General features: G+C 46.3%; 3 protein-coding genes across 3 annotated transcripts; 2 read left to right on the top strand and 1 right to left on the bottom strand.

The window, feature by feature from the left end:
• Positions 1-74,498: 74,498 nt before the first annotated feature.
• Positions 74,499-197,199, bottom strand: LOC119450128 (serine/threonine-protein kinase BRSK2-like). Its single transcript, XM_037713494.2, has 18 exons — positions 196,900-197,199; positions 121,762-121,856; positions 121,553-121,638; positions 118,117-118,257; positions 116,648-116,798; positions 114,053-114,121; positions 111,358-111,504; positions 103,741-103,775; positions 103,108-103,159; positions 100,378-100,490; positions 97,795-97,916; positions 94,713-94,770; positions 94,084-94,143; positions 91,588-91,826; positions 86,276-86,324; positions 84,383-84,506; positions 82,595-82,793; positions 74,499-79,907 (listed from the first exon to the last, which is right to left on the bottom strand). The coding sequence occupies exons 1-18, from the start codon at positions 197,030-197,032 to the stop codon at positions 79,522-79,524; spliced, it is 2,259 nt and encodes a 752-aa protein (XP_037569422.1). The 5' UTR covers positions 197,033-197,199; the 3' UTR covers positions 74,499-79,521.
• Positions 197,200-225,460: 28,261 nt separating this feature from the next.
• On the top strand, positions 225,461-227,569 carry LOC119450129 (elongation of very long chain fatty acids protein AAEL008004). The gene has a single exon (XM_037713496.2). The coding sequence runs from the start codon at positions 225,677-225,679 to the stop codon at positions 226,469-226,471; it is 795 nt and encodes a 264-aa protein (XP_037569424.1). The 5' UTR covers positions 225,461-225,676; the 3' UTR covers positions 226,472-227,569.
• A 21,956-nt stretch (positions 227,570-249,525) lies between these two features.
• On the top strand, positions 249,526-251,310 carry LOC119450130 (elongation of very long chain fatty acids protein AAEL008004). Its single transcript, XM_037713497.2, has one exon. It carries the CDS (start codon positions 249,608-249,610, stop codon positions 250,400-250,402), a length of 795 nt encoding a protein of 264 aa, XP_037569425.1. The 5' UTR covers positions 249,526-249,607; the 3' UTR covers positions 250,403-251,310.
• Positions 251,311-288,358: the final 37,048 nt, after the last annotated feature.

Genomic DNA, 288,358 nt, shown 5'->3' on the forward strand with positions numbered 1-288,358 from the left:
GCGGCATGGTATAGGAGCAATCAAGCAACAACCGAATTTTACAGCGAAGCTATGCATATTAACGCGACTAGAATCGCTAAAAAACGTTATATGCCTGTTTGTACGCTTTTCTAAAAAACTAGATCCCTCACGAAGGTTATATTTTGGGGAAATGGGCGGAATGCTAGGAGCAATATGCAGGTAAATTTTGAAGCGTGTTTCTTAATAAGGAGGTTAAATGAAAATTGTTACGCGCTTGTTTTTGAGCCTTTAAGAGGCGTTATATATGAAACCCTTACGAAGTTTCCCTGCTTCCCTGGGAGAAACAAAAATGACAGAGATTTCATATTTAGAGAAAATTGGGGTTACTCCATGTATGACATGTACCAAAATTGGAAGTGTGTAGGTTAATACTGAGCTTAGATAGCAATTAATATTCGTTAATAAAGATAATATTCATAATTAATTTATAATTTATAATAATTATTAATAGTTAATAATATTCTACTTGGTGTTCGACATTACGTTTCTGTACGGTACCTGTAAATGTTTCGTCACTATTTCTTATGCTATATAAACGGTATTTGCTGTTGCTGTAGTAGTATATTACTTTGTTTTACTCTATACCTCATTCGAGCTTTTGTTCTGAACGATTGATCATTTTTAGACTGTATTTGGTTAGCTCTACATTTCACATTGCTACTTTTATGCACTTAAATTTTCTGTATTGTGTTACTTCCAATGTATCGCCCACTACGGCCAAAGTCTGGTATTCAGACTGACAGTACTTTCTCAAATAAATAAATAAATAAATAAATAAATAAATAAATAAATAAATAAATAATAATAAATAAATAAATAAATAAATAAATAATAAATAAATAAATAAATAAATAAATAAATAAATAAATAAATAAATAAATAAATAAATAAATAAATACTACTAGTCTACTCTCAATTTTTATGCCTTATACGAGTCGTGAAGTTTGTTTGCCGGTATCTTTGGTGAAGTATTCGAGGCACGTTGCTTATTTTCGATGAACTAGGAAGGAAGTTGCGAGTGACGGACGATAAATGTTAAATCTGTGTAGGTCAATTGCAGCCTTGGTAGAAAATTACTTATCCAGGCGTCCCTGAGTGTCTTACTGCCGTTATACGCAATGTTTTCCAGAGCCCTAAAAAAACTGCCCAAGCCACGAAGTTCAAGTTCAGTGGAAAGGGGGGGGGGGGGGGGCGAAGCTGTCACGTTTCTGGCTCAATGAGAAGCACCGCATATAATTAGTGAACCTCTGCATTTGCCCCTATTTTCATGCGCTATACGAGGTTCGTAGTTGGTTTCCCTGGTGTCCTTGGTGAACTAAACAAGGCATCCTGTTTATTAGCAAAAATAAGGCTCACGTTATGAGTAATATGTAGGCAAAGTTCAAAGGGTGTGGTTTATAATTGCGACCTTTGCAATAAACTACGTCATCAAGGGCTCCGGGGTGTGATGAGTGTGTTATACGAGTGGCGCATACTTTAGCCCGCTATACCCTCGCAAAACTACAAATGCTACCGAGTTAAAATTTTGCAAAAAACAAGGGGGGGGGGGGGGGGGGGACCACTGTGGCAAACCTTTTGAGGTTTTAATTGTGTGTATATAAAATACAGCTTTTCCAAAAGAATTTCTAAGCAAGTGCTCAAAAGGGTCATGTGGCCGTTATGATTTAGAAGGGTGGAAGTTGGGGCTGGTTGGTATTCCACGGTTTAATAAGTTAAAAGCGCAAACGAAGACTGGACGGGGACGAAGACAAGCGCTTGTCTATGTTTTATGTCGTCCTGTCTTCGTTCGCGCTTTTCACTTATTAGGCCGTTATCAGCTATGTTTCCCAATGTCCCGAGTAAACTCTGCATTCTGCGTAGTTTATACTGTTACGGTGCATTCGGACAGGACCGTGCGCGCAAGAGAGAGACGGAGAAGACGGGGTACACTGTCAACTGGAGCTGTGACCTTTGTACCAGCCTGCGTGTTTACCTCTAACTTATCGCCATGTAAAGAGCTCTATATACGTTTGTGCATCGGGCTTCCTCTTCGTCACATTTGGTGGAGGTTCTGGGTATTGATCCCAGTACCGCTCGTACCAGTACCATATTTAGATTTAGCGGAAATAGGGAATATCTTAATTAAGTGCTATGTGTGGCAAAGCTTTAACGTTTCCCGCCTCATTAGGAACGTTGCAAATAATTACTAACCCTCCCCTCTTTTATTTTCATTTCATTTCATTTAGCTTATTTTCCCTTAAGGTCCCGAAGGTATTACAAAGGCGGGGGGAGGGGGGGGGGGGGGTTCTTCGTTCAGGGGTTAAAATCAACTGTTTTAACAACAACAGAACAAAGACACAAATTTATTTATTTGTTTATTTATTCCATTATATCAGGTTCTTAGTACGTCTCTTCAGTGTCCTCTGGGAACCGAACAAGGCAATTTGTTACTACTTAGGGGCGAACTTCAAAGTGTGGGGCTTAATTGGTGCTTTATTGACGTATGCAAGTATCCGGAGCTTTATAAGAGGGTTTTACGAACAACTCAGAATTTATCCCGCTGTCCTGGCAGAACTAAGAACGCAAGTGATATCAAAAGTGTGCTAAAAAGGGGCTAGGGGACATTATATTATGCTCAATGTTCTGAAGTAGTATGTACGTGTAGGAATTGCTGCCTCTGTAAAGAGTCCTTAAGTGCTCGAAAGCGTTGTAGTATGTGGGGAAAGTTTTAAACGAGCCAGGGATATACGGGTAACCCTTTAAAGTATATGATTTAGTTACAAGCAACCGAAATTCTTATTGCAGCTGTTCGAAAGAAGCAGCTTCACTTGAAATCGGCTTGTAATCCTTCAAGATCGCACAAATAAGTGTTTGCGGTTTTTATGTTGATGTGTGTGTTGATATGTTGATGTGCATTAACATAAGGTCGCCGCCTCCAATGCTATGAATGAATCGTTACGTTAAGTGAAGTCTAAGCTGGGAGAAGAGTTATTCAGCAAATGGTAAATCAAATGGTACGGAAGCTGCTTATTTGGTTATTCAGCCTTTCCGCCCCCGCTCCCGCCACGTGAATGCATCAGAACTGGTACTGCACAGTCAGACATATAATCACCACCGTTTTCTCGCGTTTGCTGACCTTTGAACATAGACTTAGGCGGACGCGCCCGATGTCGCCGGAGCTCTAACGACGCAATTTCGCCATTTATGCACACACCGACACCCGGTAGCCTCGGGGGTGATGTTTACGCTGCGCAGCACAACTGGCTTCGCGTGCTTGATATCGCTGCGATTTTTTCGCCCTTCGAGCGAAACTTGACTAATAAAGAGCTTTGCGTATTTATGGGCTTGTAATTGTGCATGTGCAACAAAGCTGCCACTGCTCGTAGAGTGCACGTTTCCCTTTCGTGTTGTGACCAATTGAAAGAGGGATCTACCAATTTTTTTGGCTCGATTTAGATACGTGAGAATCAACATGGTGGCCCCCTAAGCAAAAGATCACCAATATCATATCCCAGACAGACCACGTTGCCCACGATCGTTGGTGCGGGGCTACAGTGCAAGTAATCCCATTTATTCAAAAGTCTCTTTAAAATAAGGTTTCTTACACTCAGCTAATAAGGTTTCTTACGGTTGACTGGAGGCGCCTTCAAACCAGAACTTAGACGAACCAAGTTACATCTTAACCACATGTTTCCGGAATTATACCCTGAGGCCAAATGTAAATTATGTGCTGATGGAGGAGCCACCCTAGAGCATATACTCTGAGATTGCGAAATAGTTCAGAGGAGAATTGCAATCCCCTCGGATGAACTAAGGGCGCGGTGGAGGGCCGCACTGACTAGCTCTGATCTCCGCAGGACCAACTTTGGGCCATCCAGCAAGCCCGGGAAGCTACCGAGAGATATCGTCTCTCTGCTGCCCCCGGAGCGGCCTAGACCCAGGCCATCAATTTGCAGGATATTCAATAAAGTTGTCTCGCACAAGGTTTCTTGCCCGTTTAACAATAAAACTAAATTAATTGCGTACCATCATCGGCGAGTGTCGGCGTGTAACTGAAGACGCAGCAATGCGACGTATCTTCGAGCCGAATTGAGAATCAAAAGGCTGGTCTGTCATATTTGGTAGAACTTTTGGAGAGGTCGCCGCCCTCGCTTGAGCGTGTGTGTATGAGGAAGAGGAGTGTTACTTGCTGCCGGCAGAGCTAGCCCTGCAAAACTTGCCGGATGTTACTTCACCTGAGCTCCACTTATTAAGTATAGCAACACTAAGCAAAATTTCAGCCTTAAGGGTGTTTTCTCGTGTGTATAGATCACCCCCTTACACCCATACAAAAAGGCGTTTAAGCAAATTCATACACTTACTTTAAAGGGTGATTTTTTGAAATTTCACCCTTTTCCCAATGTATGTTTTGCCAAATTGCGCACACTACGTTTTATTTTTACATCGATATCTTTTATTCAATCACTACACTATAGTCTTTCGGACGTCTCGCGAAGTTACACCCCGAAGTGTTTTAGAAGACGCTTACAAAAAATAAAGCCAGGAAAGAAAAACACCACGCAGTCTGGATTCGAACTATGGACCTACAGATTGCCAGTCAAACGTGTTAACTCTCGAGCACTCCGCCTTTTTTTTTTTTTTTGAATTGCCGGTTTTGACAAGACAATACAGAGTGAATTTGTTAAAACCAGTTGGCCTATCTTGGCCGACAGAACTGGATTAAGACTTCTTCAATACAACAAAGTCATCAAGCATTGTAATCCAATCAGGTGGTTCAGGCAGGGCCCTATATAACTGTCTGTACTGCACAAAACTTTCCATTAAATTTCACGTGCTGAGCGTACAATGACATCAGCATGCCTAACCTGCAAACGCGTTTTCAACAAGCTGTCTCGAGGCCAAGGAGCATAATTTCGTGACTAAGGCATTTTCGTGGTATACATATAGTGCTCACCACACTGCTCGTCTTCCATGGCCGCCACGCGCTGTTGTTCCGCTTGTCGCTTCTTGATCGTGGCGCTCACCACGATCCTCGCCTTTCATGGCCGCCATGCGTCGTTGCCTTGCCTCAGGTCTTCGAGCCAGCATACTTTCGCGGTCTGCACCACATTTCACTGCGTAGTAAAGACGCTCCTGTTCCGCGCGACGTTTCTTTCGGACCTGGGTGTCCTCGACGCTGAGTGCAGGCTTTGGAGCCATTTTGCTGGCGCGCGTTTACGTGCTCCTCCTGCATACGTGGCCAGCACCCTGTTGAGACGCCAGCTCCAAGCGCTCTCTTCAGGCTATGGACGACTGTAATGTTTGCACTATCGCAGCCCAGCAAGCGACCTCCACAGCTCAGTACCTGCATTTTTGTCGGATAGGAAAGCAAGCACAGCACGTGCCATATGCACAAACTAGGGAGCCTACATGCAACGCCGTTTGCATGTAGACTCCCTACATGCAACGCCGTTTGCATGTAGGCTCCCTAGCACAAACTGTGAAACGCTGCCGCTCCGGCGCCGACCGGGATGCGTAAACTCCCTGAATAAAACTAAAGTTAGCGACATTCTTCCTCGCCCGGCCTCTCCTTCCCCTGGTCTCCTCGCCGTTCGCGCTTTCTCTCTAAGCTCGCCCTCGCAGTTTGGCCGTTCGCTCAGGGGCGCGCCGGCTTCGCCCATAGAGTTACGCGAGGTGATACATGAAAAATTAATGAATGTCTTCGCACGAACTTTTACCTTGTTAAAGGCTTTTTTATTGTGCGCTGTGTTAGGAGCGATCATGGAATGCTATGAAACTGGCAGAATTTGTGCTTTTGCGGCAGAGTAACTATGCACTTGTCTTGCCGCTTCGGGTTAGCTGCCTGTTTCCAGTTAGAAGTCTTTTGAGGCTAGTTTCGAGGACTAATTCCTTTTAGTGTGCAGCTCTAGCACAAAAATGAGGGCTCTTTGTCTCACCAGTAATGTATACGTAATGCACACTATGTTAATATACCTGCCAGAGCTTTATTTGAGTGTTATGTCGTCCGCGACCAGTGTCCCTGCAGGCAAGAACACTGTCGCGGCTTGCACAGGTCAAGCCGCTTCGTGAGTTATTTATATTCCATTGATCAGATTCTTTATTTAGCGTTCTAAAGACGCTTTCCCGGTGTGAAAGGACTGCGACTGCTCCACTTCTTGCGCCTGCGAAAAAAAAAGAAAGAAATCGGGGCACTATAGAAACACGAGCGCAGACTATCAACCGGTATTAAAGCGAAGCTTTCTATGCCTCACAGATTCGTCCATGAGCACTGAAAACGCACTGCAGGAAAGCCAACTTACATAATGGAACTATCTGCGCATCTGCACACACATTACAACAATCTGCGCATCTGCGCACACAATAGAATAACGGCGCACGACATGCGTATCGTAGAACACTACAGTTTACATTCGCAGTTGTGCCTCTAAGAACAATGAGAACTGAAACGCCACGCTAACCAGATGAACTGTATATATCTGCGTTGCATTACGCGCGTCACGCAATGCATTCCCGGCCGTCACCATGGGTAGGTAGGCCGCGGGTGCCGCGCACAGCAGAAGTAGAGGCTGCCGTACGCGAACGTAAGCGCGAGCGCGATCGTGCCCGTAAGGCCGATCCCGTGTATCGGCAAGTGCATGCAGTCAGTGAAAGTGTGAGTGTGTGCGTGTAATCAACGGCTGCATGATCTAAAATGAAGGCTATGCAACTTAACGAAATGTCTCTTCATTCAACTTCAACGTTCAAAGAATAAAATCATAAACAAGCAATCAAATAACATATGCATCACATCGGGTCGCTCAGCATTTCTTGGGTTCGTTGCGTGGTCGTTGGCTTTGGACTTTGATTCAGTTTGCATGGGAGAAAGCTTCGCGTTCAAACATCTTTCTTTAAGAAAGGGGCTTTGATTTTTAAACGGAAGACACTTGAATACATATACAAACACAGGGTGCGCGAACGCGAATGCTTGACTTGGCGTCACAAAAAGAAACAACTGTTACAAAGCTGACACGCGCAGCCCACGTTCGAATGATGACTTTTTCATTCATCCGAACATCCGCAATGCAAAATAACCACGTCATGAGTCAGCCAAAACGTAAATGCAATCTGTGCATAATTAGCGCACGGCTAAATATACAGCCTCTCGTACTGCGGTTTTGAAATGTAAAATGCCATACATAGAAGGTATGGTTCATCTATGGTTCTCGCAACCTTAGCCGCGCATCCAGATGTCGCGTCACGCACACTGCCTTCCGTTCATGGGGGCAATAGCGAGGACGAAAACAAGATGACTGTCGTGGACGAAGTTTGTAGCGAATAGAATACTGGCGCAAACGTACAACATATATAGCCCGCGAAGCCACCACGTTCTAATCACGCAGAGTCGTGCATAGAACGGAACAACGCTTGCAAGTTGTTCACCGGTGCAACGTGGTTTCAACGTGCCCAAACTTACGCATTCCCGTCAACGCGTGTACGACAGTGCGCGATGCCCCGTTCAAAATCCCAACGTATACGTTTCCAGCTATAAAGCCTACTCACACTAGTGAAAATTATTTGTACTTGTCAAGAGCAGTCTGTCCTCGCAAAATATATTTGCAGCGCCTAAAAAGGCTTGGACTGACAAAGCTATGCACTCTCAGTAGTGCAATAAAGCGCGCTAAGTTTTTAGCACTATATATGACAGCAGACATCCTACGCACTCCATAGCTTCATACACTTGTTGACGCAGAGGCTCTCGTTGACGGTAACGCAATCAGGAGAAAAATATCTGAACGAGAACCGAGAAAGCAAGCCTCGCACAAGTCTACCCATGGCTAAGCTTAGCCATGCATGCCTGAGTTCCGTAGCCCGTGAACAAAGAAAAAAGCTCTGTTCGTACACTTTTGCACCTTCAGCACACTTAAAAGCAATCCCTAACATAAAAACAAAACAAAAACACAGTTCTTCAATGACGCGGGTAGCCAGGAAACTTACCTAAATACATAATATCCCTTGCGAATGCCTCGCCACAGCAAATCGGCATCCAACTTCGTGGCGGCGACGGCACCGAGACGCGAGAAAAAAAAATAGAGAAAATGGCCCGAGAAATGCCACGTGACGGCGCTCAACCAATTGGGAGACGCAGACCTTCTCTCCTGCCTCCTCTAATGCTCCGCGCCGCAGCTGCGGCGGCAAGAATGTCGCTACCTTTAGTTTCATTCAGATAGCTTAGGGTGATGATGATGACGATGATTCAGTGGCCTCCCCTTTGAAAGGGGGCGCTGACAAATAGTGCCCTAGCCTGCTTGATATATTAATCAGGTATGCTATACATGTTTTTATCTAGCATTTTCGTATGCATTTCATTAATCTTTTTTCCCTCAATATATACCTTGTACCTCTACCTATGACTAAGAGATCAAATCAGATCGTATCAATCTCTTCCCTGCTTTTTTTTCAGCGACACTCTAAACATCTATTGCTTATCTCGACTGCTGACCGGTTGATGCTTCCGTCCACTTTAAACCCAAGCGCCTCTGGAAGGGGTACGTTACCTACTGTTCTCACTGTGTTAATGCCATCACATTCCATTAGGATGTGTTGAGAGATCTCCGGATCTTTGCGGCAGCATACATATGCCCCATTTAGTTCCGAATACTGGGATGCGTGGAGGCGAGTGCCCTCTGGTGGTGTTGCAAGAAACCCAACGGCACGCGCGAGCAAGTACACAGCAGCAGCAGCAGCAGCAGCAGCGCCCGGAAAGTCGGGAGAAGAGGCAAAGGAAGCTTCGCTTTAAAGAAAACAAATAAATCTGTCAGCCCTTCCACTGGGATGGAGATGGAAGACCAGGGAAGCTGTACTATGGTGGGAATTATCTATTTCAAATTATCACTATTAAGATGTGATGGTGTAATGGACTATTTGAACTATTAAAGAATGAGAAATATATATGATCCGGTGGTTTTCATTTATTTAGTGACCACAGGGACCATGGCCTTATGGTCGCTACAGCACACCGCCATAGGGTATACGGCAAAGGTTGGCACGTTCTTCATAAACACGTCACCAACGCCGCGCGCGTTCGGTGCGAACGCGGGTTCAGCAGTTCTGCGCGTTGTTTGTGTGACCGCACACAACCACTGTCAAAACGCTGGCGTGAGCAAGCGCGCCAGCCGCAGCGAGCGAAGGTTCATGCGGTCTATCGCTTCAACGGAAACTGAGCGGCGCAAGCACACGGCATACAACGGTAGGAGCCGTGTTGCAGATCGCTTTCAAGATATGGTGTGCGCGACAGCTCGACGCCGCGCAAAGTAGAAGTTGCTCGCAGAGCAGAAGCCGCAACCTCTCTCCCGCGCTGCCTTCCCGCTGTCCTCCTTTCGCGTGGGAGATTGAGTCGCCAGTTCCCCTTGCGCCAGGTCGCAAGATACGTATTTGGTGCCGCAGCTAAACGTCGCCTCCCTTCCCACCCTCCCGTCCCCCCACGGCCTTTAGCGCGACGAAAGAAGTCGCGTTTGCTCTCCGCCGTGCGTTCGCTCCCCGTGAAAGCGCGCGTCTCTCGCGCGCTTTCACTCACACATAAAGCATACAGCCAATGAGAGTTTTTTTTGTACATCCGGACGCGACCATCGAAGACTGAGCCCTTAAGAGTGTCGCTGTAAAAAGAAAAAAAAGTTGATAGTATATGCTTGTACGGTTTTCTCACGTAAGGAAACACGCTCCGCGTACGGCTTCGCTGCAAATGCGTTTTTACACAGTAATCAAATCTTCGCGTTTCTCTATAGCGCTCTGGTGGTATAGCACGATCTTTTCAGAGCTAAGAACGTCATCATTCATCCTCATTACACAAGCGTTTGTTTACACAGAAAATGAAAAGCAGCGCGACTTCAATGAAGCGCGCCCGGAGTAAACGCAATAGACGCTACGCCGTTCCATATCCCTATATTTAGCTCCGACAGCTCAGAAGGCGCCAAGGGACGTCGACAACGGTGGCCTCGGACGAATCGCCAGCAGCGCGCGCCGGCCACGCCGGCCGAGCTTGCCTCGGCGCCCTGCGTAATTGAAACCCCTCGAGCCTCGTGGCGTTTAATTTCGGGCTGTATATACCGCGCGGCGGCGGCGGCGCCGTTTCATTACAATTGCCTAATACATCGAGCATTCCATTATAATTCCATCTTCTCCGCCGCCCGCTTTCTCTCCGGCCCACTTCTCTTCCGCGCGCGCGCGCTCCTCCGCTCCAAGACGCGCGGGCGCTCGCACGGCGCGCCCCTCTCGCTTCGCGCGCTTCTTCGCGGCTCAAAATGACTTCTTGAGCCTCTCCGAAGTCGCTCTGCCACCGTCGCTGTTTCTGCTTCTGCTGGCCGGGAGCCGCCGCGCAGAAGCAATTGAAGAGAGAGAAGGAGAAAAAAAAGTGGGTAGTGGTGAAGGAGGGGGAGGAAGGCGGCGAGTAATTCAAAGCGGAAACAAAAACGGCCCCCGCGAAGCGAATTACGCTGCGAGGAACATCGCGTCATTTGTGCCGCCGGATCTTTTTTAAACGCCCAGAACAAAAGGGGAGGAAGTTCAGGCGGCGGCGGGGAAAGAATTAAGGCCGAGGAGGAGAGAATAGTGAGAAGCTATTTCTCGCAAAATAAAAAAAGGGGGGTTTCCGACTGTCCAGAGAAGGGAAGAGACAATGAAAGTGGGGTACGTGTGGGAGTTTGGGGGATGAAGAAGCACAAGAGGAGAGAGAGAGAGATAAGGAATAAAAGGGTGCGGGGAAGGGGGCCGGACGGGGAGGTGAGAGGAAGAGAGAGACAGAGATATGAAGACCGTCGGCGGTGGGAATGAACACCCCTGCCAGCGAGCCCAGGGGCATGGGTGTGTACGTATACGTAAGCGGAGGCAAAGCCGTGGGGCGTGCTCTCGCGCCAGTTCGCATAATGGAAACTGGACGAGACCGACGCCTCGTGCGTGTGCGAAGCTCGTGCTAGGCGCTGCTAGTTACTGCTGCTGCTTCTGCTTCTGCTCCTGCGGCAGCAGTGCCGCTATACGGCAATTGCTTTGGCTCGGAGCGCGCGCGTGCGGGCGAGACGGCGGCCGGCGAAAATTACGCCGCCGCGTTATCCGCGGCTGCGGGTGGCATGTGAGAGGAGGGGGGAGCAAGAGTTATATGTTGTACGTATATCAGTGGCAGTTTTATTTCTCTCCTTGCCATTGTTTGTCATTTGATTGTCCAGTCGATCTCCATACACGCACGCATGCCCGCTTCGGGGGTCTGAAGAAGAATAATCAACCGAGTACGCGAGGAGCTGGCTGCCGGTGGTGGAGTGGTGCGACGCGCGGGCCGCCGCCGCCGCAGCAGCAGGAGGAGAGGGGCATATCATCTCTTTTGTTCGGGGTGTCGGAGGCAAGAAGAACGGGATGGCGACGATGACGACGTTGCGCAAAAGGAGCGCTGCTCCCACCACCCCCGCCACCGCTGCCACAGTGCATGGGTGGCTGCTATACCGCGGCGACCGCATCTGAAAATTACTCTGGATCCTCGAGGGACAGTAATTGCATAAAGCCCGCCAAATTTCGCTTTTATTTCCGCCCCTGCGCGCTCGGCTGCTTCGCAGGAGTCGGTCCTATGTAGCGTCTCGCGGCGCAGAGATCGCAATGAGTGCTTCGCCGGGTGTGCGCTTGTGTGCGTGCATGCGCGTTGTTTTTACTATACGCGAATAGGCGGGCCAGTCTCGCAAATTGGTCGCTGCCTTCCCTGAGTCGTCGAGGGTGCACTGGAGTCGACGCTGCGCGGCTGCACCGGCTCGAATTTTTGTGAGAGGTTATCAGGTAACTTGCTTCCGCGCAGAGCGCGGGTAACTGTAGTATAGCTGTCCAATACACTATACTATGTGAACGAACCGCATTGAAGTGTTATCGGTGTAATGTATACGTATAGGACTCTGGCTGGTTATGCTCGTGCGTTGTGATTTACTCGCTGTTTCTCATTACTCCAACCGCTTTGCATGCTTGCTCTAGAGCGCATGGACGTCTACCTTCATACAGCAGTGTTTTTAGACAACTTTAACGTTTCTACCTTTAACGCGCTGCCAAAAAACGTAAAAAGCAAACCGTTCGTGATGGCTTCTTTCTTCTTAATTTTATTTTTATGTACTCGTTCCTTGATACAGCGATCACAATACTTAAAGTTTACCAAACAGTGCAATTATAACTTCTCTGTAAAGATTTATTCGGTGGAAGCAGCATTCAGAAACCTAATGTAAATAAGCAAAGTGTACATTCACACTGGGCTACTTTTTTCTGTCATTAAATGCGTGTAATGTATCTGTTTACGTTGAGATATTTGTACAGCGCAGATCTCTTGTACCACCTGCGCAATTTCCACCTTATATCACGTACCTATGGAACATATTAAATTCACCATTTCGTATACTGACGATGACTCTGAGAGAAGTCCTTCGGAAATAAAGCTTCAGCGGAAATTTTGCTGCAGAAATTTTGTATTCGTCTGCGGTCTTTTAAACGTTCACCTATATATGGCGAAAGCCGGGATCGTGTTTTTCCATTCTTTACCAGCTCCGTGCGGTTCACGAGCGAAATTCGAGTAATCATATTATCATTTAACCGCACAGTTCCCGATCCATCATGCTTCACTAATGGTGACTGCGAAGCGACTGGAGAAATAAAAAGACAGTGTGAACAAAGGACTGCAAGGAATACACAGTCTACAAGAAATCGCGTTGTGCGTATTCTATAGCCAGGTGCTCATGAGGTTATCCACCGCATACCCGCGCCGAGCAATGCAGCCACTACGGCGAGAAAGCTTCCTTAAAATGCTTAATGACGTCATTTCATTTCCCCGAACTCGTCTTCCATTACTTGGGAAGAAAAGACAGAGAGAGAGAGAGACTGAGAAAGAACAGTGACTGGATAACGCGCGAAGGCGTGTACTGGTGGCTCATTCACCTTGCAATGCCGATCAATATATGTGCTGCATTCATTGCGTAACTCTCTATCTGCGAATCCGTGTAACGTTGTCTGTCTGGAATTTTAGATGTCCACTCTGGATGCTTTTACTTCCGTGAGAAGTTAGTCATTCATTCATCATCATCATCATCATCATCAGCCTATATCTATGTCCACTGCAGGGCGAAGGTCTCTCCCTGTGATCTCCAATTACCCCTGTTTTGCGCTAGGTGATTCCAAATTGCGCCTGCAAATTTCCTAACTTCATCGCCCCACCTAGTTTTCTGCCGTCCTCGACTGCGCTTCCCTTCTCTTGGTATCCATTCAGTAACTCTAATGGTCCACCGGTTGTCCATCCTTCGCATTAAATGGCCTGCCCAGCTCCATTTTTTCCTGTTAATGTCAACTAGAATATCGGCTATCCCCGTTTTCTCTCTGATCCACACCACTCTCTTCCTGTCTCTTACCGTTAGGCCTAACATTTTTCGTTCCATCGCTCTTTGTGCGGTCCTTAACTTATTCTCGAGCTTCTTTGTTAACCTCCAAGTTTCTGCCCCATATGTCAGCAATGGTAGAATGCAATGATTGTACACTTTTCTTTTCAACGACAGTGGTAATGCTCCCAGTCAGGATTTGGTAATGCCTGCCGTATGCACTCCCACCCAATTTTATTCTTGTATAAACTTCCTTGTCATGATCAGAATCCCCTGTGAGTAATTGACCTAGATAAACGTACTCCTTTACAGACTCTAGAGGCTGACTGGCGATCCTGAATTCTTGTTTTTTACCTTGAAATTATCTTCTGAATTCTTGAAATTGTTTTTGTCTTTTGCATATTATTCTTCAACCCCACTGTTACAGTTTCTTAATAAAGGTCCTCAATTATTTGGTTTAATTCGTCCCCATTGTTGCTGAATAGGACAATGTAATCTGCAAACCGAAGGTTGCTGAGATTTTCGCCGCTTATCCTCACTCCTAAGCCTTCCCAGTCTAAGAGCTTGAATTCCAATCTCCAATGCTAAGCATGCAGTGAATAGTATTGGAGAGATTGTCTGACCCCTTTCTTGATAGGTAACGTTCTATTATTCTTGTATAGAACCAAGGTAGCTGTGGAATCCTTGTAGATATTTGCCAAGATAATCACGTATGTCTCCTGTCCTCCTTGATTACGCAATGCCACTATGACTGCTGGTATCTCATACTGAATCAAATGCCTTTTCATAATCTATGAAAGCCATATAGAGAGCTTGATTGCACTCCATAGATTTTTCGATTACCTGATTGATGACATCGATATGACCCATCCTAGAATATTCCTTCCTGAAACCAGCCTGTTCTCTTGGTTGACTGAGGTCAGGTGGCCCTGATTCTATTAGAAATTATCTTGGTGAATATTTTATACAATACTGAAATCAATTCTAATGGTTCTATAATTCTTCAATTCTTTAACGTCTCCCTTCTTATTGATTAGTATAATGTTGGCGTTCTTCCAGCTCTCTGGTACGCTTGAAGTCATAAGGCATTGCGATAAAGGGCCGCCAGCTTTTCAAGCATGATATCTCCTCCATCTTTGATTAAATCGACTGTTATTTCATCTTCTCCAGCAGTTTTTCACATTTTCCCCTGTAGTCATTATTCAGTATTCGAATACAATTCCTTTAAGAAAAACTTTGCATGCACGCCTGCTCTTGTTCTTTGACTCGATGTGATGCATCTGAATTCAATATACTGTTTTACATGCAGATGGGTTCGGGCCCACGCTAAAAAGACACCCAACTCATTACAGGACCTCGCGTGCGAAGATTCCATAGTGAGCCATACGTAGTGCCCTTACCCACTTCCCCAAATAGTCCTAGAACCACATTTAAATAAACTTAATCTATTTCCCTCTCTGTCTCTCTCCTATCTGGTTGCCTCTGCTTCTAGTTGCCACCAGGCTTTGTCTTAGCACCTCCGTTGCCTGCTCTATTCAGCTTACTTTCTTCATGCTGGGTCTTTTCTCCTACAACGAATAGATGGTGCATTCTAGTATAGTAGTATTAGTGTGTTGCTCTTCCGTTTTTATATCGAGATGTATAGGCGGTGGTTCTGGAAGCGTGAGTTGACCGAAGAAGGTGGGGACACACAGAAACCTTTGGCAACAGTTACTAGTCATCAATAAAAGTTTAAAAAATATTCAGCACACAACTCGTGGTCATTACTGTTTTTTATTTTCATGAAAGTGCCGTAAAACAGCTGAGAGGAGGAGGCAGTAGAAACAACAGAAAGCAGCTCAGGCTCTGACTTTGTGTTCAATGGCTTTCAATCATGGGCAATGTGTGTTATATAGTAAAGGCAGAGCGCATTCAATTTGATGCATCGACCCACTTTTTTTTAATGTTCTTTCCTTTGTACCATTTCTGTAGCACTTTTGCAACAGCTTCAATCATAGATCAGCGCGTCCAGATCAAACTCACTGTCTCAGAAGAATCGAGTTATGAAAACTCTTTTCCTTACCCTTCAATGTTCAATCCTTCTCTCACGTGCTCTATTTTCTGCGGGCTATTCCGTCAAGTACAGCAGCTGCAAACTGATTGTTTTCTTGCTAAATCTTGCCAGATGTCGATACTGGGGTTGTTACCGAGCCATGAATTGGTCTTGAAGAGGCGACATCTATTTTGCATCGGAAATGACGTTGCCGAGTCAATAATCTATTCCATTCCAATATCTCGCCGGCGCCTAAGATTGGCCGCCACATGCGAGAGGTCCTCCCACTCCTACGCTATGCTTCGTTCGCATTGGTTTCCGGCCTTCTTTTTTTTTTTCTGCACTTACGCCTTGTCTTAGCGCTAATGAGGTTTCGATTTCTCGGATTGCGATCTCTCGAAAGAAAAGGAATGAGACCCTTGTGAAAAGAGAACACGAGAAAGACACGAAATGTAGCCTGTACCCGCAATTCTGTGCAGCGGCGAGGTCAGTGAGAGAGACTAAGCAGCTCAAGCTCATGTATAGGCGCGATGGAATAAGCGCTGTATGTACTGTAACTGTAACTGCAATTGTAACTACTTGCGCTAGATGCAGGTCTGGAAAACTCGGGGAAAAGTCAATGCGCATTGACTGACACTATGTAACTGTCGATCGCCTAATGTAAAGATATGCTAAAGGTATTGCCAGGTAACCGTTAATTTTGGATTGCGTATTTAAGTCTCCTAGATAGACTAAGAGATGGGAAAGATAGAATGTACAAACTCGTAGTTGTTTCCCCTGAGTGTGTCTAGGTTCGCCTCTGCGTCTTCGACACCATCGCTTCTTTAGTTCCCCCAGGGCTACTATTGCAGTTCTGCTTCCTTGCCTGAACTACATGTTCCGAGACACGCTTGAAGATGTGGGACGTTTGACTGGCTGTTCCTTAGTTTAAGGGTGGTAAAGGAAGTGGTGGTGGTGGTGGTAATGATGACGATAATAGTGATGTAAGGTGTGAGCCCGGGCTAATTGGTATTCTATATTGATACGACCAGCGCAAACACAGACACAAAACACAAAAAGAGGTGACGAGGACAAGCGCTGACTTCCAACTGGCATTTCTTAAAACAAAGAAATATGAATATATAACCTCGCGCACGTGATAACAACCTCACATACTTGTGCAAGTAATAAAGACTGCCACACATAGGCAAAAAAAAAAACCAACATAGCCTAAGACGGCTACCTACGTGCAAATAACTCCAAGTAAGCAAATTCAATATCCGTCAACGCTATGGAAGGTTTAGTGATACAGTTGCCTCTTGCAATAGCCGCGGCTTCAATTAAAACTCTTGTATTCTCGTGTGGGTGTCTAGCTAGCATAGCTATCATGTCAAAAAGTGGCGAACATGCTTGTTGAGAGCAATGTATTGCAAGAAAACCCTCTCTCCCTTTTCGCACTTTCTGGTTATGCTCCTGCAATCTCACATTTAAGCATCTGCCTGTCTGCAGGAAAGAGGTATGCTATACACAACGAATTGTCCTCGTCGCCTCTTCTTGTGTTGCGTGTCTGTTTTTGCGCTGGTCGTATCAATATGATAATAGTGATGATGATAATGATGATTCCACAGGGGGATCCTTCCAAATGTGTAGCGTCTGATAGGATGGCTGCGTGTTGGCACGTGACATATCTGCAAGAACATTTCGTGAAGTGCTAGCCCTCTTCGTGCTCCTTGGGTGCCTACCTGCGCTTGCCAGAGTAAATGGCCCTGATGTGTACGGGTCAAATATTCCTTCGTCTCTTGTGGTGATGGCCTTTGTGCGTCATAAACTTGGAGTAACAAAAAATACAAACAAAAGATGGCGTCCTCGGCAGAGCGCAGCATTTTTTTTAAAGTGCGGTAGAAGCTAAGCTGTACATGATCAAAAGTGCGGGCGACGATTCAGATTGTCGCGAAATTTATAAATTACTATTTACTATCTACTTGTCGCGCACAAACAAGTAAAGTGTTCGCAAATCACAATTGACAGCCCAATTGAGTAATGGACTGTCGAAACGGTTTCACTGGGAATATATCTCGATCGTCTAATTCTGAGGCAGGTCTTATGACAGTGACTGCCTTATCAGCTGTGCAAAGACTTGGCCACGCGCAGGCCCTACGTACCCCTTACGTTGGGACTGTCGAGCACTGGTTACAGAAGAACGGGCATGTATCATAGCTCAGAAGAGAGATACTGCGTATTCATATATACAGTAGTGAGAGAGAGAGAAGCTCGTTATCGGAAGGCAGAGATCTTTGATGGCATAGATGTTTGCATATCTCCGCTGACGTACTATATACTCTTCATAGAGAGTAGTGTATGATTAGGTACTAGAGCGAAAAAAATATGAATAAAATAAGTATTCCAATGCACCCGATATTGATATTTACAGGTGAGATGATGGCGAAAAATTCAGGCATTTTATAACACGATGCGATCTTCGGCCCAAGCTTTCCGGGAAGGCCAATTTCTGAAATCTACTTGAACACTGAATAAAAGACCCGCCGCTGTTTTAAAAGGCGGAGTGTAGGACCTAAGATGTCACGTAACGTCAGTGGAGCGTGCCAAGTCATGTCACCCTCATGTCATGACCTTTTGCGCGTTGCCCGCCGCCGGTATGTATATACTTTCTCTCTCTAGTGCATACAGTTTGTGATAGTGCGGTTGGTGCTCTCCTACCCCGGTCGGACGGGACTCCAAGAACTGCACAGAACTAACGGCGACAGAGCACGAGCACGCAGAAAGAATCAGGCGGGGGTGCTCCAAGTGTGGAGGGGAAATTGCGGAGCTCGAGCGCGCGTTCGGATGTCAAGCAGCATCGCGCAAGCCCGCGGCCCTCACTCACTTCAGCGGCAACGAAACGAGCCCGACGAGCGCCGGGTGATTGCGGCGTCGAGACCGCCTAGACTCTCCTCCTCCTCTTCCTCTCCTTAGTCTTTTTCCTTCCTCCCCTCTCGCTTCTGCTTTCTCGTTAATTTCCTCGCGACTTTGAAGCAATTTCCGGGCGAGTAATTAAAACCGCGATCTCTTTTTCTACCCTTTCTTTGAGAGCTGCCTCTTTATGTGTGCTTTTCGGCTATACCTCTATTACGATACCCGTCGTACAAAGTAGTCACCTGCTTCTATACGTTATCTAGCTCTTTTATTGCTTTTGCTGTTTTACACCTATTGTCTTCGTCAATTTATTGGGTTTCTTCGTTGTCCCGCCTCACTACGTCTGCTGTACACGCTAGTGTGTGACTTCATTTCACGCCACCTAAATCACATTCGCCCGCCGGCTTTAAAGCCAGCTCAAGTCGAAAATTGAGAGACAAAATGGCCGGTAACCGAGCTCATTTGAAACGAGCTACTGAGCTCCGGTGTTCGTGTGGGGACAGCTGTATAAGCACGCACGGCCGGGCGATTCTGGCGATATGAAAGGTCCTGCACGAGAAATTGCGAGGATTAAGGGAAGACAAAAGCCAGGAAGGCATTGTTCTTTTGTTCTTGTTGTTCGCATTTTCTTTCTGTGGCTCCTACATTATACAGACGGGAACGTTAATACATTTGTAACTTTTCTACATCCATGCATAGCCAGAGAGCGGCGCTTAGTCGGATACACAAACAAGCTCACATACGAAAAAACAAAAACGTTCCTGTAGTGTTGCGGGTGCACCCTTTACGTCTTGCTGTGTAAGCTGGGCACCAGTGGCAAGACTCACAAGTATCGGATGTAGTAGTATCCGTGTGGTAGCACCTAGCAGCATAGTAATAGTGCATGTCATAGTAATATAATGTATAAAACAGCTAGGGTACAACCTTTCCGGTAATCATCAGCTTTTCCTTCCGATTCACGACCGCCTACATCACTGTTTATACTGCTGCCGTTTCCAAAGAGTCGTCATATTGTATACGTGCCTCCTATCAGTAGGGGAGGTAGCTCCACAGAAAAGGCGTATTGCATGTGCACGATCGATTCATTGTTTGATTCACTACCTGATTGATTAACCCGGTAATGCCGATAATATTTACGTCTATGATAGGCTGTTTTGATACGCTGGAGTAAGTTCTTACTAGTGGATAGCTGAACAGACCTATTACTTATAAATTGATTACTATACTAGTTAGGTTGTAACTGAAGTAACATTTCCTTGTATTTTTTAGTACATATGTACTCACCATGGTCAGAAATAAAGGCGTACACGTTGCTCCAATTTTTCTTGATGTGGAACTGTGTTTGGGCATCGCAGTGTTAATTGATTGACTGATCGATTGACTGATTGACGTTTTAGAAAAAAATTACTCCATCTCCCGCTAAAGAGAACCATGTGTGGATGCGAAGCAGCTGGGAGATGGTTAGCTGGAGCGGGAGATGGTTTCGCGGCAGCGGCCCGAGCACTCATCGCGGCGCTGCACAGGAGAGAGAATGAGGCGCGCGCGCTCCGTCATTTTCATACTGCGGAACTACCGTGGCGCCCCCAGCGGAGTATGCAGCTGTCGCACCACCTGTTGTGCACGCCGCTGCGGATTCCCAAGGAGAGAAAGGGGGGAGCGTAGGAGAGGAGAGAGAGGGAGAGGGGACGCGCATGCGCTGTGGGGGTGTGGGACGGCGCGGGAGGGACGGACAAAGCCGCCGGCAAGAAATGCTTCGCATTTAAAATCACCAGCCCTGCCCCGTTCGAGCAAATGGGGGCAAGCGAAGCTTCTGGCAAGACGACGCTGTCGCATGCGTTCAGCTTCGTTTGCATAAACTCAGGGTCGGTGGCTCTTCGCTGACGTTTGGCCTCAACATCGCGCTCCCGCAACTCGGAGTCCACCACTCTTCACTGGCATTTCGCTTTGGCTTCGGAGACCCTCACGCTAGAGTCGGCACGTTGACGCAGAAACCTTTCCCGAGTGAGTTCGCGACGTCATTGCTCAAACGCAGCCTGCTCCTCGGCGGAGTGAACCCCGCGTGGCCTTCCGATCCGGGCGTCTAAACTGATCTGAGGCCAGGGAAGCCCGGCGAAGCGCGCACCAACCCCTTTTCCTTCCCTTTACCTCCCCGTGACACACCAAACGACCCTGATTGGTCGAGCGTGTCACGTGAACCGGCGCCGGCGCAGCTTTCCCCGCACCTGCTCTACTCTGCAGGAGAGGAGCTGAAATATGCGGCGTCCATATGAGCCACACGTGAATTATTTCTTTCCTTCTCTTTCTTTCTTTCTTTCCTTATTTCTTTCTTCCTTTCTTTGTTTCTTTCTTGTCCCTTGCTCATACCCGTATGTCCAATGCGGGCATGGGCCACACGTGATTTTACTATCATTAATCGGGACATAACCGACGAGCATGTGATGTTATTGATGCCATGACCTTTCAGTCATATTAGTCATACATTCGTACCCTTCCATACCAATTTTGGTATATACCAAGTGAACGAGACTCGAGTTTTCGACAGGTTTTCGATAGGGTTCTAGCGTGAAACCATCCCCACCACCACCACCGCCGACACTTGTGAGGCGATACAAGGTTCGCTAGAAAAATGTAGGGGAAACGATAGACTGTACCACAGTGCAAGGTACCGCAGTTTGACTCTCTGCAGTTCTGTTACGTGCGCCGCAATATCCGTATCCGAGTACTATTGCTTTTGACCTTCCTTCTGGATGCGGTCACCTTCGTCGGTAATGGAACCCACGACCTTATACTACCATAATGACATCCTTGCCACTATGTCAACATGATGGCGAGGCCTAAGAGCACCGGGCAGCTTGCAAAGAGCCCCAGGCAGAAAGAAGGTCGCGTCCTGTGACGCGTATAAAAAGTGAAGCTTTTCCTTGTGAACCTCGACGGGTTTTGTTACCGTGGTTGTGGCCGGGCTGTTCTCTTGCCGAATAGGCCAACCAATCACAGCGGAGTACGTGTGCTGCGCGCGCCCCTGGGGTCATCGCACCACCACCAGATGGCGCTCGCCTCCGCGCATTTACAAGAATGAGAAGAAAGAAATCAGAAGCAAAAGTCTGTACGATAACACGAAGGGAAGTGCCTTGCTATTTAAAGCTCGAGCGGGTTGCCTAAGGACAAAAACTTACCGGAGCAAATATTCGCAACAAGATGAGGCATGAGCATGCTGCAGCAATAAACCGGAGACCATTCAGCACATCCTAATAAAATGCGAAGGGATTCACCCACTGAAGTAACGTACACCTTCCAGAAGCGCTTGGAGTTAAAGTGGACGGAAGCATCAACTGGTGAGCAGTCGAGATAAGCAAAAGAGGTTTAGAGTATTGGTGGAAAAAAATGCAGGAAAGAGATTGATACGACCGGATGCGATTCAGGCGTAGGTAGCGGTACAAGGCAGATAGAAATGTTCTGAGGAAGAAAAAATTAAATTAAGATGTACAGAAAAATGCTAGAATTAAAAGCATGTATAACATACGTGAGTACTCAAGGTGATTATTGGTCCCCGCTCCGTTTCAAAGGGGATTGTCAGTAAATCATCAGCAGCCTCATCACCGCGGCAGCGGCGACGCCGGCCGTGCGAGGGAAGCAAAAAAATAAAAAGAACCAGAAAGCTAGCCTTCGCGCATCCGCGGCTGCACGGTAATGAGAAAGTAAACGCTTCTTGCGGATGGAATGTCTTCGTTTGCGCTACGTACGTATGTGCATGTTATATATCTACAAAAAACACATAGTTCCCCCCTAGGAGTAGCTCCAAATTGAATACTGCAAACAAAAATGGTCTCCGTGCGGACGTAAATGGAACACCATCCGCATACCGATCATCGGCGCCGAAGGCTGTGAAGGCACCTTTGTATTTTTAGTTGACGACTGGCCTTTGCGAACGCGTTTCACTGCGTAGCGTTGTCCGTGTGCGTATACGCGTTCAGCACGCCTTTCCTTCCACTCTTGTTCTTTCTCTTTCTTCTAATTCTTTTTTTCCTTCTCACAGCATAGTGTAGCCAACCAGATGCTTTCCTGGTTGGTATCCCTGCATTCTCCCTTCCTTATATCTCTATGTGTCTATAGAGCAGCCATGTCCCTTATTTGGGCTTGTTTTAGAGAGCTAACCACTTGTTGGCTGGATTTTGCCCATCACTCTGGCGTCCTGACCCGCATTATATGATCAAGAGGGCCCGCTCTCAGCTCCTCCTTCTCCACCGCCCCGCACTCCGCATACGTATTTGCCAGCCCTAAGGTAAAAGAAAAAATAAAGGAAAAAAAAGAGAAGATGCGGGGAAGGGTGCCCGTCGACACCGTCTGAACAAACCGTATTGCTGCCTCACCGGCTTAGAACCCATGGTTCTCTCGTCGACCCCGAGCCCTCATAAGCGAGCGTGTGTATATTGACGCCGCAGCGGCAGCGCCGATAAGGAAGATGAGGGAACGGGCCAGCGAGGGGATATTAATTTAACATCTCGACCCTAAGTGACAGAACAACGCGGGCCCGTTGTTGGGAGGGGGTGCTGCGGCGAGGCTGAGATCGCGTGGAGGGGCGGCCTTTCCTTTTACTCGCAGCAATCACCGGACTGTCAGGCGCAGATGGCGCAACTGTCCATCAGCCCGGGCGGACAACAAAGTGCGATCCTAGCGCTGCCACCTCGGCGGAGTCGGACGAAAACGAGTGCGTGAAATTGCACGAGAGAGTATTTCATGCTAGGAAGTTGGATGGGGATTGGGGGATCAAGGGTTAAACACGAAATGAGGCTTGCTGCTCTATCTTCAAGAAGTCATCATCATCGCCATTTAAATGCCCCTTAACAGGAAGCTTTAGCTCGGGAGCTCCTATCTAAATATCTGGGAACGAATAAATCATTTTCCTCGGCAACAAGGGCCCTGATTTTGATGACGTCTCCAGCATTTAAAAGAAAAAGTCGAAAGCTATAGTGACTGTAGGAAGCAGGGTTCTAATTCAAGGAGGTTTTCGTTTGTAACCGTTCTTTGCCATTAGCTGGCCGGCTTTGTCAATAAGTATGTCCAGCATCAGACTTTGCTGGAATTTGCTCTTACAAACAATTCTAGCTAAGAGTTTTTTTTAAGACGATAGCCTTTCTTGGGCTACCTAAACGCGAAAAACTTTGTCTGTCTGTCTGTCTGTCTGTCTGTCTGTCTGTCTGTCTGTCTGTCTGTCTGTCTGTCTGTCTGTCTGTCTGTCTGTCTGTCTGTCTGTCTGTCTGTCTGTCTGTCTGTCTGTCTGTCTGTCTGTCTGTCTGTCTGTCTGTCTGTCTGTCTGTCTGTCTGTCTGTCTGTCTGTCTGTCTGTCTGTCTGTCTGTCTGTCTGTCTGTCTGTCTGTCTGTCTGTCTGTCTGTCTGTCTGTCTGTCTGTCTGTCTGTCTGTCTGTCTGTCTGTCTGTCTGTCTGTCTGTCTGTCTGTCTGTCTGTCTGTCTGTCTGTCTGTCTGTCTGTCTGTCTGTCTGTCTGTCTGTCTGTCTGTCTGTCTGTCTGTCTGTCTGTCTGTCTGTCTGTCTGTCTGTCTGTCTGTCTGTCTGTCTGTCTGTCTGTCTGTCTGTCTGTCTGTCTGTCTGTCTGTCTGTCTGTCTGTCTGTCTGTCTGTCTGTCTGTCTGTCTGTCTGTCTGTCTGTCTGTCTGTCTGTCTGTCTGTCTGTCTGTCTGTCTGTCTGTCTGTCTGTCTGTCTGTCTGTCTGTCTGTCTGTCTGTCTGTCTGTCTGTCTGTCTGTCTGTCTGTCTGTCTGTCTGTCTGTCTGTCTGTCTGTCTGTCTGTCTGTCTGTCTGTCTGTCTGTCTGTCTGTCTGTCTGTCTGTCTGTCTGTCTGTCTGTCTGTCTGTCTGTCTGTCTGTCTGTCTGTCTGTCTGTCTGTCTGTCTGTCTGTCTGTCTGTCTGTCTGTCTGTCTGTCTGTCTGTCTGTCTGTCTGTCTGTCTGTCTGTCTGTCTGTCTGTCTGTCTGTCTGTCTGTCTGTCTGTCTGTCTGTCTGTCTGTCTGTCTGTCTGTCTGTCTGTCTGTCTGTCTGTCTGTCTGTCTGTCTGTCTGTCTGTCTGTCTGTCTGTCTGTCTGTCTGTCTGTCTGTCTGTCTGTCTGTCTGTCTGTCTGTCTGTCTGTCTGTCTGTCTGTCTGTCTGTCTGTCTGTCTGTCTGTCTGTCTGTCTGTCTGTCTGTCTGTCTGTCTGTCTGTCTGTCTGTCTGTCTGTCTGTCTGTCTGTCTGTCTGTCTGTCTGTCTCGTCTGTCCGTCTGTCTGTCTGTCTGTCTGTCTGTCTGTCTGTCTGTCTGTCTGTCTGTCTGTCTGTCTGTCTGTCTGTCTGTCTGTCTGTCTGTCTGTCTGTCTGTCTGTCTGTCGTCTGTCTGTCTGTCTGTCTGTCTGTCTGTCTGTCTGTCTGTCTGTCTGTCTGTCTGTCTGTCTGTCTGTCTGTCTGTCTGTCTGTCTGTCTGTCTGTCTGTCTGTCTGTCTGTCGTCTGTCTGTCTGTCTGTCTGTCTGTCTGTCTGTCTGTCTGTCCGTCCGTCCGTCTGTCCGTCCGTCGTCTGTCCGTCCGTCCGTCCGTCCGTCCGTCCGTCCGTCCGTCCGTCCGTCCGTCCGTCCGTCCGTCCGTCCGTCCGTCCGTCCGTCCGTCCGTCCGTCCGTCCGTCCTTCCCTCGATTCAAACGCTCGGCCAAAACCTATTCAACCGCCCAGCCAAAACGAAGCGAGCTACGCGCACTGGTGGCATGGGGTCATACACGTCAACATTACACAGCGCAAAGGAAACCTCAGGCCTATTTGCGACAAATATATGTACATAACCGAGATCCGCAGCGTTCATTTACTTAAGAATACAGATTGGACTGGTTTTTACATTAATAAATCAAAAATCAACGCGTTAGAAATGGTGTCGAAGCGACGCTACGCGTTAAAAACAAGCCGACTGAAGCCGCGGCTGTGTAGCAGGCTTTAGGCCAACAGTAATAAAAGGTCCTAACAGATGGTGCGAGAGCAGAGCACCGCGGGAAATTTGAATTGAATTCAGCAAAACCTCCATTGCATCCATCATGGGAGGAGTGAGAGGGGAGAGGATGACTGTGAGGGTTGGGAGGAGAGAGAGGAGAGGGTGTTACGTATAAGGGGCGGCAGAAGACTGACGTCTCTCGACGTCATTTGCAGCGAAGCAAGCAGATATGCGGCCAATTTCTTGTGTTTGTGTGATGGAAAACATCAAATGACCTATTGAACGAAAAAGCTGGCGTCTGTAACAGCGAAACGGCACCTAAATTTCCATTGGCTGCGACGCCACGTCAGCACGCCTCGACGGAGTAGAGCGGGCGAACCGTAACACCTGCTGCCACGCTAGCGCGCCAGGTGTTGCTTGAGGGCAGATGTCATCGTCGCAACGCCACGTCATCAGCGCTCCTCGACGGAGCAGATACGGTAACGTGACACTGCGGGACTAGACCGGTTGTCGTCGGCGAAGCAACTGCGTGACGCGTGCGTGAGGATGCCGCCGTGTTGCTCACGGAAGCCGGAGCCCGGTCCGTATCGCTCTCTCTCACCCGCACCGGGCGCGCCTGCCGGCCTTGGTGGCCGTGCTGCTTTCTCGGTCTCTCGTCGCGCATGACGTCGGTGGCATGCGGCGTTGGCTCCGTAGGGTGCTGCTGCTTGCTGGCTCGGACAGTACGTACCGTTAAGGAGTCTGAAGCATCTACATCGTCGGCGGCCGCAACCTCGGCAGTAGCGATGCACTGGATTTCTCAGCAACATCGTCCAAATGATTCCGGTCTACAGCCAACATGCTAACGTAGAAACTGTAAAAAAAAAAAAGAAAACACCGCACGAATTTAATCGCAAAACTCGATAGCATACCCCGCAGCTATACTCAAAAAACATTACTCGCAGCGCAAAACCCGGAGGACCACTCAGGGGCGTTCAATTGGACATTAACGCATTCACGCATTCACAACTCATAAGAAGTGCTTAAGTGTCCTCGAATTTTTTTTTTTAGCACGGAGCCACATTTTTTCGTTTAGGCCGTCATTTTTTACAAAAATAATTTTCCAAGTTGCAAAATTAAGAAACAAGAAATACAGGTAGCAAGTTTCCAGCTCTGTAACTCAGCAATAAAAAAACCATATGTCAATTTTGTGAACTGCACCTAATAATCCATCTAAAGCAGACGAAATTGTTGTGTTCTATGTTATATACTGCTCTAAAATAAACCACTAATGTAAGAGCTGGACTTCTGCTACTCTCGTAAAGATTGTAACAGTTCCACATAAGCTGCAAAATTCATATATCAAATCAACGTGGATTTGCTCAAATCCCTACATAGGTACCAGGGACGCATTTCTTCGAACTTTTTATGTGTCCTCGAATTATATATATAGAGAGAGAGCGAGAGAAAGAGGTTGGGGGGGGGGGGGTGTCAGAGAGCTTGCTGCTGGCCCCTACCCCCATATGTTGCCCGATACAAAAGTGAAGCGTTTCAGGGCTTTTCGTACTGTGCACATGTCCGGCATGCACAACACAGGCACGTCCCAAAACGTGCGGTCGTTGGGCACCTTTTCGGGAGACACCTGCTCCAACCAGACCGCTTAAAATCGCACTTGCGCACTGTGTACACGTTTATAATGATTAGAAGAATGCGTAATAGCAACTTTGATGAACAGTGGTAAAACAGGAAATACAGTTTGAGTCAACGTTTCGACTAGTACTCTTATCGAAACATTGGCTACAGCGACATTCTTTGTTTTACACGTTCTTCAGCACTTCAGGCGTCCATCTTCCCGTTAACTTCACTCTGGTAATCGCGATTTTGTTTCGCATGAATTCCACGAGCATTCATTGAATCACTCGCTGCGACACATGTCGTGCACTGGCGTTGGGGTACTTCGCTTGCGCATCCTCCGGGATGAGTGAAAACGCGCTGACACATTGGATTTTGGACCCGCCATTCCTCGTTCAAAAAAAAAAAAAAAGAGCGAGAACGAAAGATGAATCTTGCGGCCGTCGTATTCAGATTAAAATTACGGACGCTAGATCTACGAGGTTTTATGTTAGCAAGAGCTTCTAGTCATTGGCCGGTACCTCCGCCTTTATACCTTTCATAGTCGCGATCTGCTTCTTTGCTCCCACGAACACCCTCCTGAATACGCCATTCATTCGGCAGGTAAAGGTTTATTTGTATTCCTCTTGCCAAAAAATTTCCAGGCCTTTCCTGCACAATACTTTCATATTGTGACGGATCGCTCCGTAACAATATGTACGATCTCGAAAGAATTTTTCTTACTTAGGATTGTTTAAGCGTAATGGCAGACGGGGACAAGCAAATGGACACACACAAGCGTGTGCACTTGCTTGACCCCGTCTGTAAATTCCAAGTTTGTTCTACCAAAAAGTCGAAACGTTAACGCTCGTCAAGTATATTTCTTCTGATAACGTCACTGGTAGCTCACCCAACTCGATCGTTCAGCGCTGTTATCCGCTTATTACCAAACGGCCCAACTTGGAGCGCGTTCGTGTGACCTCGAGAAGACTCCCCGACGCGAAAAGAAGTTGTGCCAATTTCGCCATGAAACTCCGCCGCTGCTCCCTTAGAAGCATTTCCTAAATTGAAGTGGCGCTTAACAGACGATGAAAACGCTTTTATTGGCGCTACGGTGCTCTAAAACGGATTACTTGCGCCGGTGTCCCCGGTATAGAGCTTTAGACATTTCAGAACATTCCTTCCGTTTATTGATGGCCTTTCTCTTTTCTTTTTCTTTTTCGTTTCTTTTTATTTCACAACGAACCTTTCTCGCTCATCCCCTAGATCTATTTTAACTTAGACGTGCTTCTCTTATATTTTTTTTTATTTTGCCGTATTAATTCTTCTTTATTCTTTAACAAAGCCTCATGTTCACTTTTACCCTCATCGTCCTTCACTTTCTGCCGCATTTCATACGCCGACCATGTAGAGAGCTATGCACGTTATTGCCATCCGTTTACTTATCTAAAAAATCAGAAGAAAAAAAGTTTTTCCTTGTAAGTGCCGTTTTTCGCTTATCTTCACGGCAGTTTTTCACTCCAAGTGAGCGCCAGGAATCTCTGCTCATCGGAACTGAGACGACAGAGTGGTGAAGCGGAGAACACTGGCTGGAACATTCACGTTTAAGAAACAAAGAAGATGGAAACAATGAATAGGCAAGTCAAACAACCAGAATCGTACGATATCACTACAGAAATCACCCTAAACGGGAAACAAACTATCTTGGACAGATGTTTTTTTTTTTCCTGTATCGGCCGATATATTCCCACGCGTAGTCGCATTCGGCAATCTTGCTGCTATTAGCCCGTTCTCTCCTGTTCGCTCTATCTCATGTCAGTTTCTCGAAGTCATCGAAGACGCAGTTCCGGCCTCTCTTTCACACAAGTCTGCTTATCAATTCTTTGGTCTCGTATTCCTCATTGCTGCATTGCTGTTCCCTCTCTTTCTCTCTCAATCTCATTCTCTCTCCGAAGCCACACCATTGTTTCGCTTTGTGTTCGCAGCAAAAACACCGATCCTTTATTTTGGCACCTCTCTTACGCAATCCTCCTAGTGCTCTTGTTCATCATTGATTTAGCCTCGTATTCCTCGCTCGAACCTCTCTCTCTCTCTCTTCTAAACTTCACCGTTCTCTCGCTCTCGAATTCGTTGCTTTCATTTTTTTTTTTTTTTTTTTTTGTCGTCGCCGCGAACACGCGCGAGCCGTCCATTTTAAAGGATACGTAAAATTCGAGGAACGTTGGAAGTGTCGAAGACGAAATACAGAACCGTTATTCATTCTGTGGGGCGAAAGAAAGAAAAAGGGGGAAAGGGGGAAGGGAGGGTCCCGAGCTCTTCCACGCACGGCAGCAGCGGCAGCGCGATGTGGCGGAATGGGGCGGCGGCGCATTGTCGTCTCCTCGCCGCCGTGGACGTAATCAGAGGGGCCCTGCGAAATTGGAATGCGAGAATCGGGCACCAAAATCGGCATCGATCCACGACATTCATTAAAGACGATTCGAGAAGAGAACAGCTGCGACGATTTAAGCCTCAGCCTCCCGCTCTCAGAGCGCGCGAGCGAGCGCTATATGTGTCCTATAGCTATACTGCGACGAATAGCTCTCTCTGACATTAAAAAAAAAAGGAAATTGATATGCAAAAAAGAGAGATAATAGGAATGGAATGGAAGTGTTGAAGATGAAGTGATTGGTAAAAAGGCAGTTGCGCGAGGACAAGCGAGTGCCGGGAAAGAAATTATGCTCCGGACATTTGCGCTCTCTGTCTTGTTCGCTGCTTCTTCTTGTGTCGATCGTCTCATTGTCTCTCACAGTCGCCTGAGAATAAAGGCGGCTGATTCTTGTCTGCAACGAAGCGGACGGAGATCGAGAAATGGGCTTACGATTCGACTTTCTTGCACATTTTCTTTCCGCAATTTTGCTCCCCCTCCTCTTCGCGTGGCAGTTCCGTTTGCGGGAGTAATGAACCAAGTTCACGCTTTGTTAGACCCTGTACTGCCGTTAACGACCGAGTTTGTTTGGAAGATTACAATCTGTGACGTGATTGTGTAAGATGTCTGTTTTTTTTTTCTTTCATTCTTTTTTTCAGGGGGTCACGGGGAGGCATCTCTCTAATCTCGAGATTGAGATTCGAGCTTCATTCCCGTAGAAGTTTGACGAATTGCGTCATGGTTCCCGGTGGAGCTGTTATTCCCCATTACGCTGCCGTTTAAGCAGATGCAAGGTGAAAAAGGAACCTTATCATTATAGTTATTTTGTGCACTAGGAAGTGTGCGTTCCTATCACAAATCATTATTGTTTTCGACATACGCCGTTAGGAATGGAACGGCGCACTATTACGGAAGCTTGCAAGACACACTGTAATTACGCACATCTAATAGCAAACCAGAAATACGCCTGTGCATGAAAACCAGAAATACGCCTGTGCATGAAGATGGCGCCACAGAAGAGCTGCCTGCCAGCTGTCATGTTGTTTACGGATGGCGAGGCTCTTTCCTAAAGCCCAGCGGTTTAACCATTGCGACCGAATATCAGGAGACCAAAAGAGGAGGCCTGCATGTGTCATCATCCATATCATAAAGTGTTTGCCGCTGCAGCAGTAAGTGTGAGGAAGAGCATCTGCTGACGTCGTCTTCCTAGTATGTTTCGTCATTCCTGCTTAAGAACCTTGCATGACCACAAAGTGCCGCGTGTAGTTTGTCGTATAAGCACGCTCTTCGTCAAAAGTATTCGGGCTACGTTGTCTGCCTTCGCGCGGATGACTACAGGCTGCTTAAATGAGTTGATGTGGTGTGATATAAGTTACAACACCGCGAGGAATGAAAATAGCTCTTGTATACATTATCTAGAAGTTTGGATTGTCAGGAGCGCTAGAGGAACCACACCGCCAAACCGAACAACATATATGGTGGATGCGCGGAGTAGCCCGTACACATTCTACAAAAGCAGTACATTGTTTTCTCAATAGCTATGATTTTGCCCTGCGGAGAACGGGGTGCTGTGAGCTTGTTGAAGACGCGTGCTGCTTTGCGGGCAGCGAATGCACAGTTGTACAAATTGACGAAACTAACAAGAACTGTTATGAAAAGGCTGTTGCCTTTCTGAAATGAAGTTTGAGATGCGACAGAATGTCATGAGCTTTGCTAGAAAATAATGAAGCTGTTACGCTAGGTTTCCAATGCAGTCACGAATCACCGAAAGGTCGAAGCAGCTGCCCCCGCGAACCCCATTGGAAAGTCGTAGGAGATCGTTTCACCCTCTTCTTCGAAATCTATGCGCCCTGTGCGCTGCATGTACACTTAACCCGATATTTCAGTTTATTTTGGAATAGTTCTTCATGACCTAATGTGGTTTTGTTCTTCATTTAATTTCTTCTTTAGGAAGAATAAGTTCCTATTCGTCATCATTAGTGTTTTCTCTTCAGTGTCATAGTTTCTGAAGTAAGGTTCTACTTTGAATGTGATGTCACTGCAACGAACCAACAACGCCTATCCCCTGCTGGATTCACGTCCTCTCCGACGTTTTTCTTTTTTGGTTTCCTTTCTTATCCGCATCACTGCGTTCATTAATCACGACAGATAGTTGACGAAACTTGAGATTCCACCGCTTAGACTTGGCTTGTGCAACGTGTTTCGCGACGTGCGCAGCAAGGCAAAATGCTTCAAAGAAACGCTATGCATGCATGCACGGTGGCCCATGAAGATTGCGCTCGAAGCGGATGAGCGCCGCCTATAAAAACCAGTACACGCTGCCTGGATATTCCGTGGCAACGCTTTAAGCACCCGGAAAACTTGTCGACACACGAATCTCCGGTGCGTTTCTTCGTGATCCTGCTTGAGTGCAACGAGACGTACGCGCAAGAGCTCGTTAATGTATAGCGTTAGCCTTACGTCACGTCTAATTACAAAGACGTCGCGGCACGTGCGGCCTGTAGGTGCAAGAAAATCTGAACATAACCGGTGTTTAGTGGGTATGGCTAATTATCCGGCTTGGTTACCGCGGGTTTGAGCAAACACGCCAGTGTTTAACGCAATGAAGTAACGTCAAGGAAAACTCCTCCAAGCGGTATAAGAAAAGTGCCATCAAGAGCGATGACGTTCACGGTGCGGCGCAGAGCTTCGTATACAATCTCTGAGGTTATTGAAGCCAACAGCTTTCACATTAGGCTCTGGTTATATAAAATATAAGGCTTGGAAAAGCCGCATTCATTTGCCCTCATGCCAACGTTTTGTTCATTCAACAATTTAACGCTTTGGAGAGACTGTCCGCATGTCCACTATAAATAAATAAATAAATAAATAAATAAATAAATAAATAAATAAATAAATAAATAAATAAATAAATAAATAAATAAATAAATCAGTCAATCAATCAGTCAATCAATCAATCAATCAAGTTCTACATGCGATAACCGAAGAACTTTGCAACTTCTGTCATTGCTCTATGTACTTCTCATGTAGTGTAAGCTTTCAAATGGTAACGACGTGCCTGTACCTAGCTAGCAGCTCGATTGTACAATGGAATAACCATGAAAGGCTCGCATGCAGATGGCTACGCGTAGACCATTTAGGTCCACAATACAATGCTCTAAGCACTTGCTTGCGTCAACACTGCAAATTTTCCTGAAGTTTAATAGACAGACACAGTGGCTGTGTTTGCGACCACGCAATAAGCCTAAACACTAGTGCTAACGCCATCATCAACGCGCGGAACAGCGCAATATAAGAGCGAGGTACAATAAACTGGACAAGAACGTGGCACGAAATGGGAGGAAGAGATGGTGATAATAAGAGTCGAGAGGGGGAAAAAAATCCGAGGACACCTAAGCAATTATTATGAGTTGTGAATGCGAAAGCATTATTGTCCAATTAAATGCCGCCTGAGGGGTCCTTCGTGTTAATTTAACTCCTCGAGGGCGAGCGAGTGTGTTGAAACGCTTGGAGCGTTTTCATTTGGCTTTACCAAGGCGCAGTTAGAACTCAGGCGAGAGCTTGCGTGGTCAAGCAACGCGCAGATAACACAGGCTTCCGAGAGCGAGCGCGAGGGTGACGTGGTGATTCCCTCTCCCTCGCGCAATTCAGCGGCAGCACTAGCGCCACGTCACGAGTGCGTGACGTGGCGTCACAGCCAATTATCGCTACGACATTTTCGCTCAATGAGCCAAACGCCGCCGACATTTTAGGGGCGAAGCTCCTTAGGGTGTGGGTCTGTCCCTCCTCTGTAGTAGTAGTAGTAGTCGTCGTAGTAGGTAGCCACGTCTACTTTATGAAAAAAAAAAAAAATTCCGAAAGTTCCGTCCGTAGCGCGGAATCGAACCAGGGACCCCTTGCTTCCGAATGCGCGCCGCTAACCACTACGCCACGAAGCGCACATGGACACACGCACCACGATGACAATAAATACCCAACATTAACGAAAGACTGCGCGTTTCTAACGCGTTTGGGCTAGCGCGTTACGGCCCGTGTAAGAAGCTGGTGTAAGACGCTGTGGCCTCTCCGCCTTACCCCCGTATTCATAAACGCTCCTCGACTTGAACTTGACTTGCCACCGCTTTAGGCAGCGCGTTCGAAACGCGTTGAAGGCGGTGGCAAGTCAAGTCGAGGAGCGTTTATGAATACGGGGTTTATACGCTCTCAGCAGTCATGTGATGGCGTCGGCAAACGCGGTGCACGTTCCGGCATGTGTAAACGGCTGCGCAAGACGCTGTGGCCTCTCCCCCTTACTAGAGAGTACTGCACGTTTCTAACGCGTTTGTGCTAGCGTCCCCTTAAGCGGGAGATGGTGCAATTATAACGAAGGGCGCTGTTATAAAATAGGACAGACGTCACATATGGCGCGTGTCATTGGTGGAAGTCAATCGTTCGATTTAGTGCGGCGAGATTGGGCGAATTACACGGAAGATTCACGGTTTACCGATGATTCCCTCCGGAGCTTCGCCCACTCATCATCATTCACCCTGTGGATATGCGGTGTGTTTTTTTTTTTTTTTTTGCTCAATGAGCCATTTGACGCTTTCATACGAATATATCAGACAAGGGCTGTTTCTTTGTACCACCTCGTCGTAAAAACAGTGACAATGCGACATTTTCATCAGAAGCAAAAAATCTTCTAGCCTACGCTTGAATGTTATTAGATAGACCGCTGTCATTCGGACCTGATACAAATGAAGAGAACAGCTCTTCGGGGCAAAACTCCCGTAGGGCGGTGTTAGGCTAGCGTAAAAAGACATCGTCTGTGATCCTACCAAGCCGTTCACTATCGTCTCAACAACTACTGAAAAAAAAAAAAAAAAAAAAAACCTAAGCGAAGTGTCATTTCGATGCTGAGTTCTGTCAATTTGGAGTATCACAAAGGCTTAGGTGTGGATGTCACCGAATGGCTTCTCTCCTTACTACTATTACCAACCACACCACTAGCACCTATCGAAATGTTTACTGCGTGCATCTTGCCTCGGCGTACAAACTGCGCGTTTGCGCCGACAGCCCCACCGAGCACGCAGTCTTCCTATTTCCTCTCATTGCAATCTCAAGAACCGAAAGCGAGGGAGGAAGAAGTCCCCGAGGCAAGAGGCCATCATCTCTCACGAGGCGTCGTTCGTTTGCCACCGACCGCCATCCCCGCCCACTCCCTTCTTTACACACACACACACACACACACACACACACACGCACACAACGAGCTTTCGAGAGGAGGAGCTCGCCTTATTACGCGCCAAAGCACCCCCGCGTGCTTGACGGCGCTGCAAAAATTTTCGGGCAGCCCGCCGCTGCGTCTCGCTATAGGCCTGCATGCACACATATACACGCGCACATTAATATGACGCCACTCGCGCCGCGGTGCGTGGATTCTCCCCTTGGTTGCACGGGAGGCTTTCGGCTGCCCTCTTCCACTTTTGCATCCCGTTGCACACTTACTACCGCTTTTTATATTTTTTTTTTGCCCGCTGTTTTCTTTCTGCTGCGACGCAAGTTCTTTGGAGACCTCTTCAGAGCCTGCGTATATATGGCGAGGCGGCCTGCGGGCCGAACACCCGCACGCTGGCGCATATATATCCCGAACGAAAAAAGCCGCTGGGCGAAAAGCGTGGCTGCGCTTGTAGGGCCGTTCTTTCTCCCATGGCGTTATCTCACTGGCGCGCGTAATTTTCCGCCGCCGCCGTTGCTTCTGCCAGCAGCACGAGAGGAACGCGCGGGGCGGCGTATAACGCACACGTACGCGCGCAAACGCACACACACACACAGACGCACGGCTCGCTCGCGTGCCCCGGCGCCGCAGTGCCGCTATTAAGGGAATTGCTTTGCGCGTCGCCGCCGACCCATCGGGGTGAGCGGAGAGATCCCTGCAGGTTTTAATGAGGCCGCCTCATTGCGTGCCCGATGCTTCTCTTTCGGCTTTGCTCTGCCACTGTACCGTGGGCTGCTTCGATTCTTTTCGTTGTTAGTGTTATTATTATTGGGGTTTACGTCGGCGACTGAAGGTATTACAGTGGCGCCCGAGAGGCAACCCGGGGAGCTGGCTTCGCTGCGACGCTGGCTTTCCAAGCGACAGCAAATCCAGCAACGCCATGTCGGTGTTGCAAGCTGGCTTCATGGGGTTATGCGAGATGGCTATGAGTTTAGAAAGTGCTTGGCGCCCCGAGATGGACCCGCACTCAGTATGTTGGAACTTTATGTCAAAGCGGCATGCATATTTTTATTCGGCGCGTTAATGGCGCTGCGTGCTCTGAGAGTGGTTTTCGGTCTGTATGCTGAAGAAAGAATAATCAACTTATTATCAAAGGAGCCGTATAGGTGTTACCCGCGTTTTTTTCATATATGACACTTCAAAAATGTCAAACATGTAGACTCTGGAAACCAAATGATAAAAATAGCTTAATGAGCCACGGGCTGTTAAAAGCAACTTGAGGCACAAGCCGTGCGTGATCATGATTTCATCAGGGCAGCGTAAATTTTGCATTCGTTGCCACGCAGCCGCTTTAAGTGTATCAAGACGTCCCATCAAACACCTTTCATTGGGATTTTATCTCGCGCACCACTTTCATGTCACAAGTGTTGCTAACACACTCTTATTTTTACTGCCAGCTTACATAAAGCAGCACAATCTGTATTCGCAGTAAAGTTCTTGCGCTAAAACTGTTCGTAAGAGTAGGTGCCAGCCGTTCGTCATACCGAAGGCGGAGGGCTCATTGCAAATTGCACTTACGATCGGAAAGCTTTGTGATTCAATGGAGATTTAGTGGCGCAGGAGCCTGCCATTATTCCACGATAAATAGTTGGAAGGGAAGTTAATCAATTACACAATAAGCATTCTTGATATGCAAATTTTCACGACGATGCTGTTGAACTTGTGCATGTGCATGTGTATGCATGCATACTGTGTGTGTATGTGAGATCACAGTGTATATATTATGTCCCAGCACCTAGAGCAGAGCAGCATGCCAAGCGACCAGCCCAGCTAGCATCTTCATCATATCATTAAAGCTTGTATCTCTATCCTTTCTCTCTTCCTCTACTGTTGAACATCTGGCGTGGACACCACCACTGCGAAATATGAACTTAGCTTCTAATATCAAAAACCGCGCCAGCCCTGTGATGATATCACCTACATGGTGATATTTTAGCATTTTCGTAAGTCATGTACACGGAAGCGGAAGCGCACTTCCACAGTCTCACTTGACTACTTGCCCGGCCTGTCATACAAATGAGACACCAGATCCTCTCGCACTGGAATAATAGAACACTTGTCGGCATCTATGTGCTTTAACAAAAACATAGAATCACCGCATGGGTGAAACCGGTGCCTACATACATGCGTGCGTGAAGATAGAGCTACTACTTTCTTTGGCGGGACACACGAGACCTGAATGTTTCTGCTCCCCTGCCCGTAATGTTTCCTTGGTGGAGAAAGTTTCTCTTCGGATGCTTCGGACTGCGGAGGCCTTTATGCCTTTTATCGCCTAAGGCTGGTTTCTTTCTCGTTTAATATTTAACTTGGCAGACAGACGGAAACTTAGGCTACATTAGAGCCGGTTATCCCATTTCACAGTTTAAAAATTGAAGCTGCCCCTTTCCCCATGTAAGACGCACGCACATACCACAAAAACACAAACATTATAAATCCACAAAAAAAAAAGAACGTAAACTTAATCAAGACCGAAATTTAAGCTAATCAGAAGAAGCGTCCCATGCGCACCTGCGTTAATTAATAGAAGTTCAAGTCCACTGCAAAATAAGTACACTAATATACATCCAAACATTAACGTCAATGATCAAGTAGTCCAAATAGCAAACACTCAATACCAGCACAGATAGCAAGAATGTAAAATCAAACGAAATAATTAAGCTTTTCCTCGAGGAAATCGTGCAGGGTTAAAGTACATCTCTGTTTAACGGGCATGACTTGAGACCAAGTATTGTAGTTGTACAAAAATTGTAGCTGTTCAAGTGGCTTAACTTGTCGCGCACATCGACTCGCTGCTAATTATATTATGGACGGCCCATAATAAACTGCTCCATACGGAAGCGCTGGGAGTGTCACAAAGGTGGTGGTGGTGGTGGTGAAAAACATTTATCTGCTGTATTTACAAGTGAGACATAGGGACGGCCTTAAGGGCCGACCCTTTACAAACTCTAGGAGGAGTCCCTAGTCCGGGACCCCTGTGGCTTCCGCAGCGGCGCGTGCCCTGGCCACGAGGGCTCTCTGGCCCTCCAAGGTCGAGCAGCCGAGCAGGGCAGCCTCCCAGCTCTCTCGGGTAGGGGGGGAAGGGGAGGGTATTGGCGGGACCGCCGGGTTTGAGGTACATGCCCACACCATGTGGAAAGGATCCGCGAATGGATGATCACAGTGCGGGCATTCCCCGGAGAAGGCCGGATTGAAATGCTTAAGTATCGCCGGGCACAATATTGTGTTGGTGTAAAGACGTAAGAGCCAGCGCTCCTCCGTCTTAGTCAGGCCCGGTGCCGGTGGCGGAAATCGGAGCCTATTCGTTTCGTACATATCCGTGATGTCTCGAAAGGAAGTTACCGGATTAGGTTCTGGAACGTCGGGCGATGGAGGGCGAGGCGGGTCCCGGGAATTAAGCGCTCGGGCTGAGGCATCGGCAGCCTCGTTACCACCTAGCCCGGAGTCCAGATGATAACACGTGGATTTGGGAGGTCTAAATATTCACAGCGCTTGAGGATACGAGCGGCGCGAATAGTGATGCGACCTTTAGTAAGATTTTGACACGCACTCCGCGAATCGGTGATGATAATCCGCCGCTGCGGACCCCGCATCTCGGATTGTCACAGAGGGGCATTTGGAAGTTGTCTTATTTCACAGACAGTGCAGAAAGTGAGGTGTGTAAGCGACGTCAGATCGTAAAGGGTTTAGAAGAGTATGATGTGTGCGGTCAGTTTTCATGTTTACGGAAAACCGCGGTTGGTGTGAAACTGTAGCTCTCCGCTGTGGCTGCTGAAATACCCACAGGAGTGATCGGTGTGCACAGGCCGGGCACTTGATACGAAGACGGGACAGGTTTCTGGGTGGCTATAGGCTCACCATGATTTCTGAGAAATGGCCTCGAAGACCTGCGGTGTGAAAGAATGCTCCACGCCGGAGATCTCAGAGGCCTATGGGTCGCGCCATTAGTGTTAGTTGTTACACCGATGCTGCAAGCCAGACGAGCGAGCAAAAATGTGCTCAAACCTCACGTTACCGATATACAGTCACGATTTTGGTGATGCCTTCTAAATATTAAGGGATCGGCAACAAGATCCTCCTCCTCCTCCTACTTGAGACACGGGGGGGGGGGGGGGGGAGAGAAATACGAAGGGAAGAAATTATTGCACCACTTCAATAACTAGGTCTTTGAATCACCCTTACTTCAACTGTTCGCCGTCTCCTTTTCGATCCTACATCCGGCGTCAACAGCTGACATCAACAAACAAACAAAAGAAATTGTATGCACATACAAACACATCCAGCTCGGAGGGAGCAGCGAGCCACACCACCACGAGAGCCGCGGCTAACGAACGAAATCCAGCCGACGCAGCGTACACACACGCGAACGCATACAGAAGAGGAAGCAAAGAAAGAGCCCTCCTCGACCTTGCTCGGCGCCTCGTTTCACCGTTTCAATATTTCTTCCCGCGTTTTTCTTCCCTTCGTTACCGCTCCTCATCCCTGTCTCTTGCTGGCTTCTCGTTGCACCGTTTGAATCACGGCAGTGACGACGACGAGTACGAAGAACAGGAGAGGACTTGGGGAGGGGGTCGTCGTGCCCGAGCGGCACAACGGTGATGGGGACTTGCCTTGTTTGCTCAAACCCCCTCCACCGTCTTTCATCCCCCCCCCCCCCCCCCCCCCAGCTCCAACCCAATCTCGTCCTCGAACGCGGGCCCACGTGTTATCTTGCTCATTAAGGAGGCCCTGACAGAGCGCCCAATTAAGCGACCGCGCGCTCGCTCTCTAACTGGACCCCCTCCAGCGCCGGGGCTTCAACTGACGGGACGACCGAGCGGTGACGGTGTCGGTGGCGGCAGGAGCTGGGGCATATAGAAGACGGCGAGCGAGGGCCGCAGTGTCAGGCAGGATGAGCAGAGAGGCCCCGTCGGTTTTTCAGCGTGCGAAGTTTGTATCTGTGGAGGAAGGACTGAGACGATTACGCCTTCCTCGAGCAAGTACATTCGGGCATCGGGTATTGTAGCGTGTGCTACAAAATTAAAACACAACAACAACAACAAAGGTTTAGTTGCATCAGTTTAAGTTCGCTTGTGCTGATTTGTGCAATGCGCCTGAATCAAAATGTCCTCATCACGGTTGACGAGTTTCTTCAGTCACTTTTCTCGTTACTGAACAATCGTCCGCTATGAGAGCAGAGAGTTCTGGGCCAGTGCTTCCGAGGTAACTTCAAGTCGAAGGCTATACCTGTGCCGCTCAAGTTACGGAGTTCTACAGACCTACATAACAGACTTCGAGGTTACCTGGTACCGCTAGATTGTGTAGGCGGCTTACTTCGTTTCTGTTTCTCTCGTCGCTTTGTGATTACCTCCCCCTGTGCATGGTAGCTAACCAGAAACACCTTGTTAACCGTTTTGTCTTTATATATATATATCCTTTCTCTCACTCTCTCTTTCTCTTGCGTGAAGCTCCGGTATGGTGCGAAACCACAACCGAAAGTAGCCGTATTCAACGCCCCCTATATCCTAGAATTTGAGCCAAGATGGTCAACAATAGGTGGTACTTCACTGACGAGTGGAGCCGCAAGGCAGCTCCGGTCACTCGAACCTGAAAAATTCCGGCACAAACCATGTCCCGATGAATTTCGACGTTAATGCGATTAGCACTGACGCGAGGTAGCGACACACCGTATTGCCACTGCCGAAATGCGTCGTGAATAAGGCGTGCATTAGAAGGTAGGCAATAGACGCCTCAACTCTGGACATGCCGCGCCCTCTAGCGCGCCCTCCCAAATACATGGTGTGCTGGTGTACGAGGCGTGCGTGTGAAGTGAGTCATAACGCATAAATGTTGTCGCATTAATTTTGCCGCACAGGCTTCTTCTGCACTCTGTCGTTTGCAGAATCATGGCCGCTAGATTAAAAAAAAAGAAACCTTTTTTTTTTTCATGTAGCGGCCGTGGCAGAATGTTCAGAATTGCTCCATTTTTGGAACTTAGTTACGTCAAATAATATTGTGTGACGTCCTCAAAAATTGGCAGTTCACGTTTCCTGATGTTCGACTTCCCCTTTTCCACATTTTATTTTTTAAGTCTCTCCCTTCACCCAATGCGACCACTCAAGTTTGCCTAAACTAACTAGTTTTATTTGTTGTTTGCCGCGTTCGTACTCGCTATTATGCAATTTCACCTTGCTTTAATGTGTATGCCATAACCTTTTGCTTGTGCCTGGGCAGGTCTTGTAACACTTTAAATGTGTAAAGCCTGTACTTATAACTATATATTATACGTATATCCGCCTTACGCAATACTAACGGAGCCAGTGCAGACTTGCGCATAAATAAATTCAGTCAGCTCTCCCTTGTTTCTGCACCTATTGCTAGGTAACGTTACGTACCTTACTTACACAAAACCCGGTTTGTAATGCCTCTTTATTTCATGATGATAATGATTTTTCTTTTGTGGAAGGATGCTTGTCATGGCGATTCGTTCACAGGTCACAGGTCAAAGCCTCTTATTTAAAACAGCTCAGGACAACATATGTCACGTTCTTCCATGAATGGTCGTACGTGCAACAAGGCAAAGCTGAACGACGTATATTCTTCCAACCTTAAACGATGAATCAGAATTCATGTGACCGCCAGCATTAGCACAAATTTCTTGCATTTCTGACATACTGTCACAAATCACCCCTTCCGGAATGCATTGTGTGTTGTAGGATGTATACTTACTTCGTCCCAGGAGGAAAAATGGGCTAATCTTGCGAGGAGGGCCGGAAATGTACCACCGGAGTGAAGGATGTAGGCGTTTCATGTACCAAGTTTCTAGTTCACGCTTAGCGGTCCCGTTAATGTTTTACTTGTAGTCAAACGTGGCCTCACAATAGAATCATGAAACATGACGTAACCTAATATAACGCGACAGCTACGAGTAGCGAATCAGATAGCTAAGTTGTGGGGAGAAGACTGAAAATGAGAGAAACATGAACTACGTTATCTTCAATTCAGTTTGTAGACTGCATAATTTCTCCTTAAATTGAGCGGTATAAGAACGCAAACGAGAGCACAGGACATCTACCAATATTTCTTAGTATATAATGCCAGCAATGCTCGGTGACAACACGACAGAAATCCGAGGACATCCAGAGAGGCTTAGAGTGAACACCGTGCGATGAGGCTCACGCTTCTTTTAATCTCAATCGTGGAGCGTGTGGCCCAGAAGCCAGCGCGAGTGCGATTGGGAGAGTCGGCAGAGCACAATCAACGAAGGCGAGCGATTGAGGTAGTCGGCATGACGAGCTTCAGACCGGAAACGCGGCACGCACAGACACATGCACGGCCTCTCGCCTCTCGAGGCATGTTCGTTCCGCCGGACGATTCCAGGCGCCGACAAAAAAACGCCCCCGCGTATCACACCATACCGCGCGTGAGCTCTGCCGCGGCCCCGGTTCTTAATTACTCGGCAGCGGGGGCCGCTACCGCTGCAGCCCGCGTGCCGTTCGTAACGACGAATTGTGCCAACAATCAGAAAGCAAGCAAGGCCGGGAATGCGAACCAGCCGGGCGGCACAATCAGGGCAAATACGGGCAAATGAAGCCGGTCTCCCTCCGCCACTTCCCCCATGTGCCCCTCTCGCTCGCCGTCCAGTGCCAGCACACGTTCCCGGGAGTACTACCATATACCTACCGCGAACGGACCAAAGCAGGAAGGCGCTTGGGAGGGGGCGAGAGCGGGGCGAGGGTGAGGTCCAACGCCGAGGCTGTCACTCAATCAGGGTGAGACCCCCCCCCCCCCCCCCCCCCCTCGCGAAAACGACCCAAGGACGGCGAGGACCGCGCGCGCGTCGACTCCCTTCGTTAAGCCCGCCGCTTTGCGTGGAACCCGGGTGTGTGACGCAAAGCGGCCGCGCGGCACGTCGCCTCTGGGCCGGGCGCGCCTCACCGGGGTTGCCGCGGGAGAGCGCGGCCGTGGGGCTCGCCTCTAACGAACTCATTGAGCGTGTCAATCCGCGCGTAAGGAATCCGCTTCGCTCCTTCCTCCTGGGCGGCGGCGGTTCCGTTTTTGCCACCGCGCGCGCTTGGGGCGCGCAGCGTTCGCGAAACGCGGCGCGAGAAAAAGAGGGGAGGAGGCTTGATTTTGCACTCTGCCGGAACACGGGGCGGCCAGCGCTGCAGCAGCAACGGCAGCCGATCGCTAACGCTGCTCTTGCTGTTGCTGGCTGCTCCAGCCCTGGACCTACGGCTTTCGTTGCTCTCCGGCTGTGTCACCTCTCGGGAGGTCGAGCGCCCTTTCACTTTTCTGTCTTTCCGCGCAGCTCGCCCACCAGGCCTAGTGTCGCGTGTACATTTCTTTATATACTTATCTCCCTCTTTCTCACTTCCTCCCCCATCTCTCTCAAACTGGCAAGAAGGTGCGGCGGCTCCTCCAGTTCGTTTGCTCATCCCCCAGTACTAACGAACGTGAATGGTCGTTCACAGCATTTCCGGCCAAATGTTGGAGGCTCGTTCAACGTAGCAGGCGGCTCGCAGCCTCTAAGGACTGAATCCGACCCTCCACCCTCTCCCCTCCCATGCCCCCATTTCTCTTCTCGTCTATGTGCCCACTTTGAAGGGGACGGCCATAAAAACGTTGTGCGATGCTGTAATATACTTGACGAGCCGGAGGCCTTGTCAGTCGGCAAGCTAGTACTTCAGTGAGGCGAACGAGTGTAAACGGACCGTGAACCACGCCGCACGAACTTTTTCGGTGTGAAATGGGTCCTTTTTTTCCGAGTAAGACTCACAGCGCTGGAGCTAGGAAGGGAACTGCATTTCCTTTTTCCTTTCTTTTCCATACCCAAGAGGACGCACGTCCTACAGATGGGCTACGCCTGTTGAAAAGCAAACGTGTTAACTGCAATCACAAAGTGTCGTATTTACTAAGCAGGAGGACTGACAACTCTAGTGAGCAAGCAAAGCCACTCATTAAAGGTTGAGTTGTACAGCCTGTTGGACAGCAGGTGATGCTAGATGGGAGCATGAATCAGAAAAAAAGAAAGAAGAAATAGTAAATTTGTGCTTGCCCCTGCATATACAGCATCACGTGCAAATGAGAGCCTCGACATGAGACGATGATCTTGAGCAAATGTATAATGTCGCATTAGTAAAAAAACTGTCTGACCTAAACGTAACAATAGGCACAAATGGTAATAGTGATACGTCTCTTCAGCTAGCGAATTCTATTGGCTTGACGCGTTGTGGTCATAGCTTCTGATCACATGCGCACGCGTATCTGTCAGACATCGGCTTGCGATTAAATCAGTTGAAGTTTTACCCAGTATTCACCGTAATGGGCCTCAACTTGAAGCGCTTCTTCGACACAACCGAGTAGATTGAGTCGAGCCGTCATTCGACTGAAGCAGACACTGCACGTCAATAGCGCTTATCAGTGGCTCCTATATAGCGAGAAGTTGCTTTAAACACACACGTTCACTCCATAGCTTTAGAGTACATAAAATGTGTTCGCTGAGTAATTGCAGTGGAGTGTCACCGAAGCGCAGTAATCACTTTTGACATCCGCATTCCAGAGCCAAGGTGGAGCGTGGAGTGAAATAACGTTCATATAAGGGTCAGTTCCTGACCGGCGGTTCTTTCCTACGTACTGCGTCTTATGCATACTGTTATGCTAGCGATGCATAAAGCAGCTGCCAAAAGTGCAACAAGGTACTTATCAGTGCGCTCAATACCGGATAAATTACCGTAGACCATGGCTGACATCGCGTAGCTCATTAAAGTTGTATAGTTTGAGTTGACAGCAACTCTAGCTCTGATGAAGGAGCTTAAACCCCAGTGCACAAAAAACAGTAGGCGACCCTAATCTTTGACTTAGGTGTCTCTTAGTGGCACTCGCACCTCGGCGTTTGGTGTTCTTTAGGTTAACTTTGTGTGCGTATGTTTTGAAAGAACGACACAGACACAGAGAACCATCGTGTGTAGGTCTTCTTCTTGTGGGTAGGCTGTGCTTGACCCGGCGGCTCCCTCGTCGACTACCTCCATGGCGATCGCAATGCACGAACCGAACTCGGAGGAGCAAGCGAGCAAACGTCTTTCCCCTGGCCCTATATGCGAGCGAGAAGCGAGGGAGGGCGAGGAGGAAGGGCAGCGCGCGCGCCACCCGGCGTGGTGTAAGCCCCCTAGCGAGCGGCGCACGAAGCGCACATTACGCACCCTCTCCGGTGCTGACGTCCGAGCATGTAACGAGCGCGCGCCCGCAGCTGTTGCGAGCAAGCGAGCAGGGGCGCGCGGGGAGAGGAAAGCGAGTGAGGAGGGAGTGACGTCACATCCACTCTGCTAGGCAGATCTTCAGTCTATGCCAGCCAACAGTTTTGCATTTATTAGCCGGTCAAATATCATGCCGCCTTGTGTGTGACGTCATTAGTGACGTCATTACTTCCACTTTCTACTTCCGGTTTCCAGGAATTTCGCCAAAGTAGTGCTCACGTGGCGGGTCTCTAAAGTCTACGATTCTGTGCTTTGGTGTGCGCTAATCAGTGATTTATAATGAACGCTAAATATTCCAGACACTTCACTAATTCAACTTGTAACTAAACTTATGCTCTGATATCATATCTATAATGAAACCAATGAATTCTGTACTGTACTATTTTTTCTGATTTATTTTGATTTTCGTCCACGGTCGTCTCAGAAGGTGAACCGGAAGTTAATTAATTCTAATTATTCCAGACACACCAGTAACTCAACTTGTAACTAAACTTACGCTCTGATATCATATCTATAATGAAACCCATGAATTTTGTACTGTACTATTCTTTTTCTATTTTTTTCTAATTTATTTTGAATTTCGTTGCCGGTCTTCTGAGGAGGTGAATCGGAAGGGCTACGCAAGAAGCAAGAGTGTCATCTCGAAGCTCGCTCGACCAACCAACGCTTACAGATTGGTTGAGTTCTCACCACGCGACAATTGATTGGCACTTCCGAAGACTTCAGTATGCTGAGAAGGAGGAGGAGGAGTAGATTTTAATGAAGAGAAGGGAGGAGAGGTTGGCCTGGAGAACGTGTCTCTAGCCTGCTACTCCTCACTGGGGTAAGGAGAAGTGGGAGATACAGGGAGAGGTAGGTGACAGGTGATTGTGATATCGTACAATGAGGTATTATTTACACACGTTGTCCAATACGCGGTTGTGCCCTTTCACACACTACACGCAGGTGTAGTGTTGTCCACACAAAACGTCATCGCACAAACACATTTCGCACACTGTACACTGCAAAGGTCCTAGAGACGACCGTCAAAGCCCGTCTCACACATAAAGTTCAAAAGCGATCTTATGGTGCGCTGGGCATGATCAATGCTTCTCCACGCGCCTAAAACCTTTGCTTCCGAAAAGGTGCGGGAGTCCAAACAGTCAACACTACGCTTTAGTGTCCTTCGCTCGGCCGCATATTGAGGGCACACGCAAAGTATGTGCTCTATTGTCTCGGGAGTGTGACAGACGCTGCAATCAGGGTCCCGTTCTCGTCCAAACTTGTAAAGGTATTTGCGAGTGTACGCCACACCAAGCCGTAATCGATGGATCAGTGTTTCCTGGCCTCTCCGCATCCGAAGTGGAAGTCGGAATCGCAAACCGGCGTCAAGTCTATGAAGGCGCTCTTGCCGATATTCGGGGTTGTCCCATTGACGCGCCATAGACGTTTTTGTGGAGTTGTGTAGCAAGGCGTTGATGTCATAACGGCAAAACGGAAGTTTTATAATCTCCCCGTCAGTGTGCGCCATTTTTGCCTCCGCGTCAACCTTCTCATTTCCGGCTATTCCACAGTGGTTGGGAATCCACTGCAGCGCAATGGTATGTCCGGATTGAGACGCCACATTAAGCAAGTATGCTGAGAAGTTGTTTTAAGTGGACTGAATACACTCTCGGGAAGCCACACTGGTGCCCAAGTCGGCTATATTTCCCGCAGAACTCGCAGAACGTTTCGAATGTAAGTACTGGCGTGCACCGTTCGGCAAAGAACTTCTTTCCTTTGCTCAAGGCCGGCTTCATATCGGGACTGCCTCGCTGGTGAGTAACGAGCTAGAACATCAGGTTCATCGCAGAAAAAGGAAAGCGAAATGCGCCGACAGGCGGCGACGAAGGGACGCCCTTAATGGGATTCAAATGAAAGCAAAATGCTGTTCGCGAGCCTACTACACAGCCAGCATTAGCGACAGTAGCTGTTTCTCCTTGCCGCCGCTCTTAATGTTCTCCCACGGAGCGGCAGGCGGCACTGTTCTCGGAAGCCGGTGGGTCCCGCGACGGCATCATGCCGTCCCAAATGAGCGACCCACTTTCTTCCGAGTGCCGCTGTCTCTTTCTCGGTGTGATTCGACTCGTCGGACGCGCTTCTCTCTCTTGGCGCGAGCGACTTTTAGTCGCGCCCGCTCCGTTCCGGTCGAGTGCGAATGCATGTTAGCGAGACGCAGGTTGACGCGAAGAGGCGGGCAAGGCACCGAGACGAAGCAAAAGAAGACCGACGAGCGCTCTCCTGCGCTTCTCTCGCCAAATGCAGCATTCATGTTCGCGCATTTCCAGCACTTAAGGGCTGCTTTTAATGTGGCCTGTCCTTTTACTCTCGCTTTTTCTCGCCGCCCACTCGAAGTTTTGCGGAGCTTTTGATATCCAAACGTACGTGCGTGTGTGTGCGTGTGTTTGCGTGTGTGTGTGCGCGTGTGTTTGCGTGTGTGTGCTTGTGTGCGGGTGTGTGTCGTGTGTGTGAAAGACGCACGGACATCTCTGACCCCGATGACGGCTCTTAGTTCAGAACGCATGTGCAGGAGGACTAGGCGTACTTATTAACGTTATATCCGTCTTCACTGACGTGTCGGCATTTCAGGTTGGTTGCGGGCCACGTATTTTTCCAAGCTAGCACAAGATTTGTATTGAAGTCGAACAGCTCATTACTCTACGCATGGGGGCTCTTAAAAATGTAAATGATAGAAAAACCGCTGACTTGAGACACGCAGATTTTTGTTCAGTCATGACATACGTCGCTTCGAGTTCCGTCGTCTTGTTACCTCTAAGAGGAGCTTATTTCCTTGAACTGTTCTCTCGCTTTCTTTTTTTAATTCGGCGAATTAGCCTATTGGCATTCCTATCAAAAGAAGTCAACCTTAAAAGGGAACGTCAAATAAACGTGTGTAGCTTTGTGTGATGCAGGTGCGGTGTTGAGCTTGGAAACTTGTCCGTTATGCAACGTGTATACCAGTCTTTCTGAACATTAAACTTGAATTTGACCCCCTTGAACATCTTCCGACTAATATCTAGGGGTGTGCGAATAGTGACTTTTGAGACCGACTCGAATAGGTCCAGAAGGGAATCGAATCGAATCGAATATCAAATACTTTTCCAATAGTTTTCGAATAATGAATAACTGTTATTACAATCAAAGAGGCCCTGAACTATCCCCGGGCTTGGTGAAATAACATAGTCCGCGAAGTAGCATACGCTGCCGTGAACATCTCAGCCAAGTTTGCTGTCGTACGCGGTGTGTGGCGCTCGCAAACGGAGCGCGAAGTCACCTTTCTCTCAAACGCTCTCTTTTCAACAGCATCCACGCTACTCACTCTTTTCTGGACGGTTTACTTCGTAATAAGCGGATTTCCATACGCGGCTGCTATTAGTAACAGCGGTCGGCTACGTAGCGTAGATACCGCGGCTGCCGCGGGGTGCCGCAACGAGTCCACTGGCTAAGCCCACTGCGGCTTGCTGAAGCCAACCACGTTTGGCTTACGTTTAGCGCGTCGTAGGCACCAAAATCGTAAGTCGTGGCGTCTACGTTAACATCCAAAATGAAATTTTAACTGCGCGCCACGGTTACATTTAGAAGGCGCAGCGTTCTGCCAGTAGCCTACCTAGTGCAGTGTCTTCGCATGTACAGAGCTCTTCAGAGAGCGGGAATGATTACTGTAGAGCGTGTAAACTATGGCTACCGAAGTGATGTAGCCTGCGGGAGAGTCCTTATTTCTATACTATGTCCGCGGGGTGAACATTTACCGTACTTTTCCTGCAATATTATTTTTATTCGGGCACAGTGGACGCTCTGAAATATTCGAAATGTATTGAAAAAATATTCGAATTTACGAATATTGACTATTCAATTCGAAGATCGAATCGAATAGGACACTATTCGCTTTGCTATTCGACAGTTTCGAATACTTGCACACCCCTAATAATATCCCGCGTACCCGAACAGAGAAACAGTAGATGATGAGCCGGGCGTTAAGGAGCCGTTCTAGGGCTCTCACTTGCAGATTTCCAGGCCCAGGTGACAGCAGATATCAAGGCAACCCTAGCTCAAAGATTCCGAAGAAAGCTTCCACCCCCTTCGAAAAGTTGCAGCTATAATGAAGCTAATGAGAGCTGCTCGTAATGGCATTCTTCGCGTAAAATAAATTTCACCTCACTCATATATAGATTTCTTTACAGTTGGCACGCTTCCGTGGATGTAAAAATTGAGTATGCGGCCACTATATTGACAAACTATGCCTTGCGGGAAAGCTAGATAATACTGCGAAAATCACTTCTTGCCTCGTGTAGATCGGCTTTAATCAAGTTATCCTACTCTTAAATCAATGGTTACTGGTATTTATTCGATCTTCGAAGTCTTTTTTTGTGATTTAGCAGCTAAATGCACAGACATGTACCATTCTCGAGCACACATATGTGAACACGCATGTCCGCACTTCGGCATTTACTAAAACGCATTGTGTCTCGCATTCGAACTCATTTCTATCTTCACCCTCTGTACGATCATAGCACAAGGTCGCTGAAGCTTATCAAATGAGGAGAAGCCACTTGGACACCGATGCATCTTTTTCGCGTTCAGCAACGACGACAGGGTACAATGCGCTAGAGAGAAGATGTGACATCTTAATTACACTGCGACACCGCCGAGAGCCTCGCGGCATGCCCTCGTCTCGGCCAATACGTATGCAGCCGTCGACTGCTAATAACCGTATCGACGACATAAAAAAAATATGGAAGACACAGGTGGGAAAGTTGGGTGAAGACCCGCCTTCAAAGCTGTGCCACTGAACCTGTCGTTGGGTAAAGCTGCGAGCAGGGCCAGAACAGGCAGGCTGTATAAAGAAGAGGCATCGTTGCGTCTCGGCTATAAAAAAGCTGCGAGGGAGGGAAAGCGCTGAAACCGTAATATCGGCCTATAACACGGTCGCGACGGGCTCGCTCGCTCGCTCGCGCGACAACCTAGAGAAAGCGAGAAGGCGGGAAAAGCAAGAGAGAGAGAGAGAGAAGGTCTTGCTCGCGCACCGCGTGGCCACCAATTTTACTTTGCCCATGCAAATAAGAGGGCAAGACGCAACAACGCTTTTTGTTCTCGACACGAAAGCGAAACTCTGTCTCTCTCTGTCTTCCTCATCTAATTTGTTGTACCTGCAACGTACCAAATATCAACAGCTGGCTGGAGGTTGCGACGCCTGTTGGACCGCTGCTGAGCCCACAGAGCGGGTTTTTAATATCGTCCGCTCGGAGACGCGGCGACGTCATGAGAGTTGCAGGCGAGATGAAGCCCAAAAAAGTTAGGAAGCCACCGCAGAGCAAAGAGCGGTGAAAATGAGACCGGAATGTTTGGGGGAGAGGGGGTGCGGTGGCGCGAGGCCTTAGGGCTATAGGCCCGCCCATGGCTCTGGTATAGTGCACGCAGCCGCCAAAGCCGGCTAAATTGGGGGCCTCTTCCTTTTGTTAGAGAGGCAGCTCACTCGCCGACATCGGAACGGCAGAGATTGCGGAGGCGCAGAACGAAAAGAGAGATGGAAAAAATAGATCAGGATAAAAAGAAAGGGATCAGAAATGCAAGCGGGGTGGGGGTTCGAGACGACACAAGCGCCCTGCTGCAAGCGCGAAAAGAAAGCGGCAGGGGAGGCTCCGGAGCGTGCGCGCGCACTTGGGCGCGTGGAAGGATGCGGAAGAGCAGTGGCAGAGGCCTGTGACGAGGCTGCGGCCTGCGACGACGCGCTTGGGCTACAAAGGGTGAGCGGGTGACAAGAAGAGGTGGGGGAGAGGGGTGCTCGTTAAAAGCAACTCGAGGAGGTGGCTCCGCAATTCTGCTTGTTAGTGCCAATCTCCTGGTCGGTCGCCCTCGTCGTTCCTCGTCCAATTAGAGGCGGCTGCCGCCGCCGCCGCTCCCAGGGGCCGCCGCGGCGTCCCCCCCTCCCCCCCTTCCTATGCATCGCGCTCTCTCGTTCTCTTATTGCTGCAAACCTGCTGTGGCGGATGAGGGCAGATGGTGAAAGAGGTGAGCGCGGTATACGACGGCTGCGTCTCGTTAGTGCGGTGAAAACTAGGGACATCTGGCGGAGGCCTCTTGCGCAAGACCGTTTCGTAGACCTCTCTGCCTCTTCCCCATACTTACCGCACTGCTATTCTAACCCATTACAGCTGGCTTTTAAAACCACGTGCATGGCTTGCCATGACCGAAGCGACCTCTGCTGCCGTCTTTCTACGCTCGGTTTCGCCTTTCGCGGCTGTGCTGGTCGCTGGAATGCCGAAATTCAGTCTCAACGGCGCTTTTACTCATTTTTGCCTCTCACCGTCTTCGAGTGGCTTGGGGAGTTCGTTAGTGGACTAGTTAGACCACTGCCGTCGGCTGAAGGAATCCCATAGGTGCCCCATGCCAACCACCATTGGCAGGTTGTTGTCGGTATTATTGGGATAACGTTAACTTCCCAGTTGTTATGTCTCGCCATCGCTCAGTTTTGCAATCTACTTGATTAATAATGTTTTAGTCTTTCGTAAGAGTCCGATTTTCGGTTTTGTAAGATAATATGTTGGTATATTTGATGGATTGACTTTCATAAAAAGCCCTTAGTGTGACGTGTCAAGAACAAAAAATGTAATAAATCAAGAATATCACCAATGGAGTCAATACAGAGTAGAGATGCATAAACATAATTGATATCTTTAATATTGTCCTAAAACCATATACTTTGTGTACACGTGACCAACTTCAGCCTCAGTGGACACGAATAATCAGAATGAGTTAATTATTGACTAAAAGACAAGCACTGCCTGAAACACTCCCAGCGGCGTTGTGGATTTAATATTGATGAACTCGAGAACAATTTGGGGCTGAAAACTGTGAAAGCGTTATCTTTTAGCCAAAAAATAAAGATATGAAATGGTTGGTGCCAAGGTCTGCAGACATTAGGACTCAATCTTCTGAGTCTTAATCGCACCCGAAAGCCAACCCTCACTGCCGCAGAAAAGCGTGGGCTCTAATGCCGAGTCAAGGTAAATTCCGCCTATATGTCCATATCTGCAGCTGATAACAACAGCGGGCGACAAGATCGCACAAAAACGGGGCGTTACCGATCGCTTGAATTACCGATAGTTCGTCACTGGGTCGTGCCTTTCCCATGAGCTTGCATCTGCGCCAGGATATTGCGAAAAGAAAGTGTTCGCGGTGAACCTAAGAGAGATGAATGGCTTCGTCGCAAGCAATTTTATGAACGCTATAATGCACCTGCTTGTTGGGCCCTGCCTCCAAAAACATATCGAGATTTCTTTCGAGGTCGCTTGTTCGCTTTTTCCTTGTTACCGCTCTGGGAGACGATCCACGTTCTTCGGCGTTTGCCTTGCCCCTCCTGAGATGCAAACAAGAGGAAAAGAAAGGTAATTTCGCTGTCACCAGCTCCCCGGCGTTATTACAACCCCCGCCCCTACATCGCAACAAGGCCAATGCATCTCCGCCAGGATGAAACTATTTCAACGACGGCGTATTGCACCTGCAGAGGCGGCGATCTATTTCGTCACGGAGGTGACTGTCTCCTTTTCGATTTTCGTCGCTAAGAAACGAACAAACGAGTATTGACGCGTTGCTTACGTCACTGACATCGTGGAAAGCTATATACCGGATGATTTGAGAGCTTCTTTCGCACATTATTTTGCCAGCAGGAGAAAGTTTTGTTGGGTCTCCTAGTATCCGTTCGAGTCAGGTCACAGGGGTTAAATGTTGGTTTATTTGTTTCTGAAGTTCAAAGCAAGTAGTAGTTTTCAGCCAGTTCTCCCTCAATTGCTCCCGAGCTGCGAAGGGAACGTTATTTCGGTTTTGCCAATTCTCTCGCCGTTGTAGTATAGGCTATAAACTAGTAATGGAAGTTACATATCGTGCCACAGAAACTTCTTCGGCTGCATTAAAGCCGTATGGGGAAATTTATCTTCATCGCTAGTTCCATTTCGCGAACCGAGACGAAAACATTAGATGAACTTGGGCGAGTGTATGACTACTAGTGAGCGATAGAGAGCGAGAGAGGGGGGATGAGCAGTAGGGTGGTTAATCATGCAGACGCTCGTCCAGTTTGCTACCCTGCACTGGGAAAGGCGTAACGGAGTGAAAAAGGGAAAGAAGGGAAGAGAGAGTGAGCACCAGGTGAAGGGTGAAAGCAAGATTGGTAGTACGACATACACATTCTATAGAGGAAAGTCAGTTCTGGTCATGCCACCGTCTTGCTTGCACGTGTTCCACGTCTTGTCCTTACGACACGTCCCACGACTTCGTTAGACTTGCAGGCTGCAGTTCTGGAGGCGTATTCAACTTTGTTCGTTCTAGAGCAGAATACTCTAACGTGCACAACGTATTTCATTTGTTGGCGTTCCCTCTGAGAAGAATTTGCCAAGCCAAAAAAAGAGAGAAAAAGAGAAAAAGAAGGGACGAAAGAAAGGTCATTCGATGTGACACAATTAGAATCGCACCTTCGAATTTCGCAGATGTTGATTAGATTAGAACACGCTGCGAAAGAGCACCCCGTACTCGGTTGCTTCGTGCCAGCATCGTTCTGCCGACGTTTTTCTATGCACGTCCTGTGGGTACAGAGTGAGTTAGCATGAGAGGCAAAATACTGCAGACAAAACAATGTACGGAGCAAAGGTGTTACGGAAAAAAAATTGCAGGACGCTTAAGTTTCGCCTTTAATAGCGTTATCGGGCCCCGTTCGCATCGCATTTTTCTTTGAGTACTCTTCACTGCAACTCTGAACGTGGGAAAGCCAGCTTACAAAGACCAAGCTTACACCGATTCCTTAAAGTCAGCTTCACTTTTAAACAGAAATGCATTGCTGGGAAGACGCTTTTTCCAGGGGCAATATGTCGTCTTATTTTAAAATGTGAAGGCCTTAGTACCTTTATTACTTTATTAATTGTTTGCTATTGCCCCGACGCGCGCGCGTGTCCAAAATGCATTAGGCAGGCGAAGTCCCAATTTGACCTGCTGAGGATGCGAGCGCCATCTGGATATGAATTTCGCAACTAACCTATCCGAGCGCGCCGCTGTTGGTATGGTAGAAATGTTGGAAAAGGTGTTTGAGTTTCCTCGTCCCGGAATTATGCTTTCTCGTACATTCGAATTACAATCCGACGCCACCATGCCTCTAGGTTGTGGTTATGCCGTATTTTACCATTTATTTGACGGATTTCACTGTTAACCTTCAATTTTTGTTGACTAACACCTTCCGCCACGTGGAGGACCTGTGCGGTCGGGGTCGTTCGGGATGATTTTCTCCTTCACTAACACTTTGCGCCGTGCGGAAGGCCTGCGCGGTCGGGGGTCGGGCAGGTTGGGGATGATTTTTCTGCCACGGACGCCGACATCCACGCCGACGCCGGTGCCTACGCCGGATTTTCTGCAACACGGGGCCCTTAACGCTATCGCGTTAAAAGTCGCAGTTTCACCTGAAAGGCGTAGCATCGATTGCGATAGCAAATTAGTAAACAACTGTGTGAAGTAAAGATGTCACTTTTATCGGCCGTATCGACTTGTAAACATTCGTTTGCTAACTAAATTAACAAGCATAGTGTTAGCGCGCACATCAAACATGAACACACCACGCTCGATGACCACGGACACTTGCCATTTCTTTCTCTATGCGCTCACTGTCAAAACGCTGGCGTGAGGAAACGCGGCCCAGCAGCGAGCGAAGTGAACTTCTTGCTCTTGTTTATCGCTTCAACGCAAACTGAGTGCTGAGAACACGCAGCACGCACAAAGCTACGAACCGCCGATGAACCTAGACTGTGCCCTCAACGCAGCCGCTACATACGTAGTTGCAGCCGCAGTAAAATTCCGCCCCCACCCTCCCCTCCCACCGATTCCTCGCAACGTTGGGTGCTCGGCACGCGGCGAAAGACGGCGCGCTTCCTGCCCGCTTTCCTTCCTTTCGGGCCGCATTTCGATGGGGGCGAAATGCGTGAACACCCGTGTACTTAGATTTAGGTGCACGTTAAAGAACCCCAGGTGGTCCAAATTTCCGAAGTCCCCCACTACGGCGTGCCTCATAATCAGATCGTGGTTTTGGCACGTAAAACCCCTTAATTTTTTTCCTTCCTTTCGAGCGGGCGAGATTGAGCCGCGAGCGTCGGCTCCCCTAGCACGCTTTCACTGGCACATACAGCGTAGGACGCGCGGCGGCGGCGTTATCGCCCTTGGACTTTATACAGAACCTCACGGCGACGACGACGGCAGAAATTCGCCTAGAGTGTCCATATAATTGCTATCGCAATAATATTACAGATATATCCTTGCTGCCTGGGCACAGCTTTGAATGAAATTGTGATAGGAAAGCCACCCTGTAAAGCTCATGAGGCCCTTTTTAATTTAGGTCTACTGCTCTTAGATTGCAAGCGTGTTTGAATTTTTCCCGAACGTGACGACCCAGCCACGCCCCTCCCCTATGTTGATAAAAAAAGTGATCACTTACTGATCGTTTGAGAGGCGGCCCTGTCCATGCGCCTGGCATTCCGATGTAAGATCTTCAATGTTTACAGTGTACGCGGTGCCAATCCGCGATCTTCCTTAGGTGCTGTTATGTTACATCTGGAGTAATTGAACTATCGCACTTCCATTTTGTACTTCTGAATGTTTACAGAGATAGATGGCAAGGTACTCGAAGTTTAGAGGGGTATTTCATGGGTACGTATCATTATCATTTTATTGCGATAGCAATTATATGGACACTCTAGGCGAATTTCTGCCGTCGTCGTTGTCGCCGTTGCCGTGAGGTTCCGTATGTATAAAGTCCAAGGGCGACAACACCGTCGCTGCGCTCCCTACGCTGTATGTGCGAGTGAAAGCGTGCGAGTGGAGCCGACGTTCACGGCTCAATCTCGCCCGCGCGAAAGGGAGGAAACCGGGCAGTAAGTGCGCCGTCTTTCGCCGCGCGTGAGGCACCCAACGTTGCGAGGCATCGTTGGGAGGGAAGGGAGAGGGGGGGGGGGGGGGCATTTTACTCCGGCTGTAACTGTGTATGAGGCGGCTGCGCGCGGTCGCGCGGCCGTATCTTGAGAACGATCTGCGTTGGAGGCACAGTCTAGGTTCATCGGCGGCTCGTAGCTTTGTGCGTGCTGCGTGTTCTCGACGCTCAGTTTGCGTTGAAACGATAGACAACAGCACGAAGGTCACTTCGCTCGCTGCTGTGCCGCGTTTCCTCACGCCAGCGTTTTGACAGCGAGTGTCCGTGGTCATCGAGTGTGAAGTGTTCATGTTTGCTGTGCGCGCTGACACTATGCTTGCTAATTTAGTTAGCAAACGAATGTTTTCAAGTAGATAAGGCCGATAAAAGTACTATCCTCATTTCGTGCAGCTGTCCACTAAGTTGCTATCGCAATCGATGCTACACCTTTCGGGCAAAACTGTGACTTGTTTTTTTTTTTTGCATGGAAGACGAACTCAACAGAAAAAAAAAACTCTCTTTGTCCCCACTCAGGATTCCATCCGAGTCTGGGGTGCGTCAGCAGTCATGTTGTCGTGGTCATCGTGTAGTCTTGTGGACGTTGTCGTAGGACCAGCGAGGGTTGTTGTTTTGGGTAGCACTGATGACTTGTATGGTTGGCCCCCTATACTTTTTTTCTGTCTGTCTTTCAGGTTTATTTTCAGAGATGAAAATTCACCTACTTCTGGCCCCCTAATACATCTTCTTCTCTTGATTTCTGACTTTTTTAGCGATTTTCTGCCTATAGTCAACCTTTGCCATCTGGAGAGAAATGAACAGTCGCGTGAAACGGCACCGCTGCATTCAGACGGCGTTCAGTAACAAATTATATGAAAGCAGCTGATTGGACGTTTATGAGGTAGCGAATCTTCTTCCCAATTTGACCAATACATGTATCTCGCCATATACGTCAAGTGAAACTTCACAACGTGCTCGCTTTAAAAGCCGCTACAAGACCAGGAGACAGCATAAAAAAGAAATAAACATCAACGGCGATGGCGACGACCGCAAAAAGAAAAAGCAAGGAAACCCAGGACTATGATAGGCAACCTCCATGCCACCCTTGATACTGCTAGTTGTCTATGATCCGGACTGAGTGATCGTCAGTGATAGAGCACAGATCTGTTGCTACGTCGGCGATATCCACAGCGGACTTTCTATTCTTCTTATAATCTCCCTCTCTTCCCTTTTTCCTTCCCCCAGTGTAGGGTAGCCAACTGGGCTCAGTCCTGGTTAACCTCCCTGCCTTTCATTCAATCATTTTTCTCTCTTTCTGTAACTGTTTCTTGCCTGGCTTTTCACTACGATCTGTCGCGATGGCTATCTGGCATGGATTTCTGGCAACCATGTTACTCAATTATTGTTAAGAGCAACTCTTACATTTAAGTGTAGCCACGAGTTCTTCTTAGGTGGGGGCTAATTTCTTTTTTCTGCACATACCCCTGAAGAGACAAGGTCTAAAGCACTTTAAGACTACTTCTGTACTGATGACCAGAGAATGGCAATTTTTTCACCGCATAGGGAAAGGACATATTGAAAGTGAGGAGGACCAGTAAAGGCCATCACTGTAATGAACAAACCCCCCCCCCCCCCCTAAAAATGGTGGTATGTATCACTGTTCTAGTTAAACGATACCTGCAATTGAACAGCTTGTTATTTGCACCATGAGGCCATCCCACATCTTGTTTTTCTGTGGTATTCGCGCTTTCAGCTGTCTTCTCATGTTTTCACACCTCAAAAAAATACTTGGACGGGTAATGCCATGACTTTATTCTGCTAGAATTCTTCCTCCTCCTTCTCCTCTATCTCTGCTCAGTCCCATCATAGCGGAGGTCCCTATACACACTCCCCCTCTTTATTATCATCATTTCCAGGATGATGCGGGACTACACTTCCTATAGTGGTTATTTAAACTGCTACAGAAGATCCTTCATAATGTATAGTCTTCAGAATTCCTTGTTGCACGGTTGTCTTGGCAACCATGAATGGACCCAGCAAGGGTGCCTTCGATCCCTGTCTACATTTCCGAACTAGCACCATATTTCCTGGCTTAACATCAGGAAGACAGCTTGGATATCAGTTGTAAAATCCTCTCTTCGCCGACGTTCGGTACTTCTGTCATTCTTTCACTGAGTTGGCTTTTTTATGTAATCTTATCTTATCTGGGTGACGCAATGGTAGTTCAAATGGAAGCCATATGCGCTTACTCCGAAGACTGCGAAGTGGGGGCTGCAGCCTAGTGCGACTGTGTGCGAGTTGTTATGGTGCGCGGCTGCTTCCACGGCGCACTTCCACCCACCCTTGAAACCATGGTACATCGAGATGAATTGCTTGATGTCTCTGATATTACTCTTGCCGCCAATGCATTCGCCTCCGGATGGTGTGGAGCGGGAAAGTGCAGTTTAGGCTATTTTCGTTGGCCCACTCTAGGAATATCTTACTGTGATACGAGGTGTCATCGTCATCGACCCGAAAGCTTTCGTGTTTACAAACATTCGTGTGTTAAGCAATTCAATGACAGTACTGACGTATTTCCCGACTTTTACCGCCACCATTATCGTGCATTCATCAATAGCAATGAGAAATGACTGTCTCGTTCCGACGTCCTTCATCTTCTTTGTCTATATTTTTTTTTATTGCAGTCCAGCAAAATCTAAGTATACGAATTCAAATGGCACAGTGAAATGTTCCGATACGAACATCTTGCTTCCCGCGGGGTTTATATTTTACCTTCTTTATCTGGCACTTGTGGCACGTTTGAATATACCGTATAATGTCTTCCTTCGCATGCTCCTACGTAAACTTTTTTGGCACTTTCCAATAGATTTTCGAAAATCCATCATGTCCGCCAGAGTCAGGGCTGTCGTGATAAAGTTACAAGACGTTGGGTATGCTTGACTCTTGAACCCGAAGCCGTTCATTGTGTAGCTGCGTAACTTCGGTGACCTCCCGCAATCTCAGGTAGTTAACACACCGAGACGGACTTTCTGTTCGTATATGCAACCTTGATAAGGCATCTGCGTCAGGAAGCTACACCCTCCTGTCTCGTTGGCAATGTCGTCTACACGAGGCATTGGAAAGGGGAACAGTTCGGCTTGTGGATTCACGATACTATAATCCTGTGAAAAGGAGAAACTACCCACCTTCCTTTGCAACTAGTGTGATTGGACATGCGAAAGGTGACGTTAAAAGGGTCCGATGATCTTCGCCTCTAACATTTTCTGCAACTCTTGCTTTAGCCAGACCTATTCTTCACGTGTCACACAATACGGCTTTCTTCTATATACTTGGTGTCGTGTAGCGAAGCGAAAATGGCGCTTCTAGGCGGTTGTAGGTGAAGGATAGGCTTCAACAGAGAGGTGCTCTGGGTATAGCGATCGTACATGTCTGGTGTCATGAAACTTTCTGGGTGTTCCTCCTACAAGTGTTTTCCCTTCGATTGTTATATCATCGTTCCAGGAAATCTTCATATGGGAACGTTTCATATTTGGTCTAGACAGAATAAACATATCTTCAACTTCTTCCATGATAAGCGCTTTCAGCTCCAACCTTTTATTATCAAATTCTATTCCTACATATGCCCACTTTTTGCATACACATTACTATGCCATCGTAAGTGTGGACCTTCCGGGCAGGGTTGGAGCGAATCGCACTATTCTCGACAAAGCACCGATCGAAAAGGCTAATGAAAGCTACGGGGTCTAAAGAACGTTAACATGTTGTCCGTGCCACATGTCCGTGCCACATGTTGTCCGTAACATGTTGTTCACGCCACATGCAGTGTGCCGTGAAGTATGATAGCCTTCGTCAAATATACAGCATCATCTTCAATCATTAGGTGTGGCTGTGCATCCTCACTTACTCGGTTTTCCTGGATCGCAGTTGACTTGTCGGGCATGGCGGCCGCTGCTTCTGCAGATCTGTCTTGATGAAGGGTGGCGTTACGCAGGCAACTGTCGCTGACTAACTATTGTGACTCTTGAAAACGAGGTCGCGGTGATCTGTCGACGAAAACAACTTTCAGTGCATGCAGCACTTCATCGAGCGTCTTTGGAGACATCGCTTAGATTGGCCTTTGCTCGTCCCTTGTCATGCCGTGGAGAATCAAATATACTATCGAAGACTCTTTTATGGCAGGTTGGGAAATTTAGAGAAGTCTCCTCTTCTCACAAATATAATCTTAGAGACTGCCGGAGCGGTATTTGAAGAATATTGCCCTGTCACAACGGTCTACAGCATTACTCTCAAAAGCTGTCGTAAAGCATGCCCGTGAGGAGCTCCATGGAACGCTTGTAAGGTCTCCGACACGCATATCGTACCATTTACGCGCATTTTCAGTCAAATATGTTCTGATATTCTGTACTTTATCTTCACCGTTTTTCCATTGATCGTGTTGGCATGCGTACTGGTAAAATGCATCTATGTCAAGGCGGAATCTGTCACTCCGTCAGAAATGTCTTGTACCATGAGAACTTAACGTCTCCTAGGAATTGCAGTGATTGCTTGACTCAAAAGGCCCATGAGCTGCTGTTGCTGCTGTAACTGCGACGCTTGAAGCCGCAACACTTCTGTCGTAAACGTTGTCGTTGGTGACTTCGGTTAAAGTTTATTTGCAAGAGCTTCTTGCAGTAAATCTAGTCCGTCGAAATCATCCAGCCTAATATCTATTCTCAGACTGTGTGTCTGGAGATTATCTCTGCAGTGGTCAGCTTTGTCTTCGCCGTAACAAAGTGGAAAATTCCGGTGCCTTGGGGTGGCCTTGGGGACTCACCGGGCCATCTCCTTAAAGATGGTAGCTCTCCAGGTGAGCCTGGCCGTTGCTCTGCACAGTCGTTAGCTCGATCCACGTGGTCCTTCTGCGACTGCGTGAAATCTAATGTTCTCATCACATTAAAAGATACTCACACGGATACCGCCGTGATGATGATGTTGTTGTTGACCTGAGTGGTTGCGGCGCATACCCACAGGGAGGGATTGGCCATGAATTGGGTGGCTAAACTAAGCGTATAAAAACAATGGAATTTAAAGTTTGGATGTTGAAATTTAGAAAGTAAAACTCTTGCGAGAGCAAAACACCAATGAGGAAAAAGCCGTGAATTAATATAACAAGAAATAAAATTAATATAACAGTAAATAAATAAATGAATAAATCAATAAATTCTGCTAAGCTTCTCCTTTATCCTCCTCTATCTCTGTTCAGTCTTATCATAGCGGAGCTGTTTACATGTCTGACGATCATGATAAATTTGGACCTAACTCGTTCTAGCGCGAATAAAAAATGAAAATAAAAAAGAACTTTCTTATGGACGTAAAAAAATTGCGAATAAAATTATTATGCCTAAATTTTTTTTAAGAAAATGGAATTGCCAGGACAGCTGCTTTAAATGACCAAATTAGCATCTACGCCTACTGATCACGTGTGGAAAAATCAGGGAATACCACGGCAGGACATATAAGCTGATTTATGTATATCCTCCTCAGAACCCTCGCTCAATATGTTGCACATTGCCTTAAACTTTTTTCAAAATTCACTCAAAAGTGATTACGCAAAATATTCCCTCTAGGTGGGAAGTACGGTGAATGTGCAACTGTATATAAAGAAGGAAATTACTCATATTCTCGCCGTCCGCTTTCGATAAATTTTACACTAAATTGACCTAGACCTCTGTGTCGTCCGAGGCCACCTTGCGCCACCTTGAGGTGTGTTTAGAAATCACTGAGATTGCGTGAAAATACCGGACACGACAGCAACATGGAAATGCATTACACGTAGTTACCTCTTCATCTCTGCGTTTAAGCAATGAGTGAGTGAGTACGAACTTTATTTAGGTCCTGAGAAATACAGTTTTTTACCACAGCAAACATGAGAAGATGATAAAGATACCACGTAAATGGAGACGCAGCTTTTGGCATCTAACGGCGGTATTTAAATGAAAAGAAAAATGCTTTTCAAGTCCATAACAAGACAGTAGAAAATAAAGGACGAACTTGAAGAGCGATTATGTCCAATAGTTGTGTTCGGGTGTCAGGAGGATATAGGGGGTGATAATTTTTAAATTTTATTAATTTTTTTCAAATAGCCTGTGGCAGATAGCGTAATTCTTGCCCATGAGCTGGATTATCCGAAGAGGCGGACATTACTAGCACAAGAAATCAGAACACGTATTCAGCTGATTCCACTAATTAACTAAACCATAAAGTCAAATTAATGACTTTTCGGCACATATTGCAATTCACGAATTGTAGCCGGTGAGCTTGCAAGACGTATCCACTTGAAATGAATTTCCAGGATGACACCAGGAGGAGGAGGAGGAGGAGGAGGAAATAAACTTTATTTGTAGAAATGAGCCGAAGTGTCCGAGGTGGGCGGCGTCCCCAGTTCGGGATGCCGTGGGCCTGAGCCGATAGCTTGGCCCTGCTCGCCAGACGATGCATGTCTTCAGGGCTCGGGCTGGTCAGCTGGGCCTTCCACTACTCGACGGTTGGTCCGGTTGATGTGTGGTTGTCACTGGCTTGTGCCCACACTCCCATACTATGTGGTAGAGATAAAGGCGTACTTCTAAGTGTAGTTCGTCGGATAAATGGCGTGCGGCAGGGTGCCGTGCGGCAATGTACCAATGTCTAGATATTATTTCCCAAAGTGTGGAACGAAATACGCGGGCGTCCCAGTTACTTCTGTGCTTCACTGCATAAAAGAGCGTTTTGTTAAAGAAGGTAAGTGGGACAACAGTGCATGTTTGCAGCAAGTTTGATTGCGCGTATCTCCTAACTGGCATCATTTTAGAAATTCATTCCAAGTGGATAAGCCTTGCAAACTGACTGGCTACAATTCGTAAATTGCAACACGTGCTGCGAAGTAATTAATTCGAAATATAATTAGTAGATTTTTCGTTATTAGTCGAATATGTTTTTCGATTTCTCGTGCTACTAATGTCCACCTCTCTGAATAATCCAGCTAAAGGACTAGAATTGTCTTATCTCCAACAGGCTAGCATAAAAAAATCCATAACACTTAAAAATGATCACGCCTGTATATGAATAATTGTGGATCTGCAGGGGAAGACGAGAATGGGGGACATAAGGTGAGAAAAAACAGCCCCCAAATAACTCACAGGGAAGGATAAGCCAAACGTGTAGTATACGTCCATCACCCACAGGAGAAACCCAGCAGTGAGATAGACTTCGAGGCACGTCTCGTTAGTGGCAACCATAGGTGGCACCAATAGCGCTTGTTAGTGCCAATCTTCCGCAGCCATCCAATTATAGTCCACAAGGCCTGCCGCAAGAGAGAGCCCGGCGGGTTCAGAAGACGTGAAAAAATAGGGGAGATAAAAAAGAAAGGGAAAATGAGGCGAACAGAGCGGGAGAAAAAGTGAGATGTCCGGAGGAAAGAACGGGGTTGAGGACAGAAGGTGCAAGGCAATAAAATAAGCTATGAAATAGAGCAAGAATAAAAAGGAAGAAACAGGTCCGGAGGCCAGAGACGGGAGGCCAGGCAAAATGCACTCAGCCAGGAGTAGCAGCAGTGTACCGATATCGCGTAGTAACGTGCAGTGTTGCACAAGCTACGGGATGCGCTGAGAGGCCGTCACAAAGAGTGCACAGCATCAGCGCTGCAATTATCGTCTATCACAGGACAGTGTTAACACAGTGTGAGCCCCTTCCATCGAAACATTATGGAACTTGGCAGCGGCGAGAGTCGCATCTTGATGACGTCACGCTATACATCTTGTTTCTCGTTCCGAACAGTTGACGGCGCGAAATGCACATGGTTCTGGTCGAAAAGTGAACTTAAGTTAGTAAAGAAGGGATATATTTAATAACCAAAGAGTATGCTGTAACGCATACAGCAGGAAAGCTGGATAAGTTCAGCACATGCCCACACCCCCCCCCCCCCCCCCTCCTCAAAAAAAAAAAAAAAAAAAAAAAAACGTGCACAAATACTTTGGTTTGGAACTTCGGCATTGCTGTATGTAAATAAAAGATGGAGTAGGTAAGTGTGAAATATTGCCCAAGAATCATTATTTGTTCCGTATCGTGTTATAAATTATTCTCAAACATCTGGCAGGTAAGTTGCGGAAGCCTTTTGGAGTGTTCCATTTTTATTTGTGAAAACCCAGGCAAGCAGAGTTTTCTAGCGCTTAAACTGATATTCCTATGCTTGTACGTGACTCAGTGGAGATAATCATCACAGTTGCCTACACTCATAAAAGAGATAAAAGGGGTCTTAATCTAGGAGCTAACGAGACGCTGATGTGGTTACTCCAAAGGTGCTTCAATCAACATAGCAATGTCGGTAACTGCGAGCATCGGCTAGTTTAGGCGGATGGCTTAGTGCGCAATGCGTCTATGTCTATGTTATATTTCCAATGTTATACTTTCCACGTTCCTATATGTTGCTATGCTCGTTATATCTCCTCTACAGAATACATCACTTCGAATAATGTGCACGCTGTAAACCACAGGAAGTTACAATACAATTATTTTTAGTTTCGATTGTCTGTGGCCACCAAAAAAGTTCGTCTTTTTTCCCTCGGTGACGCTCACTATACCTATGGCATCGCCACCTCTTCTTTATGACCCTGTTGCGTTAAAAATGAAATTAGAACACATACAAGTCTCTCCGGAACTTCGAGGTAATATTGCGAAACTACCAAACTACGCTTACATTACGAAGCGAAGTCAGAAGAACAACATAAAGCTCGCTGAGCCCCGAACGCTGAAACTGTTTCACAGAGCGTGATCTAAGAAGTTCCAATCAACAGGCTGCAATTCTCATCCTTACTATTGTGGTTGAACGACTGCAGGACCCCTTCTACATCAGATAAGCTTGTATGAAAGTCCATGTCTGCACTAAATACTACGGCATCTTCGCTGCATACCAGTAGCGTCCCTGTAGCAATTCGGATTCCCGGACACCAGCCCAATAGCTACCATGATACTGCACGCTATTTGGTTAGACGGAGAGTGTAGCAATGGATAGCGAGCGGCGTGGGAGCCAGAGGCGGCTTAAGGCTCCGCCCGGGGAGGAGGGTTGGGGAATGCAACAGTGGCAGGAGGAAGTACCTAGACGCTAACGAACTGAGGAGCTGGTTCCATCTGGCGCCGCGCGTCGGAAACCGAGTCTGCGTTCGCCCTGCAAACGAGGCCCTTATGGAACTTTCTCGAGAGCCATTATAATTGGAACACGAATTCCAGTTGTTCGCTTCGTTTGCCGTAACAGCTCTCCCGTTTCCACATCATTCTTTCTCCCGATTTATTTTAAGCCCTGTTTTTTTTTTTTTTTTTTTACCCGCATTCTTTTAGACTTTTGGGATGTCGTATACGTTCCAATCTGTCTCTACCTTCTGCACCGTTTATTCTTTATTTATGTTTTCTTGCGCCGTCACCATCGGCGCTAGTTCCTTCCCTTCTATTTCCTGCGTGCGGCATTGCGGAGTTGAGTGGGAAACCGGGCTTCACCGCAAGGACATCTATCTTAACTTACGTTCGCACGTATTTCTGGCGTTATCCCCACACCTCGCAATCACTTCTTCAGCCTGAGTAAACAGAACAGCAGCAAACAGAAAAATGAGGAAGAAAATGCAGTGATGTGATGGAGGGTTCACAGTTTTGAAAGGCTTCCCCCAGACGCTTTTGACATTAGTCGCAACAAACGAGTTCGTATTGATCTCAGTCTTGACTAGACTGAACGTTTTGCTGTGTGGCGGAGTCTCCAAGCATGCACACCACTTGCCCAGCGCTGTGGTATAATTCAATAAAATAAATAAAAAAAACATTATTACGTTACTGGCGTTAACACGCAAGAAAATTATTGTTCTGAGGTAAACAGCGTCAGAAATGAACCAGCAAGTGGGCATTTGCAGTCTCAACAAAACCTTGAGCAAGCTCTACCAGTTCTATGCGTTCTGTAATAGAACCGCATAACTCAGCGCAACATTGAGGTAAATTAAAGGCGTTACCAAACGCGCCGGTTATAGTCGATAGTTAAGCTACGAATTAGCGAACGGCGGCGTTTGTTGGCGGTGAAATTTGCTAATAAACGATTTCAGTATACCTCTGCGCGTGCTTATTGTGCGTGTGTGCGTGCGTGCCTGCGTGCGTGTGTGTGTGTGCGTCCATGCGTATGTGTGCATATGTATGTGTTTGTGTGTTCGCGTGTGTCTGTTATATTATAGGCATGGAGGCCCTATAGGAGAATGTCGATGTTAATTGTTGGCTGCCACGCGGGCTACTGAAGTCTTCAGATACTCATTTTCAAAAAAATCTTCGTCAATCTAGCACAATGAATAAATAAGTTTGATGAGAGTTATTGTTGTGTTGGGCTGATTGTAGAACATGTGTAGTCAAACATATGGCGCCGAAACATCGAGGTTAACAAAGCAACTCGAGAAAAAGTTAAGGACCGCGCAAAGAGAGATGGAACGAAAAAAAAATAATAATCTCCCAAGCACTCCGTACAGATGCTTAACCAGCGAAGCTGAAACGTGCGGTCCCGGTGTTTATCACTGGGTTCGTTAAAGTACTTCCCATGGTTCATTAAAGTATTGCTCAATTGTTGGTTACGTCTTTGTGTTTCTTAATGAGGTTACACACACGTTCTGCTGCGACGGAGAGAACGACGTCACTGACAGTATGCCTGCAGTCCACCGTTGTCGCTTGCGTTCGATGTCTCGAGTTTGCTCGGCGGCGTGGTTAACAGCATTCGCCCGCCATTTCCGCTTGCCATTCTTCGAAATTAAATTGCTTCAAAATAAATCTGTCCATTGTGTAAAACAATGAATGGCTCATGCCCCCTAAAGCAATGGCTTATACCCCCGTAAACGTGGCCTCCCCATTAAGTCGACAGATGAGAAGTGTGTGTGTGTGAGAGAGAGAGAAAAAAAACATTTATTGGTAATGGGGTGGCCCGACTTCCTCGTAGGGCGGAGCCCTACGAGGAAGGGCTCCGTTGGCCCCATTGGCTCGCCCCATTGGCCCCAATGGCCCCATTGGCTCGCGCCGCCCCACGTGCCCGCTGGATCAGCCATCGCTGCTCTTGCGGGTCTACGCTGGTCAACGCAGTCTCCCAGGAGGAAGGTGAAGGTGAAGGAATAGGGAAGTAGCCCGGAGGGTGTGCGCATTGCCAGGTGCAATGATAAACTGTGGGCTTTGCTCCACAGTACGGACAGTATAAGGGATATTGTGTGGGTTGGAAGAGGTGAAGGTAAAGATCTAGGGGAATGAATTGGGTTGTTGCTGTCGCCACGCGATGACATCTCTCGGTTAAGAGACTGGTGTGAAGGGGGGAAGTGTCTCCTGCTATCTCTGTAATGTTGGAGAGTTTGAGTGTAGTTCAGTGGTTTTGTCGGCGCGTCATCTGACTTGGACAGCTTTCCTAATGGCGCCCAGTTAGCGAGCTCTCGGGCTACCGCATTAGCGCACTCATTACCATGGAGAGAGGCGTGCCCAGGTGCCCAGGTGTGCAGACGATATGCACCCTGTGTAACGCTGTGGGGTGTAATGACGTAAGGATACGGTGTGTAGGGTGTCACCATCCCTTGTGCCAAAGTACTGCAGGCGGTTTAGGAATCAGTGACCACTGTGATGGGTCTATCCGGCGCCGGTATGCTTGAAGCGTGTATGATGGCTAGGGCGACAGCAGCCTCTTCCGCCGTGCCACTGTCCACAGTGTTGAGCGTGGCCGAAGCTCTAAGAGTGTCTGTGCTATCTAGCACGACTAGACGCACAGCACGTCCTTGTGGGTACCGGGCCACGTCGGTGTAAAGTACTGGTGTGTCCGATGTGTCATCGCCTAAAGATTCCAGCCAGGGCTTGGGCTCTTGCCTGTCTCCGGCCTTTATGACGGTCAGGGTGCATATTTCGGGTAATTGGGGCCACGTGAATTTTGTTTCGAATGCTAAGCGCGAGAAGTGTGCGGTCTTCCTGTTGTGGTTTTCTTGGTATTTGGTATCCTAGACGGGATAGAATGAGAAACCCCTGCCTTGTTCGTTGGAGGCGTTGTAACTGGCTGTTAAGGTGGCCTTCCACTAGTTCTCGGATGGTGTTATTTACCCCAAGTCGTAGTAGGAGCTGCGTGGACGCATGTTTGGGATAGTCCCAGCTCTGCCTTTATTGCCGTACGGAGGAGGGTGTCCATCTGGTTCGCCTCAGTTTGATTTAGGTTATGGTAGGGGAAGTGCTAGGTTACTAAATATGAGGGCTTGCACGATTCGGAGTACATCTTTTTCTATCAGTCCTTAGTTGGCGGTTCGTAATGCGTTTTATCGTTTGCGTTACTTGGGTCATTTGTTGGCGCAGAATGAGTAGAGTACGCTGTGGTCTTCCCGTTGTATTGTATGTGAAGGCCTAGCACACGAAGCCTGTCAACCCTCGGAATAAGGTTGCCAATGAGATACAATGTGATGGTTGGTGTTATGGCGGCCTTATTGCGTTTTTTTGAATACAAGCAGGAGCTCCGACTTCTCAGCTGCGAAGGTGAGTCCTCCGACTGTTGCATACTCTTGCACCATGTTTACTGCTTCCTGTAGTGCATCTTGAATAGCGCCGTCCAACCCTGTGGTCACCCAGCTTGTCACATCATCGGCGTACAGGGCGTGCTGCACGTTCGGAAGTTTGTCGAGAAGCGGGGGCAGCATTGCTATGGCCACGTTGATTAGGGTGGGTGAGAGAACCGAAACCTGTAGAGTGCCTCTTCCGGAAAGATTTATGACCTCTGACTGAATTTCACCTAGGCCGATGGTGGCCGTGCGGTCAGATAAAAAGGCTCAGACGTAATCGTAGATGCGTTTTCCACATCGGCAGGATGCATGATTGTTTAAAATGAGGTCATGTGAGACGTCGAAGTACCCTTCAGGTCCAACGCCAGGCTTGCTCTAATTTGAGCTGTACTGGGAGAAGAGGAGTGAAATTCTACGCTGGAATGGTGAGCGGCAACACAGCCAGCTGTGGAAGCAGACGACGACGACGAACGCGGGAGCAGTGGCACGAGCTCGTGCGAGGAATGCCATCGAGCCAGCTGCGGAAGAAGACGACGACGCTTCAGGCAATGCTGATGATGATAGTTTTACAGCGTAAGCTGTTATGGGCTCATTCCAATAGCCGTTTCGGTGCTGCCGCCGGCGTTTGGCGGCGTAACCACTATCGCCAGGAAATGCAAAAAAAAGTACCCGCTCTCCACCGGGATCGATCCCAGGCCCGCTGCGTGGGAGTCGGATACTTTACTACTGAGCCACGCAAGCGCTTGCTAGACAGAAGAAAAATTCCCTTTATAGGCAGGCGCGCAGGCGAAGACGACCCGAGTCTCCGCCAGTATGGTGGCGCCTTCTCGTTAACGTGCCTGGAACCGTCGCGTGCGACAAGATGCTATTCAGACGCGATGCGATTCAGTCGAGGCGCGCAATCAACGCTATCCCGATGTTAGATGTGCGCCACGTATTCTGGGTACCTCTTCGGTACACGTTATGGCGTCTCCTCGCAAGGTACGAACCGCTGCTGAAGAAGCGAATCGTAGAGCTACGTGCGCGGTTACAACCAGGCTTGATCGGGCTCAGCAGACTGCTGTGCAGAGAGCATTACAAGCCGCAGCTCGCCGTCGACGCCGACGCCGGGCGGACAGTTCAGATCGTTCTCGTAAAAATTGAGGCGAAGACACTTTGCCGCGAACACCTTGTTGTGCGTGGTGCCGAAATTGGAGCTACTCTTGCGCCGCTCAACCAGCTTACGCTGTGACTGTGCTGCGTGTGCCGCGCAGGCCTGTGACTTTTTTCTGTGGACGTTTTTTCGTTTCGCCTAATCATATAAAACTTTGCTTTAAAATGTTAAGGATAACGTTAAGAGACAGGAAGAGAGCGGTGTGGATCAGGGAGCAAAATGGGATATCGGATGTTCTAGTTGACATTAGGAGAAATAATGGAACTAGGCAGGCCATGGAATGCCTAGGGCAGATAACCGGTAACGAGGAGGACAGAACATATATTTGAAACCAAAGGCTCGTGGTTTCTTCAGACGCGAGAGGCGATGGCGCTTAGTCGGCCTGGAGTCCCTGCTCCCTGGCGGCGGCCTCCGCCCACTCCGTGACCCAGGCCTGCTCATCTGGGTTGGAGCTGAGCACTGTGGCCTCCCACTGCTGCATCATGGTAATTTGCAAGCCCTGTGGACTACCGCGGATAGGTATAACCGGTAAGTCATTAGAGTTACAGAATGGGTGTCAAGGGAGGGGAAGCGCAGTCGAGGACGGCAGAGAACTAGGTGGGGTGGTCGAATTAGGAAATTTGCAGGACGCAAGTTGGAATCAGCAAGCGAAACACAGAAGTAATTGGATATCGCAGGGAGAGAGCTTCGTCCTGCAGTGGACTTCAATATAGGATGATGATGATACTGTTGCTGCTGATGTTGACATAGTCAAAGATGAAAGAAAATGATTTCCTTTATATGCCACCCTTGTTGCCCTTCGCCACAGACTCGCACGAAGCCGCGCTCACATCATTGTTTGTACCGGCCCCTCAACGGGGCAGATCATTAGAAATTAGTAAAATTTGTGGTATAAGCTCCTTACAATGTCAGGCCCTCGCGCCGGTTAATCTAGTGATTCTGTTCCAATAGTTTTCCTCTTCACACTTTGTCAGTGGTCATAACGCTGCTCTGCTTGCGTTGTCAGCTGGTTGTGAGCGGTGAATTATAAGAGCAGATGGAAGGGCCTGCGAAAACAAAATCGTTATTGATACCGACCTTGCGCGCTGCCTGTTTTTAGTTAAATTATTTATTCACTAGGCCATTGCTTGAGGCTGTTATCTCCTCGCATCATGCTATTTGCTCTCCACAGTGGTGGTGAGGGCTTGCCAATTTTATGGTGTAGCTATCGTTCTAAACCCAACACTTTTAAATTTAATAACAGAACTAGAACAGTCATAATGAATTAAGTTATAACTCCTTGTATTGTGTTTTAGAATATTATGAAAAAAAATGTCTTCTCTTCGGTGATTTGCAGAGCGCATACAGTGAGTTCGCTGAACCTTATCAATACAAATGCGTCTAATACAGATACTTTTAGGGCCCGAAATACCAGAGAAAAACGAAAAGCTGCTACAACAAATAATCGCGGAGTGTTTCAGTTTATATCTAACACAGCACTGCAGCTGTGTTAGACATAAACTGAAACACTTACATGCCGAAGCGCATGTAAGTGATAAAGCTTTTAAACCCGTGTTCACAAACAAATTTGTGCGTTATAGCAATTTGCGATAACTGGCGCGGCGCCTTCATGATAACGGAAATATTAGCGAAGACAGCCTAATAACGAATGACAAACAATTCTTACAAATAAAATGCTTGGGACCTCATTCACAAAGCTTTTCATTCATAAGAGATGTTTGCAATTGGCTGGCCACTTCCATGAACAGTAATATTGTTACGCACGAATCATTTACATCAAACATACAAGGCAGATCAATCGGGGCGGTTGGCGTTTTTCGGGACTGGTACAGAGGCAGCCAGCCGAATGTCATCTTCCTTAACTACTCTCTGTCTCTATGGTCATGGCGGTCTTTCTCCACTCTGTTGTGAGAGCTCGTGACAATATCTAACATTATCTGTAACCTGCTTTTATAAGCAGCCTTAGCGCAATAACATTTTTGTGAATACGGGCATTTGTGTATAAGGCTTCAGGGAAAGAATTCACGATGCTTTTCTTTGGTGAGAATTGTACGCCATTGTCCAGTTGCCTTCACTGATAATCTACTTGCTTTCACAATTGGGCTTAATATTTATGATATTTAGGATATATTGACTCATTTAGGCGCTGCCGGCTGCTCTTTCTCACATAGAATGAATACATACTCAAAATAAAATACCAAGCTAGCACCGAAAAAAAAATATATGTATAGTAACAAGAACGAGAAAGTCAGTCGTGAAGTCATATGACATAAATGCAGTAAAACAACTCACAACATACATCATATAAAACACATTGGAGCGCAAAATCAGCGCAAGAAAATTGGGGAAAGACAAATCACAAAAGAGGTCACAAAAGACACACTAGAATGTAAACTCTGCTACGAGCTCTTTACTTTAATTACACTAAAAACCGCTCAGAACAGAGGTCATATAAAACACGCTCGAACGCAAAGTCAGCTCACATAGATACACTAAATAAAGAAAACACGAAGTCAGGTGACAAAAATGAACTGAAAGTAAGGTGAAATGAAACAAAGACAGCTTACATTGGAGCATACAAACTGTAATGAACTATTTTCGATTTCAATTGAAATAACTCCATTTTCCAATTACTCCATAATTTGATATTATTCCATTCTAGAAAGCTCTGGAGGGCCACTATATCGCTCATATTTCTAATGTCGCTGTTGACCATGGACCTAGGACCTTTTTGACCCTCGGCTCGTGTTTCATCGCAAGAACTGTTTTGCGAATATAGGCCAGGGCCCGTATTCGCAAAACAACTCTTACGTAAGAGTGTTCTCCTCGTTGACCGCCATAGCAGTTGGCGTTTGAACATGACAATCGTCGCGGCGATGGTCATTTGTCGATGGCACTTACCCCTTCATGCACTCGCCCTTCATTCGTAATAGCTGTTTGCCAGTGCCGGCCTCCTTCCACAATAATATCTCCATCATCATGATTAGCTGGCACTTGCTCTTACGAAAGTTCTCTAGCATAATATATTTTCGTAAATACGGGCTCACTCATTTTTCTTTCACAGAGAGATGTCCGTGTGCTTCGCAGATTGCTTTGATTGATTGAATGAATGAGTAGTTCATTCAGTCATTCATGCATTACTTACTTAAATAATGTATTAATTCATTCAGTGGATTTAACGTCTGAAACGAGCAAAAGGGCTATGAGAGACGCTGTAGTTGGGGATCCCGGATTAAAGCCCCCCCCCCCCCCCCCCCTCCCTAGCATGTTACACGAGCGTTTTTGCATTCCTCCGCCTTATAATATGAACGCAGCAGCAACAAATCAAACAGGTGACCCTGTGCGCAGTAGCCCTGCACTATTGCAGCACGTCTCTGGAACGTTCTGGTTCCCAGCTTGTGGTTTATCATTACTTGGAGTTCTTGTGATGAGGATTCTTATTGGAACTGCAGCAGTCGTCACCAGCGCTTTCATCCAGGGCTCCACATAAATTGCACACAGTGGTCGTAAACGCCACGTGTAATGTATGATCAGAATGATCATGCAAAAAAAAAAGTTCGTAAGAATCGTGCGTTTATCTATCGCTGCATGGGTTCGTGTAGATTGCGCATGCGTTGCCAATACGTCTTTTTCTTACTAACGCCTTCATTGAGCTGACTGTTTCACCAGCACTAAGCGTGCAGAAATTTTATATATGTAAGGTCTCGATTGCTTCTTGGCACTTTATATGGAGTTCGGTGCACTGTTACTTTTTCAGTCTTTTCGTGGTTACACTCGGGCGAAAATGTTTGTCTCCTTCTGGCCTACTCACGATATGATGATGGTGCACTTAGGGACAATCTAATCGTGCCATTTCGTCGTACGCTCACCCTAAAATATACTTTGGGCACATGCCCGACCGAGAAGTTGCAAAAATGAATTTAACCCTGAATATCTTCGCATAAAAGTAGCATAGCCGTGCGGGATGCATATAAAATCACTCTCTTAATGCCTGCTGTTGTACACGTGCCCTACACTAATAATGTTTATGTGCGTTTTATTACGAGATTGCGTGCGTCCATTTTATGATTCTGTGTCTCGGTGTGTATTTTTACTTCAACGCCCCGTGTTTATGTTGCGCAAGTATAGAAGTATACATCTGTCAACTGCACGCTACTCCTATTAGGTGCTTTTTCTCTACAAAACTATGTGCATGTGAGTATGCTTATGAACTTCTTTTCCTGTGCTCTGCTTTTTTACTGTTCATTACGCGACGAGGAGTCACCAAAGCCACGTAAAGAAGCTCGCATTTCCTTCGAATTTTGACATGTATAACAAAAAAGAAAAAGAAAGCTCGCTTGATTGACATTTGCCGGTAACGGCTCGGCATCACTTGCTACATCCTTCTGGGCCGGTATTTTGTAGCGATGCCTTTCCGATGCTACTGCCTTCTCGCACTTTTCGCGCTTGGTGAGTGGTCAGAGCGATGGTCCGCTCACGTTATCAACGGGATCAGCCGGCCGTGAGCGGTGGATGATAAGACTATAGTATAGAATAAAGCATAACGCATCGCTACAAAATACCAGCCCTGCTTTCTCGTTTGCTTAAGCCATCATTCTGAATAGTACAATCGCAAACCAAACAGTATAAACGATGAATTTAATTAACACAACAGACAATGGTAAAGGAATTTACTATATTGTTTTCTAAACAGCGAGGACATAGGATGTTTGCAAATCAATTTCTCCCCCGAAGGAAAGATAAGCCAACTGGTGAAGCCGCCAAGGATGCCCATCATGCTAAGTTCGAAACTCAGGCCGAAATTTTAAACGTTGCTTTCGTAAGAACGTTTTCTGATTGATCGGCGGGCACTCGCCAATAATATGTTCACTGTCACTACTGGACTGGTTTTGTTCTTACGAACTTTACTAGGGGCGTAAGAGCTTTTTGTGAATATGGGCCCTGATTATCGTGGCGCACTGGCAGCTCCAGTCGAACGCTACGCTCTTCTGCGCTTCCTTCTAATGCCGTAAATTTTGACTTTAGGTCACAATACTTAAAGCAGTTATTTCAGATAAATAGCAAACACCTTCGTGCCGGTGGTGCGTTGAAAAGTGAAGCGAAAGACATATGTGACACGCTAAGCTTTATGTACATGTTTAATAAGAAACACTCGTATACCTAGTATACAACCTTCGGTGCAATGTTTCATTTCTTTTTCGTCGAGCAACAACACATATGAGAAGACAGCATTTTCTTTCGATTAAATACGCTCGCAAGAGAAATGAAATCATTTGACAAAGAATGAACGAGCATACGTTATACAGCTGCAGTTGGCGTACTACATCTATACTTCTTTAAGGCTTCTAGAAAAAAAAAGGATAGATTCATTCACAAGGGAACACAGCCGCGAAAAGATCTCTCATTCACAAGCGAGTGACGAGCCTTCGCCACTGAGCTTCCATACCTCCATTGGGCTTGAGTGTCGACCAAGGCCAAATCCAAAGCAAACAAGGTGGCATGTTGCTTTTGCTTTGGAAAAGCACCGCGACAGCATTTCCAGGGAAACCGGTCGAATAACCGAATTGACGCATTGTTGAAACTGTTTATATTGCACATAAAAGATACTTAAACACAAGAACGCCGCTTTTGTAACATTCTCGCGAGCGATTTGATTTGATGATTGCAATACGGAGTTGGTTCCGTCGTACACAAGACAATACTAGTGCGCTGTCCATCAATTTTTCGCTTCGAGAAAGGCTCTTTAGGCCCGTGAATCTAGAAGTTTGTTTCGAAAACCGAACGGTAGTTTTCTTTTGCGTATGTCGCAGTCAATGCCTCTGGCGTTTAAGACTTCACTAAATCCATCAACAGGAAAGATGAATGTCGCAAAGAAACACAGTAACCAAACATTATTTAGCATGCCAATGACATTTTTTTCCGGTTGTGATTTATTTTCAATGTCATCACTAGCTCGATGAAACAAACGAAATAAACATATTTCGCCACTTTGTCATTTAATTTCAGTATTTAGCTTACGTTTGACTTTTTCTTTTTTAAAAACGAATTTAGGCAGATAAGCAAGCCATGAACAACTCTTTTACGCGCATGGCTTCTCTTGTGCGCGGTATCGAGAAACGGAGCACAGAGGCTTCAATGACTGAGAGCAATACGTAATACTGGAGATTCACTCTCTGTGAATCTTATGCCGAATTTCGTACCATTACAAGCGTAGTGAACACAGAGGCGACGTAACCGGCGTGTGACTGTTTTGTCACTTGAATCATGCCATAAAATAAACATAATTATAGGAGACAAAACAAGGCATGTCTGGCAACCGTGTTGCCTTCTAACTTTTTCAAACGTCATTGTATCGAACAAGCACTTCTATACAGGATGAGCTACTTTTGCTTAACATATTGCACACACTGATTCACACTATTGTCAGCAATGTCAAAACATAACACTTTTCACCGAACTGTACTTTCGACAAAGATTCAAAACGCGTTCATGAAACCGACTTTCATGCTCGCAGGATTTCGCCCTCCGTTGATTACGACGAACAGAACAACGACAACAAATGCAAAACTTCTCTGCCTTTCTTCTGAAGGCCCCTTTGCATCACAATAACCAAGCCCATGTCGCAGTTATCTAAGCTTTGTACACATATATGTACACAGGCATGTATACGTATATACAAAAACAATTTAAATTGCTGTTTCCTCAAGTATACGTAAGCAGCAGCGGTTGGTGTTAAGTATGGGCGCTACGTTTGCTTCTCATTCTTGTTTTATCAGTCGCTTTAACTTACCGAAAAAATGGCCACATAACTTTGTCGCCCTCGTAAACTCACTTGCGTGGGAACGAAGATTGAACTGGTAATTTTACTCAACATCACCTCCGACCACGTTATTTCACTCGATCCTTTCTACTCCCGACTTTCCGCACTATTACAACAATACTGAGTTTCAAACGTCAGCCTCGACACAAAGTTTCGAATAAATAAAAGAGCGTACCCACTACGTTCTAAAAAGCAGATGTACAAAGCTCGCGTCGCCACCTTCTTATTTCTGGAGGCGATTCTCTGGGATAAAAATAACAAAAACGGTACGAGTTTTAAGAAACGTTAAGTTGTCCTCATGTACCTTAAGCTTTAAACCCATCTGATTGGCTAAGATATGTTCGTGCGCAGCTTTCAAGATTCTGGGTAAGATTCGCGTAACTTCACTCAGGTAGTTGCAAGCGATGATTTGAAAACTGTCGCTGCTGTCATGATAGGTCGGTACGGACGCGCTGGCTAATCTTGTAGAAGTTTCACATAAAGGAAGTTTGTGAATCTAGGTCCCAGCTCTGGAGAGCTTGCTTTCGGCTTTATCTTAGGTTATAATGCAGATATAGAAGGCGGCGTAAGACACTCGCTTCCTTGACTAAATTATCTTGACTCCTTTACAGAAATTCTAAAGTAATAGAAGTCAAAACCAATACAATATATTTCTACAGCACAAGCACCGCTTTCATGTTCTAGTGTCAGGGAATCTTTGCTTAACTTCATGCAGTCTTGTTTACGATTTCAGTTGCTGAAGCCTTTCACTTGGTGCCCACGGCTACTGACAGGGGATAATAAAAGAAAGCTTCTAGCTTTCTACACCTTTGAACGCGAGAAATCATAAGGTACTGGAGGTTATACTTACAAAAATATGCTTCACTGGTGGTTACCTCAAGGGCCCACTAAGGAGGAGCTGAAAACCAAGGTTGCTAACGAACTACATACACCGCACAACTGCAGCAAAATCAGTGCAGCAATTGCGCTTCTGTTTTGATGACGTCATATATCACCTTTATCATGACGATGCCAACATCGCAATTACAGCGGCGACGCGCTACGAAGCACGAGAAGCATTTGAAGCCACAGTGACAGTTATCATGATACATGGTTCACAAATGTGGATAGCAGTTTTTGAGCTGACGCTGCCATCAGACCAAACGGTAAAGATGTTTCAAATATTTACGACGTTCAAGGGAAGAGGGGTATTCGATTTTGCAATGACAAAGTTTTGACCACACGTCCACAATATACTTTTTTTTGTTGCTTTTTTAAGACATACTCAGAGGGAAACCTTCAACTCCGGTGCTCCTCTAAAATACCGCATCAGAAAACAAGTACGCCACGTTGAGTTGAACGAGCAGAGAAGAGCTAACGAAGTATTTGCGTAGATCCTGCGAAGAAAATATTTGCATGCAGGGCACATACAGGCTCTGCAGCCTGCAAATAAGCGCAACTTTAGCATTATCTTCTGAGGTCGCCCGCGAGCGATTCATATGTCGCCAACTGTTTAAGAACTATGCACAGCCTGTAAGAAGTCATGTACTTTTTTAAGGTATCGCATTTTACGTGCAGAGCTAGAAACCAAGCTTATACTATTAACGAAATGACCTTTGCTTTTCGTTAGCGCTAAGGGGCATTCGTATTGGGTAAACTGGAAAATGGAATAGTAGCCTCATAAGTTTGCCTAGAAGAAAACTCTAGCATAACTTCTACATGGCCATGGACAAATACACTCTGCTTCACACCTCGGTGTCATTCATTCTTCAAAACACGTTCCATTCAGTTAATTACAGTCCGTGCTCCGTTGAAAAAAAGAAGTGTTTGACGCATTTCGGCACGTTATCTTCGATGACCTCGTTCAGTGGAACTCGAATCGTTGCTTACAGCGTCGTCGACTTCAGTTTACTCTGGAAGGAAACAACAAGGTTACAACAAAACTCACATCACTCATCAAAGAAGGCTAGGCCAAAATATATACTTTTTTGTAAGTGAATGTCCTAAACGGGAGACAGAGTTCGCGCGAAGACAAACGTCACTGTTTCTCCGCAGCTGACGTCACTGAAAGCCGCCCGCCCGGAACGCCAAGTCATCTTGCCATCAGCAGTTATGCGAAAGGAATCAAGCAACCCTAAGCTGGGCAGAAAGCATTTTCCTTCTTTCCGTCCTTCGCGATACACACGCGTCACACGCCAACCTTTCCTCACGTACTGAAGTGACAAAAAATAAACACCTGTAAAAGACGGCACCCATTTTTGCTCCAATCAAACAGCGCTCTGTTATTATTCAAGTTACGCTAAAGAGAAACACCAAATTGGTTAAGACTGGTAGATTACTCTTTGAAAAACGTGTTTGCATATTTTTTGAGGAAAAGAATAAATTTTGCTGGATGAACTTATCGACAAAGTTCACTTTTCGAACTTTTTACCAGAAACGTGACCACGGCGACACCAGTATACGACATTGGTTCGTGGTATTCACGCAAAATTGAACTCTTTTTCGCAGGGAAAGGCCAAGAGAAGTAGAAAAGTTGAGTCCTTGCTCACGTTAGAGATAATGGCGTCGTCATCTGTATTTCGTTCTGGCATTGTTTTGTTTTTCGATTGCCAATCCTTCACCTAAGGCAAGGTATTCAAGAATCCATAGGGAAAGTTTATCATAGCTTTCTTAATTGTCTCTTAAAACCGTACAGGAGAACGACGACACCTCGATGACAGTAATCTTTGCTCTGCAGGGACCTTCTTCTTCTTTCGGGGGTTTTACATGCAAAACAAGTTCTGATTATGAGGCACGCCGTTGTGGAGGGCTCCGGATTAGTATTGACCACCTGGGTCAAAACGTGCACTACAACGCAAGCACACGGGAGTTTTTGCATTTCGCCTCCATCGAGATGCGGCCGCCGCGGCCGGGATTCGATCCCGCGACCTCGTGCTCAGCAGCGCAACGCCTTAGCTGACTGAGCCACCGCGGCGGGTAGGAACCTGCTTATTACGTTGCGCTATTAGATTAGGAGCCGTTTACGTGCCGCCCCTTACAAGCTTGCAATTCAGCACAGGAAAGCAACCAGCGAAGGCTAATGATAAAAAGCGAGTCCGCGCGTTGTGGAGACACGTATCTCAAGGGCACCGCGCACGACACTTGCTGGCGGCGTTGCGACGCCGCATCGACGACGTTCCTCCGACGCGGTGAAAGCTCCCACTTGTCTGTTTGCATGCCGCCGACGACGGGCACGCTTGCGTCGTCAGTCAAGTCCGCCCAGTGACTTTGTTTCGTGCGGACGCGGCAACGTGCATACTGCCGGTTCTCTCTCAGCGATCGACCACGGTCGAGCACGCGGAGAAGGGCTGTCAGACTTTGTCCCTGGAACCTTTGAGGTCGTAGCTGAGGCGGCGACCGTTGGCGATGGACGTGCCGTCCATGACCGCGCGGCGATGGCACGCTGCGGCGGCGACCGCGGCGGCCGCCTTGGCCTCCCGCTCGAAAATGTCGCAGGCGGCGTCCTGGTCGGACTTGCAGCGCGCCATTGGCGGCTGGCTGCCAGTGGCGGTGAGCACGTGCGCCAGGTCGTCGGCGACCTGGGTGGGTGACAATGACTCGGAGCCGCACGACGAGCTGTCGCTCAGTTCGGAGGTGGGCGGCCGCCGGCTAAAGCGCGGTGAGTGGCTGCCTGGCCGTCGGCCCAGGATCTGCGCTTGGATATGCTCGCAGATCCGCTTGAACCTCCGGATTGGACCTGAGCAGCGAAGAACAACACGCGCTAATGAGCGGCAAGGGCCGCTACTGTGGCATGGTTGGTAAAATTCTAAGCAAGCGACACCATCGAGTCAGAAATTGTTGCAGCGGGAATTGTGGCAGGGTGCTGTGTTTCGGTCCGCAACGAAGACTGTGATAGGGGGAGAGAAAAACGCGAGAGAAAAAAGGAAGTACGAAAGCTTATAATTTTGAACGCTCCTGATCGCTTTAGTACCTGTCAAACGAATTCCCAGAGTTGGACACAGATGTCCCCGATGACTGAACGGTGGCCATCATGCAAAGCTTCAAGTGCCTACCACGAATGTATCATGCAGGCTAAGATCCCGCAAGCTCAGGAAGACCTCTCTGTATTTCTCTAAATAAATTTCACGATCCGATTTTTACAATTCTTGGTGGACAACCTATATTTTCGGCCATTTCTTTTATGGATGTACGTGCTTTAACTGAAAAAAGGAAGGGAATTATCTGTGTTGTGGTAGACGTGATGGGTAACCGTTATCAATCGGAAGAGAATTTGCGTACTTGTTGCGACGGGCGTCTGTGCGCTGATGGCGCAAGAGGCTGCGAGTGAAAACAGCGCCATAAAACACGACGGAAAAGCAATGAGACCTAGAAACTCATAAGGTGCACCAACAACTAAAAGATTATCTTTTGATCGTGCAGAATAAATGCTGGCTGACAAGCAATAAGCTAAAAAATTAAGAAACTAGCGTTCTGTGCAAATCTGCTTATCGGCTGACCATAGAAATAATGAAGCTCTAGAGATAATAAGGCTGGGAGAATTTTGCGGAATTGTGTCCTCTATTATGCCAGCTCAGAAGGATGTGTGTTTCCTATAAAAATTTGCCATGAACACGCAGTAGCTTCTGATTTTTCGCTTTACCCTTGTGCATTTCTTCGGTGTGTTGCTTGGCCAGCATGTATTCGGCCCGATCAAGAAATAAACTTCCATTTGTTAGTGCACCTTGAGATCGTCTCTTTTTCCTTGTTTTTTGCTCGTGTTCTATGGCGGCGTTTTCAGCGATGGTAAACCAATTAGCCCAAGAACACGTTTTTACCAGGCAGTAAGCGTTGTTACACGCCCCATCACGTGTGTTGGAAAGCATTTCTTTTACTCATTTCTTCATTGATAGTAGGACGTGCGATCAGTGAAAGTTCCTTCCGGGGCTGTGGAAGTGAGAAATACTCTCAATATTGTCTTGGAAGAGAAATACCGGGGCAATTTTTTATATGTATGTGCACGTTGTTTGAGGTTCTAGTACCGGTCAGTACCATAAGTAATCTCCTATGTCAGTGTATTGTTATCATCCTCACACGCCAATTGAATGTCATAGGCAGTTACAAATTGAGAATTGCAGCGTGGAAGACGTTCTAGGGCAAGAAAATCGATCACCTCCCACAGAGGCAAGCACCACATCTGTCGGGAGGAAAACTCAGGCTGAGCCGACAAGCATGTGTACTTAGATAGAAACGTGTTTATGTATTTCCCTACAAAAAAATTATGTTCTTGTATCGTAACCACCTGCAGGTGAGAAAAGCGGAATTTCTTCAGGCACTTCATGGTCTTGGCCGACAATCAGATAGTACGACGTTATTCGTGGTGCCACGACAATAACAAGAGATTTGATAATGAAACTCCGAATTTACCAGCAAAAGTCACCCGAAATATGGATGTCTGAAGATGTAAACACACTCCTGCGTGTGGCGAAATCGCAGTATGTGAAGGTGGCGACCTTGTTTACTGTCAGAGGAGTTGTGTAGCGGAAGGTTCGCTGAACACAAATGACTATCACACTGAAATGCCTAATTGAAGAGTGCCCGAACAGAGTTTGTCAAGCTTCGAGTTTTATCCAATCGCGCACAAGGGATGGCGCATGATTGTTGATGCATGAGGGCATCTTTTGATACCACTTGAAAATTTGCACCAATTATGTCAGTCTACGTGCTGAACGCGGTATATCATATACTTCATTCAAGCGAGGTATGGCTCTTGGACGTCGCGCCGTGTACCTAACTGAACCACCAGATAAGAATAGAAAATGCTTTTCAACAAAGGGTACCTTTTCGTTGTATTTGATTAAGAGTCCACACAGTTTCCTGGGTCAACATAGGTTGTTTCGACGACTGGTTTTATAAGGTGGAGAATGTATATATTGGGGTGACGTACTTTAAGAGACTGAAAATGAACATTTTATTGCAGAACTTTCTTAGTGACCTTCTACGCCAGGTGGAGCACCCTGACGGACTTCAGGATTCATCAGGATCAGTTTGCTGCTACTGCTGCGGTTAACAATTAGCGTTAACCTTACAGTTAAAGTGCGCTGAATAAAATGATCAAAGTGGCTTTGTAATATGATATTGTATTTTCTTATTCCTGAAGCTCACATGTTATATCGCTTGCGTTGTACAACGTTACCGATGAGCTTCTGACTGCTGTGTTAAAATGACTGAGCATTCTCAATTTGCACGAAAAATAAATAAAGATAAGAGACAGTACATCATATGGTAGGTGAATTTGCACGAGATGCACGGTGTTCTCGAGAATAAAGGTTAGTGAGGAAAACATGCTGGGGGGGGGGGGGGGGGGTACTCTTGAAGCGCGGCGTAATCCCTTGATTTCGGTTTAGCAAGCAGCCAAATGCTGCACAAACGGTACGTCAAGCTTACCCGATATGAGAGTGAAGCTGATGCAGTAGACAGAAGGCTTGCTGTCGTGCGAAGCTCCCCCGTTGGGGCTCCCGTCTCCAACGATGCTGATGTCGACGTGGAAGCGGACGTTCCTTTGGAACATGGTGGTGCTCCCTGGCCGCTTGTATTCCACTCGGAACGACATCGGGGACACGACGCTGTGGCTTAGGTCAGCAATCTGCCATTAACATGAAAGAGAACAAATTGCCGGAAGCAGAAAAGAAGGCAACTTCAAGTGCCAGGTATTAGGTGTAAGTTTATACACTTTCATGCAAAGCAATACTAATACTTAAGTGGCCTCTCTGAGCATAAATCTCGATAGATAAATTAATGTATGTAATAATATCGACGCTTAGGGAAACGTTAAGCTAACGTTTCCCTAAGCATCGATATTATTACTTGTACATCAGGCAGTAACATCGCATCCAACAGTTATCAATTTTCTTGAATCCAACCAGTCGATATGGACCAAGTAGCCCCGAAAAATGCCATGCTTGCTTGTTGTAAGATAAAAGTAGGGCTATTCTGACAAAATATATACAAACATTTGTGTTGGAACGTTCTTGCAAACGATGTTAACTGATAAAGTATTTGTTGGATTGCAGAAATACTGACGTGTGGATTTTCTCCGAAAAGATAGTTTAGTATTTGCTTAATTTTCACCATGAGACAAAACAAATGCTTATAGACCGTAAATAAAAATCAGCTCACTAAAAATCAGCACTTGAACATGTGATAAACGCTCTTATGCATTTGGGGAGTGGTTGTAAGGAGAGAAGTAGCCTACTAGCACTGATCTCGCCTGATAAAGTCGTGTACATAAATGAATGCATGCAATCAATACGTCAAAATTTTTTGCATGGTACCTACACGACGTCGTCTAGAATAGGGACCGTGAAGATGCAAGATGCAGAATATCGAAATCACAAACGCGACAGATGTGCATGTCATATCGTGTGCGGACTTCACGTGCTTCACGTGGAACTAATAAATAATAATTCAAATTTACTTTTCCAGATTGAATCGCAAACGATTTCCTTATATATTTTTCTTTAAGCACTACTGTCACTTTCTTAACAACGTTATTATAGCGATAAGGATGAATTTTGTGAACCCTGCGCTTGCTGCCAGTGGCTGGTGAACGTCTGTAAGGCTGCTGTCCGTATTATCTCTATAATTTCCGTTATCACCACGAAGGTGTTGCATGAGCAAAACAGGGAGAACATTACTTGTGAATGTATTCCCTTGGTAGAAAATCTTCCAGGATGTGCCATTTACGTATTGGTTTTTAAGGGATTAGTTTTGTTCCTTCTTTTCTTTTTGTCTGTTTTGCTGTATATATTTAGAACATGTGGCAATGAACGTTAGTTGGAAGTTAGCGCCTGTTTCGTTCGTGTCTCTATGTGCTTTTTTGTAGATTCTGCGCTAAAACACTAATAAGTATGGATTACCAACTAGCCAGAACCAATTCGCAGCTCAGTTTACGAACACCATGGTCCGGATATCTATGATACACAATTTACGATGGCCGGCCCTCAGTATCTCCATCCCACTTTTTCATTTGTTTCATCGATCTATATGCGCTGTTTACAACCGAAGGAGAACCAGAGTTGTCTTCAGATCACGTGCTGTGAGAAATTACAATTTTAGTCGCAGACATTGTCCACCACAAAAATACTGGCAAAAAGTGCTTTGGTCAGGGTTCTTCTGCTTCTGCCTGTGCGGGCCCTTAGTGATGGCAGAAGTGGAACCCGAAGCGTCACCTACCGAAAGGAAGGCGTGGATGAGGTCAGCCTTGACAGAACTCAAAGGACGGTCCTTGACGAGTATCACGTGGCTTTCTTCCCTCTCGTTGGCCATTAATCCTCCGAACCAGGATCGTTTTGAGAGGCTGCGTGAACAGAGGTGTTTTGCATTGAGTCACAGCAGGAAATAACAAAGATAGCTGCAGGCTTCCCATGCAGCAAGCAACCATACAGATCCAAACACAAGGCCAGCACAGGAACTTCCGACCTTACTTATTGCATTTGTTTTCAGGCAGCTAACACAATGCGGTATTTAAGATATTCAAGTCGATAATTATATCGCTTTCAGCAATCTTATGCACATTAACTCGCCTATAATCACACACATCCACACATTTGTGCTTGAATTTGTACATAGATGTATCATCTATACATCTGTACCTTGGTTTATGAATTGTTTTGTTTATCTAGAGATAACGAGAACCGTTTAGGAATCTGGTGAGTTTAAAGATGGTCTTTATAACCGACGTAGTTGGTCTGCTTTCAAGATATCTGCTGATGTCCACGCTAATAAGGTGTACAGTGATGCAAAGAACAGCGTTGGATGAAGTTATTTTTTCAATAATTTGAACGATATTGTGATTCGTCTTATCTCTGAGACAGCCATTCCAAGCTCTCATAATAACAATTGTAGACACTCATAAACTATGTTGTTAGGCAACAGGTAATGCATGGGACAGAACGACGGGACTCCTTTTGGTAACCAGTAAGACAGCTTACTTCGAGCACTTTATTATTTTTTTTTCGTTAGCACCAGAAAGAAAATGTAGTATAGAGGTGGAATGTTGACTGTTCTGCATTGCTGATCTGAGCGTGTCTGAGGAAAACCTTTTTTGTCGACTGTGCAGAGTGCTATTTATTAGTAGATTATTTTTATGGGCAAATTTCACAGGTTATTTCTTCACAGTTTGCCGTTCTCGATCATTCTGATCTGGGGTGCCATGCCTAAACAGATTACCCCCGAGAGTTTGTTTAACATAATAATTTACCTTGTGAACATGTTGCGGCAAATCAGAGTAAACTACTGTCACCCTTCGAAGAGATCTGCACGATGCTCCAAAGAAAGTCCATGCTGGTTTCTGAGAAAGCCTCGTAAATGAAGGAAAATTCATTTCATTCCGGGGGTAGGGGGGTGGGCGCCCGGGACCGACGCCTTGCCGGGGAGGTCACTATACCATCTGTGTTAACAAGGAGGCTAGCAGATAGCATAATGAGGTTCACTTTTCAAGTTTTCGAGATCAAATTTTGAATGAAACGACAATTCGAAGAGCGGAGGCACGCACGAAACTCCCTCCTTTCATGAAACATTGTAGAACTGATTTTCACCATTGTGTGTCGCTACTCATCAAGTGATCTATTAATTCCGCCTTGCTCTACGATCTGCTAGCCGTTTGGTTAGCTCAGATGGCATAGCTACTGCCCCGGAAAGGCGCTGGTCCCGTTTTAGATTCCCGGACCTGAACAAATTTTTCATATACTGCGAAGCTTTCTCAAATGCATGACACTATTTCAGTTTCATGAAACTTTCTCCCCCTTGTGGACTCCCACAGATCTGATGTGCAATGTTACGGTAAATATTTGAAACAGACCAAGACATTTCGATATTCACTTACGGGACCCAAATGCATGAAAATACTTTTGTGGGGTAACACAATAATAAACTGTATAAATATAAAACCTACATATTTCGCGGAAACAGAAATAATTCAAGGACGACTTAGCATGGAGATTTCGAATGCTAAGAATGAACGTCGTGCGTTTTTTTTCTGCTATATTTTCCCTGCTAGTAAGTTTTCCTGCCAGTAAGAGTTATTTTGTGTAACTCCTAATGACTGACAACTCGGACTGTACTTACTCTGGAGAGGAATCAGGGGTCAGGCTAACTTCATCGGATGCGGAAGGGACTGCAAGGAAACAAGAGAAATATCACTCGTACATTCATACTATAAATTCAATAACAGCACTTCAAGTGAATAATTTGCTAATTATGAAGAATGAAATCAAGGAGAAACTCCTGGATATCCAAACTAAGGAATTTGGCCCGGGAGCTTTGGCTTAGGGGAAAAGTGAGTGATGAAATCATTGATAAATATAGTGTTTTGACTTTCGCGAAGTAGTGAACATTTGACTAAAAGCTGCACAAACTACTTTGCAAGATCTTAGAGCCCCTACTAGGTGAAAGTGCAACCACACAAATACAGTATTGCCTAAATAGAGAGAATATTACTCACGAAAACCACTGCGCAACGAACAAAAAGATTCAGACTCAACCTTTGTTGACGTTTACTTCATACAAATCATTTATGATTTATAGGTAATTGTTCTACGGGTAATGTAATTGTAAGTTAGCGAACGGTTATGTAGAGGTTATAGGCTGTAGGCGGTGTTCATATCTATAATAAGTAAGGCAGTGTTTGTAACATTAAGATATAAAATTGAAAGCAAACTAAGACCCAGTGGCACAAACTCAGTTGCCCAGTGGAACATAATTTTAGACTTCGCAATCACCGGGATCATCCAACAAAAACGGTGAGATAGGCTGCACTACCACCGTGACTAGCCCATGAAAATGGTAAGATAGGCTCGCCAGCCATAAACATTGGCTGGACTCGTAGAAGAACGCTTCGCATTAAAATGTACAGTGGAATTACACACTGGCACTGGAGATGGCCCTTCCAGTGTCGCAAGAAATATGGCGACTTTTTAGAAGACTGAAGGCGGTGGGCATCGTTTGGTTATGCACAACTTCTTGTGGCAACAAACCAGAGCTGCACAGCTAAAAACCAGTGAAGCCCGGAACCAATTTCTGTGAGAGCCACATGGGTCACACATTAGTGGAAAACGTTGCCTCTTTGCTAGTGAAAAGACAATCTGTATAGTGAAAAATAATGGAAATTTATTAGGAAAACGCATGTTCGATTGAATAATGATGCTGCGCCAACAGTGCGGTCTTGGCAATGGTAATTTGATTGATACGTTCGGTGTTCATGCACCTTTTTTACCTGCTCCCCGCAACAGATCCCAGGATATGACACTCTTTTCAATTGCCTTAATTTCCCTGACGCTGTTAACGGTTCATGTCGTGCGTTCTGTTTGGCGACACTATCTTCGATTTTCTCATCGTATAGAATTGCTCCGATTGCAGCACCTACACACCGCAGAAGTCAAAACTATGCCACAGGCCACTTAAGATCTTCCCGTGCTCCCCATGCTGCCTGCGGGCTGTATTTTGTGCAGATCTGCAATAGGCAATTGAGTATGCCGAGTCCAATCTTTGAGGGGGAGCAGATAAAATGGCCATATCGCAACACCTTATGGCAGGATTGTGCGAAAAATGCTAAAAGGCTATGACGTTTTCTGATGTTAGTCTTGATGTCTCAGATTCAACAGTTCACAGCAATGACCGTGTTGTGATATGGGAGGGTAGCTGTTGTGATATGGGAGCGGAAAATGAAGGAAAAGCAAGATCGAGGGTGTGCTGAAACTTTTCGGCATAATAAAGTGTCGCAAGTGGACAAAGTTAACTCCACCGCCACGTAGCTTATAATGTGGATGTAGCTACGGGGCATGACATCTTATCAGGGAACCATTGTCAGCAATGGATGATAGTTTACTGACCTGGTAAAGTATGCTGAAGTTTTTTTTTTTAATGTAGCACCGACTGCCTTCTTCGCCACTTAACCCTATGAAACGACTGATCTTATATCGAAATGTAGAACAGAGAGACAAAGCCCACAGACCCCCGTGAAGTTGGAATCTAAATGACGCAAAGATCGTTTGAGTATACAACGGTAGCATCAGTAGCAGATGACACAAGCACAGCCTCTTCACCTCTAGGGGTTATCTGTCTGCGTAACGAGGCCAAAAGCGAAGCATAATGATTGTCGAGGGTAGAACGGTATATCACATACGTAATGCATTTAAACACGTCATGCCCCTTGTATCACAATAGCACACCCATTTTGAGGGATGGGTGAAGAATGGCACATTCAGTGTGGCACATCCAGTGGCATATACACAGTTACACACATATACTCCGGTTCGAGCGCACCCCTAGTGGCACAGACCCAGTGACCCAAGTTGTGTGCTAGGCCAGAGAGCCACCAGCAACAAATTTCCTATTTGTTAACATACTCAGTGGGCCAAGTTGTCTACTCCGCAAGAAATCAGGCAGCAGGCAGCCCAAGTTGCCTATATATATCCGCAAATATACCCCAATAGGAAACGAGCACGAACGCCAAACCTCCGGAAAGAGCCAAAGAAAACTCCTCTTTAATAGATACTGCAAATAATTAAAAGTTGAGAGATGTTTGCCTAACTGACAGCCTGTCATGGTACTTCAAGTTGTTAGTGGTATGATATACTCAATGATAAAAAAACACACGAGGGGAAAAAACCCCAACGGAGACGCACACACAAAGCAAGCATTAAAAAGTCTCATTAAGCCTTTTAGTTTCCCAAAAATACTTATTAGGGCTTTCGTTGCACGCATTGCGCATGCGGTGCTTCTCTACTGGCCAAAGATGTCCCGAAGTTTGAAGTTCGAATCACGGTATAGGTGCAGCACAGCCTTTAGAGATTGTCTCACGATTGTCAGCCTTTATAGTTTGCCTGTGCAAGTCCTAAGAAATATTGCACACAGAACACAAAGGCGAGACCAAAAGGGAGACCATAAAAACCAAACGACAGAGAAGATTGCGAGAGATGAGACTTCAATGCTTCTTTTCGATAACGGTAAGAACTTTACCGTGTCAACTTTAGTGTTGGCTCTCGAGTGCGTGGACTGTACTTGATGTTCGGGACGTTTTGTAAGCTTTCACTCTAAACAAGCATGTTATCTATTCGTGACATTTCATGGTTGTATTTTATGGAAATGATTTAACAGCGTTTCTTTTACTACATTGTGCCATAATGATACAAGCATCATCATCATCATCATCATCATCAGCCTACATTTATGTCCACTGCCGGAGGAAGGCCTCTCTCTGTGCTCTCCAATTACCCGTGTCTTGAGCTAGCTGATACAAGCATACGTTTTCGTAACTTTGTTTCTTAAATTCATAGTGCTTATTTGTTCTAATACGTGACAGGGCAAAGACTGAGCGGGCATTCAAATACGACAACGTGGTCATGTCCTCAAGAACTTGTACGTAGTTTCATTTGGCATAGCTATCACCTTCGCAATACCGTGGCAACATGGGCCTAACAGGTACTCCGACTACCGCTGCCTCGACATAAAATGATCATAAAGAGGCGTTTGAAATCTCAACTTAATTTACCTTCTGTGGTTTTTAAACTATTGTTCTCGAGTTTCGCGTAGGTTCAAATTTTTTCTGTTAGATAAACACGTTTTTTAGCGCTGTGTTCTATTTCTTCCCAACCGACCGGACAAACGCTTCCGCGAAATGTCCTGTACGTCTCTCATCTTATCGTCTTGCTTCATCCTTGTACCTATCCCCACTCGTTTGTTTTATGCTTTCATCGCAGTGTTTTCAATAAAGCCATCGGTAAAATTAAGCTAGTCTAGCAAAGAATGCCTGGTGCTCATCACGACTTGTGACGCAGTTATCCGTTTATTTGCAGTTATGCTTGACACAGTCTGTTTGCACTCACTCTGGAGTTTCAGAGCGAGGCTTTCTTTGGTTCTTACAATGTGTTTGCCGTTCGTCGTTACTTCGTCGGTAATATTTATTGCTATTTATAGGCAACTTGGGCCACTGGCGCTCGTCGTCGTTTCCTATAGCTAGGTATGTGGTCGAAGTTACGTTGGTCAAACAGAACGATGTGTCAACACCAGGCTCAGAGAGCACCTTAATAACAGCAGATAAGCCAACCTGGAAATCTGTTAACAAATGTCCACTGTACGATAAAGTCAGCACATATACGCATGTATATGACAACATAGGCAGAGTGATTGTCGATGTTTTTCATTAGTGATCGACACGCGAAGGTGAATACGCAAGCAAACAATCCGTACTTCTAACCCGCGTTGGAATAGAACTAATGCATGGCACCGAGAAAAAAGCTAAAGCGATGCGCAGGTGTGATGCTTGGGGTTCGGTGTTGTACTGCTATCTACGAGGTACCTGTGCACGTAAATGTAAAAATAACGTGACCGAAATAAACTGTGTTAGTTCGCGCACCTTCCTATGTGCTGTTGCGTGTTTCATGTTCCACGACAGCGTGGTAAACATACTAAGGACATTGGGTACCTGATGGCTGTTGTTTTGCCGAGTAGACAACTTGGGTGACTGGGATGAGCGTGCTATTGTGACACCAGGAGTACGAAGCTTTAAATGGCAACTGCGGTACTGGATATGTGCCAATGAGTGTGTGCCGATTCTTGGTCAATCGTTTATAATAAATGTGCTACTGTGACGCAAGGGGTATGAAGACTTAAATGCGATAAAGTGAAGCTTTCCTCGTCTTTTCCCGCAATTTAAAGTTCGTCGTCTCTTCCTCGCCTAGTCAGTCACGTGATCACTGAGAGCAGCTGCGTCGACGTGTGCATCGATCCTGATCGATGAGAAACAAACGATTTACTCAAGCAACTCGGGCCCTCCTTTCGTAAGCATGTGCACCAACGTAAGCGCGAACATCGATAAACTTATGCAGAAACATTGTACAAAGCTTCACTTCACATGGACTCAAACATGTGCGATGGAAAGAACATACCTCTCAGATCGTTGCAGTTAGAACAGAGCCCTTATTCGTGCGTCATGTTTTGACAGCGTGGTCATACGCTAGGGTAGGCACTCGGGCTTGGTGGTACGGCATGATTAATTGAACAGCGCGTGAACGCGTGACACAGAGGTAAAGCAGACGACAGAAAGGCGGCAGAGAGAAACACAGTGAAAGGTTACAGAAACTCATCCAGATTGGGAATTTATCGAGAGCTCTAATGTTTACCCAGAGATTAGGAATTTATCGAGTGTTTTTCTTTACATGCGAATCAACATATACGTCAGCATAAAAATGTTAGGAAAATGTTGTGCGGTGAGAACCATACCAAAGTTCAGACATTTTCCCTTATCCCGAACATTGCTGCCCGTTACTTGTACGCGTGTCAACGTGACTCGTGAAACGTGAAGTCTGTTCCACCTTCTCCCACGCTGTAACTGCTCGCTCTATTCCTAAGCTCTCGGTGTTGGCTGGTCAGATACTGACCCTGCAGTTTTCTCCTGTGGAAGCGCGGACTCCCGAGGAAGCTGTTCTTGATGGTGTGCAGGCGTGATCGCCAGTAGGGTTGTCCGAGGGAGGGTGATCCAGGTGGCGTGTTGAGCGGGCTCTCGTCGGGGGTGGTGGCGCCTCGCGGTGTGGGTCTCGGCGAGTTGAGCGGCGACACCGCCGGACTCGGAATGCCGCTGCCGGGGTGCAGACAGCCCGACCCGCTGCCCCGCCGCATACTGGGCATTCGGAGAGATACATGGAAGAAAATCGTTACTAAAGTGACTGAGGTACAACTTAAACGAGCATGAGATGGAGATAATCAGCTTTAGAGATAGGCTACTAGTTTAAAAGTTCCATGCGTTACTTCGAGGGCCTGTGACCGAAGAAAATGAAGCTCTAAAATTCCATTCTTGAATTCCCTGCCAAGACAGGTGTTGCCATGGTGCCTTTATGACATCTAAAATATTGCAGGATTTGCGCATGTGGTGTTTATTATTTTTTTAGAAGCAAACGTTCACAATTGTTGCCAGGTCAAATTTTTAGTGTATTTCCAAATGCAATGTGCGTACGTGAGAGAGATATTGATTGACAGAGAGGAGGAGGACCTGCTGACCACACCGTAACTGTACAGCGCGCGACTGATACCTGCAACATCGCTAAGCAGTGTGGCGAAAGAGGGGAAGGAACGGAAAGATTATGCAATTTAATCATGTTATATAAAAAGACAATTATCCTGCTTCTGCCAGACAATGACAAGTTCTATGATGTAACGGGAAGTTTGTCTTCCATTTGTTTTTTTGTTTTTATTTGTTTTTTACTCGTCCTCTCTGGCAAGCCATGTTCTCGGCAAGGCTGATCTTCTCGCAATTGGGACGTGTGGGTTATTAGCCTAAATTAGCACACAGAAGCCAATTCTACGTGCACGCAAATACGTTACATAATCAGCATTTGCGAACAGATAAACTATGCACAACTCTCTTCACCACCATAACTCTATGCACATAACTCTATAACTTTATAACTCTATAGAACACAACTATAACTCTATATAGAACACATAACTCTATGCACCACCATTTCCATGCAGTAGATCGAGTATCGAGTGGCATTAGCGACGTCTGGCGCCTATTGCCCGAAAGACATGACCTTGTTACGGTTTCCGCTGAGCGCAAACGTAATATCGTAATATCATGTGAATAAATCTTGTATCAAGATGAGCTAACGAATGAAAAGAAACGAAATGTAATTCTAGCACGACACTATGGCAAACGACGCCACACACACACACACACTATGTGTACGGAGAACAAAGTTCCATTAGTGAAGACGCCATAACGCCAGGTGCCGAGCGCAAATTGGCTCCTCGCAGCTCGGCGTCCTGCTTGTCAGCCGTTAGAGAGTTTGTCAACACACAGCGAGAACCGGAGACACCTGGTCGCCAATTTCGCGGGGTTCTTCACCCGGAGCGTGCGTGCTCCCGCCAAAGACATTGTCACGAGCAACCGGTTTCCCAATGTCGTTCGCCGCGATTCGGGTCGTTGTCGCTTCGCGTAACGCACTGACAGACTGATGATGTATGGGACTCACTCTGCCGTGCCGTATGCCCGGAGAGAGCGCGTCGCAGTGTCAAAGCCTGACGGGGGGTATGTTCCATCTCAATAAAACCGTGCAACGCTGCGAAAGCTAGACGTAGCACTAACCAATCGGCGGCCGAACACGTCGAGTTGCCCAGTTGATTGGCCAATGCCTTCGCCATCGATCTGCGGTCGCTGCGATTGGCCAGAACATGGGCACTCACGAAGCACAGATTCTACTCACGAACGACTAGCTCCAGGAACGTGGGCCACAGATTAGCCTACGCCAATCTCATAGCGTCGGAAGAAGCTGCACGGTACAGCGCAACAGCGGTGCATCGTTTATTCACCGTAGCTGCCGCAGAAAGTCCTACATTCCATTTTAGGAAATCGAAAGTGCCTTATATTAATACTTTGTGAAAGCACAAGACCTTTGCGTACGTTGTGCGCCAGTGTCAAGGTCGTAAGAACGCGTATCCGCTTAAGACTTGGCGGGAACAAATGGAATGGCTTGATTGACACCACCGTTTGCATCAAGTTCCCCCGAGTAATTGATATAACGTTATTTAGCTCTTTGCATCCAGGCAGCAACGCCCGACATGTACAGTCCTTCACAGATGTGTAAAAACAAAACCAGACCAGGTGCTTTGTCACTCTAAGAAAATTGTCATCAAAGAAGGAACAATGAAATTCATATGTGGCATGTTATAGCTTGCCCCATTGTTTCACTTTGTAAACACCGGAACAGATGCAGTTTAGAAAAGGCGGTTAGCTATCACACATTTAAGTATTCAACACGGTCTGCCATAATCTACTAACTCTTAGGCTCTGAAATACTTCCACTCGAACAGAGTGGTATGTATTTTGCGACAGCCAGGATAATTCGATCAAAGTAGTCTGAAGATATGGGGGTGCTTACCCGTACGGATACCGCCGCGGGGTAATCGGTGATCCATCGCTCAACATATCGAAGGAATATCTGCGAAAAAAATGCACTTGTTAGTTAGAGTCGACGCAGCTCAGATATTGAGCGCTGTATGTTGACCCAGCTTTATAAATTTTGCAAGTGAGTCCGTGTAAACAACAAGACCAGTTTGCTAATAAGTGGAACTGATTAACCGGATGGTAGATTCTCGATGCCTGGAGCACACGAACTTAGCGAGTGAGACATGATTAACGGTTGCATTGGGAACTTGCTTAAAGAACTGCAGATATCGAATCTGACTGCACCATTGGTGCATACAAGTATGCAATTGTAGACGCGAACGCTTGCACACATACATGCGCGCACACATGCTGGACCAGCAACTGATCCATACTGAATAGCGGCTCAACGTCTGCGACTGGCAAGACTTTGAGAAACTACGCGACAAACACACGATATTGGGATACTTAAGTACACTGTCCTTCTTTCCTTTCTTCCTATCGCAATCTGAAATACAGCTATCAAACAGCTGAAGCAACAGCGTTGCAGTTTAGTCTGTGCTCTTGCATTCACTTTTTGTCTGCCATCGTGAAATGTGTAAATTCTACTCAAACTGCACTCACCGTGGTCCCGACCTTCCGTTCACTTGGCACGTATCCACTCTCTTGCGCGGAGGATCAGCTGTCGTGCACGGGAGAGTGTAAGAGCAAGATACCCACGTTCAGTAACCGCTGGTGAACAGCAACACACTTTTTCGGTGCACACATGTTGTTTAGCTTGATGACACAAGGAAAATTCACAGCATGTTTGACCAGACGAGGGAATGGAATTAGTGTTAATTCGTATACATGATAAAATTGGTAGGTACAGCTATTTGGAATGTTTGATTACGCTGAGGATTCAGAGAAGAAGTATATATTTTCCAACTTTTATTTTCAGTCTTGCTCTAAAAGAGAGAAGTACAGACTACGAGTAAGCATGCTATAAATACGTTATCTTTAAAGTTCAACGAATTTTCAACGGGTACGTGTCGATGCGCAAGGGACATGTCAAATTTTATACAATGTCTATATTAATAATATACAATCACAGGAAGCACTGCCCCACAACATGTGAATTGCTGTTGGGCAAATAATACTTGCTTAAGCTGATGATCGTTGAAGCAGTTGCCTATCTGAGCAGCACTAAAAATAAATAAATTGAGATTGTCGTGGTGTGTCAAATGTGCAAAATGGCCCTAAACTTCATTTAAGAAATAACAGGTTTATGCCAAAGAATGCAAGTGGCATATTTTGTACATGTAAAAATTATCAATATGGCCAACAACCCTTTTCAAACTGATTCATCGCAAGAAAACTGCAACTCACAAGAAACTCGCAGCTTCATTTACATCTGCGCACGACATTATTAGAAAGTTAAAATTCTAGTTGTATGACCAATTTTACATGATTTTTTACGCAAATGCGAGGCTTCCTTCAAGCCATCTCTAAATAAATCAGTGCTAGAGCTCATTTTCAATTTCAGTGACGACAGACTCTCTGTTTGCACAGATTATGCCAACACTGTGACAAGTGAAAATAGTGTACGTAAAACTGCCGATATCACTTTTCAGCTGCAGAATACACCACAACAAACCACCAATGTTTTCTCACTGCTCGCATACAACGTCCACCCTGAAAGCATCCATACATAATAATAACTACATGGCGTCCACCTCCCATGGCTCTTTTACGCTCTCATAATTCGTTTCATATTCATTTTCATGTCCGTCGGTCTTGAATAATAAGAATGTAGCATAAATAGCTCGTTTTTGTTCTAATCACCATATCAACCAGCATAAATTGAAGCGGATGCACTCATTTGCTAAACTAAGCCCGAAAGAGTCCTGCTCTGTATGCACAAGAAAGTATTTCTACTGTGTAACGTCCCTACTCATTCAGATGTAGGTACCAAGCCAATGAGAGAGCAATGCATTTGTTCTGTGAATGTGTATCGCATTGGCAGTGGACTCTGAGTGATTGTCTCCTTGTGCATGACTCCTCCTTCATTCAGTTGAAGTTATTGTGCGCGGTAGTGTCAGCTTCCTTGATCAAACAGGTTTCACTCCAAGCGATTGGTAGTTTTTGCCGAAAGCTTTCAGATTGTTAATAAAATTATTTCTAGAGACCATGACCGAAAAGAAGAGTCGCGGTGATGCACGTCACCAAAAAGACGAAGAAAAATAATACAGATACTTATAAATATCAGTAGCTTTCGCTAATGCCTAAATTAGGCAGCTAAAGCACGAAACCCTGACGCCTCAACTCTGTCGATGCTATAAAGGAGTATCTTTCTTAATCGATCAGTTCCCTTCAGAATAGTAAATGCTTTATTGTTTCGCGGAGTTGCCGACACTGTCGCTTCTGCAAAGAAAACTATGTATTGCAGCTTTTATCACGCGTCAGCGCCTGTAATTTGCGTATTCATGCAGTACCTGTCCTCGTGTCTTTAGGTGAGGTCATCCCTAAATTAGAAAGTATTTAGCAAAAGCCAGTATTACTTCTGCAAAGTATTTGTTTCTTTTAAAAGATCTAACCACGTTTCTCAAGCTTGTTTTCTTCATTCAGCATGTCGGGTGAAACGAACTCTAAGTTTTTTTATTTTTTCTGCTCCATCTAATTCGAGTTCAGAAAACACTCTGGCAGGTCACGCGTGTGTTTGTTATCAACGCCGTTGTATTCCTTGTTTTTATGTGCTGTAATTGTAAGAAAATCTCTGTGAGCTTCATAGATTGCGCACTGTTTCGCCGTGCTGTTGTGCCATTTACAGTCTAACGACGGAAAAGTCCTGACAACTCCCCATGTCTCAATGAGTGATTTCCCATTAAAGAAATGTTAGAGTTCTTGTGCATCTCAGTGGAGTGCCGTACATTTTCTAATAAAAAAAGCGTTAACTCTGCATCCACCCAACCAGGGGCCCGTATTCACATAAAGCATTTACGCTAGAACTGTTCGTCAAAGCAAATTCCAGCCAATTCTGATGACGGACATGTTATTAGCAAAGGCGGCCAGCCAATGGCTGGCCGCCTTCACAAAAGCCTTGTGAATTCGGCCTCGGATCAATAGAAACGTACACCCTGGGGCCTATGGCAAATATTGAAAGTGCAGTTAAATATAGAGACGAAACTTTGTTCCCACAAACACGCAAAATATGCTAGCACCCACTAATAGTGTACATCATAGAAGCCCATTCTTATTTCCATTTAAGTGTACAGTAGTCAACTGGCTCTAGCTATTACTGTGTGCTGCAGAAGCGTGAGGGAACGCTAACCCCGCCTCTCGGTCTACAGCCCAGTCACACAGCTTCCCGCGATCGACGACACTACCCGACACCAAATGGGCTTCAGCGCCTGCCAAGCTGCGAAGTAAAAGCATGACTTATCAGTGCGCATGGCCTATTGGCCTCTGCAACGACTCTCTTCTCAGCACAATAAAAATGCGCGAAAAAGAACCAATGACCTCGCGCTCACACGGAAGCAAACTGTCTCTACCCCAGACCTCCAGCAAGTGGCTCAAACACAACTCCCACGGCACCGTTAGTGTGTTCTAGATAATTGCGTCAGCGGCTGTTAACACTCCTAAGAGTTCTCCCTTCCACAATTAATTTTGTTTTAGCCCTACCAGCAGTTCGCGTCATAATATGAAAAGAATGCAGTGAACGACTTACGTCTATTCTCCTTACCCGATTCAGACCGGTTGCGGATGATGATCTCTGTCTCATCTTCGTACGACGGTTTTCTTCGTTTGCGATCAAGGAGCAAGAAGTAAATTACTTTCTCCGTGTTATGCCTGCAATGAAACGAGAGTGAATTTCTTAGCACAACAGTCTGGTAAAAAAAGTGCAAACTGAATATCTTAACATAAATCTGGTAAAAGAAATTCAATAAAAGTTTTTAACAAGCACCACTGGCCAATAAAACGAAACTGCGTATCACATCCTCAATGTGTTCAAACCTTAACACGCACGTTCTAACATCTCAGCTTTCATTAACTAGATTAATGTAATTTTTGTCATTAGTATTTACAAAGCGATTGGAACTAAACTATCTGCTTGCTTTGAACGTATCCTCTCGCAGGCTGAGAAAATTTTCAACTGAAGAAACTACCGCTTTACATGACAGCTACCGAAAAAGCCACTTATAGTACATGCATATTTTGTAATTAAACTACTGAGTCACTCTGAACGACGCTTCAGTCCCTGGATTTTGTTGTCTATGTGTTCACATTCCCGAAGCACGTGGCAGTCTTTCAGTACTAGATAATAGCTATTTGACTGCGACTACAAAAAGGAAAACAGAATTGTAGTTCAGTTAGAATTAAGCAGCACATGTTTCAGTTTAGAGGTACGATAACGTCCACACAAATAGAAAACCTGCATTTGTAGACTGCGGGTATTATCCACGAATGTTGAAACAAGTTTGACAAAGGCTGTGTCTTTTAAGAACTTGATGCTACTCAGATCTTAAGATCACAGTAGCTTCAAAGCAAGTACAACTTAATAAGGCTGGAATTCGAAGACGATAATTTTGTCATACCAAGACCGACAAATAAATAACATGGTCGCTTGCAAAGTCATTTTTAAACACGAACAACGTACGGATGTAGTCGTGATAACCCCAAAAGATTGAGAATACGAATTATGTGTATACTTCCAAAATAGCCCTCAATGCTTTTGGATGGTTTTTAAATTTTGCTGGCCGGCTTTGTGCCATGTTGAAACTTTGAAAGCTTAACTATAGTGGGAATTCAATTGCTCTGGGGGTTACGTTTTGATACGTTATGATACGTTTCGTACCATTAGGTGCTAATATTGACAGATGTTTGTTAATGAATCAGAGTCCAACTTTAGAGGGTGTAACTACTCCAAATATTTCGCCTTTTCTTGCGAACAGCAATTACGAATTAGAATAAAGGCCGAGCTTGTGTTTTCCATTTGTAATAACTTAGTTCATGGACTGAAAGAAAGACGCAGACCTAGGCAGCTTCGGCATCCTAAAGTCATTTACCGCGCAAAGCAGTTAATAGCCCCACAGCGACAACACGATGGTAACGACGATGATGACTGCGCCATGACACCCACGGCATAAGGACGACAACCATGACGATGGCTTGACAACAAATGCGGCCACGGCGGCATTACAACGAGAATGACACGACGAAGACATAATGACTACGCTTTGTCAGGATGTCGTAGTGTTGTTACTGTCGCATTGTCATCGTGGTCGTCATCTTCATGGTCGTTGTCGCCACAACCTTCGTGCAGCCGCCTCAACTCATGCCGTTATCCTTTCAGTCATTAAGCAGCCACCGCCGTCCTCGTCGTGGCCGTCGTTGTGATCATAAAGCCGTATTCGTTGTCGTATCATCTTCATCGTACCGGCGTTGTCGGCATCGTCATTGTCATATCTGCTAATACGTCCGATTGCGAGGCAGCATGGTTCATCGGGGAGCTCTCAAGGTCATGTGGAAGTATCTAAACGTTGCAGGGAGTTTACTGCTCATATCAGTTGTTCGCAGTAATTGAGTTAAAGAATAAAAGAATCGCTGGAGTCCGATATTTTTTTCTAGTATGAGCAATAGCCGAACTAACAACAACAATGGACGCATTTAGGACGCACTACTCTACAGATGAAAAAGAAAAATGTTCGCTTGTTCCTGCTGATGACATTTATTTGAGGAGCCTTGAGGAAAGCAACGGCGTCGACTAGAACATGATTTTTTTTTTTCAGCTTCTGAGCAGAATTATAGCCGCTGCATTTAGTTCTTGTATACGCTTCATCTGGAAGTGATTAATGGTTGCACACTGGGTTATGTGCATGCGTCTGGTCGTACTCGTTGTGTCTAGCGAGGCGGTTTAAGCTCCCTTGTTTCAAATTTCTGTTCAGTAATTCAGATGGCGCTTTAATTTCTTCATTAACTATCAAAATATTCAAGACATATTCAAGTAATATTCGAAACCACATATACAGGCAAGTTATGTCACGAGAATTAAAATGCAGAAATTTTATCCTATCTTCAAGAACTTTTATTTGCAGACACCTAAAGAGTAACTTCATTGTTGACACAAATAGGGTGAGATGAAAGTCGGTTAGTGCTGTGTAAGGGCTCGAATTACTTATAGCGTATGTTTGCAAGACATTCACTGGATGTTTTTGTGTATGTCGAATGCTTGTTCATAGACTTCGTTTGTAGGCCGGGTCACATATCCTAGCATAACCATTTGTGCGAAGAAGAAAGAATTGATACTTACGTTGTGCTGAGAAGCTCTTTGACTAGCTTTTCTTTATCCTTAAAACAACCTAAAGAAGTCATGTTGGACAGGACGTCCGGGTCGATGTCGTCCACGCAAGGAATGATGTGGGTCTGCAGAAAACAGAAAAAAAAAGAAATTATGAGGCCTCAGCTATCTCGTCGCTCAGGCATTTTCGAAGCTTCCTGGAATGGAAATGTATTTATGAGACAAGCACTATAGTGCTACTTTAATTCTAAAAAAATGCTGAAAGTAACCTACGAAGAGGCGACGATCAATTAACAGAAAAGAAAGGGTAAATATAAGAGAACGGGCAAAATAATTCTGCCCTTTTATTAGTGATTTATGTTTAGTAAAGTGACCTTTCGATAGCAAACACTGCTTTCCCCGTTTTATGAATCGAGTAGGTTGGTTCAAAGAACGAGTCTGGCAACATACCTGATCATGGCACCATACCTGAGCAATTGCAAGCGTAGTAACGCTTTCACAGTGAGTTCCTGTTTTGTTACCGACTTATTCAGGAAAAGCACTTCATGCACATCATAACCTATGTCCTTAAATACTTCGTTTTTAACACAAATACCCGACACCAACTTTATTGTCATGCTGTCGAAAAAGGCTCGAGAAGTGTACTTCATCGATTAATGAATGCATGCAAGGATGTCTTGTTCGTGTCATGAGTATGCAGAAAAGCAAGAAAAAAAAACTTGAGGGGAAAACACAGCTGCAAATGAAGACAGATATGTGTATGGTCATTTGTCAAAAAGTAAGGCCACGTGCGAAAACGTTTCAAAAGAACCTGCGAGCACAGCAATGCCTGTCACTCAGCGTTTCAGTGCACACTATGCTACAAATGTGGGCGCCGCTTGACCTTGACGAATTCATGATGACAGTTAATATGACCTGGTTGATCTTATATAACATAATATGAAAAACAGAAGATTATTCCCAGAGTAACGCATAATGCATATAAAGGCCACTACGTCAGCCCAAACTTGGCGGCGCATTGAATAATACGGAGTAAATGTACATAGCATTCAATTGGTGCAGAAAACAAAAGTCATGCAATATTGGTTTGTAATATCAGTCCTCTATTACAGTCAGCATGCGCACATCAACAGAAAAAAAGATAGTTGCCGAAATATTGTGCAAGACTAGGAACCGAAATTCTCTGTGAGCTCCAAGCATAATACGCTGTTAGCACATCATGGCAAACTTGTTCTTACAAATTTTGCACACAGTGACGAGGCTACGGTGACGGTTATTTCTCTTCGAGCAGACAGCTGCTAAGGAAATCGTTTGCAGCTAGAAATATTGGCCCGTTGCAGTGACGGTGAAGAAACGAAGACTTCCAAAAATGTGAGCAAATAATATAACTCTTGATTAGGCAAAGTTATGCCTAGAAATACAAAGCAGCGCTGAAATTACAACGCTAAAATCGAACAGGTTCATCGGTCGTCGACTTTGATCTGGCGAGTCAAGTTCGTCCACTATTTGAGAATGCAAATACTATTCCTATCGCGTGCGCGGTCTGATTAGACAAGTCTCTTTCGCTATAGAATCGGCGACATCACAAAATTTTGGTCTACAGTAGGTCCGTATTGCACCGACCGATAACTAGATAACATTGATAAGCCGGTGCGAAACGGTCACCGGAAAAGAGCAAAAGAATGCACGAGTGACAATATTGTACTGCATAAAACTGCTGTAATAGCGCAGGCGATGACGCGCGAGGTCACCTTCAACTTTTTTTTCGTCCGCTGCATTGTAAATGGGAAAATATAAAAACATTCTGTCGTCGAATGTACCTATTAATAGGCAACGAAGGCTTCTGTGACATTTAGTACTTCGCATTTTGTGGAGAACGTCTTAAGTCTATGTCAGTGAGGCCAAAGTGAAAACAATCTTCGAGGGAGCTCCCGGATGATTTAATGGGCGAAACCGCTGTTGCCTATGCCGAATAATTTAAGCAATAAGTAGTAAGAATTTCAAGTTCTAGTCATTCTACACAGAATGGCTGATGAGAATTCTGTGTGATGAGAACTACCAATACACGTTATCTTATATAAGCGCTTGAGAAGCGTTTGCAACGTGTCACGAATGCGTTGCTGAAGCAATAGTGAAGCAGCATAGGCATACTTAGAAATGGCATATCGTATGGTGCTGCATTTACAGGTCTCGGGCAAGCTTTTATTTTATTTTTGTACACTTCCTTATACGGAAAACTTCCGACTTTCGTACCTTGACTTTTAACATTGTGTAGAAATGGAATTTATGTTTGAGCGGCCACGATCAACTAATACCAACTGTAAAAAATAGGCGGACACGAATCTAACGGGCTCTTAAGTTCAAATCACCAGCACTACTTATGAGAGTGCTATAGCGGCATGCGGGGATATAACTGGTACTAGTAAGACAACTTATTCTGTGGAGCGCAGCGAAAGTTTCTGCTAGGCATCAACATTGCTCAGAGGTTTATTTAATTTCCAATTGTGCACCGTCATGTTAATAGGAATCATTTCTTAAAGCAAGTAAATGAGTAAGCAAATATGCCGACTTCCTGAAAGTATATGGCCAACCGTTTCAACAGTCTTGATGGGATGTATCGCGCATGTATCCGGGGCGCCCATATTTGTTCAGTTACTTGCTAACTTTCCACTTACATACACGTTAGCCTTATATGCTCACCTATTGATTTAGTAGAGCTGCAAAAATTGTAAGTCCACTTACCTGTACAACTTCCTTCATGGGCAGCTCCAACTCCAACTCTGTCTTACTCGCGCTGAAAGGGATAAAATATATGTTACACATTAAAAAGCTGGTATCGCAACATACGGTCAAGTTGTCTCTTAGAAATACCCACACTTGATAGGTCAATCTTAGGTCGCATTCGCCTAAATATGAGAACCATGCGGCGAGATGTTCGCATATTTTCCCTAAACTCGCTTACATCGTCGATGAGGTTTCGTAGGTTTTATATCGCCCCGTATAGAGTGGTAAAACACCATGATCCTCTTTATCAATTACACTCCATTTATTATCCGCCGCACCAACTGACAAATGACCTGGTGAAGGGTGAACAGTACATGTTTCTCGTTAAGGGAATAGATTTGTTGCGGGTATCAGACCTACAAATATTTTCTTTTGTTATTATATATCAGTTAGAACACCTTGTTACTACAAGTGGCAAAAACTGTCTCGCAAAATCAATTGCACGTTGCTTTTTTTTTACATTCTGTAAGTATTTGCTCACAATACGTCTGTGGTATCATTGGCTCTTTTTTCTCAATGTACATTGTAAGATATATTGAACAAACATTTGCACCCTTCTGGGTTTCGTGTTTGTTAAGCATAAATACTTACGCGGTCACCCAAGGATGCTTCGTCACATCCGCTAGCTGCGTCCAGAGGATAGCATTAGAGAAGAAAAAGCATAACCATCAGTTCAATATTGCGTTCGTGTGCCTTAACAAATGCAGATTAAGATGCTTGCGCATGTGATCCAAACATAGTTCACATTTTTAACAAATCCGTATGCGAGTAATCAATTTTCTTTCCAACTTAAGTTCCAGATCTGCTACGAGAGGTGTGCTATATAAGTCACTTTTTCCGTACGAGAAAAATTGGCATATGTACACCGCGCGCTAAAAAAAAATAGATGACATCACGTCATACAAATATAGCTCCTATTTTGCCTCCATCGAACCCTTCGGAATGGTCGCCAGATACTGCCTCTTACATTTCAACGGAGAAACACAAATTTGACAATTGTTCAACCCGGACCACATCGCCGAAGGGTAAACCACGAGGAACGCGGTGCTTTTAAGTTATTTGATCCAATAAAGTCATTAGCAACCAATCAATTCCTTTCGACATCCCGGTCTTGTGCAGCGTCTCTGTCGTGAGGAAGCTTAATAGACTGTCGAGGTTTTCTGTGAATATTTATTTACGTCCATCATTTACTCTCACTTTTACGGCTTGCACGCCGCGGTAGCTCAGTGGCTATGGCATTACGCTGCTGAGCTCGAGGTGGCTCAGCAACCCCAGCAAAAATTTGCTTAATTTGTTTTTAATGGTTTTATATTAAGCGTTTTCTCCTTTTTTCCTTTTTTTTGTGGTTCCGACGGCGGTGCGTGCATTTTAGGGTAGATTATTCGAAATGCACTGATTCCGGACTCTATTTAGTGCGAACTGCAAAGCTGGCACCAAAAACAGAACTCCTTGGTGCAGCACAGAGGGCGAAACTACACTTAACTGAGCGTAAGACACGATGGCAACCCAAGCACAAGAGAGCTTGTCACTGGCGTTAAGAGAAAATTGCTATTGTCACGTCGCCGCTATCGAGCGCGGCTTTGTTTCATTAGTAGACTCCGCCTTTACAGAACTCTAAGGGTCAGAATATTGTGTTCAGTTTATGAGACGTGATACGGGGGTAATAAGCATGAACAACAGAAACATCCAACATCTTCCCCTCCTACTTCTCCTTTGATCCGCATCGAAAGAAACGTAAGAAAGATGACCATAAAGTATAAGAACACACATGAAACATTTAATCAGCATCCTAATCCAGGAGGGATCCAACTGCAATGGAATGTCTGCCGCAGTTATTAAAAGAGATAGGAAATAGTCTTTGTTATTCTTTATGCTTTGTTTAAAGCGGAGAGCTACTAAAGGCGCCATAATATGCGGGAAGTGGATCGCAACAGCGCAGGAGCTCCTAAAGAATACAAAACACCGGTTAAACGAAAGTCGCTTAAACCGAAATGTCCGATAAACGGAGCAATGGGATCAGCTTTTGCTGGCCGCCCATAGGCACATTGTTAATAAACTTGGGTTAAATGGAACCCATATTTTCCTGAACTTCGTTTAAATGAAACTTTGACCGAAAGTGCCACCTACGTCATTGGCGTACGGAACAGGAGAAGTCTTAAATCATATCAAATGGTGATGCTATAAATAATGAAGAAACTTCAATCATTGGGCAATTGTGCGGAAGTGATGCAAATTACAGATGTTGAAGTTGCAGCTGCGTCCCCATTAGGAGGACTTCGCTGGGCAAGTAAATATCCCTGAGGAAGAAGAAAGAAACATGGAGTACACGTGGAGTCTTGCGGTCACGCTGCCATTACTGCTTCGTACACAGTACCTGACCGTGTTTCAGGACACCAGGAATAACAGACCTCAGATGAAGCCCTTGTTACCTTCTCTGAGGAGACAGTGGAAAGTACTATCGGTGAAGTTGGTGGCGAAGAGTACGATTGTAATGACCAAATCATAGATATTGCTGTTACTGTACGTGTTAGTTTTTGGATCAGACGGCAGAAGATGCAGCTGAGAGTCTGCAGCGCTATTCCGAACGCGAGGACTTTGCCGAACCTTTGGGAATCCTTCCGTGCATAAACACAACCTCACGAAAAACAAACTACAATGTTACAATCAGAGCCATGTAATGTCTTCTTTTTTTTTCTTTCCTTCTTTTTTTTCAATCAGCAGTGTAATATCACAACACTCGGACGCTTTTTTGAAGGAAGTGATCAGTGGTGATTTTTGTGTTCTTCGCTTAAATGAAACTTTTCTCCCTCCGTCGCTAACCATATACACTACAATAATTGTTCGTACAGTTTTTTTCTGGCGGATTGACGAACGCAGCGCATCTCTTTAACACCGCACGATGTGTAGACCATTATCATCAGAAGAAAACATACCACCAGCCCTGCATTTTAATCGGCAGTTATGTGGAACATATTTGACCTAGAATACGCGACGTCAAAAGAGCGCGCCGACTCCGCGCGACGCCCACGCCGAAAATGGTTGTGCGGGTGCCAGACAGACACGCGTGTTATCGCTATCCTGAGAGTGCCAACGCTTTTACTAGGACATTTATATTCTATGGTTATAATCGAGTTGGTGTCTCTTTTACGTTGTGCGTTACTCTTTTTTTTTTTCAAGAAACATCGGGTCCACTGTGACGCAAGCGACGTCAAACATTTCACAACCTACGCTATCTAGGAAATGGGCAAACATATAGATGGATTAACGAGGGATCGCACACGCGTATATATAGCGTTAGGGCTTGTGCTCGCAAAGAAACAAGTCAACTTAAAGAAAAGCTTGAAGCATCACTATAATCAGTGAGCAAGCATGAAATTAGGACATCCGGGTAAAGCCAGAAGCCAATGGTTGCGGGAACTGGGCGTATGTCCCTACCAGATGTCTCGCCTCTTGCACCAATAAAGAATCAACGCCGCAAGTCGGCTTCTTAGCGCCGGAAAAAGGCTTCCCTCACCACCGAGAGCACAGACTGCGTCTGAGCCTTTCGTCTGGCCACATTGCGACACGTTCCTTCCGTCTTCCCTTTATTTCCAGCCTTGGCTTCTCTCTATATGACTGCTCAGATCTCCTCTGCCTTGAAATGTCTTCACTCCACATACCATCGACTTTTCGTTTCTCATATTCCGTAATCATTTGCCGCTGTTATTCTGGACTTCTCCCATTGTCTGCCCCCTCTCTTAGTCTCGCCATCACTCAGCCTCTCCCGATTTCTCCTCTCCCAAACGGTGGCCGCTGCCTCTTGGAGGAAGTGTCGAAAGATGGCGCCACCATACCGGCGCCTCGTTGGCGCCGTCGATGGATCGATATCGACGCCGCCGTTTCGCGCGCTCTCGCTGGAGGCTGGCGGCTTACGCGCGGAGCGGAAGTTGGGGTGCTTTCACATCGCGTATCGGGGTAGCAGCGGTCGCCTCCCCCACTCTCGCCCCCATTCCGCAAGGGCGGAACCGCGGCGCTCCCATAAAACGACTCCGGATCGGACCGGCCGAGACAAGTTTCGGAGAATTCTCGGGCCGTTTTCTCTGCTTTTACAGTTCGAGTCCGGCACCTAAAGGTGAAAGGCGATGGTCTGCGAACTAGGAATAATGAGAAAATACTGCTTTGTTGGATGCGGCGTTCCCTGTAATGCCTCTAATACTGCTGCCGCTGCACTGCGGGATATAGGATCTGCCAGGACTGGTGGGCACGATTGCTAACACTATGCGGACAATACAGTTTCTTCACTCTCGCCTATTTAGGCACATTTCGGCCAGGCTCGTCTACTAGCGCTGCCATATTCTCTTGCAGGATTTATACGTCCAAACAGCGTTCAGCATCCGTTGGAATAAACTAAAAATTGTTGTGAGTCTCAGAAAAATCCGCTACGTCAAGAATTTTTGTGGGAAAGAAAGTAAAATATTAGGAAATTAGAATACATCAGTCCTGAAAGTATTGATTATTCTGCAAGCGACACGCTGATTACAAGAAATGCATATCCAGTACCCTTGCTTACATCGAGGGCAAAGCGTTTGTCGAGTACCTTTATAAAAATTGCCCACCTTTTACAAAAAAAAAAAAAATGTCCCGGTATCGTTGTCTGAATTGTAATTGAATCACTACGTATATGTCAACAAATACGGGTATTGAAAATCACTCATCTTGTTCCGCAAAACCAAAAAGTTTTTGTGAACACATACTACAAATTAGCAAAAGCATGTTTAATACTTTAAGCCCGTATTACTGCAAGAGTGCTTCGAAGCTCTAAACTCGCTTTGCTGTCTCCACCCGTCCTGCCCGTTATCCGGTCGTCGTCACGTCACCATGGACGTTATTGTTCCAGACGATCTTCCTTACTTTAAGCTGCACCTTTACCAAGGGGCGAAAGAAATTAAAGCTACGCCCATGACCACCACTACACATCGAGCTCGTGTCACGGCGGCAACGTGCAGTCGTGAGCCGGATGCGCTTTCCCTGAAGTGGCTTCTCCACAATAGAAAGCCTTATGGGGAGAAGCACGCTTACCGGTTGTGATGGCCGGTGTTTGTGTGCGTTTGCGTGCGTATGTATGTACGTGCGAGTGTGGGCGTGCGAGCGAGCGCGCGCGCGCGTGTGTGTTTGTGTGTGTGTGTGTGTGTGTGTGTGTGTGTGTGTGCGTGCGTGCGTGCGTGTGTGTGTGCGTGCGTGTGTGTGTGGGTGCGTGCGTGTGTGCGTGCGTGCGTGCGTGTGTGTGCGTGCGTGTGTGTGTGGGCGTGCGTGCGTGTGTTTGTGTGTGTTAAACGTGCCAAGTAGGACAGCGACAGGCGACACACGTAAGCACTTAAAAAATGTTCATATCCGACATCAACCTCCAATTATTAATAAGTGATAACAAAGGCAAAACCCTTAGTTCAAGAAAGTACGTGTGTCAGCACTTCCTCATTTTGTTGTTGAGAAACGAAACATAGAGCTTAATACAGAGTGTATGTATTTGTATCTGATTTTGAATGAACGACAGTTGTTAGAATCGCGGTTACCGTGTTCCTCTTTTCTACGTCTTTCAGCACTTAAAAATGCACGATACATTTTTTCCCCATTACTATAGGCTTTATCTTATGTTCAGCTTGTTCTCTCCTTGCAGGCTTTCTTTTCTCAATTCTTTTTTCTCTTTTCGTGTCTGTTACGCTGCTCTCAGTGGAAGTCCCACAAGTTCGTACAACTTCTAAAACCTCGGAAATTCATCAGAACCCTCTTTTGTTTAGTTTTTTTTTCTTTCTGCAAACAAAATGAACCTTAACGAGACCGACACAACTTTCATACCGCGCAGCAAAACAATATAAATAAAGGTGAGGAACCTTACAAGCGCCTGTCGTACTGAGCTAGACATTGCAGCCCGACGAAGCCAAAGCTGGGATAAGCTCCCGTCGTCGAGTGCGCAGTGAAGAGCCGTTGCGCAAATAGGGAGCCCTTTCGTTTAGTCTGCTCCCGCTCGAGAAATATTTGTCGATGCCCTCAGAATATGCACAGCGGCCCTGGTGTACCTGGCTGTGGCTCAGTGCACACTCACACATTATGAAAACAGAGGCTTCGTATAGATATTACGGCGAGGAATCAAAACAAACAACTCGTGAGCTCCCATTCAGGAAGCGGTGAGCTGCGTTAGCGGAAGCCGCTTTATTCGTTTGTTTTTCGCAACGGGAACTTGATATGAGCCGTTTTGCGCGTTTTTCCACGACCGATATTATGAAGCCGGAGTAGCAAAATAGCTATTTGCCAGCGCGACAACTCGCTTATAATGACGGGTTGACTGTGTGTTGGTGCGAGAAAGCTTCTTCTTGCTTTGAGGTCTTTTTTTTTTGTTTTACTTGTGTAATATTTCCCAGCTCGGTTTGGTCTCCGTTACACAGCTGGACGTTGTTACATGACACGCTGAGTTTTTCAGCCGATGAAAGCACATTCACTCTAGGGGGGAGAAGTTTTGATTCTGCTTTTGATCATCAGTAATTCGATGCGAAGTGCATCCACGCGGGCCAGGAGCGTCAATTTGTATGGGAGAACACTGCGCCCACTGGAGCTCTCAGTTTCGCACTATAATTTGAAGCTTGCTCTTTGATACCAATATTTTCTGCCTGCAGTTCTGATTTTTTTGTCTGCCTGTTCTTTCTCGTTTTTTATTATTTTTTGTAACCGTTATCTGCTTACGGGACTATTCTCGCTTGCTGCGAGTACTTCGTCGAGCTTCCGTTTTTGTTCTCATAGTTTTTTTTTTTTTTTGCTCCAAGTAGTTCTAATCGGCAACCGGTAGAGATCAACTTTATGATATAGAAAGCGCAGATGCTGCTCATACTGTATTCCCGTAGTATACTTTTTTAAATACAGAAACGGGCACCGTGCGCACGCACACAGTTCCGCGTTCTTAGCTAAAGTGAAAAAATGCCAGGATAACAGTGCCAAATATGTTGTCCTACATTCTGCTTGGACCGGAAAGGCCATTGCTTCAGTGCAATATTGGGCCCGGAAGAAAGAAGCGTAGGTGCATTTATGCTTGGTAATTGTTAGAATTTACATGTACATGTACAAACGCGCTTTACATTTAGTTTATAATTTGGAAGCATTACGTAAAAGCATGGACAGTTCGCTTGCACGTGTTACGCGAGGGAATTGCTGGAGTTAGAACGAAAGCAAACTAACATGTAAGGTTATATTCCTATCAGGGCTTCTGGAATGAGCTTCAAACCTCCTTCCCAAACAATTATTTCATTTTACACGTTTAATAGAGCCATCGCCAGGATCATATCCCCTACTCTTAAGTGAGTTGTAAAACCTAAAAAAAAAATGAGCGCTGCCCACCGTTAGGATACGATAGGATGATAGGATACATGGTAACTTACTATAGAAAACAACTCGATAGGATAAACATATGTACACGTATTTTGAGCCGTTGCAGCAATTACCCGACTAGCACAAAATGGCGCGTAACCAAGCAAAATTTATATTGCTTTATGTCTCATAACTGTCACGGAAAGTGCGGGCTGTTCGACGTCGTCATGTGCTGAAATTTACCAGGCGCAGCGCACCGCAAAAAGTCGGTGATCCTCTCGAGATGGGCGTGAGAATGACACTACGTGTCTGGCATCCGCGGCAAATCAAGACACTAATAAGTAGTACTGGCAATAATGTCGATACTTGAAAATATACGTTACGCTAGAAAAGTCGCAGAAACTAAGCGGGAGGAATGGGATGAGAGGTGGTGGGTGTAGCATGTGACCTTTATGCGATCCACCCTGGTCGAACAAGCAAGCCAACGTTTCTACAAAGGAGCTAGTCTTTGCCCTCTGACGAAGACATGATATAGTGTGGTTCAACATGTCCTCGCCTTTTTTTATTATTATCGTTAATTGTATGCGCAGATATGTTGTTGCCTGTGAGATGGTGACGTTGTTTCTTCGTATCTTCCAATATTTTTATTATTATTGCTGCTGCTATTATGCGAAAAGGAGTTGCTGCCACCATTATGGGGGGACTAAAGCTCAATCTTCAGGTCTCCATCCTGCTGCGAACCTCTCTCTTGCTTATATGATAGTCATGTAGCGTGACTCTTGTCAACAAGCGCAATGCGGATGCTTGAAAGTGTGTTCTTGAGTGAGCGCATGCGTGAAGCATGATCGCTTGCCGTAGCCCGGCCCGCGTACTCACCGTAAGCCTCTTCTCGGGGTTCACCTCGATCATGCCCCGCAGCAGGTCTTGGCACTCGGGCGGAACGAAGTGCGGAATGTGAAACACGCCACGCTTCACCTTCTCCAGCAGCTGGCGCAAATTGTCGTCGTCAAATGGTAAGGCACCCTGCGAAGATCAACGGTGCGTCACATACTCGGAGAGAGACACGCTTTTGTTTCTTCTGAAAACGAAGGCGACACCTGTCCTCGTGATCACGTAACAGCTCCGAGGGGCAAATTTTTTATTCTCAACGTACGACTTTCACTTGGCGCCTTTACTATTTGCAAATTACAACCAGGTCGATTTACGCTGCGGCTCAAAGAAAGGAACCCATGCAAATGCGTAATTTCTTTAAAGTAAGAGCTTCGATTATAAATACACGACGCCAACAACTCACACACATCAATGTTATCGGTGCCGACAAGCTGCAAGGGGCATTTTTTTTATTTGCATATCTCTTTCCGTTCTTCTTCTTTTTTTTCGCACATTTATCCCTGTTTCGTAGTTGATTTTACATTTCCCCAACACTAGCAGTTAACTTCTTCTACGCTTTTCTCAGTTCTCTTCTTTGTTGGTGTGGTAAGAGCCGCTTCCTATTTCGCAGTTTGCGCCCGTTGAAAATTCCCATCATGTGCTTTAGAAACAGCTTTCGTACACTTTGCATCTAAAATCGACGTTTAGAGATAATTTATGGTTTGATTCTTTGGTGTTGCGATCTTTAACACCCTTGCTAACGCCACCGTTTTATAATCTTTTTTTTTTCACTACTGCGTGCGTTAGTATCTTCCTAACTCACTAGTGCGACGTCAAATACATTTGCCTTACAGTTTTGTTGCACGCAAGCTGAACCTAAACACTGTGAGCAAATGGCATGATCACGATACTGAATAAGACCTGCCAAGATAGCGGCGCTTATTTCATTCTGGTTCATCGTCGGTGCAACATTTTATATCCAAAGTTCGTCATGTCTCCAACGTACTATCGACCAAGAAAGTTTACGGATCAAGAGATCGGACGAAAAGCTGAATATCTCCGCAGCCTCAAAACGCAGCCTGGTAGTCCCATTTCCAGCCTCTACTGGTATATGCGAACAACATTGTGATGTACGGTTTTACTGGCTACTTTTAAACGCTGCTCGGATATTTAGCGTTTTCGGAGATCACGTGGTCCGTAAACTTGGTCGTTGTTGTTGATAGTACATAGGCGTGTATATTCTGCATGTGCGACATACATCTAGAATAAAAAAGCACACCGACGACAACGACGCTGCATGTGCTGCATCGGTCTACACGCCGTCGTGTTTTATCAGCTATGATGTTTTTCTGTAGAGCAGCAGATCACGAATTGAACGCTACATAATGCTGGAGAATGCTTTCCATTAGGGTATGAACGCAAAGTTACTTGTCTTCTACCAAAATAATGTCACGAGAAACCGTTTTTACTAGATTGCAGCCATAGCATTCAAAACAGAGTTTTTCTACTGCAACTTGTACAAACCTTGTTAGTTATGTTAGTTTTCCTAAAGTGCTCTAATCGCGTCTTCCTGAAGCGTTCGCATTTGGTACAAATAATCACGCGTAACCAGCTCACCCAGTTAGAGCTAGACGCATACTGAGCACTTTACAACGTCGCCGCTACATGATGTTTGGTTGCTTCACGACTGCCAATATCTTCTGCCCCTTGAATATTACAGCGAAACCCATTAAGGGAACTTCCACAACGGTTTTCGTTGTGCAACTTCCCAATACTTCGCAAACCATTGCGAAGTCTTGGATTAATTTGATGCATTGGCAAAACAGATATATAGGACTTCCGAACGGTGTAACAACTCTCGTATACAGCTTCGCTGTCTTCAATGTATGAGTTGCTTGAATTGACACACATCTGAGTAGCTTTTTTTTTCTTTTTTCTTGCGATAATTACCCAATTATATTATGACTCCTGGCGTCGATTCTTCATGAACTTTGAGTATATTGATAAACAATGTTTCGCCTACTGGTGCCAATGGGTGTCGAATGGAGCCGAAAGCGCTAACCACTGAATTACACGGCGCAACGCTCTTTGCAGTTGGTTCTCGGTTTGTGGCATCTTCGACGCCGTCTAGGAGGGTGGTGTCATATGCCACCACTCTCCGATGAACCAATTGAACGATGCGCTGAGTTACAGTGGTCCTCCATCTCTCTCTAAAAAAAAAGAAAGAAAAAAAGAAAGAAAGAACACGAAACGCCCCACAACCGGACCAGATCGGACATGTTTCAGGAGAACCATTGACATAGCAACGGTCGGTCCGGCACAGATGTCATTCAGGGTGGTTCCGGTCGCGCACCTATAAAATTAAAGACAGTTTACGCGTGGAAGTGAATATCGTAAAGTGCCAAAACCACTGGCCCGATCCTTTGAGTCACTCGGTGTAACTCTTATTAACCCTATTGATTGCCTCAATTGGCATGATACTACAACGGCGCATTGAAAAAAAAAGAAAAAGAAATATCAGGCTTCGCAAACTAGCACTTTTGATAGGCTACGTACGCGGAATGTGACCTGTTCTAGGGTATTATTGAATGAAACGTACTTTGTCTATGTCGCAATCGCAGCTAATCAGTTCTGAATTTTTGTCTTAATAAGGTAAATCTTTTAATTTCGTCCACTCGATGAGCAGGGAATGCGGACTCACCACAAGTAAAGCATAAAGAATAACCCCGCAACTCCACACGTCCGCTCTTCGGCCATCGTATTTTTCACCCTGGAGATGAAGGAGTGAAAAACACCACTAATTAGTAAGTCACACAAGTGATAACGACAATGAACGAAGATCTTTCTTGTCATTTACAGTGTTTTTTGAACGCTTCCTTTGCTTGTTTAATTCCACCGATCAATGACATCAGCAAGACTCATATTGAATTGAAAAGTATTCACACATCAGCAATAATCTTGGAACGGCACCATTGTAAAAGCATAGAACAGTCATAGCTTTATATTCAACAATCACATGTGACTTGTGTGAAAGCTATTGGATATTAGGGGTTCCGGTAGCTGTTGTAATTATCACTTGAGAAATCAATGGACTCATCCGTTTCTTGCTGTTTAGAATTGCTGTAGAATAGTGTTTCCTCTATGTTGTACAGCTATGCTTCTTTCTTATTGATGAGAAGGGATATGTGCATCTGCAGGATTAAAAAAACAAAGACAGTAAGCATCCACCTTAATGTAGCATGCGGCAACCATAAAAAGCTGTAGTTCAATGAAGCCATCCCTTTCATGAACTTTTCTTCAACACATGGCTTGCCATAGAAATTGTTTTACTGTTCAGGAGAAGGGGCATTTTTACTAATGGAAACTTCACCGGGAAAAATAAAATAATTAGTTCTAACGTATAATATTTAGGTTGTGTGATGCATTATTGCCGTAATGTTAAGTACTAAAGGCGCTGTTGCCTCTAAAGTTGACGGGCGACGCCTAGTCTACGTGAATGTAAACGCCACCGGATAACTAGTAAACGTCATTACGCATTCTAGTAAATTTTCCTATTATATGCAAAATTCTGCAAGTAAATAAAAGATTGCAGTCTCACTTTTCATCAAAAGAAGACCTTCCGTCAAGGTTCCTTCTGCCTAATCATAGTTCTGAAACCTAAATTGTACTGCGGTAATCATGTGCATCATCAATGTTTTGGTCAGCCGCTGTCTTATTTCACTATGCAAATGTTTCCAAAGAGAACTGAAAATTACTCTCGTAAGACATTATTCTAATCAAATATAGGAGTAAAGAACGAATTGTACATTAAAAGATACGCTATATATATATAAGCTTATTTCTCTTCGTGGTACAGTTTGAACACAAAGAGTGGACGCCGAGCAAAAAGCAGCTTTTTGCAGCTTGAGAAACGCCCTGCGCCCCTAGGTCACACGTCACTCAGACAGATGCATTGTACGCACAAAATGGATAAACAGCAACAACAACGATTGTTTAAGACTACCTTTCAAAAATCACTGAGACTGACATACTTGCATTGGTCAAAAAACAGAAGCAAACCAAATAAAATATAAATCACATATCTAACATAGACACTTCTACTGAAACGTACTGGTATCAGTAGGCCAATATTACAATCATTTGTATAAATAAATAAAGAAATAACTTGTACAACACTCATCAGCTAAACAGGTCAGAGAAATAATTACTAAACATTTTCAAACATATAAAAGTGGTTAATCAGCATGCCCGTTGAAATTTGTTCAACAAAAATGTTATTTGCATGAAGAATATTAAGGTACCTCGGTAAGACATATGATGGAGACTTGGCGATATGTAGTGCGACAAAAAGGTTGGCACCATTGGACAGAATTTCGGGTATTGTAAGCAGGTATGAGACAGTTTAGTTTGAATAAGGACAAGAGTCTGTCATTATTACCCAGAACTGCGGTTTTGTAGATGATCAGTAACTTGTAGGGATACAACTCGGTGACTTTGAGGATATGGAAAGCAGTGAAGTACAAGTTAGTGTGTGTGTACCATGGTACATTCGCGATTAGACGTATTGCTCGTGTTTGAGCAACAAGAATTTTTTGTTCATTTTGTTTCTTCATTTTGCCCCATATCGTAAAACAGTAGGAAGTAATTGTTAGTATATATGCATTATATATCAAGATCTTTGCCTGCTGAGGAAGTACGTGTCTATCGCGATTTACTATAACGTTTATTCTGTTTATTCTTAACCTTACGCTATCGACATGCGCATCCCAACTAAGTGATTCAGTAAAAACCACGCCTAGGCTTTTTACAGCTGGTATGATCTCAATTTTACTATTCCCTAAAACAAGATCAAAGTTACAGTGATGTATTCTGTTTTTCGGTCTAAACAAAATGCCTTTAGTTTTATTTGTATTATATATGCATATATATGTTTATTCATAGAGAGACGGCTAATTAGATTGTTTTGATAAAGGGGCCCTGACGAGCACTAACGTAGTACTCGTATCGTTAGTGCTGAGTGGGTATATGTATATAACTCGTTTTTGTATTTTGTCTGTCATTTATTTATTTTTATATTTTTCAACCGCAACGACATGTATTTGCGGTGGTAATTCTCACGAGAACTTAAAAACCGACACAGAGACCAAAGCGTAAACTACATAATCATGAACATGAAAGCTTGATGCAATCAACTGGAGGTTTACCCGTAAAAAAACAACATTATGTTGTTGTTCCCCACGTGACCGAATGCATACATATTTACCACGCCACTGAAAAATCTGCTGCGAGTACTCACCCGTATGACTTCTGGACAGGCGTAGTGAGGTGACCCGCAAGACGTCTCCAGCATCGACCCTTCCATTTGTAGGGAAGCCATGCCGAAATCCGCTATCCTAATGTTGTTTTTCTCGTCCAATAATAGATTCTCCGGTTTGAGGTCCCTGTGGCTGAAATAGGACGAATATAATTAGGGCCGGGCGCTTCACAAAATGCTCAGATGAAGCGCTAAGGCTCAGCGTTACGAATGACTTGTCGCTAAATACCAGGATTGGGGGACAAAACACTAGATTCAGTATGAATGGCGCGTTTCAGTATACTTCCGAAGGAAGGGAAGTGTTGCCCTCTAATCGCAGAAGAAACGATGAACTCACAGTACAGTGGGCGCTTGTTCATATGTGTGTGAACAGACTGGGTAGAGTGTCGTATCACTCATATTTCTGTGAATCTATCTTGAGTGCCGTCGTAAAATAAGGTACGGGTGAGCGCGTTATTTAAAGGTTGTAGTTCATTACCTACCCACCAATATAAAAGTTGCTGGCGTTTGTAACCGAAAATTATATAATAGTGCGTGTATTAAAATTTTCGCGAAGAGTTTAAAACATTAAAAGTATTACAGCTTTAAAGGACACAACAGACAAACATGCAATCTGTTTAGCCTGGCAGATGATTAAAAAAAACACACTTTGCATCTTCAGCGAATGAAGACTGATTATTTTGCCTGGAAACATAAGCCAAGCAGCAGCGGAGCTTCCCCTATTTTGAATTTCTTGTGCAAACCACGGCGATTGCGCCCTCGGTGTGACGTCACAGATTTCACATTATTTTCGAACACTTGGCCTCTTTGTGTGCGGTAAGGGATAAAAAAAGTTTCGAAGTAGAGCCACTGCCTATTTCCCAATTGAATCACATTTATTTCTTTTTTTCTGATAAAGATCTAATCTGCTGCAGACACTACAAATAAGAACAAAATGAAAAATCATGCGACGTCGCATGGACCCATGGATTCAATTTCACAGTGGCATTGCCACCGTCTGTCGCGTTTGTGTCTGATTCAAGATAACACTCATCAAGATAACATTGAGCTAAATTTCAATATTTTGTTTAGTGTTCTTTTAAGCTGCCGCCGTTAGCAGCATGAATAAATGAGAGTTTTATTATTACAAACGCGTGATTAATCCAGGCAATAAGGTGCGACACACTAGCAATAGAAGAAAGAAAAGAAAAAAAGATAAGCTCGCCGAGCTGTAGTTAAAGGTTTATAAAATCATCTGCATCACAGTTTTGTAGCACATACAGTACATTTCTTACCTTTCTCATTAATTTCCTTTTTGTTTAGTCGGTTACATCTGCTTCACACTGCAGTATAGCTGTATGATAATTTGTTATTGGTCTTGTTGCGTTGAGCACCATGCTCTCGCATGAAATTTTCTGACGTCTACATCTACACACTCATGCTTACAGATCCACTATCGTCGCGCTACTCACCATATCGAATGGCTGTGGCAGAAATCTAGCGCAGAGATTATTTGTCGAAAGAATCTCCGAGCTTCTTTTGGCGTCAGGCGGCCCTTCTTGACCAGGTAGTCAAATAGTTCCCCACCAGACACGTGTTCCAGTATGAGGTACCTAGGAAAACGGCAGACTTGGCGTAAGGCATAGACCTCCTAACGCACTAAAATATTCGTGTCTTTCTTTGTACTTGTGGTTGAAATAATTATGAAGTCTCAAATCGTATGTCAAAAACAAATGCGCGGATTGTGTTCGTGATCACAGGCAGAAAAGTGTGTGGCCGTCGTTGGGAAGATGAACTGCGGTCGCATTCGTTGGGCAACTTGACTACGGATGTGGGCACACGTGTTGGTCGTGTGTCCTGGTACACTTCTCCGTATTCTAGCGCCAAATACTTTGGTGTGCTCACCGCTTGTGTTCTCGCTCTAAACTCAACCTTAGCAGGTGGAAGCAAACTGTGAGCACAAGCACGAAGACTTGTTAACTAAAGTTGTATTGGCGTTTTCTTTTTCTTTCAATTTAACTTCCTTTCTTTGTGGAAACGCGGATGTGTGGAAAGGGGCGATGATAAAGGCTCGATCTCTGATTGAACATCAAGCACAGATTAAGGCTGATACCCAGTTTGTTGATGTCAACTGTTGCGGTGCTTCCGTCGGCGAACAAGTATAATCACGTGTCCATTTAACGTGTCCGACAGCCATACAGATGGCTACTCTGGCGTCAAAAGCACCCTCTAAAGTGTAAAGTACAAGCGGGGGACCAATTTGCGAAATTTATCTAACATTAGCGCACTTCGCGATTGGTTAACGTTGGCTAAGATTCTAATGTCGGGATTCATAATTAGCGAAAAGCTATGCGAGAGGAATTTTGTGGATGTGACTCCAAGTGGCCTGAGTAAGGAGTAGCAAGAATGGCAACGACGAATGGGCACACTTGTTGCATGCCTGTTACGTGCAAGGTGTTGATAACGATTGCGTGGACAGCGTTGTTATGTGTGAGCGCACACCCCCTATCACTTTCATTCTCCCTTCCTTTTTCGTTCTTTTCCTTCCCGCTTTCCTCTATCCCAGTGCAAGGTAGCAAGTGTGGCACAGCCTGTTTACCCTCCTCCCCGCCTTTATTTTTCTTTTTTTTCTGTCTCTCACGGGCCTAGGCTACCACATTGTTGGCCAAAGCGCAGGTATCGAAAACTGAATTGCGCAGCACAGCATTTACGAAGTAAAAAAAAATAATCACTACGGAGGGAGGCGTGCGTAATGAATTCCAAATGTAGTTGTACTTCAGCGCGCACTTTTTCTCACTCTGCCGGTTTGCTAATCTATATATGCAGAGCATATATACTGGCCCCTCACGCAAATTTTGACCCGCTGTCAGCTGGCCCCAAAGTGCCCTTGTGAGCTACAGTCCTTTGTTAACGCCGTCCCTGAATTACGCCACCGCGAGGGAATTGTAACGTGCAATATGCGACGCGCTTGTGCTCACCTTCATAAAGCCCAAATAGCAGCTCTGGTATTTCTTTTTCCGGCCGTGAAGCGGCCCCCCAGCAACATACTAGAGCCAGTCACGCAATGGCAGCGCGGAAGTAAAAACAGCCAACAACACTAGTTCCTGCTTTCGGTAGGCTGCCTCTTCCGCCGACAATAAGCTGACGGGCTGCGTTGTTTCATAACTATATGGCTTGCTCAGCACCCCGACATTTTGTTTCGCCATTTTTTTTTTTTCGCGAAGGACAAGCTGTCGCCGCGTCGTTCAATTTCGGTCCGGTGCCGACTGCCACGCTACGGATCGTATACGAAACCGTGCCTTGGTTGCGCCGTAGCGCCGGGAATAGTTTCACGCCAGGAAGGACACCGTCCGGTCCGGCATCGATGCAGCAGATAACGAAGCGAACCAAAGCGCGCCTCTTAGTTATGGAGGCGCGGCTTGCTCGGCCGTGAAGCCCCTCCGCCGGGTGCCTTCGATATCGGGCCCTGCCTGTTCTACGCGTCGCGGGTTGAAGATATAACAGTGTCGCTGGCGGCAGTCCCGCGTGCTCTTCAGAGCGCACCCATGTGTAAAGTTGGCCTCTGTTCTGCTACGACAATCGACTTGCCCAACATCCAGGTCTCCTTTACGACTTTTCTCAGATTCTCTACAAGCACACCCCTTAAGTGTACTTTTTTTTGTAATTACCTCCAGTTCCCTGTGCGTGTGCAGATACTTTAAACATATGCCAGGAACACTAGTGTTTTCTAGACCTGCTGGGGCGGCGAGTAGTTTCCGGTTTCTAAAGAAGCAGGAAAATTGACCTCCTCGACTTGATCGCTCGGCGCAGCAATTCCGCGTCGCGAATTTGAGGAAGCGCTCTATTGTTCGACTGTGCCGAGATATTGACTTCAATTTTCAGTTTTCCTTCCCTAATTCATCCTCATTCGAGCGAAGGATATAGCAGGCAAAGTATTTAACTTGAACAAAGCTTTTACAAATTGTTTTTACTTCCCTGTTGGGAGGGCAAAGTTCAAATTCAGCTATACGTTTAGATGGAATCGAACATATACGTCGGCTTGCATCGCACTAAAACGGGAGCACTAGTGGCGTTGGTCAATTTGATCACCCGCCATGGACCCGTATATGCAGATGACGTGGATAACAATACTAATCATTTAATACGTGGATAGTACTATTACCACCAACTACTACTATTACTATCATTTCAACTAGGACTTTCCGAAGGGTGTGTTGGCGTAAAAAAAAAAAAAAGGACAGGGGGCAGTACTCTGCCCACTCTTCCATCTCTTTCTTTTCGTACACAGTTAGGAGAAGTGTAAAGCTGGTGAAACAAATAACTCATATTTTAGCTATGGATATTAATGCGAATGAGTGAAGTTCTACACCAGAAAAAGGCTGCAAATTACGCTCAGATTCAGTCAACATACCACCATTAAAATATCGCAGTTTATCACGTTCTTCCTGACGTATTTCTCATGCTATCAAATAATCTGGTTTTACTACAGGAACATAATGTTTTCACTTTTATTACTCGTAAGTCACAGACGCTAAATTAAACTCGTGCTACATGACGAATATTAAGGCCGAAAATGACTGTCAGTTCTTTTTTTTTCTTTTTATGTTTGCGTTTGCCACAGAGACGAGTGCTGCTTGACGTTTAAACTGCTTGCTCGGGCAGAGTGCAAACTAAACTGAAAAAAAAAGGAGGAGAAAAGAGACCAGTGCAAGGTTTCTAAACCCATTTCTAGTCATACACTTTAGATGTAAATTTTGCTCTCGCGAATTATATATAAGCACGCGCCGAAGACACATTAATTATTCGAAGCTAATAAGTCAGAACAGTGACACTTATAACTCGCGTTTCCAAGTGCAGTGAGAACGAAGTGGAAGAGCGCTCTTCACGTTAGGATAAGATGGTACTTACAGGTATTTTTTGTTTTCATACACATCGTAGAGGCCGAGCACATGCGGGTGCTCGATCAGTTTCATAATCGCTATTTCTCTTTCAACCTGGAGATTAAAAAGAAATAGAAGGACGATTAAGGACACCTCATATTTGAGTCACACTCACGATGGAGCGTGCACAACAAGCGCTTCGTTGAGCACGAAAGGGCGTGGTGCGGAGTGGCATACCTTTTGAAGAACAGATTCGCTAAGTTTTTCCCGATTGATGATCTTGACGGCCACCTTGCGGCCCGCTACGCAGTGGATCCCCATTTTCACGAGCCCTGCATAGACAAAAGAAACAAAAAAAGGTGTCATCCTCCTTCTTCCTGGGACAACACTCTGGTGAAATTCGTTCAAATAATTCATCTTGATGTGTGGAAAACTGTTTAAACTGGCAAACACGTCAAAGGAGCTTCTTCAGTACAAATAAAAAGTGTAGGAGGAGGAGAAGAGAGAGAGAGAGGGAGGATATGAAAGTTAGGTAGGTCAACCAGACACTCGTCCGGTTTGCTACCCTACGCCGGGGAAGGGAGTGAAGACATCAACAGATAGAAACGGGAGGCATGGAGGCACTAGCAGTGCGAACAGGTGCGGCTGTCATCAAATGCGGCTGTCCACCAAGTGACAAATAGTCGCTTGGACCATTCGATTTCATAAATTGTAGTAATACCCGCGTCGCTTCAAGATCTTGCGACGCATGGGGCCATGGTGCAAGAATCTTGGTCTTGGGAAATGGTATGGTGGTTTAAAATGCCAGTTTAAAAAAGCCCGAAGTAACCTTGTCCCAAAGAACCACGTGCTTAGCGTCGTAACATTGGCAAATCAGAAGTTTAAGTGGCGAAATAAGCGCTAAACTTACACCGTTTAGCAAGAACAAGGATTTTCCTGTTTGTGAAAGCTGATCTTGCGTATTCAAATCATCCCCACTGCATGGGATGCACAATTTTGCAGTATATGCGTTGTCTATAACTTTCGTGCTTTTATTAAACAAGAATCAAGCGCTTGGCCTGTTTCATTCCCCTTATGTGTGTGTATCATGCATAAATGATTACAGTAGTTTTCGTAGCAAGTAATTCGCGAAAATGGTAAAGTTCTTCATTTCACCACTCAGCCCGAAATTTACGTAACCAATGTTACGTAAATGTAACCAATGTCGCATAACGAAGTGTTTTGTACATATTTGAATTCAAAGTCGGATGCAATGGCAGCGATAATTTTTTTTTCTGGATCTCGTACTCCGAAAACTTTATCAGTGTTCTCGCAGTTAGACTGACATTTCTAAACATGCACCGACAACTTCTACCCTATACCCTTCAACCGCCGCTGGAGGGATGTTAAAGAAACAAAAACAAAAAAAGAACAAGGCAAGGAAAGCAGTTACTTTTGTGTCGCCATCCTTTCAGGTGACAGAGAGAAAGGCTGCATCTCCGAAAGAGCTTTAAGTTTTTGAAGACACAGTGAACACTGATCGGATAGCAACCTGCTCCAGTTTCTCACCGCTAAGAGGACGCGACGAGCGCGCAATCTTTTCTTCTTTATTCGTTTGCTTCTCCACAGTCAATCACATAGACTGAGCGCCGATCAGGGCCAAAAGGCCGGCGGCCACAGTGTAGGAATTCGCCTATATATAGACTCCGCGGAAAACGCACACCTGCGTCCGCGGCGCCCCTCGCGTTCCCGCCGGCATAGGCTATAGACAGACTTCATTCTTCTTTGCACGTCGTGATCGTGCGAGGAAACTCCAGTGGGCCAGACCCGGGGCCTCGAGCTACGTACCCGGCCTGCCGAGAATACATGCCCGGAGAAGGAGACGTCGTTCGTGCATAGAAGCGACGCTCCGTGCCCTCCTCCTCTTCTTCCTGTGGCCTTAGTGTTCTCCCTTCTCTCCGTCTCGATCCAAGGGGCGCGCTCGCTTCTCGGTGACGTCACAAGTGCGTCACGCTCGACGTCGCCCGTTTCGCCGCATTTCAGTCGATCGACTCTGAACGAATGACCGCCGCCGCCGCTTCTGCCACCTCGCGTCCCAAGAAAGCGGAGCAAGAAGCAGTGCGTGAGAGGAGGCGAGGAAGGGGAAGCCCCCTACGAAACTCCGGGCTAACAAGATTTTCGGGGCTGCGCCGCGTCTACGTGCCACGAACTGCGAGGAGTGCCATCTGACAGAGAGGAACGGAAGCGCAGGCAGGGCATTAAGGTTCAGCTTGGCACCACTCTGTCTCTCATAATCGGCGTTTCTTTCTTTTCATTTTTTTTCTTCTTTTTGTCTGCCTGTTTGTGTTCTGTATTCATATTATTTTCCTATACGTCGCTCGGTACGCCCGCCGTCCATTTGCCCCCCGCGGACGTAATCTTGGACGCCTGAAGATTCGCCCCACGGGAGGGCCCGTCGTTGCGTGCCTGTCCGGAGGCACGGAAATTACGGCGAGCTTCGAGTGACGACAAACCACCGCCTCGCGAGCAAGCAGAGCTTGACTCGAGCCAAATGTTTCGGTCGTGTTTGCGTAGTGGATTACCAATGAAACGGTGAGATGTCACTCGTAAAGGAAGCTTTACTACGTGAATTATGTCCGTAGCATTGGTACATGCAACGTAGCGTGCTTGCCTTCTTTTCTCCACACGACAACAAGAGCAAACGGAAGCCGTAGAAGACTTCCCCATTCTTAGAAAAACGCAATAAAAACAGCCATTTGCCAGCACTTGTCTTGTCCAGCGTGGCGTGAGCTCTAATCTTTCTTCCCGGCGTAGTAGAGCAACGTATTTGTTTAGTATTGCAGTTCATCGTATTGCCTTAGGCACACACTACGAAGGGACATTAGGACCGTTTCCGTGCCTTCTTTTACGGTCGTTTACATAACATATGGCCACACACTGGCATATCAGATGATAAGGCGAATGGTTTTAACGCGAATAGCATTCTTTGTCTAGGTCGGGTTTTTTGAATCTATCTATCTATCATCTATCTATCTATCTATCTATCTATCTATCTATCTATCTATCTATCTATCTATCTATCTATCTATCTATCTATCTATCTATCTATCTATCTATCTAGATATCAATTCTATTCTAATCTATCTATCTATCTATCTATCTATCTATCTATCTATCTATCTATCTATCTATCTATCTATCTATCTCTTACGCCGAGGCAGTGGTCCAAGTTGTTTACGTGCTTGGGCCTCTACGTATGTGCTCCTGGTCGTGGTGCCGTCGTGGTCGGCGCATCGTCGTCATTCCAGCTTTGTCATCCGACTCTCGTAGTGTCGTCGCCATCATGCCATTGTCATGCCGTCGTTTCATCATTGTCGTCATACCGCCGTAGTCGCTCCATCGATATCATTCATTCTTCGTCATTACATTGCCACTGCGAAGGCGTCATACAATCGTCGTCGTGCCGCCATGCTCTTGGGTGACCTTGGCAAGCGAGTGCCATAGCAAAGTGGGACGATATCGGAGTATTTGGCACTACACGTACTCGTATTACCACTGCACGTGTTAAATAAACGTCACTTCAAGAACACGGTCGGTGTCTACACTGCTCGAATGTTATTCTCGCTACCGTTGATAGTCATCGTAAGGTGAGTTCTGCCGTAATTTTTTTATCTGCCTTTTAAGTACTTTAGATCAGGGGCTCTTCGTATAGTCTAACTGAAAGTACGCGAACACAACCTCTTTTGAAGCGTCCGGTTGTCTGTACTTTCTCGAACAGATTGATTTCATGTCTGAATAATGTGTTTACATACAAATTCGGTCTTTTCTCTCTATATGTGAATATTTTTGATTCCCACAGGTCGTACGAAATTGGATATTAGCCCTCACATTTTCTGTCCGTCTTCCGCCCCTTCCACTATTTAGCGAAAATACGAGCTCTAGTGGACAGTGCATGTAATGTTGACCGCTAATAAAAGACGAAGACTGAGAAAGAAAAACACGGAACGACGACACCGGCGGCAAGAGGGCAGTATCAACATCTTTTTTTATATACTTTTTTTAACACGAAAGCGTTTTATGCCGGGGTCCACCATCAACTTCCTGCAACGGATGGGACGTCGGCGCAGATGCGTGAAATATGCTCTCTTAACAGGGATGGCGCCGCCATCTAGGAGCGGTCAAGCAAAGTACTGCATCATGACCCTGACGAGCGCCGACAGTGAGCGCTTCGGTTGTCTCAGCGCAGCGAAGGCTCCAACGCGTTGTAACCTGGTGCAGACGGTGTAAGCCTTCTGCTGTGGTGACGACGCAGTTCCCGCACATGGTTTGGTTTTCGCGTCCCATTAACTTGTGACGCCTCATCGCCTAAGGTGTGCAGCTTCAACACGCATTAGCAGAGCTTACACTCCGCCTACTGCTTCGCTTGCGGGGACACTAAGATAACTGCTGCGCTAAGCGGCGCAGAAAGGCAACGACGTCGACGGCCGAATCTCGCTTTGCTCCGGCGAGAGACACGCCAGCGTGAAGCAGAACGCCTTCGCGCTTTCGCGGCACACGCTGCGAGCTCTGCCACTCGCATTCTTAAAGCTGAGCGCGTCGCAACTCAACTGTCTGCCCAAGACACAACGGAGTCAGACCAAAGTGCCCTTACCGTCGCCGAAGCGACTCGACAGCTGGACGCCGCTCCCCAACTGGACTCCGCGCGCCACGCAAAAGTGCAACGCGGTCGCCGACCCGCACATCGTGCGCCTTCCGCTGCCGCGGACCGTGAGTTCACGACGCAAACCTACAATAGCTTCTGTGAAGACACGTTTATTTTTCGTGCTCTATTCGGTTCCTATGAAAGACGAATCAACCGTATCTCTTTTATTATTATTAGTATGACAGCAACCACGGTGCTATCTTCCCGTTCAATTACGCCGAGAAAAGTAAAAGCAAATAATAATAATAATAATAATAATAATAATAATAATAATAATAATAATAATAATAATAATAATAATAATAATAATAATAATAATAATAACGCACCGAGTACGTGTTCCAGCTACCGTACGCTCAAGGAGGCAGCAGGAGCGAATAGGCGTTAAAAATAGACACGCAGAAGAGAACTCGAAGTGGTGGCTAGAGAAATTCGGTATAGAACTTTCCTTTCAGCACCGCTTTATACACTGGCCTCACGTTGCTCATCTCAAGAAAAATAAGATGAGTTAAAAATAAAAAGAACAAGTAGAAGAAACGGAAATGCGAGTGCGCGGCGACATTAAGAAACGGACGTCGCGGAAAACGTCGTCTCGAGGCGCTGCGGTGCTCGTTAAAGGGAGACTGCTCGAGCTGTCGAGATCTACGTCTCGACTTCTAATTACTTTTAATGAACGCCGCGGATTCCCGCTGATGTCGGGCCATGCGACATCCCCCCCCCCTCCTCCCCCTCCCTTTCCTTCCTTCAGGCGCCGCCTGCATATAGCCCATGCTCGCTCTGCCACTGCTCTTCGCTTCTACGCGTCGAGTGCCACCCCTGGCACTCAACCGGCAGGTGCCTCAATTATAACGTCGCGCGCGCGCACCCGACTACTCCCCCCCCCCCCCCCTCTCCACCAACCCCTTCAGTTCTCCATCCTGGTCTCTATCGCTCGGCACCGGGTGCGCTCACGTGCCGGCCTGCATATTAGATGCTTCGTTCCCGATGCATTGGATTGGATCCCGTGCTACGTAGTCGTAGTATTACCAGCCGGCCTCCCTCGCTCCGGCAGATGAACCACTAATTGATTCCGAGCAAGGCAGGTCATGAGGAGAACGCGCGGGGGAGAACGCAGAGGTTTCGCCGAGCGTACGACGTAGTGGGAAAAGCTGCGAGGCGTTTCTCTCTATCTCATCCTCCATCCCCCGCTCCTCGTCTTCATCCTCCGTTCTTCTTCGTCCCCATTTTTCGCTCATTAGGCTTAAGACTCGTCAGCACCTCGCTGTAGGGAGGGTTCGGAGCACGACGAAACGTCGCCGGCAGCCGCCGCGGCCGAATCCCGACCGTCGTCGCGTCTGCTCCTCTCTCTCTCTCAACTTCTTCCTACACACACACGCAATCATACACACACACACACACACACACGCACGCGTGGGGCATGTACACACTCGAAGCCACGAAGGAGAAAGAGCGCCCTCTAACCTCGTTACGAATGGCCGGACCCGGTGGGCAGCGAACGAAGCGAGCCGGGGGAGATTTCTGCTGCCCCACCGCTAATTGCGAACCCTCGGGATCACGCGAGGGTCCCCTCTCTGTGTGGACACACACGGGAGGGGGTTGGAGCGACGGTGGTGGCGCGCCTTCGCCCGCCGTATACACGGACAAGTTTAATGCTGGTCGCGTGCTTTCCGGCTCAGCGGCGGCCCGCGGGCGAGTGGGCGCCACGTAGCACGTATACGGTTCGCTCCCTACTAGAGCGGTGCTGGAACGCTGGGAGACGAACGCTGACGTCGTCGGCGGAGGGATATATGTACTTTTTTTATCTTTCACACCTAATGCTTGGACACGTCGCGCGGGGGTGCCTGAACGTTGTCGCTCTTTAATACCAACGGAGGAGGAGTGGCTGCCACCTTTCAGTGTCTGTTGGCATTTGAGGAATGCGTACTTGCGGAAAGACCGTGTAAGTGTGAATGAACATACCGACGTTCTCCCCGAACGAGCAGCAAATAGCACACCGAAGTACACGCCGACGTATCCAAGAGCTATAGCCTGAGCGTATCACTGTTCGCGTAAAATGTCAGCTGTTGTTCAGCTGCCATCTTGTTTGAAAGTTGCTAGCTTGACTACCATCCATAAGTCTGTAGTGCTCTAGAAATCATCCCATGACCGCTATGAGTTCTTCTCTTTCGTGAGCTTCTATAGATGGCAGTAAACATTCCCTCTTGCACTGGTAGCGTTAGGGATTTGTAGCTATTTCAGTCGCAGTTATATATGTTTATTCAGAATTATCAGCGTTACGTCAGCGGAATTTATGAGCCCCGTAAGGTGACAAGTCCTACTGACACTTCGCACTCACAGAAATGTCTAGCTGCAATCACAGTGTGGATCAACACGACCATTTCTATGCTGAGAAAAGAAAATTCGAAAAAAAAAAACAATATTACCACTGAGAAAAAAATGCTTCATCTGGGCTTACAAACAAGCTCTTATTTGACAGAATGAAAAAAAAATGCTCTTTGTGTGCTCCAAATGAAATTCATAGTTATTACGAAAGAACAAGCGCTTCTTTTATTTCCGACCACATATTTTGTGAGACTTGTAAAAGAACTAAATATTTAGACAGGTATATAGCCGGGAATTGCTGGCGTGACACTGCGAACTGGTTAAAACCAAACTTTGAACTGGCGTCTTGAGGACCAGAATGATAACGAGAAAACAGTCGACCAGTGTTCCCTTCAGGAATGTTTACACTGACAGCCGTATTTCATCCTCTGGTGTCATTTTGTCTTCACACCACAGCATATATTTAGGGCGTCGTTACTTTCATATCCATATAATATACGAAGAAGCGCAGTTTCATTCAGTGGATGGAGTTCTTTCGCATGAAATTTAGAGCGAAGCGTACGATTACAACTCAGGCACAGAGACGTGAGACCATTAAAATTAATTGAATTATGGCGTTTAAGGCGCCGAAACCACGATTTGATTATTAGTCACGCCGCAGTGGGGCGCTCCGGATTAATTTTGAGCACAATTGGAAATGCGATCGGAGGTTCGGTGGTAGAAAAGTAGGGACACCCCAAATAACGAAGGCGTACAAAAACAAGTTCCCGACAATTTTCGGCCCCGTCGCATGAATGGATTTCGCCCCCATCGAAATGCTGCCACCACTGCCGGGTGCTTAGCAGCGCAACACCATCGCCGCTACGCCACCACGGCGGGTGCCGATCACCTCGGGAACGGACTCGAAATGCAAGGTATACAAGCGTTTTTGCATTTCGCCCCCATCGTAATATGATCGCCGAGGCCGGAGTCAAACCGGGACCTCAGGCTCAGCAGCGCAACGCCATAGCAAATGTTATACCGCGGAGGACGACGCGAGACCATGCAGTGCTAACTGAAAACTGTCTATTACCACACATCCCGAATGTATAGCAACCACCCTGCAGCTGCAACGTGCTGTAATAGGATAGGATAGGAATAAACTTTACTTGTCCAACGGTTATGGCTGTTGTAATAGCATTTTTCTTTATTTTTGTTCATTCTAACGCATTTGCTAAAGCCACATGCATACATATCAAGGCAGCAATAATCAATATATCGCATTTCAGCATCGCATAACAAAAGTGAGGCGTCAGTAGCACATACTTTCTCCTCGTGTTTAATAAACGAAGCTTCTAATGATCAATCAATCAATACGGCAATAAATGAACATGCTGGAGCATTCCTAGTTACTAAGACAAAGCAGAAGAACACGCAAAGTACGTGCATGCACAACCTCAAGCAAATCAGGTACTCGGCTCTCTCTACATACACCGGTTCGCACGCAGTTTCTACGGCTCGGACTCATCATCGGGAGCCTTTCTGGATTCCCCTAATGGTCACTGCTACGAGCCCCAAGCCGGCTTTGCATCGTCTTCGCGACCAATTACATTTGCCTAGGTAGCCGGTAGGCAGGAGGGAAGCGTCTCGCGAACGGATAAATCTGATATGCGTCTGATTAATGTTGCCAGGCCGTGCGGTGCCGCCGCCGAGGCGCCCCCCCCCCCCCCCCCACCCCGCTTTTTTTTTTCCTTTCCTTTTTTTTATATAGAGACTCGCCTTACGTCTCTGCGGCGCGCGCCTTTTCAGGAGCACCGGAATGCAGCCAAGCATCGTGAACGTCAGGGCAAGCACGAGGGGAAACGTGAGCAAAAAGAAGAGGATTACCTCCGTTCATCCAATTTGCCACGCGCGACTGTCGCTGGCGCTACCAAGTTTCCGGCTGCTCACATTTCTAATCCGTTATTACAGCTATTCTAGGGCACATCCTATCACTTTCTTTGTGTAAGGCTTTCGAGTGGAAGCACAGCAAAAGAGAGAAAGCGTAGCCGGAGGAAAAATGGTTCTGTGGGCGTAATACGTGAGCAGTATTAATCGTGCTGGTCTTTTCCTATCTCTCCATTCTTTCTCTCGAACAGAGAAATATGTTGAAAACGAGGTGCTGCGATTGTTAAGCCGCAGTTCCTTTCTCTGTCTCTTTTACTGCGTTTTCTTTCCTAAAGGTAAATCTTCTGAAGCTGTTGTTGAACAAGGTCACTGAAGCTCAAGAAATTATCCGCTTGCTTTGTGAGCTTCACTGACCTCGCACAGTCACGCTGATGTTTCAAACGAGGATTCTCGTTTGTTTGGCGCTCTTTGGCCAGACTTGGCCCTTGCGCCATTAAACCCACTACATCCCATCAGGGTTCGTCATGGGCAATCACGTGATAAAGCGCAAAATGGCTGCGATGCCGCGAAACACGTAAGGAAAGGACACGTGGAGCTCCAGTGGTCACCAGGTAACGAGCGTGTAACTGGCGGATTTTCTCGTGTTTAGTTGGCATTTTTTGTACCTAATGCTATTTATCTCTCCCGATATGACAATTAAATGTTAGGCTAAAGTCGGCTACGAAGGATGGCAACATTTTCACAGCCAGAAAATAAATAAACAATCAATCTGCATGTACCGAAACTGCAACGTTGCGAGTGAGGCTGATGACTGTTTCGTTACTCCATTCTCTAATATCGTTTCCTTACAACGAAACTAGCATAGTGCTGCCCCATCGCAATATCAGCAATGTGACGTGGTGAAAGCGGGAGTGAAATAAAAATGTTAAAACTGTGAATGACACAGCGGGGATAAGAGAAGAAAAAAAAAGAAAAGAAAAAGAGTACAACAAATTTTGGCAGAACCCATCTCACGGTGAATGTCGACGTTAATGCAATTAGCATTGAATCAATGAGGCGACATACCGTGATGCCACCGCCGAACCCCGTCATGTATGAGCATCCGGGCTCTTCTTTCGCACGGCCATTTGACACGCGGCGCCTTCTGACGGCGCGGCAGCGAAGTCCGCGCGTGGCGCGTGAGTGAATATATATTTAGACAAGACTGCTTGAATTTATATGACGCGGATTTAATTGCGCCTAGCATTGTAAACTTTTAAAAGATTTTTTTTTGTCATTGAAGAGCGCCACATACCCACTGGCACACACCCTGTGACCCAAGTTGGCGCCCAAAAAATTTACTGTATGAGAAAATAATTTTGTGCTATTGTTGGTCTAACATTGTAAACATAACGCTAAAGCGATGAGAACACGGAAAGAAGGGAAAGAAAGAAAGAAAGAAAGAAAGAAAGAAAGAAAGAAAGAAAGAAAGAAAGAAAGAAAGAAAGAAAGAAGAAAGAAAGACAGACGGACGGACAGACACCAACCATTTCAGCGTGTGCTTCAGCGTTCACCTTACTCAGGCGCTGTTTCTAGAGAGCACTGGCCAGCCTTCTCGCTTTGCCTCTGACTCCCATCATGTGGTGCGCGCCAGCCATTCACGCAAACTCCCTTGGGTCAACATGTCCCTCTCGATCAATAACTGCTTGGCGCACTAACACAATGCGTCTTCCTAGGTCATAACTCCCGTTTACATGAATGCTATGCGATGGAAGACATATATGGCTCCTTTATAGCGGAAATGCGTTTCGGCGACGAATAAGCAGTGTGTGACATTGTTATTTCTAAATTCGTTGTTGTCGATGGAAATTTTGACAGCCGAAGAGGGACGTGCAGTGAGTAGCCGGCCATTCTCAGTTTTGTTGTTAATAACGATTCTTTTTGATTATTTAGGGTTTCCTGTTTATGAGTCCTAAGTGTAGATTTCCCATCACCGTTGTATCTGTGTCGCATTGGATCGCAGAAACAATCTTACACATAATGCAAAGAAAGATAAAAATTGTGATAGCGAGCGATAAATATATAGGAGCGAGGGAGATGGAGTCCGAAAAAAAAACGAGAAAGGTAGGTTGGGTTAACCAGAACGATAAATCTGGTTTGCTACCTTACAGTGGGAAGTGGGGAAGGAAGAGGTAGAAAGATAAGAAGTGAACAGAGAGAGAGAGGCGCAGCATAGAGACACGATCACAGCCGTTCACAGCATAGGATTACAGTTAACGCCAGTTAGTGCTTGTTAGCTAGTCAGTGATCGCGAGCATATGATTGGTCAAGGCGTCAGGCCAATGACAAACCGCGCTTGCGGATGAAAAGCTTCCCGAATTGGGTCGGTTTTATGACCCTCCTTTGGACAGCTCTATGTCTCATAGACAGAAGACATGGGTATATTGCTGCAGGTATTTTTTCTCGCATGTATACGTATGATGTATTTGTTCACGAAGTTGCTAGAACAGTTCAAAAGTGTTCGAATACAATTTACAAGCCGCAGTGATCCCTGAAGAAGCTTGACATTGAGTGCGCTTTTTGATTCATGGAGTTAGCTGGCTGGTACTTTGCGAATATCACGGGAGTTCTTTTGTTAGTGGCTCTTTCCTTTCTCTAAGCAAGACAGTGTTCCTTAAAGTATAAACGGCGATTACGAAGTAACATGAGATCTAGCAAGGTTGACATTTAGGCGAGTTGGTACGGTTCCATTGTAAAGTGAAGGTAGCGCGAAACAACAAGCACAGACAGGTAGAATAGGCACCACAAGTTGCGAGTAAGCGCTTGTGGTTTCCATTCTACGTTTCTGTTCTTCTTGTTTCGCGCTACCTTCACTTTAACGTCAAACCCATGCTCACGTGGAGAGTGTTGCCAATTAGATGCCGGTAGAAGTATTTGTTTTAATTTTCATGACTCGCTACCCTTAATGTTTGCTACCAGTGTATCCAAGTACAGCTGTTGTTATTTAACACATTCTGTGTGTCCTCGTTATTTCGTTCACTTCCTAGGATCTTCTGTGACCTAGAAATACTCCTATATAGGATCGATCGCGTAGCATTCCTTTCTTCAAAACCGGAACCTGAAGCACTTATCCAGTGAAGACCTTAGTGACGAAATTCCTCCCCGAATGAGGCGGACCTTGAAAGCGCTTCCTGTTCCACAGACTAGAAACCCCAGACCCCTCAAAGAGCTGGTTGCTCGTGAACTCTGTTCACTTGTTCCCCAGAATCGCGCGGAAAAAGACCTTCTCGCGCGATGACACCGCCTCCCGTTGTTTATGTGCGTCGAGGCGAGAGGAGCGCTCGGCATATAACAAGCGGGCCTCGTTAGAGCGGCCCTGCTCCAAGCTTATCCGCACCCACCCTTCTCGCCATAGCTCAGGCTTCCCTTTGGGCAATGACTCGGACGCACACATATACGTACCGCACGCACGCACACGAGGCAGTACGATCAATACGACCAGGCTACTGTATTCAGGGAGAGAAAATGGAGCGAGGACGTAAAAAGAAGCGCCGGGTAGGAACTGCACGGCCAGTGCGACGCGACACACCAGGGCTTCGTCCCCTCCCTCGGCCAACATAAGGCTTGCCCAGACTCGATGGTTTCACTGCGCGGCGCGGCTGCCCAAGGGGTGAGGAGCGAGTGCGTTTCCTGTTGTGCTGCCTTGTATCTTGGCGTCCTTGGTGTCGTTTCCTTGCCAGTAGACAGAACCGAGCTGGAGAGAGGAAGCCAACTCAACAGAGTGGATGCCGCCATCAGCGCGAGGGGAACATTAGGGGAAGTGCACTGACCGGAAGTTATACCGCGCTGCTCTGCTAAGACGTCACCGCAGAGCCGTTTTGATACCACGTGTGTCCCGCGCTGTCTGTCTGATGGGCTTGCTGATTTCCTGGGCGAACGCTTTTCTGCTAAGCAGAAAAGCTGAAATAAAGTTTTCACTCTCTTTATCAACCTTGTAAAGGGAATAGCATACACTTTAACTCAATGTCATCACGTTTTCGATGTTAGTATGCGCCACTGAGCCGCAGCATTCGCCTGTTCGGCATACTCTTCTTCGCTCCAACAAAGTTCCCCGTTCATTGCCCTGATGAGTACGAGGTCGCGGGTGAGATTCCCGGTTGCGTCACCTGAGTCCTTGTGTGGACGGAATGCGAAAACGCTTGTGTTCCGTGCTTCGGGTGCACGTGAAGCAACCCCAGATAAAGAGAGAAAGGAAAGGCAGTGAGGTTAAACAGGTTGCAACTGCTTTGCTATTCTGCACTGCTGAGGCGGAAGCGGGCATAAAGAGATAAAAGAAAGTAATAAGCGTGCGAGCATACAGCAGCGTTCACCGCGAAGTCTCAGCAAAACAGGGGGCCACAAGAACCACAGGTATCCGAACGTAAACTGGAGCTCCCCACTGCGATCACTGCATCACGAAAGAGCAATGGGAGGAATCCCTCAAGAGCAGCAATCTTCAAATTCAACTCCAGGCTGTCCAGAGGGCCCATGACATCGCGACGAGACTTGGTCTCTCGGTACCTTCGTGGGCGGAGCCACCGACTTAATCACTTCCTCAGGACTCAAATAAAGTTCCTGTCATGTCATGTCTCCCCACTGCGATGTCTCTCATAGATCCAGTGTTGCTCTTGGACGTTAAACTTTATAAATAAGTGAACGATTTTGCTGATTACGGAGAGTGTTACTTGTCATCGTGTAGAGCCAGTACGTTCTGATATTTGACTCCTCGGACGACGTTCCGACTGTTTCGCTTTAAACGTGCTCGTGCGAAATAAATAATTTGCACAACTCATCCGTCCATTTTAAATAGGTAAGAAATCGAGAGGCGGACGTGTCTGAAACATTTAAGCCTGGCAATGCACGGAGAGCACCGCAAAATCCATTATTATTACCAGCCTGCCAATGCAGCAGCGAGTTAATAAACTGTTTCTGTTTTACGATCTGAATGTAAACTGCAAAATAATATTAGCGCTATCCTGGAAACACACATTTCTCGTTCGTTCTGTCTTTCTTTTTGTCTTTCCGTTGTTTCTATCGCGCATTAGAGGAATGAACCGTGCTATTGTTTACTCGTTTATTTATCCTTCCTAATTAACGAAGCAAAGTGAAGTGGCACGCCACGCGCTAGCCTGAACCCAGCTGAACGACACAAAAGGAGGGCAGGGTGGAAGAGCGGGCTTCGCTTTCTCTTATCAGTGTGCCGCAAGCGACACGTTTTGTTTACATACAAAACAACAAAGCTCATCCCAGGCAATTAGTGACCGCGCAAAGTACCGCAGCCGATATTGGTTCCCTTGTTAGGCTTATTTTTTATTTCGTTATGGGCCTATTCGTTTCAGTGCATCGAGCTAAAAGTTTGACTTTTTTGTAACGACTCAGTTACAACTTCCTGCCATTACTGCAGTTTCAGACTTCAGAAAAAAAGAAAAAGAAAAAAAAGAAAAAGGAAACTGACACGAAAATAGCAAGAGAGAAACCGGATGCTGCACGTTTAATCTCTTGCAATATGAGTTGGCTCTTCCATGTCAAAGCCCAGGTGAATCAACTGATAAATGAACTTTTCGTTTGAGTAGGGCTTACCTTCTAGGGGAGCATAAAAACTGTAACCTGCGACCAGAGTATACAACAATGTCTGAAAACATTCCAAGTCATAAAAACATGTGAGTCGCATCAAGCTGCATGGAAGCGGCCTGATACACATAGTACGTGTCGTCAGCGTTTAGTCATGCGCATGTAGAACGTCGATGTTGCAATCGTTCATGCATGGTTTTCTTTAACCTTTCCGGCCCAAGCCTAATGAGGTCGATAGGCCTATCAGACCGCCACTCTTTTGTGCATTTCTGAATGAATGAGATACAATAATCTAGGGGAGACCAATACGTGCTTAAGTAAATGCCTAGCCAACATGTACCTTCCGCGATCAAGATTTCTCTGGCGCTTCAGTAGCACCTCAGAAAGAAAGCCATTGTCTCAACTTTAATTTGAGAGCCCGTAATATTTGTTTTCTCTTAAATTTCGCATAGCCACTTTTTTCTAATTTGGCAAGGCTTAGCAGTCGGCGAGAAAGCACCATTCGCGAAGTGGATTCGCTTTTCGCCACTCCGAGCAAACGAAGCTCTTACTTGTGCCCCAATTTTTGCCGTTGCTTCTTTCGTTAATTTTGCAGGGCGTTCTAACAGGCTAGTTGGTTCATAGCTTTTAGACGTTTTTAAAACTGCGCGAAAAAAAAAAAACGAGGAAACATGAAAGAAACACACACGACACCACGAGCGCAGTGGCATGCGCGTTGGCATGCGCGTTGGCATGCACGTTGCGTGGCATTCGCGTTGAACACGTGGCATGCGCGTTGCGGCTACGGGGCATAAAAAAGTTATATCAATTGGAACGGCTTACCTGCCAATCTTTAAAAATATTGTCTTTTCTAAAAGAATACATGCGCATAATTATGCCTGAAATTGGCGTTATTGAGACTGAATAGCAGTGTTTTTTTTATTTATTTACGTTCCCCTTGCGGGCAGGAATGGGGAGGAAGGGGATGTAAGCTTGTTTAGAGTAACGGATGTCCGACGAAGCACTCCGCTCTCACCATATCACGCATAAGAAGTGTTCAGATTAGTTCTAATTTTAATTCATTCAGATAGTACTAGCCATCACGCAGAAACGCAAACATCAAAAGCTGCTAATACGTTCTTCAGTAGGGCAGTTCGTGCTGTACTGGCAAGGCGCGTAGTCACAAAGCACTTTCCCCACCAGAGCAGCTCGTAAGATCAGGCTCTGGTCAACCATGATTAAGCACATAAGATTAGCAATAGCGGCCATCTAACTACAAACATTTTGTATGAACTGAAAAGCTTTGTAAGTCTACCTCTCCCACCCTCTTGCTTCCCTCCAGTTTCTCTCCTTTTTTATTTCTGGCAAATGCTTTTGCGTTACAGCACTACTTCGTGTTTAACTACTCTTCCGCTCACATTTCTTTCATAATTCAGCTTCTTAAGCAAGCAGATTAACGCCTGCTCGCGCAATTCCTTTCCGCGTGATCACTGTTTTCTCGATGAAGCGTGGCGAAAAGCCAGAAGCATGCCCACGCCTGCCCCCGCAACCTCCATCAACCGCAAGTCAGGCGCGCGCGAACGCTCTCACGAAGTTTATCTAGGCTCTTTTTCTTTTTGTCTTTTCTTTTTTTATTTTCTGCCATATTTTTCCGAAGGAGAGGGGGCGAAAGCAGCGCGCCCGAGAAAGGAGCAGTTCCAGCCGAACGATTTCCTTCGCCCTTCCCGCCCGGAGGGCAGCCTCGCTTCCGCAACCGTTAATTTCTGATAATAAGCAGATCGCCCGGCGAGCGTGCGCCGCCTCCGAGTACGCGTATTACGCAGATTCGTCTCGACACGGTCGAGGGGCCACGGTGCTGGCTTTAGGAGCGTTGCCCCGACGGTGCTGGGTCAAGCCACGTCGGGACGAAGCACACGTGATGCGCGGGTACATAAGATAAGATAAAAAAAAGAAAGCGAAACAACATTTGTGAGAAGCCCTGATTGAGCGGTGGCGCTCATTGTTCATTAACGACGAAGGTTTTGGGTAGGCTGCAAGGCCTTTCGGCCGGTACAGTTAGGGGAAGCCTACGTTCGCTCTGTAAATTACCGCGACAGCGGTGGCGGTAGGATTAGTTTTGCAATCGGAGCGGTGCGTCCAAAGCTCCTTCGTGTTCCTCGATTTAAGCTGACCAAGTTTGTGACCGTAAATAGTTCTCACTGCTTCGGCTCTTTTTCTACGTCAAAAAACTTGTACTGAGAGTGCCTGGCTGCTATGACACAGAAATTCTGTTAGAACGTTGGGCCAAGCGATGTTTCCACCCTCTGTGACGGCTACAGTGATGCATCGTTTGCATTTTTAGTTGGAGTGGCCATTCGGCATACAAATAATGGAATTGTAACAGGAAGTAAAATAACCGTGTCATTATAGCGGACCTTTTATTTCGTTTTAACAACGCGGAATGTATACCTATATATTCATTTCCTGGCAACCGCGGCAACGGTGCATCATTGTGTTGTCATGGAAACGATTAAAAACGAAAGAGATAGACAAACAATAAGTCACTTCAGCCGGTTTCGAAGCTAGCACTTTAACCGTTGTTGCTTTGAGCTCCAACTGAATGACGGCACCAGGGCTTTTTATTTATTTTATGGTGAAGCATTATTTGCCATATGCGATGCACTTTGAAGTAGATCGATTCCTGTCTCGCTTCGTTTTAAAAATATATTTAAAAAATTACGTGATCGACGGTGGGATTGAATCTCCAGAGATCTGCAGCCCAACGGCCATTCACTGTCGCACGCAACGTTTCTCTCGTGTGAATGCCAGTTAACGCTTTGAGATTATTAGCGCGTGCTTCACGTCGAATAGCAATAACTTCACTTAGCAAAGATAGAGAACGTGCAAGCGCGTGTTACATATGCAGAAATGGAGTGCGCGGATAGTCAACCCTACAAATTTCCTTCTCGTGCGCCACGCGAGAGCGGGAGCACGCCAGTTTTCTCCAGACTGTGCCGCTCTCGGTTTCTGCCCAGATCGTAACGAAACAAGTGGCAACGTCTCTTCGCTGGAGTACAATAAATTATTAGTTGCACCATCGCCGTCGCCGTCATACTATCGTCGTCGCTTTGCTGCTTTCGTCAGATACACGCTCACGTAACACACACAATCGCTCATCTTACACATACATGCGCGTCCGTCCGGTAACGCTTCGCCGAACCCCAAACGGTGCTGGATAGACAGCTAACTACAATATGCTTCGCATAGTATCGATTTCAACAGTGCTTGGGATCGGCATAATGTTCTTTGTTTTGCTTTTTTAATCCCACCTTCGTGACCATTTCCTTTCTTTATACATGCATGGTCATGACTTTGATTTCCGGCTTCAGTGACCGCACTCACATGACGGTAGGACGCAGAACTGCTTGAGTACAGACCTCTGGGGGACTGTTAACGATCCCCATAAGGTCGAAGTTAATCCAGCGCTCAATACTAGGACAGCTCTCGTCAATCCTGTTTCAATTTGGGACGTTAGAATAAAACATTGATAATTTATTACAGGGAAGCAAACATATTACAATGACGCCAGTTCATGATGCAAAATAAAGTGAAATATCAGGCAAGTACACGTACATATTGTCACGGGTCATACATGCGATACAAAACTCCAGAGCATGCCTAAGTAACTCGTTTATCCTAATCGATGATGTGGTGGCTTTTGGAAATTCGATTCAGGCGGCGTCATGGTGCAGGTGCAGGAGCGCTAGTAGCAGCAGTGTGTCAGGAGGCAGCAGCTGCGGCGTGTGCTACGGTACACGAGGCCGTCATAAGTTAGCGCCCACGTGAAATGCGAAATAAATTAAGTGGTGGTACGAAGTAAAACGCAGCTTTCCGAGAAACATTCCTACAAAGACGAACTGCCATAAATATACGGTACCTGAGCGGGCATCTGGAAGACAGAGACTTGCTAAAAAATGAATGGGAGAACAAGAGAGGGAGATGCCGCAGTTAAGTGCATTGTACTGAGGCACATTTACCTTCCTTTGTTCTTTCATGTTTCCTGTGCAAGCGCTATAAAGCGTAACGCTGGGTACGCCGCTCACGAAACTGTTTACTACGCGCATGCCCAGTGATGTTCTTTGTGTTAGGATATTTTTCTTTGATTGTTGTACGCGTCGTGGCATGTTCAGTCAAATGCGCAGCCGTGCAGTCGATACACACTATGCACCTATAGCTGAGGCTATTTCTTGTGATATACATTCAAAATTTTGGTACTCCCCCCCCCCCCCCTTTTTTTTATTTTTCTCTAATCGTGTAGAATTCGCGCTGTTTCACTCATCATTGTCCAGCGAATTGAATGATTGTTTTATCATGCGAAGTTATAGTCTTAAGCCCGGCCCACATGGAGCGAACTTTCACGGTGAACTTCGTGCGGCCCGCACCAGCGCGGCGGAACGCCAGCGTGCCACCGCCGTGCTGCACCCACATGCGGCGAAAAACAGGCGGTCGCCGCCGCCGCGATTTCAGTGTTGCTAGAAACAGCGTGATTCCATTCCCAGCAAAATGCAGTGAAAAAATTGTTTTGTATCTGCAACTGAACCATTATTCTGCAAGCGAACCATATTGGTCGCGCCTGGAGGGCTGTGATCAGTCGATCATTGTACGCGATGCGCGAAGCTTTTGTCACCATGTTTGCTCTAGGCTCTTTGGCTGGCTAGCCGAGTCAAATGTGCCGGCAGGAAGTCGGACGCGACCGCGCCCTGATTTTTCCGCACTGACAGCCTTCGTTCGCCGCTTCCGGCGGGCGGTTGACCACCTGCGTACATATCTAGCCCGCCTTGATCGACGGCTAACAGCCGTCGGCCACCGGGCGGACGCCGCGCGCGGCCGTTCGCCAGTTTTTCGCAAGAAAATCGCTCCATGTGAGTCGGGCTTTACGCGGAACCATTCTTCATGACAGTAGACCTAAGAGAAGCAGAACGAATACTTTTTTGAAGGCAAGCTCTTGTTTGGTGACTTCACACGGGTTTGGAGTACGTGGGATCTGGGTATCTGTCTAGCCTCATAGTAAAAAAGGGGGACTTTTACACCTCCAGAGCGCTGTAGCTAGTCGCAGAAGACATCAAATGTTCATGTCTTCATGTCTTAACGAGACATTAAGCAAGAACTAGTTGCAGAATAGGTAAACTTCAATGTACAGGCGTAATTTGCGCCATTATAGTAGAAAATTAACCACATTGCCCAAGACTTCACTATCTCCGGGATCGGCCCACCTAATCTCTTGGTCAAAAGAGAGAAAGAGAGAGACAGAGGGGCGTTACAACGAAAGTAGACGAGAAAACAAGAAAAAAAAACAAAAACAACGTCATGTTTTTGACATTGATTTGAATGAGAGAAATAGAGGGTTCGGAAATAAATTTAGGATCCGACAACTGCACGAAAAAAAATAATTTAAATCATGCAAAAATATCTTGCAATTATGCAACAGTTCATCATCTTTGATGTTCAGATTTCAGTAGATATAAATGCACACACCATGTACGTCAACCTTGCCTTTCGCGTCGAGTTGGGTTGGTAGCCCTATTTTTACTAGTGGAAACACAATTTGCAGGTAACAATGTACTTCCTTCTGCTGATGTTGAGCGTTAGTACTTTGTTACACTTGGCATATACATAAGTGTCCACTTAAGAACCATTTTCCTATCAAATGCGGTAGCACTGCAAGATGAATGATGTTGTCGCGTCAACTCCAAAACGCTTCACGTCCATGAAATTTGCCCCTGTAGAGCGTGCTCCACCACAATAAGGGTTAGTGTGCGGCGCTGCCAAATCTCTCCTTCAGCTTACAACCACCATGCGTTGAAAAAATTCGAGGTGCGCATTCACAAAGCAGTTCTTATGATGCAATGGGTTCATAATAGCAAGAGTCAGTTCAATTACCATAGTGTAGATATTATAAGCGGAGAAGCAGTTGAAGAACAGCTTGAGGAATTAGGCCCCCGCAGCGTTCTTATTGAGTCCTTCAACTTTACTATATCTGTATATTTGAGATGAATAAGGCGCACCACACTTAAGCATTTAAAACCATGTATTGCACATCAGCTGTCTCTTTAAACGCGCGCTATTGTAGCAAACAAGTGTCTACTAGTCGCGCTGGTTTTGACCTTAATCCATCAATTATCACATAAATACCTGAAACCTATGAAAATCATGGAGCGGTTAAAAATTTATACAGCGCCGCAACGCATGTTCATGGATTGTATATAGCATATATTCAAAACCATTTATCACTAGTTTTTTATTATTTTTTTTTTGATCTGTGAAATTCAGCGACAGGTATATTATGTGAACCTCTTGTTGGCATCCCACAGACAGACTTAGCGCCGCATTTCGCAATAATCTGTTGCTTCATTTTCCGATCTTTTCGAAGTTGTCATTGGCTCTCATGAAGCGTCGTCGCCTCCTTCCTAATGCCACGATATTGGTCCCTCGGAGGCACAGATGATTAAAAATGCGTACAATCAGGTGCCCATTTTATTTTAAAAGCTTTATTGATTTTGTGTAACTAAAAATAATGTGCGTTTGCTCTGTCCATGCAGTTTGTTTCGATCCTTTGTTGTTCGACTATATTCCATTGCTTTTTCGTGGGTGCTGCTCATTATTTTTCATAGTGGTTCGAACATGACATTCGGGCAATCCTTGATCTCATGCTGCATGTGCATTTTTTATTATAATTAAACCTCGGCGAACGCGGCGTCCCACTCTAAGCTATACGTAGACCGTGCCGCGCATTTGTGACAATTTCTCCCTTCAGTTTCTAAGCCAAAACCAAACAGACAGCATCATTCATCGCGGTGGATGATGCTAACGCTGTCATGCTGATGCAAATCCTGTGTGCGGTGTCAAGCTGTATTTTTTTCTTATTTCCCAATTTTTTCTTCGTATTTCTGATAGGGAAATGACACTCGATTTGAGTGACGTAACGATCCGTGAAATATGATGCAACGACGTCGTCCTTGCTGCATTGTTATTCATCCTATCGTAGAATTTGTCGCGGGTGTTCACTTTGCGGCATTCGGAAACATAGGCAGTTTGCGTCGACGAGCACATTACGCATTTCCATTCACGTCGCGAAGAGTAGCCGGCGTGCCACGAAAAGACCAGACGTTTTGCACCTTCCCTCCTCGACGCTTCACGGATGGCCATTTGTCATGCAGCCTGCGAAGGCTTAAAGGAAAGACTGCGCCTAGAAGGCGAGCGCCGACCATACGAGGCGTGCGTTAAGTGGCGGCGCGCGATGCTGAACGCGATCCTGCCGGGTCACGTGACCGTTGAAGCTGTGGGTGTCGACCACGCCTCGGCTCGCGTCCCCTCTCCGAACCCTCCTCGCCACGCGCGTACCCTTCAGCGTGTAGCGGGGCCGTACAACGCATGAATCTGACAAATGGTCAGGCTCATACGTGTAATTCCACTCATAAATAAAAGACAAGCCGGGGGAAAGGTTGGGAGGATATCCCCCACCGCCGCTGTCTGCGGCGAATGGCTTGCTGCCTGAGAGGCCGCACCGTTTTGTAGTGCTTTCCTGCATTCCCTGGTATTGGCGCTATAAAAATTCCTCGCTTTCCTTGTCTTTGCCGAGTCCTCCTCGATGGCTTTCTGCAATTGCCCTCGCCTCCTTGTTTACTCACCCGAGCAACTGCATTCGAAAGCGCCCATCGGCAAAAGGCCCCTGACTGTCCCGTGACGTTGCGGATGAAATATCGCACTCTCGCCCCGGAGATGTTCATTCTTGCTCTCCGAGCTAGTGCTTCAGTGCGCTGAACTTGGAATGGAGCCATTTCTTCTTAGTGAGCCCATTTGTACTTTGCAAGGCGTTCCCGTGCACTTCACAAAACAGAAACATTTTTTCTATGGATTTCTAAGCTTCTAGATGAGATACCACAAGCGTCATTAATTCATTTTGTATGAAGGCGTACCTTAAAAAGCACAGCCATTTTCATGAGAGACGTTTTGAGTAACTAATGCTGGTGCGTCCATGAGTTGAAAACAGTTCAGTAGATAGATGCTACCGCATAGTAACCCTTATTCCCTTGTCATGAGGTAAGTGAGGGCGTCTTGAAAATAACATATCACCTAATTTCCTTGGAGGGCAAGGAATTCCTACCATGGTATGTAGGATGCTAACCCTCCCAACTATAAGATACACATTTTGGTCTTATTTAATAAATGTTTCTCAGTTATTAAATAGTCACAAAGTATGTTAAACGCTTTAATAGTGCTGCAATCGCTGATAGTCGGGCAAGTTTGTCGCTGGAAATATGAAACTTAGTTACAGCATTAAAGAATTCGAAACTCAAACGTGAGACCACAACTAATTGCTAGCAGCCAACCTGCGAATTCCGCGTTGTTTGCGCTTCATCTTTCTCGGTGCTGTATCCATGTTTCATAATGATGCTGCAAGCGCAAATGCAGCTGCATTTAGGTACATGCCACGCCTTTGCGACACTGCTTGAGCACCATCTACATATACGTGCAGAAACAGCGATCTCTCGCATACTATATCAACCTATAGCAGTGATAATGAGCGAACATTTGACGCCCATTAGCTTACGCGAAGCAAACCTGGAAGTAGATGGAAGAAAACTAGATGAAATTTATGTGGCTGTGCACCCACATAAATGTAGGCTCGCAGACGGAAAGTGATAGGTGTGATTTATTGTTCTAATAGGCTTCAGGTAGAGAAAGCGCACATTATGGCGGCTCCTACTTGCAAACAACGAACCTTGACGGAAGATTCTGAGGTTTGATGTTCTGTAAGTTGGACACCACGAACATATGTAAATAAATGTTTCTGTCGCTGCTATTGTAATTTATTTTAGTGACTACCCCAGCAGGGAAGGGTTTTGTTGAATTTGACACATATCAGGTTAGCGGAGTACCTAAAATAATTTGAAGCACAATGTGCAAGCAAAATAAATAAATAAGTGAAAGGTCGGCAACCGTGTTTCCCACGTCTGCTTGCTCCGATATATTACACATACGAGTCAATCGCGAATATAAACGCAATAAATCTAATCAACAAAACTGCCAATAAAAACCGCGCTTATACCATCACCACCTAGAGCCGCAGCAGCGGTATCAATGATAACAAAAGAGTAGACAAAAGAGCAAATCGATCAGAACAAAACGCAATGGCAGCGCTGAACTTCGTCTAATTATACCTGCCCTTCTGCACCGGTCTCAAGACGCTTTCTCGGAGATTGGCTGCCCATCGACACTCGCGGCAAACGCGCACACAAACACACACACACACACACACACACACACACACACACACACACACACACACACACACACACACACACACACACACACACACACACACACACACACACACACACACACACACACACAACACCTATCTCCCGTTTCTGTCACCTCGGCAGCTAAAGGTTCGCGATTGCCTTCATCTTTTCCTCTTCAGGGGGAAAAATGGATCGGACAGCGAGAGAAGAGGAGAGGCCAGCTGTTGTCCCCGCTTGCGACGTCTGTCAAAACGCCGCGTCCTCGGGCGCGCGTGCTCTTGGCTCTTCTTCTTCCTCCTCCTTCTCCCCATCTTCCCTACCATCGCCTCCCGGTCGCTTTGAGTCCGAGAGGATCCCGAGCTCTACAGGACATTCCCGCGACCCGAACACGGTAGTGTTGCCTGGTCGCAGCGTTTTCTTTTTTTTGCATCTGTGCCTGGTGTTCCTCAGGGTCGGTAGCTTGCGGCGAAAGACGAGAAGACAAAGAAATGTGACCCGGCTGCAAAACGAGAGAGAGAGAGAGAGAGAGAGAAAGAGAAAGGAAAGAACGAAGCAGTCGTCGGTGATAAAAGGAGCATGCCCTCCCATGAGGAGACGTGTCGCAACGCCTCACGAACCCTCAGCCCTCCGCGTCGGCGCGCTCCTGCCTCGTCGGGTCACGTAGCTTGTACTCTGTTATGTGGACAGGCTGGGGCATATGGCATGTAGCGAGGTTAGAATGGCCCTTCAGCGTTTTGGTCATCTTTTTCTTTTCTTTTTTTTTCTCTCTTTTGTTCTTTACATCACGGCACCGGTGCGGAGCGTCGATGAAACGCACATATAGCGAGGCACGCTTGCAATGACTGTGCACTTCGCCGCATGCCTCCCTTCCTGGCAGAGCGCAATATGTGTAATAAAGACGCGTGTAGTAGCACCGATTTTCCTCGTTTCTGTTCTTGTGATCCCCTTTCCTTGGACGCTGTCTTTCTTTTCTTCCTGTTCGGTATATCTTTGGTTGCCTCTCTTGAAGAAAACTGCGAAATTATTTCCCGGTCAGCTGGCTGGCGAACCGCACCGTCTAGGGAAGCAGCGAACCCTGTCTGAGACGCCCGGTGCTCCTTCTTTCCACCCTGTCAAATGGTTGCGGCCCTGAAAATTTATCACCGTTCAAAGAATGTCGTGAAGTAGGCCTCTAGTTCGTCACTAAATACGTCTTCATTTTGTTCTTCCAACCAGGTGATAGATTCTCAAGCCGCGAACATTCTTCAACTGCAACGAGCGACGTGTTAAATAAACTGTGCTAACGGACATCGCTTCTCCATTTTCCATGAAAGAATGCGTTGCGAGTGCCAAAATACAAAAAAAAAAATTGTTATTACAGGATGCATTCACGTCGCAGTCACATATCGAGCCCCCACTAGCAACATTGCTTGTGTGCGAGGATGGGCAGTCGGCAGGTGGTACTAATACGTGTAAAAACTGATTAATAAAACACTAAGAAAATAAAAATAAAATAATCTCGGAACTTATAAAAATATGCCACAGTTTCGCCCGGAAGGTGAAGCATCAATTGCGATAGCAAATTAGTAGAGAGCTATACGGAGTAAGGATAGTAGTTTTATCGGCTGTATAAACTTAGACACATTCGTTTACCATCTGAATTAACAAGCATGGTGCCAGCGCGCACAAGCAAACATGAATAGATCACATACGATGACCGCAGACAACCACTTTCAAAACGCTGGCGTGAGCAAGCGCGGCCGCAGCAGTGAGCGAATGTTCATGTGGTCTATCGCTTAAACGGAAACTAAGCGGCGAAAACACAGCGCATACAAAGGTAGGAGCCGTGTTGCAGATCGCTTTCAAGATACGGTGCGCGCGACCGCCCGGCGCCGCGCAAAGTACAAGTTGCTCGCAGAGCAGAAGCCGCACACCCTCCCTCCCGCGCTGCCTACCCGCTTTCCTCTTTTCGCGTGGGAGATTGAGTCGCCAGTTCCTCTTGCGCCCGGTCGCTAGATATGCAGTGGGTGCCGCAGCTAAACGTCGTGCCGCAGCTAAATTGCCCGGACAAAAGAGTGCGATCACGCAAAACAAATTTTTGAAATCAGGTGTCATCAATCGTGACTACAATAGCAAGCGCTATTTTCGCAAGTAGTCAGAATGTACTAAGAATATACCTTGTGTTCACGATTTCCTGTGTTTCCTAATGCACGCACTTTCCGACGTCGCCAAAAGTATCTATTAAGGTTGATGTCTCCCCAGGCCGTTTCTTAATGCAGAACAAAAACATCATATAGACGACTAACGCGCAAGTACTACATTCAGAGGTTTATAGCTATGTTTCGCTCTGCCTTAGCACGTTCACCAGCGGTGGCTCATTTACATCGGTCCCCGAATAATGGAATAATGTTCTACAGTGACGACTGATTATCAAGGTAAATAAGCGAGATAGTGAGCAATGTCAGTCACTTATCGTCAATTACTATCATGCCAATGACATCGGTTCTAGAAAAGCCAGAATGCTGCGCCGGAAGTCATTGATCAGCACTGTACAGTTTCGTTCGAAGTTCTATTGATTTTATTTTTGTGCCTGTATTTCACAGCAAATATGGCAGACCAAACTACCACGTCTCCTAACATTTCTTTCCCTTTTGACTACTTCATTTTTAAGAAGCGCACCCTCTCATCATGTAGGTTTTCTCTCTTCAAATATTTTGCTGCGCCCTTTAAAAACATAATCCCTGCTTACGCGCAGTGTTTGCCTTTTATTGCTCCTGCACCCCGTCTTGCTCTGCCTACCGGATTCTCAGCGTGAAGCAAACCGGCAGGACGAAAAATTACAAAACAGCGCGTAATATCGCGAGGTCGATATACCCAAGAGCGCGCGCGCAACATTTGCATGCAGCTCGTGAGATGACCGCTCTATGGCCTCATAAAGCGCGCACCCACCAACAACCAGCGGGGGGTGCTCCTCCGTCAAGAAGCGGGGCTCATTTCAAGGAGGCCGACCTCTCCCCATCAGTGGTCCGCCATCCCGCAATGGCGCCTCGCTTGTTTCGTTTTTGTTTTTCTTACGTCACCATCTCTCCGCTTCCCTTTTTTTTTTTTTTTTGGTCGGAACCACGGCTCGAGCGAATAACAAATCACGCCGTAAACCACGCGCTCGGAGTAAAGATCTCCGCTGCAACGGCGCGCGCCAAATAAAGAGGTGAGTCGAGTACAGTGCAGCTTGTGCTTTCGTTGCATAAAAAGTGGGCCTGCTTCTGTTTCGCGAGATAGAAAAAAAAAACGTGCATTTTGTTTGCAATTATATTTTTTCTTACTTAAGTTTGTCTCATTTGGGGTCGTTGCTGATTTTCTCGTTTATCTTCTTTAGGGTCTGTTTGGGGGGGGATACGCTTACCGAGAGTATAGCCATTAGCTAAATATTTCACAAAGTCTAATATATAACAGTTGTTTTGTGCTTTTTACTGTTTCATCTAATGACTTTCATTAGATTCGTTGAAAACAGCCACGCGAAGCATGGAGCACCAAAGGTTATGATTATCGTGTGGCTTAAACACTCCAGCACAAAGCCGTTCTCTGAATTAATTTCATGCAGGTTTCTTTAAAAAAAACAAGAATTGCTTAACAAGCAAGGTTCAGCATTATGGTTCTGTGAACTCGTCGCCTGAAGTTAGTTTGGACTCTGTGGCAAAAAAAAGTAAAATTTTAGAAACGTGACGCGAATGATCTCGAAGCTGCTGGTGATGAGTTATGAAGATACAACTCAAGTGCCCCGGGTATGCATTTTGGCTAATCAGTGAAGTTATCCACATCCATGTCCATTATATGATACTCGCGGCTGAAGTAAATGTTTTACATTATACTGTGCCGTTCTTCGTATCTACAGTAGCGAATTTCTTGGGGAAAATAAATATAGAAGTCCCATGCATTATTGGCTCTGCAACGTTTAAATATCTGGTAAGTTTACAGAGCTATGCAGCGTCCTTGCACGATCATTATGAACGTCATACTTATTGTTTTTTCGCGTTCGTGTTCAGTGATAACACTGCATTCATCACAACTTCGCCGTACAATTGTTTTCTTTCTTTCTTTCTTTCTTTCTTTCTTTCTTTCTTTCTTTCTTTCTTTCTTTCTTTCTTTCTTTCTTTCTTTCTTTCTTTCTTTCTTTCACCCCCGATAGTAAGTCGCCTAGCCTACTCCCTGTTTTGTTTCATTCGGAATACTTCGAAGAAAGTTTGTCTGCTCACAATCTCTCTTGTCACTCAATTCGGGCAGCGACGAAGAGCGCGTGATTGTAGATGAAATGCCGCTGAGCGCCTTGTCTCACTAGAACCATGCAGTAGTGCTAAAGCTACGTAGATCACGCTTTAGCCTATCGATGGCTGAACTTACAGAGCTGCGAACTCTTGAGAAGGTTTCACCTATTTCGTGGCTCGGTAATCGTGACTGCGAACGAGCCAACGCGCTAGCCAAACACAAACCACGCGTACGTGCGAGCGGTTGCGAAAATTGAGCTCCCAAGCGGTAAGAAACGCGCTATAGTTTGCAGGAACTCCGCTGCGTGTTTAACGCAACAACGCTGGTCGAAACCTGCACAGTATTAGTGAGAAGCATACCCGCCAGGGAGACAGGGTTGCCAGCACGAGTGGCGCCTATCTGCTAGAAGCGGAGCTGAGGGCGACGTGCCTGCTCCAGCAGCCCATCCTGCCCCCGTGCTCGTAAACAGTCGAAAGGCGATCGACCCGCCGTAGTCTCAGAGACGAACGGTCGCGTATGCGCGCTTCTTTTTATGACTACTTCCGTTCCTCGTTTACAAGCCCCGTTCCTCGTGCCGCCAGAGAGCTCCGTCTCTTGGATTCCCGGCCTCTGCGCTGCCTACGATATTGTGTAACCGAGATGGCAATGCCACATCGTCGATATTTAACCTTCTTCAGAGTTTTGATGCGAGATTTTATGTTTGTTATGACGAACCTGACATAGCTTCAAAGCAGTGACTGCGAGTGCTGCGCAGAAGTTGTTGAGCTGTGATGTTACTGCGTGTTTATTTTTTTATTTTTTGCATGGTTCAGATTGCGTTTTAAAGGGAGTCGGCATTTATGTCTTTTTCTCGTTTCACTCTCAGTGCCGTTCTTATTCCATTTCTTAGTTGCAGCTTGCGCTACATTTAGTGCAGTGTCGTATTTCGTGCGACAGCAGATGGTTTTAACTAAATTTGTGGGAGAATTTGTGAGCAGTCTAAATCTCCCGAAGTAGGAGTTAATGTGACTGACCTCTCTCTCTCTCTCTCCACATGCAGCACCCTGAATCAGAACTGCTTGATGCTTTCGAAAGCTCCAACGTGTCTATGTCTGTTTCTTTTTTTTTTCTTTTCAAGGCCGTAGTTCTGTTAAGGAAACTAAACGAGCGCGCCATTGTTAGCCTATGATACGGGTTGAAGTCGCACATGTACTTGTGTACACATAAATGTGTTAATGTCACAATAATATTACATTCGTGTGGCTCAATTGAACTGGTGTCGAATGTACGATAAAGAACGCTGCAACAGTAAAGGTAAAAGTTCGAGCAAACTCTTTTCGCTGCCTCATTACAGTGCAGGGTCATGCTTTTATGAAAATATCAAAGTCAACTAAAGGTTTTTGGTGCAAGTAAGCACATTCACAAAGCGAGCGACGCTGTGCTCCCCTTCTGCCCTAACAAGCTTCGTTGAGTTCATACAGGGCAAAAATGGGAAAAACCGACGTTTCATCCCCGAATCTTTAGAAACAGACTTACGCACAGTGTCAATATTCCGCTCGTCGTTCGCCGAAAACCGGGGGTGACTCACTAACCTGACACTAAAGTATCTTTCCAACAGTACGACTTTCACTTCAAAAGCTCGCACGCATTTGCGGAAAGATAAGGATTAAGCCAAAAGAAAGAAAACAAGAAGATACAGTATAGCAGCAGCGAATAGGAGAGGAAGTAAGGGAAAGCTGTCCAGGCTCGTGAACGAGAATCCCGAGATGAGCAACCTCATCTAGCACCTCTCGTGTGCGCACGTAGGTGTACCCTGATGGGCAGGTCGACAGACAGAGAGAGAGAGAGAGAGGACGCCATGCAGGGAAGCAAGCCCACGCGAAACTCTACGAGAGCCGCAACCACAGCAGGCCTTCTCTGCCTTGGGGCGTGCCAGCTTAATCCCAGCGCGGGCGGTGGTGCCGACGGCCGGGACAGTCAACATGGTGACAGGGAACACGCGGTCGGGGAACCGCCGACGGCTCTAATGAATTTTATCAAGGCCCAAAACGAGTCAGAGGCAACGGGCGGGACCCACTCGCCGGGAAGAGCCTCGCAAATAAGAAGAAATCCCTTCGCGCTCGCGTTCTCTCTCTCTCTCTCTCCATGTCTCACTTCCCAACGCGCGTGCACCGGCGGGTGGGCAGTTACAGTCGCGCAAACGCGACGAGTTTAGCCCCGAGCTGACACACAATAGAGCCCGATAAGCATCGTCCGTAACGAACCCCACTTCCGGTCGTCCACTTCCGGTCGATGGCAGACCGCGCGGTAGCCGATCGAAGAGCCGGCCAACCAACCGGCCGGTCGGCCACCTAGCTACCCGACCGCCTACCTCTCCGCGTGCGAGCGTCTCGCACGCGAGACGGGGGTTCTGGAACCTAGCGCGCGCCACGCCGCTGGATGCTCACCCCACGCTATACCAGCCGGCAGCAACGGCGACCGAGCGAGCAGCGTGGGCGCGATGCGTGCCTCGGTGCAATACGACGCTACGCAGTACGGGCGCGCCTGCCATGCCGAAAGTCTCTCAACAATAGCGTAGCGCTGTACCGCGCGGCCCACGCTGGAATGTGCACGCCTGACGCACTGGTCGTCGCCGGTGGTGGCGCTGGAAATTTCCCCAATCAGCAGTTGCGCCCGCTCGTTCCCGCTCTCGTTCCGCCACCTATCCCCATTCCCTCTGTCTACCGCGGCTAAGCGGGAAAAAACGGCCTCCTAATGGCTCCCTGTTGCCATTTCGATCAGCGAAAGGCGATTTCCTTAACGCGCTCCGCTCTCTTCCGTAGCCTCCCGTTACTTGGTTGATGTTGTCGCTGCTGTTGTCGGCGCCTTTAGTGTTTCACGGATTCTGGTCGGCTACTTTTATTTCTGCAGCTTGCGATCCCTCGGGAACTGGCACTATTGCCGCCTTCGCAGCTGCTTATCCCTCGTTTCGGCAAAATAAGTTTGGCGCGCTAAGCTCGTAATGGAAGAGGATTGCCGCAGAAGGCGGTAATTCTACAGTGTCGTGCCCTATTCTAGTAAGACGACGGTCGGTATTATAACTTTTCGAAAAAGTGTGACATCTTCTCAGGCATCAAGTTTGATACCAAGATGAGCTTTTCATTCGTCGCTTACGATGTTAACAATTCCCCGTCCTACCTCAAGGAAAGATGGTTATTCCGAGTCACGAGCTGCAGCACCGAGCTATTCAGTATCTCCTACTACGTCTCTGCCTTTTGTTATCGCGCTATTCTTATATTATGCATCATAAATCGATGAAAGCTACGTTTTGGGCCAAATTGCGTAGATATATACCCTTTACTGCTTTCAACGGTACAGATATGTTGACACCTACAAGCGCGATATGTATAATAATCATAATCTTTCACATAACAGTTAGACAGGAAATAACAGTAAATCGGTGTAGTCTCGCGGACACCTCATTCAAGAACGTTCCTGAATTTTTAAGTGCAAATATCGTAAATTAGCAGAGATACTGTTTATTTTTCTTTCTTTCTTTCATTCATTTCGTACCTATAACGTTACGATGATGACAGTACCTCAAGTATTTTGATGGATTTGGGCCTGCCTAATTGTATGGGAAATAAATAAATAAATAAATAAATAAATAAATAAATAAATAAATAAATAAATAAATAAATAAATAAATAAATAAATAAATAAATAAATAGGAAAAGGTAAAGGTAAAAGTTACCAGGTTGCGTTCTAGTTTATTGTCGAATTAATAGAGATATTTCCTTTATTATTTACCACTTAATCAGGCTCATTAAGTGGCTGCCGATACCTATGACATCACTGGAAGCTCAAGCGCAGATTTCAAGGTATCGCCATCAGTCCTTTATTTTTGCGGTGGTTTCTTGCATATCAAGCGCGTTCTTGCGACAACACATAGCTATATGCAATTATATAGCTGTAATCTGTCAATCTACTCAAACTCGACATTTATTATTCAGGCCCCTCTGACGCGCTAATCAAGGTGACACTAATCATAATTATACAAAATGTGCTGCACATACAGAGCGGAATAAGCTTCGAAGAAAAACTGACAGATTAATAATGAATTCCATAAATGTAGCAGGAGCAGAAATTAGTTTTGCCTCGTTGTCTTTCCCCTTCCGTCGGGGAAACTTTTGATTCTAAATTTGAAAGCGCACGAGGAGTTCTTGCTTATTAATCAGGTGAAGCGAAGAGACAAAAGACTTCCCGACGGTGGTGGATTCAGTGGAGAAACCCCGGCTCCTTATTTAAACAATGGCTTGGGAATTTGCCCCTGGGTGACGGAAGTACCGTCAGAGACGAAGCCAGCTGCAGGTCGGAAAAGCCGCGCAACCATCGCGGTCTGCGTTTCTATTGTTATCACGGTGGTTGGCACACTGCCTGCGAAAACGTACGCGCTTTGCCTTCCTCTCTATTTTTTATTTTTTTTTTTTGCTAGGGTTTAGTTATTGCGAACAAACACGATGTCAAGCCGCTCGAAAGCATAAGCATTGCTATTATTACAGCGAAGTCTTCGACCTTTTAAATTATGTTTGCCTTGACTGCTGAGCAGACGTCTCATTGCCTCTCTGATACCGGCTGCAAGCGTTTAAGTTTTCACGCTATTTAATTATATTAAACACCGTGAGTCCACTGTCAGGAATGTTTCCATATGGCAAGGGGCGTGCTTTAATATTCGCTTCAACGCCGCACCAACTCGTAGCGGTTAGTTTTCTTCGTCAAGTTGAAACGTCACATATCGCCGTCGCTTCTCGATTACTCAAAGCGATCGATAAATAAAAAAGATACAGGCAACAAAAAATCGACAGAATGTAATTCTTCATTTTGATTTAGTTTCTTGTATATAAAGCGTTCACTTCCCATTGACGCTTTCTCATTTTGGATACTCGCCCCAGACATCATTATAGCGCGCTCGAGAAGGACCTCTGTAGGCCGCCGCGCCATTTCCGGTCCTATTGCCGACCGAATTGGGTCGTGCCTTCTTTCATTTTTTTTCTTCTATTTCTTAACCGGAGTCGTTTAAAGCAGAGCTACTGACGTCAGTGACCACGCCAACGCGAACGACCTATACGGTGACGAGTGAGCGAACATGGCCAGGCCATGCAACCGCGCGAGAAAGCGAGAGCGCGCACATTGGGATGCAAGAGGCGGGCGTGTGTCTATAGTACGCGCCTCCCGCTGGTCGCACTTCATTCAAACAAAAGCCGGCGCATAATGAAGGCTGAGAGAGACACGACAAAGAACGAGCGAGTGAGTGACGGGGAACAAAAGAAAAGAAAGTTAAACGCGCCAGCCGAGCTCGGTGGAATCGAAGTTACCACGCCAAAGTTCGCCGGTCGGTGTAGTATAAAAGACAAGGGGGCAGCGAGCGGCGAGGCGAAGCGCTGTGCCTGCCTGCATGCTCGCGTCGCCACTGGCTGGCCGTCGATCGATATTTCGGCGCGGCTATTGTGCCGGGCAAAGGAGGAGAAGCCCCCGCTCGTGCGGGAGAGAGGAGACCCTGCCTTCCTGCACGTTCTCTCCGTTTCTCTCTCCTTCAAGCTTTTATCTCTTCGTCTTTTACCATCGTCCCAGCTTTATGCAAGCGTTCCGTTTTTACCTCCTTACTTCATTCGTACGCACCCCCTTGCCCTTTTATCAAAGCGACAGCCGCGTGCTCGTCGTAGCCCCTCGAGGGCTGTTGCTCTTTTCGGGAGGCAAGAAGATAGCTTTATGGTTTACACGCCATATGCTTTCCCGCGCACCCCGGGCCGTCGCTCGCGCTGCCTAAAAAATTTCTGTTTGTCCTTTTTTTACATCTTACGTGTTTCGCGCTTGTACTTTTTCCTTTTATTCCTCGCGAAGGAAAGAGAATTCCGGAGTCGGGTAAGAAGAGCGAAAACCGTTTTGCTTGTACAGACGGAGAAGGAAAAGCGGCGTTTTTGGCGTATAGAGCTTTGAACAACGCTCGCGCGCTCCCTGGCCACCGTCGCTGCGTTGTTCGTTCAACTTCTCAGGGTTCTAGGTCGAAGACGTATGGCGCCGGGTTAGCGGTGTTTACTCGGCGCCTACACACGGGGCTTCCCACGAGAACACGCTCTTCTATTCAGTTTTTCTTTGAAGCCGCGCACTCCACACTGTTTGCCTTCGAGATACGCGGGCGAGCGCGATGAGCAAAGCAAGAGAAAGGAAAAAAAATTCGAGGGCGTCGCGAGAAATTTGATGGAGAAAAGGAAGCACGTTGTCGGTGGTTGGGCTGTTTGCGCCGGTCGGTCATGTTGAAAGGAACGGCGGTTAACACGCCTTGTTCGTCAGCGGCAGTTCACCAGGCGCCGCGTACCGTGAAGCGTCGGTGTGTTTTTAACCGAGCCGACAATTTTTTGAGCATGAGTCATTCAATCCTCCGTGAACAAGCATTAAGCTATTAGGTTGATTCGGTGCACCCTACGTTGCTCAAGTATGGGAGGAGTGGATATGTCATTACGAAAAGCATGGTGAAAATATTATTATACGTAATGTGTCGAGTCTGTCTGCGTGGTCAATCTATATCTCATTAAGTTAAAACATCGGTCTGCCCCTTCAGAAAACTGTAATTTTTGATGAAATGCCGCTGTTCAGTTATTTTCTGAATGCTTGAGGTGTGCGCTGCGGTTGGTTAAACTCACTTGAGCACTGGCATCAGAAAAGAGAAGCTGGAGCGACATTAATTATGTATTAAAATACTTTTTACAGTGACGTCAAGCAGTATATGTGGCACATCTGTGACTACTCTTACTGCATAATATCATACTACTGTTACTTCATAACCTCCTCTTGGTCATGTGATAAACACTGTACTACGAGCAGCATTTTCTCATACGTTTTCACGAATGCTGCAAAAAAAAAAGTGTGCGGATCCCATTTCCTCTGGCAATCGGTTTAATCTTTCTCTCTCCATCTCTCTCTCTATCTCGTGCCTACAAAGCTTTCATTGGTATTTGCAAAGAACGATATTCTTGTTTAGCGACCGTTACCAATAGCGCAACTACATACGGACTCGTATCTTTCTGTGGACGCTGAAACTCGCTTCTCTGTACTAGAGCATTTAATAAGGCGAAGTCCACGTCACAACGCCGGATCACTTTATGTTGACAGAAAACACTGAGCTTGGATCACGGAATAGCTTGTGATGCGATAATAAAGCAAAAGTAAGTTACTATGCTTAACTTACGAAAGGAGCTGTCTACTGTCCTCTGGACTCTTTTAATCCCTGGCTTCCTTCCCCCTTACTATGCAGAGTAGCATGTCAGTCGTCATTTGCACGCCGGCAAAAAGATCCCTGTCTTCCAGTAAGGACAATCTACTTAATCTAGGCACCTTACCGAAAGCATCACAGGGGTTGCCATATTTATTTATGTTTAATAACCGGTTCTCTGTCTGCCTCAATAATGAGCTCTCACTCGTACGGGAGAACGTGTACGCAAATTTCGAAGTTAATTGCCCCAGCATGTAGCTGAAGAGGTCACGTACCGGCGATAGCCGCGCACGTTTTCATGAGTGAGTTTTCACAACTTCCATCGTGCAATGTCTCACAACTCGGCTACGAGACACAGAAATCATTGCCGGCATTCACAAAGCGTCACGATTGTTAAGTCCTCTGGCCAAATGAAGATATGTCTTGGAGGTGAGAATGGTTCCAGCACTGTTCTCAGAATTAAGACAGCCAAGATTCATTTCCGATATATAGAGAGAAGAAACTTTTAGTCAATGATAAAAATAGAGTATACTATTGTTTGGTCATTAGTATGACCACTGTTAAGAGTGAAATTATTGCCCCAAAAGGTCATTATCATGAAGGAAGGATACGACTATACTACTCAGCACGAGCTGACGAAAGCAGTGTATTGATAAAGCTTCTCCATGTATTACGTCTTCGAAAGGCTATGCTCTAAGTCTTACTTATTAGCTCGGAAATTTCAAATTTCAAGCCCTATGCTACTGCTACATGAGTCAAAGTAATGCATATTTAAGAGAACTCCTAGATAACATTACACCAGTAAAACTCGGGGGCACGAGCTTGGGCTGTTTACATGCAAATGGCGCGTACGCAGTGAGTAATGACGTTCTACTTCCATACATATTTGGATATACGTGCCGTTAGGCCATTGAAAATGTGCCTCGCTGTAACCGACACAGGCGGAAGAGACGCATAGGTTCATGAGCGCGTTTTTGATGATTATGCAAATTTTTATTCTCAGATTGTTACGCCACGACATTCACATCTCCTACAGGCGGAAGCGAAACGGCTCTATCAATAGAGGCCTTGTAAGGTATATGCTACAATACCTAAGAGCACGCGAAGCCAGTTCATGGATGCATCGAGAGCAAGTTAAGCGCAGCATATCAATGATATTATTGTACACGTTGCCCTGCATGCTTCTGGAGACTTCGTTAAAATTAATCAGGGGGTTCTCAAGTCTGCAGCCCTATTCATTCAACCCAATTAAGTGTACCTGCCCCGTGAAGGATGTTCAGGGAAGAGGTCGCAGTTCATTTCAATGACCTAGACGTCTCTATCGTGCGCTAAAATTTCTCCACAAAAGTTTTTTTATTTATTTTATTCTAACCTCATTCGAAAGCCAACGTCGTGGACGACAACTGAGCCAGCGATCTCATAGCTCATGATACAAGCCGTAACTTCGAAGTCAATGTGGTGGGTATTGCTTCGACACTCGAACCGCTGCGATTTTTTTTTTTTTTGTGCTCCTATTTGATTGTAGGAAATTTTACTACAGTTTTACAAGACGCTATAAGGAATGCGCAACGAGAGATGTCGCATCTCTACTAGAATATAATATCCCCGCGTTTTCTCTCTAATTCATATACAGTCGTATGCCTGCCTCTCAGCGTTACACCTGTCATTTTAATGTTTTCGGGCAGGTGTCGTGTCGTGTAGAGCAGGTGACCGGTACTCTATTAGAGCGACAGAATAGGTGCCAGTGGAAGGGAAACGCACTCGATAGTGGTGCACGATTAGGTGGTGCGATTAAATTAGGAATTTCGCCACGACGAGATGGACAGAGAGGGAGAAAGTTTAATAATGTCTTGCGAGGTTAGCCTAGCGACACGCCTGACACGCTACTCCATGTGAAATCGCGAGGGGTGACAGAAAGAGAATGAGATGAAAACAAAAACAAAACACACAAATACACACACCAACTAATCGTCTAACGCGCAGTCCAACATGGAGGCGGCTGAAGCAAGGCAACAGTAATCATATATCACTAGGAGAGGCGTTCATCCTTAAACGTGGACATAAGTAAACAGCCTGATAGTCATTATGATGACGGTGATGACGAAATTTTATTTTATTTATATGGACACTTGAAGCGCATTTTCGCCGTTGGCGTCGCAGTGGTATTCCGCATATATTTAGGTATATGTATGCTATTGCTTATCATTTCCGTATATGCGGGATATATTGCTACACTGTTCCATCACTAAAGTTGCTCATATCAGGTCTTACCTCCTTGACTAAATTATTCCTCGAGAATTTTGAGAATGGCAGCCCACAAACAAGTTTCATGAAACATAACATTCGCAGTGCCACGTCGTTAATCTTAAATCTTCTCAGGTTAATAAATAATAAATGTGTAAAACAATATTAATGCTCAAACCTGAAAGTGATGTAATTTTACTGGCGCGGCTCCTTGCGGGAAGTGCAGTGGCGCCTCTGCGATATCGCTACAGGCCCTACTCGGCGTGCTAGAGCTTTCAAGGGTGCCAGAAATTTTGGTGCACCCGCGTCCACGTTAGTCCACTTATTTTGCATTGCAAAAACGACTTCTTAAATTTTTATTGCACACCTGGCTTGGCGTTATTCTCCGCACAGTGATATAATGCGGCCTTGAAGTGTCTTGTTTTCCTGAAACCCGGAAATTCGTGTAATTGCACGAAAGCATGCTTTTTTTTTTCGAGAGAAATGGTAATAACTTGTTGTTTCCTATCACAGACATAATTCGATACAGGTAAGCTGTTAAATTCTGAAATTCTTCCTTGTAAAACAATGTCGAATTCCACATCTCCACTGTGTTTCCAGCTAATACAAAAGTAAAAGTAAGTAAAAGCCTCCTGTTTCTTTATCGCCAAGCAATATCAGTGACTCAATTCACGAAGCGTTTGGTTCGCAAGCACTTTTTGCCATTGGCTGTCGATAATGTGTCTTCGAACATCGGCAGGCATCTGCAAGTACGAACAATTTTAGCTTAAGTAAGTTTGTCTGACAACTGACAGTACCAGTTTTCGCAAAGCACTTTGTGCAACAGATTGCAAGAACAGGTGCCGGATAATTGTAGTAGTGAACATATATTTAGCAATTAGCATACAGTATCAGACAATCACAAACGCTCTTTACGACCGAAAAGCTTAGTCAATAAGGCTCCAGATCGCTTGTTGTATGCTGTGCATTATTTCTTTGCTTTCCAGGTAATGTTTCCGTAGCGCTTTGTGCCATTCACGAGCAAGCGATCATTCTGCGGGTGATATTAGTGTCTCGTTGGTAAAAGAAATGCTATTCACAAGAATAAATGTTAGCTTCACCAAATTGTGTTATTTGCGCTAAAACCGTTTATTCTCAATCTATTAGGTGCATAACAGCAAGAAGCCTTTCCTGTCTCACTTACAGAAGCGGCTAAGCAAGATAAGATTTAATCGACTTTCGAAAATTTGCTCCCGATTATATAGGGAGAGCTACAGATTTTAATATGCTGGAGATGTTAGCGTGGCTGATCGCCTGGCATGCTATGCGGGCACACAAATAGGATTATTGCTCGCTCGTTCTGCGGTATTTTGCACAGAAGGTGGCCTCAAAGCGCAGTGTGACATAAAACAGCGTCTGTACAATTACTAGGCTACCGATATTTTCAGCAGTATTGATTCGCTTTTCCACCTCTCCTATTGTCACAAGCTGCGGTCGCTTGGTATCTAAGGTGTCGTGCTGGCGAGCGCGAATTCTAAAATCGAGCACAACTGTCGATATTCAAATAGCACTCTTATTTGCATGAGAGCGCAGTGCAGAAACTCCCCTTTGCTTAAATTTAGGAGCGGGTTAATGAACTCCGCGAAGTCTAAACTAATTTGAAGCACACCGCCGCAGCAAACATCTTAGATCACAGCGCATCCTGTAACCTAAAATAACAGCAATTATCAAATCGTCATGCTTGTTGTTCAGTCATGTGCAACCTTGCTGCGTCATGTTCCTTTTTTCCCATTTTTTTCCAATTTTTTTCCCATTTTTTCCCATTTTTTTTTAATTGTATATCTGCCGGAGAGCATACCGTGTTTGCCATTTTCCAGGAAATCTACCAATGGTGATTTATTCCACGAGGCGACGACATGCATTGTGACGCCACAGGGACATTGAATAAGCATGTAGTCGCGACGTACTCGACACGTATTGACAAAACTTCTCTACCATAACTGCCAATCGGTCATTGCCAACATTTATCGTCTTGCCATAACCCTAATCACCTGGAGTAGCGTGTCGCCAAGCATTTGCCCAGGCTAACATCTCCAGCTTTCATAAAAACCTTTAAAATCTTTTTTTAGAGCAGAAGAACATTTTACAGCACGAGGAACTTAAAAAATGTAACAGTATTTAAAATGTAGAAAGTTATCATGAATTGCGGATTCGTGAATGTCAGCTACTAAGGAAAATATCTTACGTTAGAGAAGAATCCTGAAACAATGGCGAAGAGCGAACAAGGATGGTTCCAGGACTTTCTTGAAAGCTTTCTCAAATGCACCTAATCTTTCGAGTGTAAGGCATCAAATTATAATATTCTATTCCTGTCTCCCTGCCTTTCCTATTTCATTCTCTCTATCTATTCCGAGGCGCATTTTGTTCCACAATTTCTAATGCTTGCACTTTTTTTCTGGACACAATGCAATCTTGTTGCCTTGGCAAGATATGCCATATCCGCGATGTTTTCCCTGACATGTATTTGTCGTCGTTGCATCTTGCCGATGTGCTGGCGAGCGTGGTCTGCTTCGCTCGTAGAAAGAAAGAAAAAAAAGAGAAAAAGGAAGGAAAGAAAGAATCGTCCAATGGCGGCTTTTGTTTTCAGTGATGCAAGAGAGGTGCCTCGGAGATCATGGTGCTTTCTATACCACTGAACACAAGGTCTCGGTTTCGATTGCAAGCAGCAGCTTCAAGCAGAAGAAGGAGGTGAAACAGAAGGATAAAAAAATAGTCATAAGAACATTGCATATTAAGCTTCGGCACCTGCTTAGAACCTTACGTTGTAAATATTGTTTGATACACCTTTCCTGCGGTGCCCCTTGTAGCACAGGTATAGCACTGGGACGTGAAAACCCGTCAATCAATCATAGCCACTGATAAAAGGCATTCTGACGTCACTGAGCAAGCGGAGAAAAAAAACGATGGGTTGGAAACTTGAGACAGCCTGCGGGCAAGACTGCTTTAGGGCTGATTTAGGCACATCTTCACTGTATACAGAAGAAAAAAGAAAAAAAAACCCTCTATTCATCGAAAGAGTTTTACCTATCCTTCACCGTGAAACACTTAGGCCTTTCTCGATCACTCCTCTCGAAACCAAATTTTTGGCAAAGAAAAACGGAAGAAAGGGCAGGGTGCTCAGCGCAGTGCGCTTCCCGCCTAAAGGCCGACGCCGGAAGCCAGCTTTTCGTGGCCAGCCGCATCTCATGGAGAACGGAACGACAGGAACAACGGGAGAACCTTCCGAAGGGGTGCCGGGGATTTACCGGGCCCCGGGTTCGCAAGAGCAGGGGGTGCCACACCCCGGCGCAGTCAGGGTGGGATCGGCTAAGCGGAATGGACGAGCCCATCAGGGCTACTTTGGCTGCGGCGGTGGCGGCGGCGGACGGGCCGAGACGGCGCGGCGGGGCCCACGCAACGTGTTAGGAAAACAGGATCTCCCTGACACGAGCAAACGCTGGGAGCCACGAAGGCGGCGGTATGTGGGGAGGGCGTCGTACGTTTCCCTGGAGACGGATTCGAATCAAGCCAAAACAAAAGCGAAGAAAAGTGAGGCAAGGAAGACGGGAAGCAAGAGATCGCGAAAGGCCGCTTTTCATTCTCAAAACGGCTTGCCGCTCCACAGTCCCTATACCTCCCTGTTCACTTTTGCTGTTCGAGCTTTCCACTTCGCAGCTTCTTTGAGAAGGCGCATGTTCCTGCGAGTGTCGCGTCTTTAGTTTTTCTTCTTTATGTTGTTGACGGCGGCGGCAGTGTTTCTGCCGAATGTTGGTATGAGCTCCAACGTGACTGAGCGGCTCTCGCGAGCGTGAAAAGCAAGAACCTGGAACAGAACGCGCATTCCCCCCCCCCCCCCCTTTTTTTTTATCTCTTCCTGCTCTGTATATCCGATCGGATCCGGCATCCGCACCAGACAGGATTAGGAAAGCTGTTTCGCCTGCTAGCTATCAAGAGCGAAGAGTTGAAAGCCAAAGGAAGCAATCGGGAGGCGTAAAAAGCGCGTTGCAAAAACGAGGAACCACGGGGAATAGATAGATGGAGCTCGCTGGAATACGGCGTATACCTCCGAAGCGTTCTCTCCCATGGCTGGTAAGAACAAACAGAGCCCGGGTTTCATAAAAGTTTCTGGTGCTGGAAACGTTGTATTTTCTTTCGTTAAGTTTCAACCTGTTTCTTTTCAGACCATGTTGCAACTGGATATCTTCCGTCACCTTCGTTCGCACCGGTGAACATCTGATCAAGAAGAGGAAACAATTCAGCAAAAGATACTGATGAAGAAGATTACAAGACACGGTATTAAGCCCGAAGTCCGCAGCGTCTTCTCTCTCTCTCTCTCTCTGCCTCCTCGCCACCTTTGTCTTAATGCATTTTCCTTCCCCTTCGCCACCACTTCCTGCATTCCCGAGTTATATAGGGGTGCCTCCCGATCGATTAAGAGAACGGCGGTTGCGACGGTGCCGCGTTTTCCAGCGGTTGATTGACCTCGGGATCGCGTACGAAGGGATGGTTGGAATTAAATGGGATCTGAGCGGGCCCTGCGAGCCTCGATTCGCTGCAGTCATGGCGGCGGAGGCGGCGGCGTTTGTCGCTTACACGATTCCCACACTGCGGCAGCGGAGTGTCGTGCCGAATAGGTTTTTATGTCGCACAGAGTGTCATGTCAGGCATAAAAATGAAAGTCAATAACGGCTGCAGGCTGTTATTGCAGGCCGGAAACTGTGCTGATTCGACAAGGAAAAGCAGCAATTATTAAAATCAAATCAATGAATATGTTTTCAGACTATAATAAATTTAAAAGTGTGTAATTATTAAAGAAATATTAAATTGAAATTTTCTTACCGTGCACAGCGAGAAAATACGTCCCTTGCTGAATCATTGTCAAGTGAGGGCTGCTGTTTATAGTGTTATAAATGAAGTTCGAGGCATAAAGAAGATATCGCACCTTTCCCGTCGCTGTTTCTTAATGGTGCGAAATAATCCTGACGCAAATCGGCAATAAAATTGGAGGAAATGAGCTGCAATTCTAATTTCATTGTCCAGATAGCAACACATAGCCGTCCTGGAGTTTGCTGAAGGTCACGTCGGTCAGAACACTTAACCAGGAGCCGCCCTTACTTCGAGCGCACACTGCAGCGGACAATATGGTATGTTAGCCAAACATTCTATTTAACTTGCCACAAGGCTGGCGCCAGGCAACTAGTTCATTTATTGCATGCTCCCTAGGTTACCAAGTGAACAACAACGACAGCATTACGTGCGCGCCTTACACGACTCACGTTCCTTTGAGCCGACGCGCACAGCACCGCCTTCGTGGCAACACGATTTTCGCCGACTTGCCTAATTTATTTGTACACTTCGTTTTCTGCCCCTTCGCAGGCATGAAAACATAATGACGAGCGAGAAGGTACGTAAACTGTATAAAACTAAGAGAGAAGAAAGCAACCTACGCTGTCGGTATACCAGCCGGTTTTGTCAGGAGTGCATAGAACTACGAAAACCGTAGAAGCAACTATAACAACAACAACCGCAGCTATCACGGACATATAACGACCGCCACCGCGCCGCCCCGACGAGACACGCTGCGCGGAAACGACGATCACAATGGAGGGAGTTCGCCTCTTTTACACGCCCAAGACGCGTGCGCGCACGCCCACGGGCGCAAGGTGCCAAGCACGGGGGACGCTTTATACACAAAAGCTGTGATGTAGAGGCGTGGAGGTTCGGGAGCAAGCAAGCAAGCTAGCAAGCAGCCTGGGTGCGGCTGCCGCCTTTTCTCTCTCGAGATCGAACGCCCCGTTTTTTTCCTTCCGCGAACCGACGCGTCGCGCGAGCCAACGTGGTGGTGTATTCCCTGCTACGCCACGCGTTCGCACTAAAAACCGTGCAGTACCGCGAAAGCTGCGGAGCTTGAACCAACCAATCGTCAGAAGGAGCGAATGCGGCCGCCATGTGTTCCTGCGCGGCGTCCGGGTATAGAGACATCGACCATGCCACCCCGCTGTAAGGAACTACGTACAGACGCCGATGCAGCGGCTATACGCACGCGATTTGACATTGGAAGAGCTATGGCGCGCGCGCCTGTGGACTCGAGCGGTTACACGCATGAAGCAGGAATGTTGTTGAAACTCGGCACTCCGTTGCGTCGTTGACCCGCAGCCTTCGCGGCGCTGCTCAACTCTGTTGAGACGGTGAATAGAAACCGCGCCGAGCGGCTTTTTCTTGGCTTGGACGGCGAGGAGACGAGAAGAAGAAACTCCCGACGCGTTCGTTTCCCCGCCCCGCGCTTCGATCAGTCTCGCGGAGTCCGCAAAGTGCGGCGCGGCTGCCTCAGCTGGATTGAACAGGAGGAGCGCGGTTCGTTTTTCCTCGCGTGCCTCTCTATACTTGCTGCTGTTCCCGCCGCCGCTGATAAATTAGACATTGTTCCCATCGCGCTCATCGACAGGGAGACGAACGAAGCCCGCAAGAACGCACTAGCAAGCGAAGAGCGCGAGAAGAAGGTGTATCTACACGGTGCCCGAGGCGCTTTGCTTCGTGGCGGTGAAGAGGGTGCGGCAGGAAACCTAGTCGATCAAGAAGGGAGTGCGAACACTTCCTCTTCTCCGGCCAGCACCACCGCCACGTTCACTTCGCTGCAATCTGCAGCCATTCCTCCCCTGATACGCTTTGCGTTCGCCATCGTTCCTTTGTTTCTTCTTCTTCCGACGTACACGACGAATCGGACGGGAAAGCAGAGCCGGTAATTCGTCACTTCGCGGGCGCGCTTGGGCCTGAACAGAAAGCCGTTGCAGTGAACTCTAAGTGTACCGGGATACGGCGCCGTACTGGGTAAGGTTGAGAGAAGAAAGACAGGGAAAGAAAGACAAGGAGGTTAGCCAGCGCTGAGCCGTGTACAACTCCATTCTTAGCGAATCCCCCATAGTGGGTGTGAGCCACTCTTGAAGGCAAGCAAGCAAGCAAGCAAGCAACAACTCCATTGAGCATGCTGTCCTAATCAATATGCATCGCCAGGCTACAGCGCATTGTAACGGCGGCAAGCGCAGAAGGCACGATCCCGATCCAATACATACTATAGCACGAGTGGCATCGTCCACTCCGAGAAGTCTCTAATGTATACATCCTTACGGTTCATTGTTTCGCGTTGCCTGGATGTCAGAATGAATGAATGTATGTTGTTTCGTGGCGCAAGGGCCAGGTATGGCCACTGGATGTCGGAAGTACATCGTTTATCACCGTCATATGAAAACACTGATTTTCTTTTAGCTTACGTTGCAGAAGCATTCCTCCGGCGCTGGCGTTCATGCCGGTACTTCTGAGGCCGAAATTAAAAATGTTTTCGTTCGCAAGTGCTGTTTCCGATTGGCGGCCAGCTTCGCTAATATGTTCGTTGTCACAATTGCCTTGTATTTGCGCTGAATAAAAGTTCTAGCGTACTTTTTTTTATGTGGATTCAGATTTTTATGTAACTTCTGATTCGTCAGATCATGCATGGGCGAAGGTTTAGGCCCATTGTATAGTTTGTAACATGAGGGCTTGAACTACGAGGCAACATGTTCAGATCATCTAATTGTACAACAAACTTTTTTATTTACTGCTACCACGAGTAAGTATTACCTGACCACATTACTTAAGCGCATTTCAGCAATACGCAATCCTCCTTATATGAGAAGTTCGAAGCTTTGCGCCTTATGGTAGCTTCAGGATTAATACATGCTGAACGAACCCAATTCCATGCTGCGCACACCGTACTTATGAAGCACTCGCTTCAATAAATGATTTGAAAAACCAGAGTGGCCACGGAGACACGGGCACACAAAAAAGACAGGACTGTGCCATGCACTTGCAAAAAAAATAAAATCCAACCTAACCATTGTTTCATCATTTGCTGAAATTTCAGTGCTTTGTTTTTGGTGCGTTAATATCCGTTTATGTCTCTCCACTTGTTCTCTACTATGGAGTGCCAACATGACCAAACCAGCATTGTTGAAAACGGTGTTTTTGTTTACACGTGATATTGGCGTACAGTATATAGGCTGACGATGATGATGTTGATATATGACTCTCAGATCCCCTCATTTCCAGCGCGCATTATCTGCCACTCTGTCCATTGGTTAACAACTGCTTATAGGATACAACGGCATAGGCAGAAATAAAGGCGTATATAAGATGAAGCCAGCACACGAGGAACACAAACCATTCGGTCAACCTGTAGTGGGTAAGTGCCAAAGCGGAACAAGAAGACGAAGAAGAAGTTTGCTTCGTTTAATTTGGGTGCCGGCACGAAGGTTTGCCTTTGAAATGAGTGTGCCGACTCTTGGGGAAGGCTTCTCTGCGTAGCCCTTTAGTTTATGCCATTCCCCCGGCCAGCCTATATCACTGCCGCTAGGTTGGGGAGTTTAACAATGATGAACGAGTTGTATAAATCTAGTCTGGCCTCGCATTATGACTACCACCACCTACAATTTCTCTGGAGTCGTAAATTCTGCCCAACAGGCAAATTAGAGGTTACACCTAACGAGGCTACGCTGCCGCATCCCGACACGAAATTTCTATGCACACACAGAGCTGGTTTGGTGGCATCTCCTTTGTGCATACAGTGCGGGGAACCGCAAACCATTGACCACTTTTTTCCTTGCGTGCCGACAATTTTATACAGTAAGAAGAAGGTTGCTCGAGGTCCCTATAAACAAGGTTGGCCTCAGCACGTACGTCCCCGTCTTGCTATCGTATGGAGCTTCCGCGTTGAGGTACGGCAACCATAATGTTTGTACAGCGATGAATTTATTCTTGACACCAATCGGCTGCTATCCTAAAACAGTAAATTATGATAATTATTTTCCTATTTCTCGATCCACTTTAGTATGATGACTGTTCCGCTTTGAACACCGAGGAGAATACGTCTTTCCTTAGTATTTTTGTTTCCTTCTGAGCTTTTTCATCCATTTTCTTCAAGCCGCCTAATTTCTTTGCCGATCCCCCACGGTGGGTATGTGCGACTTCTGCAGAGGAGTGAGTGAGTGAATAAAACTGCATTGATAATAAATAAAAGAAGGCACGATTGTGGGGCCCCTATTCCAGAGCTCCACTGGCACGAACGGCTCGCTGGGCTTGGTCCAGAAGAGCCAATTGGCTCTCCCGGCCCTCGTCCGCAAGCCATGCCTTCCACTGCCTATTCCTCATGAGTGGATATTTGAGTATTATTGGGCTGTCTATGTGCGGAGGCCTCTTGGGACACTCCTATGTGATGTGTTTTAGTGTGGGTGTGTCTGTGCACCCCGGGCACTCGTCAGTGAACCTCGTGGGGTGTATTCTGTGTAGGTAGTGCAGGTTGGGGTATGTTTTCGTCTGAATACGACGCCAGTCCACCTCCTGTTGGTTGTTTAAATTCGAGTGAGGATGTCCAAAACGTCTCAGCTCCTGTCTTTGCTGTAAAAGGATGTCACGAAAATTCGGTGGAAGGTCGTCGCAGCACCCTACCGTTGCTCGGACATTTAATCCTCGAGCAACACGGTGTGCCCTCGCGTTCCCTGCCAGTCACTCGTGTCACGAAAGAACAACACTCGTATACAGCTGATTTCAGGCCACAACAACGGCCCGTATTGCGCCATTGTGTACTAGATAAATAACAACGATAATGCAGTACCTGTCCTAAGCATGTTGTCGGCGCCAAAAACAATGCGATACGCAAGCACCAAGGCTATAGAGGTAGATAATTGACGTGCTCCATAGAAATTAATAGTAAAGTGGGGCGTCTATTCAGCGCGCCGTATAACCATTTTCAAGGCACGGCGCGGGGAAAATAAAATATGAAAGATCGGCATCAAAAGAGCTTTGTGCGGAAGCTGCGACTTTAAGGATTCATAAAACAGGACAAAGAGAAGCAGTCAAATAAGGCGTAAGGCAAAGCATAGGCAGTGAGTTTACATTTATCAAGAATGTGCACTATGTTCTACGTTACAAAAGGAGTTCCCGCTTATATGACCCATGACGACGACGATCCTCTAGTCAAAAGGCTATATCGGAGGACTCAAGTCCTCCAGAAGGGCACAAGTCTCAAGGACCCAAGTCCTAATGACAGAGCTGCATATGCCATAACACAAGACGCCTTCCCATTATGGATTTGGCAACGCCAACGCCGCAGCCGTGACAGCCCTCAGCCAGCGCTACAAGTTTTCATCTCTTATATTGTGCTGGTCTGATTTGCTATGAGCGAAATGTGCGGAATACTTTGGTAGGCCGTCAAAGTGCACTGTACGCCGTTTATTAACGAAGTGACAATTTTATTAACAGGATACATCGTGATATCATGCATGGTTTGATATCATGGTATCGTGCAGATCATTGTACCAAATACCTACTCATTCGCACTTTGTTACGACTGCCAGAACTGAACCCGTTTTCTCCGCAGGCGCTCCACCTCAGTGCACGAAGTGTTCAAACCTGTTTCACTGTTAAAGTGATTCTTAAACGTAAATTTAACAATACGTAAGCCGTGACACCCGTTTTACACAATAACTTATAATCAAAATAATAAAACCTGCTTTGACCCCGAAATTATGCCCATCATATAAAGCCTTCACTTCTCGAACAGGTGCTTAAGCTCATTTGCGGGCTTATACCAGCCGAGCAAATCGCTAATAAGAAAGATGTCGAAGATAACACGCGCGTTAGACAACTCTTTATTGCACAAAAAAACAAACAAGTGACGATGGTGTCTTGCTGTCTGACCAGTGCACCTCCTTCGTTTAGGACAACGCAAATGCCCGGCCACTTGATGCTGCACCATGTCCCCTCACCTGGGCCTGAGCTCTTTTTGCATCGCTTTGATGTTGTGAACAATTATCAGAAATGAATGGTGGCCGCTTCCCGCCTAATTTCGGCGCAACGTCTGAAATGGTGAAAGAATAAAAAAAAACGATGAACAATGGTCCTGCCTATGTTCAATACAGAGGTAAAGAAAAACGTCCCCTGTTCAACAAAACACAAAAAAAGAAAAATGCCAGTCTCTGGATCTGCACCTTCCACATTTTTTTTTTCGTTCCTCGTTGGTAACATTCCGGCTTCAAGGTGGCAGCGATGGTCATTCTTCGGCAGCTCTTGGGTCATTTGGCAGGTCAGCAATTGGCTCCTCCTCCTCCTCCTCTTTCTCTTCCTCCACATATGTTACAGTCTTCGTGGTGTTGGACTCTTGCTCGCCGGCTGCTTTCGGGTCTTCCTGTTCCTCTGGCTGTGTCGTCGGTTGGGCTTCAGGCTCTGTCTCCAGCTGCGGCTCCGGTTCGTTCGTAGGAGTATCTTCATGCGGTCGAGGCGGTAGTGGTGGTGGTGATAGCGGCGGTGGTGGTGATAGTGGCGGTGGTGGTGATAGCGGCGGTGGTGGTGGTGGCGGTGGTGGCGGTGGTGGGGGTGGTGGTGGTGGTGGCGGCGGCGGCGGTGGTGACGACGGGGGCAGAGCCATAGGTGCCGAATCCCCGGCTTCGTCGGGTGCGATGGGCTGCTCCTTCTGCGCACTCTGCACGCTCTCCGCGGAGTCTCCGCCGCTACTGACCTCGTTCTCGCGCCTTCCACGGGCCGCGGTTTCTTGGACGGTGACTTCGATCGCCGCCGGTTCCTTGGCGGTCGGTACATCGGAGGGGGACGTCGCCACGATCCGGTGCTCACCGTGTCTCGCGAGTCATCTTGGCTCCGTCCACCACTTCCGCCGCCACCACCTCCTCCTCCTCCTCCGCCATCTCTACCAGAGCCGTCCTGTCCTGCCGCTTCCGTGTTACTCCGAGAACGGCCGCGTCGTCTGCGGAAGTAGCGGCCGTAGAACCGCCGCGGCGGGGGCCGGGGTGGAGGCTCCTCGAAGACGTCGTCCCCCTCGAGGTACGCTGACCTCGGATCTTCGACGACGAAGCGCTGGGGCGGCGGCGGTGGCGCTTGTGGAGGGCCCCGCGGTACGCCTCGAAAACGGCGGCCGTTGTATCGCCAGGGGTAAGGCCTTCCGATGCCATTGGTCAGCCACCTTTGAGGTGCCGAGCCCTGCTGGGTCTGCTGCTGCGGCAGCGGGCGCGGCGAGTCCAGGTTGCAGGCTTCTTCGCGCAGATCGTCGTCGCGGCCGCCTCGCGCAGCCGGCCCGCGCCTTCGCTGGTTACGCCGAGGGAACCAGCGCGGTCGGAAGCGGCGCTTGTCGGCCGCGTAGGGGCTCCCCTGCACGGGCTCGCCGTCGGGCCCGGTGACGTTGGCGGCCTCGCGGCCCTTGTCTCCGACTACGACGTCAAACTCGACCGTCTCACCTTCGCCGACGCTGCGCAGCATCTTCTGCGGGTTGTTGCGTGTGATGGCGGTCTGGTGGACGAAGACGTCCTCGTGGGTGTCGTTGCGGTTGATGAAGCCGTAGCCATTCTTGACGTTGAACCACTTGACGGTGCCCAAAACACGCTCGGCGACTACGGGCTTCTTCTTGGCGCTGCTACGACTATCGTCGCCCATTGCCACGTTTGCGATGACCTTCGGAAGAGACCCGGCGCCGATCAAAGCTGCTGGAAGCCCCCCTCGGTACGTGATGCCGTCCTGGAATGCTGCGGGGGACGCGCTTCGTGCGCGCACGCGGACCACACGCTTCCTCTTTTTCCTCTGGTTGGAAATCGGGCAAGCATCACTCGAATGGAAGGCAAAATGCGTAGGTGCTACGTTCTGTCGTGGGATATTTTTCTCGAGCACAATTTTCTAAGTAAGCCCCAATACTACTTTTTGTCGCAGCAGCACAGACGAGTGTCTGGTGCGAACATCCTATTATTTTTTTTTGGTCATGCTGATGATGACTGTAGAAAGAAAAGTAAGTTCACGCTCTGTATCTCTTCGCAAATGGATGTCCATTAATGCAGTTGTCTATAGCTGTGTTCCAGCCTCCGCACAGGCGTAATGCAAGACAGAGAGGATATTTTTTTTACCTAGGATATAACGTTCGCGTTGTCAGTATATACACTTAGCACAACACTCAGCAGCAGGCGGGACGTGCGCAATCACGCCTTCTCGTCTTCCCTTCGTGTCGCTCATTGTAGCGCTAAGTAATTTGCATATCGTGAACGAGCTAGCCGAGAAGCAACGTCACTAGGAAACTTCACATTAAGCTGACTCATCCTATTCATAACTGCCACGGGTTCTTCAAGCGGGTGTGATGGAGCATCGAGGCATGTTTTCTTTCACTCATAAATGTGATGAATCACTTTTTTTTGTTCTTTTTTTGTATTCCTTCCTTCGCCATCTTTTCAGCTGTCAGCCTATGTGAGCGAATATGGTCTGCGTAATATCGCGCTCTTTATTATGTTAATAACCTCCTCAATTCTCAAAACAATAGTTTCGAGCCATTGAACAGCCAATTTACAGTGATAGATGTGCGGGTACACATTGCGTGACTACATTTGCGGTGTTTACACAGAGATACGAGTTCGACACGCTCATACAGGTCTTCGTGTAGCCTACATTAAAACTTTAAAAAAATGACACACCTTTGTGGAAACAACGCGATTAGAGACCCTGTTCTACGTGTGAAAACGGCAATGCGTTAACAAACACGCCATCGAAGCGGCTCGTGGCACAAATACTCAGTCTTTGTATGTCATACAACGAAATTGGCGAGAGAGCCTCAGCGAACCTCCCGAGACGTCTGTTTGCGAAAACGTAAGCAACTTCGCATTCAGTGGGGTAAGCGAAAATTATTTCTGGTAAACAAAGAAGCAGATGAAGTTGACAGTATACTGGTGAAAAGAAAAAAAATGTAATCGCAAAAGAAAGAGGACGAAATACTGAAACATAGCACCGTTTCAACAGCGCCTCTAAGTTTTATTTTGGTTATAACATTATTTTAAAAACACACACTTGTAGAACCGCCTGATGCTGGGTCAATTCCCCATAGTTGGTAAGAACCATTGCTTTAGAAACTAAACACAACAACACAGCGCCTGGCTAGAAATGAAGCAGTAGAAACATAAGTGATAAAATGGTCAAATTGGCGCTAGGTGTCGTTGGCACTACATCCCTGGAACTACTAAGAAAAGCTCGCAATTTTCTCGAGAAGTGAATAACAGCGGCAGCCGCAAAAAAATTAATAATAATGGAGACAAAAAAGCTTGCCTGTAAAGGGAAGCTTTTCGCTAGCCGGCGCGCGAAAGCTCACGCCCACGAGCCTTCGTATGCGCAGATGGTGCAGAACAGATCGTACGCGTCGAAGCGCGGCTCGAGCACAGATATGTAATGTTTACGCACGCTAAGAAATATTGTTGTCCAACATGGCGGCACCTATGGCCCCCCCTTCAGCCTGAATTTTCTTGATGGCTACGTTCTGACTCGCGTTGATCGCCAGTAACTATTGAAATGAAACGGTAGTTATGAGCGCACGGCGCGTCCAATTTCTGAGATCGTTCTGCAATTCGGCGCCCGTAGGCTTAACGAGACGCGCCCCCATAACAACAACAGGATGGTTGCTAATGGATTGTCTAGACTTGGGTATGTTTGAGAAGAATGGGTATGTTTGGCACGAGGCACCAGACGACACTATGTCTACCAACGTGAAAATGTGAGCCAAGTGGGCGCGCGCCGGCGCGCGTCTTGTAGGTTCAAACCGCCATTACGCGCGTGGCGCGGTAGACGCGAGGCGCGTGGGCGCGAGCTTTCACGCGCCGGCACGCGTACGTGTAGTTTGGCCTTAATAGTCATTCACCATGCCCCTGTTCACCGCGTGTTATGATGACCATGTGAGTGGGTGCGCCCGCGTTTCTTTGTTTGTTTGTTTGTGTGTGTGTGTGTGTGTGTGTGTGTGTGTGTGTGTGTGTGTGTGGTGTGTGTGTGCGTGTGTGTGTGTGTGTGTGTGTGTGTGTGTGTGTGTGTGTGTGTGTGTGTGTGTGTGTGTGTGTGTGTGTGTGTGTGTGTGTGTGTGTGTGTGTGTGTGTGTGTGTGTGTGTGTGTGTGTGTGTGTGTGTGTGTGTGTGTGTGTGTTTGTATACATGTGTGCGCGTGTGTGTGCGTTTCACGTATAGTGCACCGCTTTTTGGCGTTGGCTCCAGCAGAGATTATTTTCTGGAGAAGTTGCGCAGTGTGCCAACGGGGCTAACTAGATTCCGCCCCGAACAGGCGCCCTTGCGTCTACTTCCGTTCCCCAGTGACAAACGCGCAACGCCTTCAACGGAGGCCCCCTGGTGCTGCTGGGCGGCCCGGTTTCGACACAGATCTCCAGGCTTTACCCGTTCTGCGGTGCAGAGCCGAGTGAGGTCAAGATAAAGGCTGATTGCTGGCAACTCTCCCCGAGGAAATAGAACGCCGCGGCAGGGCTTTCCATTTCGGCATCCGCGGCTTAACCCGAGCAGCGGGCGATTGATAACTCCAGCTCCTCTCCTCTCCCCATGCCCGTCTTTTCCTTTCTGTTCTCCTTCCGCCCAGCCTGCGGCTCGAGCCCAAGCTGATCCGCAAACTGTGTTGGGCGTCGCTTCCCTGACCGCCAAGCAGAGAGCAGCAAGGCGTCCGCTGACGGCCTCCACTGCGCCCCGCTGGTCGGGGTATCGATCGGTTCTATCGTTAGCCCGGCTTAACGGCCACGTGGATTGATCCCGGCTGACTTGATTGGCGTGAGTTCGCGGCCTCTCGAGTCCTTGGGGCAAAAATTACCGGCTGTGAGTTTGCTGCGCATGTTCGTTAGACGGCAGCCGAGGACGATGAAATCGACGCTCGAAGAGTGCGTTCGAATGTGCGCGAATCGGGTTGTTTAGTTACGAGCACGCTGAGGAGGTTTTTTTTTTTTTTTTGCCCCAAGAACTGAGAGAATGTGATGCGTTCGAATTAGCCTTGGTTCTCGGGGTGTGTGGTGCTCGTACAGTAGTGCTGTAAAGGAGGAACAACATCTGCAGATAGATAATTTGTTTCTACTGGTGGCACACTTTAGGCAGAAGTATTATACCAAGCTGAAATATGATAATTATTTTGTTAAGTCGTTTACTTATACGTTGCAAGTTCTTATACATTGTAACAATTTTTTTCTCGATCAAGTTCACACTGCACGTTGTTTAATTACGTATGGAAGCTATGATAAGATGAAACCGCGTATTCAGAGCGAGGAGCTCGTACTAATAATATTAAGAAGAGGGAAACGCGTGATAAAACGGCTGTTGTGGCACTAAGTCGAACGCACGACATTGTGCTCATAACCACCGAGCAACATGGCAGGATGCCACAATAATGTAAAAAATGGACGATCATTTACATAAAAGACGTGCAAGGCAACACCAACTTGCTTTCTATTTCTCTTAATTTTCGAAGGCAAGAGCTGGTGTGGGGAGAAAGGGGCTGCTTTGAGCTGTATGTTTGTTCATCCACACCACAGATGTGTGTGTACATAGTGTTCGAGCACTCTTGTGAGTAACTTGATTTTCCTGCGGCAGGAGTTATGAACTCGAAGCAGGCTACGCTCTGTGAGTCCATCCGGTCGTTTGTTACGTTGTGCTGCATTGTGCGTCATCAGATCACGATTCAAATATTGCTTAATAAGCATAGGATACGGATATCGTATCCATAATATTACTGCGGCAACCGTTGAGAGCTCGAGTTTGTGGAGCCCGTCCGTCCTTTGAGTTACAACTCCACTGCCTCAGTTTTTGTCATTGTATCATCGTCATTGCGTAGAGTTGGGGAATTTGCACAGGACTGCAATATCCTTGCTCAAGGTTAGAGTCCTTGCGGAATTCATAAGAGTAGCTACTGTCGGATTAAATAACTTCAGAATCACAGAGGTCGTTAAAGCTTGCAGTTCTTTTTCCTTTAGAGACCGTTCCTGGGTTGAGCGTCGGCGTCGGCGTGACCGCGCGAACGCGCTTGTGCTACTGCTCGCGCGTTCGTCGTCGTCTTCTTGCACAGATGGCTCCGATGCAGCTCATCATGCCAGCGTTCCCATACTGCCCCTCCCTCTTCGAAGGCGCTGACGGCACTAGCCCACTGCCAGTTGGTGTGGTGATTTCGCTCTAAAATGATTGGTCTCAGTATATTTCGAAGTATAACAGGCATCGAGCTGCGCTCAAATCTCGCATAAGGGAGTATCGTAATCGGCGGACATTTTTTCTATCTGTTTTGCTATGTAAAGCATCCGGGTTGTCCTTTCTTGTGTTTCTTAATTCCGCAGGGGCAGCAACTACGCGGCATTCGCCAAAGTTTACTGTACGTTCCAAGTGAGAGCGTCTGATGTGAAAATTAGCTTTATTTACCTCATGCAGCGATGTATCCTTTGGGAAATACCGAAGGCAATGCGTGAGCCTCGAAGGAAGCATGAGCCTTGCCACTTATGAAAATTTCGCACCCAGCTTTGTGCTTTCAAGTCAGCGTCTCATTAGATTGAGAGCCAGATTACCACGCTTTATAACGTTTCTTATTATTAACTTGCCGACGCCCTACCCTGCCTGTGCTCGGAAAATAAATAATACGCTTAAGGAACGGATCTCTTGAGAGAAGCTGACTCAAATGCGAGAAAGAAAGACGTGTTCAAAGGGCTTCCACTCCCTCTTCGACCTGAGTCAAACAGCCGCACTCACCTTAGCAACACCAGCGATTTTCCGAGGCATGGCATCCATGTTCGTATCTGAGAAAACAGTAGCGCTCTATAAAGCACCGCGCAGCGCCCCCTACCATGTGCATTCTCGCTCAGTGCCTTCTCGTGTGCCGGTCGGTTAATGGCGCCACCGAACAGGGCGCGACGTGACAGTCGCGCGTCAAGCTTCGAAACGACTCAACGAAACAAAAACAAGCCGGGTTCACGCCCTCGCAGCGTACACGCTGTATAAGGACGAGAAGACGGCGTCGTGAAGCGACAGACAGCCACAAAAACAGCGCGCTATCGTGTGGCGCCGTTCTCTTCGCCTATCCCCTTTCCTATACGCACGGAGAGAGGTTCGCCAAAAACAGCGCATGCCAGTAGAGGCGCCGTATTTTCCCATTGTCTGGTGATCAGGGCGACGGCATGATGGTTGTTGGGAAGCCTCGGAGCTCTTCCTTCATCCTGTCCCCTCCGTCTACTACGATGTCCCTTTGTTTTGATTCTCCGTTTGCCTCCTCTTTTCCTCTAAGGCTTTTCCCTGGGGAATACCGCCATCCCTCCAAGACCAAACTGGGGCGCTGGTTGCCAGAGTGTCTTCAACTAGAGTACGAGCTCGAGGGAAAGAGGATGCCACGAAAAAGAGGGACAGGGTGCAAAAGAGGCTGCGGGCTTATACTGTGCGTCCATAATTCCGTGCAGTGCAGTGGGAACCGCCGCTCTTGCCGGTCCCGACGAGAGGACAGGGAGAGACGAGTCTCAGACACTGCACAGCTACGTCTCTGCAGCGCAGCTTCGCGCAAACTCCATTCGTGTTTCGTACAGGAACAGTCATGACAGCGGTAGTTTTCGTAAGACCATTTTGTTCTCAACGTTGCCGCGTCATTTCGCCATTAGCGCCACCGCAACGTGTAAGTGTGCAAAGGAGTATCACGGTTTTACAAGCGCGCAGAAGAACTGGTACCAGCTAACACCGACGATAATGGAAGTGCCGGGAGCCGTAAAGGAGCGTCCAAACGTCGTCGTATCAGCGTATGTGACTTAGCATACGCAAGTGACGCCGCCACGTTTTTATTTCCGTCCGAGTTTACCACAATTTCCACGAGCCACGTACCCGCGAGCTGTCTTCAAACATCCAACCGTACGTCTCGTTGCACGGTACTGCTTGGATGAAACACAACGAGGCTCCCCACTATCCCGTTTGCGCTTCCCGTACTTCGCTTTTCCCCCGGGAAAAGAGAGGGAGCCGCCTTCTGCCAAACGCGGGCGCGGGACGCTCCCGGCGACTGTGGGTCTGCGTGGGTGCTCTAACGCGACCCGGTCTGCACACGAACGAAGCCTCGGTGGCGGCGCCTCCGCCTCGCCTTGGCACGGCGTCGCGTCGTGGTTCTCCCGGCCCCGACAGTTTGCGAGGTTCGAGTGGCCGATGCACTGCGGGTCTCGGGGCGTCCCTGGCAAACGAACTCGAAACCCCATCTCGGCCGGGTGTCTTAGCCCGCGGCTATCCGTGAGATGATCGCGGACAGTGCAGCCCACTATTGTGAGTTGGGCGTTTCCTCGGTCTTCCCCATAAATAGACCACCCACAACCAAAACCTACCAGCATTTCCCCCCTCGTTTCTTCTATCGAAACTCGCCACGTATTCCGCCCCTACCCTTCCCCCACATACGCATGACTGGACAAACAATGCTAGCCTGAGGCGCACGCTCTATGTATGCCGATAGCGTGCTCGTGCGGTTCGGTTGGGTCCGAATGTGGCGGCCAGCGGAAGAGGCACGCTGCGGCACCGCGAACTTCGATCGGTTGCGATAGAGGGGCGGACGGCAGTTTGAATGCGTTTCGCAAGCGGATATTGACGTGTGGCCATGAAAAACACCCGGTTTCGTGGAGTATAGACTCAAATGCGTACAAAACATGTTGATGCAGATGGAGACATATCGCGGCAACGCGTAACGCTACCCAAACAAACAAAAAAGACAGACACAGTGCCATACCTAAAATTGGCGTTCTTCATTGCGTTTTGTCATTTCGTCATCTGACTTTAAAGAAAGGGCGAAACGTATCAGGCCATAAACAGAAAGATATAAACCCTACCGGCGTGTTCCTCATTGTACATGTTACTTCCATAAAAATAATTAAAAAGAAGCATTCACAGCGCTTCGAAGTGCCCTAAAAGACGTAATTCAAATACACAAGGCGTTTCTAAGCAAGTTACTAATTTGCTAACGTATTCGTCGTATGCAAACGTCTTAACGTCTGTAAACACTGCTTTCTTTGACTTACTTTCAATATATTATACAATAAAAGTACGTCTTAAGCAGTAATATTTCTATATTGCCGAGCACTGCCTCGATTTCCATGCCTTCCGGCTACTTGAGCAGTAGCTGCGCACTGTGCGTCTCGCCTTGCAAAACAGATTGCGTGCATCGAGAAAAAAAGACGTTGCGAAAGAGTGACTGCACTATAGTTGCGCTTCGTTCTTGCAACTTTCGACATTTCTGCGGAACCGTACGTATAGCGTCGGCGTTTACGAAACACTTCGGCCAGCTAAGCAGGCCGGTTTGCCTCCTAAGAGTTCTTTGTTGCGTAATGATTTAACACTTTCCTATTTAACGCCTCTTCAACCTAATCAGCATATTTGCGCCATTGTGTGCGCAATCAAGATGTCAGCGTCTTGTTCTTTTATCAGATATGCGCGCTTTATACTTGGTGGTACTGTAACTTTTTTTTTTTTACTTTCGCCATACGTTCTCTCGGTTCCTTCATCAGCTTCTTGTATTTGGTATTTTTTACGGCTGAACCCAACCGCAATTTCTTATGCCGACGCCATTTTCCTAGCCGACATCTTCAATCCCAATTGCTGTTTTGTCGATGTAAATTGATTTCTTTTTCAATTATGTCTTGCTTCGAAATGGTTCTTGCACTGAATCTCAGTAACGTATTCTTGGATACTCAACAAGCTTATACAGACTCGGCTTGTTCGAGTACAAAAATGTATACATTGTCAGTGGGGAAACATTCTTTTTTTTTTCTTTTTTCGTCAGACATACTTGCGTAAGTGCTCCATTCAGTAAGCTTCCCCCATCGAAATGAACACAAGGGTCCAGATTCACAAAGGCTTTTCTTTCGTAAGTGCTATTTGCCATTGGCCGGCCGCCTTAGATGAAAATATGTCTTGCATCAGGATAGGCTGAAATTCTTTCTTACGAACAATTCTAGCGTAAGAAGTTTTTGTGATTTCGGGCCAAGATTTCTAGGAAGTATACCTTATCGAGCCATTGTTTGCGTAAATTATGTAATGAAGTGACGCATGCGAAAGCTCTGCCGAGTGGCCACCCTGCATTGTGCGATCCGCGCTACTGTGGCGAACGTCGCCCGCACACGCGTTCTCTACTATCCATGTGCTTCCGGCTACACCCAGTGTCCAAACACTCCTCGTGTATATTTAGGGTGGGTGTATGTGTCTGTGCGTGTACGTGCTGTCTGTGTGTCGTTATGGAGCACTGTATATGGCTATGTAACGCGCTGTGTATACCCTCGTCATTGACAGTGCCTCGTGCGACTTTTGTGATTGTGACGAGACCACAGTACATCTCCTCATCTACGGCCCTTCTTTTGATGATGCAATACAGACACGGCGTGCTACTTTAAGCCGACTGGACGACAGAGCGCTGGCAGAATAAATGATATTGGGACCGTTATCTGAACAGAAATCTATCAGAGAACTCCTGCAATTTTTAATAACGACTGGACTGTACGGTGAGCGCTGTTGCACGGTGAACGCTGTTGCATGTGCGTGTGCATCACTTCTCAACCCCTTCTTTCCACATTTCTTTCTTTTTTTCCCTTTTTATTCTAGATTTCACTGTACGGTAGCAAATCAGGTGCAACTTGATTAACCTTATTGCTCTTTCTTTTCTCTCTCGCTCTCTCTCTCTCTGCGTCTCTTCATTAAATCCAGCCTCTCACTTGCTCTTCCCTGTATAGTAGAAAAGTACAAGCGATTAAATTTAACCAAGAAGGCAGGCGTTCTGGTATACGGGGTGCTCATTTTTAGGTTTTCTGGAATTTTCAAAATCACCTGTGCCAGATATAATAGCTTTTTGTCCGTGAACTGAATTACTCGAAGAGGCGGGCATTACTAGCCCGAGAAATAGATACACATATTCAACTAATTAACAGACATTCTCTACTTAATATATTAATTACCTTACGGCACACATAGCAATTTACGAATGTTTGGCGGTGAGACTGCAAGATGATCCACTTGAAATGAACCTCCAGGAATGACACCAGTTTTGAGACATTCTTGTCGCCTCTCTGGATAATCTAGTTCAAGCATTAGAGATGCATTATCTGCAACAGGCGATATTTGAAAATTCCTGTAAAACATAAGAGTGATCACGCCGTATAGTTTGATAATGGGCATTAACTTTCCCACGCGACTTTACGGTGCTTGCCAGCGTCCCTGTCCACGTGGTTGAATTGTGCGAAAACGCTGGTTTTTATTTTAATTTCTTTTCTTTATTCAGTGCACCTGCTATATTTTTATGGTTGCATATTCCGAGGTAACCTTTTTCCTTTGGCATAAACTTACGAATACTGAGAACGTGTTTGAAGCGGGGATAGGGGCCCTGAAGTTTCTCGTCTTTTTTTTTTTCATCCTACTATCGGGTAATACCAGCCAATGTGCTATTTTTTATACGGTCAACAACAACTTCTCATCCGACGGCTAAGAGATTTCCGAGTTTTACTTATTGAACTTCAACCACACTGTACGTGGCCCATTGCACATAACACCCTCGAACGCTGTACTTTCTTGTTAGCGCACGAATTCATCTCTGTATCTTTGGAAAGTGGTTTGCACATTTGAAAAAAATTAGAAGCTGCTCATAGGAACCCTTATCATTCCTCACAGCTCGACTAGTCATGCTTTCGGGTTTGAAGTAAAGGACCTGCCACGGTAGCCCAGTGGCTATGACATTGCACTGCTGAACTGGAGGGTGCGGGTTCGATCCCTGCCGCGGCGGCCACATTCCGCAATCTCGAACACCCCACTACGGCTTGCCTCATAATCACATAGTGATTCGGGCACGTAAAACCCCACAATTTAATTTTTGAAGTAAAAGTGAAGTATACTCTCACGAGCGTACACGCCTACCTGCACTCAAGGCCTCCTTTGTATTAAAAGGCTGTGTAGGGATCTACCAACGAGTTGGCAAGCAAGGAGACCTTCTAAGAAATTCTCGCTTAACCGGTAGGCAATTATGTAGAAATGAGAACGAAAGTAAGGTACGTTTCCGGCCTTTATTGCTCAAGTAATGAGTTTTCAGCGTTTTGGACAGGGCGCCTATCTGTATACCTCGCTCATAGAAAAAAAAATAAAAAGAAAAAAAAATAGAACAAATGATTGCGTTACCACGCTTCGGTATTCTCTCTCATTGCGATCCCTGCGCTGAAAGCCCTTCTCTAACGTGCGTGTTATTTCGATGCCGTCCGATATAAGACCCGTCCCACTTGGATGCAAACTTTTCTTAATAACCATATTAATTGAATTGTCCGGCTCCAAAACTGTCCAAAACTTGCTGGAACCAGACTCTCGTAATCCACTTTTTTTTCACCTTGGAGAACTTTTGTATGGTATAAGATGTCAGCAATCAAACGGGTAGGCTGGAACGAAGACGCGTTTCCTTTATTCCTTCATCGAGTTTCATATGTCGGCGATCATCGCAATTTCTTGGTCTTCTATAATAATTAAAAAAGGCAAGTACGGGAACACAGAGAGAGCGGCAGAGAAATTGGACGGCTTTAAATCGATTCGAGGCGCTCCGCTTATTCTTCGGAATGTTGGTGAAAAAAAATAATAATGCGGCTTTTAGACACTAGAATCAAGAAAAAAAAGTAGTGAACAAGCGATGTGGAGACGTCTGCCTTATCAAGGAAGAATGCGTCAGTGGTGCACTCTCTTTTTTCTTTCTTTTTTATTTATCGCTGTGTAAAGTTATTTTCCCTTCCTTTCCTTTTATTCTTTTATCATTTTTCTTTATTGCTTGAAAAATTGTTTGTTGCTCAGCGTCCCCTATATATTCCTGGCTGCGAAGCATACTGATAGCTCACCGGCACTAATTAAATACCAGGATTACATCATAAAATTATAATAACATTTTTTTCTGATGTTCTGTTCGGCTCAAATTGACAAGGCGTGGTTGCTCAGTGCGTTGAATATGCACCGTAGCGGCCACGTCCAATACCATCACGCGCAAAACATACAAAACTTTTATCACACTGTATTTAAATATTATTTCCCGTATGCGACTTCAAAGTAGAGACGACAGAACAAAAGTTCCAGGTTTCGCGGAGAGCTCTCTATATATAAAGAATTTGAGACCCACGTCCAGCGTCGGAGCTTCCTGGCTGGTAATCAAACCATGTGGCTCATGGGTTTTTGTGCAATGCACCTCGCATGAGCCAAAAATTGAATGCAGCGTCTCTTCCTGTCTTACATGCAAACACACCAGCAAACGCTCACCCTCAACATACAGATAGGTCAACGCGTCCACTTATGCCTGGTGTAAAAACAATCTCGATGGATAAGCATGTCGACTAAATGTGCAGGGCATGATCGAGCAGTGAGCATCAATTCAACTTCGCAGCGCGTACGGTAATAAATATTCATATGGGATGTTATACATCCTTTCGCGATGTCGTTTCTATACGCTTCGTCAAAGTGAAGGCCGTTCGATCATTATCAGCGATAGCAAAGTCCCACATGTGTGCTCAAGTGTCACCGCGCGGAAGTTTAGACGCCACAAACTAATTAGAATGCAGCCGCCTATGGCGAATAAATTTAAATATGTAGGCGTATGTCGGGGCGAATTCGAGGCGCTGGAGTGACATCTGCCACCAGCGCAATCGTGGCGGCAGCACTAGAACTTTTTTTTTTGACACGCCGTGGATTTACAACACCAAATTATAACGTCCATTAGTTCGCGGATGTTAATCTGCGAGACGACTTTTGCAGTGTTCGGGCTGAACGCCAGTGGAAAAAGAAACATGCTTGTGCAGCACAATACGACTGACAGAATGTCAAAAAAAAAAAGCACTGACGCCACCTTCGAAGTTAGGCACCCTCTGCACGCTACAACAATAGGTGCAAGCCTATGGCATGAAAAAAATTTTGTGTGCATCTTGTCTCCACGCAATCTCGACACGATCGCAAATAGCAAACACAGCGTCAAATTTGGTTAACCTTGCCACCTATACATTGTTTTACGCATAGCTGGGACAGAGAGAGAAATATCTGCAGAGTTCCCAGTCTTCTGTCTCATTGCACGGAGGTGGCTTATAACCAATAATTATTACAGCGATAGTTATCTAAGGGATCCTTAAAATACATGACAATCTTGAATAACTCATATTTCACAAGCGCCAGCGCTAACTAGACGAGGTCGAAGGAAAGAGAATCACAACACAATCGCAGACTCTCAATTAAAAGCTTGTTCGAAAAAGACATGAATGTATAGAACGAAACATAGACACAAATAATATATTCGCGTCTTTCTTTTTTAATAAACTTTCAGTTGAGAGTGTGAGCTTGTGTAGTGATCATGTTTTCTTCGTCTCCGCCTAGTTAACGTTGTTGTTTGTCAAATAGGAACATTCACCATCTCACCCAGGTTTTCCTACTGTTGCTGGCAAGACATCTGTGGAAAATAGCCTTCGTTGAGAGCTACAGACTCGTGCTACGTTATGAGCGAGCAACATTGCTCGACAGGAAACTGTGAATCAGGTTCATCCTTTTCTGCCACGCTAATAGGGCATACAGGGGTAGCATATGTGGCGACTCTTCATTTTTAATTTATTTTTAATTTAATTCTTCATTTTAATTTAGTACAATTTAATCTAATTTTCCGTTTGCCTGTCATCATTGTCGTCATTGCATCACATCAAGCCAGTTCTGCGCTATCGGCGGGATTTTCCACTCGGCGGTGCGTAGTATATTCACAGAATAAAATTAAAGGAAAAGGAATCCTATCAAAATAATGGGCCAGGCCTACGTGCGTACACACTGCATACACGCCTACATGCATAGTGTTATACTAAGCGTACATGCTCACTTCAAATAAGGAGGAATCTTCTTTCCGGCCTGCTACAGACGTACTGAAGCAAGAAGTTTTTTTTTTTTCAGTTCTAGCAAACTACCAAGAGTAGCATTGAGAGTAATCAAGTATAAGTTTTTACAGATAGCCTCCATCCTACTTAACCCGAGCACACCTTAAAGGTCTGTCGATGCCTCGTGCGGATGGTGCTCGATATTTCTCGTTGGATGATTTGACAATTTTACCTTGATGAGTCTTTTCTTCAAGGTCTCCCATGTTTTCTCCCCACAGCCTGCGTTTGTTAGAATTAAACCGCTAGGAACGTACCTTGATTGTTCGTTTTAGGTCTGACAGCGGCTCTACGTCATTTTTAAACTTGGGCTGGGTTCAATATCACGACACTGGGACTTCTACGCTGGGCAATGTTCCCGTGATTCTTAGTAGTTCCAAAACAAAACGACGATATAAGGTATGGCGAGGTATCTTACCTTACTGCTATATGTGTAAACCTCGTCGTGTGTACATTAACTGTACTGCCGTTTCTCCCTACAAAGCTATGTGCAAAATATTGCAAAACTAGTTCCGTAACTCTTCCACTTGTTCAAGAGAGAAGTAGCTGGCGCCGGATTTGTGCGCCGACATCTCCTTCTATCATGTCAATAAAAAATATTACACATCACTACTCGGTTCTCGAAAATTTAAGTGTACCTTCTTTCATGTTTGGCTTACGCAAAATTCTTATAACCTGTCTTTCTATGCCACTAGGGTCCTTACTTTATAAGATCATCTTTAAGGATAATCTTTGGCAAGAAAACTTAAGCGACTTTTAAAAATGAAATCTGAGCTCAGTCCAATTCTTGACGGATTTTCACCCTGCCGAAATCCTACCTGGGCGCTTTACTTGGCGAAAACACCGGAAAGTACTCAGGAATGGGACTGAGAATAAAAAGAAACTAATCGAAGTGTCCGATTTTTCATCGCTTCTCTTTGAATGAACCTGCGCTGAAAATGTAAGCCGCACTTTTTTTTCTTCTTTCTTAGCTCTCGACAGATATGAGGTGCAAAATAAGAATAACAAAAAGGGTGATAAAGTCTCTCTCAGTCCTTACCACGTGCTCGAGCTATATTTTGCCTGACACGCATCGTTCTGGAAGCAATTGCACGACGTTGGCTGCATAAACGAATCCCTGCATGTTGCAGCAGCGTTGGTTATCGTATGAATAACTGTTGTGATCTACAAGAGGGCAGGCACCCGTCGTTCGTGGAAAGTGTAGTACAGAGCCTTCCAAATTAATCTTGGGACAGCTTTCAGAAGGGGCCGCAAATCGACTTACACGTGCACAAAAAAATGGGCAGACAAGACGCGTTCATGTTGTCTGTTCTCTGTGTAAAGTTTTCACAGTGCGTCACGTTTTTAAAAGTTAGGCTTCACAAACTAGCCCAACAAGAAATACTCGGTTTGCCACTATTTTCAAAGGAAATCAACTAATTAAGCCGCAGGGCTTCCAAAAGCTGTGAAACACACCTGTTCGCTCTTTCCTGAGGTTTCGCCCATTGTTACGTCTCATGTTTTTAATGGCGCCACGATGTGCGCTAAATCTGTGTTTTATATGACAACTACCGTCACGGATTTATTTTGTACGGCTGAGCAGACCTCATTAGCCGGACCATTCACGAGAGCGAAAATAAAGAAAAAAACATAGTCACTCATGAATGAGTACCGCGAGCGCCACGACAGCCAAATCATGCATGACCGCCTTGCACGAACTTACTCATAAAAACATGAAAACAAAAAGAAAAGAAGAAAACATTTCGACCTGCATCAGAGTGCGACATTGAAAAAGTAACATAAGAACGCGCTTGCAGGAGGCTTGCACTGACGCTCCTTCATAGCTCAATTATAAAATCTGGTATATTACAGTATGATTTTTTTCTTACGCTTTGTTAACCTCAATCGTTCTGTAAAGTATGTGCTTTCTAAACGTGAACATCAGAACAGTTCCAGGACTGAGCTCGTAAAAATAATTTATTAAAATTGCAAACTAATGACTTGTAAAAGTATTCCCCTAGATTATCTACATGCAGCTTCCACAGTTTCTGGAGGTCATAGCAGCAAGCAGCGAAAGCTTCATCCGGGATGCTCTTCAGCACATTAGTCACAGCAGTTCGAATAGCTGCCATAGATTCCTGGCGTTTCCATTTCAGTGCCGATTTCACGTGGGGGAACAGAAAGAAATCGCACGGCGACACGTCCAATGAATATGGGGAATCTAGTAGAGCCAAAATATAGTATTTGGCTAGATATTCCTGGACTTATACAGCAGTGCGGGGCCTCACGTTGTCATGCAACAAGAACCACCATCCAGATAGCGACAAAGGTGGGCGTGGCCGAATCGCTAGGCGCAAACCTTTTAGCCCGTCAATACAGATGTTTTGGCTTATTGTTTGTCTTTCAGGCATGTTCAAGGCGTACGAAGCCTCTTGCATTAAAAATTGCGATGAACGTTGTTTTTATTTGCGGTGGTTGTCGCTTTACTTCCATATAGCGAAGTGAACTTCACATCACCTGCCCATTCGGCACTTGACCGCTTCATTTGGGGGTCATACCGGTAGCGCCAACTTTCATCTTTTTTACATAATGCTTGACACAAATGTCGTATCACATCTGACCCTTTCGAAAAAGTTCAGCGACAACTTTCATCCGGTTTCTTTCTGTTCGTCTGTGAGTGTGAGGGACCTTCTTTTTTTTTTCATTCTGTTTCCGCTTCCCTAAATCGTTGCGTAAGATCTGGTGACAGACATCCATGTTCAATTTCTGATCTTCTGATATTGTACCTTTAGTAACACGGCCATTTTCATGCTGTTACCGCCTCACACGTTCCACATAAGCAGCGGTAAGTGATGTTGATGGGCAGCCGACACTGAGATAAATTATAGCACCGAATCTCTGCTCTCCCGAAATCTTTGGTGTCATTCAAGGACACCACTTCGCGCTGATGCTTCGTCACCATATACTTCCTGAATCATGCTCCATGTCACACCAGAGGTATTCCCTAGCCCAACGCAGAAGTTAATTTTAACTCTCTGCTCGCGATTTGTGTCCATCATGTGAAATCTCGTAACGTCCAACTAAATGCGTCAACAAGCTGAACAATGGGTTGCTAAACAAAGCTCTGCCGCCTAGTGAGCTTACGTGGAAAACCTTCCAAATTTATGTCTATACTGAGAACATACAAACCCGCCGGGGTGGCTCAGTCAGCTAAGGGGTTGCGCTGCTGAGCGCGAGGTCGCGGGATCGAATCCCGGCCCCGGCGGCCGCATTTCGATGGAGGCGAAATGCGTTGTAGTGCACGTTAAAGAACCCCAGGTGGTCAAAATTAATCCGGAGCCCTCCACTACGGCGTGCCTCATAATCAGAACTGGTTTTGGCACGTAAAACGCCAGAAAGAAGGAGAACATACAAAGTGACCAAATAACACCCATTGCTTCATTTAGAATGTCATAGAAAAGGAAAATAAAAGATACAGTCCTAGAATGTTTCTGACAAAGGGTATATCTAGCATTTGTTATCCCAATATTTAGCAGTGATGTTGAAAAGAATACAGAAAGGCGGCCCTAGCGAGTTTGCTGCGTGTACTCATACGAGACATAAGTATCGATTGATTGATTGATTGATTGGAAAATAAAACGCTGTGTTGTAGAAAGTTTCACACACTATTTTTTGTTTCATTCACCTAGCCACTTCGGGTTAATTTTGTTATTATGACTCCTGCTACTGCCCCTCATAAAATTTCATTGCCAGTAGTCTTTCGTTGTCTGAGCACACACATTACCATAATAATCTTTACTAATGAAGCGTAGAATTTGCTATTATAATTAGTAACAACAGTTTCAGCTCTAACATATCTCGCTACCAGGGATAACCCTTTCATATTTCGCGTGACAACGTCTATACACAAAATTTAGGGCATCCTATTTAAAAATGATTTCTATACATCGTATGGGCAGCAATACGTTATAAAACATCGTAATCAGCGCAAATGAGCATCTCTCCGTGCAATGGCTCTAAGAAGATGTGACAGAAATAACGTTCCTTTCGTTTCGACCTTATTCGCCCAATGTAGCGATTCAAGGTCATTAGTAAGTAGCGTGTCAAATCTCATTTACCAAATTACATTCTGGAAAACTCAACAGATATATCGACACCACGAAGATGCGTAGACACTGAGCTCCACAAGTTAAGTAATGGCGCAAGCTGCTACATTACTTCTTGTTTTCTACAGTGTGACGAGAATCCTGCGAGCTGGCAGAATAACCGACAAAATCAAGGCAATAAGATTAGCATTTGCTGAATAGCGCTGACTAATTTCACTTAGCCAGCCTTTGCTAATTACGCGGAGCGCTACTTAGCAGTAATAATTTCATTGACAGGTTAACTATTTCTTTCGTAAACCACGAATTTCTTTTTGAAGTATCCTAGTCGAGATTATTTTTTTTCTTTGTAGTAAACTTATGCAAATTCAGAATAAGGGGCTTGGTTATGTTTGGCTTCTATTGACCACGAGAACATTACGCCAAAGACTTGTTACAAGAATAATTGAATACATTATTTTAATTGCTGTTGAGAGGAGACCTCATGGTCACCTCCGCATCAAGACGTCTTTACTACTGATACTAATTAATTTTATGCACCACTGCTAAAAGCTTTTATGTAAAAGCAGTCCTAAGTTTTTTCAAACTAAAGCTTGTCGTTCCTTCGCACTTCTAATCATGTCTTCCACTCATACATACGCATAACTTCCTGCTTTTCAATGTTTAATCTCGTAAGGTCCATCATGAAATGAAAAAAATGCTTGCCGATGTACTCTGTCAGGCTGTATTTCTCACATTTTCCTGGCCCGACATGTTGGCTCAGTGGCTATGGCTTTCTGCTGCTAAGCACGAGGTCGCTGGTTCGACTCCCAGCCATGGCGGCCATGTTCTCATGTAGGCGGAATGAAAAAAATGCACCAGGCTTTGGGTGCATGTGCTTATATAAACCCCAGACGGCTCGAAATTTATTCGGAGTCCTCCACTGCGGCGTCTCTTATAGCCCAACAGCTTATTAGCTTTTACAGTTTGTAAATGTTACTAGAAATAAAATGTTGGTTAAGTTACGTTCATCTTGTAAATTCTTACTTTACATGGATTTCAGAAAGATACTACTTGTAAAAGAGTAAGCCATCAAAAAATTCTCACAAACTACCTTTAATTTATTAAAGTATAGGCAGGTAGTGCTATATTTGGTCCAACTGGAGAGTTTGGAAATAGTAAACCGGCGGTGACTCCATCTTACTTATAAGAGGCATTCATGTGACGTCATGTGACGTCATGTACGCCATATTCTTGTCTTATTCACAGCTTCCACTGTGCTTCTGGAGATAAGCGAATCAAGATAATGCGTAGATCTTCGCCGTAGGGTGCCTACCGTAAGCGGCGGGCGAGGAGGACGTTGAGGCACCGTGCTTGCTGCACAACAATATGGGGGCTTTGACGGCGTCAGTAGGTACGCCTACATGAACACTATAAATGTTTGTCTTCGTTCCAGAGGATATTGCAAAGTGAATGTTATGCTTGAAATGTCCATCTTTAAATCAATAAATAAAAAAACGTATATACATATAATTTAAAGCATCCATCGCCAACTTGCAGCCATATGGGAAACAAGTTTACGCAAGCGGATTAGTGCTACCTAATTGTCTAATTCTCGACTTTCGGCGTACAGGACGTCAATTTCCCCCTTGGATGGCTCCTCACAAATTCATTCAGTCTAAGGTCTCACCGGCAGCAAATAGAGCCCGTGAATGGGCGAAAACGAATCACTCCCGACGTGAAAATGTAAGGCACGAACTCCTATCAATTTACGGCCGTTTGTGCCGAAGCCAAGTCGCGAGACCTAATCGCGTAGCGCGAAATTCCCGTCTCCAAGGACGGGTGCCCACGTCGGCATCAACGCGCAGAAGAAAGTTTTTTTACCTTCGGGGATATTTACGGGAAGCATCCCCGTACGGAGAGACAGCCAACGCAGCGACCCGGCAAGAGTAAGCACAGGAGCAGGAAGTGAGCATTCCACGTATACTTAGCGCTCAGTAAAGAAATAAAGCGGGAAAGAAAAAGGGGCAATGTTTTATTCCTTCCAAAGCCATCCCGCACCTGCGAATTTTCCGGCACTAGTCGCATCCCCGTTATATCTTCCTTTTCTCTTTTTCTGTTTTCTCTCTCTCTCTCTCTCTCTCTCTTTGTTGCGTTTCCGAGAAACGTGGCAGCCGACGACGAACAAAGTGAAAATGAAGCAAAAGTGACGAAGGGCCTGTATTCAGAGGATGTGCGATGGAGGCATTACTCTCCACTTTTGTGAATGTTTTATGCGCCGAGGTGCGCCGCTCCGCCGAGCGAGCAAAAAGCCCCCGGGTGCGCTCGCGCGTCCATCGCAACGTGAAGCGAGAATGGAAAGTTTGACCGCGCGGCAAGCGTGAATCCAATCTGCATAAAAGAAACACTGCAGCCGCCAGAGTCCACGGCCTCCCCGTGGGGTCGCGGTCATGCGGGTGCCATGTTGACTCCTCCGTGAATGTACCAACGTGGACACGCAGAGGAGGGTGCGTTAGCGTATTGCGCTCCATTGCTTTTGAATAGGGTAATTTTTGCTTGAAACAGGTTAGTGTGGTATTGGCCGTAATTTATGTGTCGGCCTAAATTTGCCTTCGGGACCTCATTTTCCCGGAAGAGGGTGCATCGGAAAACATTACCTTACGCGTCTGGGAAAAACGCTTCTAAACTGTTCAAAAAAATTATGAAGTAGCTCATTTTACTGTTCGTTTAATGTAACTCTTAATTATGCGTACTGCTTTTGGGTGAGCAATGAATGGAGATTATCATCAAATAGCTTGTTACATCGTTCTTTTGACCTTTTCTGGTTTGGTACATTTATATATTATTTGGAAACCGCGGGCCAATATTTCCTTATGAATTTAAAGCTCTGCTCGGCATTGACAAGGATATTTATATCATTCGTATGAGTAACTTTGTGGCTTGCAGGTGTCGTTCACAGAAATAACAACAAGTAAGTGATGTATCCTTAACGCCTTTGAAACATTCAAACATATGTGAGGGAAACAGGGAGAAGCCCCGGGAGGGAGGTAATGGCACTGTGCTTGAGGCCATGAAGAGCGAATAAAATGGTGATTAGTTGACTCGTAAGCAATCATACTGGCATAAAAATAAATCATCGGTCTGTAGTCGGCACTGGTTACAAAGAGGACACTTAAGACATTCGATCGATGGCGGGAATGTAAAAACTTGCAGAACTGCAATATTTGCGCTAACACGTGCATTAGAGTAAGTGAACTTGTTTCGCGTGCTTTGTTCGCTGGCAATGATATGGCACGAACGGCAAAGAACGAGAGAAGAAAAGCCGCTACATTAAAAGGAGCTTCTCAACGCTCGCACAACAAACCACCATTTATTTATTTTTTATTATTATAGCCCGAGAGCACTTCGCCTTTTCTTTTATATCTGTTGCATCTTTAAGGAGGCCACGACGATAACCCCCACACAAAGCCATAAGTCCTGCTCTTCGTCTCATCCGACGAAGGAATACCAGCTCACGCACGCACCTGCATTCGACAGCCAAACCGCTCTCTACAGATCTTCCCTTTACGCGGGTGGCCACCACCGGGCCTTTTACTGCGAGCTTTGCCCCAGCCGGCTAGCTGCCTCTCTCAATCGACGTACGTGCCTATCCAGTTGCCAGGAAACGTGTCGCCGCGCAAAGCTAACAAAACAGAGCGAAACACAAAAGCAAACAAGGACCGGTCAGAAAACGCGAAAGGCAACAAAACAATAATAAAAATAAATAAAAAGAAAAAGGCTCGACGAGCAGCGCCACTGCACGTCGAACGTTGCCGGCGTCGTCGGACAACGCGCGCGCGCGCGCGCTCTCGGTGGCGTCGTCGCAGTGGCGTCGACAGAAGCGAAGACTAACAGAGAATCCGGCGTGAGAGCTAGCAGGGGGTGAAGGCGAGGCTCGGCATAACGATCTCAAGCAGCGCCGCAGAGCTAGGCGAGGCGGCCCGTCTCGTATATACTGGCACTGTACCAGCTGCAGCCGAGGCGGCTTTTCTTTATTTTTTTTTTCCGCGGTGGGTGGCGCACATGAGGGCCGAAATTACGGCTCGCGAAATTAAATTGGCGTCGTTGGTGTCGTCTCGAGCGTTCTTTTGCACGTTCGCTTCTCATTGCTGCTCGCCACGCGCGTCGTCAAATGGTCGCTTCTCGATGCCGGCGAGCCGAAATTCGCAAAACGCTAAGCTTAAGTGCAGGAGCCTCCGCGGATATGCGTCTCAGTTTATCTTTCCTTCCTTCATTTACTTTTTTTTAGCTCACCATTAACTGCAAACTTGAGTCGTACTTCGTGCCTGGTGCGACGCTGAATGAATGAAGAATGTCCTCGCTACTCGTCTTCTTCCTTTCTTATTTCACATACCGCGCGGTTCGCCCAGTCACCCGTGCGCGACCTATTTCGCAAGACGCCGAAAACCGGAGGAGTCGCGGACGTCCTCGTTTCAGGGTGGATGTCGAAAGACCTGATAACGGGCTCTTGGTTTTGTGTATTTGGTGTTGCGCACGTATGCGCACTATATTATATAGAATGCTTTAGACTGTTTAGCTACCGTCGGATTCTCAGGATGTCCCGAAAAGTCTAAATTGGAAACTGCAATCTTGAAGAAGTTCGATCCCAGCAGAATGCAAAGCCCGGCAAAAGTTATTCTTAAATATATTGCTGAAATAATGTAACGAAAGAAATGTATTGGACGCAACCTCTTTGGTAGAGGGCTCTGACCTTTTTCTTTCCCGTTTCTGTTTCGCACTACGTCCTTTGCAAGCTACGTCCATGCAGCAAGTTGCCCAGTAAACTTGCAAACTGACGGTGCCGAAGCAGTCTGCATTGCTGTTTGTTATTATAATTATTTAAATTACTCGATTTTCAAGTAGGGTGAAGGCTCAATCACTCAACACTCACTCGCCAAATACCCGAGGACATAGTGAATCCTTAAGGTACAAAGCAAATATTGCTGAAATGAGGTTGCGGGTTCGACCCCGGCCTGACGTACGCATTTCGATAGTGGCGAAATGGAAAAAAAAATACTCGTGTACTTAGATGTAGGTGCAGGTTAAAGATCCCGCGGTGGTCAAAATTAATCCAGAGTACCCTAGTATGACGTGACTCATATTCAGATCATGGTTTTAGCACATAAAATTCATGAATTTATTTTCAAATATTGCTGAGAAATTTGTATCTACAACTTCGCGACAGTTAAATATCGGGGTGATTTTCCAAATGAAGTAAACAAAAACTTATTTTAGAAAAATGAAGAAAAATAAGACAGGTCTTCCCACGAAGCCGAATTTTGAAGTGTTAGATCCACCTTAAACTAGCGTGGTTTTTGCTTGTATTCATTTCTTTTACTGTAAAAGAAGTTTCTGTGTAGGTGAGTTCATTCTATTCATGCATTTGTCAAAGCGAATACTTGTTTCCATATGGAATGATATCAAGCTCAGGTGTGTTTTGGTTCCCAGGAAACGATTGATTTCAGCTAGAAACTTCAGCGCTTTTTCAGAGGATATTTGAACCGCTGCTATATCTTGATTGCTGCGACCATCTTTTTTTTTTTTTTTTTTTTGTAGTAAACCGTTTTTTATCGCAAACATTGCGTGTGCCTAAAACGACGACGGTTGTGCGAACGCAAGCGTTTATGGCATTTGTATGTGGTTTTTATTACTATACCGGGCCTAACACCCATACCAACACACTGAATTATGTTATGTAAAACAAATCATCATCTATTTACAATATCACTATATTGTCCGGTCACGTCTAAACAACATGAAGTTTACAGCTGTTTCCGTTAAACCAATGGAGGTGAATAAAAGGAATGTATATTTGGATTAAAATTACCTTTGCATCCTTGTTCAGGTACCATGTTTTCCAGTTAAAACATTTTCGGAGTGTAGCATAACTTAAGGGGCATGTCATGAATGAAATCATTTCCAGCGGGTGAAATTTCAAAGCAACACAACAAATTTCTGAAGTACTAAGCGTTGCAGCAATCACGCTTTAGTCGCAAGAAAAAAAAAACTTGCATGACTACCTCTCGTTGAATGTATTTAAGAATTATATTTTCGAGTGATGCATTAAACTGCACATGCACACACAAGGAAACATTAGCACTTTCTTTTCGCACTGCGCCCTCATTCGTACAATGTTTGCTCGTTAGAGGCGGTTTTGCCTCGTGTTGATGCTTTTGAAGGTGAAGCAAGCTTTACAGGAGAACACTTGTAGAAAGCGATTGAAGTTACCTTCACTGCCTTTAAAAAGCTAGAAAAAAATAAGAAGCTCAAATGCACGAACGGAATGAACTTGAAGGCGAATAAAAAGCTACCAAAAAAAAAAGAACTACGAAGAATGACTGTTGCAGCACCCAACCAGACATCTTGAAAGAGCAATCAACGACAGACCGCGTAGCCGCAAAAATGCGTCACTGTCCTCAAAAAGTTATAAACTGTAGGACTGCCATACCTGCGACTAAGTGAAGTGATCAAGGGAATAACAACGCTTTACGAACAGGGGACATGCAAACACTATGAACCTACCATGGAAACTGCCTTTGCCGAAAGTTATCTTGAGGTAAAAAAAAATGTTTTTGTGGTAGAGCAGTTGGCACCATCCAAACGTAAGCAACTGTATAAACCATGTGTGGCTTCAAAAGTTAGTTGTCAGTCGTGTTTGTAGGAGCTTAACGCAATAACACGACTATAACAGTTTGGCATATATATCGGTTAATTTTAAGCGCCGACCGTCTACTAAATGCACTGCGATAGAAACGCAAACGACCTTTACCGTGGATACAAAAGGGCTCGAAAGTTACAAAAAAAAAAAAAATACAGAAACGAAAGAGAGAAAAAAAAAGCTACTACCCAGTAAATTTACTAACACTAGCAACGATGTACAGCCTACTATGAAACAGTGCCTGAATAGTACGTTTCGGCTATTCCACAAGGTCCATGAATAAATTTATCATGAATATTCAGAAGCTCAATATTCGACATACGTGCTCCCATTAGTTGCTGCAATTGACAAGTTTTGTCTCTAGGATTCGGAAGTACGCTTCCAGTCAAACACCGGAAGTCGAAGAGAATCAATAAAACTGAAATCAATTGTTTTGAAACCAGGCAACTTGCAAGAACTGTAGCATATTGAGTGCAATATAGGACGCGTTGAAATGGAAACGAAAAGGAATGTACGGGGAGACAAGTTAAGTAATAAAGTATGGTTGTCGTAGGGGTTTACTATATCCTAAATATAAGAACAGGCCTTGAGAAAATAATTCTCCCTCCCACCTTCTCTTTAGGTAGAGCGAATGAAGCCAACCCGAGGCATTTCACTGAAAGAGATCTCATTAATAGTACACTTGTATTTCATCATTGTCGTGAATGTAATGCGGTTATGGTAATAATTGGTCGAGGCCATTGCAAGGGAGGCCTAAACTGAAGAAGTCTACGGGTACATTAAGTGACTCCAGACTTTCCCGATGACCACGTGAAAAAAAAAAATGCGAGAGGATGCACACATATGTATGGCAGCGCTGCTGCACTACAGGCTGTTGCAGCAAAACGTTACGTCGCAAATTTACACACACACAAAACAGAATGACTGAGCAAATTATACTAATGCAATATGCCCGGTTCATTAATACGCCACCGCGTGAACGTTGGGCCTGCTTAGATAAATCGAGCCACCATGAGCCAGTGATTGGGATAAATGGTGCTGATCAATCGACGCGCCATGACTTCCATACGACCGTATTTTTCACGAGTCAGAACAGTCGATGACTGTTGGACGACATATAGGGAAATCTATCATCGAAAGAATACATATAAATACGGGGAACAATTCAGAGGCACGAAGCCCCGTACAAACGCAGCCTTGTACGAGGATGACATCGCGAAAGCACGAGCCGTCCGACCGGCACTGCGTGTCGGCTGCCACCGCGTGGCGCCTTCTGGGACGAGCTCCGTGCGGAGACCCATCTGCCTCGCTCTGAACGTGCAATCGGGTTGACCAGAGGCTTCGGCTCTTGTTCGAGACTCAAACGAATGTCACTTGCAAGCACTTCCAAGCAACAACCAGACTCGGGATGAGGGCTGGAATGCCGTGCGCGGCCGAGGCTCACCGGTTTGTCCCTTGCCGAGCGTCTTCTCTAGCCGGTAGGGTCCGACGTACTGGAAGTGGTGCGAGTCGACCGCTGCCGAGCCTGGCTGCGGCTGAGCGGCTCCTGCGGGCTCTCGGTTGGAACCCGTCGACATGGCACATGCCCCGGAGTATCCGGCCGCCGGCTCGGAGCACGCGGGCAACACCACGGAGCGGGGCCGCGCGTAGCCGGCCGCTCGCCGGGGCCTGCTGCACGCTATAGGCTGCTCGACCGTATCCCCCGGCGCGCAAGGGAGCCTCCTTGGGCCGCCGCCATGTTGGCCTGCCGTTTTGCCTGCTGCGGCCGCCGGGCACTGCGGCGCGCGCGCGAGCTAAGGGAGAGAGGGGACACCCCTATTGATCCGCAACGCCCCGATGTGCGCGAGGGGAAGTGGTGGGGGGAGTGTGGCACGACGGCGCTCCCTGTCGCCGCGAGCATGCGCACTGCGCGCTCCCGGCGATGGTGGCGACTCGCGGCGGCGGTTCGACGCAACAACGCGATCGGCGGTGTCCCCCCATCGGTATGTGGCAACGGGCCGGGCCGGCTTCGCTACCGCAGCAAGGCGCTGGGGTTCAAGGGCGTGTGTCCGAGCCTCCCCCACCGTCACCAGTCGCCTCCTTTGCCCTCTGCGAGTTTCTCTGCTGATGCAGACAGAAAGATCCCCCGCAGAAGAAAGGAGCACGTTTTACGCCTAAGGTGTCGTCAGCTGGTGATAGACACGTGTACCCTAGTGTTCATTCAACTTGGCCACTCGGAATTAGCACCTAATGAGCCTCCATGCGAAGGTCAAGGGTTGTCTCCAAGCTATACGCCGCTCTTCTTTCGGTGCAACTTTTATTAAATCCACACTTAGGATCGATTGTATCCATCAAGCACGTACCATGCTCTTCGTCTCTGTGGTCCTCCTTTTGATAACTTCAACAAGCACGCCTGGCATCTTGCAGGCTGAATCTTCTCAGGCGCCGGATGCCCTTCAATTCGCTTATGTACCTTGTATTCTTCAGGTACCATGTTGTAGCTACAGCTTACAACCCACACGGACTAGTAGAGAATAAAAATTGAGTTTCATGGGGAAGGGAAGTTTGGATGTTGTGGTGAGGTTTCGTGGTATGCGTAAAAAGGCATAGAAAAGATTCATTTCTAATAACTTCAATGTATCACCAGAAACCGTTTCCTCAAGCGAGCGCTCGTTCAATTGACGAACAGAGACGTGAGTTTGCTATCGGGGCGATATAGCTGTTCTTATTTGAGCTGAATAGCATGTGCAAGCGATGTTCTGGTATCCGATGTAACGATGCAACGCAATTGAGAAACGCTTTACATATTTTGGGTTTCACAGCCCAGTCAATAAATAACAAATGAGATAATCTTTGTTGGGTACTACGGCCTTGTAACATTGCAAAAATATTATTGCCCTGTCAAATACTTCTAAGGGAAAACACAGCGGAGACAGGTAGCTGTATATCAGCTGAAACATCCGGCCACCCAGGTCTACCACTTTGAGAGCGGCGGGGATGACTCCATGTATGACGCTCCTTTGACGTCAATGAATAAAACAGCTCGAACACGTTTACATACTCTTTGGTGCTAAACTTAGGTAACCGCTGGTCTACGACATTATCAATCGATGAGCGGCGACGCCTGAAGCCTGTCGTGGCATCTGGGAAGGCAATGCTGTACTCGAACATGTGCCTGACCATTCGTTCCGAAGCTTCCTCAGTTCCAAAACTATCTCATTATAGGCCACGGGAGCACTGTATGTATAGCGTTGAGGTGAAAAACATGACACCGCCGATTGTGATGCACCTTTGAAATGTCACAATTGTCCTGGAAGGCACGAAGCGACGTTGAATGTTTGCCCGAGGATGCAACAGAAAGTTAGTATTCTTCAAAAAATGGCAAGTGACAAATCTTCCTGTAGAAAGGCTGCTCAATCTGTAGGGCTGCACTACGCTACTTTACCCCGCTTATCGCAGTTGTTTACATACTGTAAACCCTTTTCTAGGCGCCTGTGCTGCTCACGCAGCAGAAGCTCAAACACCAGCTTCTTCTCCGCGTCTGTTTAAAAGGTTTCATTTGAGCTAGTGACCGCAGCCAAGATGTAAAACCCGGTGGTGGCATTTCTGAATGCTTATCAACACAATGACCAACTTGCTTTCACCGTAGTACATATCTATTTCTACATCATCATCATCCCTCATGACACCTTTATGTCCCCGTTCCCACTCCCCCTGTGCAGAGTAGTAGACTAGAGCGCGCTAGCTCAGGCCGACCTCCTTGCCTTCCATCAAATCAATTCTCTCTCTCAGGCAAAATTCCAGACGTCCAAGAATCATCCTTTCCATCACTTTGCCCGCAGAGCTCGCTAATGCGACTGCGCGGCGCGATGAAAGTTCCAAAAGAGACTTGCCAGGCGTAAGTAGATAAACTAGGCGACTATCCTTCAAGTCTCTCACTTTACAAAATCGATGGCAGCAGAGCGTACAGCACTTCGTGTCACACTGTGTTTTGTTGGCGAGGAACAACAACCTAAATGGTTGATTTTGAGCGACTCTAAGGTGGCACTGCAGCGTTTACTGGCAATCTTGCGGCGTGGTCCACACGAGGCCATGCACCACCTTACTGAGAAAAAACACCAAGTCAGTTTTCATTGGCTACTGGAGATGCAAAATTTTGGGAAATTTTGCGCGGTAGTAGTTTATTTTTTTTTTTCAGGAAATGTTGGAAAGTTTTGGAAAAATAGAAACTCTAGTGAAAATAGCTCATATTTATTAATACAGCGATAAAATTCAATTATACTTAAATACATGGGATGATTGCACAGTCAACGCGAGGACAATGGAACCAATGCCTCATTCTCTTCTACGAAAGATTGCTAATCTGGTAACTGCGAAAAAGGTCACTCAGTGTCCAACTGATTCTCGCTGGACACAGTCGTATTAGAATCGATTGCGGCTGCTTCCGCATTCAAATTTATTTGTACGTAGACGAGTTTTTGAACGCGTTTACTGGTGAGTTTGGAGCGAAGCTTGTTATGAACATTCCCAAACCGACCAATTTCGTTCCCAGCTGGCAGGTGGCGAATGCACGTATCTGTAGCAGCTAAGAAGCTATAGGTGTCTGCGGCTCATTAGTGCAAAGGCCCTGCCACCAGGCTGGCAGTTTCCCGTGCTTCCCAGCGCCCAAGATGCCTTTCTTGGACCAAAGCTTGGAAGACATCTTGTATTCCTCTGAGTTTGAAACCTACGCCGTGTTTTTCTGCCATCCTTTCTGCCACAGGCGTCGCGTCTACTTGGACTTTCTGGGTGAAGGCTACCGGTCAATAAACCCACACATGCTACCTGAAAGCATCAAAGCCGCCGGTTTCGAGACCCTCGCTGTGTAATGAACGAGAAGAAATGAAATTGAGGGGCCGGGTTTTTATTGGTGATATCATAAGAAACCAACAAAAAATAAAACCAAGGACATCACAGGGAAAATTATCTGCAGTTCCTAATTCAATATATATATATAGGTACAGGGTGTCCCAACTATCACGCACCAACATTAAAAAAATTATTAGAGGTCTCTTATGCCACAACAAAGACGACTTGAAGGCCAAAGCCCGAGCGCCGCTAACACAATGACACGACGACCACTTTTTTTGCCGAGTCATCTTCACTCCGAACCCAAATTTTGCAAAGTCAATTTTGCAAGTCATCTTTATTCCATCAAACTCGGACCGTGACTCAGCACTTATTTTTCTGAGTCATCACCACTCTTAGGCCATATTATTCAGTCATTTTTGCAAGTCATTCTTTATTCACCAAACTCGGACCGTGATTCAGCACTTTTTTGCTGAGTCATCATCACTCCGAAACCACAGTTTGCAGTAATTTTTGCAAGTCATCAGGTTTATTTGGGGGCAAGTCACCCTTCTTATGATTCACCAAACTAGAACCGTGACTCGGCACTTTCTTTTGCTGAGTCACTCTCACTTGGACACTCCAATCTCACATATATTTTTGCGAGTCACTCCCCCACTCCATAACACCTTGATTCCCTTTTAATTCACTTGATTCACTGTTGGTGCACCTTATCACTGCTTGGTTCACCTTCATTCACTATATCATCTCGGTTTTACTTCCATCACACTTTGTTAGCTCTGGTATTCAAAATTTCCAATTTTCATCACTCTTGATTCACCCTTTCACCACTTGATGCACCTTCATTCACTTTAAATTCACTCTCATTTACTCTTCATTATCTTAGCTCACTCTATCTCATCATTACCTTTCATTTGACTCCTATCACCCAACTAAACCCCTTTAATTCCCCATTAATTCACTCTTAATTCACCACATTCACCTTTGTGCATAACCATTTTTCATCGTTATCATTATCATCATAATCATACGTACACCCATTACTATAATTAATTCTCGGTTCTTGGTCACTTTTCGGTTTCTTCGACCCATTTTCCCGCTTTGTCATGCTAATTATTATAATTAATTTAATTACTATCATGACCTTTTATCGATATTTATATTCCTCGTGTAATTGCCTATCGATTTATATATAATGTTATGGGGTTTGTAACGCTCTTATTGAGTTATCGATTTTTGTACAAATTTTTTATCAATATTTATCCGATTTTTGGCTCTACTTTTTCAAGGTCACCTCAGAACGGTTCCTCAGAACGGAACGGGCTCGCCCCCCATAAGGCTTGGGGACGAGCTCCACCGCTGGAAAAGCTGGCGCCACCGTCGGTGTGACGTGATATGAGGGATCACGTGGGCACAGCGGCCGCGTCGTCTGCTTCGGAAGCGCCGAAGCGAGCTGAAAACGAAAGTTTAGCCCCACCTGCGCTACGGTTCCGATTAAGTGGGAATGTTTTCCCGCTTCGGGTGGCTGCTTGACAGCAGTTGAAAGCCATATAATCAGTAGTGGCCGATATGGTAGGCTATTGGTCGGTACCGCAGTGCCGGACGCGTACGCAACGAAGCCCGGTGTCAGCCTTCCCACGTACCCGCAGGCCAAGAAGCTTCCCGTACCTTGGATTGCGAAACTTAGAACCGGCAAGCAGCCATCGGCTACAACTCGGGTGTATAGCAAGCACTTCCGCGAGGAAGATTTCTGCTACGGCGTTGGGGCTGCGATGTTCGGTGAGTAGCAGAAAGTGCGCACTGAGAAGCTCGCCCTTGCACGCTGCCCGGTTAATGTCAACATGATTTGGTCCACGAACTTGTTGATGCTGGCAAGTTCACAAGAATGGAAAGGGAACGGTAAGAAGCACATTAAAAAAAGGCATAGCATACGCTCATGTTTGTGTTAGAACCAAACAATGAATGTACTGGGTTAACAAAAAGAAGAATCCGGAGAGAGAGAGAGAGATAAAAAAAAAACATTTATTGTTAATAAGGTGGGGCGACTTCCTCGTAGGGTGGAGCCCTTAGTTCAGGACCCCATTGGCTCGCGCCACCCGGCGTGCCCGCTGGATGAGCGGGAAATTCCTCGCTGAGATGACCGATAAACATACAGTGCCGCTCAACTTGAGCAATAACGGTATTGAAACGTCCAAGAATTTAGAATAAAAGAAAGAAAAAGGGATTGAATCGTCGCGATGTCACATCACGAGTCGCCGTATAGTGTCGAAGTCCCTAGTTATAACGAAATTATTTTAACAGCTCTGATAGCGTCCACGCAACAATGATTGCTTGTGTACTGTCAAATGTTCATATGCTGCAGCCTAAAGCTCACGGCACGGTACGAAAACGCCCTCGCGCAGCGAAAGCGAAACATTGTGTGCGGACATGAATGCAGACGCGCAGTCGGTCCCTGCGAACCCGTGCGATCGCTGCATTGAGCCTTCATTCTGCTATGCTCCATTTGGTTATGCGGACAGCACACTGTCATATTTAACATAGTCTGCTCTCAGCGATTACCTACCTTTCACGCAAGAAGCTGGTTCGGGGGACTCCATCACAGCGACCGCGCGCAAAGCGCGTTCACTGTACGTATTCGGTAAAGATATAGCGCCTGTAAACTATTCTGCGCTTTCTGTTTGCCCAATATTTTGATAGTAAGAAACTTCCCTCGTTTGGAGAGTATTTACAGAAATGTCCAGGAGGGCTCCCGCGCGGTGTTTTTATTGAGCGCCGACAGCCAAACCTATAAGGAGCGCGCCGCGTTATCCCTCATACTATGCAAGCGAGCCGCTTTCGACAGATGGTGTCTCCGTAAGTCCTTGCCCCAATATGTGACCTTCGTGAAAGAAGCCCGCAAATACACGCAAAATTGCCGCGCGACTGGCGAGTTGTTCATGTTGCTCTACAATTTTAAGATTGACACTTTTCATGTAATAATAATATTCGAGAAGCTTATTTGTTAATTAAGACTATGTAATCAGGCGGTATGCAAAAAATAATCTTATATCTCCAAGCGACAGCAAGCCACATTACCTTGGTTCTGTCCAGCTACGTGGCATTTGCTTATTGTTAAAGCTTGGTGCAGGATAGTTGGAACACCCTGTATATATATATATATATATATATATATATATATATGTGTGTGTGTGTGTGTGTGTGTGTGTGTGTGTGTGTGTGTGTGTGTGTGTGTTGTGTGTGGTGTTGTGTGTGTGGGGGTGTGTGTGGTGTGTTGGGTGTGTGTGTGTGTGTGTGGTGTGTGTGTGGTGTGTGTGTGTGGTGTGGTGTGTGGTGTGGTGGTGTGTGGTGGGTGTGTGTGTGTGTGTGTGTGTGTGTGGTGTGCTGTGTGTGTGTGTGTGTGTGGTGTGTGTGTGTGTGTGTGGGTGTGTGTGGTGTGGTGGTGTGTGTGTGTGTGTGTGTGTGTGTGTGTGTTGGTGGTGTGTGTGTGTGTGTGTGTGGGTGTGTGTGGTGTGTGTGTGTGTGTGTGTGTGTGTGTGTGTGGGTGTGTGTGTGTGTGTGTGTGTGTGTGTGGTGTGTGTGTGTGTGTGTGTGTGTGTGTGTGTGTGTGTGTGTTGTGTGTGTGTGTGTGTGTGTGTGTGTGTGTGTGTGGTGTGTGTGTGTGTGTGTGTGTGTGTGTGTGTGTGTGTTGTGTGTGTGTGTGTGTGTGTGTGTGTGTGTGATGTGTGGTGTGTGTGTGTGTGTGTGTGTGTGTGTGTGTGTGTGTGTGTGTGTGGTGTGGTGTTTTCGGGTCCGGTGTTTACTAAAGTAAAACAAGTACAGGCGCACGTAGGAAAGCACAAACATTTACCTTCCCCGTTACGGCCGGGTACGTGCACCTGCACTTACTTTAATTTATATATATATATATATATATATATATATATATATATATATATATATAAGATACCCGTTTTGTCTTCCTCTCTGACTTTTACCTTGAATATGACCTTGTGTCTTAAGTCTCTCTTTTGTTACTACTACTATTTGAACCATTATACCTGCGTTCGTATGTGACATGTTCGATGTGTTAGAAAATAATTCCGCGTATTCAGCGTACCAATATAATTCAAGCCAGAACGACGCCTAAAATTGAGATTAACCTCCGTTAATAAGTCGTTCGGATCAAAATAAAATTTAATTATATCCCATCTTTGCGAAAGACATAGATCATCATTAGTCTAGTTTAGAGGCCAATCAGAAGTTTCTAAGCACAATCACTTCCTTTGTTAATTAAGTCCGATGATTCATTGTATATGTAAATATACATAAGGGAAGCGGAAATGCATTGTCGCTATCTGTACACAGCCGTGCTAGGGTCTTACAAGAAACGTCTGAAGGATAACGCGAACAAAGAGAATGCATAGACATCTGGGGAATCAAAATGAGGCAGCTCTATTTATTCACCGTAGCCATATCTCAACTGCATGCGCGTTACACAGAACATTGTTTTACTGTACTGTCTTGCTTTATTCTGAGACATGCAGGCGTGGACTTGATTCCCATCCTAAGTTCCAAAGCATGCGTAGATGTTTAGATTGTACAATAAACATTTTCACGCTGCACTGTAGTAACCAATACTGCGCATGTTCTTAAAAAATAAACAATAAAAATTGTTTTTTTTTTCATTTCAAATTACAGGAATCTATTTTTCGATTTTTGAAGGCCTACAAAGCTGCATTAACCGACGGCATACCCATACGCAATGTCTTGAAAGTAGGTTGGAAGAAGAAAGTAAGAAATGGTCTGTAAAGCACGCACAGAATTTCCAAGAAAACGCCGGCCTTTCGCGGCGACTCAACGTTATCAAATGCTTATGCGCTTATGCAATACCACTGCCTAGGCCACAAAAGGAAACCGCACGAAAAACAAATGCTTCCTGACATTCTCAGGGCAAATCAAAACGCCTGTTTCGGAGATTCCGGCTAACTCGCAAAGCCTCGGCGGGTATTCTCTCTTCTTCAATAAATTTTGTCCTGACGCTGATTTGTCTCCTGGTTCCTTTTTTTTTGTCATCGCGAAATAAGAACAGCACAATACATGCGCCCTTCATGTTAAGTTATCGCATTGATTCCCATTCAAGCGCGAATTTTACTCGTGCTCTATAGTTCAGGGTGTTTCAGTCAATATCAGGGTGTTGCAGGAAGCTACATTCTTTGTTTCGTTTTTTAAACGTTTGCGCCGTCAGGGTGCTTTCCTTAGCTCTAAGTATTCGTGGCTCATTATGCTTTAATTATCCGCCGCGAAAACCAGAGGTCGTAACGAACACAGCACAAAGGCACTGCCGGTGTTTGCTTTCGTGAAGCAGCCCCATTTGAGCCTCCAGTCTCTCCCCTCTCTCTCTCTCTCTCTCTCTCTCTCTCTCTCTATATATATATATATATATATATATATATATATATATATATATATATATATATATATATGTGTGTGTGCGTGTGTGTGTGTGTATCTTTCTATTTATTTTTTAATGAAAACTTTATAAGGATGAGCCTCTCGCTTTTCTGGGCTCACGAACTCCCAAGGGCACCGTTTATGACTTTCTTTCTTTTTATTTTTTTATTTTTTTTGTAATTTTCATTTAGCGTCTACAGGGTAGGAAATTCCGAGCCATACAAATATCTCCCGTCAAGCGTCCGCCTGTCTTTCTTTTTTTTCTGCTTATAAGCGCATTTTCTCCACTTCCTCCGACTCCGATAAAGCACACAGATAATTGGAACTTAACGGTGAGCGCTGCTTGCGAGCCATGTCAAACATTCATGAAAATTGTCCTAGTTTAATAATACTATACTATATGACAGTGCGGGATTAATAACAGCTTGCGTTGGCATGAAACGCACTATAGCCACTTCACAGCAGCAGTTTCCGTAATTATTACTCTAGCACTTCTGGCCAAAATATGACTTTGGACGTGATGGACATTCGTACTTGAACCTTCATTTATTACTGACCCAATAGTCTTCAACACGTGGATTGCAGAGCAGCTTCTCCACCAGCCTGTTTTGAATGAACTGAAAGATCAGAATGCTACCCCATAGACGAAACAAAGCATCTTTTTCCTCGACAGAACATCCTAGCAGTGACAGCTACGTCGGGAAGGGAGTGTTATCCGTAGTTAGAAATCTAACTAATCACCTCCTAACTTCATTTTTTTTCTATTTTAACTGCTATATAGTGCATTGGGCAATTTAACCGAATAATTCATAGAAGCAATTCATTAAATTAGCAAAGGTGTCGACAGATATGTGCATAAATAAGATTTGTGCCGCGAATTAGATTTGCGTGTGACGTAGTTTTTTACTAATGATAAAATACTGTTTTCAGGCGAAATTGTCCCCATGTTACACGAACGCTTTCAATTACTGTTGAAATTAGCAGCTATTTATCGTTCAAGGGCCATCGACGCGATACGCTGCCACACTGTATATTGGAATAATCATTGAGAAACTTTGCATGCTAAAAATTGCAGTCATTATATGCACTAAAGAAGGTATTTTATTGTGAAGTTGTACTTACAGTCATATTAATTGGACTGTCATTAAGTTGACAAGCTGTATATTATTATTTCTTACTGTTTAAATTTTATTTGTTTATTTTAGTTTTCGTGCTGCAGCCCACGAGACAGACCAGTGATCAACGTAAACACCGCGCCCCTTAGGTGATCAAAACGCGTCAAACATATGCACGCCGGTGGCGAAACGTGAGGAAATCTTGGTGAAGGATAATTGGTTCATTTCAATATAAACTGATAGGACGGCACGGCAATTACGACACAAAGAACATCAAGAGCGCTTTTCCACAGCTCTTGTTGTGTGGTGCGTGTTTTTCTTTGTGTTCTTATTTCAGTCGCGCTCTATCATCTCGTAGAGAGGAATCGTATACGCCGACGAGCGCGTACATCTGGGACCCTGCGTGGAAGTGCAGGGCTGGTGTTCCTGAGAAAAAGCAGGAAGTTATTCTAAAGCGTTTTTCCTCGAAACATCTTGTTGCGTGTCAGCCAGGAATGGAGCAGGCAAAGTTTCAATTAACAACAGCATTTTTTGCACAGCACTTACGGCCGCAGATGTTTCTTCCTCGAAATATTTCGTTGCGTGTCAGCCAGGAACGCAGCAGGCAAAGCTTCAACGAAAAACAGCGTGTATCGCCCACGGGCGCACTTACGACCTTGCGCACTTACGGCCGCAAGGTCGCACCAGGAAAGAGCACGATGTCGCGCTGAGCACGCTAGTTTATGCACTTGGTCACGCATGCGCATTACATGTGGTCTGGTTATCAGACACGCTATCGCGAGCCCAGCACTTCTTCCGCCTTTATTACGCGACAGTCATAGTCGACGTCCCTACTTGTAATCTATCAGGTGGTCGACGATGACGAAGCCGGTAGCGCCGTGCCGTGTCAATCTGCGGCGTCTATGGTAAAAGGAGAACATTAGCTGGTGATGATGAAGGCGCAGGCCCCGACCCGGTGTCGCTTTGGGGTAACACCAAAAAAAACGCCATCGGCTACAGCACCGTTTCCAGCAGGAACAGTCGCACTTTCGAGCAGATGATTCTTGTGGCGCGGCCATCGAAGCATCCTGAAGGGGTCGAAACATCGACCCTTAAAGGCACTGGTGTGGTCTGAGTAAACACAACTGCTGGCACCAGTTTGGGCTGTGCTGTGTTATTTCGTGCAAGCTCGTGACAACCAACACTAACTTCGCGGGAACAACACTGTCGACTCACTGTCTGTCTAAGCTACTTGCAAGCCACCCTCTTACCTACCACAGGTTATAGTACATCTAGACGGATACGCAAGCGTGAAACAAACAACATGTCGGCCTGTGTTTCGTGCATGATTGCGTGGGGAGTGTTCCTATAGGCGATCAGCACTTTCCGAAACATTACGTACAGTGGTTACCTCGTGCCGTTCTTATACAGGGCATTCTAACAAGGTCTGCATGAAATGTTCCGCGAGTCTCTTTGGCTCTTGTGTTGTAGGGCACTGTCTGCACGTGTAGGACGCCCTTATCCCGGACGAACTGCTTAAAGTCCTGCGACGTGAATTTGTGGACCGTTATCCGACACAATTGTCTCTGGGAAGAAAAAAACAGCGCAATAGAGACGAGGACGAAAAGAAGACACGTACGAAAGGCAGGCGCTAACTTCCAACTAAAGTTTTGTTTGAAGAAACAAGGTTTATATACATGAAAATGAATTGCACCAAGGTGACGTCATGAACTCCCTATCGCATCAAAAAAGCAATCTCTTTGTCGGAAGGTGCCACTGACGGGCAGCTGATGCACGTGCCCTCGGCCCTCGCAACGTAAAAAACTTCTAAATTCTCCCTTTCGAGTCTATCTCCGGAACGTGCCAGAAACTTGGTGTCATAAAGATTCAGACGGCATTTGTGACGTTTACAATGTTCAGCCAGATGACCTTCCGCATTGTTATTACCGACCCAGTTGTGCGCTCGCGCCCTTTAATTGTAACATCGCCCCGTTTGCCCAATATATACCTGCTTGCAGCTTAGGGGGATTTCATAGACAACATTTCTAGTGCAACGCGTGTATTGTGCGTTGCACTAGAGCATGAGTCAGATTTTGCTTTGGTCACCATCGGGCATATTTTGGCCAATATACATGGCGCAATAAAGACAAGATTAACATTGTGCCTCTGCGCAACCTTCTTGAGGTTGTGGGAGACCCTGTGCCAGTATGGGATTACGTGTACGCTCCTCCTGTCAACTGGTTTTCTTTGTTAAATCTCTCTCTTACATGTTTAATCTTTTTAGGAAGCTTATCGCAGACGCTAGTAACCAAATAAGACGGGAAACCGGCTTTTCATGTATTGTTCCTTCAAATACCTTGTTCAAATACCTTCAAATACCTTTCACCTTGTTCCTTCAAATAAAATTTTAGTTGGAAGTTAGCGCCTGTCTGTTGTACCTGTATACTTTTCGTCCTCGTCTCTTTTGCGTTGTTTTTTCTTCAAGTATGTTACACCAACTCGCCCACATCAAGCTCCTGCTGTTTTTGGGAAGCTAAAGCTCACTAAACCATCTCGCAAGCATTTCATCATGGTCTCCGTAGTAGTCCTGCGCATCGCAAACACTTAAGGCAGCTTGAAGTGGGCATCAACCACTATAAGAAACGTTGTGTGTGGAAATGGTCCAGCAAAATTATGTGTACACGCTGCCACGGTGCTGAGAGCCACGACCACTGGTACAATAGTGTGTTGCAAGAGACGCTACGTTATTCTCGACAACGTACAAATGATTGAATCATACATTCAAGCTTGGCGTCAATGGCTGGCCACCAGACGTAAATACGTGCCAAAGCCTTGATGTGCACTATGGCCGGGTGACCCTCGTGTAACTCGTCCAGAACTGCAAGCTGCAAGGTTAGCCAGGTTGACCACTCGTGTTCTTATATAGTAAGATTCACCTCTGATGTACACCGTCAGTTCACTGCGTCTGGTGAAATAAAGTTTGAGCTTGTCATCACCAATAGGTGTTGGTCAAACGATGCTTATGAACTCCTTGCACGAGAACCTTGTCATGTTTCGTGGCGAGCGCTATCGCTCTACTCGATACTGACAGGGAGGCCAGTCGCAAAGAATTCAGTCTTTTCACTTTCTTACGTTTCGTGGTTGACACATAGCAGCGGCAGTCGGGAGCAAACATGTGCTTCGATATTATCGATAGATTTCTTAAAGACTGTACGTGGTCAATATCACTGTCCAATGCTTTAATCGCGCAGTTGCAATAGGAAAAATCTCCTTGGTAGGTCCCGAAATGTGTTGTAAATGTTTACGATCTGTGACAAGCGTGAATGTTTCGCCGTAAATGTAGAAGGGAAATTTCCTTATGCGGAAAACTGTAGGCAATGATTCTTTTTCCAGGTGGTTGTATTTGTTCTCAGCTTGTGATGGCATGCGCAAACACAAGCAACTGGACTATAGACCTGCCGTCCTCGAAAACGTGAAAAAGGGCCGCACCTACTCCGTACTGCGATGCATCGCATGAACAGCTGTAGTGGTCCATCCGGGTCATAGTGGGCCACGAGTGGTGGTGACGAGACATTTTTGCACTTGCCCAAACACTGTGCTGTAGTGGTCGTCCCAGGACCAAGGAGCGTCCTTCCGCAGAAGCCTGTAAAAATGCTGAGCAATGGTTGCTAAATGATGCACAAACTTTCGTTCACGACGCCCAAGAAGGACTCTCATTGCTTCTTGGTTGTCGCTGCGCCAGCCCTGATAACTACCTCAATTTTGTCTTGTGATGCAAATATTGATTCTGCGCTTCCCTTTTGTCCCAGGTGGCAGAGCTCGTTTAAAAAAACAAATTCTTTTTTCTTCGCTCTGACACTATGCTCTACCAGACGTTTCACGAGCGTTTTTCTATTCAAAATACAAACTCGAGGAGAAACTGACTTGTGGGCCTCCTTGACCAAGCCGACCGACCCGACCCCTTCTTGGTGCCTTCAATCCGATACTCGTCTCAAAATGTCGCGCGTAGACTAGTTACGGAGAACTCAAGGTTTCAAAGAAAAAGTTTTTTTTTTTTTTTTTTTTTGCCCGGCACTTACACGCGCGAGGACACATCAGGAATGAGCAGACTATCGACTCATTGGTACTTCTATAATTTTGTACTGCTTATTAAGTGTCCGACTACTGTTAAAGGGAAATATACATATTGAGTATAGATTTCTCTATGTCTCAATGGTCGTTGAAAATTGAAAATGGCAGCGTCGGCACGGTCGAACCCCGCTGCGTGTGATAGCCACCGGCTGGAAGATCAATGAAATCGTGCGTGTTTAGGTCGCCACTGCATTTTTTGCAGATTTCGTAGACGGGTATTAAGAAACTGGCCGTAGTTTGAGAATTTATGGTAAGATAATATGGCTTGATCGTTGACCATTGCACGTTGATCGTTGACTTGATCGTTAACTGCATCATTGCGTGATTCCTGCGTTAACTTCAGACACTATACCACTGGCCCGTCTCCTTCATGGTTGCAGCTAATACTGCTCCGTACCATTTCGCCCTCAGGCACGATAGCTATATCTTAGCTTCTTCCTATACGCCTTAATGACTGTCCCCTTCTTAGGACAAATCGGAGCCTACAGCTCATGACACTTAAAGAGGAAGCTTTAACTCGGGTGCCAACTCCGATTTCTACAATCTAACACATCCACTGCAAACAACCACTGACCGACTTGAAAATAAATTCGTTGCATTTCAATGTTAAATTCTACTCACTACAGAAAGCAGAATGATGATTGAGGGCGTCGCATGCTTCTTTACAAAAGTTGCCGAAAATATAGAATCACGAAGTTTACAAATACGTAATACAAATACGTAACACCGAAACTTCCAGTTCTCTAAACTGCCCTTGTTAGAATATTTAAACTGGACAAGACGGAGAAGAGAGAAGGGAGGAAGGAAATGCATAGAGGCTAACCAGACTTTGTCAGGTTTGCTACCCTACACGTGGGCAGGGGGGTAGGGGAGTGAAATTCTATATATAAGGTTACAGCTTACATAAAATTGTTATGATAATTATGAGGGTTTTGCAAAAGCCCTAATCACAAATTAGTAAGAACAGAGGGAACCTAAGGGCTCGATTTTCATCTATCACGATCGTACGAAGTGACAGACCTGGGGCAAGTTATTTTTCATTCAAAATTGGTACAAATCACGAATTAGTAGTATACTTGAGAGCGGTGTAAAATGCATTAATTTTGTCCGCTTTAGATTTCTTAACAGATGCAGTTGGTACTATTGTAATGTAGTTATTTGTTACTGAGTCACAGAGCTTCAAGCTTGCTTGAAACATACATTCGCCAACGATCAAAGACAAATAATAACATGACGTTTCGAGCCCCGTACGTGTTCCTTGATCACAATGCAGATGCAAGCATGGGCGTGGAACTTGGTACTTAGTATTTTTTTATTTTGCAATTTTCAACTATTTGAAAGACAATAACTACCTAAATCAGAAATCTACTCATTAGTGTCACTATAGAGAGAGTGTGTGTGTGTAGGAGTGTGCGTGCGTGCGTGCGTGCGCGTGTGCGTGCGCCCTCTTCATTGCACTGAGTACTCCTATATCTGTTGTGTTCTGTTTAAGTTGACCGCTTTAGAGAGATTTAGGTTGAAAATATTTAGGCTACTCCAATTCCTTTCGTTCTTCAGCAAACTATCTTAAATTACATAACGAAAGCCAAGGCTGCGACGATGCAGAGTTACATCACTAACTATTTTAGTGTAAACATAGTGCCCCCTAGCTAGTAGAGCGCCCCATATGCACAGTATACGAAAAGACTGGAGCCAGCTGATAACATTTGGTTTTCCGTCTGTAGCGCTGTCCCGGAAGAAATTCTATGAAACGTAATGAGCAGTGCGCGGCGTCATATCACACCACGCGTGCAGCAGAGGTTTCGAATGGGTCCGACGTAACCGGTGTCCCTGAACGCTACCGCATTTGAGCCAGCCTTAGATGATCACACAGCAATCCACGCTCCTTGAGCAAGTCCCCAAATGGATCTTTGTCTCCTTTTTGTTTTCGCTAATGAGCTCAACTACAACTGATGTCGCCCCTCACCGCTCACCGAATTTAAGCGGATGCATGCATATCGTCAGCCCCGCCACTGCACATGAAGGTAACCATTTTCTCTCCTATATACGATCCGTCGGATCGTATACATGGCCTGCTAGTGATGTTTGTGAGGGTCGGCGCAGCTTATACGAGGAAGCCGAGGGCAGAAAGCGATGGGAAGGCGTGTCTGGGTAGTGGGGAAAACCTGCGCACGCGGCGCCATTTGCTCCCGGCCTCGGTTCCGCGCACTATATACCGCCGCTGCTGCCCGGCGAGCCGGAAAGATAGCGTTCAAGCTCACACGCGCACTGCAGTATCACGTCCACAGCAGCCGGAACAAGATTAATCGGGCCGCGCGCACCTCTCCAGCGTGCTGGCTCCTAGCGCAGCGGCCGCGAGCTTGAGAGCAACAACAGCGAGGAAGATAACCTTCGTGCGCAAATGAATCAGTTTGTTTCTTTCTATTCGCCACTTCCCCGAAAACAGCTCTGGCGACGGCAATAAGCCCACAGTACGTAGACATACAGCGCTCTAAGTCGTTCGAAAGCAGTTTTATCCGAAACAAACTTGTGTTGTTATTAAAAGTTAAATTTTGGGATTTTATGTGCCAAACCCGAGATCTGATTATGAGTCACGCCGTAGAGGGGGGGCTCCTGAATAATTTTTTTGCCACCTGGGGTTGGTTAACGTGCACTCATTACACGGTACACGCACATTTCTGCATTTCACCCGCATCGAAAAGCGGCCACCGCGGCCGGGATTTCAGCCCACGACCTCGTGCTTAGCAGCGCTAAATTAGCACTATTAAGGAACAGCTTTTATGCAAGAAGGGCAAGAAAAGCGACTTCTGCAAGACACAAGTGCTTTTGGGTGCATCAATAGGCGTCACAGCATTATACTAAGGCTTATTTCGAACAAAGGAATGTCTACACACTAAAATTTACTTGACAGTCATTATTATTATTATTATTATTATTATTATTATTATTATTATTATTATTATTATTATTATTATTATTATTATCATCATCATCATCATCGTCGTCGTCATCGTCGTCGTCGTTGTTGTCGTTGTTTATAGATAGACAGAGAAAGAGAGAGAGGCTCTTTATATAAGCATGCATGGGGCAGGTTGGTGACGGAGAAAATTCAGTACTTGATCTTGCTTTCGGGGCTTGTGTCCGCATTGCATCGCTATTTGAGTGCTTGTGACTTTCGTGCGTCCAATGCGTGTTGACATTTTGTGCTTGTTTCCTTTTTCTTTTTCCTTGTCGAGCAGTATACTTGGAATTTTGACATAGCCAACCCTAAATAGGATCAGCTATCATTCCAACTTTCTAGCCTACCTTGTAACTCTTCTAGGTATAATATTAAATGAAATAAGACCATTAGGGAAATGGTCAGTGTGTGTGTGTGTGTGTGTGTGTGTGTGTGTGTGTGTGTGTGTGTGTGTGTGTGTGTGTGTGTGTGTGTGTGTGTGTGTGTGTGTGTGTGTGTGTGTGTGTGTGTGTGTGTGTGTGTGTGTGTGTGTGTGTGTGTGCGTGCGTGCGTGCGTGCGTGCGTGCGTGCGTGCGTGCGTGCGTGCGCGTGCGTGCGTGCGTGCGTGCGTGCGTGCGTGCGTGCGTGCGCGTGTGTGTGCGCGCGCTATACTGGTCGCCGCCCTATGAGGGCCCCTCCTCATACTCCTCATAAAGGGAGACTTTAAGCCCTGGCCACAAGCGACACAGTAATCTTGCATTGCAGTGGAAGAGGCCTTGCCGTAGATGGAGCTTCATGGAAGGGTCGTGAATTCGTACGCGACCATTTCAAAGAAGGGCGGAGTTCGAGTCAGCTAGAGTGGCATTACGAGCAAGCGATCCAAGTTTTCTTGCAGCGTCTCTTCTAGACAAATGTGTCCGAAACTCTCTGTGCCGTGCAGGTTGGCGGACCGCGCGTCACCGTAAGCGAGGTCATTGCCAACGATGTCGCAATGATCCTTGAAAACGATGTCGTGGCCCTTTTCAAAAACAAGATGTTGAGACTCCCGGATCCCGAACAGTAACTGCCCGTAGATTCTGACGTAGGCTTGACAGCAGGCTCTGAAGGACTTGGAGTCACAAAATATAACCATTTTATTAGTGGTGTTTAAATGACATAATTAATCGCGGTAAGCTCAGCCGCCATTGATGTCGTCGTGTGGGACACTATGAACTTTATCATTACCGATTTATCAACTGCATCCGAGCAGCTCGCAGATTAAATGGAGCTGTCAGTGTAAGCAGTCACCACGCTCCTCCTGCAGCAATGATAAGCACATTTGCTTCAAAGCGAAGGCGGACATCACGGTCCCTTTTTGTGATGCCTAGAATGATGAGATTTACGACAAGCCATGCGAGACACAACAAAGAAGACATTGGTCTTGCCGCGGGAGAACAGTTCTTCGGAAGAGTGTCGTGATGATATACAACTAGGCGATAAATTATGGCTAGTGTCTCTGCACTGGAAAGGAAGCCAAATGACAAAATAGGCGAGTGTGTACTCTCTGAGAGTAGGTGGTGATATACGTCATGATCGGATGGGCCATGGCAATGAAAATTGTTGCAGCCGTTGTCGCTCAGCGAGGGAGACCTAAACACCTGCTGTGGGCTTAGTCCTGTATACTCTCAAGAGCATGAGGATTGGAAACACGCCGTGCACAAGGCCTGCATGTTTCTATGTCATCTATATGAAAAGAGTTAACGCTTGCTATAGGCGTTATCGTAAATCGCCATCTCTCCTGGAGTCCCCATTGCACGTGCTTGAAGAAGTTGTCATCTATGGTCCATCTACAAAAATTCCTATACAACAAGACGTAGGGGCCACACCAGTACGCGTTATAATCGAACTGCACAGAGCATTCTTTCTGCGATTCCGAAGGCACAGTGTGCCAGGGCTGTCTGGTATGACGACAGAATTCGTGTGTTCACGGCTAATTCGCTGCTGATATGCCATTATATACCTGTAGTTAAGCCTATACTCGCGCTTCCTTCATTTTGATCCGAGGTTCTAAATGTTACTCTTCTTGGCCCACGCCAACAATCCTTGTGTTCGCGTCGGTGTCGCCGCACTTGTATAGTCCCGGTGTTGACTTTTACTTTCGGCCAATCTTCCACCCGTTGCTTCGGCACTCCGCAGAGCTTGGGGTTTGTACCGAAGCACGCCCCCATTCCCCTCTGAGCCGCCATCTTAAGGGATGTGCTCGCCATTACTCGCAGGAAGCATTACTTTCAACGGCAGGAAGTTCCAACTCCGTGCGATTATAGTCATACGTAAGAAACATAAGGCGAGCCAAAGAAGCGGTGATAGGGAGAGTTGAAATGGCTGAAAGGAGGCGCTGCCACAGCGAACTGCGGGCACAGCGACTTCCACATATCGACCAGGGCAATCTCGTCTTTCCGGAATCCGCGAGACAGAGGGCAAGGACGGACGAGAGACAAAACGAAGCAACCGAGCCTTGGAGAGAGAAGGCGAGAGACGCTATTCGGGACGCAAGGCGAGGGAAGAACACGGTGGGGTGCATTCGTCCTCGGACGACAGTGGTGTGCTCGGCCCACGACTCTAGCCAGCTGCGTCCATTCATAGCCGCATCGTGCGCGCCCCTTCGCGAACGTGACTCGGGTCTCGAGGGGGCAACCGCCAGCGACGGCAGTCCCTCACGCCATCCATCTATCTATCTATTTTGCAAAGCGCCCGCCTCTTCAAAAAGAACTTTCAAGCGGCGTACAAATCTATTTCGCGGCCGTGGAAAGGAAGTCGGAAACAGATAGAAGAGGGCGAGTGCGCCAGAGCTGCGACTTCCTTTCTTCTTGCGTTTTTTGAGAAGCTGCAAGCTAAAAAACGTATGCGGCGCTGCACCCGGCGAATGAGAAAAGCCATTCCTGTTTGTTACGCGCTGTACCTTGTGCGGAGGCGCCTCGTGGCCCCTGTATACTCCAGACACGGCATATCTCGCTGAAAAAATGACGAGCAACGGTATAGCGAGCCCGCCAGCATTCTTCTCGTTGTGCAGAACTGAATTTCGCAGACGACGCTTGCGTCCGTCGTGTAAGGCAGATCCAAATTTCTCACCCACTTTCGGTAGCTTAGAAGGTTGTCTGCGAAAGTTTTCGTCCCAAGCATCTTACTCTCCCGTACTTTCGCTAAGCTGTTTTTCTTCCCTAGAGTTTTCTGTTGAAGGGTTTTACCTCGACGTTACGTCCACTGTTGGGGAAGACCTTTTTAATACACAGAAAGAAAAACAAAAAGATACAAGAGTGTGAAGCATGCTGCTGTACTTGTTAGAGGAAGTCGTATCTCGAAAAGGAAGAAGGAAAGACGAATGTCATTCTAAAGGGTGCTTGCCGTAGCGTACAGCCTACGCGTTACAAAAGGAACAGAAAGGAGGCACGACGACACACAGCTGGTATCGCCTTCTTTCAGTCATGTCCGTAATCGCAGGCAGTATACGCTACAGCAATCATGTATTAACTAGCAAAGAAAAAAAGTTCGTCGGCCCTTTCCACTTCGTGAAGGTGTTTAGCCAGCGAAGCTTGAAACGTGCAGGCCCCGGTGTTTGTCACTGGGTTAATCCCGAGGGTTCATTAAAGTAGTTCTCAATTATGAGGTTAACACGCACGTTCGGCTGCGGCGGAGAGAACGACGTCACTGACGGTATGCCCGCAGTCCCGCGTTGTCTCTAGTTTGCTCGGCGGCGTGGTTAGCAGCATTCGCCCGCCATTGCCGCTTGCGATCATCGAAATTAAATTGCGTCAAAATTAAATCTGTCCGTTACGGTAAGGCAATGAATGGCTCATATCCCTTTAAGCAATGGCTCATATCCCCGTAAACGCGGCCTCCCCATTACGACGAAAGAAGAGAAGAGAGAGGGAGAGAGAGATTGTGGTTGTGAAAAGGAAGAGGCGCTATTTCCTATACAGACACGCTAAAGGCTCATTCACACTGGCGTTGGCGACAGCAGTTTACAGGACGGAAAACGCTGTGGCCAACGGTTGAAAGGAAGGAAAACGCTGTCACGAACAGTCCGCAGACCAAAATCGGTGTCGGGTCGGCCTAGTGTGAATGAGCCTTAAGAAAGCTTGTATTTAAAGATTTGTATGTCCTCTATCAAGAACACGTGGCACTCGCTATTCAACTCATCCACGGCCAGTCTCTGCTAGTATGCACCCCCGTTACGACTCAGGCTTTTAAGAGGATTGCACTTGCAGACAAAACAGGCCTGTACCCTCCAAGACATTCGAAAATTTATTCTCTTTGTTTTTACAAAAGATGCTAACAAACTAACCTACCGCAAATAATTATTTTTTCTCCATTCTCGCGCTGATTGCCCCGAAAGCGTCCGCTACAATATTCTCGTAATAAAGCTATCAATCATTCAAAGCCAGAATGCCTTATTCGTACACGCGGTTTTTTTTTACCCACACGCCTAAAGCCACTTTCCCTGACAGTGCAACAACCTCTCTTCGGCAATCAAACGCGACATATCCGGCACGTGGAGCACAGGACGGCTTTCGACTACACAGTAAAGTGTCTTACAGCGAAAGACAAAAACTGAAAACGAAACGCAAGCTCGATTCAGGAAAAGCAAGGTTGAAACAGAAGCCATAAGACCCCACGAAACATCAAAGTCGGTGGTGCGACAGCGTTCTCTCCACGGCGGCTAGGATATTTATGGCAGAGCAAAGGGAAGGCTGCCGACTCACAAATAACGAGAAATGGGCTCCACCGACTCACCATCTTTCGTTTCAAAGGAGCGCAGTGGCTCGGGCACAGTTGGCTACGTATCTCCATCGGTTTCTGCTCTAGCGCCTCGTTCGGAGGGAAGCATAGGCAGCCATGCCAGGCGGGAGAGAGAAACGCACGAAGGGCAAGTAGGGAAGAGGTGCCGAGAGCAACAGGGAACCGAGAGGACAGATAGTATTTCGGGCTGACGAGAAAGGGTGGGCGGAAGGGGAGGGGGGTCTCCTCATGAGTTTTCTATCGCGCTCTCCGACGAGATGGATTCGTTTTTAATGACCCCGCACTGCCTCACTGGTACATACGTACCCGACGGAACGCCGGAAGCCTGACGCAGGTTCGGACTAAAGAGATACACTCGGAACGCTTCAGGGTTGAAGAGGGCAAAGGCAATGGGAAAGTGGGAAGAATGATTGAACAGGTATACTAGTCGCTGCCTTTGTTTTTTATGAACGTGGGGCTCCGAATTCGAGACCATTCTGTCCCTAAAGAATGCGTAAGGCTTAATGAAAGCTTCAAATGTGGCGCCTTTCATATCAGTTATTTGATAGCGAAGGAATTCGCGCATCGCAACTATTTTTTGGGTACTGAACACGCTATGGCTCGAATGCGGATGCCTCAGCATATCAAATATAGATTACAGTTAATATTCAGAAATGTCGTCCACTACTGAGCGAGCACAACTCGTTCGCGGTTAGAAAGTGCCATCTCTTTTCTAAATTCTGCGTCAATCTCCGTTTCAAATTCCTTCTGACAAATGTGTCTCCCAGGCTTCGTGTGTAGTTTCACAGTCTTCATAGTTGTATAGTTCTTCTATCGGCCTGGCGAAGACAGGTTTTCTTGTCGAAACAATGTCTTACGTGTTTTGTAGTTGTATGACTGCATATTATAGTTGCTTTTAGGCGATTATATGGAACCCCAATTTTTTATTATTATTCAGCCGCAGTTATGTACCGCCGTCCAAGACGTTTTTCTTTCTCTTATTTTAAGCGCATTCCCAGTAACATTTACGTTACGTTATTGTAAAACGTGATCGACATTCTGGCGCATTTCATTACAGCTTCTGACGGGGATTCCACAATTCACCAAAAGTTGTTGCGAATCCAGAAGAAGCTCACTACGAAACCAAAGAAACGTCAACAGAAACGAAAGAAATATCACAAGAACCCAACACAAGCCATAAGTTAATTTGTGTGGCTCCATGCCCTCTACTTCATTTACGCGCCAAGCGGTAAATAGGTGAAACGAAAAGCGCGTGAACGCGGAACAAAAAAGCAAAAAATCAGGAGAAAATCTCACCTCCTCATGGCGTGGCTGTTGGCTCTGGCGAAGGGTCGGTAAAACTGATCTGTTAAATCGGCCACAAAAGTGAAAGGGACAGGGATCAGCGAAGAAGCTTAATTTCCGCGAAGCGTGGGCCCATATCATCGAATTGATGGGTAAGTCAGCAGCAGTTCGTTGCGACATACATAGTGATCCGTAAATTTAGAAGCGCCATGCCTTAAAAGAGCATAAGTTCACATTTGACGTGAAATCCTTGTCCGGCAAACTTTTATGAGCGGCTGTACATACTCATAGGTTGTCCATTCCAGGAAATCCTTGGAGTAAGAAAAAAATATACCTCTTCATAATTGTTGCTGCGGTTCCGCGACATTGGTACGAATGGACAAGCGCAAACACGTGAACAGAGCTCGCTTTAAACCACACTCGTTATTCTTGCCTACGCCCTATTACGTCAGAAAGGCTTACACTGTGCTTACAAGAGGCACTTAATCTATTGCTGGAATGGAAAGGACACTGCCTGTGGCTTGCGTATATAGCATCAATGGGCCTGCGTAACGGCCGCACGTGTTGTTTAGACTCTGACCACGCCACCGAATGCTGGTGCCGCTCCCACGTCGAACCAGGAAACTTCCTCTTCGCCTTTCTAAAATGACGCCAGGTGATCGCAGAAACAGCTCGCTTATATTTATCGCCTCCCACCTGCAGGGCGGAAGGAAGCGTGAGACATAAAATGGCGTGACACGCGCATGCGCAACGGTCTTGCCTCTTTTAGTGTACTTAATCCCCCTTTCGCGGCTTCAACCGAAGCAGCGTTCGGTGATCGCCGCGTTCACCTGATTGCATTGCGTGAAGAGTGAGAGCTTACGCCGTTCGGTCTAGCCTCGCTGAACGCAAGGAGAGGAGCGGCTCGCCTATAAAAAGATTTCCACCTGACAACCCTCTGTATAAGTGCAATGGGACGGCTGTAATCGCCGGCATTTTAACTTTGGAACGCGCGCTTAGCTAAGAAGAATTTTCATTTTAATATCTTAAGAAATATTGAACAAGCCTTTAGTACCGCAAGTAAGAAAAAAGCGCGGAATCTTTTATATGGATTTTAGATAAAAATCCTTAAAGAAACGCTAAAGTAACATAATTAGTCGAGCTAAATCGATAGATTACTCGTCTAGAAGTCCATCATTCGTTTTGTGTGACAATATACATATTTGATTCGCTCTCGCCAAAACGGGCGTTCCATGTTCCATTTGAACTCGCTCTCTGCTGCTCTCTGTGAATCATACAGTTCTGACGTTACATGAGAGGTACGGTAGTCCATAATAGGTGGCGCCACTCCGATTCTACATTTCCGTCATTTTCTCGCTTACGAAAGCTCTGTTTGGGCTACGAATGACGAATTCGTGATTGCAGAAGCTTGATCTGTCGACCTCACTCGTCTGAATATTCTCCTTTTGTGCCTCTTTAACAAGGCGTAATTACCTTAATCGCCACAGTGCGGACAGATGGCACCACAGTTACGTTACAGCAAACTGACTTTTTTTTTTTTTTTTAGCGGTGGCGTTGCCGCAGAGGACGCGCCCTTCAATTTTATTGTGAACGAACCAGTCAGATAATGCTGGTATTATGCTGCAGATAACGTTTCATCAAACTTAACAAACTGCAAAATGCTAGGTTTGTGCGAAATTCGAGCGCCTATCGGAGCTGCCTGGGCATCGCCATAATGCCCTCTAGACAGTTGTTGTGAACACGCATTAGTGCCGCATTGCTCTCCTCAAATTCATTGCGGAATGTACAGCGTGTGCCTTCGTACTCATAAAGAGCTGTACCGAGAGGAGGTGATCTTCCCCTCCGGTGGAAAGATCTTATGATGGGCACAAGTCATATGTGCAGCGCTCCCTGCAGGGTAGCAGAAGTGGAGCCTCTCTCTCTCACGCACGCACACACAAGTAACATGGTATTCATGGTGCATACACCTACTGCTAGGCTCACGCACAGTCTTATTTACCAAAGCATGAAGAATGGTTTGATCATGCATGTGCCACTTGTGCTGTGATGAACTAGCTAGACTTCATCAAGTGCAGTCAAGATAGCTTGTATAACATAGCCTTACTAGACTTTCTGCACGATGTGGGTTGCATCCATATTCATCATTTTTAATATGCCGTCAATCAGCACTTCTCAACAACAGCAAAAAAAAACTAGCTAAGGTTAATCGTGGACGAGTTTGTGGCCTGTAGCAAAACGAAGCATCTGTTAGACGATAATTTCCACGCACGCACATGTGCTACATCGGCGCGCTTTAGCACAGCGAGATGCCTTTTGTCGAAACGCATAGTGAGCATGGGCTGTCGTCTCCAGGCACGCTTCTTGCCTGCAAAGCAGTGGTGTCAGCGTTACGCAAGCTTGTAGCCCCACCCGAAGCTTGCAGATAATAATGAGTGTCCAGAAGGTGACGCCGTGTTGCAATCATCGCCATCTATGCGAGAAATTCTGTAGACCAAAAAATAAAGTTTATGACGTCACGCCCAAAAGTGGAAACGACGTGGCGATCTTATGCTCCTTGATGCTAATGTTTGAGCTTCTTCACGTCCAGCATCTTAATTGCGAAACAAACTGTTTTCTTTTTTTTTTTTTTTAGACTTGCAGCTCGCCGAAGCTTATGCGCGAGCGCTTCCATAAACCTGCTTCTGCAAGTCCCTTAAGAATATGAAACAATAGTATGCGGATGAATGACAATGCTAGCGATATTTCTAAAGCCGGTTCACTTTTATTCGCCTATAATAATACACTCAATATACATGATCAAACCAAATATATAAGCTTCAATGAATGAAAAGTAGTATGGCCAACAAACAATCGCAATGCATCAATCTATGCGAGACCTACTCACACAATCTTGAAGCATTCGCAATTCTGTGCGACACCATGTACTCATTTCAACAGTTATTAGATAAGATAACATAGCATCATATTATGTCCGCGACGATAGATCGCCGAGCGTTTAACCCATTGCGCCACAAACGCATTTGCAGAGAGCTACACAGACGCGCCTTATATATCTAACACTCCTCCGTGTACCCGCGCTCTTGCTCGAGGCGGTGCCGCCGCCTACGAGCAGAAAAGAGAAGTACTGCATTATGACACTAACGCGCACCGACAGTGAACGCTTCGGTGGTCTCAGCACTACGACGCCTCGATGCCAGCATTCGAAGGGACGCTGGCATCAAGAAGCACTACCAACGCCACCTAGGTGGCGTTCACCGTACTCAGCACAGCGGAGCGTGGCCTCCGCAATTAGCTCTGAAAATGTTTCTGAAGTTGATCGCGGAGGCTGCAATTACGACGCGCTGTACGCGCTGATTTGACTCGGTGACGATTCAGTTACGTGCTTTGTCTTGCGCGTTGTATTAGTGTGTCAGTTACGTGCTTCGTCTTTCGCGTTGTGCTAGCGTGTGCAGCGTAGTGCAGCTTCCATATGCACGACGGTTGCTCATGGTCATCGACGTTGGTAGTCGTGATGGAGGAGACGTGCCACCAGGCGTCAGCGTGGGTGCATCAACGCCTAAGGGCGCTTTAGCCACAAAACACCAATAGACATTATATATCAATGTGCAATAAACATTACACTACTTCTGTGAAGACACGTTTCACTTTCGTGTTCTATACCGATTCCTATATAAGAGGGATCAACCACATTTTTTTTTTAGGAATCATTTTAGCCTACCAGTCTTGCTGCGCTGAAGTGTGCCCAGATACTCAGAACTTGGGTTATGGAAAGTGAACAAACGCCGCGCCGCTTTTCATGCTGCGCTCCGCTTTCATAGTCAGGGGGTTCTTGGCGGGACGACGAACGTCGGATGCACCAGTGTCCAGATGCACGATAACGAACTTTCTGCAGACACACATTCATTTGCCGACAAAGTCAGTGTGCTAGCTAAGGCGAAATTTCGGGTTAAATGCACACCACGTCTTGAACAAACACGCAAAGAAATGACAAAACTACGGACCGAAGCCGCTGAGCTGAAGTGGTCAGCGCCATTCCGCACAACACAAAAGCTGTAACAGGCTTGCACAGGTCTGCCATATTTAATGGCAGATCCACTGTTTTTTTAACTGTAAGAGAGAACTAGCTAATACATTATAAAAAACAGAAAAATAACGTACATTAGCGTTCTTCGAGGTGTCAAAATTATCTTGAGCTGAATTGCATGTTTATTTGGCAATCTTATTCAATAAAAACGACCCGCCGTGGTGGCTTAGCGGCCATGGCCTGGCGCTACTAAGCATGAGGTCGCGGGATGAAATTCTGGCTACGGCGGCCTCATTTCGATGGGTGCAAAATGCAAAAAAGCCCATGTAGCATGCATTCCACAGGTGCTCAAAATTAATCGGGAGTCCCCAATTATTTTGCCCCCCCCAACGGCGTGCCTCATAATCAAATCGTGGTTTTGGCACGTAAAACCCCACAGTTTACTTTTTTCAATGAGAACTTTCAGACTCATTCTTTGTCAAGCATACTTCAATTTTTATTCTTTGTGCACTTCGTACTTAGTCGCACTTTAAGCGCGCTCTAAATCATTAGGCCTCTCAAAATTTCTTTTTGACCTTCTTAAATTCTAACTTTCGCTGCCGATATTAATCGGACTTAGCTCCGTGTTCTAATATCCCGATGAGCAACGAGAACTTCCTTATTTCCTTCTTTTTTTTTTTTATGAGAACATTTCCACTTTTTCCACATTTCCACTCGCCGTTTTTATCTCTTGGCGTCGCTTCGGTCGCAGCGTAGTGATAATGGGAACGGTACGAATCATCTCGAATAATAGAATGGCTACAATCAGCGAATCTTTCAGTGACATTATTATTCCTAATTTCGTGATAAGCTGCGTGAATTCCAACAACCAAGATGGAAAACAATAGGCTGCGCAAACGGCCCCGCATAGCGCGCTCCTTAACGCCGTTGTTGCACGCTGACATGAGGTGCGCTCCCTTGTTACAGCCAAACGTAACTCCAGACCTTCAAGGCTACGCCCGCACTTAGGCTTCAAGAATATGGCTCACTCAACCGTATACGTTTTCCGGCAGCGAGCCTCGTCGTACAAGGAAGAGGAGGACGATCAATCGGTCTTTGTGGTACGGGCTCTCGGGCACCCCCTCGCCATTTTCTCATTTGTGCGCGGACACGTTTTTTTTTTTTTTTTCGATGGCTTCTTTCCGTCGTGGTCCCTTATAACTAGCGGACCGAATAACCTGCCTTGTAATTCCTTGCGCGTCTCGGGTGCCCACTGTTCCGCCCAGTGCATTCTGTCGAGTCGCCCAGCGCGCAGATTGTCCGGAAGCACGGCCCGTGACAGCCTTGCCCGCACCCATCAGAGATAAAGCAGAAAGAAAAAAATGTAATAATAATTCTCGACACAAATCATACGCCGCGAAAACGGTCCGACCACGTGTCACGACGCTTCTTGGTGACGTCACGCGAACCACTCTCGTCGCTCTCCTACACACCCACTCCTTTTGCTCGTGGTTGCCGCTGTGGCCGTGGTTTTCCTGAGTCTGCGCACATTGACATTTCGCCGTTTTTATCTCTTGGCGTCGCTTCGGTCGCAGCGTGGTGATAATGGGAAGCAAGAAAAGGCGCGCGTGAGTTGCGCTTCCACGAGTCCGCTATGCGTTTATAAGTGAGCGCTGAACGTTTTACCCTTAAGTCTGTTTTTCCTTTGGCGAGCGCGGTTCACCTTCACGCTGGGGCCATGGCTCTACACACGCTGTCGCTCCCATACGACGCTGCTCAGTCCTGGCTTCCCCCCCAAGACGTGCGCTCCGAAGGCTGGCCACTCACCGGAAGCCCACTGCCGGTAGCCTTCATCACGGCTTTCTATGTCTACTTCGTCAAGGTGTTGGGCCCACGCTGGATGTCACACCGCAAGCCTTTTGACCTGAAGCACTGCATCCTCGCCTACAACCTTCTGACCACGCTCTGCAGTGCCTTCTTCGTCGTGCGCTTTGCCAAGCTCGCGTACTGGGACCTGGGCTACACCTTTCTGCAGGAACTGGACCTGGGCGTCACCCCTGCCAACCTCGAGATCGTGAGCCTCTCCTGGTGGCTGTACATGTTCAAGCTGGGCGAACTGGCCGACACCGTGTTCTTCGTGCTCCGCAAGAAGAACGACCAGGTCAGCAATCTGCACGTCGTTCACCACTTGATCGTCTCGTGGAACATGTGGCTGGCGGTGACGTACGGTGCGCAGTACCACAGCATGTTCGTCATTTGCCTCAACTCGTTCGTGCACGTCTTCATGTACGCCTACTACTTCCTGGCCGCGCTCGGTCCGTCCTTCCGTCGCTTTCTGTGGTGGAAGAGGTACTTGACCCTCATGCAGATCGTGCAGTTCGTCCTCCTCTTCGCGCACGCCATCGGCACCGTGCTCGCCACCGGCAATTACGTGCGTCTCTTCACCTGGCTCGAAATGGCGGAGGCCGTGCTGTTCTTCGCGTGGTTCGTCTCCTTCTACGCCAACGCGTACGCCAAGAACAAGAAGCCGTGAGCCCCAGCAGCGGACTCCAGCCAACTGGAATGCATTGAGCGTTCGTTGGCACTGCTGCGATGTCCGGGCATGTCTTAAGTGGAATGACAAGAGACTGTAAGCTTGCGGTTCCTTTCTTTGCGGAACGAACCTTATAGCTTTGCCGCGGTACTTGCAGTTTAACTTTTCTTGAAACGAGTGGAAGACATTCTGCGTACGTCGCTAATACGTAGTTTTCTTTAACTCCTCGCTTTTACGGGTTCTCCCTTTTAAGCCCATTTTCTTCTTCATTTGTACGCGCCGCTGAGTAATGTCATTATTTCTCCGGCCAGTGTGACCTGCTTTGCCCGCGTTCTTCGACTTCCTCGAAAACAATGTTTTCCTTTTCATCCTTCAGAAGACGCAGCAAATGGCATCCATACTCTTTTAAAGTGTCAACATTCATGCACTTGTTCTGCTGTAGGACGAAAGACCAGGCTTTCATATTCTTTGGTGCGGACACACTTGGCAATCTTCCTCGAAAACATGAATCGCCGATATATCGCGATACGTCTCGCCACTTAAAAACAATGAAAATGACGTTCCTGCGATTTGTTCAACTGAAGAATGCTGTAATTTCTTAGCCATTTCACGTTTTCTCGAAGATTTCATTGAAATGGAAGTAGCGTCCCGTTAACTTGTTGCTTTATCCTGGGTTCTTTATGCACCTGCTGCACACAGGGTTCGTGGAAATTTTGCGGCGGCGCCCTACTGAGAAATTTCTTGTGTTGGCGTTCAGGGCGAGCCTATGCAGAATCGGAGATCACCGCACTAAGTTTAAGACAAAGGAAGCCCCTAATTTGGGCCCCAATATTCCCCCTGAAGTGTAGGTGAAAAACGTTGATTTGTCAAGTGTGTCTGTTCCGAGTTCAAGCCTCCTTCATGTTTTCCAGAAAGCCCATTTTGCTTTTTATGTTGTGCTTTTCGCCTACTTTATGCAGAACGCTTCACCCATTTGGGTACATTGTTCATGAGAACGAAGTTTGTGCCAAACACGTGGCGCCTTGTTTTTTTTTTTTTTTGCATGCATGTGACAACCCACTTTTACGAAAATTAAAAGGCATAAACTTATCGTTCCGACGTCGCTGTCTTTTGTCTATCAACGACGCCTTTTTTTTCTCGTTGCCCCGCCTGGCCACATCTTGATAGGCCGAGATTGGGCACATACTGACCCCCTGGTCGAGTAACTGCATGCCGCTTGTTAAAGGGGGTCCCTGAACACCCCCGCCATTGGGCTTGGTGAAAAAAATATCCGCGGATAGTATCTGCCTAATTTCGCAGTCGTGCGCGGCGTGTGTAGTTCGCAAGTGGAGCGCGACGTCGCATTTTTCTCAAACGCTCTCTTTAAAACAGAGGCCTGCTCCTCACCCATTGTGGACGCTTTTTGTACTATAGCAGCCTAAGCGGCTGTTATTGGCCGTAGAACAGTGTTTTGACCAGTGCACTTCTTTCTATTGTTAATGTGTATATCTATTGATGCAGTTTACTGAACAGGCTGGAGTAAGCGAAAATTTGCTATCGAAGTTCGCTAATAGTTTCGAACTTCAGGAAGACGACTGTTACCGTCTGCTCGAGCTTTGCCTCGGCCGCCCGCGTAGGAATTTGGCCACCCTGCTTTTCGGTGTCGTAGCCGTCGGGTCTCGTTAATTTTGAGTAGTTTTGAACATTCAACTAGCCTGGAACAACGGGACGTAGGAGGTCAGACCATACGCATGCTTGCCAGCGCGCTCTCACTCCCGGCCGCTCCTGGTTAGACCACGGCTATTTCAGCTGGTATATCCACCAGGTAAACTGGGATTGCGTCGCAAGTGTAATTACAAAGAAAGAAACCAGAAGAAAAAGTTCCACAAACATGCAAAATTTAGAAATCGAACCCACGACCTCTCGGTCCGCGACGATAGATCGCCGAGCGTTTAACCCATTGCGCCACAAACGCATTTGCAGAGAGCTACACAGACGCGCCTTATATATCTAACACTCCTCCGTGTACCCGCGCTCTTGCTCGAGGCGGTGCCGCCGCCTACGAGCAGAAAAGAGAAGTACTGCATTATGACACTAACGCGCACCGACAGTGAACGCTTCGGTGGTCTCAGCACTACGACGCCTCGATGCCAGCATTCGAAGGGACGCTGGCATCAAGAAGCACTACCAACGCCACCTAGGTGGCGTTCACCGTACTCAGCACAGCGGAGCGTGGCCTCCGCAATTAGCTCTGAAAATGTTTCTGAAGTTGATCGCGGAGGCTGCAATTACGACGCGCTGTACGCGCTGATTTGACTCGGTGACGATTCAGTTACGTGCTTTGTCTTGCGCGTTGTTTGTGGTGCTTGGCGGGCCAAACTTTCGAGACTAAAAATAAATAAATCAAGCGTGCTGCCATGGCAACGGTTTTTCTTTTTTATGCGCGGGGGGTAAAGCCATCCCGCCTGTCTGCTATATGACTGCAGGCGCGAATGAAATCAACACCGCTTGCATCATTTTTTTTCAGATTTTTTTGCTCTAACACATTGTTTTTAATATTTGGTGCTTTTATTAGCAACCTATCGCACAGCAAGACATTCAATACACCACAGAATCATGTAGAGCTGAGTATCTCATTCAGCACAGAATGGGCCCATTCTGCACTACGATCATGCGTACATAAGGCAGCTTCCTATAATTTCTCGCAGACAAATTAGTGCTACACAGGCTATGTTAATTTGTTGCGCAAAACACAACTCTATCAAAGTAATTTTTATCGCAATAGTTATTTGTGCAGATCGTTTGCACATCCGTATAACCCAACTTGCTTTTTTCATTCCATACGAAGGCTATTCTTACAGCTCCAAAAAAACATGCTATAAATAGTAAATTTTCTGCATAACTCTCGCTGTGCTGATGTGCCAATAAATATTTAGCAAATTATTTTGAAAATTAACATAGTTCTTCGTCATATTTGGTTGTTTCGCGAGACAACATGCCAGACATTCAAAGTTGCAGCATTGCTAACAAGGTATCGTTACGCAATTCCTCCAGAGAATATTGCAGATGTTTCTTAAAGTGTTGATGTACTTAGCCCGTTCTATCATCATATAGGCATAAATCGCACATTTCCAAAACAACAAATAGCACCAAGATTTTTGTCGAGAAAAATTAAACGCAGGAGAAGCCTGTGTCAATCGGTGGTCGATCGTCAGTTGAGGTTGAGCAAGGACAGAGGGATGAACAAAGGTATGAATGAATGCGTAGCTTCGGAACATGGATAAACATTTTAATGTAGCTCAAATCGGCTACATTCAGTGCCGAAATGTTTTGTAAAGGTAGGCTAATTAGGAGACCACCCTAAGAACTACCGGAACGAAAAAAATAAAATATTAGACAGGCAATTTTCCCTAATTATCAAGCTTCGCGAGCTTTCTTCTTCCAGTGGATGGTCTCTCGCGCTATTTCTTGAGCACCAGACTGATATCTGGCGCTAAGCCGTGCATAGCAGAACTGCCGCAGCAGATTTCCTAGTGTAGACAGCTGTTTAGCTTATCTTTCACTACAGTATAGTCACAACGCACAAGTGGCCGACCACGCCAACATGCTCCAGAACGCATTTATCCATGTCCTTCCCTTCCTCTTGCGACAATAGAGTGCTACTTCGCTCCCGAAGAGTTGGTAAATCTCTGGGATCACATGTTACCTTAACTTCTCTAGTGCTTCCCCCATGGTAATCTTTCGGTGGCTCTTTATCTTCGCTGACTTCCGATACGTTTGTGTATCGTTCCTTAGTTGTTGTGTATCATTCCTTAGTCGTTGTGTATCATTCCTTAGTCGTTGTGTATCATTCCTTAGTCGTTTGACGACGCCCGCGGCCTCTGGTGTGCATATTTTCCGCTTTTGGCCTCTCTGTGGTTCTGTAGAACCTGTAAGGACAGACGCATCACTAGAAGATCTTGTTGGGCTAGTTCGTAAATCTTCGCCAAAGTTGCACACTGTGTAAAGGAACACTGCACACGGGCATACAGAACAAGTGTAGCATCCCTTCTATACTTAAGTGTCATGTTCCTTTGTAAAGCGAATTCAACTGGCGACAAATTTGTGACAAAAGGTACCATGTGACGTCGCTTCACAATTATGGAAACACGACATGAAAAGCACGTTCGTTGTCAAATTTATAGTACACGTGACAAAATAAAACACCCTTAATATGCTGGTCAGGTACCGCTTAGAACTATTACGCTTAGTTGGGTACAGGCTAGTTGTGCTCATCATTAAAGTCAGCGTTGATATAGACAGAACTTCATGCCATGGCCCCTTTTATCAAAATAGGCATCAGACATTCAGTGTTGGCAATATCGCACCTCCCACTTATACGGAACCGTTTATTCCAGCCGAGCTCGAGCTACGACGAAGAACAAAAAGCTGTGCCGCTGATGATGATAAATACAGATGAGGAATTTGTACAAGTGATGATGATGTGTAGACATGAAGAAGAATCAGTCATGGGTCGCGCTCACAATATTTCCATTCCATGTTTACACGTTACATCACCACATATATGCAACCTATTCCACATAGAACATGTGATGTCGCTGGATGATTTGATCGTGTAATTAATAACTTAATATCCTTTATAAAAACGGGAAAAGTAGCCTTTGTTTCATGTTACAAGCAAAAATAACTAACAGAATTGCAGATACATGAAAAGCCGTCAGAAAAACTGGTATACTTACGTGGTCTTTCCTATAGACAAATGCTTCCGGAGACACCAACTTCACACTGCCGTCTGCAGCAAGGCCAGACGATCCAGCCAACGGGGAAGCAGGGCGAACGGGCCTCTGGCTGGACTCTAATAGAAAGACATTATAGAGCGCCAGATATTCATATTTGCTCACAAGACACGCAATAGTAGGGGGCAATAGCGTCAGAATGCATACAAACAACCGGTGTAAAACGTTTTTGCAGTAAGTGTGCAGACTACGTGAGCTGAATGCAGACCCAGTTAAGTGAACTACTGATAAAGTAACAAAAATGTTACTCTTTTCTTGAAACAAATGCTAGCTTCTTTCTGCACTGAAACCATATATTCGCTGCGCTTTCTTGATCAGTAAATAAGAACTGAAATCTTGCTACGCTTTTTGTTTTAGTTCATTCCGCTACACCTCTCCCCCCCCCCCCCCCAAAAAAAAAAGAAAAAAAGGACAGCGCTTCATGCATGCACACTGAAGGCCTCGAAGTAGCGAAAACAAAGCAATGCTCATCATTTACATGCAAATATGTAAATAACTTGCATGTTATGCTATGTATCCCCCAATGCTAACAAACACTTGCCGTGACACAGACGAGACAGCGATTCAGTGGGGACGGAGGTGGCTGTGCTGGTGCTGGTACCACTGGAAATACGGAAGAAATAAGTAACACTTAAGCTTGCATACTTCACAATTGCTTGAACAAATCCCGGAACTGTTGTCGTAAACTAGTGCTTTCAGTCCGTGCAGGTCAGTTCTGATTATATTTTCTGGCATGATTTCAACTAGAAATATGCCTCTAAAATTTATTAAGCAATGTTTCAAGCTTTAGTGATATACTGTACATTAATGTAACATATTAAGCATTGCGGATTTCTCGATAGCTGGCTGCGAATACTAGGCATCAGTTTTTAGAGCTGGTTTCCCAGATCAATTAATGTTTTTGGGTCATCTTGGTAAGGATTAGGTAATTGAGCGTTCTATTTACTTTGGCTGCATTTTTCTACTTCCAATTGTTAAAAGCTTCTGGGCAAGTGAGCATTGTAATTCTTGCTGCGGTAGAATTTCTGCTATACCGTGGCAACCAAACTTAAGCAGAACAGGGCAGCGCGTGGCAAGAACTGGCTTCGCCGTATCGTCTGCTGTATAGTGCCAAGAGCGGCGCGACTCTTTACGAATGTGAATTCGCTCGTTGTCAGCGAAAACTGTTCGGCTTTTTAGTTTAGCCTTTAATCAGGGAACATCGTGCACCGCAGATGAACCACCGATAAAGGGAAACTGACAAGCACGGTGTTTCTTGGTGCACGCAGAGCGCATTTTGCTGCGTAACGTAACATCGCACCCGGCGCCGTTGCAGACGACGTGGTAAAGACAGCGCTGGCAGTGATCTTAGCACTTGCGCCGTGCCCTGTCAATTGGTTTCTGTACGAAAGTAATGAACTAGAGAAGCACAGATATCCGCTGCCACTAATAACTTTTCTTTAGCTTCATCAATCAGGGATCGCTCTTCCACTCCAACAGCCGGCACAACCGACCACAGTCGACCACAGCAATCTTGTTTTTGTCGGGTTTGTGTATTCCCTTTCTGTGAAGCTGTCCGAGCAGAGGCGACGTGTAGCCGTTGTACACCTGCTCCCATGTCAGCACCGCTAGGCCTCCCCTTTGAGCCTAATTTCGCCATATATCACACCTGGAAAATGGGTGAAATAACGCGTGGTCAAGATTAAAGAACATCTAAAAATGAAACCAAAGTTGAAAGTATGAAGAAGCGATGAAAAAATTATCTCTTCGAGGCATAGGTTGAAAAGTGAAGCGCACCTCGCTCGTCGCGCAGGTAGCTCCAACTTCCTCTTTTAATTGAAAGCGCAAACGGTGACTGCTACATAATTATTTTTTCCTTCTGACGTGTTTATGAACCTTTAGAGCTGGGAATGTCTCAAAAAAAAAAACTGGCCAGCGTAACGAGTTTGTGCAGCAAGCATTGAAATACCCTCTGTAAATATAAACTGCAAGTTTTATATTCCTGAAAAAAAATGAACGGAGACCGCTAACATATACTGAAGCGGCATTTCTATCTGCACGTCAGCTTTTACCAATTGGTTCATGAGCAGCTGCCAACAGGTAGCTTCAGTTTATTGCAGCACAGCAGAAAAAATGCGCCGCGCCAAACCAAAACAATATTCACTAGAAAGAAACCGCGGAAGATGTTTTGTTTTGATGAGGATAGAGCTCGTTTCTTTCATAACGACTGCAGAAAAAGTGTGCTTACATCTCTTTCGCTGGGAAACGGAAAAAATTTCTCTGTGTTGTTCCTCCTCGAGTTGCCACAGCACACAGCCGCGCAGCCCGCCTTGTGTCCTTTTCTTGGTTTTCCGACATTGCCGGAACATTAGCGGGGCACGGAAATAAAATGTTTAACCACAGCGCATAGGAACAAACTTGCACGTGCATATAGAAAGCGACAGGAGCAGACGAACAGAATGACAGCCAAAGCGATAACAGTGCAAGTGCCACTCGTTGGCGCAACAAATGGAGTGACTAAACACAAATATAGGGCGCAACGAAAGAGCACTTTATTTCTGCACTTAACTACATCAATTTATTTATTAATGAGTAGGTTGAAAAGATAGAGCGGCTCAGTTAAAACTCGATCTAACGAAACTAGATTTTACGAAGTTCCCGATCTAACGAAGAAATTTCTATTCCCCGGCAGGTACCCATATAGGGTTCGATGTTGTCATCAACCCGAATTAACTAAGTCTTTCCTGAAATAAATGAGTAGAAAAGAGCGGCGATTTCTTTCTAATTTTGACACCGACGAGTATTTCTTCGAACGTGTGCTGTAACGCTGTCGCGTTAAGACATCTGGGCGCCCCAGTCACGGCCCTAGTTTTACTTTGACGAGGCTGCACGCCGCGCCCATGCACTGAACAACGGACTCAGCAGTCAGTAGCGCTCTTATGTATCAGATTTCACACGCGCAGGCGTTGGTTAGGGGCAAATACAATGCCGCGGTATCTTTTGGGTGTCGCTAGTTTTAGGTTTCGAAGTACCGAAACATCTATCTTGATTTTACGAACTTCCCGATTTAACGAAATAATTCGAGCGTGGTAATCACTTCGGTCAATCGAGTTTCAACTGTACATGTATATCTAAATGTTATTGAATATTCCGTTTGCTATCAGAAAAATGGCGACGCTTTATTGCCAATATCTAAACTAGCCCAACTGTCCACCACTGATTAGACGCCTTGGCAGACTTCGCTTCGTATTGAGCTATTCATGATGCTTCAAAATGGTCAAAATGTGTGTGGCTACTTTCCGTCGGTCAAGCTGGTGCACGACAAAGCCGGTCCACACCACGTAGGACGGAATTGGTGCATATGAGCGCGAGCGCGCACTCAAGCCCTGCCGTGCACGTCGTAGATGCCAAAATAGGAAGTAGTAGTTGTGTCTACTTTAACATCCAAACATTTGGAGGATGCTTAAGCTTCGTCTTTAAGAGTGGAACGTGATAGCATTCAAAGATCCCTGACTGTTTATCAGGCTTCCAGGCAACTGCGGCATTCTTCTTTCTGCACCTTCACCTCGGCGCGCCATCTGGGAAGTATGGCGATTCAGCCAGCATGAGAATAGTGGGCCGTACATGGATTTGCCTAATCTTCATCCTTCTGGCTTCAAGCGGCTTTGTGACTGTTTTGCGAATTGAGCATCTTAAACAAAATTTTGCCTCTTAAACGCAACAATTCCTCATTTTTACGCACGTTCATACGTACTAATTGCCCAGCTGTGTTTAGAATACTTGGTGCTTGGAAAGTTTGAACGAAAAAGCGTAATCAATGGCAGCACAAGAATGTTCCATGCAACAAGTACGAAGATGAGACAGATCCATGTACTAACCATCATTATCATGGATGGATGGATGGATGGATGGATGGATGGATGGATGGATGGACGGACGGACGGACGGACGGACGGACGGACGGACGGACGGACGGACGGACGGACGGACGGACGGACGGACGGACGCACGCACGCACGCACGCACGCACGCATGCTATGACCGTCCGGGGTGGTGGATTGCGCCACCAAGCTCTTGTTCTTATTTTGCCTAATGTGCTACCTATCCTTTTGAAAAGAAAACACACACGCACACAAAGAATTCCCAGCATGAATCTTTCTGAACCACTTCTGGGAACTTTGTTTTATTACGATAGCAGTTATATGGACACTCCAAGCGAATTTCTGCCGTCGTCGTCGCCGTCTCCGTCTCCGCCTCCGTCGCCGTCAGGTTTCGTATAGAGTTCAACGGCGATCAAATGGTCGCCGCACGCCGTATGCTGTATGTGCGAGTGAAAGCGCGCGAGGGAGGCGCGCTTTCACGGGGAGCGAACCCACGGCGGAGAGTAAATGCGACTTCTTCCGTCGCGCGAAAGGCAGGGGGGGGGGGGGGGGGGTCGGGAGGGGAGCGACGTTTAGCTGCGGCACCAAATGCGTATTTATATAAAAAAGTTGTGAGGTGAGAAGGTGGTAAAGACTTCTGACGCTGCTCGACGAGCGTCCCGTTCTTATCATTTCGAAAACCTCCGAGCCGCCTCCAGAGGCACCGGCAACAGTCACTACTAACGCCGCGCGCGTTCGGTGCGAACGCGGGCAGAACGCCGACGGCATCGACAACAGTTCTACGCGTTGCTGGTGCTGCTGCATGTCCAAGTTCACACAGCTGATAAAACTACTACCCTTACTACATATAGCTCTCTACTAATCTGCTATCGCAATTGATGCTTCGTCTTTCGGGTGAAACTGCGACATTTTTTGTACGCCTTTGTTGTTTATGGTCTCCCCACTTTTCTGTCACCAAACTTCCAATCGCCTCTTAGTTATATCTATTGCGGACATATGTTTACTTTCCCCCTGCTATCCTTGAACCCAAGGGTTTCAAGGAGGCCAGAGAAGCCTAAACTGACCGTTTGGTAGATATCTTCACATTCTAATAAAACATGATTTATCGTTTCCCTAGCTTTACCGCAGCAAGCACATGCTTCTTCTACCTCGCCTTATAACTACGCGTTCTAAAGCGTATAGTCACTGCAACCTGTGACATAACCGCTGTGTGAGTAGATGTCCCGTTTTTTTTTTTTTTCTGTCTAATTTGACCGGAAAAATCCGGGGCCACCTAAGCAACTCTTATGAGTTGTGAGTGTGAAGGCAAATGTCCAATTGAACGCCGCTGTCCGGTCCTTCGAGTAATTAACTCCTCGCGGACAAGCGAGCGCGATTAGACGCTTGGCGCGTTGAGATTTGGCATTACCGAGGCGCAGTTTAAACGCAGGCGAGAACTTGCGCTGACAAGAAACGCGCAGATAACACAGGCAACCAGAGAACAGCGTTTGGACGCCGCGTCGCGTCACCGTATCTACTCCGTCGAGGCGTGCTGGTGACGTGACGTCGCGGCGATACCCTCCTCCTTCACGCAACACCTGGGTGCGCTATAGCACGGCAGCAGGTGTTTTGATTCGCCCCCTCCGTCGAGGTGCGCTCGTGACGTGGCGTCGCAGCCAATGGGAACACGCGAGCTCTTGTCAAATAGTCCCGTCGACCATGTGTCGCACGGCGCCGAGACGAGATGCGAGAACTGAAGAAGAGACGGACACCGTTACTTTTTCTGCTTGCACCTCCGTACTAACAATTGTCTTGTGAAATGCCTGCGAGCAACATTCATTTCAATCGAATTTGATGCGGACGCCGAGTACATATCTCATCGTCGGAAGCAATCGGAGTAAGCTGTTAGGGCGATCATGCTACTCGTCATGCTATCTCATTTTTCCGTTCTGCTCCGCTCGCGTGCTCTACCAACACAGAATGTAGAAAACGCGCAACAAGGGATGCAGGCCGTAAAAGGAACGCACCGTTCTCTTCTTTTGTTTGCACATTTCACCACGGTGCCGTGCGACATGTGGGCGACAAGGCAATTTGCCCCGCGATCGCGTGTTCTCTTTCATACATATGACGATAGTACATAAGCTAGATTACCACGATCAGTCCTTTGATAATTTATGGGACATTATAATTGAGCGACTGCCAATATTAACCGGCATTTATTTAAATGACTGTGCCTACAAGGCTGCCCGCGGTCCGCCTATCAAGTATTCCAAACGGTTTCGATCCCCCTATCCAGAACAGAAACTGAAAGAAAACTTTATTCCCTGACTGGAACTTTGACACGCTTATTGGTCTTCCCCTACCCCAACGCATTGTCGTCTGTGCACACTGGATGTTTTATTAAAGCTAAAGCTACCGCAAAAAAAAAAAAAATGTCTGCTCTGATGTGACATCATTGTGCCGCCTCTGGCTCGGGATATAAGTTAAATAGGCTTACACCTTCCTCATTGAAATAATCGATACGCCTATACGTGCGACTCTTGCACGAGAGAAGAGGCTACTCAACATCTTTAATGTCTTTGTTCACGGTACAATACCCACAGTGGACCTCTCGAGACATTAAACCAGCTATACATAAGGCCGTTTTTGGTAGCGACGATGCTTGGACCATGGCAGTGTGCGTCGCTAGCGCAGAATGCAAGGGGAGCCTTGCAGGATTACCTCAAAGCCTACAGGTCTCTGCGGCCGTCTGTGGACATTGTATGGACTGTGAACATTTAGCTCAGCGGAAAACTTGCAGGGAAAAAGGAAATGCAATGGAGACAGGAAATCACTTGCAAGTGAGCGTCTGTACTATCTGCTTGCATCTCTTCTTTTTCTGCACGTTCACCACTCAATGCACTCTTCACAATGCTTCACCTCTTAGTCCAACAGTTCACCGTACTCAGTCCACCGTCCTTCCTGTCTGCGTGCAACTAGTGCTCTCTTTTTAAACTTCCTTCTCTCTTTTCCTATCTTAACACACTTACCCGAGTGCAGGGTACCAAACAAGACGTGCGTTTAGTTAACCTCCTTGCATTTCGCTTATTTTTCTCTCTCTCTCTCTGATGTCCCATGATGGCTGATCCCGGTAACTATCCAGAAATTCCCGTAAGGTTACAAAAAGGCTGGAATTTGCACGCGGCACAATGCACTGCAAAATTGCTGCCTGTTCATGACTTCCGCTAGTTCGCCTCTTTTGACAGGCAATGGCTGATGCGGGGATCAATGTTTGGCGGACGCGTGACCAAACGCAGGATAAGGGTGTCATGCACCACACCGGTCTTGCATGAAACTGAGCGTCGCAGATGTTTCTTTTTCGGAGGAATTACTTCCGTCGTAACTGTTGCATAGTGCAGTCCCCGCTTCGCAAGTCATCAGTTGCTACTCGATCTTCTTTCCTCTGTACTGGGCCGGTATTTTGTAGTGATGCCTTATGCCTTATTCTATACTAGTCTTATCATCCACCGCTCACGGCCGGCTGATCCCGTTGATAACATGAGCGGACCGTCGCTCTGACCACTGACCAAGCGCGAAAAACGCGAAAAGGCATTAGCATCGGATAGGCGTCGCTACAAAATAGCGGCCCTGAATATGTGGTCTTTTAATAGCGATGTTCTTTCATAGTCACAACAATTTGTTTGCTTCGGCAGGACAGGGTAGCGTTTGTCCTGTCCTCTTCGATGTATCTTGTCTTCTTCTTGTGCTAATTCCCACCAGGTTAAATCCCTTTTGTCTGACTTCCTCCAGACGGCAATTGCATCTCTTTGTAATTTTTATGCAGCATTTGGCCATATGATGTACTAAATATTGTTGGTAATTATATGGGTAAGTATCACAGAATGAAAAACTCTTTAAATTTTCGGTTTAGACCATACCATTCACCAAGTTCTCTACATCGTCTTCTGTTTCTTCAGATTTCGTAGCCACGTCGCTTGGTTCTCACCTCCGTGACATTTATCTGTGGTTTTGCGCTTTGTATGCATGCGTTTGCTGTTATGTTCGTAAGCAAGTGTTCATAAGATTTCAGGCACATGTGCGGCAAACGCGCTGGGAGAAGTAAACTGAACTAAACTTCGACTTTTATTTTTGCATGAAATAGAAAGAGAAGTTGTTTACTGACATGTACTTTTTTCTTCCTCTGCCCAGAATGAAAATAAAACCTTTCGTACTGTAGGCCAGAACAGGGCCTGAATTATTTCCATTGAAAAGGTAAAGTGTCCAAAGTATGTTTGATGAGGAGGAAGTAATAAGCTTTTTCTTTTAGTGGCCGCATCTGCTTATTACCGTAGTGTAGTTCTTGGACTCCAGACCTCGACCATCAATACGTTTGCAGCGCAGGGCAGAGATTACTGTACTCCCTCTTGGTAATATAACGTCATAGGTGACATATCTCAGTGCGTATTATGGTTCCCATTGACTCAGTGATCTTAAATTTCTCTGACTGTGCGTTTCACACAAGTTACTGAGACTAGGGCATCTCCTTATGGGGTAAAATACATGTCCCTTAGGGTAACCCAAAAAGCAGACGTTCAAATGCCGCGCTCTTAAGTGATCCCGACAGTTGCCGCTCTCGTCGTTAGATGACACTACGGGCACCACTGCGATGAAGTACTGAAAATGTTCCGCGTCTTCTTTGTGGACATGCACTAAGTGCTATGTTAAAAAAAAAAAAAAAAAAGGAAACATTCTGTGTATTACCTGAGCGTAGTGCGAACGTGATGTGTTTTTTGTTAAGGATTGCGGTCGGTTCAAAAAAAGAAAAAGCGCTGCACGCGCTTTGGTGGTATCGCGCGTTAACGTAGCAAACGATGACGTTACAAAGCACGGTGAATACGCGCAAATACCTAATCGCCAAAATTAAGTGCATATATGAATCTAAAATCTTCAGAGATTGTTCTATGGCACAGGAGCTACTTAATGGGGTGGGCAGACTACACGTTTCAGAAAAAACACAACCAAGTTTACCGTTCTTTTTTTTTTTTTTTAATCGTTAGTTTTGTATACAACCGACAGATGGCAGCACGATACATATTATTTCGCCTGCCCATAATATGTCCACTCTTGGCCGCGTGTAGCCAGATGCGGTCGGAATGCGCCCGTCCTTGAGTCTTGTTGTCTTTTACGCTTGTGCTGAATGAGACCTGGGCCTGTTATCGGCTCGAGTGTCGAAATAGCCGTGTGATGGCCGTGTTTTCCACCGCAGACGGGCTTGCTTGCGCTATCTGATGATTTCAGTATCGGTAGTCCTTCGAGCGTATGATATAAAGGCCGTTGGTGCACGTAACGCAACCAACTCTTTCCCGGAGGACAGAAAACGAGCGCTATCATAGCGATTGTTATTATCCAGTGAGAACTTTATGCATGTGCAACAATCGCACGTAATCAGTATTATTATGTTTCCAAACACAGTACGATCAAGGAACAATGGAAAGAAGTACGCAACGAATTCCTGCTAAAGAGGGAAGAAATGTGCCTTTGAAAATGATGGTGATCGATGAAGACGAGAACAAATTGAAATGGAATATACAGGGTGTCCCAACTATCATGCACCAAGATTTAAACATATGCAAATGCCACGTAGCTGGATAGAACCAAGGTAATGCTGTTTGCGGTCGCTTAGAGATATTCAGATTATTTTTTTGAATTCCGCCTAATTACATAATTTGTCATAAAGAAATAATCAACTTCTCATTTGTTATAATTTTATGGAAATTGTCAGTGAGAAAGCTGTAGAGCAACGTGAAAAACTCCCGTTACAGATTTCTATCGGTCAATATGTGTTACATAGAAGTGTTTTTCCGAGTGTGAAAGACTCCAGTGAATACACGCAAAGTGCCTCAAGCGTCCAGACACGCGGCAATTTTGCGTGTATTCGCGGGCTTCTTTCATTCTCGGAAAAACACTTTTATGTAGCACGTATTAAGCAACAGAAGGCTCTAATGAGATTTTTTCATGTTTAAATATTTAATAAAACGGAATGCAAAAAATAATCTGAGTACCTCCATGAGACGGCAAACAACATTACCTTGGTTCTGTCCAGCTATGTGGCATTTGCATATTTTTAAATATTGGTGCATGATAGTTGGGACACCCTGTATATACCGGGTGTACCGGGCTAACTTGAACCAAGATTAAAAAGAAAATTACACCAAGAGCTCTAGAGAAATTTTACCAACTGCATATTAGCGGCAGCCACGTGTACTTGAGAACAGTGTTTTTTTATCACCAAATATTAAATAAGTAATTGTTTTACAGCGAAACCTGTACATGGCTAGGCGAAACGAAAAGCCCTTCGTCCCATCTTTCTCTAAACGTCTTCATTGGCTGCGCCGTCAGTTACGTCGTTCTTTACGTCGCACCCAAGCGCGCGCGCCATTGGCAGTGCCGTTAGTGAAGTCGTTCTCTGCGTCGTACCTGCTCTGCCCGCAACGCCAGCTCCTCGGCTCGCCGTTATCGCATGCGTTCGATATCTCGTAGGGAGCGTTCCACTTGCGCGATTTCAACGTGGACCTTCCGTCGCAGCCGAAGCCAAAGTGCCGCTCGATAAACTACCGCCGAAAGCGGGCGTTGGCCCCGGCGAACACGTTCTCGCCATTGCCACGTTGACGCTGCTGTGAGTGAGTGAGTGAGTGAGTGAGTGAGTGAGTGAGTGAGTGAACTTTTATTGTTCGTAAGGGATGACACCGGAGCTCCGGTACCGCTCGTAGGCATCCAGGGAGCCCGATGTCTCCCCAACGGGCAGGGGTTGACGCTGGTCTGCCCGCAACACCTCCTTCTCGGCTCGCCGTTGTCGCATGCGTTCGATATCTCGAGTTAGCTCGGCGTCGCGATTAGCAGCATCCGCCCGCCATTGGCGCTTGCGTTCCACGAGAAACACAAACATGTAACCAATAATTGAGAAACGCTTCAATACAGCGTTGGGATTAACCCACTGCTGAACACCGGGGCCGCCGGTTTCAGCTTCGCTGGTTAACCATCTGTACAGAGTGCTTGGGCGGTGTCAACTTTTTAATTATTGATTGAATCTCTAACATGTCATCTATAAAGTTGTAGAGGGCCCCAAATAACCTCGGATTCAAGCATTTTTTTCCTGTTAAAATTTCCCTGGCTATATTTAAAGAAAAAGAAAAAAAGAAAAAAAAAGAAAAGAAAGAAAAAGCCCGCGAAGTACTGATCCCAACGGGAGAGAGAGTAAAGTTTCACAGTCGGACTGCGGCTGTGCTTGTTCACGCATTGCATGCTTGAGCACAGCACAATGACAATCGCGCAAGCGCCGCATCACGTGGTTCTTTTTTTTTTTTTTTTTGCGGGATTTTGCCCGAGCTCACAGCGGTGGCCTATCGTATACGGCTGGTACCGAGTTCAAACCCCGGTGCCGCCGGAAACCCACTGGCTTTTTCCTAGTGGGTAGAGATGTTCCCCGGCCTGGTGCTTGGCTCTCGTGGGTGTTCACATCTCGAAAGGGGGCCTAACAGAGATTTCAGGTGTTGTCTCTGGGCGCCCCTTGTGCAACCACAGGCAGCCTTGTTGAAGAGCAGGCTCCTTTCTCAAGCGTATCACTCCTTAAGAAAGCAGAGGTACACTTGTGCCAATTTGAACCAGTGGGTGGCACTGGGTGCCCACTCTTTGGCCATAATTGGCCCTTGCGCCATTAAACACCACACATCATCATCATCGGCGGCTCCTTATCACTATCAATTTTATCCCTTAGTATTGGGCTCCTGGCGTGATTGTGAATCTAGTTCCTCTGTCACTATCGTCATCCATCTTGTTCCTCTTTCTTTCCTCTTCTCGCAGCGCACTGTAGCTGGCCAGAGCATTGGGCCTCTGGCCGACCTCTCTACCTTTCTTATATCTTACGGTGGTTTTCTCACTCCTCTTTCTCTCTCTCTCTCTCTCTCTCTACGAGTCTTACCACGTCTTTAAACGCATTCATAGGGAAAAGCAATGCCTTCAGACCCTCAGATGTACTTTAATACCGATGAGAATGGCCGGAGGGGAAAGAGATCGTCGTAGTTGGAAGAGCACAGCACGCGTCATGCGGAAGTCGTGGGTTTGGCTTCCGCCGGCGACAGGTTGTCGTCTCCCACTTTTGTGTTAGTTTTCTTTAATGATAAATACCACAGATGCAACAAGTTGAACTTTGACTTCAAATACATTCACAGTATATATATATATATATATATATATATATATATATATATATATTAAATGACCCCTTCATTTCACCTGTGCTTTTCATGGTTTCATTATCAGTCGGCCTCACGCTGTTGTCACTTAACTGAAAATCGATCCCTTTTCTTCCCATTATTCTCCTCATATGAGGATGAGAAACATGACTTATTAAAGCCACGCAATATTCATCACAACACGCACATCTCCCGGCAAAAGCTTTCAGAGCACGCAGTTCGCGAAGAAAATAATTTAATTTTAAAAAATCGGCGGCTCTTCCACTCCGTGAAGATGGTTAACCAGCGAAGCTGAAACGTGCGGCCCCGGTGTTTATCACTGGGCTAATCTCAAGGGTTCATTAAACTATTTCTCAGTTATGAGGTTACAAGCAGGTTCGGCTGCGACGGAGAGAACGACGTCACTGACGGTATGCCCGCAGTCCGTCGCTGCCGCTTGCGTTCGATGTCTCGATTTTGCTCGGCGGCGTGGTTAGCCGCATTCGCCCACCATTTCCGCTTGCGATTCTTCGAAATTAAATTGCTTTAAAATTAAATCTGTCCATTACGTAAGACACTGAATGGCTCATACCCCGTAAACGCGGCCTCCCCGTTACGACGACAAAAGAGAAGTGAAATTCTACGCTGGAATGACGAGCGGAAACACAGCAAGCTGTGGAAAAAGAAGACGACGACGACGAATGCAGAAGCAGTGACACGAGCGCGTGCCGAGCACGAGCACGAGCGCCACCCGAGGGGCGCCAAGGAGCCAGCTGCGGAAGAAGACGACGACGCTCTAGCCAATGCTGATGATGATAGTTTTCTGTACACAGGCGATTACGCCTAAACATATAAAGCTTCGATTTACAAATCAATTTTCTCGCATTCAGTGAATTTATGCAGGTACTTTGGAATGCAAGACACCTGTGGTATTAATGGGGAATAGTGATTATTATGGTCATTTCAGTAGTGGTGATGATCAAAATGGTGATCTGGTTAAGAGGGTGGGGAGGTATTGTTATGGCTGCACCACTGATAGCATGTTATCCTTACGCTGGCATTAATGGTATTTGCAGAAGATCAGTGCCGATATGCAGCGCCGACACACACACACACACACACACACACACACACACACACACACACACACACACACACACACACACACACACACACACACACACACACACACACACACACACACACACACACACACACACACACACACACACACACACACGCACGCACGCACGCACGCACGCACGCACCACGCACGCACGCACGCACGCACGCACACACACACACACACACACACACACACACACACACACACACACACACACACACACACACACACACACACACACACCAATGCTTTTAAAGTGACTCCGGCTGACGTCGGCTACGACCATCGTCCGAGGATTCTAATTTCCGGAAGGGGACGGTTGTCAAGTTTCACGAGGTAGGAACTGTACCAGAATCATTGACAAATAATGTGCGTGATTGTCTTCTTGCATCCACAAACTTCCCATTGGTAACTTCTGGTCATCCTAATAAGGAGGGAGTGGCCATTATTTAATGCGACTCCAAACCATAAACGGGCATCACGCCACGGGTAAGCCATGGCGTGGCTTACCACGGCGTCTTTTCGTGATGTAAATCACTGCAGAGGGTCATTGATTCATTCATTGCAATACCTGTGGAAGTCTCAGCTGAAACATCAGTTTCTTGAAAGACGTATCGTGAGTTATTATTATTTACTTTTGATAATATTTGCTCCATTTTTAATTTGCCTAATGCTAGCTTGGAGAACTGTTGGCCTGGGTGTAACAGGAGTGAGAGCTGTATCACATAAACACCGCGATTCAATTTGTCAGCTGTCTAGGCTTGTCGCATTCATTTCCTTTTAAGCAGATAACAACGTATGTGAAGCGGCCGCCCGCGAGCGAGCTCCGGGCGTCATCCATTAACGAAGGAAGCACGCTTTCATGACAGCAGCATGTGCGAACACCCTGTACATATCGCAAAATAACACTCGTGATGACGGTATCGTGCTACTCAAAACACGGATTGTGTTATTGTATGTTGACCTATCTATTTACGCGTGTTTTCACATATTTTCTATTCCTATAGTAATTTGTTCTTGTTTCAAGTTACAGTTTAAGCGTTGTGTAAACATGACTTAATGGCGTCCCTGGAGTGAGCCTGCTTTGTTACAGAGAACCGTTTATTGTAGGCACCCTGGGCAATTTTTGCTGATATAGTGTCAGCTTATTCTAATGTATTTTGGAATAACATGTGGCACAGTCTTGTACTGTGCACATTATGCACTATTCCCCGTTTTCCGTACAGCCGCGCATGTTGTTATCCTCTCGTTACGAGTATTATCTTCTTCGTCGTCTTCTTTATCATCATCATCAACAACAACAACATCAGCAGCAGCAACCGCCGCCACCGCCTATAGCCGGGAGAGGCCTTCGTCCTGCAGTGTCCACTGCAGGACGAAGGCCTCTCCCTGCAAACTCCAATTAGCCCTGTTTTGCGCTAGCTGATTCCAACTTGCACCTGCAAATTTCCTAACTTCATCACCCCACCTAGTTTTCTGCCGTCCTCGACTGCGCTTGCCTTCTCTTGGTATCCATTCTTTAACTCTAACAGTCCACCGGTTATCCATCCTACGCATTACGTGACCTTCCCAGCTCCATTTTTTTTTCTCTTACTGTCAATTAGAATACCGGCTATCCCCGTTTCCTCTCTGATCCACACCGCTCTCTTCCTGTCTTTTAACGTTAGGCCCAACATTTTGCGTTCCATTACTTTTGTTCTCTTTTTCTCGAGCTTATTTGTTAACCTCCAAGTTTCTGACCCATATGTTAGCACCCGTAGACAGTGGTAAGCTCCCAGTCAGGATTTGGCAATACCTGCCGTATGCACTCCAACCCAATTTTATTCTTCTGTAAATTTTCTTCTCATGATCAGGGTCCACTGTGAGTGATTGACCTAGATAAACGTACTCCTTTACTGACTCTAGAGGCTGACTGGCTATCCTGAATTCTTGTTCTGTTGCCAGGCTATTGACCGTTATACTTGTCTTCTGCATACTAATATTCAACCTAACTCTTACACTTTGTCGGTTAATGTCCTCTATCATTTGCTGTAATTCGTCCCCATTGTTGCTGAATAGGACAATGTCATCTGCAAACCGAAGGTTGCTGAGATATTCGCCATTGATCCGCACACCTAAGCCTTCCCAGCCTTCCCAGCTTGAATACTTCTTCTAAGCATGCAGTGAATAGCATTGGAAAAATTGTATCTCTTTGCCTGACCCCTTTCCTGACAGGTAACTTTCTACTTTTCTTGTGGACAACCAAGGTAGCTGTGGAATCCTTGTAGATATTTGCCAAAGTATTCACATATGCCTTCTGTACTCCGTGATTACACAATGCCTCTATTACTGCTGGTATTTCTACTGAATCAAATGCATCTTCGTAATCTATGAAAGCCACATAGAGAGGTTGATTGTACTCCGCAGATTTCTCGATTACCTGATTGATGACATGGATAGGATTCATCTTAGAATATCCCTTCCTGAAGCCAGCCAGTTGTCTTGGTTGACTGAAGTCGAGTGTTGCCCTTATTCGATTGGAAATTATCTTCGTAAATATTTTATACAATACTGAAAGCAAACTAATGGATCTACGGCGGCCGCATTTCGATGGGGCCGAAATGCGAACGAACCCGTGTACTTAGATTTAGGGGCTCGTTAAAGAACCCCAGGTGGTCCAAATTTCCGGAGTCCCTCACTGCGGCGTGCCTCATAATCAGATCATTGTTCTGGCACGTGAAACGCCATAATGCAATTCAAGCTAACGGATCTATAATTCTTCAATTCTTTAACGTCTACCTTCTTGTGGATTAGTATAATGTTGGCGTTCTTTCAACTCACTGGTACATTTGAAGTCGTGAGGCATTGCGTATAAACGGCCGCAAGCTTTTCCAGCGTGATATCTTGGAGCATTATCTTAAACGCTGATAATTATTATTGCTTGACACGCTTCTGCCAACTGCAAATGGGGACCAAAACTCAAAGAAAGATTTGTGGAGGTTTCATTGCGCAAACGGGCAAAGAAAAAGACCAACCGACATGTTTTTTTTTTAATGATGCTTAGGAGATGTTGGTAGCTTTAATTGGCACCGGCTACTCTTTTTCACATAGAGATGCGCAAATATCAAAGTTCACAGATATGAAAAATAAATCATTTAGAAGCACGAAAATTTACAGTCAACTCAGCAACACAGCAACACAACGCCCAGCCACATAAGTCCACTCACGTACCTACAATAATGTCCCGACACAAAATAAAACACGGAATAGCTTTACATGAAGGCACATGAATCCAGTAATTGAATGGGTCAAAGTCAGGTGAAACTAAACACATATAGAGAGCTTATCACAGATAAATACTACACTCAATAGTTTCCGAGAATATTGTTCGCTTCCAGAATTTCCGCGCCATTAACGTTAGTCTTTACAGTGACTATTTTGACCATGGAGCTAAGATCTTCCTGAGGCTGAAGGGCCTGTGTTCCAATACATTAAATTCTTGTTAAACATTGGTCTCTGTATGTCATGTCACGTAGATTCTACCAGAAGATGCTGTACATCCTCATCCGCGTGGCCACAAGTGCATTCCGCACTATCAGCTCTTGAAATTTTATGGAGAAAGTGTTTTGTTTATGCGGCACCGCGCCGAAGACGGTTAATCAGCGTTTCAAAGGCTCTGGTATCCAATGTGGACGGTATTTTAAATTGAAGCGATGCATCAATGTGAAATAATTCTGAAGAGTTCGAGTTGTGATCAAACCATGGTCGCTTTGCAACCACGGGCTGAGATGTTTCTTAGTATGCGCCGCAATTCGCTTTGCGTTAGCCGGAGACCATGTGTGGTGTTATTATATGCGCTTGTCCAGCTGCATTGTCTGCTGCAACATTCCCAGGGATAATGCAGTGACCAGGTATACACTGGATCATTATTGTACGATTCTCTTCACTTGCTTTTGTGAGTTCCTTTAGAGTCTCGTAAACAAAAGTTATGTTTAGCTAATTGCTCACGTCACTATGAAGTGACGACAAAGCTACCTGCGAGTCACAAACGATGATTCGTTGTTTTTTCTCACTTAATTGATGTATGGTAACAGACTATATTGCAATAAACTCGGCTGCAGTTGATGATGTCCTGTGACGCAGCTTAAACGTCCGTATTCGGTTCCATTCGGGAATGACAAAGGTGGCTGTAGAAGAATTCGTTTGACAAGAACCATCTGTGTACGCTTGAATATAACCAGGCTATTAAAAGTACATCTGGTGTAACGCTAGTTGCTGTGCGGCTAAGCATAAACCTGTCTCGTGTGTGAATAATAAGTTCAACTCAGAGTTAAATTTTCGGGGCGACGAGTTGCCAGGCATGCCCCGGCCAGGATTCGTTGCGGCAGATTTGTTCCCACGATGAATCACCCACGTCAATCGATTGCATATAACAATTAAAATGAAATTCTGGGGTATTCCGTGCCGAAATCGTGATCTCATTATGATGCATGCCGCAGTGAGTACTCTGTATTAATTTGAACCACCTGAGGTTGGTTAACGTGCACCCAATGCATGTTACACGGGCGTTTTGCATTTCGCCCCCATCTGCACCAGAGAGCTGTTGATATGACGCATGTCTCAATATACATTTATATTCTGTGGTACAGCATATCGATGTGAAGTAGCTGTGGTATTTCTACCTCTTTATTTTTATCTCTTGGCGTCGAATTCGGTCGCAGCGTGGTGCCCACTCTTCCGCCCAGTGCATTCTGTCGAGTCGCCCAGCGCGCAGATTGTCCGGAAGCACGGTCCGTTACAGCCTTGCCCGCACCCATCAGAGATAAAGAAAAAAATATACCTAATAATATTTCTCTACACAAATCACAAGCAAATCATAAGCCGCGAAAACGGTCCGACCACGTGTCACGGCGCTTCTTGGTGACGTCATGCGAACCACTATCGTCGCTCTCCTACACACCCACTCCTTTTGCTCGTGGTTGCCGCTGTGGCCGTGGTTTTCCTGAGTCTGCGCACATTGTCATTTCGCCGTTTTTATCTCTTGGCGTCGCTTCGGTCGTAGCATGGTGATAATGGGAAGCAAGAAAAGGCGCCCGTGAGTTGCGCTTCCACGAGTCCGCTATGCCTTTATAAGTGAGCGCTGACCGTTTTACCCTTAAGTCTGTTTTTTTCCTTTGGCGAGCGCGGTTCAACTTCACGCTGGGGCCATGGCTCTACACACGCTGTCGCTCACATACGACGCTGCTCAGTCCTGGCTTCCCCCCCAAGACGTGCGCTCCGAAGGCTGGCCACTCACCGGAAGCCCGCTGCCGGTCGCCTTCATCACGGCTTTCTATGTCTACTTCGTCAAGGTGTTGGGCCCACGCTTGATGTCACACCGCAAGCCCTTCGAGCTGAAGTACTGCATCCTCGCCTACAACCTGCTAACCACGCTCTGCAGTGCCTTCTTCGTCGTGCGCTTTGCCAAGCTCGCGTACTGGGACCTGGGCTACACCTTTCTGCAGGAACTGGACCTGGGCGTCACCCCTGCCAACCTCGAGATCGTGAGCCTCTCCTGGTGGCTGTACATGTTCAAGCTGGGCGAACTGGCCGACACCGTGTTCTTCGTGCTCCGCAAGAAGAACGACCAGGTCAGCAATCTGCACGTCGTTCACCACTTGCTCGTCTCGTGGAACATGTGGCTGGCGGTGACGTACGGTGCGCAGTACCACAGCATGTTCGTCATTTGCCTCAACTCGTTCGTGCACGTCTTCATGTACGCCTACTACTTCCTGGCCGCGCTCGGTCCGTCCTTCCGTCGCTTTCTGTGGTGGAAGAGGTACTTGACCCTCATGCAGATCGTGCAGTTCGTCCTCCTCTTCGCGCACGCCATCGGCACCGTGCTCGCCACCGGCAACTACGTGCGTCTCTTCACCTGGCTCGAAATGGCGGAGGCCGTGCTGTTCTTCGCGTGGTTCGTCTCCTTCTACGCCAACGCGTACGCCAAGACCAAGAAGCCGTGAGCCCCATCAGCGGACTCCAGCCAACTGGAATGCATTGCGCGTTCGTTGGCACTGCTGCGATGTCCGGGCATGTCTTAAGTGGAATGACAAGAGACTGTAAGCTTGCGGTTCCTTTCTTTGCGGAACGAACCTTATAGCTTTGCCGCGGTACTTGCAGCTTTTTTACTTTCCTTTTTTCAACGAGCCAAGAACATTCTGCGTACGTCGCTATTACGTAGCTTTGTTTCAGTGCTCACTTTTACGGGGTTCTCACTTTTACGCCCATTTTCTTCTCCACTTGTACGCGCCGCTGTGTAATGTCATTATTTCTCCGGCCAGTGTGACCCGTCTTGCCCGCGGTCTTCGACTTCCTCGAAAACCATGTTTTCTTTTTCATCCTTTAGAAGGCGCAGCAAACGGCATTCATACTCGCTTTTAAAGTGTCAACATTCATGCACCTGTTCTGCTGTAGGACGAAAGACCAGGCTTTCATATTCTTTGGTGCGGACACACTTGGCAATGCTCCTCAGAAAATTGATTCGACGATATATCGCAGGCGAAGTGTAGTGCTTATCGCGATACGTTACGCCCCTTTGTCAAGAAAAAAAAATTAACGCATCGCAAGAACGTAATTTTCAAGTGTAGAATGCTGTAATTTCTTAGCCATTTCACGTTGTTGTCTCAAAGATATCATTGAAATGGTAATAGTGTCCTGTTAACTTGCGGCTTTATCCTGGGTTTCTTTGCGGTCCTGGCGCAAAAAAAAAAGGGTTCCTGAAAAGCTTGCGCCGCCCTTCTCAGTGAGAACTATTGCGTTTTCGTTCAGGACGAGTCTCTGCAGAAGAGGAGACGCGGATAACGCAGCACTATGTTTAAGACAGAGTAATACCTAATTTGGGCCTCAATATCTGCTGAAGCCTAGGGGGATATGCAAAGAGGATTTGTCAAGTGTGTCGCTGATTTGAGGTAAAGCTTGCTTCACGTTTTCCGGAAAGGCGTTCTCGCCTTTTGTTGTGCTTTTCGCCTACTTTCTGCAGAATACTTCACCCACTTGGGTACATTGTTCATGAGGACCACATTTGTGCCAAACAACGTGGCGCTTGTTTTTTTTTTTTTTTTCTGCATGTGACAACCCACTTTTGTGAAACTTACATGGCATATAAAATTGTGGTTCGAACTTCGATGTCTCTGGTTGTCTATCAACGAAGCCTTTTTCGCGTTTCCCAGAACCACCCATTGAGCTTGGTGAAAAAAAAAAAAGTCCATGGATAGCATATGCTGTTCATCTGAGGAATATTAGGACAAGGAAATCATCTGGTTCCCAGCCCATACACACTGCGAATCCACCGCCGACCCAAACCTTAACAAGTATGGCCATCGTGTTGCGCGAGGACTCGCTAACCGCGCCCGACTAGGGCGGGCTCTGGCCGAGGAGGAGATGGAACGGATGGATAGGGCTAGACTTTTCTCATTCAGTGACATTACCCAATTCTACAGAAAGTCGAGGTGTATATATCCACCTCCTAACCCAAAATTAAACAGGTCTCAGGCGGTTGACTGGAGACTTCAAACCAAAACTTACACGAACCCGGTACATCTTAACCGCATGTTTCCTGATTTATAGCCCGAGGCCAAATGTAAGTTATGTAATGATAGAGTAGCCACCCTAAAGCACATACTCTGGGGTTGTGGAATAGTTCAGAGGAGAATTGCAGTCCCCCCGGATGAACTAAGGGCGCGGTGGAGAACCGCACTGACTAGCTCTGATCTTCAGGACCAACTTTGGGCCACCCAGCAAGCCCGGGAAGCTACCGAGAAACAGGTTCTCTCTGTTCTACGCAGGCCATCAATTTGCCGGATATTTATTAAAGTTGTCTCACTCACTCGTATGCTGTTCGGAACATCTCAGCCAAAATTCAGTCATGCCCTTGCGCGGCACTCGCAAGCGGAGCGTGCGGTCACCTTTTTCTCAAACGCTTTTTCAACTAAAACCTGCTCCTCAGTCTTTTCTCGACGCTTTATTTAGTAATACAGCAGATTCCCATAAGCGGCTGCCAATGGCTAATAGCCGACGTCAAGAAGGATCTTTGGACCAGTGCGTTTCTTCCTGGTCTTTCTGTGTATTAATTGACGCAGTTTAATGAAGGCTCAAGTATGCGAAAAACTGCTTTCAAATTTCAATAAGAATTACGCACTTCCGGAAGACGCTGACTATCGCCTCCTCACGCTCGGCCGCGCCCGCCCGCGTAAGAGTTGAACTTTGGCCACCCTGCTTATCGGTGTTGTAGCCGTCGGGTCTCGCTAATGTCGAATAGTTTTGACCACTCCACTAGCCTCGAACCATAAGGTCAGACCACGCGTGCCAGCGTGCGCCCACTCCTGGCCGCCCCTGCTTAGACCACAGCTGTCAGCTGGTATACCGCCCAGGTAAACGGGAATTGCGTCGCGAGTGCCAATGCGACTTTGTCACGGCGCATGCGCCCTGCCCTAGCGAATTAGTCGCGAAACGTTTTGGAAGAGTCCCGTGCATGGCCCGATCTCAGGGGAAAGCCCCGTCCTCCCCCCCCCCCCCCCCCCAGAAAAAAAAATGCTCCGAGGCGCGCTGCTGCAAACACTCGTATGTGTAGGGCGCTGAAACTCCCCTGGTATAAAGCTCGACGTCGGTACGATGCAGAAAACGTGTGTAGCGTAAAACTGCAACTTTACTTTGAAACAAAGTGGCCAAGGCTTCCTTCCTCCGGACCAGTGAGTGGTCCTGACTGCACCGCGAACCACGTAGTTGCGGCGTTTCATTGATGGCAAGCAAATTTAAAAAATAAAAAAGCCTGCGTTACGCTTGGGCTCATGTCGTGCAAAACTTGCGAATACGCAAAACATGACCTAAATAGATCAAGCCTTCTTGGATCGTCGGGCCTCACCTGGAACACGGCCAGCGAGCAGTTTTCTCTAGTAATGCTCTTTGGTACGCCCAAACTGCGTACATGTAAGTACGCTGAAGTTAAAGAAAAGCGAGAACCAGTGATAAATTAACAGCCCGTAATACATATCTGGATCACAGTTGCGGTTGTTTAAGCGGCTCGGCCGCTCATATTACCTAGCCTCTGGGTGCAACAACGCCGCTCATATATGCGCAGATAGGTATCGCTACATTTTGCATTATTCATATCAACGATACAACTTTCCCCGAACATTTGACGCTAGCAATGATCTGTGTTGGAAAGATTTTAACTGTGCTAGAAACAGGGACTAAGGAGGATGGAAAAAGACCACGTGCGCAGACTTACAACTAAATTTTAATGGGTGAAAGATGACATATATGCAGTGAGGATAACAAAACAACATGATCTGATTGGCAAGACATGGTCACATGTACGCTTCAATCACAATCTCGCGCCTAGATATGGCACTTCACAATCTGCAAGCACCACCGACGGACAATTGATGCATCCACGTGTTTTCTTTATTGCATAAGCCTCGAAGAGCTCCCGCGTGATGCGGTCCTTATGGCGATATAAAATCTTAGTTCATTTCAGTAGCTGTCGGCATGCCTTGTTTGTCTCCTTTTCACAGTCTGCGCAGTGCTTCGCCACGTGTTTCGCCAGTGTTTTCAATATGAACTTCAAACAACTAGCCCAACTTGGTGCATGTGGCTGTAGACGTCGATGTAAACAAGTGCACCGCTTCCGTAGATGCGACGTGGAAGACTGCGCTCGAAGACTTCTTGAATACGCGAAATGTCTAAAGAATGTGTAAAAAGACTACAAAAAGCGAGGTGCAAGTTCAGAAATCAGCGACAACGAACTCCAAGGCAGCCGCGTCGGCAGACGGAACTCAGCGTGCCTGCCTTCATCGGCCGCACTGTTAGCACAACGCCGCATTCAGGCCTGCTCACCCAGTATAGTCGGTGAGTGCTACATGGCTTCCAGGGAACGACATGCTTGTCGTTTGCTATGTGCTTGCCGAGCGCGTGACTTCCTCTGCAGGGGCGAACGGAAACGAACACCGCTTGCATTAATTTTTTTATTCTCTTGCTCTTGCACATCTTGTTTTCAACATCTTTCGGCTTCTAATTTTCTTCTTGTCGACATGAGTGCAACTTATTCGTGTGCAAGCGTATTTATTTCTGTGCAAGATGCGTGAGCCATCACTCCATGGCGCGCGGCTATTGTGTTTCGGCAAACCATGAGTATTTATTTATTTTATTAATTTTTTATTTATGTATTTATTTATTTTAATATTAGTAGGCAGTAAAATTTGCTTTATTCACTGCTTTTAACAGCAACCTTATCCCACAGCAAGGCATTCAATACACAATACAATTATGTAGAGCTGAGTATTTTATTATTCCGTACAAATGGGCGAATTTTGTGCTACGATCAAGCATACATAAGACAGCTTCCTATAATTTCTCATAGCAAAAATAATGCTACAGACTGTTGTGTTCATTTGCTGAGCACAACACAACTCTATCGAAGTAATTTTTATCGCAACAGTTATTTGTGCAGATACTCTTTCGCGCACCCGTAAGAAAAACTTGCTTGTTTTTATTTCATGCAAATGGTATACTTGCTTGTCCAAGAAAGAAGCTATACGTAGTAAACTTTCTGCATAACTTTCATTGTGCTAATGTGCCGATAAATATTTAGCAACTTAAATTGAAAATGACTGCATTTCTTTTTCATGTGTGGTTTTGCTTCGCGATACCTGTATGACCAGTACAACTTCATTCAGAGCTGTAGCACTGCTAACAAGGTATCATTACGAAATTCCTCACGAGAATATTGCAATATATTTCTTAAGAACTGTAAGGTACTTTGTTTGTACTTAATAAGTACTTCGAGCTCACATGATACCTCAATTTCTCTAGTGCTTCTCCCGTGGTAATCTTTCGGCAGCTCTTCGCTGACTTAATTCCGATACCTTTGGATATCATTCCTTAGTCGTTTGATGACGCCTCCTTAGTCATTTGATGACGTGGCTGCACTGTGGCGGTGTAGAACCTGAAAAGACAGATGCATCACTAGAACGTCTTGTTGGGCTAGTTGGCAAATCTGTTGCATGCTGTGTAAAGGAACACTACACACTGGCACACAGGACAGGCGCAGCATCCTGTCTATCTTTAAGTGCGATGTTCCTTTGTAAAGCAAACTCAATTGGCCACAAATTGGCGACAAAAATTACCATATGACATAACTTCACAATTATGTACTGTGCTGATCATTAAAGCCAGCGTTGGTATAGCCAGAACTGTATGCCATGGCCCCTTTCATCAAAAGAAGCATGAGACGGTCAGTGTTCGCATATCGCATATTTCCATTTCTTGTTTATACGGTACATCACCACACATATGCAAGGTATTCCACATAGGACATGTGTTACACGATGCGCGTGCCCCGGGCCCGGTACATGGAGGCACCCTAGCCTCCAGGATTGGTTGCGGTGGCAGTCACTCCGAATGTTCGTCTTAACCGAAGAATACGTCTGAGGCGGTTCGTCTTAAGCGGATTTTTTTTTTTTTTTTGCTTTGTCTATGGAAAACCAAACAAACATGTCCATCTTGCTTGTTATATGCGAGCATTCGGTTTAACCGTGTGCGTCTTAACGAGCATTCATTGTATATATATATATATATATATATATATTAGTAATCTCTATTGCGGACATGCTTACTTTCCCCCTGCTATCCCTGAACCCAAGGCCTTCAAGGAGCCTAAACAGATAGTTGGGTAGATTTATTCACATTCTAATAAAACCTGTTCCATCGTTGCCCTATAGCTTTACCGCAGCAAGCAGATGCTTATTCCTGTACTTCGCCTTATAACTACGCGTGTAGGGCATCATGCCCTCATCTCGCTTCGAAAAGTAAGCAGCTTCCCCTTGAGTTATAAATTGTTCCTTTCCTGATTTCGTTTTTTTTATTGCGATAGCAATTATATGGACACTCAAAAGCAGATTTCTGCCGTCGGCGTCGCCGTCGCCGTTGCCGTCGCCGTCGCTGTCGCCGTGAGGTTCCGTATGACGTCAATGGAGATGAAGTCGTCGCCGCGATGATGATAAGTGGTTCTTGAGGGAAAGGGAAAGGTTGGCGCTATCTTCTGCAGCCCTTGAGGGAGCACGGCTCAGCGCCAATGTCGCCGCGCGCCGAACGCTGTATGTGCGAGTGAAAGGGCGCGAGGGACGCGCGCTTTGACGGGGAGTGAACGCACGGCGGAGAACAAACGCGCGTTCTGCGCTGTGCTCCCTTGATGATAAGTGGTTCTTGAGGGAAAGGGAAAGGTTGGCGCTATCTTCTGCAGCCCTTGAGGGAGCACGGCTCAGCGCCAAGCTGTGCTCCCTTAAGGGCTGCAGAAGTAGGCGTCTCTTTCCTCCTCTACAATCACCATATATGTAGAGCAAACGTGCCTTCTTCCGACGCACGAAAGGCCGTGTGAGGGAGGGGGAGGGAAGGGAGGCGACGTTTAGCTGCGGCACCAAGTGCCTATTTATATCAGAGGCTCCGGCAACAGTCACCAACGCCGCACGCATTTTGAGCGAACGCGGGCAAAACGCCGACGGCGTCGACAACAGCTCTGCGTGTTACCGGTGCTGCTGCATGCCCAAGTTTATACAGCTGATAAAGCTGCTATCATTACTCCGTATAGCTGTCTTCAAATTTGCTATCGCAATTGATGCTTCGCCTTTCAGGTCAAACTGCGACAACTTTTCCTCTTAGGTTTTTACTCATGGCAGGTGTATTTTCCATTGCAGTCACTCATGAGATTGTCTCAGCCTCTCTGACTTTGCGTTTGACGTTGTTTGTTGACATGTTTCTTACCCTACCGGTCGCATACTTGCTGGTAAGCTTTCTGGTTATTTTCCTCCACTGTGAGTCAATCGCAGTGGAAGATCACAGGGCCAGGCTTCCCTCCAGTGAGATTTTTAAGAAGCTCTACGATCGACGCCAATTCACGCATAGTCACTACAGCCCGTAGCATAACAACTGTCTGCGTCGACTTTCACGATTTTCTTTTTTTTTTTCTGCCTAATCGGACCAGAAAAATCCGGGGTCACCTAAGCACTTCTTATGAGTTGCGAATGCGAAACGCCGCAGACCGGTCCTTCGAGTTATGAACTCCTCGCGGGCAAGCGAGCGCGTTGAGACGCTTGGCGCGTTTTGATTTGGCCTTACCGAGGCGCAGTTTGAACGCAGGCGAGAGCTTGCGTGGACAAGGAACGCACAGATAACACTAATAACGGCGTCTGCACGCGGCGCCGCGCCGCCGTATCTGCTATCTGCTGGGGCGCTATCGCGGCTGCAGGTGTTTTGATTCGCCCCTCCGTCGAGGCGCTCTTGTGACGTGGCGTCGCAGCCAATAGAAATTTAGGTGCGATTTCGCTGCTACAGACGACGCCGGCTTTTGCGCTCAAGGAGCCATTTGATGCTTTCGCATCAAACATGCGGAACGAGTAGATTTAGACATGTGCGTCGCCATGCAATAACTCCTGCGTTGGACAGCTGCTGCAGATGCGTGGTCAAGGTAAGGGGTTCGCAAATTTCTTGCTCAATCAAGAGTGTGCTTTTCCGTCGGGTGGTATACGTTCGTTTTGACAACGTGTCGATAGAGCCGAAGTGATAGAGCTTTACTGTATGCATGTAGAAAACTACCCCTGCCGACCATTTGCGCTGTGATTACTTTCAAGTGTAGCCCCCCTATTTCTAGAAAACGGACAAGTTCGACAGCCAGGAGAAGTTAACGCCCAACAACCAAGTCAGTGGCTTGAAAAGCAGTAATTTCTTACGCACGCTCTATCCGCCACTCGCAGGATAATGACGACAGGAGGCGAGACGTGCATAAAGGGTCTCTTGTTTTGGTAGAACTGAAAGTCTCATACGCCGAAGTTGGTCAAGACAAAATCAGCACATGTGTGAAATGTAGCCCACCAATGTACACACCGCATGGGAGGAAATGGTCGCATAAGGCATATCACTACCCCATGGTCGATGTTGTATTTCGCAGGATAGACAGCCGTGTCAATGATTGATTTCGATGGCAATCCTATGCACCCGGAACAACACAGGAAACCGCCTATAGTCAGTAATTGCAGCAAGCTCGCGTGCATACTTTTAGGAACCAGCGTAGTCGACGCATATGTTATGTCATGAACAATCAGCAGCCCTTCACTACACCGTCTCTTCAGATTGGACCAGCCGGAGTCACTGAGTGTGCACAAAAATGTCGCACTTGCATCTAGTGTGCGAAGACGCGACAGCGAATTCAGCATTTGCGCGGCAGACTCGCAATATTTCGCGCTGCATCAATCACAGGAAACGATCGAAGCGACCTGCGAATACTCCACCGATCGCTCCCAGTTTGATGTCGTGTTTTGCAACTCGCTCGCCTGATACGACAATACTTTTCTTCAGGGCCATCTCGTGCCCGACACAAGGGTTCCGTGATTCGTGTCTATACGCTTCGCCGCGGGCAGAGACTTCCCCTTATACATTGATGCATGTGTCGTGCTTCTCTGAGCATACATTTGTCGTCAATCTCGTCAGAGATGCGTCATGCATTGTTTTCGTCATCGTGAGATCGCGGCGTCGACATATCATCCTGCGCATATTGTGTATCCGCATGAGCTAATATTCGCATTTCGGCGTAGCATGTGAACGGCGTAGTGCATAAATATTGCATGAGACAACCGTTATGGCCCGTGCAGTGCACAAAGAAAAATTGTATGAAATTATACGTTACGTACGATGAAAATAAAACACAGTCATACCCAACGCATTTGTTGTTAACCGCTTCACGCAAAACTACTTGATGGCCGATTTGGTTTATGATATCCTAATACCTATTAGCACAATAAATTAAATAATGGGGCGTGGCGTCCCGAACATGTGCAGTGAATTATGATGGCCGCCGTAGTGGAGGGCTCCGGATTTATTTTGACCCCCTGGGGGAGGGGTTCTTCAAACGTGCACCGGTGCAGGAGCGTTCTTCCACTTTGACGCCATTGCAATGCAGCTGCCGTGGCAGAGAATTGAACCTGCGACCTTTGCTGAACAGCACCCGCCATAGCCGCCATAGTGTGGAAGAGAACAACAAAAAACGCTCTTTTTCTTTCTTTCTTTTCTTTTCTTTTCTTTTTTGAACGACACGCTCATAGCACAATGTAACAATATGTGGTTGATTTGAGCTGTCCCTGAAGTAGCACTATAAACGAAACCTAATTCATTAAAAATTCGTTAAGGCGCACGTATCAGCCATTTGGTGACACAATGGCGAAGGCTACCAACTGGCGATATATGGCGGCGAATGCAATGTATGTGTGGCTCACCATGCAAGAAAAGCAGCAAGAATAAACAAACAGAGGAGGACAGCCACACCTGAACCCATGGGTCAGCAAATTTGGTGTGGCGTTTAACTTGTTGAATGTGTGTCCGGCCTACTATACAGGGTTCCCCTATCTTGCAGTAAAGTGGATGTAGTGTAATCCGGCAGGATGTGTAAAGGATCATCTCATGGTACATGACGCGTTGGTAAATCCGCAGGAATTTCACATCTTGCAAACAATTGCTGAGGTTGCTGTTGCTGTACTGCTTTTAAAGAAAGAAAGAAAGAAAGAAAGAAAGAAAGAAAGAAGAAAGAAGAAAGAAAGAAAGAAAGAAAGAAAGAAAGAAAGAAAGAAAGAAAGAAAGAAAGAAAGAAAGAAAGAAAGAAAGAAAGAAAGAAAGAAAGAAAGAAAGAAAGAAAACATTGTTTTGAGACATTGAGATCAACGAGCTCTTGAGCTAGCTCAATCATATCAGAATAAAAGAAAAAGGTGGCGGGGGGTGAAGCATGCATCAATCAAGCTACAGTCAATTTATAGGATAAACGAATCACTCAACTAGATAACTTACAGTTGTCTGGGTTATTGAAAGTTATGGCAGGAGCATGGCTGTCCCATCTGGGAGCTGGGTTCTGATTTGTAACGGGGTTTACCTATACGCTCCGCTTCTCGTGCCAAAAAAAAAAAAAAAAACACACACACAACTACTGATATCGTTTGTGTTTTCAGTAAAGATTTCAGTTGGAGCGAAGCCCTGTTCTTTTTGATGTTTGTGTTTCATCTTTTGTTCTGTTTGTCAGCTGTTATGCTTCAATAGCATTCTATAATTAACATATACCATTTAGCACTACTCGCCCTCTTGATTTAATTTTAAACGCTCAGTTTGAAGTCGGTGCTTGTCTTCGTTCAGTTTACTTCTTTGTCTGCCGACTCACTTTTCACTTACTGAAAAAATAATCAACTAGCTCAATCAGCCACCACGCTAAGTTACATTTTCAGAAGTTATCGCCACCGATCAAGATTGCCTCCCATGAGGATGTACAGTGAACTGCAAAAGTTTACGGGATGCGGTTTCCACTGCAAACGTAAATTCCTGCACTTCTAATTTAATGAATACTGCGTAGGTGGCGAAGCTTACTTACTACCTGTTGGAACATTTAATTTGAGGCTGTGCGACCACGCTTTGCGAGAATTCAGCTTCTTGGCAGATCCTGCGTCCCGTAAACATTTGCGGTTGACAGTAGACCGGTAGCAACACCGTCTAACCTTCCGTGTCTCCAAGAGGGCGCTGCTTTATCAATTGTGAAATATGTGGACCCAATACGCATCTATATACCGATAGGTTGGTATCATACACCAGCTTTACGTGTGCCGTGGTCATTACGGCCACGCTAACCCCAATCCGGTTCAATCTGTCCCATATCACGACATAAACGCCGACAGATCTTGCTGCCTTGCGTGGTGGTGTAAAATTACAGCCGTCGAAGTAAAGATTCCTTACTCGTGGAGCGATGTAAACTGTATGTTGACTTCGCGTATGTGAGATTGCGCAGCACAATACTGGGCTCAACCAGGCCACCAGTGCAGGCGCCTGCGGGAAATAGACTGTGAGAGGACTTTTCGCCTCCCAGATAAAGTCAAGCGATGCCGAGCAAGCTTGCTTCACCGGATTCGCCTGGGCGTCGCCTTCAGTCGACACTATCCACATGTGATTGGCCGTATACGGACAGCCCGAACTGTGAACGCTGCCAAGTGTCGGAGACTGTCCAACATCAGTTTTGCGAATGCTCCCTCTTCTACGCATCACAGCGGAAGATGCTGGCTTCGACGCTAGCACGCATTGGCAGACAAACATTGTCCGAAAGTACTATTTTGTCCGCCATGTGTGACCCTACAGTAGCATCAATAGCTACAAGGGCTGCTCTGGACTACTTGAAGACCACCGGACTAGACACAAGGCTTTAAGGAAACCACTGTGCTAGTCTATATAAGCATCCCTTATTCCTGTCCTCATCATCATCTTTCATCCCCCTTTTTTGTCCCCATTTATTTTTCCCCTGTGCAGAGTAGCAGGCCAGAGCATGCTCGCTCAGGCCGACCTAATAAATTCTCTCTCTCTCTCTCCCCTGCAAACGCAACCTCGAAAAGGGGTCATATTTTGCCACTCAAAAACAGCAATTGAGGATTTGCACTTTCCTCTACATCATAGGGCTCGCGAGACGTTAGTACTATCACCATTTTATGAAGGGGCACACGGCGAGCTCATGACAAATAGCCCCGTCCGCCACATGTCGCGCGGCGCCGGGACGAGACGCGAGAACTGAAGTAGAGGAGGACACCGTTCCCTTTTGCTTGCACCCCTGCACCAAACATTTTTTTTTTTTCAAGCGAAGCTTCTATTGCGTTACACATTTCGGTGGTGGCGTAGTCACGCAAAAAGTCACGTGTGGGGCATACCCAGATTGAGCCAGGGATAAGCGGGTATGCGCCAGGAACAAGAAAGAAAGAAAGAGGGAAAGAAAGCAAGAAAGAAAGAAAGGAAGAAAGAGCAGGTGTGGGGAAAGCTGCGCCTGCGCCGGATCACGTGACGCGCGTTACGGATCAGGGTCGTTTAGTGCGTTGCGGCGAGGGAAAGGGTAGGAAAGGGGATTGAAGCGTGCTCTGCCGGGCTTCCCTCGCCTCAGATCAGTCTCAGCTATCGGATGGGAAGGCGTAGCGGGGTGCGTTCCGCCGAGGAGTAGGCTGCGTTTGAGCAACGGCGCCACGAACTCGCTCGGGAAAAGGCTCGTCGTTGAAGTGCCGATTCCAGCGTGAGAGCTTCCGAAGCCCAGGCGAAACGTCAGTGAAGAGCCGCGGACCCTGAGTGGCGGCAGCGCGATGTTGAGGCCAAACGTCAGCGAAGAGCCGCCGACCCTCAGCTTAGTGCAAACGAAGCGGAACGCCTGTGACAGCGTCAACTTGCCACAAGCTTCGCTTATCCCCATTTCTCGACAGGGGAAGGGCTATGATTTTTTTTAATCCTTACCTTTCTTGTGGCATGCCTGCGAGCAAGATCCATTTCATTCGAATTTGATATGGACGCAGAATACATATCGCATCGTCGGAAGCACTCGGAGCATAAGCTGTTAGCATGACAAGTAGCATGATCGCCCGATCACATTTTCCGTTCTGCTCCGCTCGCGAGCTGTATCAACACAGAAAGAAGGAAACGTGCAACAAGGGGTGCAGGCAGTAGAAGGAAAGGCACCGCTCTCCTTTTGTTTGCACATTTCGCCACGGCCCTCGCGCAACATCTGGACGACAAGGCTATTTGCCCCGCGATCGCGTTCTCTTTCATCCAGAAGACGATAGTACATAAGCTAAATTACCACTATCAGGCTTTCGATAAAGTTTATGACATTATACTTGAGTGATTACCAATATTAATCGGAATTTATTGAAATGACTTCACCTACGAGGCTGCCCGGTCCGTCCTATGAAGTATTCCAAATGACTTCGATCTCCCTATACAGAACCGAAACTGAAAGAAAGCTTTATTCCTGGTTCGAACTCTGACACACTTATTGGTATTCACCTAGCCTAACGGATTGTCGTCTGTGCACGCTGGATGTTTTATTAATGCTAAAGCTACCACAAAAAAAAAAATGTCTGCTCTGACGCGACATCGCTGTGCCGCCTCTGGCTCGGGGTATAAGTTAAAACGCTTACACCTACCTCATTGAAATAGTCGATATGCCTATACGTGCGATTCTTGCACGAGAGAAGAGGCTACTCAACATCTTTAATGTTGCATTAAACCAGGCATTAAACGAGCTATACATAAGGCCGGGTATGGTAGCGACGATACTTGGACCATGGCCATGTGCGTCGCTAGCGCAGAATGCAAGGGGAGCCTTGCAGGAACACCTCAAGCCTACAGGTCTCCGCGGCCGTTTGTGGGCATTGTATGAACTGTGAACATTTAGCTCAGCGGAAAATGTGCAGGGAAGGAGGAGATGTAATGGAGACAGGAAGTCACTTGCAAGTGACCGTCTGTACTATCTGCTTGCATCTCTTCTTTTCCTGCATGTTCACCACTCAATGCAATGTTCACAATGCCTCGCCATGTAGCCCAACAGTTAACCGTTCTAAGTCCACCATCCTTCGTGTGCGTGCGTGCGCGCGCGCGCGCGTGCGTGTGTGTGTGTGTGTGTGTGTGTGTGTGTGTGTGTGCGTGTGTGTGTGCAACTGGTGCTATCTCTTTGAGCTTCCTTCTCTCTTTTCGTACCTTAATACACTTACCCCATTGCAGGGTACCAAACAAGACGGGCGTCGAGTTAACCTCGTTGCCTTTCGCTTATTTGCTCTCTCTCTCTGATGTGCCGTGATGGCTGATCCCGTTAACTATCAAGAAATTCGAATAATGTTACAAAAAGACTGGAATGTGCACGTTGCACAATTGATCGCAAAAATTGGAGGACGCGCAAGCTTCGCCTTTACGAGTGACCTGATAGCGTTATCGGGCCCCGTTCGGATCGCATTTTTCTTTATGAGTAGGCTTCATTGCTATACAGAACGTGGCAAAGCCAGCTTACAAAGACCAAGTTTACGCCGATCCCCTTAAAGTCGGCTTCACATTTAAACAGAAATGCATTGCTGGGAAGACGTACTTTCAGGGGCAATATACGTCGTCTTATATTAAAATGTGACGGCCCTAGGACCTTTTTTTATTATTTTATTAAATGTTTGCTATTGCCCGAACGCGCGCGTGTGTCCAAAACGCATTAGGCAGGCTAAGTCCCAATTTGACCTGCCGAGGACTGCGAGCGACATCTGGATATGATTTTCGCAAGTGACCTGCCAGAGCGCGCCGCTGTTGGTATGGTAGACATGCTGGAAAAGGGGCTTTGTGTTTCAGTTCCCTCGTAACAGAATTATGCTTTCTCGTACATTCAAATTACAATCCGATGCCACCATGTCTGTAGGTTGTGGTTGAGTCGCACTTTACCATTTTTCTTACGGATTTCACTGTGATAAATTCAATTTTTGTTCACTAACACCTTGCGCCACGCGGAGGGCCTGCGCGGTCGGGATCGGTCTGGATGATTCTCTCCGCCACGGACACCGACGCCAACGCCGGATTTTCCTTAACGCTATCACGTTAAAATTGCTGCCTGTTCATGATTTCCGCTACTCGCCTCTTCTGACATGCGATCACTGATGCGGGATCAACGTTTGGCCAACTCGCGACCAAAAGCAAGATAAGGGTGTCATGCACCACACCGGCCTTGCATGAAACTGAGCGTCGCAGAAGTTTCTTTGTCGCAGAAATTGCTTCCGTCTTAACAAGAAGAAAGTGAACCAAGGGGCCAGATTTTTATTAATCATATCATAATAAGTCAACAAACAATGACACCAAGGACACCATAGGGGAAATTACTTGTACCTACTAATTGATTTAAAGAAACGATAAATTAATGTAAATGAAAATGGATTAAAAAACAACTGGCCGTAGGGGGGAAACGATCCCATGTCTTCGCATTACGCGTGCGATGCTGTTCCCATTGAGCTACCGCGGCGCCGTTTTCCCATCCACTTTCTGGGGTATTTGTTTTCCAACTCGAACTAACCCTGTGAGTGTTAGCCAGTTGCATAGTGCAGTCCCACTTTGTAAGCCGTCAGTTGCTACTCGATCTTCTGTCCTGTGTACTGAATATGTTGTCTATTCATAGCGATGTTCTTTCATAATCACAATATTTTTTTTTTTTGCTTCCACAGGACAGGATAGCGCTTGTCCTGTCCTCTTCGATGTGTCTTGTCCTCCTGTGCTAATTCCCACCAGGTTACATCCCTTTTGTCTGACTTCCTCTAAGCGGCAATTGCATCTCTTTCCAATTTTTATGCCGCATTCAGCCATATGAAGTACTAAATATTGTAACGATGTTGAGGAACACAGGTTAAGAAAACAACAATATTTAATAAGGGCGAACCTGTGCCCACGACTAAAAGTCACTGCGGTCGTGAAGAATGCCCGGCAGATGATAAGTGGTTCTTGAGGGAAAGGGAAAGGTTGGCGCTATCTTCTGCAGCCCTTGAGGGAACCCGGCAGTCGCGTTCTGAAACTGGCGTTCCACCGTCTTCTTCTTTCTTCTCGAGTCCTGCCTCGTGCGCGTGGCGCATGCGAGCCCGGTCCAACCGGGTGCTCGTGCCACGAAGAACGCTGCCTGTTGTTGCTGAACAACACCACGGTACGGCGTGCACAGTGTCCAATACGAAGGGCGCGCAACTTGAATGTGGCCAAGTTGTCGCGGCATTATCCCCCTCCTTAACGCATCGGCCCGATGCGTGAGAGAAAGTAGTGGTTCCTGTGAGCTCTCACTTTTTTTCTTTTTTTTCATCATCTCTCGTAGTAGGGTTTCATGCGGACGATATGTACAACTTCCGTGGGGTTGCGCCGTCTTGAGCTCTCGTGTCCAGCGGATTTCACTTCGTAAGTGACGTCGCTTATACGACGAAGTATTTCGTAAGGGCCGAAGTAACGGCAGAGAAGCTTTTCCGACAGTCCACGGCGTCGCACTGGAGTCCATACCCACACCTTGTCACCGGGCTGATAATGCGCATCACTACGTAGCTGGTTGTACCGGCAGGAGTCTATGCGTTGTTGGCGGCGTATTCGGTACCTTGCCATCTGTCGTGCCTCCTCGGCTCTTTGCAAGAAATCATCTAGGTCAGATGAGTTATTGTTTTCTTCGTCTAACGGCAACATAGCATCCAGAGTTGTGGTTACTGCTCGGCCGAAAACAAGTTCAAATGGGGCAACTCGTGTTGTTTCTTGAGCGGCCGTATTATATGCGAAGGTGATGTACGGCAAAATTTCGTCCCACAGCCTATGTTCCACATCGACATACATCGAAAGCATGTCAGCCAGTGTTCTGTTGAGAAGTTCAGTTAAACCGTTTGTCTGAGGTTGGTACGCCGTAGTTCTCCTGTGATCAGTATGTGTCATTTGCAACAAGCATTTCATTAGGTCCGCAGTAAAGGCTGTTCCACGATCGGTAATAACAACTGTGGGAGCGCCATGCCTGAGCACAATATTGTTAACAAAGAATTTTGCAACTTCGACAGCCGTTGCACTGTACAGGGAATCAGTTTCTGCGTAACGAGTCAGATAGTCCGTGGCCACAACTATCCACTTTTTGCCTAAAGATGATGTTGGGAAAGATCCAAGCAGGTCCATACCGACTTGTTGGAATGGGGCTTTTGGTGGCTCTATTGGCTGGAGGAGGCCTGCCGGTTTTACGGACGGAGCCTTGCGCCTTTGACACTCGTGGCAAGTCTTGACATAGTGCTGCACGGATGCTAATAACTTACGCCAGTAGTACTTCAGACGAATCCTGGCGAATGTACGGCTCACGCCCATGTGTCCAGATGAGGGTTCATCGTGACATGCACGCAAAATTTCTTCTCGCATAGCTGTGGGTACGACAAGTAAAAACTCTTTAGATTTTTGGTTTAGACCATACCATTTACCAAGTTCTTTACATCGTCTTCTGTTTCTTCAGATTTCTTAGCCACGTCGCTTGGTTCTCACCTCCGTGACATATATCTGTGGTTTTGCGCTTTGTATGCACCCGTTTGCTGTTATGTTCGTAAGCAAGCGTTCATCATAATTCAGGCATAAGTGCGGCAAACGCACTTTGAGAATTAAACTGAACTAAACTTCTCCTTTTCTTCTTTGCATGAAATACAGAAAGAAGTTGTTTACTGGCATGTGCGTTTTTTTTTCCCCCTCTGCTCGGAATGAAAATAAAAGCTTTTACACTGTAGGCCAGAACAGGGCCTGAATTATTACCATTGAAAAGGTAAAGTGTCCAAAGTATGGTTAATGAGGAGGAAGTCATAAGCTTTTTCTTTTAGTGGCCGCATCTGCTTATTACCGTAGTGTAGTTCTTGGACTCCAGACCTCACCATTAATACGTTTGCAGCGCAGGGCAGATATTACTGTGCTCCCTCTTGGTAATATAACGTCATACGTGCCACATCTCAGTGCGTATTATGGTTCCCATTTACTCAGTGATCCTAATTTTCTCTGACTGCGTTTCACGCAAGTGACCGAGACTAGGGGATCTCCTTATTGGGTATAATACATCTCCCTTAATGTAACACAAAGAGCAGACGTTCAAATGCCGCGCTCTTAAGCGATCCCGACAGTTGCCGCTCTCGTCGTTAGATGACACTACGGGCACCACTGCGATGAAGTACTGAAAATGTTCCGCGTCTTCTTTGTGGACATGCACTAAGTGCTATGTTAAAAAAAAAGGAAACATTCTGTGTATTACCTGAGCGTAGTGCGAACGTGATGTGTTTTTTGTTAAGGATTGCGGTCGGTTCAAAAAAAGAAAAAGCGCTGCACGCGCTTTGGTGGTGTCGCGCGTTAACGTAGCAAACGATGACGTTACAAAGCACGCTGAATACGCGCAAATACCTAATCGCCAAAATTAAGTGCATATATGAATCTAAAATCTTCAGAGATTGTTCTATGGCACAGGAGCAACTTAATGGGGTGGGCAGACTACGTGTTTCAGAACAAACACAACCAAGTATACCGTTCCTTTTCTTTTTTTTTTTAATCGTTAGTTTTGTATACAACCGACAGATGGCAGCACGATACATATTATTTCGCCTGCCCATAATATGTCCACTCTTGGCCGCGTGTAGCCAGATGCGGTCGGCACGCGCCCGTCCTTGAGTCTTGTTGTCTTTTACGCTTGTGCTGAATGAGACCTGGGGCTGTTATCGGCTCGAGTGTCGAAATAGCCGTGTGATGGCCGTGTTTTTCCACCGCAGAGGGGCTTGCTTGCGCTATCTGATGATTTCAGTATCGGTAGTCCTTCGTGCGTATAATATAAAGGCCGTTTGTGCACGTAACGCAACCAACTCTTTCCAGGAGGGCAGAAAACAAGCGCTACTATAGCGATTGTTATTATCCCGTCAGAACTTTATGCATGTGCAACAACACAATACCATAAAAATGGTTGAATCCGAGGTTATTTCTGGTGCTCCACAACTTTATAATGGATGTGTTAGAGACTCAAGCATTACTTAAATAGCGGACTAAATAAAACAATGAATGAATTATTGGTTAGTGATAAAATATACCGGTTGTAATTATGCACGACTCCCGCTAATATGTGGTTGGGACGATATCTCTAGACCTCTTCGTTCTTCTCGGTTTTTTTTTTTTTTTTTTTTTTTGTTCCATGTCCAAGTTAACTGTGACACCCGATATAATTTGTTTTGTTCTCTTTTTTTTACAATACAGATTCTTTTATTCATAACACAGCTATGACCGTGAGACACCTGTTGTTTTCGCATACGAGCTCAGCGGCGAGGCGGAAATACTTTGCCACTGCTTAAGTTACTCTGAAAATATTCATTAACAATGCTTATTATTCGACTTTATTATTAGTACCTTAGTGGCAGTTGCTGGAATGGCGAATTTGAAGACAGTCACATTTTAATGCGTCCTAATTTTTTTTAAAGATCTTGAAAATCGCCCCTATTTCGAGATATTTATCATCGTATTTCAACGGTGAATCCAGGTAATAGCGAAACCGGGCGCCGCGGGAGTGCAGCAAAAGCGGCCCCGCTATCAAGATAGTCAGATTGAAACGGCCCGTGACGACAACCGCGAGGAAGGTTGAAGCTGAACGTTTCGGCCACTCGCGGCGCCTGCTGACACGGCACGTTTTGCCTGGATTTGTCCTTCAATTTCGATTATGAATGTCTCAAGTTACGTGCGATATTTTTGCATTTCTATAAAATGGGTATGCCATAATTTGTGACGCCCTTCAAGTTTCATTAATGCAACTTCCTTCAAGTTAATGATAAAAAAGTTAACTTTAAGCAGCGGCAAAGTATTTCCGCCTCGCCGTAGAGCTCGTATGCGAAGATTACATGTGTCTCACGGCCATATCGGTCTTATAAAAAATCTGCAATTGTTTTACAAAAAACCATGTATATATATATATATATATATATATATATATATATATATATATATATATACATAATACATGTGTACAGTACACATGTACACATGTACATGCTCTGGTATACACAGTGTACATGTAAACCAGAGCTACGGGCGACGACGAGGGCCAAGGCTCGGCCCTAAGGTGCTTCGCCCCTAAAACGTTGCGAGGCGAGAAGGTGGTAAAGACTTCCGACGCTGCTCGACGAGTTTCCCGTTCTGATCTCGTCGAAAACCTCCGAGCCGCCCCCAGAGGCCCTGACAACAGTCACCAACGCCGCGTGCGTTCGGTTCGAACGCGGGCAAAACGGCGACGGCGACGACAACAGATCTGCGCGTTGCTGGTGCTGCTGCATGTCCAAGTTTATACAGCTGATAAAACTACTATCCTTACTCCGTATAACTCTCTACTAAGTTGCTATCGCAATTGATGCTTCGCCTTTCGGGTGAAACTGCGACAATTTTTTCAAACCATGCACCAATCATCACAACACCTAAATCTGTCCGGAAAAGCTTTCAGAACACGCACTTCGTGAAGAAAATAATTGAATACCAAATAATTTTTCTCGCGTCTAATGCATTTGTGCCAGACTGGAAAGCTGCATGGTTCTTTAGAATGCGAGACAAGTGTGGTAATAATGATGAATGATGATTATTAGGGTCTTTTCAGTAGTGGTGATGGTGATGAGAATGGTGATCTCGTGAGGAGGGTGTTATGGCTGTACAACTGATAGCATGTTATCCTTAAGCTGCGATTAATGGTGTTTGCAGACGATCAGTGGTGGCATACAGCTGACGATGCATCTGGAAGCTCAGGGGGTCGTGACTGTTGCTACGCCTACCTTCGTGTTGCTCCCCCGTTGGTGGGCTTGGCGCCCACAACTTAAGCTCCTTGCTGCATTCGTCGTTGCTATATAGAAGACAAGAGCCCGACGTGTGTCCCTGTGGAGGTTCTCGCGCATGATGCTAAGACAGAAAGAAGGAGAAAATAATAGATAACAATAATAATAGAAAATAACACGCGCACGCACATGCACGCTCGCACGCACACGCACACAAACCAGCGCTTTTAAAATGACTCCGGCTGACATCGGCTACGACCAGAGTCCAAGGATTCTAATTTCCGTAAGGTGACGGTTGTCAAGTTTTACGAGGGAGGCGCGGGGCGCTGTTTTTTTTTTTTTTTTCTTTTTTTGCGCACTGTACCAGAGTCATTCCCAAATAAGGTGCGTAATTGTCTTCTTGCATTCACAAACTACACATTGGTAACTTCTGGTCATTCTAATAAGGAGGGAGTGGTCATTATTTAATGCAACTCCAAACCATAAACGGGCATCACGCCACGGGTAAGCCATGGCACGGCGTCTTTTCGTGATGTAAATCACTGCAGAGGGTCATTGATTCATTCATTGCAATGCCTGTGGAAGTCTCAGCTGAAACATCAATTACTTGAAAGACGTATCTTGAGTTATTATTATTTACTTTTGATAATATTTGCTCCATTTTTAATTAGCCTAATGCTAGCTTGGAGAACTGTTGGCTTGGGTGTAACAGGAGCGAGAGCTGTATCACATAAACACCGCGATTCAATTTGTCAGCTGTCTGGGCTTGTCGCATTCATTTCCTTTTAAGCAGATACCAGCGTATGTGAAGCGGCCGGCCGCGAGCGAGCTCCGGGCGTCATCCATTAACGAAGGAAGCACGCTTTCATGACAGCAGCATGTGCGAACACCCTGTACATATCGCAAAATAACACTCGTGATGACGGTATCCCGCGACTCAAAACACGGATTGTGTTTTTGTATGTAGGCCTATCTATTTACGCGTGTTTTCACAACTTTTGTATTCCTATATACTAATTTGTTCTTGTTTCAAGTGACAGTTTAAGCGTTGTGTAAACACGGCTGAATGGCGTCCCTGGAGTGAGCCTGCTTTGTTATAGAGAAGCGTTCCCTGTAAACACCCTGGGCATGGTGTCCGCTTATTGTAATGTATGTTGGAATAACATGTGGCACAATGCTGTACTGTACATATGATGCACTATTCCCTGTTTTGCGTACTGCCGCGCATACTGTTATCCTTTCGTTACGAGCATTATCTTAAACGCTCATAATTATTATTGTTTGACACGCCTCTACCAACTGCAATTGGGGATCAAAACTCAAAGCAATATTTGCGGAGGTTTTATTGCGCAGACGGGCAAAGAAAAAGACCAATGGACATTTTTTTATTATTATATCATGCTTAGGAAATGTTGGCACCTTTAATTGGCACCGGCTACTCTTTTTCACAATGAGATACGCAAATAACAAAGTCCGCAGATACGAAAAATAAATCGCTTTAAACCACTCTAACTTAGAAACACAGCAACAGAAAGCCCAGTCACATAAGTACACTAAAGGCATACTAAAACTGAAAGTCAACTCAGAAACACAGCAACACAAAGCCCAGCCACATAAGTACACTAAAGTCAGGGCACATAAGAAAACACAGAATAGATTCGCATGAAGGCACATGAATCCAGTCATTGAATGGGCCAAAGTCAGGCCAAAATAAACATATACAGTGAGCTTATCACAGATAAATGCTGCATTCAACAGTTTCCAAGGATAATGTTCGCTTCAATTCAATTGAGCGCCATTAACATTAGTTTTTCCAATTGATATTTTGACCATGGACCTAAGATCTTCCTGAGGCTGCAGTGCCTGCGGTCCAATGCATTAAATAACTCGTTAAACGTGGTCTCTGTAATATCGTGTCGCAGACATTCTACCAGAAAATGATGTACATCCTCATCCGCGTGGCCACAAGTGCATTCCGCACTTTCAGCTCTTGAAATTTTGCGTTTGGGTTTTGTGTACGCGGTATCGATCCGAAGACGGTGAAGGGGCGTTTCAAAGGCTCTGGTTGTATCCAGTCGGGACGGCATTTTAAATTGAAGCGATGAGTCAATGTGAAATAAATCTGAAGATTTCGAGTTGTGATCAAACCATGTCGCTTTGCAACCACGGGCTGAGGTGTTTCTTAGTATGTGCGCAAATTCGACTTGCGTTAGAAGCAGACCATGTGTTCCATTATTAACATGCGCTTGTGCAGCTGCCTTGTCTGCTCCAGCATTCCCAGGGATAATGCAGTGACCAGGTATACAATGGATCATTAGTGTACGATTCTCTTCACTGACTTTTGTGAATTCCTTTAGAGTCTCATAAACTAAAGCCATGTTTAGCGAATTGCGCATGCCACTATGAAGTGACGACAAAGCTACCTGCGAGTCACAATTCGTTGTCTCCCTTTTTGCACTGAATTGATGTATGGTATCGAAGACTATATTGCAAAAAAAAACTCTGCTGCAGTTGATGATGTCGTGTGAGGCAGCTTAAACGTGTGTATTCGGTTCCATTGGGGAATTGCAAAGGCGGCTGTAGAAGAATTCGTTTGACATGAACCATTTGTGCACGCCTAAATATAACCAGGGTATTAAAAGTATATTTGGTATAACGGTAGTTGTTGTGCTGCTAGCATAAACATTTCTCGTTTGTGAATAATTCCTTCAACGGAAATTTAAATTTTCGGGGCGACGAGATGCCATGGTGGGTCGGAGATACCTGAGATTCAAAATTCGTGCTGTGGTAGTGGGTTTTTGTGCACCTCAATCAACGTATTGATGCAAGCCCTGTCTCTCTCAATAAGTGCTGTCGCTAGTGGGGGCCTTTTTTTCGCGGTACTGTGTTTCCGTCATTTCTTCATTTCCTCTTTTCTTTCCTCATGTTTTCAATTCCTCTATTCCCTCCCCCTGAAAGAGTAGGCAGGCGTTGTGCCCCTCTCGGTGGCAGTTGTCAGCTTGCTTCCTCCCTATTTCCTACGTGTCCTTGTGTTATATGTACTCAAACCAAATCATAATAATAATAAACGCGAAAGAAGTACCGACAGGTTTCAACCGTCCTCACAATAGGAAATTAAGGGTAACGTGCCTCTGCAATTCCTGAGCAACTCGAGGTTTCTCGAGGAACGCTTAAGCATATTCTGAGGCTCTTAACTATTAATCGTTTAAGTCGCTCTTCAGATGAACGGGAGATCCCATGCAGAACAGATGAAATATATATTATCTTTTGCTTTATAAGTGCATCATGTACTTCTCGTAGTGAGTGAAACTAACCCTACCCCTGTCGTGCCTGCAAAGTAGCGAAGAACATTTATTATTGAGCTTATTTGTTCCTCGAGGGTATAATAGCGAGAATTCCAAGAAATTTTTCTATCTAGTGTAAAACCCAGAAATTTGTGTTGTTTTACTATATGTCCGAAGGTTGTACCTCAAAGGCACAGCTGAAGGTCCCTTAGATGTCTGGTGAAAGGAAGCACAACATTCTTACTGTAAGACAGTTCTATTCCTCTTTAAGAAATAGTCCACAATGTTTAGGCCTTCCTGCAACGTAGATTTAACGAGGTTCCCACACGAGCCAAAAGCCCAAATGCAAACACTATCCGCATATAGATAGTATAGTGGGCTGTATGTGGAACTTTCCGCGGTAAATCCATCATCACAAAATTAACAAGAAATGGACTTAAGACACTGCCCTTTGTGCTACTAGAATAAGATTATGAGGATAACTTCTTCCTTTCATTTGTTTTAATAAATATTTATGTGTCTATCTATGCGATCAACTTGTTGATGCGTCTGTTGCACTGTTACGTGAATATACATAACAATACACTTGGGTAGTAATTAATAATTACCATGTCCTCCGTGAATACTTATATGACACTTATACCGCAGCTGTTTTGCAACGTCAACAGTAGCAGCCCTAAATAACATCTTCACTGTCCTTGCGAGAAAACACACCGTCACCGCAATTTAGATGTGAAGAAAGCGACCTCCCTAATTCATTGTCCACTGCTTTGATATTCCTTTTCAATACCGACCGCTGCGCTTCTAGAGACAATGCCAATTCAACTAGCTATAGTTAGGACGTCAAAGCTCAACGCTATCTTGTGGTTCTGAAGGATAGATTATTCTAACATGTTATCCGTGCAAGGAACCAGGCTTGTGCCTCGGCTGCCACCACTCCTCACTTGCACATTTGGTCATCGTTCATCAAAAGAGAACATATCACCTTTCTTTCTTATTTTGTGTACAAATTCAAAGGAGTTCTTAACGCCTCAAGCTGGCAACCGGCTACTCCTGGTCGCGTGGCAAGCAATATGAGAGCACAAAAAGCACCGAAAGACACTGAATACAGTCAGAGAGCGTGAACACATACAAAATTCTGTACACGCGTCCTGGAAGGACTACTATAGGAAGCCACTGAAGGAAGCCACAGGATTTAAACATGCAAAGTTAAGGTAAATAATTTTAGGGTACTTAGAATTCTGTGAGAACAGATGGAAATTCAAGGTGTAGCAGACGAGCGGACGAACGCAAGCGTACATATTTAGATTATGTTCTGCATAACTGGTTAAACAACATATAACAAGAATTTATTGCTTTTTTTATTCGTTGCTGCCGGATATACCTCGACGCGTACTATACCAGCGAGAGAAAGTGCGAACGACGCCTGTGCCTGTGCAAGAGATGTGCGCTGTGCTCAATCCGCGCATGCCCCGGCCAGTATTCGTCGCTGAAGATTTGTTTCCACGTTGAATCACCCGCGTCAATCGATTCCATATAGCAATTATAAATTTAATTCTGAGGTTTTACGTGCGAAAACCGTGATCTGCTTATGAGGCACGCCGCAGTGGGTACTCCGTAATAATTTGAACGACTGAGGTTATTTAACGTGCACTCAATGCATGTTACACGGGCGTTTTGGATTTCGCCCCCATCGAAATGCGGCCGCCGCATCCAGGATTTGATCCCGCGACCACGTGCTTGGCAGCGCAAGGCCAAAGCCACTAAGCCACCACGGTGGGTAGCCTATTTCATATAAGAGCGTCTTCTTTCATCTTATCGCCGACGAACCACTTCACCAGTGAGCAGTTGGTATGATACATGTACCAATATGCATTTATTTTCTGCTGTACACCAAATCGATGTGAAGTAGGTGTCGTATTTCTACCTCAATCTATCCGTAATAACTTATTTACGAAGAACATAACATTATTCGCTTGGTGACTCGCATTCACTGTGGAAGGCACTTGTAGCTTATTACATAAAGAAAATTGCGGTTTGCTTGCCATGTCCTTTCACGCATTAGCATTCAATACATTTAGGAGGCGTAAACAGGCAGGCCTCAAGTGAGCTCACATGCGTGGCGTTTCGCCGATCTCGTGCAGTAATCAAGATTTCATGGCAAACTCTCACCGAGCAACGTTCATCTTAGGTCGTTAGGCAACAAAGCGAAATAATGCATAGCGATGCAATTTAGGCGCTGTGGTATATGTAGAGCCAGGAACTCGAACTCCGAACAGGTTGAGGACGCCGCTACATCGACCACGCTAGTAGTTCATAAACCCCCCCCCCCCTTTTTTTTTTTTTTTTGCTTCTCACAAAATACGCGGCGTGTGTCGCAGGACGAAATACATATTGCATAATTATGGTGATAAGGAAGAATTTCGACGCGCGAGAATGTTAGACACGGAACTCTTGATTGTAAGAGTGTTCATACAAACTTATAAGGGATTTTATGCGTTCACTTGCTGCCTGGATTTATCTATATTAACTATTTACTAACTGTTTCCTACTCCAAGAGACTCGCAGCACAAATTTTACAGCCAAGCTGTATATGGCTAGGTTCTCACCAAAAGTGCGTGCGTGGACAGGGTGTGTAGAAAAAAGTCACGTCGACAAAATTGAATCCAGAGTAGCCTGTGTATGTAGGTTCCTTAACATAAGTGTCAAAATCAGTAATGGATGACCATTACGTCACAGTCTACCTACCAATCCGCCAATTCAGGGGAATCAGGGTGGATTAAGGTGGATTAAGTCTGATTAAGGTCCATTAAGGAGGATAATTGTGTATTATGGAGGATTAGGGTTGATTAAGGTGGATTAGTGTGCAATAATGTGGATTTAAGTCGACTAAGGTGGATTAAGGTGGATGAAGGAGGACTAAGGTAGATTAATGTGGACTAGAGTAGGTTAGGGTGGATTAAGGTCGAGTAAGGTGGATGAAGGAGGATTAAGGACTAGGATAGATTAAGGTATATTAGGGTTACTAAAGTGGATTAGGGTGACCGAGGTGGATTAAGGTCGATTAAGGGGTATTAAGGATTAGGGTTGATTACGGTCGATTAAGGAGGATTAAGGTTTATTAGGGTGTCTTTGTCTTGATGCTTTAATTGCATATATATAGTCATACATGTATATAATTTAGTCATTTCAGAAGAACATATAACAGCTTCGCTGGTCGTCCTTCTTCACAGAGTGGAAGGCCGCTAAGTTTTTTTGCTACTTGTTTACCCGCAAGGAATTTATATCTTTACGTACACCTATACCGTGTGTCCCAGCTGTGTCCTCAGTGTAAATTACTGATACCGCTCAACTTAATATTTTACTTCAGCATTCCTTTAAGGATCCTGTGGTGCCGTTCTATCTCCCTCTTTCTTTTATTTGGAAGCAAAACATGAAACATATTTAGAGATCAAATCAAGGCCAATCAAAGCTCAGGCCATCAAAGCCCAGCTCATTAAAGCCCGGTCAAACGAAGTCTTTATTACTCGCGATCATATCCCATGTTAGTCTTGCACTAATACAAGCATGGCACGCGTTACTAGAGATACCATTCTCTTTTCACTAGGCCCGGGCCTATATCTTGTGCGATTTGGCACTCACAAAAAACTTTCCGCAATACTTTTTTTTTTCGCCAGCAGGCTGGTTGAAACTGTCAGGTTTATTTAATGTCCGTTTTTCTAAGCCCCGCTATAACTCACGGCGAAGAGATCGCGTGCGGCGCATTCTCATGCAAGTAGCCCTTCACTTCTGCAAGCTCTTTCGCTCTTATCTGAGCACGAGTGGAGGCATCGAGGCACAGAAAAAGAAAAGGGCACCAACGAGACTACACGCCCAAGCTAGGTCGACCGGTTCTCTAGCCACCGTGCAACGCCGACGCGAGAGGAAGCACGAAGGGGGGGGAGGTGAGCGGTGCTCAGCTTGGCCTCCTGATTCACGACAGCGCGGTGTTTCGGCGCGGGGAACTGCCGTTGCGTTGCCGTGTACTGGCAGTGCCGCCGCCTGTTGTGCCGCCACCGTATCTCGCGCTAAAGCCCCTCTGCATTCTAAGAAGTTAGCAGCTTACACCACTGAGTGCTGCCATCGTCGGGCCCGGCCGTGACAGTGATCTACACTGGAGGAAGTTCTTCGTGCCGCCGTTTGCAACAACACAGTATCACTCCCCCCCCCCCCCCCCCCTTCATATCTCCTCTCCCGCTTCACCTCTTCCTTAGACACTAAGCCGCAGTGAGCAGAAGAAACGCGCTCTCTTCTCCTCTGGGGGACTCGCAAGCCTGGGGCTTGGCTTGGCCGCTTTGGTGACTTCGCGTGCGTCGCTGTCATGACAGTGCGTGCGACCGAGACGGGACGGCGCGCGTGACTCTGAAGACAGCCAGCAGGGAGCGCGGCGTGTCGTCGAATTTTAACGAGCCCCTCCTAGCCCAGCCTTGTCGTCGAGTGTGGTCTTTGTGGGATTTGTTTTCAAGCGGGTCCCGTGCAGAAGGCGAGGCCGGGCAGGTAGCGAACGCAACGCCCTCTGAAGCCGACTCGTCGTGTCACGAAAGCTGCCGGAGAACGAGTGGCCGCGCTTGTTTATGGGCGCTCTTTCGGGAGCCAGGCAAATTTCACTTGAGCTGCGGGACGAAGTCTGCAATTTGTTCTTCCTTGTTTTGCATTCGGCTGACCGGTTAGGTTACTTTGTTGCTTCACCAGTAAGACGTTGTTTTGTGGAAGGTCAACGGGAAGCATGCAACAAGAGCCACAGCCTGCAGTTCTTCTCTTTCTTTCTTTGGAGAGGCAACCATATAGGGCATATTTCAAGCATATATTCACAGCCGCGACGCCGCGTATATTCAATGTGCGCGAGTCACGTTTGAACGGCGCCTGATGTGGTTACAAGGAAAGCGGCCGTCAAACAAAGCGCTATTAAATCAGCAGCCATCGGCGCGTCGGCATGATATTGACAAAACCAACGCGTTGTCATCGGGACGAAAATACGTTGAAAACACGTACGTGTCATGCGGTTGCCGCTTAATCAAGATCCTCGACATTTTTACTACAGTCCTGCTACGTCGAGGAAGCTAGAGCTATAGAAACAGTTATTCGCAGACCCAATTGAGAAGAATGTCCATAATTAGAAACCGTACCTCAAGGCTGGAGACAGGTGAAATAACCCCACTAAAAGTTTTGTAATACCCATGAGAAAGCTGCCCAGAAAAGTAGAAAAAACACTTTCAGGCTAAAGATGCCTGAGGATATACATAGTTTCTGTCTACGCTACTGGTCAATGCGTCAACGGGCCTTTGAGTTGAGTTGTCGATTGAGTTGAGTGGTCCACTGAGTTGTGCTGCACGAGCAAAGAATAAGACGAGCATGTGTACATACTGTTTATTTCTCTCCGCTAGCAGCGTTGTTTTGGTGAGCATCTCTACCGCAAGATAACAACCATAACCTCAACGACAACTACAACAACGACGACGATAACAACAACTATATCCCTGAAGAAGGCTTGCACTATAACGAACAATAACCTTCCTTCACACTTCCCCACCCTCCTACACAAATGTAGGGTAGCTAACTGGAGAAGGTCTAGTAAAATGCCATGCCTTTCTTTTCCTTTGCTCTTTCTCTCTCGTCTGGTGTCAGAGCGTGTCTTCTGTGTTGTTTCAGCTGACATTTATTACGACCCTGTACGTACCAACTGTCTGCAATCCAGCCACTATTAGTGCAACAATATTTACTGTCTGCTGTTCCCACCACTCTTAGCACATAAGTTTTGTTACGTGAGGATCGTTTCCCCATATTCGCCGGCGTTGCAGCACCCTCCACTCACGATAGCAACCGGCTGTGAGGACTAGACGATCGTCACGATTTCGGCAGATTCCGGACTCCACTTACCAAAGGGAATCTTTGTTAATACGGGCCCTAATTTACGAGAAAATTAAAAGAAACTAGAACAATATATATATATATATATATATATATATATATATATATATATATATATATATATATATGCTAGAAAAAAGACATTCTGGGTCCAGGTAAATATTCACAGTGAAGCAGACGCGCGCATGAAGCGGTTTATTGACGCGTCGGCCGGGGTCCGGCCTTCATCAGAAACATGATGAAGGCCGCACCCGGGCCGAAACGTCAATAAACCGCTTCATACGCACGTCTACTTCACAATATATATATATATATATATATATATATATATATATATATATATATATATACGTGTGTGAGTGTTTCAAATAATTCACGTCGAAAATGCATTTGCTGTGTTTTCCAACGTGGATACCTACACCGTTGCCAGGATTTCTTATTTTTTAACTGCATATACGTATAGTGAGAAGTGAGAAGTGGGACACGAAGATCCCGCTCTAACGTACGCTTATCGTGCACGTGCTGCTGGATGTCAAGGTCAACCACAATGCGTGAGGGCGCGGTCATGTTGACAGGAAGCCCGGCCTACAATACAGAGGAGCAGAGAAGTGGCGATGCAAAAGAAAAAAACAAAAAAAAACAAAAAAAAAACAAATGTATGCCGCAGTTTTGCTTTTTTTCTTTCTGCTTTCGACGCAGAAATGATTTCCGCTCATGTCACTGACAGCTGCTGCCTCGATGTCGCGTCGTGCCTTAGCAGCATTGTTTATTCATGATCATTTTTTACTACACTTGTTCAAAAAATCTGGTTTTGCGTGCCAAATCAACGATCTGCGCCGTGTCTCCGTTTTTTTTTTTTTTTTTTTTTGTCACCTTGTGTGTTCCGCTTGCGCTACACTGTGCATGGTGTCAACCAGCCCTTGAGTCTAATGCTTTTGAACTAATTTTGGGGCACGTCGCGGTGGGAGACTCCGGATTTATTTCGACCACCCGGGGTTCTTTAAAGTGCACGCAATGCAAGGTACACGAGTGTCTCTTGAATTTTTTTTTCTAACGCCAAAATGTGGCCGCCGCGGCTGGGAACCGAGCGCACGAACTCGGGCTTAGCAGCACAACGCCGTAGATATTAAAACAGCACCGTGGGTCACCACACTTCTTTTGAAACGAACTTTGCAACGAAAGAACAGTCCTAACAGCAGCCTCAACACATGTAGGGAACCAGAGCCAAGACCACGCCGGGAGATGGAGTTGAAAGAGAGAGAGAGAGAGATCTTGTAATTTAAATAGCCGCCAGTTTAAAGAATACATGTACTGCGATTTCTGAAAACACTATAGCTATAGCTCTCTGTAGGAACAGTTTCCTACTCTCGCACGCAGTTGGGAAGTTTTAGAAGTCTTGCGGTTTACGTATATTGCTGTTTATATACGTTAGACGGCAAGCGACTGCCTGAAGACGTCAGTGCTAATTAGCCATCGGTCGCGAATGTCTTAATATAAGGTCACTGATGCTATGGTATTACAACACTTTCGTGTTATTAGCCGCCGATACTAAGGAACTTAGGGCATTGGACTAGTTTGCCTGTTCCACCACCACGTATTACTCGAACGTTTTTCTCGTCTAGTGGTCATTGCATCTTTTCATTGTTGTGTGAAGACTGCTTTCTTCATTTCATTATTTCATTATATTTGACCGGTAGCCAGGGTCAACATAGGATTTCCGGGTCGGTTGGCCAATGCAGTACCACCTCTGGGAGCTGCACCGGGCAGTTTTCCGAAGATGGGCGAAGAGGGTATGGCGATGGCGAGCGACGGGGCAGCGGAGAGCGCGAACGCCGGTTCTGTAGGGATGGCGAGCAGTCGTGGAGTCGGGGCAGGAACATCTGGGTGCGGGAAGTCATCGCGAGCACGAAACGTAGTGGACCGACTGTCTTCTAGGCGGTAAGTGTACGCGGGCCGAGGTGACGACGGCCGGCGATAGAGTCAATGGCGGGAAATATGGCCTATGCCATCGCAGTTGAAGTATATTGGCCTGTCGCCGTGCATGCGCCACTTGTTTGAATCACGGTATCCGGAATATGTCGATTGTGGGCGGGGAGGTCGAAAGAAATTGCTGACCGCAGGGCGACTTACGGCACAGATGGGATGTTCGAATGACTGCGTTCGCCAACTCTTCGCGTACGACGGCTTGGATCAACGCTACTGCCAGGCGGGACTCGTATGACGGGCCTGAGGGACATATTGAGACGCGGCCTCAATTTCACGCCGTACAAGATGCAGCAGGCTTTCGGTACCAGGCGGCTGGACATCCTCACACGTTGAGGCATAGCCTCCTCGATAAACTTTATTTTTTAGTTTATCAAGGAGGCTATGTTTGAGGTAACGGCGGTGTTAGGGAGCCGCACGAATTTTTGCGTGACACGACGGCTCTTCGCTTCCTCAAAGCGTCGGCACTCCTTTATGATGTCGCCAACGGTAAAGCAGTCCTTTTATATCAGCAAATTAAAGCCGTCATCGACGATGCCTTTAAGTATGTGGCTGACTTTGTCAGCTTCAGGCATTTTGTCATCAACCCGCCGACACAGAGCTAACACGTCCTGAATGTACACAACATATGATTCATTTGATGTTTGGACCCGGCACGAAAGTTCCTTCTTGGTGGCGCGCTGGCGCCCGAGTGGCTTCCCGAAGAGCTCCTGTAGTTTTGCTTGCAGGTGTCCCAACTAGTCAGTTCCTCCTCGTGTGTTTGGAACCAAACACTGGCCGTTTCCTTGAGGTAGCAGATCACGTTAGCCAGCATGATGGTTTGGTCCCACCGGTTGCTCTTGCTGGCTCGCTCGTATTCCGTTAATCAGTCTTCGACATCCATGGCGTCCGTACCGGAGAAGGTACCAGGGTCTCGGAGTTGTGCCAGGACTACCAAAGTTGCAGTAGCCGAGGCTGAGTCAACGGTTCTCTCAGTCGACATGGTCTTAGGCCCACGAGATGTCCGCTACGAAGTTGCTTGGTGTCCTTGGGATATACCCTGCACCTCCACCAAAGATATTACGGGGAGATGTCAAAAAGGGTTTATATAGAATATTTACAAGTGACAGGAGTGGCACCACTACAACAAAGATGGCGGGCCGAGAAGCAGCTCGTCCTCTTTCCCGTCGACTATGCCACTTCTATTTCGTCAGCAGGATAGGTGCATGGCTCACAACAATATTCCTTTAAACTGATTTGATATCGCTATTTCGCGGATCACTCCTACGCATTGCTTTCACTGCATTGTGCAAGTGGTTTGCATTTCGGTGGCAAACTGGTGGGTTGGACGCTGTTTGAGGGAATGTTTGAGGGAATAAGTCCGTCCGTCCGTCCGTCCGTCCGTCCGTCCGTCCGTCCGTCCGTCCGTCCGTCCGTCCGTCCGTCCGTCCGTCCGTTCGTTCGTTCGTTCGTTCGTTCGTTCGTTCGTTCGTTCGTTCGTTCGTTCGTTCGTTCGTTCGTTCGTTCGTTTGTTCGTTTGTTCGTTTGTTCGTTTGTTCGTTTGTTCGTTTGTTCGTTTGTTCGTTTGTTCGTTTGTTCGTTTGTTCGTTCGTTAGTCCGTTCGTTCGTTCGTTCGTTCGTCCGTCCGTCCGACCACCCGTCTGTCCATCCGTCTGTCCGTCCGTCCGTTCTTTAGTTCATCCACCCGTTCGTCCGGTTGTTCGTTCGTTCTATTCCTTTGCATTGACAATCATCATCGATGGTTTCTGCAATTATTTTTTGTTACTTCTTCTACACGTAGAGCACTAGAGTGTAAGATGGTCGAAGTTGTTCTTGTAAAAATCAGCGCGCCCAAGCGACGAAAGCACAAAAGGAAGTGGCACACGAACAGAAGAGCTGCTTGCATTGCTTGTGTGCACTGAATTCCCCAAGATGAACACGTACCAGCTCGCACAACCTTCAGTTCTCCTGCCAACGAAGCAGTTCAGCACAAGACATAGAGGTGACACAGAATTTAGATCAAAAGTACGAGCAGATTTTATTTCGATTGAGCGGCGACGGTGGTCATCTCGAAGAAAGACACGCACACACACTTTCATTTTGATCGGCGGTCTTGACTAGCGGCATACATTCGCGTGGAAGACTACTGCCACCTCGGGGAGCCGGAGGAAACTAGACACGCGCGACGGGACCACCACGCCGGGATAGCGGAAGGAAACTAGGCACGCAAGAGCTTGGAACGACGACACAGGGAGGCAGGTGCGAGCGTACACATGGCCGACGCGGGTCGCACAGCGGCAAATCTTTGAGAAACCCTTACTATCTACCTGAAAGTCTGCTGATATTGTAAATGGTGCCTATTGATAACTAATCTACTGAAAATACATATCCAAGTGATGAGACATACAAGCTTTTGCGTAGACTAAAGCAATTTTTCATCAAAACCGGAGCTGAGTTCTTGCACACACAGGTCTCTTGACGGACTTGACAGACACGACATCGCTCCACTGCACACTCACAAACACTGGCATGGCGCTCTTTGGCCATAACTGGCCCTTGCGCCATAAAACACCACACATCATCATCACAGACACGACAAATGCATGGAACCCTAGCCATTGACAGCTTCGCTGTAAAAAAAGAAAATGTATGTCCACCGACGCATCTAGTGAACCACTAGTACTTGCAGCGTCGTGTGGCGAGTTTATGCATTCGCCCGATGAAACAACAAACCGCCCACCAATTCCTGCAGCTGCACTTAAAGGGGTTGAAACATCAAATCTTTGGCTTGCGCATTCTTTGTTTCAAACGTTTCTTATTGCCACAGGAAGCATGCTACACGCTCTAAGATTCATATATTCTCGGTAAATAATTTAATATCACATTATTTATGTGAACACTTTTCGGGTTCGGTTTCTGGGCGCCGAGTCGGACAGTGACGTCACTATCTAGGAAGCTTGGTCACGTGGGCCCACAATGCTGTGACGCGTTAACTGCTGCATCATCTGTTCTCGCACACGTTCTGCACCAAGCGCAGGCAAACAAAACCACGCCGACAGCTGTCATGGCTAGCTGCTGCAGCTCCAATTCCGACTCTACGTCTGCGTCCGAGCTGCTCACTGCACTCTAAACTCGAGGCTCTCTAGGTTTGCCCGGTGCTGTGGGTCACCGCTCACTTGTACGTCACTCTATCGTGGTATGACGTCACTAAAGCTTTTGTTACGCTTGCAGCACAGTGACGTCGGTGTCAATCGCGCTAGCGATGGGTCTCGATTGCGAGAACGAGGCTTTAGGCACTCTTTGGAAGCGAATTAAAATATATTTTAAGCGTTTGCTGTGTCCAACATTTCATGTTGAGTGTTGAGTATATCTCGCGCTTGCTTAACACGCTCGCGCGAGATATACGTATACGAGAGGAGGACGTAGGAGCCATGTGCGTAACAATTTCAAAATTTCTATTTGGGGCTAGATGACGATTTATGGGCACGTGTGCGCATGTCACTAGGCCCGTCAACTTCGCAATCGGTTTTTCCAAGTCAAGCGCACTTGATTCAGAATAAATAACCTTTCTGTCTAACGGCCCAACAAAAGAGCAGATCGTGAATGCTATGACGCTTTACTGCACCGCTACTCATGGTTACGCGTGCTAGGAATATACTAAGGTAGTGCAATATTTCTTAAATGGAATCGCAAGAAGCAAGTAACGATGCGCCAGATGCGGTAGCCAGGAGATACATGCGCAGCTGTGGCGTCGATATAAATAATTAAAAGTTATTTAACCTTAGATTTATTCTCAATCGCGAAGGCAGATATTTGATATTACAGTTAGTTTGGCTCCCTGACAATTACTTGTGAGCAATGTTTTTCTTTTAGCACTCACTACACTGTTCTGCCACATGACGTGTAGAACGCGGACGCGGAAGTCGCGGGGTCTCTTGTTAAATCTTACATCAACCGCGAATGCAAATTTGTAATTCTCCTAGGGAATTATCATCTATCATGTTTGCTAGAGTACACGCCACTATGGCTTGCGTCTTACTATGATAGCAACATTCTTCCCGTATTCACTCAAGTACACAACCCCAATTCATCTTTAGCAATGATCAAAGGTGTTTAGACTCGCAGTAAATAAAACGATGCAGTACATTCCAGTCCTCCTTACTGTGACAGCACTTACGAGCTAGGAAACCGGGCCTTTCCCTGTCCGCGCGTCCGTATAAATTGCAACACGTGTGTCGCGACAGTTACACTGCAACGACTTAAGCCCTACGTCCACATCGAAACCACATGGAAACCTTTGCATGACAGCATTAGAATGATATATCACACGATCTGCGCTTCGAATCGTTGACACAAGTCAAGCGTCAGAGCTCCGACCATGTCGTCGACGCCGGCTATGCTATGGACTAAGCTACATTGGTAAAGATATGGTGAATTCAAAAAGGCCTTGCGCAGTTGTATTGTATCTCTAACATCAAATGATCGACTGCGTGACAGAATGCACGCTTCATATTCATGTCATGATCGCTACTTCAAAAGAGGTATTATCGTTAGCCTCCAGATTTTCTTTTTCTTCTTTAGTGCCCTTCCATCCAATAATATACAGGGTACCTTTTTAGACAACAAAGTTTTTTTCTCAAAAGATTAGAAGCGCAGCGAACGTGGTGTTTTCGCAGATGAGTTCCTATAGGTGATGCGGACATACTTTGCCGCTAATTACGTCAGCTTAAGAAGACTAATTAACAGAAGTTTATTAATTAACCTTTTTATGACCTTAGGGGCACTTGTTTAAATGATGGACTTGAAGGCAGTCACATTTTATAGCGCCCTCATCTTATAAGAATCTTTTAAAGTCACACATAATTCGAGATATGTGTAATCAAATTTCAACATTAAATCTGTATACCCAGAAAGTGGATGGGAAAAAGGCGCCGAGGTAGCTGAAATAGTAAAGCATAGCACGTGTAATGTGAAGACATGGGTTTGTATCCCGCCTGCGGCCAGTTGTTCTTGCATCCACTTTCATTTTCATTTAGCTATCATTCCTTTAATTCAATGAAGAACCACAAATTATTTAGCCTATGCTGTCCTTCGTGTCATTGTTTGTTGGCTTCGTATGATTTGACTAATAATAATCGGACCACAAGGTTTACGTTCTTCTCTCTCTCTCTCTCTCTCTCTCTCTATATATATATATATATATATATATATATATATATATCATCGGGCTGTCTCTCATCTCAGATGCGAGCTACAAGCAAAGCAAAGAACGAAAACAAGAATAAAGCACGCCGGTTCATTATTGGTCGTTCCGTAACTTCCACCCGAACGCGCCGCCGCTGGAAACACCTGCAGATACACCGCCTTGCAAATGACCTCAACCCTATATACATACATGCGGGTCTAAAGACGCATTCAACTCCGAATAAGGTGGAGCAAGAAAGATGGCTCCGCGACAGGAGTGAGGAAGGGGGCGAGCGACTGAGAGGAGAGAGGTAGTCTATAGAAAGAATGCCTGCGACAAACAACTCCCGAATGTCGCCTAATAGCAGCGCGCCAGCGCGGCAACGGTTGCGAGGCGCCGGCAGGGCCAGATCAGCATACGTGCATACGACTGTATGCGCCGCGCTGAGAGGCCGAGTGCGCGTATTTACAGCCGACAGGGCGGCAAAGAACGAGTACGCGGCGCGTGTGGGATGGGTGGGGGGAGGCTGGCAACTGGGCAGGACACAAGGAAGGTTCGAGGAGAGAAGGCGGAGGTTGCCATCGGGAGAGCCGAAGGCAATGGAACTGGCACATTCTTTGCACGCGTCGCTTACAAGTCGCGCTTTCCTGAGTTACTCAACACCCCTCCGATGGAAACGGCCGCACAACGGCGACGACGGGGGGAAGGCCTGGCCCAGGAGGCTCTCTATTTTTTTTTTCTTTTCTCCGCGTCTTCCACAAGACGCACGCGGCCAAAGCAAAGCAGGCAGGAGTGGATAGAGGAGAGTGCGCCGCCGCCGCCGCCGCCACCGCCGCCGCGGAAAGACGACGGCATCGCATGATGCCGACGACGCCACCTGTTCCTCGAGTTCCGACGATGGAAGGAAGGACCGAAAGATGCGGAGGGCTGACGTTGGTAGAGGAGGGGGGGTGGAAGGAGCGTTCAGATGATCTGCATGCCGGCAGAGTAAAAGCGGCCGACCTCCGGCTGCGTTATGCGGGCGAGGCGAAAGAATAGGGGACACTATTTCACCCGCGATGCCAGACAAGTCAGGGAGGCTGAGTACGCCCATGCCCTGCCTTTCCTTTTTCTGTTTTTCTTTCTCTCTCTCTCTGTTTTCGTAATTTTCTCTCCGAGATTCGCGCTGAGCCTTCCGCCACGACCACCACCGGCACAATAGCTCGACGCTCTGCGCATGGCACGTACAGACAGACACACCCTGTCCCGAGAGCAGAAGAGCGGCGGGAGGCCGAGCGAGGAGGATGGGGAAGGGGGCAGTCTCGGATCCATATTTACATTCCTTTCACGTGTAAAAGAGACGACGCCTGAAAGTCGTCGGGGCCGCCGTCTTGGCCGCGGTGCGGCGCACAAAGAAGAGAGAAAGCACAACGAAGGCGGCGTCGGGCGCCGACAGCAGGCGAGCGAGCGAGCGGCCGCGCGCTCCACCTCGAT

Source organism: Dermacentor silvarum, chromosome 4 (genome assembly GCF_013339745.2).
Source record: "Dermacentor silvarum isolate Dsil-2018 chromosome 4, BIME_Dsil_1.4, whole genome shotgun sequence".
Taxonomy (NCBI): Eukaryota; Metazoa; Arthropoda; class Arachnida; order Ixodida; family Ixodidae; genus Dermacentor; species Dermacentor silvarum.

Bases quoted from the DNA above. Each gene is read 5' to 3' on its own strand.
- LOC119450128 (XM_037713494.2), bottom strand. From the start codon at position 197,032: ATGTCGACGGGTTCCAACCGAGAGCCCGCAGGAGCCGCTCAGCCGCAG. The intron at 118,258-121,552 runs GTAAGTACCATC...CCGTTTTCCTAG, and splicing joins TATGAAAACAAAAAATACCT to GTACCTCATACTGGAACACG. The intron at 111,505-114,052 runs GTGAGTCCGCAT...TGATCTTCGCAG, and splicing joins TTCTTTATGCTTTACTTGTG to GGTGCCTTACCATTTGACGA.
- LOC119450129 (XM_037713496.2), top strand. From the start codon at position 225,677: ATGGCTCTACACACGCTGTCGCTCCCATACGACGCTGCTCAGTCCTGG.
- LOC119450130 (XM_037713497.2), top strand. From the start codon at position 249,608: ATGGCTCTACACACGCTGTCGCTCACATACGACGCTGCTCAGTCCTGG.